Consider the following 236829-nt stretch of genomic DNA (forward strand, 5'->3'; position numbering starts at 1 on the left):
CAGAGCTCCTGTTCTCATGGCCCTCAAATCATTCTGAAAAACCAACCTACCCTTGCATAAGCCAAGACTGTGCTTACAACAATTCTCATATAATACCTTATTTGTACAGTAATCTGGATAGTACAGGTTGCACAAGTTCATATAGGGTGTTTCCTAATTTTAAATGCCTCTTTTTTTTTTTTTTTTTCGTTCAGCTGATGCATGTCCATCTATGCAATATTTAGTTGTGAAACCAATGGCATATGGTGGCAGGGCATGGCATCATGGCAGCACAGCACCAGGACATCACGTTGCACTGTTTGGTAACAAACAGTGAGGCAAGTGGAGCACAGTGACTTTTGCACACAAATACGGTGCCTATCAATAGCAATCTGATAATCTCAAAATTGAGCTCAGCGCTTTTGGGGTTGCAGCGGCAGTGCGGGGTTGGTGGCTGGGCTTGGTGTTCTCAAAGGCCTCTTCCAGCCTTGGTGGTTCCACTACTCCACGATTCCTTGGTTCTCGGCCATTGGCATGGGGTCGTGCTGCCTTTGCCCCGCGGGCTCAGGCTGCCCCGAGTGCCGCGGTGCCGCTGCTGCGGCCCGGTGGCTCCGTGCTCTGAGCGCCGGGCTCACTTTTCCCAGAGCCTCAGCCGCGGCTGGAGCTTTGGAGCCGGGTTTGGACCCGCGCTGGTTTGTAATGGCAGCGTTTGGGACAGGGACAAAGGCAGGGACAGCCAGAGACACTGCGGGGACACACGGGGACACTGCCGGCCCCTCACGGAGCAGCCGCTCTGCCCGTCAGAGCCGCGGGCCGGGGGTCGGTGCGTGTGTGTGTGTGTGTGTGTGAGGGGGTGTGTTCTGAGAGAGAGTGTGTGTGAGTGTGTGTGTGGAGGGGGGGGGCGTGTGTGTCTGTGTGTGCGTGACCCTCTGTGTGTGTGCACTGCGTGTCTGTCCCTCTGTATGTGTGTCTGTGTATGACCCTCTGTGTGTGTGAGTGTGTGTGTGTGAGGGTGTGAGTGACTCTCTGTGCGTGCAGTGTGTCTGTGTGTCTGTGTGTGTGACCCTCTGTGTGTGTCGGTGTGTCTATGAGTGTGACCCTCTGCGCGTGCCTGTTTGTGTGTGTGTGTCTGTGTGGGTAACCCTCGGTGTGTGTCTGTGTGTCTGTCTGTGTGTGTGACCCTCGGTGTGTGTCTGTGTGTCTGTGTGTCTGTCTGTGTGTGTGACCCTTGGTGCATGGGGGTGCGTGTGGGCGTGAGGGGGAGCCCGCGGCCTCCCGGCGCGGCGCCGCTGGGGGCGGGGCCGCCGAGCGCCCGCCAATCCGCGCCCTCCCCGTCCCGCGAGCGGCGGCGCGAGTGGCCAATGGGAGCGCGAGGAGCGCGCGCGCAGCGGCCAACGGGAGCGGCCGTGCGGGGCCGCCGTGCGGGACCCTCGGGGCGGCGAGCGCCGGGCGGGCACAGCCGGGGCCGCGCCGCCACCGCCCGCAGCAGGTACCGGTACTCGCACCCCGCGCCTGGCCGTGCCGACCCCGCCCACCCCGCCCGCGGACCGGGAGGGGGGTCTTGGGGAAGGGGGTGGCCGCGCCTTTCCGGGAGGGTGGGATGGATAGATGGATGGATGGATGGGGGGCGCCGGGGAGCTCCGGGGCGCGTCGTGGTGGCGGCCGGGCCGGCGGAGCGCGGCGGCCACGGTCGATGCTCAGGGAAGCGGGGAGCGTGGGCGAGGCCGAAAGCCCCCGCTCCGCCCGCCGCAGGGCCCGGGCCTGGGTACCACCATCCCCCCGGCGCTGGGCGGGCCTGCGGCGGCGCCCCGGCCCTGCCCGCCCGGCGCTCCCGCTGGCTGCGGCCGCAGCGCCCGGCGGCTCCTCTCGGGCACAGCCCGTGCCGCGGGGCCGGCGCACGGAACGGGCTCGCAGGGAAGGCCACGAGTTCCTCTGGCTCTCAGAGCAGCAGGCGTGTGCGGGTAGAGCCGGGATGGGCCGTGCCCGCAGCCCCGGCCCCGCGGATCCGTGCGCCGGGAGCGCTCCATCGGGAAGAGCCGAGCCCTTCCTCCGCCCGTGCCCTGGGGGGAGGCTCGCGGTCCTCCTTGGAGCGGGAGCCGCTGGCTCCTTCAAAGCACTTCCCTGAGTGAAGTTTAAAGTGTGGCTGATTGCAGGGATATAGTGGTTGGTAGCGAGCTTGTAATCGAAACCAGCTTGATTCCCATGAAAATAGAAACCTTTAATTTCATTTAACCTACTTCAAGGCTTTAGCAACTGGAGCTTTTTTATTTTTTTAATATTTTAATAACTCTTTCGGTAATAATTAAGAAATGGAGCATGTAGGAGTTTTACTATCTGTGACATCCATCTGTACTGGAGCAGGCTAGAATTTCTTGATCCCCCATTTGTGTATCATGTCTGTGCTTCTTAAATGAGATACCACTATTTCAGCAATTTGGAAATTAGATACTAGGTATATGGTAGATTTCTAGGATCTTCACCCTTCAGCTTCTCTACCCTGTTTTTCACCCTCCACTCATATATTGGTGCCTTAAAATTCAGCCATTTCCCCACCAAAAACCTATAGATGAATAGGAAAGATTAATTTTATGGGTTATGTTTTCATGTTTTTTTTTTTTTACCTCTACCTGTTGCAGAGCTATAAAGTAATGACAAATCTAGATCCCTAAATTTTTTACTGCAAGTACTTGGTCTTTATTGCTGGACTGTAGGTATAGTGAAGCTTTACTAGACACAATTTTAACAATGAAAGCACGCTGGGGGAGTTGTTCTAAATTAAATGTAGTTGTAGGTTTTGGACAGGATAAATGTTTTTTTCTTATAGTTCCAGAATAACCCGGCCTGTCCACATCTTAGTTTTCTATAGCAGCTGATACTTGTCGATAGAATTTAACATTAAAGCAAAACTGTAACCATCCATACCACCTCTTAGCTCCTGAAAGGTCAAACTGAATCTCCTTCTGGCTGCTACAAAGTGAAGAGTTCGTTGTCATCTTCCTGTTTCTAGTTCTAGCTTTTGGAGGAGCTCCCAGTTCCTCACAAGGGTTATTGTTTCCGGTGCTAGGAAGGGGATGCACAACAAACCAAAATGGTTATACAGCCATTTGGAAGGTTTAAGTGAGTGCCTGAGTGAAGAAGGTCCTGGATGTTGTTGAAGACATGAATTGTTGCAGTGACTTCAGGCTTGCTTGGCTTCTTCAGCCGGAAGTTGTGTCTGTTTGGTTTTTGTCACAAGATATTCAGTGTTTGAGGATGTTCTGTGTAGTTTGCTTGTTACTTGTCTGCAGGAAGCAGAGCTGCTGAGTGGCAAGCTAAAAATTCTGCGAAGGAGCCAATATCAGCAAGAATTGTGCTTGGCTAGTTTGGTGGGTGTTCTGGAGCACTTGCATTATGCAAACATTCGGTGCCTGGCCATGGTTGGTACCATCGTGCATGTCCATGGTGTTTCTCCCTGTTGCTGATTCCAAGCCTTGCAGTAATAAATCTGTTTAGCCTTGACACTTGCACAGTTTGGAAGCTGCAAACTGTACTAACAAATACTGTCTTATCAGAATAAACTAGGTATTCCCTTTTTTTTTTTTTTTTTTTTTTCCTTCTGAGTGTTTTGTAGTGAGCACTTTTTCTGTTGAGCTCTCTCCAGCAGTGGGGACCCCAGGGATGTACCTGTCACTTTGTGCCCTCACTGTGGTGACAAAGGCCATGCTTTTAGCAGATGTTGGTGTTAGTATCTGTGTGTGCACAGGACCTCACACCTTTCTGTGCCATTGTTCAGCCTGATGTTTGTAAATTTGTAGAGCTCCTTGTGCAAGAGGCTTAGTTGATAGAACAGGACATCCATTAGCATAAATAGGAGTTAAGATTGGAGCTCTTGGCACTACACAAGATCAGTATCTGCCATCCTGAGGAGGAGGAGGGAGGCTGCCAGCATCCTGTTTGGAAGACAGGTAAGCAATCTCTTGGTACAACTTGCTTTGATTGTCTGTTTAAGTCACTTTTAAAGATAAGAAAATTGTGGAAATGGGCTTTTATTTTTTTGGCTGTTGTTTGTTCCACATGTATTGGAAGAAAGGAAAGTAAACTAGTGTGGTTTTTTTTCTTTAGAAGGTGATGATGTTTCAAATATGACTTGGTAGAACACTTGTCAGATAAATTAATAATTTTTAGGTTTCAAAAGAGTCATTGTGAATTTCTGCAGGAACATAATAGAAGAGAAAATACCATTTTGCTGTGAGAGATTTGGGAAAGTATGGGAGGAATCTGGGAGTGTTAATTCCTAGGACTTTAAATTCATCGTGTAACGTCTATTGTAAAACATGATTCAGGCCTTCTGTGTAATTTAAAACATGAGAAGAATAAGAGCTGGGCTTTTTGTTCTTGATTAAGTATTCCAATTGTAATTGCTTTGTGAATAAGTTTGAACAGAACATAATTGCAGGTGCAGGTTTTGGGTAGTTATCCTTGTCTTGTCTGATCAATATATAAAAAGGTGGATCTGGGTTTTAATTACCAAGATTAAGGAGTTAACCCTGAAAGTTAAAGTAGAGACTGAAAGTCTCTTATCACTGAAACTTGACAAACTGATGAGTACTTGAATGTTGTGTGTTCCCCCACCCCCTTCTATTTACTTGATTTTTGGCTTTCCCCTCTCAGCAAAATGACAGTATCACGGTAGTAACTGCAGCAATATTCCTGCTGCTGCTAAAGCTTTCCCTAGTGATAACCAGGGCTGGATATCAGCAGGTTCCTCTGAAGGCTGAAGTGATGCCTTTGGCCTGTTTTCCTAAGGCTGTGAGTAAAAACTGAATGATGGAGAGTCAGCTGTGAATGCTGCTCTGCCCATTGTATTGTAGATGTGTCCTTCAGACAGGTTCTGTTCTCCTTTATGGGTTAACTCAAGAGTAATGACATATGCAAAGTCAGAGCCATGATTTATGCGACTACCCTGATAAACAGTGAGGCTTTATCTTGTAATCCTTTTCATAACCAAAAGTGCAAATGAGATTCTAATGCAGATTTCCAATTAAATTAGATAAAATGATCTGCAACTCAGCTTCTGTTCACCAAATCTTGAATTTGCCTGTCTCTTGATTTCCTATAATTTGTTTAAAATTCTCCCTGCATGTGTGTTAAACATGTTTTCACATTAACTGGTGATGGAGTACAGTTAATGTTCTTATGTGGGGTATGCTTCCCTGGAATAGCTTAATTTCTGACCTGATCTGTGCCTTCCGTGCAATTTTGAGAAATGAGTTTAACCATGCCAAAAGAGACTTTTTTTTTTCCTCTTCACTGTGCACTTCATGACTAGGCTCAAGCAGTAAACAATTTAGAAAAATGTCAACTTACAACCTAATTATAAAGGGATTGTAAAAACCTCCTACTTTGTTCCAATTAATTTTTGGAGGAGGGACTGTCTGTAAAAGAAACATATTTACAGCGAAGCAAGGGACTTCCCTAGTATGTACTTTGTGAACAGATTACTTACTAAGAAGTAATTACAAATTCATCTGATACAGAATCCCTCTGAGTAGAGGCACAAGTAAGTGGAAATTTGTAGTAAAATCAGAACTTTGGCTGAAGGAAGGTGTGTGAACACATGCTTAAGAAATATCTATGTAACCACAGGCATTGAATACCTCTGGCAGAGTTCTGCTGAGATCAACTCAACAGTGGCCCACATTGAAATCAGGTTCTGCTCCATAAGAGTAAAGGATTAAAAGCGGTTAAATATTCCATGACTGTGAGCACAGCCCTCACTTCAGAGTATCTTATTTCACAAGGGTTTCTTTGGTGAAGTAGTTGAGTTGGGCTGAATTCTGCTAGTAACATATTGGGTGGCCATGGGTCAGTTGGTCCCAATTCACCATCTTCCCAAAGCAATTGAGTGAATACTATACTTGGGTTTTGTCATTGTCATCTAAAAGAAAGTGACAGAACTACTTCTGTGTCTGGTATCAATGTGAATTTTGATATTAATGTGCTGTAGTGCTGTTAAGGAGATCATATGCAGTATTAGCTAAATCTCACCTAATTCAATTTAATAACGCTCCTTACTTTGAGTACATGTGCTGCCAGAGGCAGTAATATATTCAGGAGGAGTGTAGCTTGAAGCACACATTCTAGGGCATGCTTTCAGTATCTAGCATATTTCAGTGGTTAAGAATAGTGAGGAGAACTGTTTGAAAAGCAAGTCTACTTTATTTTTGTACACAGAGCTATACACTCAGCTATGTAAACTTTGACCTAACTAGATTGGTTACTCGAACTGGTATTGTGTTTCACTAGATAAATGATTTAAAGAGGACAAATCTTTTCATTGGTAGTTGGGAAGTTTCTTTCTAGTCTTCAATCCTGAAGATGTTCAACTAGTTTGAAATGCCTTGTTATTTTTCAGAAATTCCCTTAAATCAGTGAGTGTCAGCCACAAGTTTGCCATAGTCTTTGCCATAAGAGTTTTGGGACTTCTGGTGGCATTTATCCATGCTGCGGTTTTGGGCCTGGTTCTTCAGATTGATTTAGTTTTGTTGTATTTCACAAGTAGAGAACACAGTATTACCCTGAATCCATCCCTACTGTTGTGTGGAAAGTGTGTAGTGAGACACTTGAGCTCTGGCATATTACCAGGGCTAAGCCAAAAACTGGCTAGTTGATGTTGGATTATTGGGCCTATTTTGATAATTCTTCAAAACTTAGTTGTTCTAATTAGCTTTCAGGCCTGCCAGTAGGTTTTCCAGCTCCTAGAGGTGTGTTACATTTTCTTGGTCCCTGGCTTACAGCTAGTAAAGAAAATGAACTTGCAGAGAGTAGATAACAATGCTGGTGAAATCTAAAACATGGATAAATCTGTCCTTCTGCTAGCTGAGGAAGGAATCCCAAATCTTCCACGTGATTGGGAAGTTTGGAATAGGTATGCTTTAAGGTTAACTTGCACCCAAAGCAGTTTACAGTCTCTACTCATCTTTTAAAGCGGTATCTTTTCGCAGATAAGGTTTCCCAATGGCTATAACCTTGGACCACAAAGACAAATAGACTGTATCCTTTGGAGATATGCTGGCTAGGTATTGGCCACATAGGGTAGGTCATTAGCCCTTGTGGTGCTTGAAAATGTGGGCATTCTGCTGATAGCATTCATTGATTTGCTTTTGTGGAAACAAGGCACAGATGAACTGAGACATGATGATATGATATAATATGACATGACCCAGACTTGTCTTTCTGGCAGTAACCTTGTTTAGATGAGTTAAATATTACTTCCTTTGTTGCCCGAGTCTCTCCAATCTCTCCAGTTCCCAGAGTTTTATTTTTTCTGGCTTGTGATGGTGTCCTTGCAATGTGGCAATTGGAGCTCTGTATGAGGGACTTCTGTAATGATTTTTGTCTGGTGTGGATGCAGTGGAGAGTGTGTGTGGTATTTAAACACACTTGATGCACTCAGATTTGATGTCTGGACAAATTTCATCTTCTGAATATGCCTAAACAAAATACTTCTACCACCTTACTTTTTCTGCTTTTTACTCCTGCTGGTGCTGGGTTCAAGCTGTCAGAGGGAAGGGGCAAATTGATTTGTTGGGCTGTGTTTTTGCAGAACTTTGTGTTTTGTTGCTGATGTTTGAGAGGTTAGGAAGTGCACATTTTCCATTTCCTGTGAGCAATAATCTTGATAGGATTGAATTTGGAGGGAGCATGCTGTTGACCTAATATCTGTCAGTGATAAACCAGAAGACAGAGCATTTAATCTCTAACAAGGACACACATGCACACTCGCTAGCTGCTGGATTTAGCATTTAAACATTTAGTGGAACTGCAGCAGGCTTTCCTGGCACTTGGAAAGCACATCTTTAAGCATCTTGATCTGTGTTTGGACAAATCCGGGAACTGATCATTTTCCTGTTAAAAACAGAATTGTCCTTGTTTTGAGAGTCAGAGCCCTCTGAAGTTGTGAGTTAAATATTGCTGCAGTAGCTCTGGAGGCAAACAGAGCTGCTGTTGTTCGCTCCATAAAAGCACTTGCTCAGCCCTGGACATCAGAACTTTTTGCAAGATGGGGAATGTTGGCTAGGATCCTGGAGTGTTGGTTTGCTGGTGGTTTTTCTTTTTTTTCCTGAAGTGCTTATGAACTCTTCACTTATCAGAGGACAGCATCCTTCACACAAGCATATCTACGAAGTGTCATCGTGGGCTTAGCCTGAACCTGTGAATTCAGAAGAATCCCAGCAGCAGCTGCTCTGTAGCAGCTTCAAGTAAGATTCCTCTAGCAAAGGCTGTATATACCTCTGGATAATGTGGCGATTTTGAGCATTTCTGTTCTAGAGTGAGAATTCTTTACAGAACTCTTATTAAGCCTTTCAACCATCAAATTTCTTTATTCTAGACTGTTATTGCTTATTAGCTCAAAAAGGTGTTTATAATACAAGGTTTTAGATATCCCACAGTGTGGATTAGACAATTTTGTGTTTGGTAGGAATTCTCTGTGTGTGTTCGAAGAGGTAGGTGTTAACAGATGATTTAATAACTGGTGGCAATATGTATTGCTGGTTAACAGCTATTGTAAACATACAAGATGTACTCTAAACCAGATAGATAAGGTGATTTCTGGCACTTAACAACCTTAACATGTTAAATTTGGTTTTGCTGTGGTATCTTGCAAGGTAGTTTTGGTTTTTTTTTTTGCACTTGAACCAGCTTCCTATGTGTTAGAGACTAAACTAAATTTCTGATAGGAACTACATTCCTACTATTCCTTATTTCTTGACAGTTTTATTTAAAAACAGAATTATAAAATAGTTCTTCCAACCCTATCAATTCTGTGATACTTCAGTAATTTGCTGCTGCAAAGAACTTTAAAAAGTAATATATTATACCTTCTGAGTTTGAGATGAGGAGTTGCCAGCAGTGCTGTGCTAACTGGCATGTGGACATGCATTCTTGGAGAAGGCAGGGAAAGGTAGGTGGAGAATGGGAACATTCTTTCCTTTCCCTGTGCTTGAGATAACCTTTCTTTCTAACACAGCAAAGCATAGACTGCTGGATTCAGACTTTGATCATTCACACCTAGATTCCATGCATGGTTTTTACCCTTTAAATCCAAATTAGTGCTTTAAGGCAGTTCCCTCACAATCCCTGTGTTTGTTGCTGTAATGTTGACAGCAATGTGTACTTCTGAAAAAGTCACCAATTATGTTTTCTAGCTGGAATCTTCCAGAGTAATGGAAGTAGAAGACAATGTCAGTGTGGGAAGTTGCTATGAATAAGGTCTACCGAAGTCTGGTTGCTGGAGAACAGGGTAAAGAGAAATGGGATTGAGAGTTTCTTAAAGAAAATATTTCTCAATCCTTAAAAAAAAAAAATATATATATATATATATACATTAGCTTGCAAACATATAAGTGGTACTGTCCCCCAAGTGTGAATTGTGAGTATTTGTGGATAGTCCTGATTTTTTAATTGAGCCTATTTCATCATTATGGTTCATCATAGCTCTGGATGTTGATGTTTTGTAGGTCTGGTATTCTGATTTCAGCCTCTTACACAAAGGAATAAGATCAGAAATGACTGAGGCAGGAAACTTCAGTCTATTTTGTGCCGGTTTTCTTTACATCACCTGAGCCTAAATATTGTCAGATTTTGCAGTGACTTAAAAAGATGGACTACAGTAACACAGGTATTTCCACTGACAGCATAACTTTTCATTGCTTTCATAGCTTTCAGAAACAGATGTTGGACCATAGCCATGTACTGGGTATTGTCCAAGGTTCTGTGTAGATGTAGCCAAAGACTCTGCCCATGTAAGCAGGTTTGCAGACTGAGGTTCTGGCATTGTGTCAGAGGCAGGATTAAACCTTTCTTTGAGGAAGGACAGGTGAATGGATAGTATTAGATACTCTCATAGGGTCTCAAAGTGTGAAAAATAGAAGTTATGGCTAGTTAGGTAAATTAGTAAGAAGGGTGTGTAGGAACCATGACAAAACTGATTCTTAGTGACAAAATTGCTGCAGTAATGATTGCATGAGTTTTTGCCTCCCTCTTTGAGGGAACTGAAATCCTGTGCTATATATGGGAGCAATCATGCAGATCTTTAGGAGGAAGTGAATGGTGTACACAAAGACCAGGAAAGCAAAAGTTATGGGGAAGACATACCTGAAGAGCATTAACTGTGACTTTGAGCCATTGTAAAGACAACAGCCCTGTACCTTAACTGAACAGGGAAAAATGACTCATAAGCATGCTCTGTCTTGCACTCCATGCTTTATGGCAGGAGCTATGCTTTCAGATTTGCATTAGAGTCTCTTTAATTTTGTGGTGGAAGTGTTTTAATGTAAATAGCTTTCTCTCTTGACCTTCAAAGAAACAATTCCAGGTGATGTACTGTGGTCAGTGGAAATAGTAGTGTTTGTTCTGCTCTAAACTTGCTGCTGTATCCTACTATCTGTTGTTAGATGCTTCACTTCTCAAAGAAGGGAGTCAAAAGAAGGATTTGGAGTATCTGACATATCACTTGGTACCCAGACTTGTGAAACCAGGACTTGTGTAGGTATTAACTCATTTCTAGCAAGTAATCATTTGGAACTTGTTCAGAGACTGTTGAGATATGACCACATGAAAAACAGAGCACAATTGCTTTGATCTGGTGGGTACCTGTCAAATAGGGTTCCAAAAATATTTACTTACTTTTCAGGCAAAAATGACAAATTAGCTGTTCACTCCTAACATACATTCTGTGCATTCCCTGGTAAGTCCCTGCTTGCAGTATCTTGCTGCCTTGAAAGAACTGAGTTCAGTTCTTTGCACCTTTATTCCTGGGTGGCAGGTGAAGAAAAGTTCTCACCCTGTTAAGGTATTCAGTGTTGTAATCCTTATTTGCCTAAGAAGCATTCCATCTGTGTTTAAAGATTCTCAGTTCTGTGGTTTGTTTTTTTTTTTTAGTTCCATGGTTTTATGGACTCTATCCCTGAGATGAGCTCAGTTGGTCAGAGCATGATGCTGATTACACCAAGGCTGTGGGGTCAGTTCTCTCATGGGCCATTCACTTGAGAGCTGTATGATTCTTGTGGGTCCCTTCCAGCTCAGAACATTCTGTTACTCTCTATGGTCCCTTTCTGGGAGTGTTTTGGTTGTAGCAGTTTGTATGGAACTGCTGTAGAGGACTATAATTAGACATTCACTACATCAGCTCAGGATTTTTTTAGATTTTTTTCTAATCAGAAAGATTGGTAAAATGTGGAAGTGTATCCATAATGCTACCATCTTATCTAGTGAAAGTAAACTGGTTAAGGGTCACAGTAAAGATGTTGCTATAGCTGACTTAAAAGAATGGCAGCTCTGGATGATGCGCTGTGATTGACTCCTTGGGATCCTAAAGGCCATGTTCTCACTTTATTGTGAGACATACCATATTTGTCCTCAAAAAGAGTTTCAGTTTCTCTTAGGAAGAATGACATCATTTCCAAGAGGCTGATAAAGGGAGGGGAAAAGAATCATGATTCTCAAGGTTAACTTACTAAGTGAAGCAAAACCTAAAGCACTTTCTAGCTTTGTGCTGAATTTGAGTAATAGTCCCTTACCCTTCATTTTATTAGGAGGTGTATTTGTGGTTACATCTTAGTTTGTTGAGAATTCTAATGACTATATTGTTTGGTTTTTTCCTCCAAATGACTTAATGGATGAAGCAGTTGGAAAACTCTTATCTGTGGATCTGTATGGGTTTTTTGTAATCAGTGTAAAACTATCAAATCCCATTCCAAACAACTAACTCAACCTTCTCTCTGGTTTAGTTTAATTGGTAGGGAGGCTCATCCTAATAGTGACAGGGGGCTCTGCTGGCACTGTCAAAATTCCAGCAATTGGGATGCTTGGCTCCCTGTCTTCTGTCAGTGGGTTTGAAGAATCCATTTGTGATTACATTTTAATGATGCAACCTCTAGTTCACATGGAGCAGCCCCTTGCAGTGGTAAAGGACTGCGCACACAGAGGCAAAAATAGACTGAAGTTGGGCTATTTTCCTGGCTGAGTGGATGTCTCAGTCTTTAAAACAGGAGCCATTTACATGACCTGGAATGACTGTAGTGACCCTATGGAAATCTTTCAGAATGTTGTGAGAAAAGGCAACTTCAAGTACTGGTTATAGGTAAAAAAATCTGTTAAGCATTTCTTTCAGGTATAAACAGCACAGATATGATTATTCAATCTTCTGCAAATCTGGACTCTGTAAGTTCTTTAACATACTTTTTGATTTTATCTTTTGTGAAGGTCACAATGGTTTCCATTCCTGAATACTATGAAGGAAAAAACATCCTCCTGACAGGAGCTACAGGCTTTGTGGGAAAAGTGCTTTTGGAAAAGCTGCTCAGATCCTGTCCTAAAGTGAAGGCAGTGTATGTACTGGTAAGAAAAAAAGCAAAGCAGACAGCTGAAGCACGAATAGAAGAAATTACCAGCTCTAAGGTATGTGACATATGCTCACAAAGTTCATTTTTGTCCTTCATTATCATGCTCTCATTTCATTTTAAGAACAAGTTCAGTCTGTCTAAAGCAAAATGTTATTGGTTCTTTTTTTTGTTGTTGTTGTTGTTGTTCTAACAGAAATACAAAATCTAAGACCTGGCAGTGCTTCTATAGCTGCTTCAAGATGTTGGTCTCTAACAAAGCCAGTAGTTGAAAATTATCCTGTATTTAATTCAGGTGGAGGATGTTCAGCTGTAATGCAGAAATGAGAAGTAAAAATCTGTGTCAGAGCTTGTTAAGAGAATATAAAATCAAGTACAAGAGATAGTGGACTGGGAGTTGTAAGACAGATTGAGACTCTTAAAGATTTCAAGCAAGTCACTTTTTCACCTTGTGCCTTCTCTTTTTTTCTGAAATGTGCTACTGGATCTAGCAGTAAATAAGAATGTGTCATCTCAACAGGAACTCACGTTTGTAAGTGGAACAGAAATGTTTGTCTTAGCAGATTGGTCAGCCTGTGACAGCTAGAAAGGTACTGAAGGTCTGTGCTGTGGAATTATCCAAGTGGCTCTCTAAACAATTTTCTGTGCAAGCTGGGTCAAATACTTTGCTCCTGAAGAGACTCATTACCTTGATATTTTGGTGAGCTAGGCTGACCATTCTTACTAAGTGTAGAATTATCCATCTCTGTTGCCCATCTTTCTCTTTAGAGAGTATCCTGTTCATGATGGGAAGGATGAGCAGGATGAGGAGAGATTTCTAGCATGAATTTTGCTAAAGCAGAGTTTGTTCATTTCTATCTAGGCCTTTCTCTTATGAAACACAGGTGTCAGCAGTTTAATTTTTTCATTGAGATACAATGTAGTCTGTAGAAATAAGGAGCTATGAATGCACTTAGGGATAAGTTGTTTAAAGTACAGCAGTGGATTTCCACAACTCTGACTAGCTGGGTTTATAGTAGATATGAGGATGGCTGTTCCCTAGTTAATTATTTTCTGTAACCAGTCAAAAAACTGTATCTCATTGCTCAAAAAGCATCTTCCTGTGGTCTTGTGCAATGTCATAAAACAGAATGAGTTACAGTGGGGTTCTATCTTAAAATTCAGTTGCATGTTCTCTCTACATAAAACCTTCAGTTTGTCACTGCCCTGAAACAAAGTAAAGATCTCTGGGCTAAGCTCTGAGATGCAAAAGGAAACATTTCTCAATCCACTTTTTGTGTACACTATTATCCAAAGAAAGGTGGGGAGTATTTGGGCAGAGAGAGAAGTAGCACTAGTGTGGACTGACTTAAACTTTGGTAAACTGTAAGGCTTAGTATGGCTTTTAGGAAACCTGTTGTAAAAGGCTTTTAAATTTGAGTCAAAGTCTGCTTGTAGTCTGTTCCAGCTCCCATTGAGATAAAAATCTGATGTGATTTGACTCTTGGTGAGCACTTATTTGCTGGAGCAGGTTCACAGCAGAAGTCCTGCTAAGCAGTTTCTGCTTGAGGCAGGAACATGCAGGGATGGAGTTGCTCATTTATGCAGAGATGTAGAATAGGGCCAGATGTTTGTTCTGTCTTTATCAAATGATTAGACAAGATTGAAAGGCCATCGCTTAAATGGCTTTGACATCAAGATTCTTCCAAAAAGTCTATGAAAACTTTAATAAGATCTATTGTCTTAAGCTGTCCAGTTGCAAGGGCACTGCCAGTAATTCTTCACAATTTAGATGGACTCATTAAGTGCTCTGAAGATCTTTCAACGTTCTGTTTCTTGAAGAGTTTGAAATCTAAATGGTTGAATGTGGTAATAAATAAAATAAATGTGAAATAAACTGAGCTACAAATAGCAAAACAGTGTTGAGGTTTCTACTTTCTTTTGACTTCAGGTATCTAATTCCTCTGCTGATTTGCCATATGTATTGCATGCAGTCTAGGTATTTCTTCTCCTTAGTCCTGGTGTCAGTGCTAGTAAGGGGTGTGTGGGAATAGTGCATGACTATGGATGTGAAAAGGGGTATAAAGGTGTGATGGATGTATGAAAAATAAAAACTGGCTCTTGAAGAGCTCATCCATGGTACTGCTTTTCTGTTACAAGGCAATATCATATCACACATTAATGTGGTTAACAGGCAGTTGCTTCAGCTCCCTGGAGGAAGGTGCCATCATTACAACCAAAAACATAGTAGGCTTATTTTTCAAAATCACGCAAAGTTTCTGCCCTCAGGTAAGAACTGTTTGTTGTACCCATAAGAGTTGCAGAGGCTTTAAATGTTGTCTTGGCAACTTTGTCCTATAAAGTGAAGCTTCATGTTTGCAAAGTCCAGTCAAGCCTCAAAGTGGAGATGTACCATGTTCTCACTCTAGAATTAGCTCTGCTACTTCAGGTGGCCACAATGAGCTGCATTAGCTCATGTTTGAGCTGAAAAAAACATCTCTAAAAAAAGAGCTGGACCTTTTTTAGGTCACATGGCTCTGGGGCTTCTTGCTCTTGCCAGTGTCAGAGAAACAACAGGAATAAAGAAGTTAGAGATCAGTCTGTGTGGTAGAAATGCAAACTCATACTGCCTAAAGTGTTGTGAAACCGCACTTTTAGGTGACTTGATTCATAGTATAAAATTAATTAACATCATTCTGTAAGGAAATGTCTTTGACTATTTGTATTTGGCATAACCACATACTTGGGCAGGGAAAAGAAGGTACTGCCACGATTTTAATACAATATAATTGACTGATGTTGAAGCAGTTGTAAGATATTGGCCCCTGGACAGTAAAGAAGGGTCTGCTCTTCTGCAACTTTCAAGGGTGTTTTATTGCCACACTACTGTGTGGCTCAGGAAAACTTGCATACTAATGAGTGTAAATAAGGTGAGGCAAGAATTTTGATCCGTGTGTTAAGCCACCTGGCTAGAACCCAGCTATTTATGAGAAGAATTCTCGATGGAATATAATTTTGATGAGATTTTTTTTTCAGGGGGAATTGAACACCAATTTGATAAAATTTAATCAGATGTTCTAATGTGGCTCTCCAAGACTGACATAATTTGAGCAGAGGGTTTCTTAAATCACTTGAAATTTGTAAATCTTAATGCAAGATTTCTAAACCTAAAGTCCAATATGACTTATATAAGAATTTGAACAGCTATTATCAAGGTTGGGAAGTGGGTAGACTGTTCCCTTTCCTTATGTTGGAAAAAAAATATGGTTTATGAGAAGTCTGTAATATGTTCTTATGGTACTGCTAATGCACTGTTCTAACTTCCTGATGATCTCGAGAAGTTAGGAGGCATAGAGAAAGAATGTGGGATTTTCTTCATTTAAGTGAATTGTTTCTCTTACCTTCACTGAGTTTATAGTCCTGTTATTTTTGACAGCTCTTTGACAGATTGAGAGAAGAGCAACCAGACTTCAAAGAAAAAATAGTAGTAGTTGTGAGTGACCTTTCACAGCCTGAACTGGATCTTAGTAAACCAATCAAGGAAGAACTTATAGAATGCATTAATATTATATTTCATTGTGCTGCTACAGTCAGATTCAATGAATCACTAAGGTGAGTCTAAAATTTGGTTTACCCTGGTCTGATAAACCAATGGTGCTCAAAGGGAGGGGATGAATCGAGTGTCTGCCCAGTGTTGCAAATATGGGTAGAAAGGCTACAAATTACCTGTAGCTACATCTACTGTTCTCCCTAGTAATGCCAGTTTTCCTCCTGGTGTAAGGACAAACTATTCCTTTGGCCTGCCTTGTTAGAAAGGGAATGCACATTTTCAGAGGATAGAGTTTTGTGAGAAAAGTTGTGTGTGGGAGGTTCTAGTGCTTTCTCTCTTACCTGATAAGAAAAACAGGAGAGTACAGCTCAGCTTTTCTTCCTGTTTTTTAAAAGTCTCTTATTAATAATGGAGGTTTGCATTGGAAGAAGTGGGGACAAGTAGGTGCACAGGAGAGAGATGAAAACAAGAAGTGGAAAAAGTGGTGCACACAGCTGGGATTATGAGCTCCTTTGACTTGTTGAAAGAGGTAGCAAACTAATTAGTTACCATTTATGTTAATTGCTTTGGGATAATGCTCCCTTTTCCTGTCCCCCACTTCAGTAATAATGTGAGATAAAGCATTCTGGAACTTAGTGATTGTTTGGGGGAATACCGATTGTGTTGTTGTTTTTAATGTAACACTTTTGTTGCAAAGACTTTGAAGTGTTGCTTAGCTGTACTCTTGAAACTTGATAGTACACTGTGTACAAGGAAGCTGGTGCCCACAGCAAGTCTGTAGGCTGGAGAGAAGATGTAAACTATAAAATAATCATAGGAGTTGGTCAGCAAGCTGTTATCTGCTGGGAGCTGTAGAGATACACCTACTCTGCTCTAGTGTCGTTAAACATAGGAATGAGCAGCGGTGGAGCTCGAGTTGAGGAGTGGTTCTTGGTGGTTTGCCTTTTTTTTTTCCCCTTCCTTCCATCCTGTATGGAGCCTTTTGATATCCTACAAGAAGATGCCAGTCTCCAACTTACTGGCCTGCTAAGCCTCCAAGTTGTTGACCTCTCTCAACTTGGACTTGGAAGTTCAGAGGTGCATCTTCTGGAAGCTTGGTGTTGTTGCATAATTTCCATTATGTTTTTTGGAAAACGTACAATTGGGATTTCAATTGAGGAAATCAAAGGATGCTGGTAAGAAAAGGGTACAAGGAGCATTATTCTGAACATTGGGAGGTGTTCTAGATTATGTTCTAGGTATGTTATTCTAAGCAGAAAATTAGGGCAGTATTGATGCTGCTTTTTTGGGGTTAGTTGGAGAATTCAGGGATACTTTATATATCCAGCAATGAGGCCTTTAGGAACGAATTTTTTTTTTTTTGCTTGTTTTTGTCTTGCTTTCTACTAATGACATTTCTGTTGAATCAATAGAGATGCTGTGCAGTTAAATGTGGTTGCCACACAACAGCTCCTGTCCTTGGCACACCAAATGAAGAATCTGGAGGTGTTCACACACGTTTCCACTGCCTATGCGTATTGCAATCGGAAACAGATCGAGGAAGTCGTGTACCCACCTCCTGTGGATCCCAAGAAACTGATAGATTCCCTTGAGTATGTGTTATGTTTTATGAATTTACTTGGATACTCCTTATTCTTTTTCTTCCTGCTATTGAAGTATCAAAAATGGTTAGGAGCTGTAAAGATGAAGAGTTATCTTACGCTGTCCCATAGGTCTGACAAAATGTCCGACACTCCCCTTCTCTGTAAGGGACATGGGTTAAGGTTTATGAATTTTTTAAGCTGAGCTGGGTGTGGAGGGTTACTGAAGTAGAGGGATGCTCACATGTACTCATGGTGCCCCCTCTGTGCTGAGAGTGCCGGTCTTTCAGCTGTATGGAGATAGGCTGAATCAGGAGATGCTGATAACTTGTGCTGGTACCAGCACTGTGAAGGAAAAGATAAAACTGAGGTGCCTTAAACAGCTGCCTCTACTACAGCCACCTAAGTGCCATTGCTAGAGGAGACTGAGATGATCAAATAATATTACTTATTGTAGAAGTGGTTCTGTTAGGTATGCTGAGAGCCCAGACATTAAAAATCTGTTTTCTGTAGCTTTAAGTCTTGGATTGGGCATTATGGGTTGGAAAAATGACTCATTTGGGGTTTTTTTTTTTTGTGTATATTAACTGTCCTGAGGTCTTACTTAGTAGCTGTCAAACTCTGAAACAGGCGACGATGTGGGATAAGTGTAATGTAACTCTACATTGGTCTCTTCATTCTTACCTGTTGTACAAAATATCACCTCTTGGAAGAGAAATGCGGAACTGAAAAAAATTAATTAAAAATTAAAATACCTACTTTAACTTGTGATTTTAGGTGGAAGAATGCTAACATTAAAACCAAGTGAGCTACCACCTAGAATGCACATTGAGCCAGCCCTTTCTTATAACATTGACTTTAAATACACTTAGAAAATGAGGGATTGCAAAACAGTCATATTTTTAAATATCTGACTTGTGAAGAGAAAAATGTAACATAAACTGTTTGTTGTGGGCTAAGACAGCTGTGTGTACTTTAGAACTCCTGAGGGGAGGCTTTTGTGAAGTTATAAAAGAGTGATCTCTAGCCTTCACTATCCCTCTTCCTACCCTGTTCATATCATGAAAGGAGTCTGGTGTGTGTCTACTTTGTAACATGACATTGGTGAATAACAATAAATTCCATTTCTGTGACTAAGAGACCAAAGCAAATAAAATTCAAGTCCTGTTTTGCAGTGAAGATCACCAAAGTAGCAATAGTTGCAGGGGCACAGCTTATTTGTGTACTATGACTGAAGGTTATTAGGTTTTTAATAGGAAGTGGGAAGCAAGATGAAATTGCAAGGTTTGATTAATTTAAAGGGAGAAACACTGTGACCAGCTTGCTTCAGGGGTGGTATATGATTGCTCACCACCACAAAATTGGAGGGGATGCTGGTAATGCAGCTGGGACTCCCTTGCAGTGATATCACTTTGTAGATAATGCAGTGAGCCTGTGTTCCAAAGACTGATTTGCTGTGTCTGTGTTCCATCTTTGAGAATTTGGTTGGCAGAATTTGGATTATTGTAAATGAGTGTGCTGCTTGCTCTGTAGTTGATGTGTTACAAATGAATTCCCAGGGCAAAAAATAAATGTCAGTATGCTTCTTTAGATGGACGCTGAACATGCAATCCTTCTGAGAATTGCATGCAATTTTTCTGAGAAACTTGTTTTTGTTTAGGTGTGCCTCTCTTTCTTTAAATGAGAAAAAAATAGTCATGGTAACTTCACTATTTCACAGCCCACCTCCCCAGTGAAGCAGCATGCTGTAATTTACACTTCTTGTTTTGTTTCTTTAGGTGGATGGATGATGACCTAGTGAATGATATTACTCCTAAACTGTTAGGCAAAAGACCTAATACCTACACATACACGAAAGCCTTAGCTGAATCTGTGGTGCAGCAGGAAGGTGCAAATTTAAACCTTGCCATTGTAAGGCCGTCCATCATTGGTGCCAGCTGGAAGGAGCCTTTTCCTGTAAGTCCCTGAGCTGTCACCTGACCATCTTGCTGTAGACTGTAGTACACACTGGGAGCCTCTTTATCCCGTGAACTTTGTAGAGGAAAATCTCTTGGACCATGAAGCTGTGTCTTGGTTGCTTCTAGATGACTGATAACAGTATATAGAGTCTAAATACTGTCATCAAAGCTGAGCAAGGGTGTATTTTGGTTGAAAAATGAAAAACACCTGAGCTGCTAGTCTAAAAATACTTGTAAACTTGAATACTTTCAACATAAAAGTATTTTTATGGACAATTGCAGTTCATTCACTAAGAAGTAGATAAACATCTCTCTCTGAAGAACCATGGTGTCCTATGTGTAAATCTCTTGTCTGAGTCATAGGAACTTGTTACATCACCAGAGTTCGCTATGGAAAAACTTTATTTAGCAACATGGAATTAAAGATCTTTCTCCTCTTTGGTCTCCTTTTCCTCCACCCCTTTACGCATGTAGAAACTGCTCAGATTTTCACTTGAAGCTGCTGACTTCAGTATACTCTAACCAAATCCTTTCCCTCTCCCCCTTCCTAATAGGGCTGGATTGATAACTTCAATGGACCTAGTGGTATCTTCATTGCTGTAAGTAATGAATATACTTAATTTTCCCCCTCCTTTTGGAAGGCAGAAAAGCTTCATATGTTTCACTGCTGGGTCTTCTGTCTCTCTTTGTTATTTTGTTCTTCAAGGCAGGAAAAGGAATTCTTCGAACAATGAGAGCTTCCAATGATGCATTAGCAGATCTTGTCCCAATAGATGTTGTTGTCAATACCACACTTGCAGCAGCCTGGTATTCTGCAATTAATAGGTATAGTGACAAAAGAGAGTACTGAATATTTGGAAATGATATTGTGTATTTAGTAAACCAGTCTTGTATTGAAATCCTCATCAGTGTCCTGCTGTTCCCTCAGGACAAAGGAATCTAAGGTTCTGACTGCTTAGTGTCTCAAAGGGTAACTTGCTTATGCTAGAGGAAGACATCAGCTACTGATATTATGAAGATATGTCTGAAAATTCTCTCCTGGGTCTTGTTTGTAATCAATACAAGCTGTAGTAGTGTAGGTGATGCCTTCTTTGAAATAATAATAAAAAAAGATAATTTAAGAAGGAGAAATATACTGGAAGATGCTGAAGCAAAAAATCCGCCATGAGACTGATGCTTTCTGCTTTATATAAATGATGCTGTTGAGGGGAAGCATAATTTTGGGCATCTGTTCTGTTTGTATTTTCAAAAGGTTGTTTTTCTTCTAACTTGCTCTTTTATCTTTTTTTTCCCCAGACCAAGAAAAGTCATGGTGTATAACTGTACAACAGGTGGCACCAATCCTTTCCACTGGAGTGAAGTTGGTAGGCCATGTTTCTTTTTTCTCATTAGCCTTAATAAAAAAAGAAAATCAAACAGGTTATAATCAGTAAACCATAATGCATTTTTATTCTTGAAACTGGTATTTTAGCCATACCTCTCAATTTTGCAGTGAACTGTGCTTTCTCATTAGCTTCCACTGTTAATTCTTCCCCCCTCTCCCTGCAGCATTACCTCCATTTCATTTAGTTCTTATTGGTATTTTTCTTTGTTACTCTTGTTCCATTATTAACTTAAACTATGGAAGAACTGATTTTTCTGTTTGCTGCTGCCATGACCTAATCCATAGAGTGTAGGTGTGTGTGGAGAAAAGTGTTGCTCAGAGGAGCAGTAGTGATGCTGGCTGTAATGCCAACATCAATAAATACATATGATAAAACATATGAATAAGCAGCCCACAATTAAATGTTTTGTACATCTGCATAATTGAGAGGTCTGGTAATAGTTTTGCCCTTGTGTAGCTCTTTGTGTTTGGCTTAAGCTGATTGTTGGTTGAGGTGGCTTTTTTAATATTCAGATTGTTGCATGACACTTGAACAATTCATGTACAGGGAAGAGTAGCCTTTAAGGAAATATGACTACTTGTTTTCAACTCTAAGATATCCTGACTAAAATGTAACCCACAGGCCAACAGCTTTGTAATAGTAAATGTTGTAAAGAACAATGAAGCTATTTGGCATAGTAAAACCATTTATTAGTTTTCAGTTTTCTTAGAAATTGATTTCTGAAACTCAGATTGTTTTTTTTCTTTCAGCTAACCTCAATACTCAAATCCATTTTACTTGCTTTTGCCCATTTTACGTGGATTTGTAGTTGCAAACATTATTGCTTCAATTAAACCTTGAGAATTGCTGACTTCACTTATATCCCAAGTGAATCAAGGTATTTAAGTGCTGTCTATAAACAACAGCATAAAGTTATAAGAGGAGATTTAAAGGAGAGGTGAATTTCCACATAACTTTAAAAAACCCTGATCCTGCAATATCTGTTATGTACTGAATTTACAGGTGTTATCAAGACTTTCTCATGGAGTCCCACCCTAATTGCTTTTGTCTTAATGCCCAAATTTGGATAAACTGGTTGAAAATGTCATTTCAAATTGCTTCAGATAACTGCAGAGTCCTCAATCTGTTCTAAAATTCTTTACACAAGTGATCAGAATAACCCTCTTCATGAAATATAGATGACTATTTGAATAGCTTTACTTGCTTTATAAACTGAAATTGTTGTCAGTGTTTGAAACCACCGACTTCTAAGGTAGGGAACAGAAAGAGAAGCTACAGTGAAATATGAAGATGAAGGCATAAACCACTTCTTGATTATAATGAGAACCAGTTCAACAGCATTTTTAGTTAAAAGCTTGTAACTGTGCATTGTAGAAGAGTTAGGGTGGTTATTTAAATAAGATCCTGCTGTTGATGCTGTACCCTGTAATGTACTTTGAAAAACATTACATTTTACATGGTGATTATCGAAGCTGTTGTGCAACTTTTCTTTCTCAGAATACCATGTAATTTCCACTTTCAAGAGGAACCCTCTCGAACAGGCCTTCAGACGGCCCAATGTAAATCTAACTTCCAATCACCTTTTATATCATTACTGGATTGCTGTAAGCCATAAGGCCCCAGCATTCCTGTATGATACCTACCTCAGGATTACTGGAAGAAGCCCAAGGTAATGGTGACTGGCTCTGCCTTGTTTGTTCCTCTGACTTTTAAATGAAGCTATGCTTACACTGTGTTGTATGTTGATTTTAACTTTTTTGGTATTTTTTTTTCCCTGAATGTTTTGTGACTAAAACTCAACCTTTTTTCCTGAGAACAGGTCCTGGAATTCAAAGTGACTTTGAACTTTCTAGCAAAAATGAGATAGAAGTTGGATAGTTTGGGGGTTTGAGTAGTCAAGAAAATTAAAAGATATAGAAGTGATGTTTATTTTTGGAAAATAAGTACTAAAAATATGTTGATCCTTATTTTTTCCTACAGAAAACATCATGATTAAGAATTATGAGAAATATCCACTAGAAAAAGTAGCAAGAGAACCTGCCTTTACGTTCTCCTACAACCCCCTCTTGTTTTACTGCCGGTGTGCAGAGACCCTTTTAGTGTTTTTCTTCTTTGATGTTTTGCTCATGTTGACAGGTCGGAAACCATGGTAAGAGGGACAGGGCTAAAAATATCTTGCCCATAAGGTGGTGGAGACTTGTAAAGAAGACATGGCCTGGGCACTATCTAGGTTTACTAACTAAGCAATAAGAATCCAGTGGCTGCATTTTGAAGAGTTTAATGACTGGCCTAACAATGCTGTCCAAGGGATGTCTTGGATCAGAATCCTTGTCAGTCATTAAACTCTTAAGAGGTGGCTTGTGTTAAGGTTGTTGTTCTTTTATAAACTGAAAATGGAATGGGGGACCAATCTTTTAATTGCAGATTATTCCTGTAGATGATACAAATTGACCTGGTACATTGGTTTGTATCATCTCAACATTCCATTCAGTTTATAATATTTAGGCTAGTATTTGGCTAACTAAAGTGGTGAAAATAATAGGCTAAACTAAATCATGTAGAAGGTATATAAGGTACCACTTCATTTGTGTCAGATTTGCAAAGCCACATGGCCTTAACACATTGCTTGTGTTACATTTTCACAAGCATTTGTCTTCAGACTATAAAACCTCCACTGTCATGACAGTGCACTGACACAAATGGTATTCATTTGTTGTCCTGTAGTCTAGGTCTGTCTTACAAGGAGGGTAAAAGCTCTGTTACAGCACTGGATGAGTAGAAAGGAGCTGTGTAAATGGTTTGTAGGGGAAAACCTCTCAGCTGCAACAGTGTAATATTAAAGCAGCAGCAGTGGCAGTTAGCTGTGACTGTATAATAATCTTCCCACATTAAAAAGTTTAAAGACTTTCAACTCTAAAGAAGGTATTGTATATAAAACATCTTAGCTTCCAGGTTCTCTTGCATTTTTTAAGTTATTTTTAATAAAAATTGATAGAAATTCCCTGACAGATATGAAAACTTCATCCCTCATTAAAATAGTTATGCTATAAATGCCAACGTCCTGTCTTCCGCATGGCTGGGAAGGAGTCCTGCCAGAATCTTGTCAGGTTTGAAAGGCAGCTGGTCTGCTGAGTATTTGACCAGTGGGAGTAAAATGAGGCTGTGAATAATCATGCAGTTTAGAATATTTAGCTTAGGTTTTATATTCTAACATATGAATTGAATGTTGATTCTTGTTTTTGCTTTTCCTGGAGTTCTTGATGTCTAAAGATGGAATTTTAGACTTGATGTCTAAAGATGGAATTTAGGACTTTTGTCACTACTGGTACAATTGGTGACATTAATACTTTACAGAATAAAAATGAGATGTTTACTGATATGAATATTCCTACTTAGCTTACTGTAACAGTGATTGGATGGGTTTCCTATGATGCACAAGATTCCAGTTTGGAGAAGAGATGGCAGATTGAACTACACTGAGCTAGGGTTCAGTCTCAGCTTTTAAGCTGGCTACACAGCCAACTTACAGGAGTGCAGCCTTCACTAGACAGCACTCCTCTCTCCTATTTTAAAGCATTTTAAAATGGGAGCCTGCAAGAGAAGCAGTAAAAGCAAATGAATAACTAGATGCAAGGAAGATGTGCAGTGTTAAATCCTAATGGAAGAAGTAGTGTTTAATAATACAAGAATTTTGAGACAGATCCTTATTCTTGTACTTTTTTCTAGTACTTTGAAGCTGCTTTAACTGATGGGCTGGAGGGGTGTACTGCTGTTGCTGGGGTCATTATGTCAGCTGATATAATGTTATAATTACCAGGTAGCATGTACTCAAACTTCTAAAGACTTGGAAACATTAATAGATATTCTTAAACTCAATATAACACTGGTCTGAGTGAAGAAGGGCTGGCATAATTTAAAATGTGACCTTTTCCACTGTGATTTAGCAGAACAACAGTTGAGTAAAAATGTAATAAAATGAGCACAAGAAAATACAAATACTTTGCTAACCTGCCTTTACGTGGGTGGGTGCTTGTCCTCTCTGTGCTGAGTACACTGAAGTCTCTACAAGAAAAATAAGTAATGAAATCACTGTGCAGGTTTAACTGCACTCTTGTCATACCATCAGGATATTGTACTGCAATCGAATGAAAAATTTTATCAAGTAGAAGAAAAGGAAGAAGTTAGAAATTGATCAGGTCTATGATCCTTCAGAATTAAATGATTATGTTAGTAATAATAAAAATTAAAACAAAAAGTCTTCCTATTTTCAAAGCATTTGTCTGTTGTAATCTTTCTGCAGTGGGGAGTCATTTTTTTGCACCTCACTTGTGGAAGCAATGTTTTTGATAAAATGGAAATATTTTTGCTGTTTTTGCATCTAGTTGAAGGTTCTTGAATTAAACGATTCTCTGATAGTATTAAAAGGTAAGGAAAGGGAAGGAAGAAATAACCTATGTAGTATTTCTTCCAAATTTGTATAGCAAGAACATGTACAAAAAGGACTGGCATAATGAAGATTTAATATTTTATCCTAAATAATGCTCTACATTGTGCAATTATGTAACTAGTGGTGATAAACCTTAGCATTGAAGTTTAAAGGTAGTGTTGTTGGTAGCTTGCCATACATACCTAGTTGCATAGCAGAACTTACTAGTTGTCTAGTTATCTTTAATACAAGGCATAGTTTGCTCCTGTAGCTTTGCATAGTGCTTAGCATGACAGAACTGTGTGTTTTTTAAAAGCAGTTTGGTATATTTGAAATGTTAAAGCCTTTAAAAGTGCACACCAAGCAGATCTTCCCAGTTGCTCTGAGAAAATAGCATGTGACATGAAATATTTAAAGTTGTAGTTCAGAGATTTCTGCAGCAATTCTTCTGTTACTGCTTCTTAGAAAGCTAAAGGAAAGGTGTTAGGAAAGGCTGATACATGAAATTAGGTCTTTTACATCTTGTCATTTCAATTTAAAGCTTCTTAAAACTGGAAGCATCTTTCATGTAATTACTGTCTTACAAACCAGAAATGAATTAGAAGCAAATCATGTTAAATAGATCAATACATTTTTATACCTTCACAGTGCTTAAATTTTGTGCTTAAAGCAACCACAGAGCTGCTGGAAAGATAAGAATTCAGTAGTGTGTCTTACAGTTCAAAATTTACAGCCAGATGAAAATCTGAACAAAGACAAATCTAAAAGCTTGTTCTGTGTTTTTTAGAGGAGTCTTTAAAAGAAAGTAGTTATCTATAATCCTTCTGCAGAGACTTGCAGACTGGCAGCCTGTAGATCCACTGAGGGATCAGTCTGTATTTGGCATCAAGACTGTTTTAACCTGGAGACAATAGGTTGTGTGTAAGACTTCTTCAAATTGCAGTTATAGCCTTAAACCAGGTCACTTTGAATTGTCTGGTATAGAAACAAGCCCACCTAACTTAGGGTTAATTGAATTAACTTGCTTAAACTTTTAGTTCCTGTGATGTGCTTTTCAAACTGTTGTAATGTGCTTGGTCTTGATGGCAGTTAGGACTGCAAAAGCAGGAGGCAAAATTCTACCTTGAATCTGGGTGCAAGTCACCCGGACTGGCTGCTCAGGGCTGTGAGATGGTCAGCAGGGCTGGCTTTTTTCTGTCTTCAGCTGATGAAGAAGGTGTGAGGCAATGGTCTTGTACTGACTGGTTATATTTGGTGTTGGTATTTATGACTTGTGTCCAATGGCTGTCTTTGGAATAACTAACCTTCAAAACTTGAGGGATAAAGTTCCATTGTATGACTTGGTGCAGGGTTTTGAGTCGTGTGTGTTGCCATTCACAGGAGGAGTATGGTGCCATTGCAATTATAGCTCAGTCTGCCAGAGCTACACCAGTGTCCACTAAAGGACACTCATTGCTGACATCTCTCAATGTCACCAGGCTGCTTTTTCCTCCCCTCAAAGAGGAGTGTAGTTTCCTGTTGATTTAGTGCATGACAGCAAAGTGTCACAGACAAACTTGGTCCACTTCCTCCAATGTTGTCATTTATGAAGCAGCTGAGATAATGTGGAGAACTGGATTCTTTGGGCTGGTAGAGAAAGAAATTAACCCTACAAAGAAAAACAATTTTTTTCCTTGATGAGTTGAATCAGCTGGTTCCATGGTCAGCTGCTAAATCCAATTTGAGTTGGAGAGAGGGAGGAAAAAAAAACCTCTTTTAAGCTTTTTTTTCTGTAATCAGCTTAGCTAAGCTCTAAAGTCATATCCATGAGCAGAGGCAAAAAGAATCCCAGCAGAGTTTTGCATTAGTTTAAATTTAGTTTGGTTTTCTTTTTAGAAAAGAATGAAAACCAATGTCAGTGTCCAGAAACAAGTTCAAAATACACACTTATCTAATCAGATATTCATTTGCTCAGTTTGTATTTTGCAGAGGCACAAGGTTTTTAAACAGTAGCAGTCAAAGCACTCTAAAATTCAGTTGCTTGTCCAGCTTAGCATAAGGACACAGACTGGGAAGGTTCAAAAGGGCAAGTCAGGTTAAATAATCTTCAGTGGACAGAGATCTGCAAAAAGGCTTAAATGCTGTTTGGCACTAATTTTATCCAGGCGTTTTAGCTCTGAGGTCTTTTTGGCTTATCTGACCAGTGAGATCTTTGCTTTCCAAGTTTTGAGTTATTTCCTAATTTTTTGACATAACTAACATCCCTTTTTTTTTGGTTCAATGTAGTCTTGGTTGTACAGAATATGTTTTGGATGCAAAGTTTATATTCCCAATTATTTCTGCATCAAAGGAGCTCCAGTTCAACTCAGTCCTCACTGGTGTCACCTTGCCCAACTGGTGAAAATCTAAGCAGGTGTTTAAAAGGTCCTAGAGGTGCTTAGTAATAAAATCAGCTGCTGGTCTAACATTTGAAGCATTTGAAGTCAGTTCTGAATTAGTAGATATATTCCTATGAGGTTTAAAAAAAAAGTATGCTTTTTGTTCTTTAGAGATTACATTTTTCAGTAGTCTCTGTGGTTTGTGTTGCTCCATTCTGTGAGAAGAAAAAGGAAATTTTAATGTTTTAGATACTGAGATGCTAGCTGCTAGTAAGGGACACTAATGCAATGCAAAATACTCTCTTTAGAAGAATTTCTGGGACAACGTACTATATCCCTTCAACAAGTATGAGTGCATCAAGATGCATTCAAATGCATTGCAGCTTTCAGAGAAAAATAAGTTTGTTTTTATTGCTTCTGTGATCTTTCTTGGCAAAATCTACCTTCAGAAAACCATTTCCTGTTAGTAGTGGGTTCTGCTTTCTTTGCCTCCCCCCTTACCTTTGTGCTTGAAATGATCCGTGTCCTGCTATAAGGATCAAATTGGAAGCAGTTTTCCATTTCTGTGAGATGGAAATACCTTGAGCACCCAAAGCAGGAATTGAATAGCATTAGGCCATGTTGTACTAGTTAGTACTTATTAAAATTGAGTGGCCACCTCTAGCACTGAGACACTTGAAACAATTTTCTTGTCACAAATGTGGAAGCTTTGCATCTGAGAGGCTAGATGACTCATACTTTTTTTTTTTTTGGCCCACTTCAGATGGTATGATCAAAGAGAAACTTGCCCAAATTGATCCTTATAACATAATTTCTCTGTATTCCAAGTGATGATTTTATAGAGTTTCTTCCTCTGCATAATAAAGGATGATGGAAGGTATTTCTGCATATTTTGAAGTAGCATAGAACACAATCTGCTATGATCTGTCTGTGCCCTTAAATATTTTCCTGCCCTTTGCTGCTGGTGGTTTTAAGCCTTGATCTCTTAGTAACCATGATGAAAACCTCTGTTCTGTTGCAGAGATGTGGTCTTGCACAATGTGCAGCAAGATCAGGGCAACTTCCTCCCTTTTTTAAGGGGAGTTCCTGCACAGACATTCTGCTCTGTGCAATTTGAGACTTCTGTCAACTCAGACTCTTGAGTACAGCTGAATATTCCAGTGTGCTGAAGGCAAAAGTGTTCCATCTCCCTGTCCCAAACTAAGAGTTACCAGCAGAAGACAACATATTGTTCCCCTGAATAAAAAAGAAAAAACTGGTCATTTGCAATTCCACTTGGAAGTAGGATTAGGAAAAAAAGGACTGTGACAATTTCTGGTTTATGCAGAGATTGGACAGGCAAAGTTCACTTCAATACTATGCAGAAATATCCTATTGATGTAATATAATATGCTTTAGGTACATCTTGCTTTAGGCAAGATGGGATTTTTGGAGGTGGGGTAGGGGGTTGGAGGGTAAAAAATGTTATTGTCTATTTCACTTGTTTGAACTACCCTTTATGCCTGTAACATGTCCACTCCATGCCTCGGATTGCAGGATGATGAAGACAATAACACGTCTTCATAAGTCCATGATGTTTTTAGAGTACTTTACCAGCAATTCTTGGACCTGGAGCACTGAGAACATGACCATGCTGATGAACCAGCTCACCCCTGAAGACAAAAAGGCAAGTGGCTGTGTGCTGTGGCCATGGAGGCTGAGAGGGGGGCAGCAGCTCAGCAGTGCAAGACAGAATAAGGACATGGTGTAATGTGCACCTGAGCTGGGAGGAGCTCAACACTGCAGGTTCCTGGGAGATCCTTTCACATGTGCCAGGGCTCTGTGAAAAGCTACATCAGTGACAAGAGGAGATGAAGAAGGGCAGGGAGAAGTGAAACAAGGATGACAGTTTGTTGAGGAAGAAGGAAAACTTGTTTTTTCCCAGGTTTAAAAAAAATCCCCAAATTTTCCCTACCTCCTCCACCAACAATGGCTCAGGTGCCCCAATTGAATTTAAACTTCCCTTCTGCTGTGACTTTAGTTAGTATTCAGCAGAATAAAAATTACCAGTTACAGTTCTAAAAGCTCAGGTTCCCTTATGCATTTGGAACAATTTTGTCATTCTTGAGATGTCTTTGCTACTGAAGTGTTTTCCAGTAGTTACATTCCAGAGAAGCTACCAGATTCCTAAATAAGCTGTCTAAATGTAGGAAATAAAATAGCTTTTGGTGATTTTTGTGTGGATGGTATTTCCACCCCTTCCTGTCCTCTTGGCTCCTCCTAGCAACTTGAGTTCAGGAAAAACTTGAAAAACAAAATGCCAGACAATTTGAACTGTTAGTATTTTCAAATTGCTGCATTTTGTTAGGATTTAAACACTGTTACTGTAGAATCTTGAGATGAAGGAATCAATACATCAGTAAAAAACTTGTGTATCAAATTCATCATAGTGACCTTAACGAAGGCATTTGGAATTAAATCTGTATTTAAAATATATTTAAAATATAACTGTATTTAAATATATTTTAAATAGAAGAGTATTTAAAATATAACTGTACAACTCTAAGCACAGCTAACAGCACCCTGCACTTACCAAACAGTGAACTTGGCACAGAGCAGTGTTTATTGTAGAGCCTATTAGAATAATTTTGTTGCTTAAAAATAAATAACATACTAGGAAATAGTTATTTTTAGAATGGAATTCCTCACAGACAGTTGAAGTGGGAAAACTGAGAAGTGGAGAGAAAAGTATTACTGCTGAGGAGGGAAAATAAGGCATGAAGTGATTGAAATTTGGAAGAAATTATGTCACGAGCTGGTGGTTGAATCAGAAATGGAACCTAAATCTGGACTGTTTCTAGGATTAAGGATAGGATAACCTTCTTGTGTCAAAGGCAAATTGGATTTATCTCGAATAAAGACATTTATTTTCATTTAAATGATATAGGGGTGAGTTTTTAGGCAACTAACAGTGAAAGCTTTTCTCTTACACAGACATTTAATTTTGATGTTCGACAACTACACTGGGCAGAATATATGGAAAATTACTGCCTGGGAACGAAGAAATACGTGCTGAATGAAGAAATGTCAGGCCTCCCTGCAGCTAGGAAACACTTAAATAAGTAAGTATAATCTTATTTTTTTTTCTTTTAAGTATAAATTATATTTTCTATGCCCTGCATAGGTTTGCTTTTCATGTCATGACTTAATTGTTCTTAATAGCAACTGTTTAGGTTCTCCACAATTCTTCTGTTCCAGTCCAGTGGTCTGAAGCATTTTCAAAAGCATTTGTTGTTCCTGAGTTGCTCCCAGAATTAATAGTTAGAGTATCAGTCTGGGATCACTGGTGTGGATACTGTAATTCAGGTTTTTGATTTTACCCAAGTATCTTTTGGAAGGTCAAAGGTAAGTGGCTACACAGGTCAGAATGGCTTCTTTGGGAAATTTAATAGAACAATAGCTGTTCTGGGAATCTGTGATCTTTTGAGGCAGGTAAATAAACAGGCAGAGACTCTACACTTCAGAGCAGGACACTTTGATGTTGGTGCTCTAGGATGACCTCCTTTGGCCTTTTCTCTGTGACTTAATTCCTGCCGTTTGGATGGATTGGTACTGTCCAGAATTTTATTAGCACAGTTGCCCTTGTTTTGTTCTTGGCTGATTCATCAAGGCAGCTGTAGTCTTTGATTTCTCTTTTTTAAGAGTGAAATAAAAATCATCTTGTTCTGCAATTCCACATCATGTCTGCAAGCCTGATAGTACAAAGAGAAACAATCCATGTTGTGACTTGTGACTCCAGGTTGTTGTCATTCTAAAGACAAGGATTTGCAGCTGTGGAAGGGTTTGGTCTATGTTAAAATGACAAATATACTTTTGAAAGATAGGATCTGTGATAATTATGGAAATAGCTAAACAAGTGTCCCTTCTGGGTTGTTTTCTTTGGGTGGTTTATTAAATTTCTGTTTAGATGCCATTAAAAAGTGCATAGAAATGATCACATAGCTGCTGTTCTTTGTGCAAAGGATCATAGTGAAAATGACTCGAGAAATAATCTTGTATTAGAGTAGCCTCTGGTTGCCCCTAGCTCTAAAGTTTGTAATTGGATTGTTTAGCAAGAGGTTTAGATTCTGACTGACATTTGCTCTGAGGTATTAATTTGGTCTCTTTTGTTACCATCTAGTTCTTAACTCTAATCTGAACTTGCAGTCTGCTGCCTTAGAATTAACCAGATTTGGCTGCCCAGGGGACATTTTTCTCTAGGGAACCACTGGGTAGATTTGTTCCTCAAGTGGAAAAGTATTGCTTTTGTAACACGCAGATTTAAGCTATTTTTCTCTGCAAATAAGATTTGTAAAGGAACCCAGCCTTACCTGTAAACAAGACAAAGGATAAAGATTTCAAGGTTTTGCAAGATTTCCCTAAAAAGATCTGCCTTACAATATAAATTGTCATGATCTACTGAGCCAAAGAGAATGCTCTGTTTCTAAGAAATCTGTGCAAATTCTGGGTGCTGTTTTTCTTGATGTTTTCATGTCTACATGCGAGAAGATTGCTAAAAAGCACAGTTGCTCTAAAAGGTCACTTAGTTTATCCTGCACTTTAAATATAGTTCCTTGAGAAGGAAGGTGTTTGAAATTGCAGTGAAGAGGGTGGAAATATCTGGAAAATTTGATGAGTTCTTACAATGGGGTGAGGTGTTTTGGTTTTTTTTCTTGTTATTGTCACCAGTGGCAGTTAGAGTTACTTCTACGTATTTAAGAAGTTTTAAATACATGGTGCGGAGAAGGAAAGTTCAGAGTTAAATATTTTTTGGTTGACAGCCTTCTATAGGTAAGTTACCACTGTGATATTGGCTTTAGGAGGTTTCCATCAAGCAGCTCTAAAGCAGAAGTACATGTGGTGAGCAACAGGGCTGACTCTGCTCCTTGGTTTTTCATTCTGCTTTTCAGCAGTGAAAAGCCTTCTCTGTTACTCACTTCTGTCATTACTCATAATGTATCTTGAGATGAACAGATAAACAAGCTGTATTCTACACCAGAAATTAATTTTTAGAGTGTTCTTTTTCCCTCACGTTGGCCCTTTTTCCTTTGCACGTTGGCCCTCGGTGATGGTTTTTGTTTTTCCCCAGGTTAAGGAACATTCGCTATGGCTTCAACACGATCCTCGTGATCCTGATCTGGCGCATCTTCATCGCAAGGTCACAAATGGCAAGAAATATCTGGTACTTTGTGGTTAGTCTGTGTTACAAGTTCCTCTCCTACTTCAGAGCCTCCAGCACAATGAGATACTGAGGAAGAGAATTTAGCATTAGGACATCTATGCATATGGTGGTCTAACTGCACAAACCCTGTAACATGTAGTCAGTCTCACATGTTGTGAAGCATAATTTCATTTTTAATTGAAGTGAGAAATAAGCAGTATGGTATTTGTGATATTAGCTATGTATCTTCCTGGAAAAGGAGCAAATAACAAGGGCAAGTGCCACACTGAATTGGCTTAGAAAAGCATTTAGATAACTTTAACTCTTTGACCTGGGGAAGACATATTAGACCACTGACCAACATAACTGTGCAATTTGGAACGTGTTTGATTGGAATCTGCCTTAACATGAGTTTTTTTCTTTTTAAGTTTTATTCCACATTGAGCAAGATAAATATTGGCATAGTAGATGCTAGTTGCTGTAGACCTATTTATTTGAAATTCTTCTAAATTAGGAAGGGTTTTGCAAGTTGCAAAAGTGTACAAATGACTATGGATCTCCTGAAATAAAATAATTGAGAATGTTTGTAATTTGTCTTTAGGTTTTGCCACTTCTTCCCTTCCCCTCAAAGTAGGGATGCAACAAGGGTGCTTCCTTTGCTTTAAAAGAAAAAAAAGAAATTAAAAAATGAACCAACCTTTCTTATTTACTGAAAGGCCTTTTGTATATCTGGGCTTCAGAATGCACTTTGTGATTCGGTTCTCTGCTTGAACCTGGCTGTGCCCAACTTGCATTTGTGTCGGCATGAACAATTTGCTACTCTGAAAGCAGAATTGATCCTTGCATTGAGCAGATAAAAGGAAGTGTTACCTAGAGAGGGGTAAATAAAGTCATTGACTGTCTTCTTTTTAATGATTTCTTTTTTTTTTATTGAGAACACAGAGCCAGCACTTCTGACTTCAAAGGGTAAATGTAATGAAAAGGAATTTATTATGCTTGGTTGCTATTTATATTGCTGGTAATAGTAGCGGGACAAGCTGTAGACTTTCTTTAAGAGATACACCTGTTTTTAAGTTGTAAGCAATGTTAGCAAATACTTCAAGAATTAATATTTTTTTCCAAATCTCTGAGCTGTTAAATTTAATGCATGGTCAACACCAATGCACAAGCACACTTTTTCATCCCTGTCCTAGTAAAACCTCATTTCACTGGGCAAGCAGAGTAAGATGCACCTTGCTCCAAAATGAAGAGATGTTAACAGGTCTTCCATCTATCTTTTAACTTAAATTATTAGGTTTAAACCTGAAGAAATCTGGGTTTTTTCCTGCATGTTACTTTGCTTCAGTAGGGAAGACATTTGTAAAAATGGAAAGTTGTAAGAAAAGAGCCCAGTGTTTGTTCATTCAAATCAGTTTGTATTGATGAATTAGTTCTTGAATCTGCCTGGAAAGGCAAGTAATGACTTAATTACACAAGAACTACATTTTACTTGCCCTTGGTACTTTTTTGTCCTATTGAATTAAATTTGTAAAGAACTTATTTTGCTATTCTTCTAAAAACTCTTACTTTAAAGAGAGCACCTTTCCTGCAGGTGTATATCTCATTTTGAAAAGATAATGGCTTCCTTGTTGAAGCTAAATATTCTGTAGTAAGTAGTTATGCTGTAATTCCTTTTTTAAATTCCTGGTGTATATATAAAGCTAGTGATGAAAAGCCTACATGGTCTAGGACCACACCTTGTGTGAGAGACCTCTGACTGTGGCTGAAATCAGTTAAGGCTTCTGTGCTTGGAGATGTTACACTTTAACAGATACAGTAGGTGTATGACATTTTTAGCTGCCTCCCCAAGTATCTCACTAGACCTGAAAGTATGCTTAAGCATTCCTGAATTCTAGACTTTATTCAGAGGGGCCTCCTGTCCACTGACACCCCTTGTCCCATGTTGGCACGTGGCTGAAGTTTGCTAAAGTTAACTTCATCATACTCTGAAAGTTATTCTGTGAAACAATCCACTTAGGAATTTTGGTTGTTTCTAACTATACACATAATATATGAACATTATAACATGATACTTGTAACCTTGATTTGTTAACACTCAGATGAACTATGAAGCCAATGAACCCATTACTTGTGGTCCAAGACACTGCTTAGAAATTTAGTCTCTTGGATAAATAACAAAGAGAGAGATTACTTTAAGTCTAAGCTTATTTAACCTCTACACTAAACATTTGCCAATTTAGAAATCCATTTTTTCCCCTCTTTGGAGACTGTTCTGTGCCCTAGTGGTATTTTACACCAATTCATCAGTCATCCTATTGAACTGACAGTAGATTCAATGTCACATTTTTTCTGCTGGTTTTGTCACTTCCTGTGGTCAGTCTGTGAAATTCTACCTGGAACTATTGGATTTTTTCCATATGGGAGCCCTGTCCTGCAGTTCTTCACACCAGTGGTTGCACATAAAGGATGTTGGTCAGGAATATATACTGGAACTATATTTTGGTCCACGAAGGCGGACATGAGTTTTGACTAGCAAGTTGCAGGAGGGGTATCAGCTGGTTAATAGGAAGAGGAACAGACTGAAACAACATTATCACTGAACTGTTACTGGTATTTAAATTGGGGACCAGGAAAAAAAATACATTTTCCTGTAATGTTTTTCTCTGCTGTAGGAACAGATGTTTGGAAACAAATGCTAAATCTGTGAGCTTTTATAAGACATAAACAGAAATATTGGGTGCCTTTGTTTGTAAACCAAAAATAAACAAATCCCTTCAAAGTTGTTACAGTGTTCATTGTATCTTTTTATGTTGTTTGGTCTAATTTGTGGAAAATACCCCAGATAATTTAAATGCCACCTTAATATACAAGAGCATGCTCTTTTCCTGTGTGAGAACTATGAAAATCAAGTTACTGATTCATGTGCATTTTAAAAAAAGCAAAACCAGAGAAACTTCACAATCACAAACTAAAACCTAAACCCCAGAAAGTCCATCAAAGCCCCAGAATCTAAACTTTCATGAGCTTCTAGAATCTAATCCTTCATCAGAACACATGGTGAGGTATCCCTGCTCATGGTGACTGTTTTGTGTGTCAGCCTCTTTTCCCCTTGCTGTCATTGCTTGTTCATTTGTACTATTAGCTTCAGCTTTATTTAAATAGCATGAACCCATCTGCATTTTCATATGGTTTAAAAAAAGGTACTGTGGTTTTGCAGAAGCTTTAGGATTAATATTTCAAGGAACTGCAGTTATTTATGGCATCTGCATTTCGTGGTGAGGGAGGGAAAGGTAGCATTAAGTCAGTGCATCACCAAAATGCTGTGGGTTTTTGTTTTATTTCTTGGAATATTCATTTTTCACAGATTCCTCCTCTTTTTTGTCAATAATACAATCCTAAAACTCTGCAAGCTGTGGTTTGGGGTCTGCCAGCTTTAAGCTTAACCTTTCCTTTATGACTAAAAAACCAAACCAAGATGGTTTTTCTTGATCTCAAATTCAAACTTGGAAGCAAAGAGCAAAAAGGTTTTAAGATGCTGTCCCCTATGTCTTGTGCTGTTGAACATTTTGCCCTTTCTTCATAGTACAGTGTCAAATCCTGTGTTGTTGAGAAGCAAAGAACACGTTTGTAAAGGTGACTTGGATTGAGAAGCACCCAGCACTGAGCTGGGAAGTAAAACTTCCCATAATTGTGCATGTTTCCCAGCCTGTTGAGCAGAGTTGGTAACAGAAATGTAGAAAAGCCACCAAAGAATCTCTGCTCTGGAGCAATGTACTGAAGTGTATTTTTGTTTGTCAGTCTCTTTGTGCTGAAGCACGAGCAGTTTTTGTCTGGCCTGGAGACCCTGGCTGTGTGTTTGGGCAAATCTCCAGAAGCAGTGGAGCTGATGGCAATTGTCAGCTCTGATTTTCAAGATGTGCCCTACCATCATAAATGCAGAAGCACGGGTTGACAGGTCTCACTTAGCACTTTCAGTTCCAGGTTTCCTTCCTCTCTTGTGGAGCATTGCTCAGCCCCTCAGGCAGCTCTGGCCCCCTTTCTGCCTGCAGAGCACTTCCAGTTAAAGGCTGTGTAACTGAGCTGCTGCTCTGCCATCTCAAACTAAATTTAACCCTGCTTTGCTTCCAAGATATTTATAAATGCTTTTCTCCTCCATGTTATCCCAGTGCTTCTCTTCAGTGCAGGAGCTTTGGCTTTCCCTGCTCCACAGCTATTGTGACTCACTGATAGGTAATTAGTAATTATGCAACTGTTTCTTCTGGAATATGGAACAATGACAGCTCTGAGCAGCTTTTATTCTTTCTATGGGAAGCAGGAGGAACCATGACTAATTGGTGAAAGCGCAAGTTCCAACATTAATGCACTGGAATGCTCGGAGCCATGGGCCCTAGGTAGGGTGAACGGGACTTTTTACTTGTTGATTCAGTTACAGGCATTAACCTCAAGTCTTGGATTGTTACCATAAGCCTTTAATATCACTCTAATTGAACTGTTAGACCTTTGAGGATTGTCATTCTGTAGCCACTCTCACTTTTGGAAAATTTGTGGTATGACATGGAGAAGAAAGGCCTCTTTTACTTCTTAATGAGCATATGGAAAATAAGGAAACTTGCTATAGATCCTTAGAAGTTAAGAAATGAAAACCACCGCTTAGTTACAATGTTCTGGGGTATAGAATGAGCATTAAATCTTGAATTGCCCTTGCCCCTTATGGTAGGAGTTTCTGTTGTGTCCTTTGTGTAGAAACAGCAGTCCAGTCCACCAGCACCAGAAAGGAGCTGTGCTATTCCTGTGTTCATCAGCAAACATCTAATTTGCCACCTCTGTGAAAATTATTCAGTACTTAGACACTATTACCTTTTGTATGTCAGCCTTAATCCACATTCAAAATGGCATAATAGAATTGAATTATTTTTATCTTTATGAAACTCAGCTGCTCATCCTTTCCTTCATTCCTGATGAAATTATTCCAGAACTGGATGTCCAGGACACAAATAGTTGTGCTTGCTGTTTTAGGCACCTACTTGGGTGGAATTCAAGAATCTAAAGCCAGGAGACTTGACTTCCTCTAGTATACAGCTTTCTTAGTATGATTCAGAATCATAAGGCAAATGCTTAAAATAAGCAGAGACTTTGCAAAAGCAGTCACATTGTGGGGTGGGAGAGACCTGTGGAAACAAAAGGAAATGGTTAAATTAAGGGAGCAGGAGGCTGAATAAGGCTAATATTTGTTCTCATGTACTCTCCAGCTGTGTGAAATCACCTTTACTTTGAGAGAGACTGGTTGGGTTTTTTTGCCTCCATCTTTGAAATCTATCTTACCTTTCCTGTTTCATAAAGGTTCTCCCGGTTTTTAGGTCAGAAACCTGCAATTTGTTGCATGAGGCACAGAGCACATAGGTTCAGAATCTTGTGCTTAGTAACTAAGGGAAGGATTCAAGAGAACTTCAGGCCAGATTTAATGTAGGACTCACAGTAATCACCTTTTTTCTCTGTGTCACTTTGCAATACTGACAATCCAGTAGGCAACTTCTGTGTTCAGGTCTTGGGTTCCATGTCCTCTTGCTGAAGAAGCTTTTTAAAAAGGAAGACCTGAGCTCTGGATTTAAATATGCTTCAGTAAGTCCTGGTACTGAAGTATTTTATGGAGTGAACCAACTGCAAAACTCTTGGCTCCTTTGTTTTCCTTCCCCACCCCAGGTGCTGCCATTGGTGCCTCTGCTCTTGCTACTCACTCAGCTGACTTGAGACAAAAAGATTGGATGCTCTTGGCTGTAAAAACTTCATTAATGCCAGGCACTGTAGGAAAAATGCCACTTTGGAGTTTTAATATTTTAAAATTCTACTTCTTGGAAACAAATGAAAGGCTTCTAATTTGCCTGGGCTAACACACATGCACTTTTAAGGTTACTTAGCAAGCAGAGCATGTCTCACCACTTTTCAATCCAGGTGTGTGGTTTTAAGTCACAGCTAATCTCTCCTTGTCAGTGACACCCATGGTTTTCCTCTGATAAATATTTGATTTGGAAAGAAAAGCATGCAAGGTAACTCCCACTCTGGTGACTCTAATTGAAAACCAAGTCTATCCATTTTTAATAGGAATGTGCTGCACTTAGCCCAGTAAGTCACCTTTGGATAGAGCAGCTGCTGCTTTGCTGGTTCCTGCATTTCAGAGCCAGTGGGTGCTCAGCACCTCTCTAGGAGTTCAAACAGCAGGAAATGTGACTTGAAATTCCATGGGGCATCAGGTGGCTGAAGATACTGTAGGGACTTCTGTGAAGGCTTTTTTGTAGCAATCCTCTGGTTAGAGAGACAGAGAACAGTTCCATGTTGGCAAGTGTTAAGTGGTCTCCCTGTTTTATCAGTCTCTGCCATGACTGCAGGGAAAGTACTGATAGGAGTTAATCTGTTGGTAGAAAATACTGGTTTTGTCTGAATTAATGAGTTGAAATATTAAAAATATGGCTTAGTAAAAAGAAAAATGCTCTGAAAACTCAGAGACACAGAATATGGAAGCAATTGGTGATTTTCTCTTTAAAGTTTGTCCTAACACCTATCAAATAACTTTGCTTCTAATTAGAAATTAACTTTTTAAACTAAGTGCAAAAACATCTGCTAGTTCTTCTTGGCACTTCTTTTTTTCTTTGTTTTAAACTCATGCAGTCTTGCCACTTTAGCCATTCTGGTAGAAACTTGGGAGTTTTGCTTTCTGTCTTGTTTAAAGGTTATTATCCTGGGAGCCAGCAGTGATCAGTGTTGCTGTCATGGAAGCTGAATGAACAACTTGGAAAAAGATGCTCCCCTCACTTGTGGGAGCTTTCCAGGTGCTTGGCATGCAGGTTTAGCAATGAACCTTCTTCTGGCAGGCTTCTTTTGGGGTTAAGCTGGAAGTGTGGTGGTATGGTAAGATAACTTGCCTGAATGAGGCATCTCCTCAGGCACTTCAGAGCCAGAAAAACACCCCAAGTGGAAAGCCAGTGTCACCTGCACACTTCCAGTAACACCCTTCATAATCCTGAGAGGTTGTTGCCACCACACTGAAATGTTTTTTGCATTTGCTGTCATAAAGCTATTGAAACATGACAAGTGAAGATGATGATTTGCATCCTGAAGGATGATTAAAGCATGAAATCTTTGTACAGGTCACATTTCTCTTAATTCCTCTCTCCACCTATGCCACATGGGCTGTCTCCTGTGTTGAGATCACTTTGTTATTTTTAGAAACCCAGGTGGGAGAGTTTAGAACAGGTAATGATTAGCAGGTGGTGCTGCCAAAAGACACAGGTGTTGCACAGTAACTGCCTGGGGCTTTAGAGCAGAACGAGGAGGAGTTCAGCTGTGCCTCAAGTGATGCTGAAAGAAAGGGCTGCCACCACCTGAAACTGAGGGTTCCTGCTGCCAGCCCTGCTGCCCAGGGCGTCTCCTGTTCCATTCTGGGCTTTTGAGAGCTGGTGGCTGCTGCATCTTCTCAGAAACTGTTGCTGGTTCCCTTCAGCAGCAGCAGCAGCAGCAACCATTTCACGTGATCCCTTAGGAAGTCAGGCGGAGATGAAGATGGACACCAAATGCAGGTGGAAGATGGGAGGAAAAATTTCAGCCTTTTTGCAGGAATTGCAGTTTGAGACTTGTCTAAAGCCTTCTGCCCCACTACCTTATGACAGCAAGAAGCACTTGTGCTTAAAGGAATGGGACAGTGATAAAAAAGTGTCTGATTTTATACAACTGCTTTAAATGATACTTGCAGAGCTTGTTGGGAGTATTTGCATCTGGCTGAAAGAAGAGTGGAAAATGAAAGTTAAAAAGGAAGGTAGATGGTAAATCACTGCTCTTAAAATCTTCCTACTGCTGTCCTTTTCTTTAGGGTGGAAATTGTAACTGCCTTTGAGATTGTGTTTGGAAAGTAAACGCTTTAATGAACTATTGCAAACACTGATTTTTTGCTCCTGCAGGAATTGGTTTTAGTTAAATGTAAAACTGCTGCAGGGTGATGTCTCAGGCTGTTGAATTCTCTTCTGCCAAATTGAACTATCTGAGGGAAGATAAAGGGTACAAAGGCTGTGAGTGAAATTTTATTGTATTGCAGGTTTTGAACAACAGACTCCTGGCCACTGTCTGGGTTGTCTTTGGGCTAAAATAATTTGAATACACGTGATGTGTGTTGGTAGGCTCTACTTGGATTTCACTACACTAACATTTTGAGCTGTGTTATTAAGCTTACTAGAAAAGCAATATTCAGTATTCTGAAGACATGCAATTACCCTTGATATGCACTCAGACTGTAACATTATCAGAGCAGATTTTCTGACACTGCTGTGCTTTCACTTCTTTTTCTTTGGAGAAAAACGACTGAAGAATAGTTGTTTGTTGGGAACTGAGAAGCAGAGCCCAGGTCAGTCTCACCTGGTAATTAACTTCTTAAGCAGAGTCTTGCCTCAGGGGACTGTAAGTGCTGCCTGCTACCCGTGTTGTGCTTTAAAAGAACCTGAGTAAACAATCTATACAGAAAATACTTTTCACATTCATTGAAGTTTAACACTTTGCAGACTACATGCTACATGGTGATATTTAGCCTGTATTAAAATTAAATATTTTCTAACTCAGTATTAAATAGCAGATTAAAATGCCAGTGCCAACTTCCAAATAAAAACCATCCTCTCTAAATTACATGATTCTCTCTTTTTTGGGTTTAAGTTCTACAAGCATATATGTGTACACATACACCTATATATATATATACACACAGATACACAAATGTATGAGTGTTTCCAATGTCCATCTTTGTAGCAAAAGCTTAAATGTTGTAGTGCAAGGTGGACAAGAGGATTTGCACTGCTCCAAGGAGCTGGAAGGTTTTTCATCTCCATTTCACCCTTACAGGTGGACTGAATGCACTTTGGAGCCTTACAGGTCTGGGCTGGTTTAGTTTCTAACAAGAGCATGAGTTGTCAATAAATTCTGCTCCAGGGCAATTGAGTTGTGAATAGAAAGGATTAGCAAAGAGTGTGAAAAATTAAAAATTATGCCATAAGAGCTATTTTTGTGGCTGCAGTAAGAGGTGTGGGCTGTACTTTCTTTCCTGTTGAGGTTGAAAGCTTGGAAAATTGGAAAATGATCTTGCTGAGAGGCAGTGTCAGAGCTTGAAAGTACTTTTTGCACATGCTTGAGCAGGTAGCAAGAAATGGAGAGGTCAAAGTACAGGAGTAGGTTCAGCTGCATTGCATGACAGGCACTCTCCTCCTGCCAGTTAATGAAAACAGCCTGGGACCTTGTAACTGCACACATTTAAAGGGATAAAAAAGCCTTTTAGCTTCCCTTTTCCCACAGCTCTGTAGGAGCTGTGCTCTAGAGTTAATTTTTAAAGCCAGCTGGAATACAGAGCTAAGCAGTGGTCGAGGGAATGTGCTGGTGCCGTGTTCAGAGGAATATTGCAGATGCTGTTGCTGTGGTGTGTTTTTTTTGGAGTGACAACTCATTAGCACAGGGAGGATGAGCCAAAAGAGGAGGTGTCCCCACAGTGGGGCTGTACAGGGGGCAGACCTTTGGGCAAGCAGTGATGGGCACGGAGCTCTGCTGGTGGTGGCTGCTCCTGGAAACTGAATTGTGCCCTCAGACACGAGCAAGGGCTGCTGTTCCCCCTGATGTGGCTCTCCTGGGTCTCTCCCATGGAGGCTGGGTGCCCTGCCAGAGCTCTGATCCCTGTCCCACACCTGTTTGTCCCTCCTGTGCCTCTGCTAGGATGAGAGGGAATTTCTGGAGGCAGCTCCAATGTGCTCACATTCCTGCAGCATCTTGCAGAGCCCCAGCTCCTCTGGGGTCTCTCAGGGTTTCCATGGTGAACTCTGCACCTGGCTGGGTGGAATTTGGCAAATAGGCCAGGCCTGATCTGTTGCCAGGGCTCCAAACCCAGGAGTGTGAGGGAAGGAGTAAAGGGGATCTCCTGTGGGAACAGATGTTGTGCCAAGGGGAATTTGAATGGCAAAACCAACTCCTATCACTGACTCAAGGCCAGGCTGGATGGGCCTTTGAGCAAATTAGTGCAGTGGGAGGGGGGGGTGGGATCATCCCTGAGCTCCCTTTCAGTCCAAACCATTCTTTCATTCTTGTGAACTACTACATTCCGCATTTTGTTGGGTATGAGGAGTGTTCTGGTTAAAGAGAAGTTTCCTGAAAGGAAAAAAAGTGTCTAAACAGGCAAACCAGCCAGCTCAGATGCCATTTGAGGTTGGCCAATTAAAGCTACACAGCAGCAGATGATTTAATTTAGGCTTTAATTCTAAAAGCAGCACTTTTTGCTCATAAGTTCTCTATAGGAGAGAACTGTGCACGAGTGAAGTCTGGCGAGCTTGGTGGGATGTTTGGGTGCCAATAGCAATCAAATTTGGCAAAATGGAGCTTCCTCTGCTCTCATTTCCCTGGCCAAGAAGTCAAGATCATTAAACCTCAGCTGGACTTCTCATAACTCCTCTATAACTCCTCTGTAGCTCCTCAGCTGGAGTTGTACATACTGAAGTTTTTGAGTGTCCAGATGGTCAAAAATATCTGTAAAATATGCAACAGAAGAGTGGCATCTCAGGGGTTCTGAATTGATTTTTTTTGTTTGTTTGTTTTTCTTGGTTTTAATTATTTCAGCCTTTCTGCTATTCTAACCTCATGCATCACTAAATGGCGAAATCCTAGTTTTGTTTATTTAATTGTATCACTTTAATAATAGAATCTTGTACTGGGGATTTCAGAGCGAGGAATTAATTAGTATAACAAAAAAAAAAAAAATTTCCAGTTTGAGAAGTTTTAAGCTAAACTGCACCCAAATTCTCTAGTCGAGGTTTTTCCACTTCATTTAGCCCAGACAGTTGCTCTGTGTGTGTCAATTTTATGTTTAACTCAATCTGGGCAGGAGAACCTTGCCTGGACACAGCACACAAGTGACAAAGGCTGTGAAAGCCCAGAAAATCAGCCTGTAACCAGAATCTTCCTGTGCTCAGTGGTGAACCCTGGCCAGTGGGAGAGGCTCTGGGGCCCTGCAGCCTGTGACTGACTGCTGTTTGAAAAGTGACTCACACTGAGCACACCTAGGGAGTAACCACTCCTTTCCTGCCTGCCTCTCTCCTGCCTGTAACAATGGCAATATTGGAGATTAATTATTAACTCCTCACAGTCCTTAGCCTAGCATCCTTCCTGCAGGCTCAGAGAGGCTCTGAAGCTGCAGGAATGTTATGCTTGGCTCTCCTGTTGCCAAAGACTCTGCTAAGCCCACAGAGAACCTCTAACATTGCAGGAAGAAATACTGGAGTGTGAAATTTTGAATTTTGTTTGTGTATTTTTTTCTTTTTTTTTTTCTTTTTTCCTTTTTTTTGGTAGATTACTCTGGAGGTAAGGATGTGCCTCACTGAAGTTTGCTGTGCTGTTTTTCTGTCCTACCCCATTTCCACTTATCCACCTGCCCCGACACAAATGTACCAACTCAAGCTTTCTGTGCTGAGGCTTTTGTTTTGGTTTGGTTGTTGGTTTTTTTGGTTTTTTTTTTTTTTTTGCATGAAAAGATACCAAAAACTACAGTTTACCCGTGACCCTTGCTCCAGAGAAAGTAGAGAGTTCCTAAACCATGAATTAGTGATGGAACCCCATACATATTACATTAGGGCAAGGAACAGGGCAGAAAGTGGTGTGGGCTAATTCAATATAAACCAGCACAGAGTGGCACAAAATGACAGCATTCTGCAGTATTTGTGAGCTACAGTTCTGAGGGCTTGACATGGCACTTTCCTACATAAAAAGGGTTGCATTGTGCACAAAGTTGTGAAAGAAACGCTGCTGTTCAGTGTGTTTCAGCTGGTTTTTTTCTGCAGAGAGTTAGTATTTGCTGTCTACTTTGTTGTGTGGCTGGTTTTTTGGCTTTTTGATTTTTTCAGAACTGGCCAAAGCTCTTGCACAATCAGCACAGGGCTGTTCACCACCCCCATGGCCACGAAGTCTTGAGCTTGCACAGAATTTGTAGTGGTATAATTCTGTCTCCTGTTTACACCAAATTGAGAGCAAAGCTTGTCCAGTTTACCTGAACACTGTGTATGCCTTGGTTGAATTCACTTTGGTTTCTTTGGGCTAGGAATAAGTGTGGTGGCCAATCTCCTTGTGCCACTCTGGCAGAAATGAGTGTCCTCAAGAAAGAGGGCTGGCATTAGAACTCACCTGCCTGTCTTAGGAGGATTCCATTGCAAAGAATCTGATGGTTTCAGCTGCTGCTGATGGTGTGAATGCCTCACATCTGCTGATGAAAGGCAAAAGCCTTCCTGTCTCTGAGCATGGTGTGGTTTCTGTGGTGTTCTGTGACGTTCCTCAGAGGCCTCCAGCTCTTGGCTGAATTGCTCAAGAGACTCAAGCAGTGGCACAGTTCACTTTTCCACCCACTGCAGTTTCACCCTGGCCCTGGAACTCCTTTAACTCCATCTTCTTTAAGCTTTTAGGACTCTTCTGTGATGGTTTTGTTGCAATGTGCTGCTGGGGGCTGGCTCTGCCCTGTCACTGCAGGCCTGACAGGAGGAACCTGCACCCTTAAGCTCTCTCAGCTTTGCCAAATATTGCTGAGACAGCCGAAATTTATCCCTTCCAAAGCAGGCGTGTGCTGGGCTGGCTGTACATCCATGACTCTGCTTCACAGCTTGCATGATCACATTTATTGCAAACAATCCAAGGGTGTTTCAGGTTTTTTTGTATCTCTGCTATTTAGCATTTTTGCTATTGCTCTTTTTGCCTCTTCCCTTCCCAATTCTTTTTTCAGTCATGCTTGCACATTCAAAGTACTGAATATTTTTAAGGCAGAGTTCTCATTTCCTCCTCATTATTTACAGCTACACCAATGGTTGCAGAGACAGGGAATCCCCTTGGTTTCAAGACCAGAGTTTTCTACTTCCCCTTGCTCGTCCTGCTGTGGCATTTACTGTAGCATAAAGTCTGTTCCCTAAAGGAAAAAAAACAGACTTTCATTGCTGGTAATACCTGAGCCACAAGTCTCCTGTGGCAGCAGCTGTTGCACTGGTAGAAGCTGCTTGTGAGCAGGAGTCTGGTGATGAAAGTGAAAAAATAGGAATATGGATCCAGCTGGAGAATTCTAAGCTGTCCACAGCTTAAACCCAGATGACTTTGTGTCAGTGCGTCTGCAAGGGTGAATCCTGCTCAGGGATTTGCTGTGGGGCAGAAAGGGTTTGCAAATTCCTGCCCCTTGTACCCTCACCTCATTGAGAATGACCACAAAACGGGCAAAACCAGACAAAAACAAAACCCCTGCAGCCAGATCTGTGCTGGCTGTGTCACTGATGTGCATCATGTGGCTCCTCATGATGCACATCAGAACTTTGCAGATGCCTCACTTTTCCTTACGCTTTCTCTGCAGCCACAAAAACCACACTGAAATGAATTTCTACAGAGCCTTGAAAGGAGTGTGAACCAAACCTTTTGACATGGCTTTAAACATCTCACTGTGTTTGAATGAGTTTTGCCTTGCAGTGCCAAGGGGAAACGATACATTTTTATCGAAAACCATCAATTTTATGTTGATTTTTACAGCTGACTGTTATTGAACCAGACCATGGGAAGTTAATCCACCCACCTCGGTGGCAGAGCTGGTGCTGTTCTGCCATCTGATGGCAGAGCTAGGACAGAACAGGGCTCCTGCCTTTCTCAGTGCTGGTTACTGTGGGTGTATCCCACGAGCAGGATAAATGTCAGTGCAGGGGATCCTGCTGTTGCCTGTATTTTAATTGGAAATAAGGAATTATCCCGTCCTTGTTCATTTATCCTGTTTGGCCTGGCTTTCCCCATCTCTCTGGAATGGCTTGCTCCTTGTGCTTCCCACACTCTCACATTGCTCTGGGAGCATCAGAAGCAGAAGACAAACTTCTGATTTTAACTTTTTTGCCATTCCCCCCTCTGCCTCTCTTGTTCTCTATGTCTCCATTTCCATGTTTAAAAGTGGGAACTGTGTATCTGGAAGTCTTTTACAATCCCAACCCACTCCCTAGATTTCAGCCTGAAAATACCCCAAATTTGAGGAGTTTTAAATCCACCATTCTACAGGTTTGGCACAACATAAATAACTTTATGAGCATGATACTTCTTGACTTTGTTCTTTCCTCCTTTCTGGCTTGATCTCCCAGCAGCTGAAGGCTGTGAGCCTGCTCTTGATTGCATTTGATTGTGTGATTGAAAATGAGTGATTTGGCCATGGAGACCTGGAAGAGAGCAAACAGACCCTGGGCAAGACTCCTGTAACCGGGGAAGCTGCTCTCACTTGGTTGATCAGGAGCAAATACATGGATTACTCCTGGACTTCCTTCTCCTGGACTTAAAGCCAGTTTGAGAGGTCATTCATCTCTTCCTACTCTTTGGACTCAAGCTCCATCTCCCAGCAAGGCAGGGAGATGTGAACCAGGCTGGGCAGGGACACCTGGAGCCACCTGCAGTTCTCTCCTTTCACCTCCTGGTCTTGATGTGATGTGAAGTACAGACATGACTGACAGCATTTTTATTTTATTTTATTTTTATTCTTAGTATGTTTCTGAAAAAAATCTGCAAGGATTCATCTCACTGCTGCCTGCCTAAGATGGCATATTTCTGTATTTTGAGCACATTCTGTAAGCACTGTAATACTGTAAATCTTTACCATGCTAAAAGCATTGAAATGTATCCACTGTGCTCTCCAAAAATCAGGTGATGTACTGGATTTTTTATTTTTTATTTCTATTTACCTTGAGCAGCTGCCACTGTGCTATTAAGACTTTGCATTTCACAAAACATTCCCAGGGTAAGACTAAGCTGGGAGTTAAGTGACCAACTTGCTTCTGACTGCTGCTGATTTGTTTAATTCATATGCCAAATATTAGCTGAAAAGCTTTAGTATTGATCTATCCTTACAAAGCATTTTGAGATATTCGGGGCAAATATTTAAGCTAAGCACAATTTTGTTCCCTCTCTCTTCCTTCGTTTGTCCTTTCCTAATTAATCAGTTTAAGGCTGGACTCCACCCAAGGGAAGCTTTGGCTGATATCAATGCATTGTGCTCCCCATAGCCTGAAGTATTTCTGCATTTGTTGGCCTTGTTTGGTTTTGGTCTTGTTTGCTTTGAAAGGTAAAATTTCTGTCTGGGAGGAGACTTACCTACAAAAAGGAAAATTGCTCATCACAGATGTAAGTAACTGAACCTGTATCTATAATTCTCATCTACTAGAAAAGGGAAAAACGGAGCTGCAGTGAAAAGTGGGAAAAAGCCAGCAGCTGCTGTTTCTTTTAATTCCTGGTCACCAGTGACTTTTGGCTGGTACATCAATTATTGAGCATTGCAGGCTGAAAAAAATGCATTTTGTGTTAAAATTGTGCTCCTTTTTTATTGCACAGGAGGCTCAAATAGCTCTTGATGTATATCCAAAATCCTGAATTAAAGAACAAATGTTCTGGGAAACAGCTTCTTGGGGGGTTTCTGTGGGTTCTTCTTGCCCCAAGCGCTCCTTTGTGCATTCTTGCCATTGTGCACTTTGTTCTGTGCCCTGATGGGCCAGCTGGAGAATTTAGGAGGGTGCAGAGAGCTGAAGTGAAAACATTATCAAGATCCAACCCTTCAGTTTTACTGCTCCCTCTGAGTCCTTGCTGGAGTTGATTGGAGGCAATAAAACACAACTCAGGGTCTCTCTGAGGCAAGAACCCTCATCCCTTTCAGTTTTGGGGTGGGCTGCAATGGGAACAGTGAGGGAGGAAGTGTTCAAAGTCTCACAAAGTCCTCTGCATCCAGGGGAACCTGAACTGTGAGGCTCACTAATACTTGGGAGGGTGTGGAGCAGACCTAAGCTGTGCAGGGCTGGGAGCAACTTTTCCTCTTTAAACTCCAGAGTTACTGGGTGACTTTTCACTCCTGCTGTGCTGCTGAAAGCTAACAAAGCTACTACAAAGCTACTCTGCTCTTTGGGGATCTTCACCCCTGAAGAAAAGGGATTTCTTCATACCGGGAGTGTGATAGGTGGTACCTCAACATTTCAGGATACTTGAAGGCTGAGGCACCTTTATTCACCAGAACTAGGCAGGAGCTTGGAGCATGAGCTTGCCACAAAGCTTGGAACAGAACTGAAAATTCTGGATCTGCTCTGAGGACAGGGCTGTGTCTAGAACAGCCCAGCTGAATTTCATGATGGATTTTGATGCTTTAAGTTGTAAGTGGGGGCTACATATGGAAGGAATGGGCTGGGTTATGTCTAGAGCATGTATTCATTCCTTTGCATTGACACTGGCATTCAATTTTTGATAAAAAGCTTTGGTCAAGAAACCAATCCAGCTATAAGAGCAAACCCAGCTCCATAAAACAAGCTCAGGTCTCCACAAAGCCTGGCCAGGGCTGAGACTGGCACGAGGGGAATGGCAGCAGCACTTCCATGGGAGGTGGGGCACAGCCTCCCTCTTGGTAGCAGCCTAATTTTGGGGTGGTTTAAAGCCATCAGGGATCAGCAAGCACCGCCAGAACCCTCATCAGTTATTTGGGATCACTTGGGAAGGATTTGCCTTCTGGTGTTTTGCTGTCAGTTTGTCTTTGGTAGAGAAACAGGCACCTGTCAGCACTGTTTTTATTAATAGATGGAATTACATAGGTTCAAAATTATACTGGACTTTAACTTTTGTCTCTGACCTTTTTATAAATACTTATTTTCTAAATTTTCAGACAAACAATCTGCTCCCTAAAAAAGGCTTGGTTGGATGACTGAAAAATCGTGGATATTATTTTTTTCTGGAAAATGAATTGATAGTGCAGTGAGCATTGCAAAGTTTTAGTTTGTAGGGGTTTTTTTGCAATTTTTACCCAAATTTAGATATAATTCTAAACCAGAAGACCAGATTAACTAGGATTCATGTGGGAATATTGAGCTGAAATCTTGTAGTTTGTCTTTTGCAAGTCAGGTATATTTATCAGTGATCTCTGATGGTCTAAAAAAGTACATGAATCCCAAACCCATGAATCCCAAGTGAAGGTGTAGCATGGTTTGGCTTTGAGATGTGACTTTATTTGTACAGAGGGAGAGGGGAAAAACATGGTTGGGAATTGCAGAGGTACTTAATGTTGTGATTTTAAGATCTGAGAATCCTTAATTCCCTCAGCTTTCCAATTTATTGGCCTTTGAAGTAACATAAAGGCTCTGACTAAAAAAAAGGTGAATGCCAAGCTCCCCTCTCTCAATGGGAGGGTGGACAGTGGCTTTTAAAGCATAATAAAACTGAGGTGAGTGTTTTGCTGGTGCCATTCAGGATCTTTCATAAGCTTTTGGGGAAAAGGTAGGCAATAATAGGCTTACCTTGAGAATTAGATTTGATTTTTTCCTTGTTGTTACAGCAAACTTGGAGTCATTGGAATTACAATAGGTTAAAACTGATGAAAAATAAGTTTGTTGGAAAATCAAAATTCCTGCCCAACTATCCAAACATAAATACATTAAGTCCGTGTTAAAACTAATCTGCTTTCAGTTAAGAATGATTGGATTCAGAAGAGTAGTACATGAATTATAAGATTTATGAAGTTTCATATTTCAAGAGATTATATCTTGTTTAGAATATGATACCATGAATTTTATTGAGCTTAGAGATTTTCCAGTTTTCCTGCAGTGACCTTGCAAACTGTTAGGATGTGACCAGTGACCCTCGAAAGCACAGCTCATTGTATTTAAAAAACCAAAGCACCAAAAAAAAAAAAAAAAAAGCCAAAAAACCAATCCCATTTGATCTTGAAGATCAGTTTTTTCTACTGATCTTCTAAGAGGTTGTTGCAGACATCTTTTATGGAAAATCCTTTCCTTAGGATTTTTCCTCCTGAGAAGCTGAGAGGCCTCAGGAACAAAATGTAAACAATGGTTATCTGCTGCTGTGGAATGCAACAGGTGGATCTGTGATTGGTCTCATGTTGGATGTTTGTAATTAATGGCCAATCACAGCCCAGCTGGCTCGGAGAGAGCCAAGCCACAAACCTTTGTTATCATTCTTTCCTGTTCTATTCTTATCTAGCCTTCTGATGAAATCCTTTCTTCTATTCTTTTAGTATAGTTTTAATGTTATATATATCATAAAATAATAAATCAAGCCTTCTGAAACATGAAGTCAGATCCTCGTCTCTCTTCCCTCATCCAAGAACCCCTGTGAACACGGTCACAAGAGGTCAATTACTAACCAGCATTTGCTGCTCATTGTACCCTTCACTCCTTGTTCCCTCTTCTCTTAAACTTTTCATTGTCACTGAGTGAATACATTTTCTGGATCTGGATTTCCTCCTCAGACAGGAGCAGCAACATGAAGAGACTTTTCTAGCAAGAATTAAACTTCCTCTATCCTGCAGTTGGGCCATCTCAGTGTTCCACTGACCCAGTGCAGCCTGTGTTCCCTCCCACCAGCCCTGGACTCCTCTAAAAACCCCTCAAAGCCAGTAGAAAAAGCAATTGGAGGGCTCTGATGATGAACCTTCTCAATATTCTTCACTTTCTCTTGGTCTTAAACTTATTTGGGTGTGTGCATGATTGTTTTTTAATGGCCTCACAACAAGGAGCAGCTGTGCACATTTCTACAGCACTTTGGTTTGCAAGCATTTCATTCTCACAGTGCACAGCAAAAGAAGGGACAGCCCAGGCTGACTAACATTGATTAATGCCATTATTTTGGGGCCAGCAGGAACAGGCTCTGCCTGCTAAAGTTAGTGATTTCATAGCTTTGTTTTTGTCACTACAAAGCTTTGGGACACAGAGCCAGCTCTGCATTGGGATTCAGTGCAAAGGTGTGGCTGGAGATCAGTGGTGGTGTGGTGGGTTTGACCTTTGCCTAAAGTCTGTTGGAAGCTGGGTTGTTAATTTTGCTGCTGGTTGTTATAATTGTTTTGTGTCTCCCCTGTCTCCTTGGATTTTTGCATGGGCCCTGCAAAGTCCTTAGCAGTTGTGTTTGTGGCTAAAATACAAAAAAAGGAGGGAATTGTGGAAGAGGTTTTACAGTGACTGCTGTGAGCCAGAGAGAAGTTTGATAAGAGGATCCATGTTAACCCCTGAAAGAATTTCCTACCAAGGTCATTGATATAGAAACCAAGAAAGAAGGATTAATAAGAGAAACCTGCAACTGCCTACTCCAATGAGCACTTTGTTTTTCTCTCATGACTGAAGTGTAACCTAAGGAGTTTTGTAAGAAAGTATAAAAAGCATGCATGTCATAATAAAAAACAGGTTTGAAGCCTTCTGAAAATGGAGTGTGTTGCTTTGTATTGTCTCTGTCTCAACTACAACAGTGGCCAGGGTGGTGCTGGTCAGGAGTGGTGCTGCCAGAGCTGTCTGCCAAAGCTGCCAGCTTTAGGGGCAAGAGCAGCTCCCCAGTGGGAGGTGCCTCTGTCTGCACAGAGGGTAAAGGCAACAGCTTCAGCAGAACTATGAATAGGTAGCAGAAGAGGAGAACACAGAATAACAGGTAAGAAAGCCTCCCCTTCTGTTCTGCCATCCCAGGTAAGTGCAGCCTGGACAGAATGTGCCCCTCTGCTTTTTCTCTCTGACCCCTTTGGTGCTGCACAGAAAGTGATGCCTCTCTATGAGAAATTGGAATGTGCTTTGGATTGTTTCTCCATCTGCCCATTGTTTCTCCATCTTCTATTCCACATCAGTGGCCCATGAGCATCACTCATAACCACAGGGATTGTTTATTCTTGTTTTTATGCCCTTCTGTTGTGGTGGACGAGTGCAGAGCTCTGCTGTACATGGAACTGGTTTGGGGGTCTGGAGGGTTTGTTTTGTCCCTGTAAAATACAAATGAATCCCTGAAGGAAAGCAGCTTTAAAAAGTTTTTGGTTAGTGGTGGAATCATGTTGGTGATATGGGTTTCAGAAGTGGCAGAAATAGAGATTTCTTCAGGACTAGTAGGAAAACTGCACTCATAATAAATTCTGCATCTATACCAGAAAAAAACCCCAAAACAACTGCAATTCAAAGTTTCTAGGACAGGGTTTATATTCAATTCTTATAAAACTGCATATTCAGAATAAAAGCTGGGGTTCGTTATCCTTTGACTGGCAGGGGAAAGAATGAAAAACTAGAATTGAATAAATACATAAATGATTGTTGGGGTGGTCACTGATGGTGGATTGGGGGGGGATAGTTACTGGGGAGCCCTTGGCCAAACAATAAAACACTGAGCATGCTGCCAACAACATTATAAACTTGTGGTGTGTTTCCCAGGTCTGTAATATTGGCTAAATATAAAGTGTGCAGGAAATAAAGTTTTGTCTCCTCAAAAGCTGTATAAATTGTTGGGACAAATAGCAACTGATATTCTCTCCATGTGAGCTCTATTTCCATGTGTAGATCTGCCTGGGTAAGTTGCTAGCAAATCATGCCATGGTAAGTTCATTTTGCTTCAAAAAAATAAGTTTCAGAGAGCGTTTCAGTATTTTACAGCAAAGACTTCAGTGATGGTGTGTAGAAGAACCATGCTCTATTAAATTTGGTGTCTTAGGTTGGAAATGGGGGTGTGTATTCTGTCCCCATCTGTCAGAGGTGGGGCAGTTCTGTTCTGTTCTTGGGCAGTTTTTTCTTTCTCTCTCCCACAGCCAATCCTCCCTCCAGGAGATCTCTTCTGTCCGTGGCCAGAGAGTGTCCCTGCGTGGCTGATCAAATTCCACCATCCCATGGGGAGATGCTCCGCCCAGGGGAGGAGCCAAGCATTCCTACCTGGATCCAATCTGAGGCCTGGGAACAGCCCAGCAGCCTTTGCCCACTGCATTCCCAGAGGAGCAGCTTTCTGCTGCCCTGCACTGCCAGAGGGAGCCCAGGCCCATCTCCAGCAGCCCTGGAGCTGCAGAGGAAAACTCCCCCCTTGTCCAGGATCCCTGCTCCAGCAGAACCACATTGTAAACAAAGTAAACAAATTCCCTGTAAACTGGGAGGTTTGGATGTAGGAATTCTTTCAAAAGTCCCCTATGGGGCAATGCACTTAATGACATGGTTCCTTTTTAATTATTGTATGGGTTGTAGGACAGGTTCTGAGAGCAATTTTGCAATGTACCCCAGTGCAATAATGCTTAGGGCTTTCTAACTTCAGAACACTTGACAAATTAATTAATGTTGGAAAGAATTGGATTACAGGAAGGAAAGGAAGTGGGATAAAGGTTAAGTGATTGTTCCTCACTCCTTTTTTACATGCTCAAGCACATCAGAGATGAACCCATGAGGGAATTTGTCTGTCTCTCCCCTTCTTGACAATCCTGACTAAACACCCCAAAAATGTGTGTGTCTTTACAGCGCTTTTAAAACTCACTGTCCCCTGTGTTGCAGGTTTTCAGTAAGGCACAAAAGAGACCCCAACAAACTCTTTAAGGCTTTCTCAGCTGTACAAGCTCTGGCTCCTGGGATTTTGCTGACTTTTTTCCAGGGAGACCCCTTTTGTGTCAAGGCAAGCCTGGGGCCTGGAGCCTTGCTGGTGTCATCTCCTGGGGATGGGATGTGCCTATGGCTGGAGAGGGAGTGAGAAGAACAAACATTACAACAGAGGATCCCTGGGAATATTCCCAGACCTCAGCATGGTGCTGAGTAATGCGTCCCACAGTTATGCATCCCTCGCTTGTGACAAATCCTCTGTCTGGGAACATTTTATTTAATTTTATCTTGTCTCAGGACACAGCACTTACATGATTTCCTGTCAAAGCACTGCAGCGTTTCACAGTCCCTTGAAGTGTTAATGACAGGTAGCTGTCAAAACCAAATTGAGAGCATTTTAAATGCACTTTACTTCCTACTTGGGCCTTTTTTTTTTAAGAATGATCCTTTTATGCAACTAGCATGTTTATTAGAATTCTTCTTTTATGCAGCTAGCATGTTTATTAGCATGTTTATTAGAATTTTTCTTTTTTTAAGTGGAAATTCACCAGTTGAAAGTATCAGAGATTCCATGTGCACTTCTTTGAAGTCACTTGTCATTTTTCTCAACTAAAACATGTTGGCTCAGACATTTGACAACAACATAGGGACAAGTCACACTCAGAAGTGCTTTTGTGGTTTTGTTCACTCTTCTCAAAAGGCCATGAATTCCCTCTGTGCTGGGGAACAGTGTGTGACCATCAGGCACCACTGCCAAAATCATGGAGCTGGAGATATAAATGGCAGGGGTGAACTTTACTGAGAGTTATAAGAAAATGAATTGACATCTTCTAGTTTGGGCTAATTTCATTAAAGGGATTTGGAGACTGTGTTAAAACTTACACAGAGAACTGAAAAAACTGAGGGAGGGTTATTTATGAGGTTCAGTCAATGGGAAGAAAAAAAATTGTGAGCAGAAAAATAAAATTTCCTATTAGAAGCCATCTTCAATTGATGATTCAAAGAAGGAATCCCCATAATGTCAGAGAAAAATGAAAAGAGTTTAGCTTCTGAAAAAGTGTTGCTCAGACTGAGTGGTGGCCTGTCAAAGCATGGTTCATCCTGATAGTGGCTACCCCAGAAATGTTTATTCCAATGTCAGCATTCCCTGAACTTGCAATTTTGTTTTGATTCCAAGCCCTAGTTTGTTGTAAGGCACCGTGTCCCCAAAAAGCACTGGGAGTTGCCTCAGTGCCAGCTGTACAAAATTGCCATTTCACATGGACAAAAGTAAATTGTGACTATGAAACTGCAAGAATTGATTCTTCTTTTTCCTCCCCCTTCCCTATCCCTCCTTCATTAGATCTGAAAGTGAAAATCTCCCCAGGTGAGTACATTACTTTCCCCCAATATCTTTTATTTGTGTTAAAGCATAAAAAGCCCTCCCCAAAATAGTTGGAATTTATAAAGGAAGAAACTGTTTTGAAAACATTTTTGCCAGTTTTTATTGGTCTTCCCAGAATGCTGCAGATGCAATATTCTAATAAGTACTTGACTCCTTAAATTGTTTGTGTTTACAGAGTTGATAAATGCTGCTCTCTCTGGGTTACCTTGCAATGAGAAGGGAGGGCAAGAGAAGATGATTTTTGTGGTGTTGTGTTTCTGCTGACACTTGACCAAATAGGACAGCTTCTGCTTCCTTTAATAAAGTAATTTTTAGCAGCACCTTGAACTGTTGCAAAAGTCTCCTGCTGTAACATAACCAAGGGCATTATTTCACATGGGCTGCCATGAACACTTTTGTTATGCTCTGGGGTATCCATTTTTCCTCACTGAAAATTATTTCTAATGAAATCTTCATGTAGCCAAGAGTTTCTTTAAGGTAAAAAGTAAGCACTGCCATTTACAAAAAAATGAGAGTCCATTGGCAGGGCTTCATTCTTGCTCCCAGATGATGGGGTTTAAAGCTGATTTACCAGAATTCCAAATAAAAGAGAGAAAAGAGAAGACACAGCATCAGTCTGCCAGGAGAAACAAAGTGCAGCTCAGCAACCCTGTCTCACAATATCCTCCAGATGTTTGAGATTTTTGGTGGAACACCAGATTGCATATGTGTCAAACCTAATTCCATCCATTATGATTTAACTCACAGTGTTTTGTAGTGCTCAGGATGGCAAACTCTGCAAGAGTGAAGGGGAATTGCATTTTCCTGGAAGGCCTGAACAGTTCTATAAAAAACATCAGTAAGCAGAGAAAACAATGTCTTCCCCCAGAGAATACTCCCTATACAAGTGTAGGTTTTGGTTGCATTTTTATGAATGGGAACTGATTTCTTATTCCAGATTGTGTGTATGGACTCTATTTGTGCCAGAAGGGAATTACATATGGCTTTGTTTCTCCCCCTTTTTCTGGCCAGAAATGTTCTGTGACTATGATTCTTTATCAGTCTGTTCAAAAGATGACAGACTGATAAAAAACTCACTCGTGGGTGAGTTTTTGTACCCTTGTTCTTTGAAACAATCATTCAGGATGGAAAAGGTCTTTGAGATCTATAACCTGTCAGAGCACTCCTTATTCTAACAGCAAGGGCACCCAATGAGGTGGTGGTTGATTGTTTCACTTGCTTGATTGATACATTGAGACATAGGATCTGAAATAAAAGAAAAAGAGTGTGGGAGGTGAAGAGGTTGGAAAATGCCTGGTAGGGAACTGTATCACATTTCTGGTGTCAATGATTTTCAATTTTTAATAGGGTGAATCTATTTGGGATAATGGGTTAATAAGGAAAGTAGAAGGATGAATAGGAAATTTCTCTTTAATCCTAGAATTTTATAGCTAAGTATTAAAAACGGTACATGCAAGTTTTCTCAAGTAACTGAAGGCTTTAAACAGTGATTATTCTCTAATGTTATGTTTCAGGGAAATTCTGTGGAGAAGATATTTCATTATCTCTTTTGATTGGCTCCAACAGCATAAGGCTGAAATTTGTTTCTAATGATGAGGATTATGGAACTGGTTTTTCCATTACCTACAAAGCTCTTACACCAGATATTCTTCCTGGTAAGTTTAAACCAAGTAATGTGCCTGCCTACACTCTTGGGTGGGGACCTGGAAAAAAAATGTCAAGAGAAAACAAACCAGAGGAAACCCCTTTGGTATTTCTGTGTGGATGATGCTTTCATTGGGGGGCCTTGAGGGAGGCAGCTGAGGCTAAAACATGTCCTGGAGAATTGTGTTTGGTTTTTCTGTGCACAGCAGTTCACCAGCCATAAGGATGGGCCCAAGTGCCACCTGCTGAGTCTTAAAAGAACTCCTGATGTTCCTGTTCTGGCAGCACTTCTAGCTGGTGCTTTCCTTTCCATTTTTTTCTGCCTGCATTTCCAGCTGCTGGCTGTGAGTCCCTTCTTGAAGAAGGAGTGTTGGAGAGTATGCACTACCCAGAGCACTGCAGCAACCTGGCAGGCTGTCAGTGGATTATCTGTGCTCCAGAGGCCCTTGTAGTTAAGATATAACATGAACCCTTTTTGGGTCTACATGATGGAAATGGGCACCACTGAGTTAACAAGAAATGACGCAGCTAAGGACAAACAATATCAAGCAACATGAGCATGAATGATGCTGCTGGATGCAGTAAAAAGGAATCACTATCCATCCCAAAAGACAGATAGGTTTGGATTTGTCCTTTAGGTTATAGTAAAATAAGATTTCATGGGTTAAATTTCATCATGACAGATTCTTCTAGAAAATTTAATATTTATGTATCACCTGTGAGAGGTCTGAATGTCACAGAAACCAAACCTTGCAGGAATCACTCACAATCGTAAAGACCCTGTAGATCTTTGAATTTTTTCCATATGACTTTCACAACAAGGTTCACTCTTTCATTTTTAAATTTTAAGCTTACATACCAGTCTTTTGAAGTAGAAGAGAGTGAAGATTGCTCCTATGATGCCATGACTGTGTATGAAGATGTGGGAAAAGAAAAGGAAATAGCTTTGACTTTTGATTTTTAATTTTGGGGATGTTCTATTTATTTTATGACTTTCACTAGTCCTATTTTCCAGTGTAAATTTGCTTGCAGAGTCTCAGGTAATATTATAGTACTAGTTTCAGTACCTTGAAAAATGCTTGTAGGTATTGCTAATTTTTCTCAACTTACAGAGGCAAAGCCACAGTGAAGTGAACAATTTTTGAGTGTTTAAATTCCGTGTGAAATGCAGTTCTGAATTGGTTCCAGTGAAGAAAATACATAGCACGGTAATTTGGGTCTATAGGAATGATCACACACAAAGCACCCAAGACATCTTCTTGTCAGAGTCCAGCTGTTCATCACTCCAGAGCATCATTCATGTAATTTTTAAATTTTTGCCACTTGACTTATAGTGAATGAGAGGAAATCCTATCCCAGAAAACTGTTCTCAGCACTTGCTTGAAGCTGGTGCTTAGATTAGGGAAAATCAGGTAGCTGAGGTGTTTCATTTGTAAGGAAGTTTGTGGGTGCTGCAATAGACTGTTGTGAAATGATGCCAGAGACTCCTTTTTCTGATGAGAAAACTTCTGAACAGGCTGCTAGGAATAGGTCAGTCCTTCAGCCTCAGCCTGCTTATCTCTTGGTCATGGTTACTTTTTACCTTCCTGTCTGAAAGCTGGAATATACAGAATATTGTGCACCCACTGTTGAAAGAGAGAAGGATTAAAAAGTATCTGTTAATTTTTTAGTGAGCCTTTGCTTTCTCATTTTTAGTTGAGTCTTGTGGATTTGCCCTACCAGCACCTGCTCCAAGCTCCTCTGCTGTGATGCTGGTTGTCTTCCTCCCTGATGAGACAGAGACCTTTGGAGGATTCAGAGCTACAGTTTCCTTTGTTCATCTAACAGGGAACAGAAAACTAAATAGAAACTTGGGAAAATGCCTCCTTGGGACAGCACAAAGGGCTCTTCAGTGGATTGGTGTGGTGTTCTGTTCTTGTTTCGTTCCAGTTCCCCCTATCACGGGCAGAAGTAGTTCTGTCCCGGAATTCCCCTGCCTCAGGCAGTTTAATGTCAATCCCTTCGCCCCTCCTATGTTGCTATGGTTTCTTTGATGTATTCAGGTTTTCCCCACCCCAGTCCCCTTGTCCATCACCCAGCAACCCATCCTTTTCTTCTAGATTCTTCTCTCCAGGGCGTCGGGTGATTGGTCAGGGGCTGGGGCCCCTCCTCAATTTTTTCTTGATTTGTTGGCTTAGCCTGTCACTCCTGGTATGTATCTAAGTTTCTGTGTCCTCATTCGTTGTTTAAGGTTTACACCCATACCCACCCCCCTGCCTTTATAAGTTGCTGTAATCCAATTGTGCATTGCTCAGGTGGTAACCCCCTTCCCTGACAGCTTCCTCTCACCCTGCTTCCCCCGCCTGGTTGGATAATAAATCTGACTTTTTCCTGCCACCTGAGTCCTCCCTTTCTTCTGCGTGCATCTTGGCTGCCGCCCTTCCGTGAGTCGCTGACCCACAGGTGCGGATCCGACTTGGGGTCGGACAAGCACCCGAAACTGCGAGCTGGGCTGTGGATCGCCGGGTCTCCGAACACCAGCACGGCCGCAGATTGGCTGTTCAGAATTATTTTGCTCTAGGAGATTCTCATCTAACAAATTGTTTCAGTGAAAAAAAAAGGATTGTGAACCTCTTCAGGCATTAAACAAAGGACTAATGAATGGTGAAAACAAACAATGAATCTGGCTAAAACCTGGGAGTCGTGTTTGTGGCACATTTTAAATAGCACTTTAATACTGTAATAGCAGAAATCTGTTTCTTCTACAAAAATAAGAAAATAAAAGTTATTCTAAAATACAAATATTACTTAAGACATCCTGCTAACACACTGACCACCCTCATTTGCTAGATTTAAATACTTTGAATTCAACTAAAGATGAAGATTTTGAAAACATGAGTGTTACTGAAGAAGAAATAAAGGTTATGACAGGTAAGACAATCTCAGTTATGCTTCCTTCATGGGAATAGAGAGTACCTTTTGGACTATAAATACCTAATGGTTGCAGTTGGTCCAGATTTTTTTAGTAAGACATTCGGAGGAAATAAAAATATGCACTGTGACATTTCCATGCTTTGACTTTAGCAGAACCTAATTTTTCTCGGTTCCTTCATCTTGCTAAGTGATGTGCAGCAGTTCAATAACATTTCAGCATGTATGTCAGGTTACACCAACTTCCCTTAGTGAAAACAATTGCAAAGACTACAGAGTAATTGAAAATAACAATCAGCATTTTAGAACTGCCCTTTCCCCCTCTAGTAGTCTATAGAACTGGATGAGTCCCTGTTCATTGTAGGTTTGAGGCTAAAACTTCTGAAGGCAAATGGTAGCTTTCATCTTGGTGAAGCTCTGTTTTTGCTAGCATCAGCTCCTCAGGGTGGTCTAAACATTTAGAGCCTATTAAATGAGGGAAATTAGAAGATTTAGCAAAAAAGGGGGAGGTGGAGCTTGAAATGCTGTGGGGTTGCCCTTAACTGGAATGTTCTTTACTTCTCCCAGTCTTAACCTAACCTCTAAAGACTTCTTGGAACATCAGTGCTTTCTGTTTCAGAGGATGCTTGTGGAATGCCTTCAAATCAGCCCAGGTTCCTCTTCAGTAGGATAACTGGAGGTGAAGAAGCTGTGCCCTACTCGTGGCCTTTACACACTGCAGGCCAGAACATTCCAGTTAAGTTCAAACTGCAGATGATCATATCTGTGGAGGAGCAGTCCTTGCCCAAGATTGGGTTGTCACAAGTGCCCACTGCCTTCATTCCAGGTGAGTGCAGTGGGATGAGCCCTTCCCTGGGAATGTCCATAACTGCACGGTGTGCCCCTGCAGCCTGCTGCTTCCATCCAGCAGATTGATTGATACAAATCAATCTTTCAAAATAGTTTTTAATGTAAATGCGATTCCCAAATTCTCCATGATGAAGCAATCCAACAGCCTGAACATTGATCCCAATCTGCATTTACACAACAGCTTTTGTGTGACTGTCAGCCCAGATCTGTGCCTTCACTGAGCTCCAAAGCTCAGAATCCCAGAGGATGTGTGAGTGAGAGGTGTATTGTCTCTGTGCTCACTGGTCACTGTCACCAAGACAGAAAGATTAGGGCACAAATTGCCACTTTGCTCACACTGGATAAATGTTTTTTCCAAGGCTCTCTTCCTACCCTTGCTGGATGGAGTTTTCTTCATGATTTCTGTTCCATGTCACAGATGCACAATCTTGACTTGTTAATATCAGAAAGCTGGTGGTTTCTGGAGCTGCTTTAACTATGTTCCCTTCTTAATGCATCTTGGAAATTTATAAAATCAAAGTTACTTAAAGCCTCATGTTCCCAAGTCTTTCAGAAAATGTCAATGTCTTTGCTTTCCTAGAAAAGGTCAATCAAGAAATATTTTATACACCCAAATTAACTCTGACACTGCCCTGCTGCAACTGGCTGAGCTCTTGGAATTCACCACCTCCATGCTCCCAGTGTGCCTCCCTGCCATGGAGGAGGTGCTGCAGCCCTCGAGGATGTGTGAGGTCACAGGGTGGGGTGCACCTGAATCATGTATGCAGTCTTTGCTGCTCGGGCATGTTGTGGCTGTGTTTTAAATACCACATCCTGTGGTAGAACAGTCCTTCTGTCTATATGTTAGTTTTTGGAGAACAGATGTGTTAAAAAGTTTTCACTTGTGTAAACTCAGCTGGACATAAAGGGACATGGGTGGGAGGAGAGAAATCAGGTAATTTAGATTGAGACCATTTGAAAAGGAGAGAAGTAAAGCTTCCTTCTGGAACCACTAATTCATGCCTCTACTGCATGATGTGTTTTAATTCAAGACAGAGAAAAGGGGAAAGTGTGGAGAGCTTTTTGGATAATTGGCTAGCTGAGAAGGGCCACTTTGATGTGATACCGTTAGATAAAGATAGGGGAAACAAGCTGGGGATTAAGTAATCAGTGTCCAATCACTGACAAGGGTCATGGTGACCTTCGCTGCAACAGGAAGATGGGGGAGAAAATCTTTTGCCAGAAAATGAAGATAGCCTAAGTAGAATAGCTAGAAGAATATAAACATAGAAACAAAATAATCATTAGAGCATAGAAGTAGGTGTGGTTGATCTAAGTGTGCTTTAACCAATAATGAGCTCAGCTTTTGCAATATGTATAAGCTTCATTAACACCAATATAAATATGTGTGAGTTATCAATAAACTTTGAGATTTGCTGTTCACGCATATTGTGTGCTGCAATTCTTCCGCCGTTCACGACAGGAAAGAACTGCAGCAGCTGGAAGTCCCCGTCCTGGCACCTGACATATGTCAGAGCTATTACATAAACCTTCCCAGGAAAGTGACCCTGGGGATGATCTGTGCAGGATTCCCTCTGGAGGAAGGCAAGGACTAAGTTGCCTTTGGGCCAGGTGGGTGGAAGTGTAAAATCTCCCAAAGCTGTTTTCTTGCAAACAGGCTGTGGTGATTCACAGTGAAAGATTCCTTAGCAGTCAGATCTTAATTACCCATATTGCAAAAAGAGTTACTTCCATTGAACAAAGGTTGTGCCTCTCTTTGTTTTTTTAAAAATTAAAAACCCCAAGCACGTGAGCAGATGGGACCTCTCCTTGCTGAACTGAGATTTTAAAAACAGCAGGAGTGATGTTGGCTGGGGACAAGGTTCCTTTGTCCTTGTGGAGGGTTGTGAAAAATGTGTATTTTATGATTGGCTTTTCGCAACTATTACAATGAATATTATGTGTGTTATGTTAGAAAGTTATGCTGTATTGATTTTCTTAAGTAGCATGTTAAATACAGTTTTAGGTTATAACATAATGTTAAAATAAAAACTATGCTGTGTAAGATACTTTTATTAAAGAAAGAACTTGTAGTGAGATAGCAGCCACGGGACACCTAAATCTTCCAGAGAAAGAGAATTTATTGCTCCCTTATCAGAAGAAACAAACTTCTCCTGCCTTGCTCAGGCATGATGACGCCGACGCCGTCAGGATTCAGAGGAAGAAGCTGACACTGACCAGCCAGAATCCTGTGTTTGAATGGAATTTATGTATCATGTATGAGATGCACGAATATGCAACAGGCTGTTGCTTTTAAGGGTTAATCCTCTGTTATGTGTGTCCTTTTTCAGGCTTGTGCTACCCAGAAAAAGGTACCCAGATTGTCCCTACCTCTTTGTTTTTATTGTCTCGTATTGTCCTAATCCAAATTGTCCAAGTTATTATTACTCTAATTATATTGCTATTTTTGTAACCATTTTATTATTATTATTAAACTTTTAAAATTTTAAAAACAAGTGATTGGTGTTTTTCACAGGGTGATTCTGGAGGCCCATTAGTTTGTCCTTCAGGAGACAACTCGAGGTTTTACACTCTCCATGGAATCACTAGCTGGGGCTTGGGATGTAGAAGGAAGAACTACCCAGGAGAATACACAATGTTAGGGTTTTGTTTTGACTGGATCAAGAAGAATATTTATAGTAGCAGTATGTATGGAAAAAACCCCCACAAAACAACCATTAAATTAATCCTTTTGCTATTGTTAGATGATTAATTTGAGGTCTTTTTCAGGGTGTTATTTTTATATTTGGGTGTCCAGTACTCCCTGAGATCTTGGCTGTTTAAAATATCCCTAGCTGAATGCCCAAAAAAGAAACAAACTTAAATCAGCAGTAACTTCTGAAAATGTTATTTCTTCCAGCTGTATTATTGTTATTCCACTCCCTCCTGCATTTCATGTGTGGAAGAATGTTTTCCCTGCTGTGACTTTGCAGCCTCATTTCTCAGGGTTGGGAGGAAGTAGAGGACACGTGGTGGCAGCTGAGTCTGCTTTGACAAGTTTACAACCTGTCTTCATTGATGATCTTTGCAGAGTTTACCCCATTTTATTCTTCTTCTTTTTTTCAGAGCTCCCCATTTTCATTGTGTGAAATGAATGGATCCCATCGTAAAACATTCCCAAGGCACAAATGTCATTGAAAACAAAATTTGGTGGGAACATGCAGGCTTCTTGGACTGATGAACAGATTCCAGAGTAGCTGATACTTACCCGGGGGAATTTACTGCTCATTCACCTGAACTGAGACTCTGGCTTTTCACATGTGTTGGAGCAGTCATAAGTTACCTGCAGTCTTGACACTGTTAATCCATTTTAGAAGGAAAAAGAGGGAAAATAAGACACATGAGCCAAGCATGTCCTTGAATGTAGTGCTGCAGACTGTAAAAATACTGCAGGATATTTTTAAGACAGTTTCTGGTTTTACAAATTGTTTGGTGTTTAAACAAAAATGTTTGAAAAGACAGGTGTTACAGGCCAAGGGAGCATGCAAGAACTGATAGCTCTCCTAATTAATCAATCCATTAACTTGTAACTAGCAGTTTAATTAATGTCCAAAAGGCTGCTTATGCAGAAATCTGTGGTGACAGGCTCCAATTAGCTTTGCAGAGCCCTCTGCTCTCAGCTGTAGTGTTTAAAACTAGATTAGTAGGATAGTACAACAGGTAGCAAAAGAATAATCCTCCTTTGACTCAATGGTCCAGATAATAACTAGAAGGTAAGATATCTCACTTAGTTTTTGTTGATATTAATGGCAAAAATATCTACAGAGTTTTTCCCATACAAGAATTTTGATGCCAGTAACCCTCCTTTTGTTATAATATTTGTTTTGAACTTTGGTTCTTTAGTTTTTTTTAAACTTTCAATTTTATTTTGCAGCTGGGGAAACAATAATCTCACTGATTTTATTATCCAATGAATAAGGTAAACATATTTCACCACTTTCTTCTCTTCACCGTAAAGTTTGAGGCAAAAGCCCACAAAATATTGAGCATGAGGTCTTTTGTGAAGCTATGAAAATACTTAGCAGTGGAAGAATTATGGGCAAATTGAGATTCAGTGATTCAGATTAACAGCTGTGTTACATTATTGATAGAGTTTATGTGCTTTATCTTTGCCAAGCTCTCTGAACAGAGATCTTTAGAGAGAAATGGAGGGAAAATATGCTTTGTAAATTTTTATCATAGAAGCCTGTTAATGTTTGGTTATGGTGGAAGTTGCCATTAGCTGACTGTATCAGTTTATGCTGGGAGCAGATGTGGATTATCTCTTGGCTGCTGTTCTCTTTTGCTTAACAGGAACACAGTGACTTTTATCTGTTTATTAATTTAAGACAAGGATTTCAAGTGGATGCGTTCAGAATACCAAAAATTGTGTGGGAAGAACTACAGGTGATGTCAGCTGTGATGATATTGAATGCAGTGATAAATTGGTATCTCTTATGAAAATTCCTATCTTAAATTCTATCTTAAAATGTCTGCTTTTGATTTGATTGTTATGGCACTAACTTTTTGCTTGGCTGCTTGTTGTTGGCCTGTTGTGTTTCTCTTAGCATGATTTTACAAGGAGCCTAGTTTTGCTTTTGTTTGTGGCAACTTTTTGGTCTCTTTAAGGTGCCAGTACCTTTTAGCAACAATGTAAACTGTTTTCTGATGCAAATGAAATCTTGATTAAAAAAAAACCTCAAACACAACTAAAAAAATAGTAAAAAATTACTTTCAACGGGGTTCATGTAATGGGATTCTATTTTAGTTTTTAGGTGAGGCTCTGTGACTGCAGGTGGTTCTGGTTAGCTCTGGAATGCTGTCCTGATGGTGTCCTGCTCTCTGTGTTTCTCTGCCTGCGGAGGTAACACATTCCGTGCCTTTCCTGAGCCTCCTCCCACTGTGGGTCTGCCCAAAAGAACACAACAACCCTATTCTCATTGCATCTTCCTTTTTTAATTTTACCCTCACTTTATTTCCCTTGCACTTTTCCAGAGGCGGCACGAGGGCATGTTTAGTTCTCATTTAGGAATCCATTAATTGCCATGCGTTGGGTGCACAGAAACACTGCTATTTCTTCATCTGAACTGACCAGCTTGACTTTGTTGCCCTCTGTGAAAAACGCCAATCACTTGTTTTTAAAATTTTAAAAGTTTAATAGTAATAAAATGCTTATAAAAAGTAGTAATACAATTAGAGTAATAACAATTTGGACAAATTGAATTAGGACAATATGAGACAATAAATACAAAGAGTTACGGACGTCCGGGTACCTTTTTTATGGGCAGCACGAGTCCGAAAAAGGACCCACGTTAACAAAGGATTAACCCTTAAAAACAATAACCAGTTGCATATTCATACACTTCATACATGATGCATAAATTCCATTCAAATACAGGATTCTGTGTGGTCATCGTCAACTTCTTCCTCCGAATCCTAACAGCGCCTTCGAGGCAGGAAGAAGTTCGTTTCTTCTGATAAGAGGGCAATAAATTCTCTTTCTCTGAAAGATTTAGGTGTCCTGTGTCTGCTATCTTGCTGCGAGTCCTTTCTTTAAAAAAAGTATCCTACATAGCATCGTTTCTATTTTAACATTTTTTACAGCCTAAAACTATATCTAACACAGTACTTAAGAGAATTAATACAGCATTACTTTCTAACACAACACATATAATATTCATTTTAATATTTGCATAAAATACATGCATTTTTCACACCCTCCTTTTCTATTTCTTGGTAGAAAGAATTGTGAAGCGTTGGAAGGGGCTGCCCGCGGGGTCACTGTTCCCGGAGGTGTTTAAGGAAAGGCTGGACACGGCACTCAGTGCCACGGGCTGGTTGACACGGTGGTGTCCGGTCACACTTTGGCCTCGGTGATGCCAGAGCTCTTTCCCAACCTCATCGATTCTGTTGACACCAAGAACTCGGCCCCCGGGACAGCCTGACCCGCCCCGGCTGAGGGCGGAGCGAGGCTCCCCTCACTGTCCTGGCCCAGCCCCGCCCGGCCCCAGGCGGGACCGGGAGGAGCAACGGGGAGGCGGGAGCCGAGGAGGAGCCGAGGAGGAGCCGGGAGGAGGAACCCGAGGAAGGATCAGGAGGCGGAACCGGGAGGAGGAAGCGCGAGGCGGGATCTGCGCGGCCGGGGCTTAGCGGGCCCCGGGAGCTGCGGGCAAGGCCGCCATGGAGGCGTTTGCGGTGAGGGCTGGGGCTGGGGAGGGCCGTGCCCCTCACGGCCGCCGTGCCCCTCACGGCCGCCGTGCCCCTCACGGCCGCCGTGCCCCTCACGGCCGCCGTGCCCCTCACGGCCGCCGTGGCCTCACCGCCTGCCCTTCTTCTCCTGCCAGGGAGCGCCTGTGGCCATCGCCGTGGCCGTGGTGGCGGCGTCGGCGCTGCTGCTGCTGCTTCTCCGAGGGACGGCGCGGAGGCCGAGCCGCCCCGTCACCCTGCAGGACCCGCTGGCCAAGTACCCGCTGCGGTTGCTGGACAAGGAGGTACCCGGGACTCTGGGGACATGGGGCATCGAGGGTCCGAGGGCAGTAGGTGCGCTGGCCTGGGAGGCTCTTGGCCCTGGGCTACCCCAGGGATCGAATCCCCAGAGCAGGGCAGGGAGCTCTCCTAGGATGGCTGTGCCCCCCGCAGCCACACTGTGATCCCCCCAGGGTAGAGCAGGGTGTGTAAAAGAGTTTATGGCATGCTGCGAACTGCTGTTTCCCGATGCTTTGCATGTTCGTATGCTGGCTGTGTTCCTCCCTCGGTTCTTGTCCTGGGTGCACCATGAGAAGCAAGCCCGGAGCTGCTGCACGGCAGTGTTGCCTGATCTTTGTCTGCCAGCATGCAATGTGCTCACTAGCCTTGGGCACAGAGTTTCCTGGTTTTATCTGCGTAAAGATGCTGTAGGGATTGTGCAGGCCGGCAAAAGTCACTCCTTGTGAAGGTAAAGAGGAGAAGACGGCTTCTGAGACTCCTGGTTATTTCAACTTTGTTTTTCAAACAAAGCAGTTTTCTGTGTCCTTTCCCAGTATTAGGCTTGCATGCTAACAAAGAGCAGGCTTGCTGAAGCATATTGTGTTGAGTAGAGTTTGAAATTCAAAGTAGTGGTGATGCTGACCTCATTCTAACCTTGGTTTTTTAGGAAATCAGTCACGATACCAAGAAATTCAGATTTGGGCTACCCTCAACGAATCACATATTAGGATTACCTGTAGGCAAGTACTGTAAACAATTACTTGTATTTCTGGTTTCTCACAGTTCTTGGACTTCTGACTGTGAATTTAAGGCTCAGCAAAGCAAGGAGTTGAAAGCTGCATCTGAATGCTGCTGTCTCAGAGAGAAATGTCAGGTTTCCCAGAGGGGTTGTATTTTGGATCTTTTGTGGGTGCTTTGTCCAGTTGTGTGGTGTAGCTTAGAAATGGAGCAGAGACTGAACTGAGCCTGATGGAATTTGTCACCAGTCAGGATATAAGCAAGAGTGGTATATGTATGTCAAAGCTTTTTCATGTTTCTTATTTGCATTTTACTTCCATCTGGTCCCCTCAGATGGAAGTAAATTGGCAGTCTATTGGCAATTGCCCTCATGGTTTTGGCAAATACAAATACTTGTAAAGGAGGAAGGGGGCAACTCTGCTGCCTGGGAACATGCTGAAATATTCAGAGCCTTTCCTGTGCATGCACTTCCCTTTGAATTACACACATTTCCATGCAACTTTATCTGGAATTCTGTAGCACGAATTTCAGCCTAGGATTGGCCTTCTTTGCTGTGCCCTGGAACACTGATAGCACTGAACCTTGGACCTTGAGTCAGTGAAAATCTCTGCAGGGGAAAGTCTCTCTCTGATCTGCAGATGTGGCTCTGTTTGTTCTGCACTGTTTGGCAGTTCCCTGAGCTGTGTGGCAGGTGTCAGGGTCATCCCATTCCATGCTCTGAGCATGTCCTTGCATGCTGCCTGTTTTTCTCCAAACTCTCTTCTGGCTTGTATGGAAAAGAGTAATGGAATTAACTAGACAAATGGTAAACCAGCTGAGATGTGCTCTGCAGTGCATGTGTTTATCCAGGTTCATTCTTAAAAATTTAGGAATAAGATCCTGAAACTGTATTACTGCCTGGGAGATGCCTGCTCTGTGCTGAAAAAAGAGAAGAAACTGAATGTTTCATGCAGCATTTATATGGCAAAGATTTTCTCTGTCATTGCATGTGTTACTCATGCAGGTTACACACAAGCAGGTTACAATACCTGCCTTTCTCTCTTGTCCTCCATGGGTGAAAAAGATAATCAGATTGTAATTCTTTCTCCTCAGGCCAGCATGTTTACCTTTCTGCAAAAATTGATGGGAATCTGGTGGTTCGAGCCTATACCCCCATTTCCAGTGACGAGGCAAAAGGTTATGTTGATTTAATTATAAAGGTAAATTTTGGTTTCCTTTATTAGAGGTAAGTTGCTAACTGGAAGGAGGGCAAGCACTTCATTTTAGTGAAATAGTTTGTTTTGATTTAGTAATCAAATTTCGTTGTCTTTAATTCAAATTTTTTTAGATTATGTTTTCATCAAATCTCATATTTTTCAAATAGGGTGACTGCATGGCAAACAACTCATTGCCCTTGAATAGTAAGTTGTGTCCTGTGTATCTGCTGTGGGGCACTGAGGGATGGCAGAGGAAAAGTAGAGGGAGGACAGAATCACTTCCCTGGCAATACTTTAGGAATTTCCCTAATATCTTTTACTTGGCAGCGCATGGATACTGATCTCTCTCCCTCTAGATGCCTGTGCTGCTGCTACTGCTTAATGCAAACAGCTCTAAGCAGAAAACAAGTCACACAAGGGAAATCCTTTAAGCTAGGGGATGCAGGATTATCTGATCCCAGGACTTCTGGATTTCCTAATCCTTTTCTATGATAGAGTTTGTCCTTAGGCAAAAATCCAGGCTTTTTTAAAATTATTTTTTGCATGTTCTTCATGTTACAAGGGTGGTGAATTGTTATGAGCTGCTTAATGCTTCTTACATGCTTTGAAAGCTGAAAAAGCTGTTGTGTGGCTGACTAGGAAAGGTTTATAAGGAAAAGATGCAACAGTGCTGTTTTCAGAAGGAACAGCTACAAAAATGGGGTGACATAATAGGGCAGCAGTCCCTAATCTGCCTGCCACCCATCCCTGTTATCCTGGCTGTTTGCAGGGAGCAGAGGGACATGTGCCCAATAGCACATTTTACTTTTTTTGGCTGCTTCCTGTTGCAAGGCTCACGAGATAACTGGGAGCAAAGAATTACCTGGATTTATTTCTCAGGTGTTGAATTTCAGACCTGCAGAATTATGTTCTACAGATACTGTCTGTAGGAAAGTTAGTGGTTGATAATGTGCAAATAATTGTTCTTACAGGTCTACCACAAAAATGTGAACCCCAAGTTTCCAGAAGGTGGGAAGATGTCCCAGTATCTAAATAACATGAAGTTTGGAGACACCATTGATTTCAGAGGGCCAAATGGACTCCTGGTCTATAAGGGGACAGGTACTGTGACGCAAAGGTGGGGGAGCAAAAGGGAGGTATTGGTTATTTTCAGAGGTGTTTTATAAAACTTGACAGCTGTAGAGAATATTTTTTTAAGTGGAAAAGAGGAAAAATCACCTTTCCTAGACTTGACCATGAGCCTGTCAGAGTTGGTATGATGGGAAAGAGTACTTTGTGTATGGAATAACTGATGAGTGTCTCACTCCTGGGACTATAAATCTGAAAAAAATTGCTATTGCCTTATATGACTGAGAAGTCTGCACTGGAAATAAAATACCTTAGCTATATATTTGGAGGGAGATGCTCCAGATGCTTCTTAAGCAAGTGAGGTTGTGGCCTAAAATGTCCTCTGAGAATCTCTGTGCTGTTACTGAGACTGAGCTGACTGAGAGCTAGCTCCATTTCATAATTAAAATCAGGTCTGAGTTGACTGTGAGGAAATAAGCTCAGAGAAGTAATCCTCTTGTAGGATACAGGTGAAAGATTTTGCAGTGATCTTGACTGAGAGGAGCTGTGCACTTAAGTCTCACCTCAGAGTGCTCAGCACTTGTCTGGATGCTGACCTCTCTCCTGATGACTCTATCTCAGCAGAAGGGAGGGATTTCCAGAATTTTTTTTTTAATTAATTGATCACCTGTGGTAATTTATTCCCATGGAATTTGTGTCCATGTTTGTTTGGAAGCTAATGTACCTATAGATTTGGAATATTTCTTCTAGGTACCTTTCTTATCAAGCCTAATAAGAAGTCTGAAGCAGAGAAAAAGTTTGCAAAGCACCTTGGGATGATAGCTGGAGGAACAGGTAAAACTAATCCCATCATGTGGGGTGTCTAGAGAATGAAAATGTTTTTTGGGTATATGTGAGGACTACCCCTGTACTTTAGTAGCAGAGTATTTACACACCTGCATTTCTTTTCATTAATTTATTTTCATGGTGGCAACAGTGAGGCATTCTAGTGGTTTGAGCTCAGTCCTGGGGTGTGGCAGCCTGAGACCTTGTGACCTCAGAGAACTCACTTCATCAGTGACAAAAAGAATTTTAAGAGAATGTCTTGAGGGGTAAAATTATGTGATGGAGAATCCTGAAGAGAAAGCCCTGCATACAAGAATTGTGAGTTTGTTCTGGAACTGTTTGTCATAATAGAAATCCCCAATCTGCACTCCATGTGGATTAGAAATCCAGAGGTGTGTAGCCCTGTGCAGACTGAGATCCCATTGAAGACTAAAGTGAGGCAGCATTCACAGTGAAACTGTAGCCATGGAAAGAAATACCCACTTTAACCATTTTGGTTTTTAACAGGAATAACTCCTATGTTGCAGCTGATCCGTCAGATCACAAATGATCCTAAGGACTCCACAAAATGTTACCTCCTTTTTGCTAATCAGGTGAGTGTTCTGACTTAGCTGTTTGTTCTTTTTTAATAACCTACTTGGTTTGCTGGCCTCTGAGCTTTTTAAACTGATGGCCCTTGTTTCATACTCTTTCCTACTTAGCTGTCTCCTCATAGTTTCACTGAATTCCTACATTAGGGAGTAAATACAGCAACCAGATCCTGATCCCTCTGCTCATCCAAGTCCTTCATTGATTTCAAGGAAAAAGGATTCGTTTCCACTAATCTTTTTATACAGCTAACCTTCACCATGCTGGTCCAGACACATTTGCCAGGGTCAGGGACAAATCCAGCTCGTGATTTTAGCCTGGATTAAAAAGTTGTTCTAATTGCCATCTTTAGGACTGTGTTTAGGTGGCTGTAGGTCTCACAGTTTGTTGTTCTTTACAGAAGCCTGTAATGATAATAGCTGCCATGGAGGGGACAAAATACCAATGACTTTATTGATTTACATAGTTTTTATCATTGCATTTGCTGTGAATGGCAGATGAGCTCCCAGCAGAGGGCTCCTGGGATGGTTTGGAGCTAACCAGCATTCTTATTTTGCAGACAGAAAATGATATATTGCTGAGAGCTGAGCTAGAAGACATTGCCAAGAGGCATCCTGAGCAGTTTGTGCTGTGGTACACCCTGGACAGACCTCCAAAAGGTAGGGACACATGGAAATGCCCTTGCTTATCCCTGTCAGAGCTGCACTCGTGCTCAAGGGGACAGCAGAGTAATGTAAAATGTTCTTGTCTTACCCTTTGAAACAAACCTTACCCCACACTCCTGTTTTAAAAAGGGATCTAAGCCAGGTGGGGACTTAAAAAGTGGGAGCTCACAATTAACCTCATTTGGGTCAGATGTGTTACTCAGTGCATCTTTTCATGTATTCCAGTTTTTGAGAGTTTTCATCAAAAGTTCAGCTCTGTTTTGGGCTATCTCCCAAATGAAGTTATGTTAGCATGCTGTTGGCACTAAATTGTTTAATACCTGTAAATATTATGCGCACATCTTTGTTTTGCAGCAGCTCCAGATTAGATTCTGGTGAAACAGAGTTGCCATGTGTATAGATTAAGCTTCTTGGCTCACTTCAAATGGCAAATGCATTCAATTATACTAGTGCTTGAAACAGTTTAGCATTTCCTCTTTTGTTTTCTCTTATCACTAAACGACATGGCAGAGCTTTTGTTGACATTAAACTTTGTCACCTCACCATTCCATCTCAAAAAAAAAAAGGTACAGGTCTCAATACCTCTCCCTGCCACTGGGTGACCCCACTTCACTGGAAAAGCTGATTCACTCTTCCTTTTTATTTCTACCTGCTCATTTCTTTTAAATTTTATAATTTATTGTTTTAAGACCTCTATGTCTTATCACCCAAATCCTTGTTATCCACATGTTTGTTGTCCCTGTGGAAGAGGATCACTAGGTTTGAGCTGAGTGAGAAATTTAACCCTGTCCTGGCTTGCAGTGATGGTGCCATTACTTGATTCTCCAGCTACTTAATGAGGTTTAAAGAGGTTTCAGCCTGTACAGAGATTCAGAGTAATTGAATTAATTTCTTTGTTGCAGACTGGAAGTACAGCTCTGGCTTTGTCACTGCAGACATGCTGAGAGCCCACCTGCCTCCCCCTGGCAGTGAGACCCTCATTCTCATGTGTGGGCCACCACCAATGATTCAGTTTGCCTGTCAGCCCAACCTGGACAAGCTTGGCTATCCCAAGAGCAGTACATTTGCTTACTAATACTGATGTCACCTGGTACCTTTTTTGGAAGTACTGCATATTTTTCTACAAGAACAGTTGATGTGCAACTGTGCAGCAATTAGGAATTGTGTGTGTGTGTTTTTTAACACCTTGATGTTATTTCTGCAGGTTTATAACTTCATAATTACATTATGTGTTTTAATACTAAGAAGTTGAGATGTCATCTTGAATTGTATGGGAGTTACTTAGTCTTACCTCTGGAATTAGCATAAAATATTAATTCTGAGGGAAAAAAAAATAAAGATGAAATGTCATCCACATGGATTTGTATTAAATCATTCCACAGTCAGCAAAAGAGAGGGAAATATTGAGAATTTATTCATTACAGTCAAAAAATAAGCATTTATACCAGTGTTATGCTAATTAGGATTTCTTACTACATATATTTAAAAGAAGAATCAACTGTTTTGTGGATTGACTATTCACAGCCAAGTTTGCACAACACCACACTGTGTTGTAAATACAGCATTGAAAGACAATAGGAAGTGTTGTGTTTGGAATATCCCAGGGCAGCTGGAGCAGCCAATCCCATTTACAGTGCTGTAATAAGTCTGTTGGCTAATTGACCTGACAAAGTATTTTAAATGCCCATGGTACCTGAGCTGGTCTCTAGCACTGATTGCATTGCCAGACTGGTGCATTTCATAGCTTTTATTAAACATGAGTAGTTTGCTGATGCATGGACTTATTTCTCACTTTTCTGAATTTTCCTTTTTTTCAGTTTGCAGTGATTGAAAAGAATTAGCCTTGATTTTACCACTGTAGACATGTGTTTAAATCATGTGTTTATCTTCTTACACCTGACCATACAGTGCAAGGTCTGTCATGAGAGACTGGTGAACTGAGGACCAGGGTGGATCATCTGTAAAAAGCACCCCAGGTGGTTCTCAAAGAGCCCTTGCTGCATCCTGTGGCCAGCCCTGGAGCTTCCCTCTTTCTTTGGGAGGGCTGTATTGGAATCTAAAGCAACACCTGCAGCCAGCAAGTGAGTAATGCAAACCAGCCCCGTACAAAGTATTTTTCCTTACCATTAAGGAGTTTTTTTTTTTTTCTGGCATTTATCTGTTTACTAAGAGAGCTTGTTAATAGCTCATTAATACAGGAGATGTACATGTAAACAAATGCCACAAGTAATTGGTGCTGTAAAGATGACAACTTCACCCTCAGCCCCTCAGAAAGTGAGAGGCCATACATCCCTTTGGTGCAGTCTTGTCTGGCCCAGTACAGCAGTAGAAGATTTATTTTGTCAGGTGTTTTAAAGAAATAAATCTTTGTTTTATTCTGGTACTTTCCTGGTAGTCTCAGAGTTACAATTTCCTACTGCAGTTGTTTTTGCCTTAGGTAAAGATTTGTGAACAAGGCAGCTTGTCATCCTAATAAAAGCAAGGGCTAGATGGACAGTACTGTGTTCCATTCTTCCCGTCCTACAGTGCACTGACTTGGATAAAGAGAGGGCAGTACAGGTGCCAGTGAAAGGGAGGAGAGATTGAAATCCTTTCTGGGGACCAGTCTGGCAAGACCACAGGAGTGGTGAGAGAGCCATTTCTGCTGCTCTCACCAGCATCCAGCTGAATTCCAGGTAGCTCTGATTAGCCCCCCGTGGTACAATTATGTGTTAATGATTCCTGCACTACAAGTTAATTATAAAAATAAAAAATTACAAAAGGTCTTTGATGTAACAGTACATCAACATAGCATGTAAAAGTCAAGTGAATGAAAGGACAAAGCATTGCCAGTCTTGGCTTTCCAGACTCTGGATCTGAGTCCCACTCCTCTCCCAACTCCTGTTTCCTATTACATGATGTGGGAAAACAGCACAAAGGAGAGTTACCTGTAAGCTGTGGCTACACTGACAGTAGGAAATGCTAGGTGGGAGGTGGCAGTGGCAGAAAAGAGGCAAAGCTTTCCTGCTCTACAGCATCCAGCTGCTCCTGGCCACTCCTGCAGGCGTGAGGTACAAGCAGTGATCATGGTCCTGCTGAAGCATCATCTCCAGTCTTCAAAGGTGGGTGTTAAAAACCTGCTGTCATTTAGCATTTCATCCTGGCTCAGCAGTGTCTGAAAAAACAAGATGGGAAGGACTGAGGGGGTTTGGTGAGAGGCCTGTGCTCCCAGAGACCCAGCTGCAAAGAGCTCAGGCTCACGACACAGGAGGTGAGAGCCACACACAATCAAAGGGAATTTCTTCATTACAGCTTTAAATAAACTTTTTTTTTGTGTGGGGAAACTTGTAGAGATTATGTGTCTGGCAGGCAACTCAACTATATTTCATAATTCTTTATGTCTTCCAGTCACTTATTTTTATTTTCTTAATGGCTTCTGTGGAATGAAGAAGCAAAAGTGAGGTGTTTGGTTTTGCACAGAGTTTTAGCTCATGTAAATTTTCGAAAGTCTGTACATCATTCCTACCTGAGGTGGTGGTTACCTGTAAAATCTTTGAAGAATTGTTTTTATTTAAGGAGATGAATATCTGTCATTTTGTCAAAGAGCCATCAGAGTTCATGAAAACTTAGGCCTAAATGAAGTTTAATTTCTAGAGCAATTTAAAAGCAGGGATTTTTTTTTTTTTGACTGAATGTCCCACCAGACTGTAAAGAGATACTTAACAAGAACAGAGACCCACTTACTCTTCATTACCACCATCAATTACCAACTTTCAGTGACTTAGCAGAGCACATGCGTGACTTTGGAACAAGAGAGGAACCAGTACTTACGGTGAGGTGGGTTATGCCTTGGGAAAGAGCCCCTATTTGCATTACTGTGCCTTCTGAGTGTTCCATCTGTAAAAGCAGTCAGCAACTAGTTCAAATCAGACAGCATGTGCAATTTTATTCACTCTACATGCAGCTTTGGGAGGGATCTGTGCCTGGACAAATGAAGTTGGGGTAAGTTGAATAGCTCCTTAACAAAAATGCCTCTGTGCTACAAGGTATATGAAAATGCATTTAATGATTGGAAGAGTGAATCCTGATTAACAGAGATTGATTGCATTAAACTTGGCCTTTAATTCACAGAAAAAAAGAAAAAGTGTAACTGATACTATCAATGAAAAGTAATATTTTCTAAATGGTCTGACACTACTTATTTCTGGTAGGCTTTCACAGGCAAGAAGTCCTTGATCCAATCCTACCTCTTTTTTCATAGGAATGTCACCAGTTCTAGGGTATTGTGATTTCCTGCTCAGAAGTCATGCTTAATAGACAGACCATGTTCCTAGAGAAAAATCCAGTCTTTCTGTCACGCTTGAACAACTGCACAGTGCAAGTTCTTGGCTCAAAGTTAATGCATTCCCTCACAACTCCTAGCTGAGCAAGTGGACATCCACACTCACAGTCAGGGTTTGGTATTCTGTTTAGAAGCAGTACATTGAAAAAGACCACGGTTAGCCAGTGAACACAAATGAGATGTTAGATGCACTGAACCATGCAAATGAAAAGATTACCTGCACAGTTAGTCTTTTCAATAGTTGTGACCATTCTCTTATCAGGCTTAAACCGTTTTTATGTCACTGGAGAATGGCCAGTTTACTCCAGCTGCCTCTGTGTGGCTCTTGTGTGTTGCTGAAGTTCACACAAGGCTCCAAGAGTGCTCCGTTTTTCAGGGTTTACATCCCTTTACACAACAGCAAGGTTGAAATAAAATTTGATGGTTTTTATCATCATTTCTCTGTATGCTGTCTAGACAGTTTCATTCACAAGTTCACTACTACATTGCAAAAGTGAATTAACTATTGGTTTATTAATAATTTGTTCATTGCTGATGCATTGTCTTCATGTTTATTATCTAAGCAAAACTACTCCCCACTGTACACCATGAAAGAAAGGTTCAGTTGGATTCTCTGATTACTGTCTGTTAAAAAATACAATCCAGTTGTACTTTAATATAACTCAATAGCTTTGTACAAGTTTGACCAAATGAATTTATTACATTAAAAACCACCCATAAAGATAAGGAAAAAAAAATAGTGTGCCATACTAAAATTATGAAAGCTAAAAGTACAAAAGTCTTATGTTTCCTGCAACCACACCCTTGACTGACAAAATACTTCGATCTTCAGAGTGTAAAGGTGTCATAGTCCTGAAAAAGGGCTTGAGGATGGATGAGCTTATTATGATGTTGATTAAAAAAACCCCAGCATTCTTAGTCTGGAACTCTTTTCAGTGTCCACAGCCAATACTTTTCTCTGTGAGTTCATGCGGATGTAGCAAAGAGTTTGTTATAGGGGAACATTTGGTTATTTGCAAGCTTTGGAATGCATGGAGAGGATGAGATGAGCATGGCATCAGTCTGTCTGTCCCACCTGATCCAGTTCCCTGTCAGTGAAAGGACTAAGTCCTTTGTAGCCGCCGTAATTTTTCGAAGTACCATTCGTAGCAGCTGGGCTTGTATCCATAGGACAAATGTAGTCTGTTGATTCGTCAAACTTCTTTTTCCTTAAGTTTCCAAAATGCGAAAATCCAAGTTTCTTTGGCTAAAATAAGGAGTCAACACAAGTTGTTTGAGTAAAACAAGTAAAGTTGTTCTGTAAACATTCAAAATCCTCCCTTTTTTCAATTACTGCTATACCCTGTTCATTCAAGAACTTAGATTCTGAATGAACTACATTTGTTCTCAAATTGGAATTGCAGTGGATGTTAAATGCATTTGCATGATGCTCCTTCTAAGGAAAGGCAGAACAGATTGCTTGGTTGTTTTCAGGACCTGATTGAAACAGATACATAGCAAAAGGTCTGGTATCTAAAATTAAGGGAAATGTAGCACTCCTAGAATTCACCTCTCCCTGCCCACCTTTGTTCCTTTGTAATTCAGAGTGGAGAGGTCTGACACCTCTCCTTTTTGACGGCAGTACATACCCGAACTTTGGCAGTGGTCGTCAGAGGTGTGTATGCTGCTGACTCCGTGGTTTCTCTTTTTTCTTGTTGTGCCTCTGGCCCAATTAACACGTTAAAATTGGTGGTGAGGTGGCGGCGCAGGAGGGTCTTTTGGGGTGGGATGTTCAGGAGCATGGCCAGTGTGTCACCGTTGAAGCGAGGTTCCAGAATCTGGGAAAAGGGCAGGATGTTTACTTTTTATATCAATATTTGCAATAATAAACCACTACAGTGCTGAGCAGAGGATTTCTCACTAAGTACCTGCTCACATTAGACCTTTCATAGCTCATTCATGATACTGGGGTTTGAATGGGAAATACCTGAAAGGAGCCAAGAAAAAATGCTGAGCATGATCAGGCAAATATGTGTTTATATTTATTATCAAACCCATCAATATGTGCTTATATTTATCTTTAAACCATACATTTGTTTGGGTTGAACAAGTTTCCTTTCAGAATTTCCTGCTCTGCTAGGTGTAAAAACTTAATCTTAGTAGGATTTCTACCATTGCATTTTTGCAAAAATTCTACAGCAGTTGAATCATGGTATTTCAGAACCCTGATTTTACTGAGCTGTAAATAGTTCTGAATGTTTTGAATTAAAAAAAAATGTCATTTCCTGACTGCTGTGATTTCAGGGTGGTTATTTAGTGTGGCTCAGAGTTCTGGTAAATCACTCAAAGAAACACTCAGGGATGCCTTATCAAAAAGCAACTTTTGCACAGCACAGTTGAGGTTTCCTTTTCTGTGCTGCTGTCATACACTTGTGCAGAGTTCAGCTTTGATTACAGAAAGTGTTTTAGCTGTTCCTTTGTTATTTTAGCTTTCTTTTGTAAAATGAAGATGCGTGGATCAGACAAAGAGGCTCCTTAGAAGACCTGATGATGCCGTCACATTGCAGATGTGCTTGTTTCTTTCAGCTTGATGAACATCAGACAAAAGATGGTTTATATTACAGCCTGAATTTTCGATATTACAGTCAATTTTTTAGTAGTGAAATGGTAAATTCTTACAATGAGGCCCCCGTGCACTCCGCTGCCTCGAAGGTTGGGTGCATATTCTGCCAGATCCACAGATCTGAGCCATTCCATCACCCTGTGGTTGGACCACTGCACCACATCGGAAGGAGAGACATTGTTCTGTTGGAGAAACCGCAAAAGGTGATGACACCACAGCCTGCACTGAATGTGCACAGCTTGTATCTCAGCTCAGATAAAAACAGCCTCCCTCCTCTTCCTCCAAGGGCACTTGTTCTTCCCTGACTGAGGGACTGTTTCTCTTCAGGCCCCTTTCAAGCAGTCTCTGCTGAGATGGCAGACCTGGTCTAATACTGATGAAACCCCATGTGTTGCATCAGGAAGTACAACAGCAGAGATTGCAGATTACAGGGATAAAAAGGGAATGTTTGACAACAGGGTTATTGACAGTGTTTAATGCTAAGAAAAAACTGTGCTGATCGGGTAAAACCTTACAGATTTTAAAAATTAGGTCAGGTGAAGACAAATCATTCCAAATTTCTTCTCTTGGAAGATGAATTAACTTTTTTTCCCACTATGCAAGTAAACTTCTGAAGAGAAATGCATGAGATTCAACTAATAAGTGGCATAACTGCTGCTTTAGGTGCAAGTCCCTGCAATACAGTGTTGTATCACTGTACACTGCTGACTTTCTATCCCTTTTGGCTGGGAGCAGGTAATTTGTGCTTGCTTAAATTAATTTATTTCAGCATTCCTTTACCTCCTCAACTGGCCTCCTGCGCAGACAGTGGGGATTGAAGCCGTTGACATGCAGCACATGAATGGCACATTTAATACTCAGGTGATGCAGCTGACTGGTGACTTTCAGGAAGAGAAGGTCATTCTGTGAAGGAGAGAGACATTTAGGTGGCACAGAACACATACCAAAACAAATATTCTCGCCAAGAAGAAAGAGTTTAAATTTGCTGTGTATTTTTATGTAACTGTGGTTTAGGGAGATGAAAGTTTATACTTTAAAGAAGGTTTGGGTTTTGTTAGGGGGGAAGTTTGGAGGGGGTTCTGTTGTTGGTTTGTTGTTTTGTTTTTTTTTTTTTTTTTAACATTGCATCCTAGCAAGACCTGGCTAAAAAATGAAGGCAGAAGTGTAGCCTGTTAAGGCAAATCCAGGCCTTAATTATCCAGACTTGGGCAGGAGGATGGGAAGAAAACAGTGGCTGTTTGTGGCTCATGGTGTGCTGTGGATGTGGTCAGAGCTGTACAAATCAATGGATTTTCTGCTGTTACTTTGCTGAATATTGTTGCTAACTTGGTGTAGAGAACAATGAGCTCCAGAGGTTACATGTAAAACAGGTCATTTTACTTTTAATTGTGGTGTGCTACATGATATGAAAGAAGGACTTTGCAGAAGTTAGCCCTAACATGTTATTTATTTTATGGACCTTAGGAACAAATTCCATGCACAGGGCAGCACAAAGGAGTTATTACTAGCACTATCTCTGTCTTGCAAAAATTCTTTAACTGCTCACATTCAAAGGAAAAATTTAAAAGTTTTTGCTTATTCAGAAAACTGAGGAAAAAGGACTGTACTTACCACAGTTAAGTACTGCAACATCCTCCCATCTACTCTGGATTCATGAAACTGGTCTTTGTACTGAGGCAAGCCAATGTCATCAAGCCACCCTGCAGATATGAGAGCAATGGGGAACCAAATCCAGATCAGTGAGAATAAAACCCTTCTCCCCTCTTGCCTGGCCTGGCTTCTTTTGAGGCATTCAGGTAGCTCATGCTACCAGTTCCCCTTTCCTGAGGACAGCCTCTTGCCAGCAGCCTGAAAGCAATTCCCACCAACCAGCTTTGTCCACAGCAGCCCTGTGATATTTGATTTTACAGCACCTGATGGAGCACACCTTCTGCAGCACAATGGAACTCTTCCTAGCCTGACCCCACCCATTTGATTTCCTGCTGTCTGACAGGGCTCCCCAAGGAAGAACACACCACAAGCTGTATGTTTGGATGTCAAGAAAAACACAAAATTCCTCAATTCTTCTATGGGGAAACTTAGTGCTTTTTAAAAGGTGTTTGGTAAGTGTTTAAACATGAATCAGGCAGCCCTGTTATAGAGGTGGAGAAATTCCTTCCCAACCATCTCCAGGAGAGTCCAAACACTTACGTGTCACCCAGATATGATCAAGTTGTGCAGACTTCTCATCTTGTTTTGCATTTATAGCTTTAATGGCCAAAACCAATTTCTTCCTGTGCAGTGGATGCTTTATTCCCATTTCCTGGAACAAAAAAAAACCATTATCAAAAAGTCTGCCCTGCCTCTGGCTCCTTTCCTCACGTGAGGTAACTCTGAAAATTGATACTGTGGATTTCAGAAAGGTAAAGCCAATGTTTTGGAGGGGCCTGGTGGGACAGAATCTGCAGTGATTACCTTTTCCATGTCCTGAGGAGTGGCAGTTAATAGCGTGTGGCCTGATGTCACCCACTGCCGGGCAAAAATCACGTACTGGCCCAGGCCAAAGTCCTCCAGCCAGTTACAAACTCTTTCAGTGCTCCACTGAGCAAAGGGGGCATTGTGGTCGCTGAAAAGCACAAGAAACATTGGGAAAACCTTAAAGGAAAGAAGAATGTCCATATTGGAAAGCTTAGGGTGTGCCAGAGGCAGCACAGCAGCAGATCTGCTGGTGTGCTGTGTTCTGGGGCATCCTGGGAACTTGGCAGCCCAGCCACCACCTGTGAACAGCTGCAGGGCAGATAAGAACTTCCCATCTTCTGTTTGAAAAGAGGGAAAAGAGAATTGCTGAATCCTCATCGTTATGCAGATGAGGAGGTAATTATTATCCTTGTTCTTTAACAAGGTGAAATTTCTGACACTCCACCAAGCAGCTGCAACTTGCAGCTGGAGGAGCGCAGGCAGGGGATGATTTTTGCTACCAGGGAAATTCTCTCCATCTGTTGTGGAATTCCACGTGGACCGAAATGCTTGGGCGAAGTCCCCAAGAGGAGGGATTGGCTCTTGGACACATTTAACAGCAGCAGGCTGTGCCGGGGCAGTAGGAGGAGCTGTTACCTCTTCGGGCCTTTGGTGTCCTTGGATCGGGATAAGCGAGGTCCAGCTGTTGCCCGCAGACCTCCCCTCCGGAACTCTGCCAGCCCCAGGTCGTCTGCAGGGAAGTTACCTGACTGAGTTCTTCGAATTCTTGCAAGACAAGAGTGCCACGACAGGACTGTTAGCTGCTGACAGAGGATTTATTTGTTCTGCATGGAAACTACAGTGACAATTAACAGCTCGGTGGATCTCCCTGGAAACCGCAATTGCCAAATTCCAGAGGCAGCTGAAGGAGTTCTAGGAAATTCAGTCTGGACCTAGCTCTGGAGGAAAATAAAGGAGCTCCACAGAGCAGCTGTAACACTTTGATCCAATTACTAATGCAGACTTGGAAATGGCTGCTGTTGTTGAAGCAGATCAAGTGGACACAGTGCAACTGTGCCCTGCTTTCTGTTCATTCTGTTTTCCCCTTTTTTTTTTTAACCTGGTGTCTTTCGTAATGAGCAAATTACTACAACTTAATTTTTCATGGCTAATAAAACTGCTGGCATGCTAAATGAATAGCATTAAGATGACAGCAGTGCCTTATTTCTTTCACCAGCATGATGCTGTGAACACTCCCAACATTTTTCCACCCTCCTGTGTACAAAAGGACACACCTGTGGCAATCCCAGAGCTGCTTTTGCTCCCCAAATTTTAGTTTATTCTTGCTATAGATAATTGTAGATTTTGCTGGAATTCATTTTCAGCTGAAATGCTTTGACAGTGAATAACAATAAAAAAAAAAGACCTTACTTTCCCCAGATTTTCTTGATCCCTTTTGGACTCTTTCTGTTTTCTGGAGCCCATGGAGATTGTGGACCTGAATCCATTCCCGAAGAGAGAGGTGAGAGGTCATCCGAGACCACTGTACCATCCATGTTCTCTGTTTCTCCTGGGTTAAGAACAGTATTATAGTCACATTTTATACTCATTATTGACAAAGTTGTTGTCTGGGAGGCTGATGTTTAAATGCAGGACATGACACGAAAGTAGAGATACCCATAAAATCATTCTTTTTTTAAAAAAGCCAAACATGCTCAGAAGGTGAAAAAACATCTGGACATTTGATTAAAATTAAAAAAAAAAAGGGTAAAATAATTATGTTATTTCAGTCTTTTCTATTTAACTACATTATTTAAATTAATTGAAGGTCTTCCTGCCTGCTCTTAATACCTCAGCTCCTCCATCAAAATCAGTGGGAATTTTTCTAAATTCAGGAAAAACAGAATGAAACCAGGAATAAGTGCCATAAAAAGAAACCCCATGTGAATGCCACACAGCAGGAGCTATTACTTCATTTCAGTACTGCACATAAGGAGTCCAGTCTAGAGGGCCCAGCTGGGATTAGTATTTCATAGGGAGAGGGAGAGGGAAAGGAAAAAAACAAAGCAAGCAGCAAACTGAGTGTTAAAGTTGCATCTTGTTTGGATACAGTACCTAGCACAGGTGCACTGACACTCCTGCCGCGATCTTCAGTCATCCCAAGAAGCAGAAAGCCAGATGGAGAAGCAAAGAAGATACAAAACACCAGCAAAATAAAGTTACAGGAGGGCAAAGTAGTTAAGCTAAGCATTTAGAGCAGAAGCAAAACACAAAAGAAGCAGTTATATATGGAAGTGAATATGCATTGGTGTGCACAAGCCCCAGAAACTCTGTACAGATCATCTGAAACAGGTAGGGATGGAAATGGATCTGTTTGGGCTTTCCTAACTATTCTTGGAAAGTTTCAGCTCTTTAAGCAAAGTTTACAGAGCTCTACAAAGCTTCACAGTATCTGAAATGAAGCAGTGGCTAAGATTGCATCAAAAAATTGCTCTGAAATACTGAATTGGAGGTGGAATGAATTCACTGCACGTGCAAGAAACAAACCAACCCGCAGGAAAAAATTCTCTTAACTTGGTGTATTTAAGAAGCCATTGCTTGTTTCTAGAAAAAGAACATTTTCCTTTTCAAGCTCACCCACCCTTGGATAATCCTGCAGTTAAAGACACATCAGCATGGCTCATGCATTGCCTGCAAAGTTGCCATCACAGAAAAGCTCTTTCAAAACCCATAAATAACCACAACCAATTGCAACCTTGAAACTGCAGTGTGCTAGCAGCTTTAGGGACCACAAGACCTTAAAATTAACAAACCCCCACCAAAGAAAAAAACACTACAGCCAAACAAAAAAATCCCACTGTAACTTTTGAGTGCAGGAAGTCTTCAGAATCACAAGGGTTGCTCTTGTGCCCGAGCTCCCAAGCCCTTCAGTCCTAAAAATACCTGGTCCTGTGCCTCACTCTTAACACCTTTCTGTCAACAAATCTGTGCTTAAAGTGCCACTGAAAAGAAATTAATTCAGGATTCCACAGGGCTGTGGCTGTGGAATGGAAATATATTTGTAGTTCCAAAATCCACGTAAGTTTTTCTGCCCGTACTAAATTAAATTTTCCCTAGTGGGTCCCCCACAGCTAAGCAACCAACAGTGCTGATAGAGGGATTTTTACCCAGAATTTTCATGGTTTTGATGGTTTTACAATGAAGTTTCAAGTGGTATTGTCATGTGCAACAGAAAAAAAAAAACCCCTCAAAATTAAACTCACCCCTCATTCTGCCATGAGCTATGGGACTATTTCTGGTATCACAGTGCATTGTTCTGCACAGCAGATTCCATCCCACGCTATCCCAGCCCCTCAAACAGTTTGGATTTTCCCTCTGGGGGAGGCACAGATACATACTCAGGCCAGGGACGCCGTTGTCATCGTTATCACTGGTGCCACATCCCTCTGGGGAGCTGTACATTCCCTGCTCTCCGTTCTGCAGGGCTCGGGGCAGCTTTCCTGGCAGCGTCTGGTACTTGCTGCCTTTCCCCACTGGCATACTCTATTGTTTTTAAAAGAGGGAAAGATAAAATAAATACAAAATTCAAATTGCTCACAGCATCTGCAATCTGCTACACAATGTTCTTAAAGCTGAGAAAAAAGTATGGTACAAAATAACTCCACTCCCTGCTTACAGACAACTCAATTTAAACCCATCCATCAGCTGACAGTTTCCTAGCTAAGACACAGCCCTGCCTTCCCTCATCTGCTCCTCCCACTTCATCCATTCTGCATTTCTTCAAAATATATGTTAAATATTACCTGGTTTTGCCGTAAGAATTTTCCTAGCTGTCTCTCTTTCCTCCAGGACCCTGTCACTATTTAATTGTTCGATCTTTCCAAGGTCAACTTTGATAGCACCAAAAATGTGTTTAGTTATTTCTCAGATCATTTTTTCTCCCCTATTTTCCACCAGACTTTCTCTGTTTCTGCCTCACAATTGTATCTCACTGGAATTCAACCCAGAAGTATTTGTACACCTCAAATTTCCACAAATGTATTTCCTACCACTGTTACTAACAGTAAAAGAATCAAAGCCAAAGTTAGGGTACAGAAATTTAACTTTTGTAAGGACAAAAATCTCTTTGCATAGACAAAATTGTAAATGTGAATTTTTTTTGTTGTTGTTGTTTTGTTTTTCTGGGTTTTTTGTTTTCATTTTTAAAGAATTACAGCTAAATATAAATGCCAGTTCTATCACAGAACCTAATTTTCCTTGCATTCAAGTGATATCTACTTGGGCACCTTGCTTCTTTTACAAGGGTAGATGAAACGTTCCCATAAATCTGATAGTTTTGAGCCTAATAAGTTAATTTTCGAGGCAAAGCACATGTTTCACAGATGTACTTTTGCCTACAGATTTGGAAATGGCCTGTTGGGATTTCTTCAACGCTGAATCCAGAGGAAAAGATGGACAAGCCAACACTGTGGGTGAAAGCTGCAGGACACGGATGCTCTTTTGAGACATCAGTGAACCTGCAGCTCCAGCTGCCATTATTAGGGGGAGTGGTGTACATCCAATATGTGTTTTGGAATAAACTCCCACTGGGAAATGTTTCAGTATCAGAATGGAGGTTTCACAGGAAAACTTTGCACTGGAGATAGGCAAACCATATTTAGACACAGGAAAGTACAGTGTGCTCCTATTCAGTAACCCCACTCAACAAAATGTTTTCAAAGCATTGTCTGTGACAGGATGATAGATTTAAAATTCTATGAGACAACCACTGCTTTATCTGTTCTTATTCCAAGGCCTAGAGGATTCTTTGGATACTACAAATGCAGGCCAGATTGCTCTGGTCCTCAGCTCCTGCTCCTTTTTGGCAACTGCAGGAGTACATCCCGACTCGTACCAAAAAGAGTAGAGAAATTGTGTCTTACATCAGCAGTGTGTATTCTGAGACTGACTGACCTCAGCTTCATGTAACAAGCTTCTAGATAAAAAGTAAAAAAACCAAAACATTTCCCTCTCAAATCTTTACCCCGTGTTGTTTGTCAGCACTGGAACTATGCAAACATTTTGAAGAGAAAAGGAATATAAAATGCAAACTAGCCATACCATCACAGCACATCACACCACACCAGAGAATTGTTAGGGAAGGTTGCAATTAATATACCTCTTGCTCTACAACAGGCTGTGCTGGTTTTCCATCTACATACTATGGAGTTTCAGGGAGGGCAATGCCAAAGTTTTGTGGAAAAAAGCAACAGACAAATGTTAGTATTAACATACATACATGGAACATCAAATGTAGACTTATTGCTATAGAGATGGTGCTTAATGTATGGACAATATATTACAAGGACCTCTTAATTTCATCTCAATCCAATATTTAATACTAATTGTGTTTGTTCATTCCCCACTCTACAAAATTCCTGTTTTAGTTCTGCTGTGATCAGAGGAATTTTGCTATTTTCAGATTTCTGGGTGGTCCCTTTAGAATTGCTTTGAGCTGGGAACACAACAGCTGTTTAACAGACCAATACGAAAACAACTGACATAAAATAATACACACAGTCCTGTATGGATCCAGCTGAAACCATAAGGAGCTCTGACAGAAACCAAGCAATGAAAATTTCACCACAGTCAGGTCAGGGACACTGATGTGGTTTATTATTTTATTGTTATTATTGCTGGAAGCAGGGGGACTTTTAGCTTTGAGCAAGGCAGAATAACTCCAGAACAAATGTGTAGGTCCAGCCTTATCACAGCACATCACAGAGACAAATTCAGATTTTTGGTTTAAGACAAAAAAATAACTAAAATTATGACAAGAAAACCTTTATCAGTTCTCCATGGAATGAAATGTGAGTTCTGATTTGTCACATGTGGGGCTACAATCAGACAAATGCAGCACAAATTTCACAAAATTCATTCTACTTGGTCACTACCATCTCCAGAAATTCAAGAAATATCTGAAAGTATTTAAGAAAAATTTTTAAAAATTTAAGAACTGGAGCAATCATATGAGTGGTATCTGGTTTCAATGGCATTACTGGGTCTAGGTCACCTGGTATTAAGCCTAATTTGGGTACAGAAAAAACCAACAGTCTCACAAAGCAGAATTACAAAACTGTAGAAAAATGTCAGTGTACATAATGACAAAACAAGACTGTGGACCACAATGTAACAAGACTTTGCAAACTGGGAATATTTATTCTGGAGTGGAATTAAAGCCCTTGAGGTGCTCCTGCTGCTTTAACTAAGGCAGCATCACCGTCAACTTCAGGAATGCCTTTTGCGTCAGAAAGCTCAGGGAAAACACTGCTACATGCACACACCCAAAAAGGAATCCTATGTGGAAATCCCCAGTCCCAACATTTAGCTACTTTCAGAATTAGCTGCCTTAATATTTTTGGTGATTTGGAAGTAAAATATATTTTAAAAAAACCTATAAACAAAATAATACTGCAGTTTAACAAAATGTCTCCTCATTATTTCTTGTATTTCACTTGAATATTTTTCTCTCAGGGCAAAAACTGAATTTGAAGGTGTGTCCACATGGGTGTGTCAACCAGCTCAGAAATGGGGGGGAAAAGAACCTGAGCTGTTTTAGGGCTCTTTCTCCACATAGAGAGTTAGTGGTGGTTAAAGTTACTGTATGCATAACAAAAATAATGTTTATACTTGATCTTTGTCTTTTAGTTGTGACATTAAACACCAGAAGCTGTGATTACAAATAAACCAACCTTTTCCAAAGATTCACTCGGCAAGTCTTCTAAACTACTGGACTTTTTTTTCTGTGGAACCCTTAAAAAAGGCACAGGCAAAGAAGCAGCAGTCAATACAACATGGTTTGTTTGCATATAACCAGCGTCTCATGCACAACAGCTGCATAAGTCGCATAATGTCTGCATGAAACATAACTCAGAATTAAGATATTTATTTTATTGTGCTTTTAGTCTGAAAATCATGGCATTGAGAACAGCAATAGATGAAGGCAGAAAGAGCAACAAGGCATCCTCTGAGCAGCAGTGAAAGGAAGCCAGGTCCAGTGGGCAGCTGTAGCCTTGTTCCTCTAGATGATTTTAGAAACTCTTAACAAGCACAGAAATAACTCTCTGTGAGCAATGTGCAACCTTTAGGGATTTTAGAAAGGGAAATTGTTTCACATTTTGATGAAAGTTACTTATTCTTACCTATTTGCGAATTCCAGAGATTCTTCCTGCTGAGAGGTTAAATTACTTGAAGCTACTGGACTGCTTCCACTTTAAATAGAAATAAATTGATATATATAATATTTTATATATTTATATAGATATAAATATATAAATATATTTTATATAAATAAATATAAACACAAATATATAACAATATAACATAATAGAATATATAGTATATATTTTCATATATATTGTATATTTATAATATTAATATATTCATTCTGTAAAAATATATAAATATATATGATATATTAAAATGCTGAATTATTCCTATAATTTAAACCTTAAACACCCAAGCATTGCCAACCTCCACGACAAACACAGCTTTCAGAAGTGCTCCAAACTGCAGCAAAGCCAAGAACAGTTAAGAGAAGATGCCAACAGTTAAACAGTCTAAATAATACAATTTAGCACCACAGGAGAAACAAAGGTCTTGCCTGATTTCCATGGCTTTGTGTGGAACTAGAGGGACCACAGCTGGTGACAATTCTCCTGCAGGGGGCTGGGGAAGATACAAGAGTTTCAATCCTGTAGCTCTGGTGTCTTCTGCTGAATCTACTGTGCCCATACCAATAAAAACAAAAACTCTGCCAGGGCTGAACCCTCACCCACATTAGTACAGAGAAACCAACAGCAAAAAAATCATCTGTGCAGCAGAACCTGCTTGTAGAACATCTGTACCTCTGTTTTCAGTAATTCCCCATGAGAGTTATTCAGAAGATTCCACTTCCTTAAAGTTGCCTCAACTTCCTCTTCATTGCCACTAGAGACAGGAGAGCCTGAAAGCATTGGAGAGTAGAAAGGGAGAGAAACAGGTAAAGTTTGCTCTCTGTAGTATCAGCTCAACAATCAGAGCATCATGGCTTGCTCCTTGCTTCTTTTTATTTATTTACCTAATGAACGTCCAGAGAGAGATTTACTCTCATTCTCTATTTTGTGTGTTAAATACGTTCACTCTCATTCCATATTTTTGTGTGTTAAACACAAGTTTCCATTCTGCCATGCAAGGCCTAAAAATATTGTTATTGCTTGTTAATGTGATGGTGTACAGTATCCCAGATTCAATTTAATGCTGAAAATTATGGTGGCAACTTAAAAGGAGATTGTCCTAAATAGGAGAAATGGGACACAGATTTTTTTTTCCCCCCTCAGATTTTGAAGTTAAATACACAGAACTGTGTGCAGCAAAGCAATGTGGGTTTTCAGTTTTTCTTTCCAAACAAAACTTGTCTTGTCAGCTGTCAGGGTTTTCCTCAGTGGAAGGGAAATGAGTTCTCCCTCTCTATGATCATTTTATGCTGAGAAACATGGCTGGTGGTCACAGGTCATAATGGTCGCAGGAAACACCACATAAACTAAAAATAAAAGCAGGACATTATTCCCAAGCCATTTTACCATGAGCTGCAATCATGATGTCCTTGACCCTCCTGTACTGGCTTAGCAGTAGTGTCAGCTCCTCTATCCGACGGTCCTGTGGAAAACATGAAGTAAATTAAGTTACATTTTAAATCCTTCATTTTTAACTGCAGAAACACTGTACTACATCTCTGTGATTTTAGTGAAAACAGGCTCAGTCTTTGCATGCCTTGTAAGGAATGTTATTTGCCTTTGTGCACAATATTTGCTGGACAGTGTGAAATTATAGTTATAAGGAAACCAGAGGAGTTTGACATTACAGCTTTTTTTTGAGAAATAAATGTTATGAGCCACATTAATGTTTTCAGAACTAATATTTCCTGTCTGGATTCTCTACTTGCTAAAGGAACTTTTTAGGGATGCATATTATTGTCTATGTGATCATATATGGGTGTGCCACCATCCAGAACAATCCCATGGCTTGATTTGTTACCACAAAAATGACAGTCTCCTGAAGAATTAATCCCCTTTCTCATTTAGTCCTTACAGAAAATGTGTTATTTGGAACATTTCAGAGATTCAAAACTATAATTTAATTCTTAACACATAGAACAAGGATTATTTTCTCACCTTTTCTTCATTTGCAGCCAGTAATGTCTCCATTCCTATCTTCAACCTCTGAACTTCTTGGTCTGAAAATGTTTTAAAACATTGTAAGAGAAATAAGACTTGTTCTGTTTACTGTAAAGAGATGTTTTGTGATGCTTTCCCTATGTTCTTACTAATAACCAAAGCCATGTCAGTGGCGTGGCCAGTGCACCACTAAACTACATTTAGTGTAGACTTTTTCAGAAGCTGAACTATAAAAAGTATTGCACAACACAAACATCCTGGTTTTGCTTACAAAAGACTACACAACACTATTTTTAACTATGTAAGTCAAGCAATGGAAAAGAAAAGAAACACAGAAGCTCATTTTGCAAAAAAGATGAGAGTATGTTTGCTGTTGTATACTTAAGGAAATAATTTAAAATAGGATTGAAAATATATTCCATCTGAGAAGTAGCTAAAGTACATCCATGAACTTGGGAATGAAAAATAACAAAAAACTGATTTGATAGAAGGAAATTCTGTGAAATGTTATTTACTTAAATGTTTCAGTATGGGCAACTTGGTTTAAATCTACGTCACGAGCTAATGGAGAATTTCCTGACACACGATTTAGTGATAGAGGCTATCCAGTAATGTTAAAATCAAGTCAATTAAAACACCCTCTCTGAAACTGATGAGGTTGTTAATCACATCCTAACTTTGCCAAGTCTCTCATTTTTCTCTACACAATAGTCCCAGCAAACCTTCCTGAGTAAACCAAGTGTAATGGAGACAGAACCTGAGATAGTTCCTGTGTTGTAACTCCCGCCTCCAGCTATTCATGCTTTGACATTACACCAGACACAACTGTTCCCAAAAAACCATGAAAACAGATATGGCAGCAGGCAGGAAGGGAGAGAGGGGAAAGAAAATCAACATTGCCAAAGAGCATCTGTGAAAAAAGGTTTTACAAATGAAGGTTGAACACACAATGTCATAGCTAAACTATTTGAAAAAGCTGTAATTAGTTTTTATTGCAGGGATTCTGGAAAGTGCACACCTTGCAATGATTAAGTTTAAAACATGTATGTGAACCTCACAGGTGTTTTCTCAAAGAAGAGACACAGGACATGCACAGGCACAGCCAAATCAAAAACTAAAGCCAGCAGGCAGTGGGTAAGCAACTGGGAGACTTTTAAAAAAAATCACAGTCCTACTAATTTCTCTTTATAAATGTTAGACTTCAAAAAGGACTGGTGTCAAGGTAGATTTAAGCACACTACAGCAAATTTTACTTACTGTATTCATTAACATCATCAAGTATGGGGACATTTATTCAGACTTTAAAAAAAATTGATGGAATGATTTAAAAAATAAAAAGCCTAAATCCTCCCCTCCAAAGAGAAAGGCTTTCAATTAAAGCTGTCTTTTCTGTTATTAAATGGGGTTTACATATGTGCAAATAAAAGGGGGCAATTATCAAGTTTTGGCTCTTAACCTTGACAACGTCCCTTTGAAGTCCAACAATTTGATTTGTGAACCTCTGACCTTTATTTCTGCAGTGAAATCTCACTGAGCAGGGAAAGGAGCTGTCTGCTTGCTGCAGGCAGTGAAAGCAGTGTCTCGTGTGTGTTACAATTAGACAGCCAAATCTAAACAAACATGGAATTATTGCTGCAGGAGGCATCTGAGTTAACATTGGTATGAAAGGAACAGTGAGATAAAGCCAAAAGGGAATTGCAAGGCTTACGTTTTTCTTTTAGCCTTCTCCTATAAACTTCCTCTACGATGGGAAGTGGTGAGAGTCAAGTATGTGGAAAAAGCACACATTAGATCAATTCTGCAATTTAATTAGGATATGCATTCTAGCATACTACATTTCCACTTTATTGGAGAAAAGCACCTAAAATTCTGATCAATCAGTAATTTTTGTTTGTTTGTTTTCAGAAGGATTGTTACTGTTTCCATTCAAATACAGTCTAAGTGCTTTCCTTGAACATAGCCCACGGATTTTGTAGAGGGTTTGATTCTTCTGCCACTGGAATCAAGGACAGTTTCACCACACTGCTAGAACCTGAATGCTGCTGAGCTCCAGATTTACTGTCATACCACTATCTTTCCTTTGAAATACCCTAAATTATTTGGGAATCTTGCAGAAAATACATATTTCTATTAGTAGAAGGGTTCTTCTACCAAGCACTGCTGTTAGACAAACTAATTTTCTGGTTAGACATGCAGCTCTCTACATGCACAAGCTCTGCAGCTGGGTGAGATCGCCACAAGGACATGTTAAGTCACTCCCTTGGAATGAACCAGAGGAGGTTCTTGGGGAGCCCTGGGAAGGGGGAAGCACAGAACATGGGAATTCACATCCCAGCCAGGGCAGTCTTGGGAAGCCTCAGTTAACACCCACAGAAGCTGTTAGAGCAGCAAAGCTGATGGCCTGTGCTAAACTGCACACAAACACTCCTGCATGGCTGAGTGCTGGTGCTGCAGAGGAAAAAGGTCCCTAATTCCATATTCTCCTGGCCCAGCAATTGGCAGGAGCCCCAGAGAGTGAATATTTCAGAGAGCTGTGGCACCACTGGTTGAGACCAAAGGCTAAACAAACTGGTTTGTTTGCCACTGACCTGTGTCAACAGAGACAAACAAAAACCTGCAATATCACAGAGCCCTAAACCAGCCCAGGCTGGCAGGGACACTGAAAATGCAAACTTTCATGGGACAGGGAGCCTGAATGAGACACAGCCATGAAGAAAGGAAGCAAAGACTCTTTTAGGATGTTTGGACATTGAAACATTAGGCTTAGCTACTACCGCATCCTTTTTTTGTCCCTTATAAACCAGAAACTGTAAAGATTTTTCAAAGAAATTTTCAAGGTATACCTGAAAATTAAATTCCCATTGATGTACAATGAGTCTTTACAATTACACATAAAACACCAACAGAAGAAGTTTCAGGCTCTTGAGGATACTTATTTCAATTTGTGCTGCCTCTAGACTGGAGTGGAATTTCACACATTAAAGACCTCTCCTCTACCAGAGCACAGAATGAATTGACATTGCTTTTCCTCCCATAATAAACTTTAGGTCCATTCTTGCATTTCTTTGTATCTCTTTGCAATCCAGTGTCCAAGCTGCTACCAAAGCAAACTTAAAGTAGGGTTCTGAATTTTTAATTTTGTTTCCTCTCCTCTTACCTCTTTCTGCCACTTCAGTGTATGAGGAGGTCCTGGAGAGCTGACTTTGCAAGCGTTCTATCTCTGCATCTTTGAGAGCCAGCTGCTCCTGGAGCTGGGCTATCTCAGCCTAAAAAAGAGCACAGCAAAGTCAGAATAACTTCCCTACCCCTTGTCTGTGAGTCCTTCCCAGGAACGAGGAGATGTCTGAGGGAGGCTGTGATTGAGGTCAGTTATCGGCTTAGGATATTTCACAAACACTAGGACAACTATACATATTTATATAGCTATCTCTAATAGCTGCTATTGCTATTAGAGAAGCTCATTTTCCCCCATGCAATTAGCTCTTGGAGAAGTCAGACTAACATTTCCAAGGATTTATATAGGTAAGGAAACTCTGGAAAGCTTTCAATGCAATAAAGTTGGTCACATAATAATGACTATTATAGGGAACTCAAAGTTTGCATGAAGACCTCTAAAAGATATCAAAGGATTTTTAAACAGATGCTGGTGCTTTTTATTTTATTTATTTATTATTTATTTTTTTATTTATTTTTATTTTTAATCCTAGTTACTACTTATTAGTATAACTGAGAATCTATTAATACAGAGCCTTCTCTGCAAGATAACAAAACTGTTTTTCCTCAAAACAGCAAATAGGGTTGAAGAAAAGCATGACATGGAAAACCACCACACATATGCAACAGAATCCCATATTCATTTACATTTACTGGACATTTAGGGCTGCCACCCGATTTGGATGGAAAATCCCACATGAAAAAGCTCAACAAGACAGAGGGAGAAGAATTCTGTGATTGTTCAGTTTGAAATGCTGTGATTCTAATTTGGTTTTTGTATTGATGAGAAAAACTGCTAGCAGCATATTTTAGTAAGTCAGCAGTTTGATAAGATTTTCTTCAGAGGTCTCAAAATAATTGTGTGTCAACATTCTACATTTCCCCTGTTAAGGCATACAAAGCCTCCTTGCAGATGAAGGACAAAAGTAAAAAAAAAAAAAAAAAAGGGAGGTGGGGAAAAAGGGATGAACAAAGCAAAGAAAAAGGACAGGGAGAAACACAGATTAATTAACACACCAACTTATTTTCACCAGGAAGCAAGCAGTTGGATTGCAGGATAACATCACTGCTCTGTCTAAAATTCCATGTGGAATAGAAGAATCTGCCTTGCTGCATCTCTGAAGGGCTCCTACACTTCCCACTGACTAATATGCTTTTTATATCCAGCCATGGATTTATTCCAATCTCTCGTCTAAGAAGCTGGAACAACAGGAAGGCAAAAGCCTGCAGACCTCTTAATACCACATCTGGTTTTGCCTCCCCTGGTCTACTCAACCTCAGAGCTCTTTCAAAGGCTCTCTTTTCCCTTATTATCTAATTCCTGTCATCTCCGATTATTTTTCTGCTTCCTCTCTCTTTCTTTGTACTTCTCTTCCTTTCCAGTCCTGCACCTTCTTTCCCCAAGTGGGTTTTATGATTCTTTTTTCCTATTTTCCTTCTGCTCCTACTTTTTCCATAATTTCCTTCTTGGCAGCTGGCCACACACTGCTTGAGAAAATATTTTCCCAAAGGCTGTTCATCTCAACCACGTCAGAGAAAACATTTTCATGGATTGAAAAACTATTATCTTAATGAGAAAAAAGACATGACAGCAACATTCTGCTATTCATCCAAGAATTCTCAAAAGAAAGAAATGCTAATACAAATAATAGCTGTTCGTCATGTCTGGATCAAGCTATCAAGCATTGAATAGAAAATTCAATTTAATAATTTGAAATGTTTCTCCAAGATTCAACCACAGGTCAAGAGTCAGCCATTCATATCAACAGGGATTATTACACAAATGAAAGGAGATGTGATTACAGCACAAGAAGGAAAAATTGTATGGTGCTTTTTAATCCAGTGGAAAAGAGCTAAAAATTCAAACTAGAAATAACAGTGAGATTGTTCCATTAGAAAAATTAATTGCTGGGGAAAATGATTAAATGTTTGACATGTCAAGTTTCTCCAGATTATGATCCAACAGCTATGCAGGACTTAAGGTCAACAAAAGTGTAAGGCAGCCGTGCAGTGTGATGTACACAAAGTCAAAGCAGATGATCTAATGGTGTATTTTGGGCTTAATGTCTGTGAAAACAAATTCCATAGTAAGCAAACACCCAACAAACTTTGCATGCCTCTTCAGGAAAGTATATCCCACAGAGGCTTGTCACCATTATACAAATCAAGGCCAGGAAGCCTTCAAAGAGACCTTTACTCTGAGCAGCTCTTTGCAAGTCAAAATGCCCTTTGTGGTTGCCTAAAATAAGAATTGCAAGAAGTACCAGACTGAAAACTGCATGGAGGGAGCAAAAGGCACAAAGAAAGCTACCCCACCTTCAAAACAAGATATTTATTCCAAAGATAAGTCAAGTTCAAGAAAACTTGACTTCACAGCTACCTTGCACAAGGGAAATGTCAGAAAAGTAAATATTGATGAGAAATGGAGCATATCCTCTCCCAGCTGATAGACGCCTGTCATTAGAAAATGCCAGGGATTGTGCTTACTTTAGTTGCTTTCAATTTCCACTCATACTGATTTCTTTCGTTTTCCAGTTCTTCCACTTTAATTTTGAGGTGTCTGAGTTCCTGTAACAAACCCTGCAGAGGAAGAAGGAAATTAAAGGCAAGGTTTTTCTGGCAGATATTTTTCCCAGTCCTGAATTACAGATCATGCATGAACCACACAGTATTCAACATTGAACTGCCACACTAAAAACTGACCTACTCCAAGAAGTTGTCCCTTAAATGTCCCTTCTCCCAGTCCTTGATAGAACTGTATCTTACTCACTAAAGGACAATATTATTAAAACCTTGATGGAGCTTTAACAAGACAAAATGTCTTAAAATGAACTGAGGAAAGGAAGTTTGGAGGAGTAACCCAATTTTGGACTCCTGTGCAGTACATACATTAAGCACCACACTAACATCTTGGATTGCATTAAGATTTATTTGGAATGACTTCTAGATTTGACTCTTAGATTATTTCTCCAACCTAAAGACTGTAGTTCCAATAGTCCATTAAGCAGCCCTGCACAAAAACAAGCCCAGAAACAACAGCACTATTTTCAAGATATGTGTAACACACAGAATAGTTATTTTTATAATACAAACCTATGAGAGAAATTACTGAAAAACTCCCTCACAATACAAGAAGATTACTTATGAGTTCTGGGCATGCAAATTTTAACCAAAGAAATGTGGCAACAACCTGATTTGAAATCAAGTATTAAAATGTTTTTTTCTAGGCATACTAGTATCATTCTACCTTCAGTGATATGAAGCCATTTATGCAAAGTAGCTTTTGTTTTGCCATGTGAGACATTTTTCATCAAACACAACCAGGATCTGTTATGTAAATTCTGGTACCTGCTAATGGCAGGGAATAAACACAACTGTGATAGATTTGCTATTTTAAAAGTACCAGTGGATTATTTTTATTATGGCTCTTTTAATTAGAAAAAGAAAGGGTACATGTCAGAGAGTCTTAGCTGAGATTATTTGATACCTGTGTTAAGCTTTTAAGATATCCAGGAATCAATAATCTGTGTTCAGAGGACTGGTTAGGCCACACCATCAAGCACAGCTGGGGTGGCATCATCATGAGGAAAAGCAGCAAACTACAAACCATGCCAGCATGCTGCACAAAATCAGACAAATCTCAACCCCTAAATCCAAAAAACTCCACACCACATCAGCACTGCGGACTTACAAGTGAAATGGAAACTGTGAAAATTCTGAAAGGGGTTTTACAGATTTCTGTGCTTTAGCAGACAGCCATCAATGGTAACCAAATTTGTCCCAGTAATTGAGGTGGAGAGCCTGGGGTGAGATTTTTTTTTTTTTCTGGTCATTTTTTTATGGCACTCTCACTCTTTGCTAATGAAAGCCACAAAGATAAACGCCAAAACATTCCCAAGGCAGCTCTGGTTAGTGGAATTTAGTTTCTGCAAGAGGGAGAAGAGGCAATACAGAGGCTTCTGCCAAGGGGAACTTCTCGTACTTCACACCGAGAACAATTCTTCTGGCCCAGGGGCTCTACTGATCTTGCACCACATTGAGGATCATTAGGGGTCAAGTCTGCTTTCCTATCTTGAGACTTTCTTTCTTGGATCCTACTATTAATTTCCAGCTGCAGTCTACACATCTGCTCCTGTAGGTCACTGATCAGGTTCACTACTGACTGAAAACACGGGAGGAAAGAGAGAAAAAAAAGACAAAAAAAAATACAGGTGAGAAAAAAAAATGATGCAAAGTATACTTTTCTACAGTTGCAGCAAAGAATTACGTGAAGCACATCAAAGGCAAACTAAAAAAAGACAGATTATGTGTTTCCTTTCCGATAAAGTTGATGTAAATGAGTATAAACCTGGAATATTGCACAAAGCCACAGTTTGCATGGAACAGAATCTACGTTCCAGACTAATTCATGATTCTGACTCTGAAGTTAAGATCAGAAACTTTTTTTGGAAAGTTTCAAAGTCATATGAGGGATCATTTGGAACATATTATAATATGCTGGCTCAGAGATACACTTTTGCTGAAATGGGACTTGATTGCATTCATTTACCCTTCCAAAACATCCAGTAGGAAGAAACTGCAAAGTGCTCAGCTGGGGCCGTAGCCTGCTCTTTCATAATTTATACGCGGAATTCACCAGCAAAGTAATTCTGTTTCCAGGTCTAACACGAGGCAGAAAAATAATTCCATTACCTCTCTCTGTATCTGGGCAGGATCTTGAGGTGGAGGAGGAGTTAAGCAACAGATGCAGGAGAATTCAGGAAAATAACACAGAAGAAAATATAATTATTTGGAAGTGCACCAGTTTACTGGTCAGCTTCTTGGATTTGTGTGTATCAGTGATACACACACAAAAATCCAGCTTAGAAAGCAAACCAAAGTCAAGTATGAAAATCAATATGATATTTCACCTAAATTCCCCAACTCTGTAGCAAATAGCACTGAGTATTTTTTCAGGTATCACGAGTCTGAAGTGCCTTTCTCTTAGCTTTCATGGACACTAATAACATAAGTTTTGTGGTTTCTCAATCTTCTCAGATGGAACAAATTTGAGGAGCTTAATCCATCTTTCAAAGGAGAGAAAAAGATTTCACTGGACAGAACAACAGATGATGGGGCAAATAATTTTTTTATTATTTTCTTCATTAGAATTGCCAACAGTCCTCCTGTAACCTCAACTCTGCAGTAAAATCAGGAGTCTTAGAGCTAGGGAACAGCAAGGACAGGGCAGTAACAGTCAACTTTACACATCCACAAAGATTCACCTAACTAATACAAAAGAGTTCCACATGTTTGAGTATTTCCTAGCTCGCTGTTTAAGATGAAATTCAGAAAAGCCATTATATACAGTTTACTTTATACATATTATGCTCAATCAGGATCACAATGTCTGATGCTCATCCTCAAATGAAGATTAAGTTTGGGTTTTTTTTACCACCCTCTCCACAATCAGGTACCTCCCAGAGCAGCACCAGCTGGGGATGGGGACTGGCAGGACACACACATCCAAATCCCTTGTTTTCGTTTAGCACCAAGGTTTGGTCTGTGCTCCTCTTTGCCAAGAGCTCTGCCAGCCCACACCAGGCTCTGGATGGAGAAGGGCATCTCCAACAGGATGCATGGATTTCTGAGCACAAACTGGCAGCTGCTCTGCTTGTGGTGCCATGGGGGCATCCAGAAACACTTCTGCTGCTGCCTTGCAATTCTCTCTTTTGCCTTAGCATTAAAAAAGGGGAAGGGGAAGCGTCCACAGACCTCACAGGGCCAACCTGACAGTACAGAGATGGCAGAAACCTGTTGCCACATTTCTCTTCACAGAGAAAAGCAAGGCACAATTCTTCCCAAAGATTTCTGAGATTCACATTCTCTGAACCTCAGAGAAAGAGAAAACACAATTCTTATCACTCACTGTGCCTATTTTGTACCAAAGTAGAATGCAATATAGAGATTGTTTATCCAACATGAAGATGTTTTGTTTCCTCAGGGCCAACTCTGTGCGTGTGTCAGCTGAGAGTCACAAGATTCAGTACAGTGTGAGCAGCTGTGTGCAGAGTGAATGCTTAACAGATTCAGTTTAGATAAAATGTATATAGAATAGTATAATAAAGTAATTAATTAACCTTCTAATATCCAGAGTCCTCCTCATCATTCTCTCCCTTTTGTCGAAGTCACCTTTAATTTACAATAGAGACCCTTATCCCAGGGGAACTCCAGGTGTGACTTCACAATTGTTTCAGTTTCAAGGTAGAACAGGCCTTTTTGAGGTTCTTTCCCAGCATGAACATTCAACACTAACTACAACACCTTGATTCAGATGAGACAGCACACCAGACTCCCCAGAGGGAGTCAGTGCCTCACTGACTCGGGTTTCTTTGGAATTGCAAGTAGCTTTGCACTAGATATTTAATTCAGAAGCTGCAAGAGCCACAAAATACTTGCCAGCAGCTTACAGCCAAACCCACAGACTTATCCCATGCTACAAAAGGAAGAAGCAGGACAGGCAGAAAGTCTCTTTTGTCCATGTTCAGGTAGAGCAGACATCTGGGCAGCCATGAATCTTATGAAAATGCTGCTTCCTCATACCTTGCTACATTAAGAAAAACACATTTTCAAAATTTCTGAGGCTTCTCAGGTAAGAGAAAAGCCACACAACCCCTTCAGGTGAGAGTACAGAAACCTTCATAGGTTTCACTGAGTCTAAAGTAGGACTTTATTCCCCAGAAAAGGAATTAAAGTGACAAGGCCAGGAGTGAAACAGTCCATGTACAAGCAGCTATTCTCCTGGCCCATCTGTAATATATATAAATAAATGGCACTTTATATTTAGTATGTACTTTTGAAGGGCCAGAGACAAGTGGCATTCAGTGTGAAATCAATACCTGTGAGAGGAGGCTAGAGATGTTTGATGAACTCTTTGCTGCTCACTAAACCAAACATAAATGACAGCTGCACAAGATAAAGTGAAACCAATCTTACACATTAAAACTCACACACATTTAGAAGGATGTCTTAATTTGCTTTCTTTCCTCCCAGCCCAACCAGAAAAATAATTCTATAGATAAATTCTAAGTGACTGGAAACAGCTGCTGTGAAATAAGCAAACACAAAATTAGAATAGAGAGAAAACATGGTTCAGCTGAATGATCCTGCAAGGCTACATTTAATTTAAAACTTTTAAAGCCCCATTATTATATTTAAAAATAGCAGGATCAGCCATGAAGTATCTCAACAAGGTATTTTAAATGGTTTATGCTGGATGCCAAAATCAAGAGCAAACTACAGGTAGACTATTTGCTTTTGTCAAAGTGGTTTCTTCATTAGAAAGATGTAGTTGGGCAGTGGAGGCAAAGAGTTCAGGAAAACACTCAAAATATTACCAAATTTAAGCAGCTGTAATCTAATAATGTGAAGGACATGAATAAATTTCATTCTGATGTTTGAAATCGTGTCTTGCATTGAAAAATTTGTATAATTTACAGGAAAAGGAGCATAAATAGGGTTAAAGCATTAGAATTCAACTAAGCATCTAATTTGATTGAAAGCAACTCATGATAAATGGGATTAATGCTAATTCAAGAGAATCTGAAATAAATACACAAATAACAAGCAAACCAAAAATGCTGTTTGTTTCCCACACCTTTCCTTACTTTGCACACACAAAGTTGCAACCTTCAACATGCCAGAAACCTAATCACACTTTGGGGTAGTAAATAATTCAGCCCACACTCAACACAAGGATTCTCAACCTTTCCATCAGATTAGAATCCTTTTTTCCATCTCAGCAGGAACGTGTCCTATCACTTTGCACCACCACCACCACCACCAAGGCATCTAGGCTGCTAAAGCTCAACTTTCCTACCCAAGGAGGCACACACCTCCCTGCAGCAGCAGCAGAATTGCACAGCTCACAGGACCAGATCTCCCAGGCACTCAAAAATCCTGTCCATAAAAATGCACCCAAAATCTTTGCTGCTTTCAAAGAGCCAGGCTGGCCCTGCAATAATTTAGGCATCCTCAGCCCTGTATTCTACATTCATGGGAGGCACTGGGGGCAGGCTGGCATCTGTAGCCATCAGGTGCTGCTCAGACCTGCTCAGGTTTTCAAGTTGCTTGAGAGTGCTCAGGCCCTCTCTGTACACAAAGCACTGGCAATTATGTCTGAAAGAGCATCATAAGGGCCACAGGTGGTAAAAACAGCAGCTGGTGCCTCTCTGGCTTGCAAGCTCTGCCAGAAATTGCTCTCTCTATGTTATCTTTGAATCTCTAAAGAAAACTTCAGAGAATAAATAAGTTGAAAGCAAACACACCCCAAATGAGCTAAGTCACTGCAGGCAAAGTACTGATGCACTGATGCATAGTTATCAAGTTATCACCTATTCCACTAGCAGAGTTTTGGAGAGCAAACAGTTCCTAATGCTGCCTGGATTTCAAATCCTCCTAAGTCAATAGGGAACAAAGTTTGGGTGCTTTTTTTTTTTTTGTTTGTTTTTGGTTTTTTTTTTTTTTTTTTCCAGTCAGCAATGTATAAATGTCAGACTCAGCAATCTTTCCTTTCCAGGCAGTCCTCTCCTGCTGGCTGGTCCCCTTACACGACCACTGAGTACAGCAACACATTTGTATGAATTTCTCTCTTCCACTATTGCTTTCCTTCCCAGCTCCCACCTGCTGCTCACCACCATGATATGGATGTTGCTCAGATGAATTCCCTGTTTCATATTCTCTTTCTTAACCAATACAGCAAAACCCAAAGCTCCTCGGATGTCCAGAGCTCTCCACACCTGAAAGGGAGTAAGGGCTGAAATTGCCTCCAGCCCATGATATTTTTTTGTACTATTTATTATGTAGCCACAAGGGGAAAGACACATTTGAGGCAAATGCCATCCCAAATGCCACAAATGCATTAAAACCCCTGATCTCAGTGCTTGGGGCACCTCTGGCACTACTGAGCTGACAGTCTTTTCTGCCACAAAAATGATGGAAGAGCTCTGGAAGGCCTGGCAAAGCCATGTCATTGCAGCTCCCAGGGAAAGGAAAGGGTTAAGTGAACACCCGCTGCAATAAATGCTTCTGGAAGGGACTCTGCCTTGATGAAAGCCAAACAGCAACCTCTGAAATATGAGAGAGAGGAAAAGAAACCGCATCCCGAAAATGCATAATCCTGAATTCATAGGGTCAGTGATACAGGCTGTGCTGCAGGCATGGGAAATAGCAATCCCTGCTGATTTCAGCCCAAAAGCTCAGGTGTGTGACAACACACCACAGACATGGAAAAAAATTCAAATGACTAATGAAAGAAACTCACCTCAGCTTTGTTCTGTTTCTCTTCATATTCGCTCTGCTCCTTTTCCATACCAACCAGCTTAATCTTCAGGTCTGAAACTTCAGCCATCAGATCTAATTTCTGAGTCTCGAGTGATGTGCGACTTAGCAGCTCCTGAAAGCAAAGCGGAAAGATTTCCCCAGTTATTTATGTGAGCACTGACAGACTGCCATGTGTTTTATTGGCAGGCCCATGTTAAACCCTCAGTTTGAACCTCAGTGTGTTTCTCAAGTGCTGCAGTTATTTTCATCTAAATGTTCTGTGTTAATCACCAAACCACCGTGTCCCACTCCTTATTTCAGGCAAATGTGTGGCAAAGTTAATCCCTGGGCTAGACATGAGATCAAAAACAATACTGAGGCTGAACAAACCCAAACCTCCATAATGGCACATTACAAAAGAGCTGGCGTCTTCCTAAAACACTCATCAGCCAAAGTTATGCTTCAGGATTACCTTGTAGACCTTCTTGTCACGTGTTATCCAATAAAGAATGGACTGCAGAATGAGCACCTTAACCCAAATTGAGTAGCAGAGGAAAGCAACACCTCTACAACCAATAAAGAGCAACTCACACCGTGTAGCACCTGATGGCTTTTGAGGGCTGCCCCGCATGGAGGGAACTGCAGTGAAAGAAATGTCCCAGCTGCAGTCTAAAAGGCAGTGTCCAAACTAAGAAACACTGTAAAGGAGAAATAACTGCTCATGGCTTTTGCTTGTGTGCCCCAAGTTTGTTTTGCAGATTGCAGAGTACACATGCTTTGGATGGAGTCATATCAGTGTGTTTGGAGAACGGTCAACATTCACACCTTCACTGAATGTTTCATTTCTCAGGAAAGCCAAGGCAAGAAACCACCCAAAATTTAACAGAGTATATTACATACATCAAATGCCTCTGTCACCTTTGTTTTCAAAAATAAAAAAGTCCCATCAGGAGTTTAAGCTTTATTGAAAAATTCATACTTCATTTCCCAAGTGCCAAATCGATTTTTAATGAAAGAATGTAAGCTTTCAAATGGTTAAAAGATTTTATGATAATTCATAAATCCCATTAGTGTGTTGATCACATGAATCACACTGAGGAGTCACAGCAGACTGTGCTTTGAGTTACATGGCAGTGATTTAACTGAAGTTGCCACAGTTAATCTGTACTGATGTTACTGAGGATCAGAAATCACCACGTCCAGCAGCCTTTTCTCATCTCTTCCTCTGCCCCAAACTGCACAGTACATTGTAGACCATGGCTTGGAGAAGCCACAAAGGTTATTTCAAATATTACAGAGTCAAGGTTCATTTCAAAATCTGCTCTACATGCAAGTTATTTTAGTCTGGTGGGGAATATTGCACAAATTAAAAATAGTACTAAACTTGCATCTGTATTGCAACACCAATTATCTAAGCCACCCACTATTCCCAATGCCATGCCCATTCCTGCTGACATTGGCAATGATATTTGTGGATGGGTGGGAAAATAAACAGAAATGTAGCCTCATGGTTTTGGCTTTTTTTCATTTTTGTCTTCTCCAAATGAAATAACCCAAGCCCTAATCAGGAAAAGATATTGCACAGACTTTTTTAAATTGAAAAACTCTGAGACAGTCACTTAATGAAATCCCAGGAGGAGCTGATTTCCACACAGGTGATTACAAATTACAATTATAATTACAAATAACTCCTCCTTTTCTGTCTTCCAGAAAAACACGAGTTTGCAGGAGTTTCAGAAGCACATCCCAGTCCAGACTGGAGCAGGCTCTGCACAGCTGTTAGATAGCAGAGTGCTGCAGGTTAAGGCAGAGTTAAAAATGGGAGCACCGATATGAAATAAAGCCACTGAACATCAGAAAGAAGAGCAGAATGAGACAACTCTGGCCCCATGGACAGACTCTATCCACTCTTGAGCTAAAACAACATTTAGAATTTTTTTGGACACTGACATGGTGTTCCATGATATGGGAGGAATATTTCTTAATAAGGCAAGGAGCCGCAGCATCCCTCTAGGGATTTTAAACAAAAGATCTATCCTTTGAGTGCACCATCTGGCATTACTTCTTATTTTTCCTACAGACCCCTAAATTACCCTCAGTTATGCAGTGGAGAGCAATCCACAGTCACTCCTCTCATACCAAGTTCAGGAGTTCTGTGTGAACGTGGAGGCACTACCTGCTCCAAGTGAGCACGAAGGCAGCTGCTTGGGTTTGCTTTGCTTTTTATCAGCTCAAACACAGTTTTACTATTTGCTCCAAAGCTGGGGAATCAGATTCTCAGCTGGAGTAAACTGGCATAAATCTCGTGACTTTGAATAGGCAAAGCAGCTAACTACCCCTAGTTTGTTTTCAATGGAGCTCCACTGATTTAAAACAGCTGACAATTGCTCTTGCATCCAGAGGACCTAACTTGTGCTTTGAAAGCAAGTGCCGTTTAAAGTAAATGTCTCCTCTTGAAATGGGAACATCTGGAAGCAATTATTTTCATCTTCAAGCAGATGCTCACAGTGAACAGCTCATTAAGAATGCGAACCATTTTGTTACAGAGAAATTATAGTGTATTTCAGCGGTATGATGCAACTTGAATTCAGGCAGAATAAATATGCAATTGTAAGAAAAGAAAATACAAATTTATGTTATTGGTTTGAAAGCAAAAAAAAAAAAGAAAATATAAGACAGGCAAAATGGTAATTTAGGCTGTAGCAGCTTTAGGAGGATCTTAGCTGAAAAATAGAACAGATATAGAACATTTCCTAGGGAGTCTTCTTTAGAAACAAGATACTTGGTTTTAGTTTTAAATGTACTATACATTATACTATGTAAGTGCAATTTTCCTTCTTAAAGATCTTTTTCGAAACTCAACTTTTAACTTTAAAAATTGAGGAGGCATGCAGAAGTGGTGATATATGTGTACCAGACAGATCAAAGAGTAGCAAACTATTTCCAAACACAACACACTTTTAAAAACTCATGTTGTATACTTCTAAAGTACTTAATCAACTTTTCCAATATTCCCAATGAAGCTGTAGCCCATGCTGTATATCTCACTCTCACATTTAGTTGTCTTGGAAACACACAATTCTTATAAAACAGTTTATAAAATGTAACATGACAAAAATAGCTTGAAAAGAGGACACTATAATTTTTTAGGCTCTCAGCTGCAAGCACAGAAAATTCCAGGATATTTAGCTCTCCACAAAACAGAGGAAACAATCATGCCATACACTGATTGAGAAACCATAAGTAAGATTTTAGTCAAGTGAGGAGAGGAAAAAAAAAACCTCCAAGATCCCATTTTGCACTTGCGCACCCTACAAAATACAACATTTGAAAAAATCCTTACTTTTCACCGTTATTAAAAACCTTGAGAGAGAGACAGACAGACAGACAGACCAAGCTACCTACCTGGGAAGCAAAATGTAGCCAGAAGCCCCCCTAATGAGGGCTGCACTTCTCAAGAGCTGTGTGTCAGCTGTGGCAGAAAAAAGATATTTGCTTAGCTGGAAGCACAGCTGAGAGCGATGTATGTGTGCAATCACCATGAAATGGTGCAAGGCAGCAGCAGGCAGGGAATTACAGCCCTCCAATTCATCATTTGCCCATTATATGGTTAAGGCAGGGAAAGGACAGAGCTTCCCATAGCCCTGCCAACTTGACCAGCCCTTGGATCTGATCTCCCTTGGATCCTGCCCATGTTAACTCCAAAAGAGCAAAGTGGAGTGCTCACCTGGAGAGATAAAGCTGCACAGCTTGAGAGCATGCTCTGAAAACCTCAGAGCTCAACCAGAGCAGCACAGAGCACACTTCAAAATCTGAAACCCTAAGCCAGCTGCTGGCAAGAAGCTCCTGCATGCTATAAACAAGTGCTGAAATTCATCTAAGATCAGATAACTCAGGCAACTGAAAGTTGAAGGAATGGTCTTTGCCAGCCAGCAAAGTTCCTGAGGAGCAAACAGATACACACCAGATTTATACCCTGCAACTGAGGCAGGATTCTGGCTGCCCTGAGCATGAGACAGCTGCAAAACCAGAGTAGGTACACACTGAACAGTGCTGGATTCAAGTTCCTACTCTGACACAGCTCCTCCCTGCATACTTTTAATCCAGTTTTTAAAAAGGTTCTCCACTGTGTGGCACACCTTCCTCTGGCCCTTGCACCCAGACAGGAGTGGGCCACAAACTGACATGAGAACAGAGATCCACTCCTGTTTACACCTCAGCATTTCAGGTTTTATGTATATTTTTTAATAAGGCACAAAGAATCCTAAAACCAAATACTTTCTACTTTTCAAGAGAATTCACTTGATTGAAGACACAGTCATGTTCACACAACAAAACTCTCCAGCAAGAGTCCCCTAGATTGTGTCAAGAATTATTTGGAAGGCAAAAGGACATGGTCAGACCACATCTAGGATTTGGTTCAGCTCAGGTACAGGAAAGACTCTGCCCCCCAGACCAGAATTGTCCTTGGTTAAGCAAACTCCTGTCCTTATTCCAGAGAGCTCCAATGGAAATTGCTGTCTGTTAAACAAATAAAATGCAGCTCTGGAATAGCAAAGAGGCAGCAAACTAGATTTACTCCTGACAATTACCAACAAATGCATGCAAAGGCACTGTGGAGGTGAAATCTGTGTGTGCAGAAGTTCACTTTTCAGATGGACATGACACAGCTGTCAGATTCCACAGCACTGATGTGTTTGCATTAGGCATGGCTGGTACTCTCTGTTATGGGGCAGTTTAGGCAACTTTATAAAGCAAAAATTACTTCTGTTTCCAACTCTACAGCATGTTGGTAGGAGATTCCCCAAGGCTCTCTCTCATCTCCAAAAAAAAAAAAAAAAAAAAAAAAAAAAAAATTCTTTCTTAAAATTGACCTTAGTAATGCTACAAAGTAACTTAGAAGAACAAGACACACACACACACACACACACACATCCATCATTGCTCTCTAAAATTTGCTGTAACTTTACAATTTAAAGCAGTTGATATACTGGCAATGGGCTGTTACTGCATAAATTGTTTTCCTAGGATAATTCTAGGAAGTTTTTTTTTTTTTTAATTTTACTTCTAGACATCTCCTTTACAATGTGCCAAGGGGAAAGGCAGGTAGCTGTTCACACAGGCCAGCCTTTCCATATCCTTCACACATTCAGTAGCAGCACAGACACCTCACTGGAAGGTAATTCCATGAAATTAAACTTGTGTCTTCCTGCCAGCCATGTTCCACAACATTTTCTGTTACCATTTACTGTGAAAGATGACCTGTTTCTTGGCCCAAACCTGAATTATACTTCAGGACTGAATTAAGGTTTTGCCATTGACTTTCATGAGTTTTGAAAAAGCCTGTTTCATTTTCTTGAAGGAAGAAAACCAGACACCTTCAAGGTGGAAAAACACTTTTCTTCATTACAACCTGTGGTGGAAAAAGTGTCCTTACAGAAGTAAAACATTGGGTTTGATGCTTTAAGCATCACATTATCTTGTGCACACCAGGGCATCTCTGCATCTCTCGAACAGGATCCTCTCATTGCTCAAAGGCTGCTCAGCTGGATTTTCCTTGGCTGTGCTTCCATGAACAATGGGGTCAAAGCACATCTCTCCATTGCCCTTCTGCCACACCTTGACCTATCTTGTGAGCTGTTTGACTCAGCCATCACAAAAACAGCCCCTTCCTTCCAAACCCCAGGCCAGTTTTCTCCCAGCCGTGGAGGAGGAGGTTTGCTGAGCATGACAGGCTCAAATCAGTGGCAGAAGCAACATGGTCAGGAGGAGGGAGAAGGATGAAAGGAGAATCTTTCCTCCCTTCTCCTCTGCTGTTGCTACTCCATATTCAAGATGCCCACCCCAAAATGCTGAACAGCCACTTTCTGTTATTTGTATAACTTTTATTCCAGTTGCTGTTTCAGAAGTGGTTCCACGATCACTTTGTAGCAGGGTTCAAAACAACGGTGCATAAATCATAAGCCAGAAAGATTTTTTGCCAGTAACCCCACCCTGACAAGTCTCTGCTAGCACAGATGCAGCAAAAACTACTTTGCAGGGTGGCATTAGATACCCTTTCTGCTGTGGAACTTCCAGATACCGTCATTAGGTTATCTTAAAGTTTATAGGTTTTTTTATTGAAGCTTTTTTTTGCACAGAATTAATTATGAGTCAACTCTTCTTACAGTTCTTGAAATTAAAAAGACAGGGCTTTATCTTTATTGTTCCATTTTCCACTTAGAGGAAGCGGCTGACTTAAGTTCACAAATGAAAAATCAGTGGAGTTCAAATACATTGTAAATAAGGAAGCAGAACCATGAAATAAATCTGAATTTAGAATATGCCACCTCTCAAGAGTGTAACAGAAGACATTCTGAAAAGCAGGACACCAGCAGCAGCTGCTGGCTGAGAAGATCTGAACTCAAATCTTCCCAAAACCTGACTGATACATCTATTGAAACCCCTGAAAACACACACTCACTCAACTTTTGACAAATTATCTGCAGAAACATCCATTGGCCACATATCTGACATGAATGTCACGATCACCACATAATCAGGTCATTCTCTTCTGCCCAAATCTCAGCTCATCCCGCAAAGAGGATAATCTTTTCAACAGAAGATGGAATGGAGAACTGAATGGAAAAGAGAACCTTCAAAATAAATGATATTAAATAGGATCCTCTGCTGAGACAATGAATGTAAAACTTCTCTGACTGCTGAGAGATCTGACTTGAGTTTCCCAAACCCCACTGTCTACTGGGAGAAACAACAAGTACAGCTGCTCAAAGTTATCCCAAAATTTAGATTTAAGGCTTATTTTAGACATATCTGGAGATTCTCTGATTTTTTAGCTTTGGTACAGCCTTTTGCAGTTTATCACTTTAGGATCAGCTTTGTAAGCAATTTGTGCACGTGCCTCAGGCCAGACAAGCAGATGCAAACATTTTCACTGAAATGGCAATGTTCCTGCAAAATTATATTCTAATTTCAGATGCCTCAGCTTTCTGGTAAATAAGGCTTTAAGTTCACAGTTTCCTCAGAAGACTATCTGGGCAAAACATTTTAAGTCAGAGAAAGAATAAGCAGTTTTAGCAGAAGTCAAAGAACAACGATCTAGCTTTAGATTGGAACAGGCAGCTTCTGCACTCTGTTGGGAATGCCTTCCTGGAGACTGAAAAGAGATTTTCACAACTTAAATAATCACTGTTCTTTGAGTTCTAGAAAACTACATGCTCTCACTGTTTGCATTTTTAAAGCTGTCCCCTCAGAATACAACCTTGCCCAGCTGGAAGCATTTTGGACTGTGTGAGATGGAGGTTTTTTCAAGAGCCTCAGAGAATTATAATTTAAAATGTTTATGATACAATTTTATCTTGTAGAAACTGCTGCTGTTTACATACATATGCACAAGGATCCTTATCATAAATTAAAGCTATGATCAGTTCATAAAAGTATTACGTATCTCACATGGAATAAAATAGCAAATTTATAACACACAATATTTGTGTGGGGAGAAAAACTAAGCTCATAGAGAACAGTATCTATTCTAAAAATTTCTGGCATAGATTTTTGAGGGTTATTTACATTTTCAAATCTATTTTTGGTATCTATGTACTGCATTAACAATAGATAATTTGCATTTGTAACAACAGAAAATTGTACAGGGAAAGAACTTTGGCATCAACAGACCTGCAAGTTCTGTAAGGTATTTAATTTATCATTTGCTCTGCTCCCTCAACATAGAATATCAAAAAGCACAAATTAAATCACATAGCCTGAAACTGTTGATTCAAATAAAGAAAAAATGTCTTTATAAACTGATATTCTCATCCCAGACTAAGGGGAAAGCTCCAAAGTTAAGCAAAAATGGTTATAGAACAGAACTTGATACAGTAATTCATTCCAAATTGCTGCTTGTTCAACTTCAACAACAAAGCCATAGGAAAACAGAAGGCATTTAAATAAAACCTCTTAATTCTATAACTCCTACATGTATTAGATACATTTAACTTGTCTAACCAGTTACTCAGCCATGTCCAAATAAGCACAGCTCAAATAAGACACAATAGTTTCATTTTACATGCTGCCACGTACAGCATTATGCAACCAGCCAGTAAAACTTTTCTGCAACAGGAAAACAAAGAAACATTTATTGGGGGGGGAAGTGCAAAGCAGGAGGAGAACAATAAAAAAAGCGTTTTTTTTCTTCCCTGTTTTATCCTGTTGCCAAAGGCAGTCACACATGCAGAGAAGCTGACCATGTGTGCTCACCCCACCTCTGGAGAAGGTCTGCAATCCAGATTTTTACCTGTTGTAGCATTTCTTCTGTAGCATTCAGCTTCAACTGATGCCCCTCAAGACAGATTTCTAAGTCCCGGATTTTTTCTCCTTGAGCTTCCACCTGGTCTGTTAGAACACTCACCTGCAATTTGAGAGGAGAAGCACAGTGCTACTGAACTGACTGGAAATAAGTTTCAATTACCTTATGCATATAACATCCAAATGCACGTTTTGACAAGAAGTTCCCTTTTAAAACTCTCAATGCTTTAATATTCTTGTGCACTGCTGCAACCTGCTCTACCAAGAGAGAAGTTTTGCAGTCTTACCTCTATTTCACTCCAACCCCGCCCTCTCATCTCCCCTCCCCTACAACTGTTTTGTTTTGATATAAAAAAAGAAAGGGCATTTCAAGGAGAGGTGGAATGCTACCTATAGGTAGCCTGGGTCCCTTCATGCAAAAGTCTGGAGAATTGGAAAGGAGCAAACAAGAACAGAGGATACTGGAAATGTTTTATGTGGTTTTGGAGTGTGTATCGCCATTTCGGATTCCGCTGGCATTTCACTCCCTAAAACAGGTAAGTAGGAAAACTGTTCCTTCCCAACCCAACCAATTACTTTACTTACAAGAACAAAACTTCACTGATGGATTACCTATCAATAGAGACTTCTGAAGCTATAAAGAATGCAATGAGTGAAAGGAAAGTTTTAACTGTGGCAAAGTTCTGTTCCAACAAAGAATCCCAGGCTTTGGCAAGCCAAAACATGAAAGCAAAAGCAGGGAGATACAGACAATAAACCCCAGAAAAAGAAATAATAAGCAATCCTGGTAAAGAACTGTGGGAATGGTGCTACAGAGATGTGAGTGTGCAATAAAAAAAGCCCAGCAGCTGAACCCAAATCTTGCAAAGCAGAAAAAACTGCACCCAGGCTAATGTTAGAAATATATGGAAAAAAACCCAGTGATAATTCTTATGTTAAGAGACCATACACTGTATATTCATTGTGACTATTTATTTATAAAAAATCCTTGATTATTCTAGAAAAATATTATCTAAAACAAACAAAGGAGCCTAAGGTGTTTAAACTCCATTTTGAAGGAAACACATTAACAAAAACTTAAATATGCTCTCACATATTGACATATGCTCTCACCTGTTGACCCTGCAACACCTTTATTAATAAAACAAAACAAAAATGTACAGTATGTGGAAGTGAAACTTTTAAGATATATCCACTACACAGCATGTCTAAAACCCAATAAACAATTGAGTTCACTTCAGGGAAGCTGCAAAGGGAGATGTCTGTCTTTATTTTACCTGCTGACACAATCCCAAGCACGCCTGGGAAAAAAATCACAGAAAAAAAGAAAGAAAAGGAAAAGACTATTTTTTCCCCATTAAAGTAGTTGTCTGTAGCTTAGAGTACAGCTGAACTCAGGATGAGAGGTGATAGGAAGGCGTGGGTGGAGGCAGATGGCATAGGGACCCATCCAAGCTGGGGCAGGAGAACTCCCTCCAAGGAAATCTGTTGCTTGTCTACTTTGTTTTGTTCCCATTAAATGAAGGAGGATACACAAAAATCCCCATGTGAGGTCAGAAGGCATGAAGAGACAAACTGAATTCTCTGCTTCAGTGTGATGCAAATTCCAGAGGAAGAAAACCAGCTTTATTTAGAGCTTCAGGTTAGGTTTAAATACCATTGTAACATGGAAATAAAGCTCTGGATGTTAAATGTGACCTGCAAAGGAATTTGGTGAATGATTAGCAGTTTTGGAAGCATGTGTCATGTGTTCCAGCAGCTGGGCTGAGAGGCACATCAGCCACTTGGAGCTCATATTTTCCCCTCTGTCCAGGATCACATCTGCCAGGCTCTTCAAGGAACTCCTAGGCCGCACCCAGAACAAAATCCCAGTTTATGCTAATCTGGCAATTACATCTTGCCTTAGGAGTCTTGCAACACCTGCAAGACTCAGCCTGCAGGCAATATATTTTCTGTAAAAGTGAGGGGCATTGAGCACTTAGCTAAAAATGGAGCGTTAGGAAGGTTTAAAAGTCTGAAACCAGGCTGGAGTGCTCCCCAGCCTCATATTCCCCCCAGATCACAGCTATGGGCCAGTCCCTGGTGCAATTCAGCATGAGCCACAGAACAGAACTGCTCTGTTCCCTTTCCCTTCTCATCCTTCCTGCCAAAGGTCATGCCCAGCAGCCAGGTCTGCACCAGCACAGTCCCTCAGGCCATGGAACCTCAGCTTGGGGCTTGCCTGTGCTCCTCATATTTGACTGACTGGACAGAAGAGCTGGTGTAAACCAGGTCCCAAACCCATCTCCACTTTGGCAGCTTTGTTATTGTTGATGCTCACCTTCCAGACTGAGGTTTTAGTCTGTTTTATTTGCCTGGGGTTGTTGCAGTCCCACAGCAATGCTGCACAGTGGGAAAAGAAAATGCATAAATATTGACTAAGCCTTTGGGTTTGATGGGGGATGGAAGTGATGGGAGTAAAATGCAAGAGAGACATTTTCTAGTTCTGATTTTCCTCTATTCCTTCTAAGAAAAACTCTAGGCAGGTCCCAAAAGGTGTCATAAACCCCTGTGTTTTGTGCATTTGGCTGGCTATTTCCCTGGGTACCTGTTTGTGTGGATAAAGAAATGGTTCCTGAAAATCTGCTGGACAAAGAGAAGAAAAGCACATCCCGGGACAGTCTGCAGGGACCTATCAGCACTGCGCCTGTCAGACCCATAAAAGCTGATGCACAGATCACAGGACTGCACAGAAATGTGGGGAACAAAGGAGACCCTCACAGGTGCACCAGTCCCACTCTCAGGGAACACCTGGATGTGGCCCCCTCATTGTCCCTCCACTCATGAGCTGCTCATGCATTCAAAACATGAATGCGCAGTGTGAGAAGCTGCTTGCTTTTACTAATGGAATCAATTTTTTGGTGTTAACAGCCACTTGATTAATAAATGGTGTTCTAAATAAATATAAAAGGTGTTCTAATAAATATCAGTTGTGAAGGGAATTTGTAGCACACACTTAAATTCCAACCAGAAGATTATTTTTCAGTCAGGTGGGATTTTTTTCCTAAATTTGGTAATAGCAATTTAGTTTAACAGTAATGTAAAAAAAAATAAAAAACAAAACCAATCCAACCAAGCCAAAGCTTGTGTCTCAAAGCATTTATTGTTTATTTAACAACAGCAGTGAGGTTTCTGCTCAGTAAATGAACACAAGTGTGAGCAGAACATACAGGACAAGACATGTTTACAGAAACTTGTGACTGAAAGCAGGGAGAACACCTACCCAACACACTTCAACTTTTTTGATATAAATATATGTGCTTATAATATGCATTTGAAAGCATGAAGGGAAAGGATATGCAAAGACCATTTAAATTATCTCCAGCTTCAGGTTTTTAAAAAGCGTGGAATATACAGTTTAGTACCAGCAAAAATACACAGAAAAATAAATTTTTTTTAATTGTGCAACATGTGTTTTCTCCAGGAGGAGAACTTACATGGGACACTGTATGGATCTGTTTGAAAAAAAGGCTTGGAAAACTGAGAAACAGGAAACCTGGAAGAACTTAGGCATGCATTTTACTGTCAAATTTTCTCTATCCCTGTTTCCCTCCCCCTTAAGCTTTTAGAAGCTGTAAACAATTTTGGTACAGCATATAAACAGGAAAAAAATACCAATTCCATCTACCTACCTTTTAATGATCTTCTGGTTCATTTAAAAAAATGGTGGCATACAGAACCTAGAAAATTGGCACAACCTAGCAAACCTAGAATGAGAACCGTCATCCCAGCAGCAGCCTGGGACAGAATTATTTTAATCCCTTTGCCACTCCCCCCCACTTTTACTACTGTTACACCCCTCTCCTCTAACAATTTACCCCAACATGGAATCATTTAGAGAGATTATACAGATTACAAATTAATTCCTGGTTAAATATCAGCTACATTTGGTGAGCTGCTAACATTTGTTTAACAGAAAATACTCTGCCACTTCAGCTTTTATGCACTGGATATCAACTATGCAGACAAAATTCTTCTCTCTTTTGGACATACCTGCAGGATGAGGGACTCTTTATCACCTTCTAATCGTGCCAACCTTTCTTGATAAGTTTCATTATTGGATGAATGATGGTTCACCTGTGACTGGGACGGAAAAAAAAGGTGCTGTGAGAATTTTTACAGTTAAAGTTTCAAGCAACAGTTAATAAAAGTTTTGTATATTAAGCAGTTCTTAAAAAACAAAAAATATGAAAAAATGTGTGTATAGACCAGAACTGTTTATTTCATATGTATTAAGCCTGTAAATACTGGACATTAAAAATAATGTACATTAAGAATGTACCTTTTTTAAGCTGCATTCTGAATACTCTCTCATTTCCAGCATTCAAGAGTGGTAAATGAATAGACTGATATTCTCTGGAAAAATATAATTTCAATGGAAAATACCATCTTACCAAAACAAAACCCTTTTAATTTGAAATATCTATTCTTCACAGTAATGAATCTTGTATTTACTTTACTTTCATATTTTACTTTATAGTAAAAATTGCTATAGGCGTATTATTCCTAGAAATTACTGAAAGAAAATTACAAGTTTTTTGTTAGCAACTAAAAATTTATTTAAAGGATCAAATTCTTATCAGGAGCTACTTTAGCCACCCAATTACTTAGGGACTTCCAAAAGGCTCTAGGGAGCAAAACCTTTTAAAATATGGCCTGTCCTTAACTATTATGTTCCATATCCTATTAATTTTAATACTTCACATAGAAACACCACCATTAAAAAAAATATCTGTGGATTTCTTTAAGTTTAGAAGAGTCTCCTCAGTTCATCCTGCACACTGAAACACTGTGAGAAAAGGAGCTTCTTGCTCAGAGCATCAAAAGTAACCTGAGCCCCCAGAGGTTGATTTCCCAGCTCCACTGCAGGCACTGCATTTCTGCCAGGGAACATGACACTCGCCCTGGATTTTCAGCTCATACAGGAATCCAAGGAGCTCCCTTCCACTGCAGCTGTCTGCTCATTTATAGTTACTTGCACAATGGCACCAACAGAATTATAATCCTCCTTCCCCAGATGCCCTTTCTTTTTCAACTCAACATTTGTGAACAGATTTAAAAAAAAAATTAAATATATTTATAGCTTCTTAATCTATACTGAGGCCAACAGGCCCAAACCTAAAACAAATGCTGAAAATAAACATGGTGCTATTTGATTTGAGTTAACTAAAATCAAGAAACCAAATTTTTATCCAATCAAAAGACATTTTTCAAGCCATAAAATGCTGAACTAGATCTAAGTGTGGCAATAGATATAAGTGTGGCACCTTTGTAAGCTGAGAGAAAATGAGCACCCTTATCTCTGATTATTTTGAAAGAAATTGATAGGATCACAATGGCACCAACAAATAGGGGCTGAAAGATGTCTGAAGAGATCTTCTGGTTCACTATTCCATCCTAGGGCCAGTGAATATTTGCAATACTCTTGTTTTGTCTTCTTCTAAAGACCCCCAGGGATGGAACTCACAGCTTCTCCATCTACTTCTTCGCTACCCATCATGAGAGCATTTTTCTTCATGCTTAATCTGAATCATCTCTTCAACTTCATGGTTATCATACCACCATAAATTAAAAAATAGGTCCTTCCATTCACTTCAGAGATTTTTTACATATTTGAATATTATGTCTACATCTCTAATTAGCAGGTCCCTCTTCATGCTGTGAAATAAAATACAAGTTTTTCTGTCTTTTCCTCAGAGATTAATTTTTCAATATTTGTTTTGTTGCTTTCTTTTAGTTCCTCTTCACCAACTATTTTGCAACTTCTTCTGAAATTAAAAACTTAAGAGGAGACATAGGACTCCAGCTGAAACTGGCTTGAGTGGTGAAACCTTTTCACAGACCCCTGGGCCATATTTATTTCCATATTAAACATACAGTGAAATTCATATATTTTCAGCCTAGGACCTATAACTTGCAGATCCTTTCAAAATGCTTTTATTTAGCTGCCAGCCCATTCTTCATTCTGCTTTTATTCTTTGTTTCTGCTTAAATGTATAACTTTGAGCAAGTCAGCACCGACTCGCATTCCATTATTGCGTTCCATATTACTTTTCCCGTGCATCTGGCTCTTATGTTTGAACCATGTCCTTTAGCATAGCTGCAAGGCCCTTAACTAGAATCACCTCTAAATTCAATAATCTTGGTCTTTTGTGCTTGTTTAAGGGGCCAACAGGAACGCTGAAAACAGAATGTGCAGGTGCTCACTCCACACCTCACTAACCAGCCCTCACCATAAAAAGATGAATGTGTTAACTCTACTCAAAATTTACTTTTGTCACAAGTTTTTGACCAAGTTTTAGGGATCAAGACCTCAGAGAAATGGCTCTAAATATGCAGATGTGAGGTCAGCCAGAAAGGCCTCAGATAAGCACAGGAAGGTACAGTAGACAGAAAAATGACCTGCTAAATAAAAGTATCTGATTGAGCAGTTGTTTGAGCCTCGTGCCCCAAAGTAATTCTTTGTGGCACGCATAAAGACAAGATATAACAGTGTAACATGAACCAAGGCCATCTGTGGATGATTGGGGAGCATTCTGCAGTTGTGAGAGCCAGGACTGATAGGAAACTGAGCAGGATGTCACATGTATCAGCAGAAATTAAATACAGAACCCATGGCACAAAAGACATGAGACCACAGCTTGCTCTAAGAACTCCCAAACAATAAATGAACACTGGTCATGTGGTCACACGCGTCTAAAAGGGTGAATTTGCAGGATTTCCTATGAAGTTGTTACTTCAGAAGATCCAGCATTAGAGACCAAAAATTGTTACCTGGGCTAGACAAATTGTAAGCCAAATATGTTAACTATGCCTCTTCCAATGAAAGAATGAGAGAGATTGCACAAAACATGTTAAAAAGTTTATGATAATAAAGTAGAAGGAGAGATATGCTAAGGCAAGGTTGCTAAAAATATGCTGAGAGCAGTACCACTGCAGATAAAAAATCAACTGCATGCCATAAATACTTTGCTTACAGGAATCGTAGAATTCTTAAGACTGGAAAAGAGTTTTAAGATTATCAAGTCCAAGCATCACCACCACCATTTTCACCATAAAACCATGTCCTCAAGTACCACATCTACACATTTTTTAAACTCTTCCAGCAATGGTGTCTCCACCATTTCCCTGGGCAGTCTGCTCCCATGTTTTACAACCCTTTTTGTGATGAAATTTTTCCTAGCATCCAATCTGCACCTCTCATGGCACAACTTCAGCCATTTCTCTCATCCTGTCGTGGCTGCCTGGGAGGAGAGGCCGATCCCCACCTGGCTCCACCCTCCTGTCAGGTAGTTTTAGAGAGTGATAAAGTCACTCCTGAGCCTCCTTTGCTCCAGGCTGAACACTCCCAGCTCCCTCAACTGCTTCTCACATGACTTTTTACCCTCTAGACCCTCCCAGCTCTGTTTCCCTTCTCTGGATCCACTCCAGGCCCTCAGTGTCCTTCCAGAGCTGAGGGACCCAGGCCTGGACACAGCACTCGTGGTGTGGCCTCACCAGTGCCCAGCACAGGGGGACAGCCACTGCCCTGTCCTGCTGGGGACAATATTTCTGTGCCATTGGCCTGCTGGGGACAATATTTCTGTGCAGCCCAGGTGCCATTGGCCTTTTTGGCCCCCTGGGCAGAGCTGGCTCATGTTCAGTCACTCTCAGCCATTACCCCCAGGTCCTTTTCTCTGCCCAGCCATTCTGTCCCCAGCCTGCAGTGCTCCACAGGGTTGTTGTGAGCCAAGGACAGCATCCAGAACCTGGCCTTGTTGAATCTCACACCATTGGCCTTGGCCCATCTCTCCAGCCTGTCCAGATCCCTCTGCAGGGCCTTCCTGCCCTCCAGCAGATCAACACTCCCACCCAGCTGGGTGTTATCTTTGTCCTTACTGTGTGTACACTCCATCCCCTCATCTAGGTCATCAATAAAGGCACCAAACAGGGCTGGTTCCAACACTGATCCCTGGGGAACACCCCTGGTGACAGTCCCCAGCTGGATGTGGCACTGTCCACAACTACTCTGTGCCAGGACATCCAGCCAGGTTTTACCCACTGAAGAGTGACCTGTCCCAGCCATGGGAAGGCAGGAGCTGCAAAGAGTTTCTCGGAGCACCTGTATTACAGTCTCCTTAGAGATTTTGGATATACCTTACTGCCCATCAGATGGCAAGAGATATTAACATAAAAGTTTCCTGGAATAATTCCAAATCATCTGTTCATCTGTAACTCCCAGTTCTAGAGAAAGAAAATAATGAGAAAAGAAAGCTTTCCTTTTTTTTTTTTTTTTTGGGTCAAAATGCATTCCATCACCTGCTTTATCTTCTTTGTTTTATTTTCCAAATCTTCTCTTTGGAATATGCTCACTGATTTAATATAAAAATAATATTGGAAAGTTGCTGGGAAGGTCTAAGTATCACTTACATGATCCAGTCATTACTGAGTCCTCCTCAAAAAAAACGGCTTGAATTTTCCTTCTCATGTGACACACAAAAAAATTCAGACTTTGGAGAACAATTCAATAGCTTTGATTTAAAATGGGGATAACCAGCAAATGTATCAAAGGATCTGGCAAGAAATGTTGGTCAGTTGATGTTCTCCTCAGGTGTGCCTTTTCAGCACCAAGAATCTCCAACACAGCTAATTTTAACCCTAACCCCTCCAACTCCTGAAGCGGTCAGCAAGCTGTGACTCAGAAATTTGTCACCAACACCATGGATCTCACCCTGGGCTGTGGAGCGGGGAGGAGCTGGGAATAGAAACCTGGCAGTCACTTAAAGTGGTGATTTGTGAGCTTTTTCAACAAGTCACCCGCCTCTGTGAGGAGAGAGATTATGTCATAACCCTCCTCTCTTCCTCAGCCACATGGATCACCTTCAGCTCCACTGGTACTTGCATAGCATGCCTTTGGTAATGATAATACTTGTAATAATGGGGAAGATTAGGGACATGCTCGATGTGCTGCTTTTTGTTGTAGTTTAGAAGCTGAAAACAAGGAGTACTTGGACAGGATACCTGTGGTAATGATAATACTTGTATTGATGGAGTAGATTAGGGACATGCTCAATGTGCTGCTTTTTGTTGTAGTTTAGAAGCTGAAAACAAGGAATATGGCCAGCAGAGTCCAGGCAGTCAGCTTTACCACAAAGCAGCACCCAGCCCTCAGCACTGCATTCCAACACCAGAAAATGCACACTGCATTCTCTCCTCAACCTATTTGGAGTTGACAATATTTAGAAGTGCATGGTCTTTCCCCCTCTGTAGCACTCTTTTTGGTCACTAGAGTTACGGCCTGAGTCACAAGGAGTTGTGTTATGATGAGTGATGAGTGAGCAGCTTACACAGTAAACTTTTATTTGCCTCTGACTGTTGAAGCAAAAATTTAATCTCTTGGCATGTTAGTGCTACCTCAGACACACACCCATCTCAATGGATGTGCATTCCCTCAATTACCTCAGAGGAGGAGGAGAGGGCTGGAACACAATTTCTGGATCTATAACTCTTGCCTTTCATCTGAAGGCAATTAGTAAATCAACAGCAGGATTTTTTATTTGCCATTGTTACTGGTTGCTTAAATGAAAGTAGCAGTCACTTGAAAAAAGCTGACAGCGCATAGTCTGAAACTAAGCAAAGGCAGAGCTAGGTAAATTTTGGTAGTCCTTAAACCAAATGAATTTTTAAACAAATATTTTTATTTTATCTGGATAATTTTTCTAAATACTTATTTTTTCCCTCCAGACAGTTATATGTCTTAAAAGAAAATATCCTTACAGAAGCCACAAGATTCACCTTCAATATCTTGAATTTAATAGCTACATCATGGTTTTGATCACTCCACCTCTTGCTGGTACAGGTTAAGAATCTCATCCAGAAAAAAAGAAAGGCATAATGCCAATGTACACCAATTTCAGGCCAGCCATCAGCTCTGTGCCACACAGCTTGAAGTGAATATTAGCATGTATGTTAATAATTTTGGGCTATAAATACATGTCTATGTACCAAAATATAGGTTGTATGGTGTTTATCTGGAATGGTGTCTTTTAATTAAGGTTGGGTGGAGAGATAAGAATAAAGCAACAGAATGACACAAAATTGTATGTCAACCCTCCAAGCCAAGCCCCAAGGGAGGACAAAAGAATATTTGTTAAAAACGAGACACTTCCAGGTTGTGGGGGTATCTCAAGTCCCTTAGTTTGCAAATGAAACTTTAAGAGATCCACACTCAGGCCCTGTGGAAGATCCCAGTATTAATTAGCTGCAAAACCCATTCCCCAGACTGCCCAGCACTGCTTTATGACTGTGCTGCTGGCCAAGCTGTGAATTTAAAAGCACAATGTTTATACACAAGGAACTTCCCCTGCCCTCTCTCTTTGGCTCTGTCCACATGCTCTCAAGTTTTCCTGCCCCCACTTTGTCCATCCCTCTGGCCACTCTTGGCCCAGCATTTCCACAGGTCATGTGGACACCAATAAAGTCCAGTGGAAAGAACTGGAGTGTGGTGACACATTATTTCAGTTTGATCTAAATAATATTTTTTCCCCTGCTGCTGTTGCAAGATGCCACTGTACACATTATGTTACAAGAATTTTGCTTAAAACCAGACCCTCCATTATAAGCATCTGAAAATAGCAGTTGTATCTGTTGTTTTGCCTGCCTGGGTCTTGTGATTTTGTTTTTTTTTTTTGCTGCCCTAACCCAGTCCAAGCCACAGATACCACTTGTCAAAGGAATTTGGGAGCAGACTGCTTAAAGTTCTGGGAACAATGCAAGATCACTCTCAGTCCTCCTCCTTTCCTCCCATGTGCTCACCCCTTTAAAGAGCTTGCAAGGAAAAGCAGCAGTATTGATATTCTCCTTTATGTACCTGACATAAAGGGAATAACATGCAGCAACAGCAGCAGCATTGTTAATTGTAAAACCTCATGCTCCATTTGAACACCATGTCCTTTCAGAGCACAGCCCTCAAGCTGATGGCAGCAGACCTCATTAACCTTTTTGTTAGCAAACATGTCTCCACAGAAATGAAATTTCTGGAAGCAGAAGTGGCAGACACACCGTATCCATAACCTCATTTAAATAGCAAATTAATATGTGAGCTCAAAATGCATGTTTTTAAAGAGGTAATTAGCTTTAACTGCACAGAGCACAGGTTAAACTAAGTATAATGTTACCAGAAGATACTTCCTGTTGCCTCTTCACTATCCACTCACTTCCCATTTAATCCCCTCCACAAATGTGAAGTTTCCAGGATCTGATGCAAATATTTGGTAAATTAACTTCAGGACTCCTAAGCTCTTATTAAAGACTGACACATCATTGATATTTTACACTTATTCAAGAAACTACCCAAAAGAAATGCTCCTAATCACATTTCACATTAGAATTGACAGATATTTTGTGTTTATACAGCTAATAAAAACCCAAGAGAGCATTTTTATTCATGTGTGCATATATATAGACAGGCAAGAATTTGCAGGAAAAGTGCACACAGGGTAAAACAGAATTTAAATAAGGAGAGAATCTGCTTCTTTCATGACACACAAATGCATACTCTAATTTAAAAAACAGCCTATTCTGAGGGATCTAGTCATATCCCATTCATGGATTTTTCTAACACCAAGAAATAAATACTCAGATCATAAAAAAACCTAAAAGCTGACAAAAACAAAGTGATTTTTTCAACGTGATGAGAGAACTGCACAAACCTACTTTTAAAAAAGGAAAAAAAAGACAATTTCATGCAGTTAATCTATGCCTGGGCAGTTCATCAACAAAACTAACAAAATTAACAGCCTTGCCTTTAAAAAACCCCATCTTTTTAGCAGAGTAACAGGCACAGAAGAAAACCACCACCATTTTTACCCGAGACAAAGGCATCCCGAAAGGTCTCACACAGTTACCCCGATGAAGAATCACTTAAGTGGAGATCTGGTGCAGAAAACTTTTCCCTTTAAAACACAGCATGGTAAACAAGAGAGCCTCTCCTCTCTTTTGCTATATGTTGTTACCATGCAGGATTTGTTTTGTTGCACTGCAATCCCCGGAAGGCACGAGCACTTGCCAGAATCTATTGCCATTTGCTCAAAGTTTGATCCTAGAGTTTCATTTTTAAAGACAAAGACAGCTGATTTTCTCCCCCCTCCCTAAGCCTCCTCCTCCTACACCAAGGCACGTCTTTAATTCACCTCTCATGAAGAAACTCACACCATTTAAAGTCTGAGGCACTAAATGAGTTTCTTTTCGCCAAGCAGAGAGTCCTCACTGAGATTTTGCTAAATGTGCACTTAGAAAGAGCAAACAAAGCCCAGCAAATTACTTACCCTCTTTAGCCACGTGAAGTGCTTGTAAATATCAATCTCACCATCCATGCTTTGGGCCCATCTCAGCAGTCACATTCCCAGGGTTAAAAGAAACTTTTGGAAGCAAGCGCTCTGCTTTGTTCTACAGGATGTAGCTGTGATTTCTTCCCCTTTCAACCCTCAACTTCTGAAATTTTCAGTGCCTGGTCATATTTTAAGCAGAATCCCCTGCTCCTGTCCCACAAGGCTTATCCCAAAGGCTTCTCACAGATGTATATATAACACACAACTGTATAAACTTCAGGCTCCCCCCCCAAACATCTGGTTTTTTTAAACAGCAGATCAGTTTGCAGCAAGAACAATACAAGCCTAAAAACTTTAAAAAGATAACTTGCTAAATGATCTTTAAAAAAGGATCTTTCAAGAACAGCATCAATCTGCAGGAACTGTTCCCCTTTAATGCTGAATAACAAGCTAAAAATTATTAAGCTGTCACTGAGAAACTATTCTCAAGTAGTGCTTTCTCTGGCTTTCTGTTTCAAGAGTGGCTGGAACTCATTACCAAAGACCCCCTATTTCCTGTCTCTGTTCTGCTCCCTGTTTATCGTAACACTACTCAGCCTTCTCAATTTATTTCAGGCTCAGACTAAACCTAAAAATAAGTTCTCCTCTTTGAATTACTTGCCTGTTCTCTCAAAAGACATTATAAAAGGGGAGGAATTCAAGGACAATCCTGTGAACAAGATAATGATCCCATAAATACTGCTATTGCCAAAGAGGCGATTTTCCATCCTAACAGAAGATGATGATACCCTTCCAAGATATTTGTTTGCTCCTGCTGAAGCTGAAATCTCACAGCATGGCAACTTTTCAAACTTGCAACACCAAGATAAATACGTGTGGAACGCAATGCTCTGGCAAGAAGGGAAGTTTAAAGCATTGCCTGTTATTGTGGTGTCCTCTAGTGCCTCCGCACAGCAGTTATCCATAACTCCTAATTTTTCCCAATAAAACTCCAGTTTCCAGTGTTGTTTCTCCCCCTAGTTCAAAGTGGCTTTGGCCTTAAACCAGGCAGCTGATTGTTACACACACAAGGACAACTGCTTGGGCAATGCCTCCTCAGACCCAAAGGCAGCTGCCCACACAGAATCTTTGTGTTCATCTCAGAACATTTCCTTATCTCCTCACTGCCTTCAGCTCCTACACCCAGACTGAGCCCTGGGCTTAGGGAGCCATCAACCAGCACTTGGGAAGAACCAGTGCCAAAGCTGCCTGTGGTAATAATGTTATACACAAAGGACTCAAAGTCTGAAGCTGTAGAAAGCCTTTCCTACAGGGACCAGCCTCACTCAGGCACCCACCCACATTCCAGACTGGGGAAGCCACATATATGTGACAAAATTTCTTCAAGGGGATGTGCATATTTCAACCATTCTTGGTCCTTTTGACCTGATGGAGCTCTTTTGAGAACCTCCTACAACACAAGGTAAGAGGGAAGGATATAAACCTGGACTTTCAGTTCCCTTCATATATTTATTATCTGTTCTTACCTAAAGTCACATGACAAGAAAAACATGACAATTTTTTCTGCCACTGCTGCAACTCTTCTAAAGGTGCTGGGATACCTAAAATCACCAGTAAGTGTGAGGACAAAAGACCTGCCCGTTTCCAAAAGCAATGCTACAAGACAGATCTGACTTGGGTTGCCCTGAGCATAGAATATATTTATTTTATGCTGTCTGAAAGTGGATGAGAGCAGTTATTCTTGAATAGCTAATACTATCTGGAAAAAAATCTTAATGCATCATGAACGGTGCATTTAAAAAAACCCCAAAAACTTTAATAGAGTACATTTCCCTGTGCATGACAGCTGATATGTCATGGCTGACAAACTGGAGACTGAATAGAGGTTGTCTTGACATAAAACAAGAATGTCCAACAGTATAAAGCATTTTTTTTCCCCAAAAAACCTTGTTATCTAATTATGGAGATTAGAAAATACATCCAACTTTATCTCACGGCTTGGATATCCCCTAATACCACCACTATGGAGCCTTAAAATTCCACATTTCATCCATTTCAAAGCATCGGCTCCAAGACTCCCATTTCAGTCTTATTCAGGGAAGAAGGAAATGCCTCTCTTAAAACACTCCACCACACTTTATCAGCTAATGATTGTGTTTTTAATTTTAAAAACTACAGAAAAGCTGTGTTACTGAACTACCTAGTGCCCCAGTGTGGCATCTGCATCCTTTTCCCCTCTGAAAACTATTAAAAATGACAACATACCTTACTTCTACCTTGTCGCTTGTGGAGATCATGAGAAGAAGCCTTAGTTTCTGTTAGTCATTCTTCCTGATTAGAAGGTAAGTGAATTTTCTGCATCTTATCAGCCAGAATGTTGACAGCATACATTCCAGACAGTCACATGATCTCTGGGAGCATGTCACCTGCATTCTGAACTTTACATCCTGCTTGAGCTTTGGCCTGAAACTCTCAGTAACCAGCTGAATGCAAATCTATTGCCCCAGATTTGCTTAGAATGCTTTTCCATTTCACTGGGAAAGCGGGTTAGCTTCTCTGGGCAGTGGGAAAATAAGGAAAGCAAGTTGCACTCTCAGCATTGCTTCATCAGGTTCCCACTGTATTTTTTTCTTATTTTCAGGAAATTCAGGTCTGTGTGTAGCTCTTCACTCAGCACCAGTTTCTGGCTCAGTGGAGAGCTAAAAACAAAGACGCAAAAGCTCCCCCACTTCCCTACAGAACCACCACCCTCAAGTGTTACCCCAGAGAGAGGCTGATCCAGTTTTTGCTCTCTTGCCCCATCAAATTGTTTGTTTTCTCCAGTGCTGTCCCCAAAAGTAAAAGAACACACACATTATGGCAATACAAATGCAATGTAAGGCAGTAAAATATTTTACTATGCCATACTTCCATAGAAAACTGCCAGACTTGATTGGACTAAAAACTCCATTTGCAGGACACCAAAGGAGCCAGCCCAAGAACTTTTAGCACTTTTACATTTTTGTGCTGATACACAACCAACAAAGCCCACTCAGCTAAGTGAGCCATTGCTTTTAGCCAGCATGTCAAACACTTCAAACAAGGCTTGCAGTCTCTTTTAAATAGCAAACAAACATGCTGCAAGAGCTTTGAAACTGCGAGCAAAAATGCTTTAAATGATGATCAGCCACACTTCTCATGTCCCTCCATTCCACTGTGAAGAGCCAAGAAATCACCCAGAAATCCTCTTAGAACTGTGGAGGGAAAGGCAGTGTCTGGTGTTTTTCCTCTTCTACCAACACTGAGCTGAAGAAGCACAGAGCTGTTTGCTTTTTCACCACTTTTCCTCCTCTTTCTCCCACCCAGCTAGGGTCCTATGGACACAAAAAATTATATTTAGTAGCACTGTTTTAGCAATTTTACATTTTATTTGTGATAAAATGTAGGTTTTGGTGCAGCCCAAATGCAAATGGTCAATCTTCTTCTTCTATTGTCTCTGAATCTCCTGGGAGATTAAAGGGCAAAGGAATTGGAGGAGTCAGAGCAGTCCTCCAGGTCTTCCTTTTCATCAATAACTTCTAGATTGTTCTAGTTTCAAATTTCAAATCCCATCAGCCCCTGAAAACACTTAAAGAACTTACACTTGCTCCCTTAGGCCAAGAAATGAAGTGTCCAGGTTTGCATCCTCCCAGCCTCGTCAGGGGAGCCCAGTGAGGATGGCCATGCTACAAAAATTTACTAATTCCCAAGAATTATTATGTTGATTGTTAATAACGGATTCGATATTATTAAATTAATAATATTAATACTATTAAATTAATTATTATTAAGCAATAGATGAATTAATTGTTATATTAATTAACAAAATTATTATTTAGGTAATATTAGTAATTAAATTAATATAATAGTAATAATGATGATAATGGTGATAATGATAATAATCAACTTTTCCTTCATCTCTTCCTCTGCATATGTTTTTTTAAAATTTTGTTTTTCCCCCCAATGCTAGTGTCTGGGCTGCTTTGGAAACAAAGGAATTATGACCAGATTTTAAATGGGAAAATGTTTTTAGTGTACCAATTTACACGTGTTATTCTCATGGTGCAGAAAAATGTGAGGGCTTCTGAGTGAAAAAAGAAAGAGAAAATGTGGGAATACTTATGTATAGAGAAACTCAGGCCATTTGTGTTGAAGACAATGGAGGAAGAAATCCCTTTTTCATGGCAAAAATGGCTTCAGGAATCTAGATGAAGTATTTTCAGCAAGAAAATTTGTCTTAGAGTATTAATTGTGACTGACTGATAATTCTACGTGACAGAGAAAGGAGAAACTCTCCGAACAAAATTAAATAAATACACTGCATTCTGTAGATGAGCATGCTTGCTTTGCTTATGCTTGTGATAATTAAAAAAAATAAATAGTATCCTGGGAAACAGACAAGAAATAACATTTTGCAGATGCACAAACAAATAATCCTTTCCCAGCATCAGACACACTCAATCCTAAGGCCTTAACTTGTTGATGAAAATCAAGAATCAGACTTGGCCCAGGGTTAGACAGGCTTAGATGGCCATTGGTTAACCCTCAACATGCTGGTGACTCCTGCAGCAGGTGCTGCCATCCCTGCAGCCATTCCCAGGTCACCTGTCCCCAGCACTGCCCTGTCCCTTCTGGTCACTGCTGGAGCAATGCGCAGCTCCTGGCTGGCACAGGGGATGGATTTCAGCTTCTGAGATGAAGTTACTGCCTGTTAACTCACCCACAGACATTTGCACATTCTTGGCAGTTTCACATGTTCCTCACCATGTGCTGAAATGCTTTGTCCAGCCCAAGCTCTATAAGAGCTGAGCCTTTTTTTTAAATGTAAGAAACCTGATTTCTCTGTTTTCACACAAAATCTAAAAAATATTTCCTACTTAACAGAGCATCAACATCACTATGAGCACTTCCCCAGTTATTTGCAGAGTACACTGGTGTGTAAAGAGAATAATTAAAGATATTTATTTTCATCCTACCACGCAACACATTACAATAAGTCAGGTTTAGTTTCCTGTCTCAAATACTTCAAAGCACTGCTGAAACTACTAAAGCTGCAACAAATGAGGATGTGAGACACTTGAAACAGGATATTTACCAAATATTTGCACACACACGAATACAATACCAGGTAGCAGTTTGCCTCTCCTCTCTATGATACACATCAGATTTTTCTTTTCTAAATTTCAGAATGGAAAGAATAGCAAAAAAATGCCCCAAAATAGAATAAACTGCAGATACACCTTTAAAAGTCCTTATTTCCGATAAGGAATAGACAAATATTCTTTTCCTTTTTTTTTCTCAAGCATTTCTTTACTGAGGAGAATTAAGCCTGTTGTTTCCAACTTCTGGAAAAGAACAGGATGCCAAAATGTTTAGAAAATTTGTCCAAAATAATATGGGTTTTTCCCATTTTTGAATGGTCACAAAAGCTGAAAAAATATTTAGTTTCGTGTTATTAGCATCACTAATCCAAAAAAGAATGAAATAACTTTGTTGTGGATACAATATTGCTGTTTGTCATAACTAATAAAATTTAGCAAGTTTTAATAGGTCAACCTATCCATCCAAATTGTGTGAAATGTAAATAGGGTTTATAAAGATAAATACTTCAAAGCTATGCCCTTCTTCTATTAGACAAATAATGCTTCCAAATCAAGAGGGACTTTTTTAAATTAAATTTTGTCTCTAGACCTTTTCTGTCAACACCATTGTTTAAGGAAACAATTCCCCCTTATTAATCCCTCTGTTAATTACTTTATGAAAAACATTTTCCAATGTTTCCTGTAGCCCCACTTGAAAAATGCATTTATACCCCAGTGTTTGTTAAATGAATACAGTGTTTAACATTAAATCAGTGAAAAGTATGCAGCTGGCGATGGTAGTGAGAGATCAGAAGGTGAGATGGAAAAGTGACTCCATGCATAGCATCAGACACAAAAGGAAAGATGAATTAATGGGATATTCAGTCACTTAGTGCAAAGGAAGGCACTGAAGCCAAGAGCTGAATGAGACTTGTACAAAAGGAACTGAATAAAGTGTATTTTTGAAGGATAACTTACAATTTCTGTACAAAATCATGGCTTCATACAGAGTATTTCACTGACAGCATCAAGGTGTGGATAGGCCACGTAGCTGAGGATTGCACTTGAGGGCAAACTTCATAGATGTCAGTAGAGTACCTTGAAATCTTGGAAAGCTAACATAAAATACAGTTATTTTATAATATTTATGATATTCCTGTTATAGCAGAAATATCACCTGTCTTCCATGAGTACTCAGCCTCAGGCCATAACTCAATCCTGTTTAAGCACTTCTGCTCACTGTAGTTTAGGGTGGCTCTGTTAAATATTACTGATCCTTACAAGGGTGAAAGAAAATGACATTTTAAAGAAAGACATCTAAATCAGTCCTATCCACTGCAAAACTCTTTTAAACTTCTATCAGTTCTTCATGCAGAGGAGACCTTACTGCTTCTGAGAGCTGTTGCAGTGAGCAGTCAGTCAGAGGTGATGGGGTTGGTTCCCAGACAAAGTAACCACAGAACTTTGGAAAAATGAGGTCTGGTTTAGAAAAGTTCCATGCAAGCTCTGTGCACCAGCAGTACCACTGTCTCCAAGGCATTCTCTGGATTTCCTAAATGGCTGAACCCATGGAGGGCACCCCTCTGCTGGCTCTGGTGTCCTGTGAATTGCTCTGAAGCCCCTGGGGAGCCCCTGAGAGGAGCAGATTTTCCAGTTCAGGCCTTCCTTGCATCATCAGTTCACTGAGAGGGAGGACTGGAATATTCAGCTTTCAGCTCTGAGTCCTTCTCAGAAAACAGAACCCATAGTTCTATAGTGTTTCAAGCTGGCAAAAATAAACATGAATGCTTATGGAATGACTGCTTTTCTACACTGTCCCAAGCAGGCTCTGCTGCTCCCTTTACAATCCAACATGTGTTGATATCCCTTGGCAGTGGGGAGATGCAGCTATAAATATCCACATCAGGACTCCCCAGCAGTTGAGTTCTGCAGTCAGATCTCCCAGAAGATAAATGACTTTAACTGGTGTTTCTCAGAATACATTCCCTTCCCACTCAGATGTTGCTGAAAAATGCTATTGATATTGACTTTTATAAAAGCCTGTTTTCAAGTCCCTGGAAGTGCCCTTAATTCAGTCATTTTCTGCCTCTCCTCTGGATGGGTAATCCTGTGAAATGAATCTTGGACAAAAGTGAAATAGAGAGGCCAGTGATTAGGTTTCAGCACTTTAACACATGCTTAAAATAAAACTTTGAAGTGACTTCCAAACTCCACAAGCTTCATCCAGTCAGAATTCTGAACTGGGCTTTACTGTTTTCACTCAAGTCTTTTTTAAGATACTGGGGAAAAATATTCCTTGATTTTAACCCACAGTGGAAACAATCTCTTTTGAACATTAATTATGAGCTATTAGCAACCAAGACTGTAAAGAATTTATACTGTTTCTTGCTAAAAAGTCTCTGGTTTTACCACTAAAGAACAGATCCTCAAAAGAAACAAAGCACAGCACATATCATAAGGCAAACCACATATCATAAGGCAATTAAAAATTGCCTCTACCACATGTTCCTCTACTATTTCTTCTGCTCTTCTCTCCATTTCCTCAAACTGAGAATATTTAGAAATATTTTCAGAGTCAGGCTTCCACAAAACCTTTGAATAATCAGGAAAATACTAATGAGTTTTCAAGAATTGGCTTTCTAAGGCTCATTCGATAAAGCTACATGATGGAGTGGTTTGCTTTAAGTATAGATGTTCCACTAGGAGGAAGATCATGTTTTGCAATCCTGAAAATGAGGCTTAAGGCCCATTGTGAGAACACAAGTGTTCCTCTTTACTCAAAAAAGGATTGCATAAAGGTGGATAGCATAAAACCCAGAATGAACGTGTGGAAATTCATTTAGAGTTATGAAATTGTAACTAAATACATCCTCTCGTAGCTCACAAAGCCAAATTGTCACTGCAGCAGTTAATTTTTAATGCTGAAATTATTATCTGCTTTGTGACAGGTCACATGGTCACTGGCAATACTGAAATATTTAACAAGAAACATGGATACTATCGACAAATTTGTTTTGTACAAACTCTCCCAGATAATCCCTAGGTCTTTGTGTTGTTTTTAAGGCCAAAGAATTTACAATCATTAAGCCATGTAAAACACTTCAGACATTCTCTTCAAGGTAAAAGTTTTTAATAGAATTCTTAAGTACTTAAAAGTCTATAATTATGTTTTCTGCCATTTTAGGAATGCCAAAAGATTTGTGCAACTACAGCAACTATAAAATGCTCATTCCATGAGACACGGAATCTTTCTAAATTCAGTGTTAACTTTGTCAAACCTATTTCATCTATCTCAAAGCAGGGACAGAACAGTTACTGTGTCCAGTTATTCTGTAAACTCAGAAATCTGAATTGTTCATAGATCCCAGACCACAGAAACAGGAAGGAAAAAAAGGCCTTTTAAGAAAGAACACCTTTAGTTCAACAGATGCTGTGCCTTGATCTTAGAGGAAACACCAAATCACTCTTGGCTACATAAGAAAAAGGAATTCAGCAGCTGCTCTCCAAAGAGTTAACAGGAAAGGTAATATCAGGTATGAAACATGAGGCCTAAAGTTTTCCTATTCTAGACATCTCTAAATTTTTCCACATCTTTGGTATTCACACCTAGAGCAGACCGGACAAAGAATAATAAAGTTACCACTGATTTAAAAAAAATAGAATAAAAATTAAGTTAATCTGAAACATCACTTAGTGACATTTGATGCCTGATAAATTCCAGAGTTTGGTGCTATGGACCTGAAGGCAGGTGAGACCAGGTGTAGTACCTATAAACAGCAAAGAAACTTCCTGACTTGATCAGCAATAAACCCATGGGCTTCAAAGCTGGCCGAGGGCAAAACTCCACTGCCTTTATTTATTTATTTGGAGGTATAGTTCAGCACATTAAGTGGCAATTCCCAAAGCTGCAAAGCTACTTGAGTTATGAGTCCAAGGGGCAATTTTCTGCAGAGGTTATTTTCCCCATGCAGGTACAACTGATCTCTGGGTTCTGGATGTTACCCCAATAAAAACAGCACAAAGAATATCCAGCCACTTCCTGCCCTCTGAGCTGCAATCCCAAATCCTGCTGTGTGACAAACATAACAGGGACACCCACCCTGGGCCTCAGAGGGCTCTCAGGGCTGCTTTAGGTTGTGAATATTGCTAATGAAGAAGGAGCACACCAGACAACCACTGGGACTTTTATCCTGTAATTTACTTAAACCCAAATGCTGGCAGTCAAATGCTGCTGTTTGATAACATCCAGCAGGAATGAGCCTCCAGTCCTCCTTCTGACCTCCCTTTCTGTGGTTTCCCAGCAAAGCAACACAAGGCAGTGGCAAAACACACATTCAAATTATTTTCATTAGGCAGATTGTATTCTTTATTAGCCATGGCAGCTGAAATGATTTTTGATACAATTTTCGACCACACACTGAAGTGAAGGAGAACAACACACTTCTCTTGAAAGAAGCATACTTATGTGCTTTTAAAAACATGGAATGGCTTTTTGTATCTTTAGTTTCTAATGTGTGCCTAATCAGGATACGTTGGGAATATTTTTGGTGCCCGTTTGGGTAAAAGGTTAGAAAATGAGTAATTGCTGTAGTCTCTGAAGCTATTCAGTGACATGCTAGAGCAGCTCTCCAGCTGCAAAGGAAGGTGCATGGACCCCAAAAATAAATAGATGTGGAATTAATCACTCATAAAAGAGAATCCCTCTCTGTTTACAGCTGTTATTTAACCTGTAACAGCTCAAAACAATAAAATCTCAAAGGAATTGTTTCACCATCCACTGTTTGCTGCATACATTTCACATACAAAGTTGGTTGCAATTCAAAGTACTGCTACTGATATTAAGCAATCTTTTATGTAACTTTTCAGTTGAATACAACAATTAAAATACACTCCAGTTATTAGCCTACACTTTAGGCAGAATGCTTAGAAGAGACAGTGGAGAATGTGCCACATCTGAGTGGGTGTTTTTTTTATGATACTGCAGCATTTCATAGAGTAATGATCATCAGACTGCCTTTGAGGCTCCCAGTGTGAATGGATTCACTGAGATGCAGAAATCTCATTCTTTAGAACTCACTACCTCAGCTATCCTGGCATATGACACATATTAAGTGCCATGTTTCACAGCTCTGGGCTGGAATGAAGGAAATTTCAGTGTGGGACACAACTATGAAATACATCTTTCATTACATTTAATGAGCTGAATTTTATCAGTTTTCTTCCACAGAAATCATGTATGCTAGCAAATTTTATTTGCAGTTAAAAATAATTCAAGAAAGGTCTTAAAATCCATAAGATTACTATCCATTTTCAATTAACACTCACAGCAGCTGTGCACTACCCTCCCTCGATGCAGAACAGTGCAGAATATTTTAAAACCAGTTATCTCTCCATGCTGCACTAGAGATACTCCAAACAACACCTTCCCTGTTTTCTTGGTTCTGCATCCAGACTGCCCAATTGCTTTGTCAAATGAATACTACTCTTGATACAGGTCCAGTTTTACTGTGAACAACACTGAAAATCTGGCTTTTATGCACTAAACTCATCTCTTAGCTATCATAAAGATTAGAAAAATAATTAAAATTTCTGCTGAGGCAAGCATTCGGTAAGAGCTGGCCTAAGGATATCTAAATCCAAAATCTAACACTGTACATGCAAATTAAACATTGCCTACACCTTTAGCTTTCAAAACTGGGACCAAATTCTCATTCCTTTCTCTCATATGGGCCCAAACAGGATTTTCCTGTACTCTGTGAAGAATGCCAGGGAGCAAGCAGATGACAAGCTCAAACAAACAAAACAAACTGGGGTTACATCCAGCACTGGCAGCCCCAGCAGATCATAAACACCAAACCAGGGGCCACAGGCAAGGTTCCATGAAAGTCATATGCACTGACAAAGCCAGAAGGAAAACCATTAATCCAGAAAATTTCTGGAGCTGGGGAAGACACAGGTAGGTTTTACTCATGAGGATCCCACCAGTCCCTGGCAGTGGGAGGTTTGGGGAAGAGGAATCTTGTGTTTCTCTTCCTTTACACCCAGGGAATCTCCTCTTCTGAGGTCCGTCTCAGGACCTGCTCCTCACCTGGAAAACCTCAGCCTTTTCCGTGCAGTCAGATGTTTATTCCCCATCTATCCCAAGAGGAATGTCTCCCCTTTACAATCAAAGACTTTCCTGCATTTCCTGCATCCTAAGACTGTAGGTCCTAGGACACAGAAATAACTTCTGCACCTAAAGTAGCTTTTATCCAAACTGCTAATGGATCATTTAATGCTAATATTATTCCCCATGTCAACCAGTTTTTGAACAAAGATGATACTTGGTCTCTCATTTAATGAATGATTAATTTTACTCATAGCTCTTGGGAAAATTGAAATAATACTAACCAGGTTTTCTTCTTTTATTCATATTTATACCAGTCCCTGGCAGTGGCAGGTTTGGAGAAGGGGAATCTTGTGTTTCTCTTCCTTTACACCCAGTGAGTCTCTTCTTTTCAGGTCTATCTCTTCACCTGGTAAACCTGGTTTTTCCAGTGTAGCCAGAGGTTTATTCCCCATCTATCCCAAGAGGAATGTCTCCCCTTCAGAATCAAAGGCTTTCCTGCATTTACCCCCCCCTGCTCTGGACATTTGTAATACTGATAACCAAGGCAATGCAGCAAGGAAAAGGAAATGAGGATCATCCTGTCTGGATCTGCCCCTTCAACAGACAATGCCACTCTATTCTAAACTGACAGTTTACAAGTTAGAAGTTTTGTAAATAGTTATAAATTTTTTATCTCCAGCAAGAAGATAAAGCAAACAAAATATATATTAAAAAAAAAAACCAGCCACAGAAAAGGCAACTTTTTTTACTTCAATTTTACTATCTCTTCTCTCCCCAAAGGACAAAATAAGGTCTTTTATCAACTTCTTCTACTCCTATATCTGCATTGCTTTAGAAATCAGTACATAAAGCAGTGATATCCTCAGCTGTTATTGCTCACCACCCTCTGCAGTTCTCTAAGTATGCAGATATCATTTTTTATGGAGATTATTTAAGCATGGAAATACTTGACCCAACCCTGTTTGCAGGCAAAATGGAAAAGCTCCGATAAAAACTCACCAGGTTCTCCTCAAACCACTCTCGCAGACACAGTGCTGTGGCCCCTGGGATTTGGTTCCTCAGAGCTTCTTTCTCCTGAGGGTCCTCCAGCATCTCCAGGGCCATCTTCAGATCTTCCAGGAGGTGCAAAATTTGAAATGTGCCCAGGTACACTGATGGAGCAGGTGACACAATATCATAGCCACCATTAGCATACTCTGTGGCTGACTTTGTGCCTAAAGAAAAACAAAGTGAGGAGAGACAATAATGTCATATAATTTCTTTGGAGGTGGCAAATTAATTTTATACCTACCTTTGTAGGTACTGCACACTACAATATATGGACTTGAGAATTACAAGTTTCACTCCAGGCTGAAAACCTTCATTTCAGGCTTAGAAATACCTGAAATAGTCTCTAGAGAAATCATGAAATCTGGAGAACCAAATGCAAGAGGTTTGTACATGCATATCAAAAAAGATTTTTGACCTAGATCACATTTGCAATGTCCAAATTATAAATCCCAAAACTTATCCCAAATCACCTGTAGTTTTCCACAGTTGCCATGAGATGTCACTAACTTCTCAGCTACACCACTGAAAGTCCCCACACTGCAAATGAATGACTGATGCAGTTCTCTGACAAGAAACTGGGATCTAAATACATCATGTTACCAGATCTAGAAAAACACAAATGACCATGAGCAGGTTTAGAACTCTCCTACAGAGAACAACAGCCAAAAAGGTAGCAATAAAAATAGCAAATGAAACTTTTCTAGCTTTATAAATTACAAAAAGCTCTTTAAATTGCATTGTCTCTCTCCTTCCAGTCCTCCAACACCAATATTATTTTTCTCAAAAATAATAGGCACAAAAAACCATAATTCAATTATGGAAGTATTATAAATTTTACAAATTCTAATATCTCAAAACTTATTTTCTTAGTACCCTGTGTGTTTCAATGAGATGCACAGTAAAATAAATTCTCTTTTCTCAGTCCTGAATTTCAGACCTTAATTTAATTTAATATGCCTCTGTATCTTTAAGAAGCAGTCAGGTAGAAAATATCTATTTGCTCTACTTTTAAACTTTTTATTTACAATTCATTGCCTCATGTATATAATAGATTGTACACATGTCTTCACTCATGTTCTCTCTAGCATAAAAAAAAATCACAATTTCCCTTCTTATCTGATGTAATGGGAGATTTTTTTTAGGTTTTTGATCATTCACATTGTACTGGCTCCACATAGCATTTAGTATTCATTAGAAGACTACATAATTGATGCACACAAAGGGATTTTAATAATCTCCTTGCTGTTATTCTTTTCTACTCCTGTGTTCTACATAGTTTATGTGTTAGTAACGAAGGGAACAAAAAAATCTTTGACAATGACCTTCTAAATTTATTTTTCCCTGAGCAGATGTATCTAATGTGATGTAAAAATGTATAAGGAATTCAGATTTTCTTCTTGAATGCACAGTACCTCACATTATTCAGTGTTAGTTTGCCTGCTGTGGTCATTTATCTACCATGATCTGGGCACTGCAAACTATGTTTGAACCCAGTGTTTTATTTTACCTGCAGCCTGATACACATCTCATGAATACACCAACACTGGAGGTCCTAGGACACAGAAACAACTAAAGTAGCTTTTAATCAAACTGCTAATTGATAATTTAATGCTAATATTATTCTCCATGTCAACCAGTTTTTGAACAAAGACAATACTTGGTCTCTCATTTAATGAATGATTAATTTTACTCACAGTTTTTTGGGAAAATTAAAATAGTATTAACCAGGTTTTCTTCAAAAACTCTTTCAATCACCCAAAGTAGTTTGTCATGTCTTTGCAAAAAAATTTGTGGCTTGAATTCCACCATACAATCCATGTGGGGGCTTTTTTTGACAATTTTAAATAATGAAAAGCCCTTCCTGGAAATTTTTCAAGGCTCTGTAGCAGGACTTTTTTTATTTTGGTAAAGCAACAGTCATTTTCACTACTGGAGCATTTAATATTACCTTAATCTCTTTTCTGACTCAGAATATTCTGTTCGATCCTGTTGACCTCTGCTGCTTATGAGTTTATTTTAATACCTCAAGTGCAAGATCTCATCTTAATTTCTGGCCAAGACCATGTGCAAGATAAAGTTTCTTCAATATCCGGTGCTCCAGGGCTGCCACAGGAGACAACCTCACCCTGTAAACCAGCCTTGGCTTCCTGAATTACTTCCTTTTCAGGGGAGGATCAACTGTCTGCTCTGCAGGACTCGTGTTCTCTAACCCCCAAATGACATTTTCTTATGTATTTCTATGCTCTCAGCTACTCAGGCCAGCTTGTTTCTGTACCTTCCTAATGCAGATCAATATTAAACTGTTAAACTAAGAATAGCAGATTTCCAAATTGAGTAAGGGGCCATTTGGATCATATAACCAATGCCATCTTTTCATTCAGCCAGAGAGCTTTGTTCCATTCTGAGAGATGCACACACAAACTGATAACATGACCCTGACTTCTTAAGTAGCATTGATTCCTTGGTTATTGTGCCATTTCTCACTCTTTTGGGAAACTCCATGGCCAATATTTCCTTTTTGCTTAGCAAGCACTTTTCACCCTAGAAAATCAGACAGGATTCAAAGCTATTTCAAAATCAGCTGTGGTGGCTACCCTTCCAATGAACTGGCAATTCAGAATATTTATGGAATGGGAGAAATTGAAAGGAGCATTCTGCTATAGATTTTTTCAAGCTAGTTTTATGAATATTTTTTATTTATAGACAAGAGAAAAAAACAAAACTCCACCCAATCCAAACAAAACCACATAAACTTACAGACCCACAACAAATACTTCAGGTGTGAAAAAAAAAAAAGCCAAGCTAAATACAATTTATAACAGCTGTTCAGGAGTTCAGCTGATTGTACTAGGTAGATTATATAGTCAAATAAACACCTCCATCAAATGTACCACTGTGACTTCCTCCAGGACAGTACTGGTAACACCTTTGTTCACCAGCCCAAGTGACTCACTGTGTATCACCTCTTGCCTCAATCCTTGCATTATCATAGCTACAACACTCCTGGCAGCATCTGCTTTCCACAGCAAACAATCCCAGGTGATGCAGGAAAATTCAGTTGATATTATATAATTTCAGTGATATTATATTAATTATATTATAATAATTACATATTAACTTTATATATTATGTGATATTAGTGATATTATATTAATTATATTATGTTAATTATATTATAATTGTATAATGTCAGTGATATTCACACATTTCATCGTGCCTTCATTTGATTTGCCTCTACCAAAATACCAGGGAAAACAACATGTACACACAGGGACTGCCATGTTTAAGAAACTGATTTTATAAAGGATAAAATTTCTAAAGTGCTGGAGCACAGGCAGAGCCAGCCAGGAATTCTGTGATTTCCTGAGACTGGGCATGCTCCATAGGCATCCTTGAGCTATCCCAAGCTCTTCAACTGACAGTTCAGACTGGCAGAATTCTCTTCATCCTCACATTTTGCAAATGCTGAATTACTTTAAAACTGGTTTGCTATGGATTGCTAATGTGGTCCCTTTTATTCTTCTAGCTACAATGGAAAATGAAGAACTTCTTTGAATGCAACAAATAATGCACTTTTGGTACTAGGGACAGAAATGCAAAAATACAGAGCCCAACTCAGCATTTTAATTCAGAAAACTTCCTGATTTAATGCTAAAATTCAAATGAATCACAGGCTTGCTTTTCTTATTTGCTTTCCATGTAGTTTCATATTAAGTAGGATTGCACTGCTCACCAGAAGAACACACCCTGGAAAACAGAAGTGTGTAGGAGTAAATAATTGTATTTCTTTGCCTTGCTTTAAACCTTGGCATCATTGTGCTGCAAAGTACATGAAGTTTTAGCACCAGACAGTAAGAATTTGGATATTATTGCAGATTAATGAAAATAAAAAGAAAAAGAGATGCCACACAACATTATTTGTTACCAGCATTCTCCACCATTAACAGCTGTCTATATCTGCATAGCCTTATTATAAATAACTGAAGAGGGGAAGAATGCAGTTCAAACATCAGAATTTTATCAATACTCAGGAAAAATTATTAAAGTTTTGAACTCTTGCAAAAGGACTAATTTTTTTTTTTGAGCAAGTCACAGTCTTCCTGTACCTCACTTCTTTTTCCAGGGGTAAACAGGACACAAGGGAATCTTTTGTTATGAAGTTTATATAATACCCAACACTGTGGTTTCCTAGTGTATTCCTGGAACACAATTATTCATCATGAATGTTCACTTTAGAAGAACAGGAAAAAAAAGAAAGAAAGGGAGAAAAAGTGTTGAAACTGAGACGTTCCAAGTAGCTCCCTCCTGGCCTACCCAAACAGTCAGTGAGTGAAGGAGGTTAAAGGCAGCTGCACATTATAGGTAGGCAGAAAGAATAAAGTAAGTAATGAAACAAGCAAAACAACTTTTAAGTTACTCATTTCTCCCACCCTGACCGTGCAAGAACATTTTTTCTCTCAGAGTTCCTTGCAATTAGCAGAATGGCTTCAAAGAAACATTCCTTTTGGGCAAATACATAACCTATTCAGAAAACAGCACTGCCAGTAGCTTCCAAAAATAAGTTACTAGGCACATGTAAAGAAAGAGGTAAAAGCCCTGCCAGGTTGAAAACCCCTCTCCTCAGCCCATGTTGTGTGCATTCATCCTTCACACAGCTTCCACCTCTCCTAGCAGTAGATGTGTGTCTGATCTCTCACTTTCCCTTGCATCTTAACTTCTGATCCCCTGCATTCATCCTTTTCATCTCAATTTTTTCATTCTCAAACTGGCTGAGTTTGAAAAAAAAAATTCCAGGTAATGTACAACTCAACCATCAGTGGTTAAAAAGAGATTTTCCTAAGAATGCTGGCTCCTTTAGATCACAAATCAGCAAAAAACAACAAAAGCCCCCCAGCAAACACCAAAACCTACATCTTTGCTGGATAAGGATGACTTTCTATAAAGCTGAAAATAATAATGAGTAACAATATTGACATCTGACCAAAGTGGTTAGAATAAAGTTATAAACATACCTTTCCTCTGGCCTTTCAATCATTACACTGCTAGAGAACACATTTTTACCTGAATTTTTACTTAGTGAGCATCTAGGTTGTCCAAGTTCTTCCTCCCTCCTTCAAGATTACACAGTGCAATTTTCTTTGAAGCACAAGTTTTCTTTTCCTCATGAAGACAGCCTTGAAAATGTGAATTTATGTAAACTAGCAGTAAGGGCTGGACAGGACATATTTCGGCCTCCTGGTTCCTAAGCCTCCTGCAGAAGGAGTGAAGAGGGAGCTCACACAACTCTTTCTTCCCATACTGTGATGCAGAATAAATCACAAACTGTGTGTTTTGAATCACAGCTTATATTAACTTCTCCTCAAATCTCTGCTTTTAGATCTTTAACTACAGGGAAAAGTAACTATTAAGCTGGATTAGCAGGAAGCCCTAGGAAAAAATTTCCAAGCCTAAAAACACTAATGACCACATTCAGATAAGAGCTTCACACAGCTCAGATGATTTTCAGCTGAGCTCTGCCTACAGTCACACACAGAATCTTTCAGACAATTTCCAAGAACTGTCTATAATTTCTTATGCAAATTATAGGTATTTACTGAGTAATTACTCAGAACTTCTTTCCTACAAGCTTCTAGACGCTGAGCTGTGATGTGCAGCACTTTTAGGGACTGCACACACAGCTACAGCAAAGAAAGTCTCTCCTACCCAGAAACACAAGCTAAGCAGCCTGGTGAAAAAAAAGGAGGATGGATTATGCAGCTGTGATGGAGGTTTGGGGCTAAGTCTCCATTGAACAGGAAAAACAGGATCAACACATTTATTAAAGAATAAAAAATACTTGCAAGAATTTTCTCTCTCTTTTTTTTTAATTACACATGAAAAAGGAGTATATTTAGGGCCAGTTAAACCATTAGTCTAAGTAAAACAGTGTTTTTAGCACAAAATCTGTAATTGTTTGTAATAAGCAGTAGTAAGATCATTCAGTTTGTGAGGAAGTGAAGGAAACTTGTTTCATTAAGATTACCCAGTTTTCACTTTTGAAAAGACTCTTGAATCAATTTCATTAGCTTAAAGGAAGAAGTGGACAAGATACAATTTTGAATTTAATGATACCAAACTCCTTTAAATTTAAATCTTAGCAATCTGTCCACTTGCCTGTTAAAGAACTGACTCACTCATGTACTGCAGAACAGATCACATCATACAAACTACAAAAGGACCTTTGTGTCTCAGATTTTCAGTCCCGTGGGGTTTTGGCCATCATGGTTTAACTGCCTTTCTTTGCCACATGTTGTATCTGCAGCTATTTACATTTCTGTTTCTTTTCAGTCCTTCCTCAAAACTCAGTAAAAACAGTGTTGATGTGTGGAGATTATTTGGTGTAATTGCAAATGCATTGCTACAGTTTGGTAAGTTGGTGTAAGTGTCTAGGACACTACAGCATTTCTGCTGTTTTATACTAAAAAAAACCCTATCTCTTGTAAGGAATAAAAAATTTAAAGTAGCATATTTACACTGTAAGTATTTTTCCATTTTGAATTAGTTTTAACTCCCATTTTCAAGAAAACTTCTAATTTTGTGGTTTTGCTGGAAAGGTAGAAACACTTGCAAGGGAAGTTAAAGACCAAATAGATCAGTAAATCAGTTTGACTTGTACCTTCAAAGGACCCTACAGCAAACAATTTTAAACACCTGTTTTTTAGATAATAATTAAGCATTTATAGGAAAGATGCTCTCAGTGCTTTCAGCTCTGTAAGATCTGCAGTTCTGCCCTGTTTGCACAGGGAATCCATCAGTCCATCAGCAATTCTGAGAGACTCCCCTGTCCATCCTGTGCTCAGAGCCCCATGATTTTGAGAAAGTGAGAATGGGAAGCATGTCTGGGGACAGCTGTAGTGACCTCTTGCAAAGTGAAGCACTCAAAATTGAGGAAATTCCAAAGGTCAGGTTGCTCTGGCAACCCTGGGGAAGGGATCAGCAGCCAGTCCTGTGTCACAGACATCTTTCAGGAAAAATCCTTTCCTTAGGATTTTTCCTCCTGAGAAGCTGAGAGGCCTCAGGAACAAAATGTAACCAATGGTTATCTGCTGCTGTGGAATGCAACAGGTGCATCTGGGATTGGTCTCATGTTGGGTGTTTGTAATTAATGGCCAATCACAGTGAGGTGGCTTGGACAGAGAGTCCAAGCCACAAACCTTTCTTATCATTCTTTTCTATTCTATTCTTAGCTAGCCTTCTGATGAAATCCTTTCTTCTATTCTTTTAGTATAGTTTTAATGTAATATATATCATAAAATAATAAATCAAGCCTTCTGAAACATGGAGTCAGATCCTCGTCTCTTCCCTCAACCAAGAACCCCTGTGAGCACTGTCACAGTCCTGCACAGGCATAAAGCAGCATGCAAGGTGCCCTGATTTTCACATGCTTTTAAAACAAAAATGCACCTAGACACACTTATGCAAAGTCTTAACCTGAAGGCGACAGCATGCGTAAAAGTCTTAAATAGCTGGTTATGGTAACAAATGGCTGTAATGATTACTCAAGTGTGTACATTTGTTTTAGGTGTTGTTAACAAAATTAAAGGCAAGGCCACAGAGAGCTGGCATGAAACAGGAAGAATTGAGTAAATAGAAAAACAATGAACTGCTCTATTTTTTAAATGTTTAAAATATTTTTAATTGCTATAAATAGGTTATTGTTGATATCTGAGGAATTAACTAATTAGCTTTTCTGAAAATAAATGTCAGCAGCTTAAACAAATTTTAAATGGTAAAAAAATAAACCCCCACAAATATAAACCATAAATATTTTGTTCAGCTTTTTTGCTTCCTCCTTTAATATCCTGGATATTTAGAGGTCACACACAACTTTTATCTTTCCTTTCCCCTCAAGCCCTCATCATTCTTCACACAAAGTTTTCGGGAACTGTTATGACAGGAATTGATTTATTCCTCTATCAAAGACCTTGTTTCAAGTAATTTTCTATGAAATTTCCTTTTTCATATCTCTATTGCTGTAAGATCTATGCATAAACACACTGTAGTTAATGGTTAAAGAGGCCACAATCTTATAACTTCACAAATGCTCACCTTAATGCATAGCAGTAACAAGTAACATAAGTGCTCTAGGTATATTATTTCTTTTGTTCAGAAAAAATAGCCTAAATCATTGATTGAAAAATAACAGAAAATAAAAAGGAAATGCACTAATCATAACTGAAGCATAGTCTTTTAACACAATTGTAATTTATTTAGAAAATGCAAGAAAACCACTGCAACTGTTGTTGTCCACTTACTCTGAACTACAATGAAGGAAATTGTGTAGTATTTAAATTGTTCTGTTGTGCTCATCATTATTTTAAATAGTCAGTTCAGTGCTCTGAAGTGAAATTCCAAAGATTCCTATAATAAAGTTATACACCTTTACCATAGAAACCAAACTTTGAGTTTGAAAGTGTTGTGAACCTTGAATAGGATTTAAGTGATAAAAATATAAAACTGTTTGGAAGTTGAACAAACTGAAAAGAACAAAGAGAAGCTATTTTCTAGCCATTCTACACAGTCCCAGGTGTGCCCATCAGCTGCATGTCACCCAGCATGGATTTCAAATGAGACCCACCAGCACCTCCCCAATACACAAAAATAGGATTAAGTGCTCTCTGTCTGGTTTGCGCAATTTCAATCCCTCATGAAGCAGAACTGAGGTGTCCATCCTCCTCAGTTCAAGCGCTGTGAGACTTGAATGAATGCTGTGATGACATGTGGCTATTCAGGGGTGAAGGATGAGGTCACCAGGAAATACTGTGATTTCCTTTTATTTATCTAGGAACTCAGTGAAAACTCTGTTCCACAGAACCTAAAGCCCATCCAAAGGAGTTCAAGTGAGTGGCGTACTCTTTTTTTTCTGTAGAAACCAAGTTCTAATCACTTATTAGAGGTGATTTAATAATCCCCACTAACAGCTCCTCCTTCAAATTCTGGCTGGTAAATCCCACGAGGAAAATACATTAAACTTGAACTAAAAGCCTGTTTATCTCTGAAGTACAATTTCCTCTGGAGGCTCCTTTTCCAGCAAGGCTGTGGGCAGTGCTGGGTTCCTAACACAGCAGCCAAAGCCATGAGCTGAGCACCAACATTCTGCCAGTTCAGGAGAGGGGAATTCAAACATGAATACTCCTTGCTCAACTTTTTAATTGCATTTACTTTTTCATCTTTCTGTGCTAATACTGAAGCATGGATACAGACACATGTGATTACACATTTAACTTTCTCATTAGTTTCCAGTGAGCAATAATTGCAGGAGCTCTGGTTAAAAGGAAACTCAGTAATTACACTGATGACTTAGTGAATTTGAAGAGACTGTAGCAAACTATATTGTGATGGGAGTTTTTAGATTTTACAATTAATGGTCATTAATCACAAAGGGAAATAATGGATTTACAAACTGATTATGGAGAGAAGCAGTTTGATATAAAATATTTGTAAAATAAAAACGGTATTAATTTGTTATGATATATTGCAAAGAAAAATAACCAAAATCTACAGTCCTATGAAGAAACACATCTTAATAAATGGATACAACCTGAATAAAAGGAGAAGTAATGACTTGGTTAAAGCTCAGAGGGAAGCAATGCCAAAGTCACGCTCCTTAAATGAAGAATGAGTAGATGGATCTGATATATGGTGCTTTTTTTTAGAGGAAGCCTCTGTTTGGAGTGCAAGTCACTCCAGCTAATGGCTAAGTGATGTGCACTGACAATCACATTAGCCCTTTTTTCTATTTTAGTCAAATAAGGCTAATCATTTAGCGTGCCTAATTTATATAGCTATGAGGGCGGGTTATCAGTACAGATGTACCGAGGCATAAAAGACTTGGGAACACTGACCTATCTGTCAAATTTGATCAGGCCCAGTGATATTCAATTTGTTAATCTTGCCTCACAATCCTCCTCTCATGCAGTCTGAGCACTAATAGGTTTTGTGCTGCACTGAGAATGAGCACAGGCTGCAGTGAGACTTCTTGGCTGGATTAATCAGTATCATGCATGGGAGATGTTAACTCCTGGAGCAAGGGGTAGTGTCAAAGACATATTTTATGAAAAATCCTTTTGCCAGGATCTTTTCTCCTGAGATACTGAGAAGCTTCAGCTTCTCCATATTTTGCTGCTTTGGAATGTGATTTTGAGACTTGTTTACCCAGCATGTGAAATTGTTTTTACTTGATGACCAATGACTGCCACCTGTGTTGAGGCTGTGAGCAGTCACAAGATTTTATTATATTATTTTATTAATAGAAGGAATAGAATTCCTTCTATTCCTTGCTAGCCTTCTGATGAAATCCTTTCTTCTATTCTTTTAGTATAGTTTTAATATATAATTTTCTTTAATATAATATATATCATAAAATACTAAATCAGCCTTCTGAAACATGGAGTCAAGATTCTCATCTCTTCCCTCGTCTGGGACCTCTGCAAACACCACCACAGGGTAGGACTTCTAGAATTGGAAGGCTAAAAGTGCAAATCTGTAAGTACTTGTGATATATATTTGCATATACCCAGTTCTTACCCTAAATGGCCACAATCCAATGTTTTATTGATAATGAAGAGAACAAAAGAAATGAGGGCTGATTAAAGAGATAGGATGCTCCCTTTTTGCATGTGTACATATACATTTATACTCAAGGTTCAAAAATTAAACAATGTCAGATGTACATCACCGGACTTCCAAATTCTCTAAAATGGAAGTAATGCTCACTTTGTGCCTAAAGATGAAGTTTCTGAGGTCAAGAGAAGCATGTGGCTCTCCCAGTACTCACTCAGGCCTCATTGCAAAAGAAAATGTCATTTTTATCAGCTACCTGAGTTTACCTAAGTAAACTTAGGTCTTTGAATCCTGGAGATGTCCATAGATTCTGGATACAGTGAATTGAAATAGCACATGCTCTTAAAAATGACTTTTTGCTGTTTCCTGTCAACTCTAAGAGCAGCTACATTTGTACAGATGATTTTTCCCATGTTTGAAGCTCTACCTGGATGGGATGTTTGACAACAAGCCCAGATGTTTTCTGCATCAAAAACAATATTCAAATCATTTTGGCTTGGCAATTTGACCTTATCAATATGACAGCTGAACCTATTTTTAAAGTGAGCTTGGAGAATCATTATCTGGACACGATTTCCCAATTCTCCACTGATTTGAGGCTTATCAGCTGTTGCAGACTCTGGGATGACATACAGTGTTTTAATGCTTGATAATTCTCTAATTTCACATGAGTTATTGATTGTGTATATTACTTAAATAATTTCTAATTGCTGTCAGCTTGTTTACTACAAACATTGTTTTGCTCTGATGTTTCTCCATGCTTGTAACTAAAGGATGTTAGAAAAATTCACTATAGTGTTAGAGTCATCCTTTCAAAGGAGTTTTCTACCTTGTATTTTCTCTCAACACCATACAGGACAAGAGACCATTCCTGTTTTTCAGTCCTGCCCAAATTGCATACAGAAGCTTACTGGATTGAATTAGGGAGAGTCAAACTCGAATTATCATTCTGTGCCTCAGTTTCAGACAAATTGGGAAAACAGCTGTATCCAACTATAGACTCCAGCAGATCTACTTGGTCCTTCAATCATGCCATAATATTCAAGAAATTGTTCTGGAACACACAGAACATTGGCTAGAGGACAATGACAACAGACTTAACCTGTCTTAAAAAGTTTTATCTATTCCTGGCAATAGAAAATAATAAAGAAATAAGGTCAACAACCTTTCCAAACAACTGAGTTTTTCCCTAAGTATAGGAATAAATCAATATGTTTCTTTATTAGTACAGGTAGATATAACACTGAAATCATATGGGAAGCATTCAATTAACATCCATGAGGCTTGACAGATGCACTGTCTGGGAAATATTTTGTTTTTTCTCCCATTAGGTATCTTTAGATAAGCCTGTTCTCAGTGTTATGCTGCCTATCAGTGGACATCAGACTGAAAATATAAGGAATGCAAAGTCACAAAGTCAACCCTCCTGGAGAGGTTGCTCATGACCACTGTGGAAATAAACCCCACTTGCCACTGGAGTTTATTTATGCCTGAATCTTTTTACTTTAGGGCTTGCTCATGAGCACAGAACAGCTGTGATCAGCTGATTTCCAGGGAACAGTTCTTCCAACATCTGCACAAGTGTTCTACACCACCAAGACACCCAAGTGATGGGGGTAAAAGTGATGTCATTTGAAAGCCTGGGAGAATTTAATTTTATTCCTTATTTATCAAGATAAAACCCTGAAATGGTATGGCACAAACAAACAATCTGAAAAAGGAGCAGGGAAAAGAATATTAAAATCAACCAACCAACCACTGAACCAAAAGAAAAGCTGTCTTCTGGCCTCAATTATTTTTCTGACATGAAATTTAGGAAAAAAATTAATTTTCTTAGGCTGTCATATATTGCTATTTAATCAGTTCTACCACATATTAGGAGGTTATCTTTCCATACCATGAAAAAACACCCAGCACTAAAGACCTTTTGCCATAGCCAGGACTTGCCTCATGACTGATGGGTCCTGGAAAAAAAAAGTCTCTAATCTGAAAATCAATTTAAATAGAGCGACTCTTTTTTTCTGTCTAGCTTTTTCTGCAGAATGGAACCACCAGTGCATCCATGATATTCCCCAGTGTGAGCAGAGCTGGGTATAAATCACCACAGAAGAGAGACACCAAGTTCCATTTGTGTGCAGGTGATTTCTGAGCACAGCTTCCATGGCATCCCAGTGGCCAAAAAGTATTGCAGTTCTCTAGTTTATGAATTATGTTGGACTTGCTTTCCTTATTCTCTCCTTATACATCTGAGGGAAGTTCAATGCTTCCCTATCTATGGTGTTTTGTTAGGTGTGAAAAAATAAAATCTCAGTTACTTCTGTTGGTTAAAATCTTGTTAGAATAGGGTTTTGCACTCAGGACAAGGAAATATATGTGTGATTTTTCCTATTTGCTTAGAACTTTTTCCATCAATGTGAAAAGTCACTCCAGTTATATCTAGCCCAAATTCATATTCACAGTTCTGTGTATCTCTGCAGTCTTGCACATACAATAAAGTGAAGACTCATATGAGGATGCAAAAAACAAACAAACCAAACCCTAGTGATTGTTTAAACTAAAAAACCTGGATAGTGATCTAACCTGATGGTGACATTTAAAGCCTCATATCAGTCTCTGGACAGAGAGCTCTCCTAGAAGAGCAGGAAGATCAAGGAGCAGCACAACTGCAGCTGATGCCATTGACTCCATCACCAGGGAAGAAGGCTCAGCTTGGGTGAGCCTATAAATCCCAATTTAGATTTATAAAGCTTTAGTGAATTCTTTGCCATTGTGCACAAGTGAGATCATGGCCCTACCCTGACACTCCTTTAAGGAGCTCCTGCTGCATGGTGTGTGAGCACAAACCCCAGGGCATAATAAAAGTTACATATATTTTTATTTTTACATATTTTTATATATCTATATGTGCAGGTGTTTGATGCAATTATAAGTTATCCAGCTAGCCAGAAGACTTGGTGAAAACTTTTTAAACTCATATTGAAATACAAAACTAACATTTGGATGTTGCCACATGGCTGAGGATGTGTTTAAGTAAACATAGAGCATTAAAGCAAAGTAAACCTCTCTCACTTCAATGTTCACCTGTCTGAGGGGAAATTTTAGGGCTTATTTTACTTCCTTTATTTTGCTTTCAGCTTTCTCCACACAGCTATTGAACCAGAGTGTTAATAGTGAAATCTGCATCTCAGAGAACCTGATAAATTTGGAATAAATATTAAAAAGCAAACCAGACATAGTTAAATCTCAAGACAGTGTGCTGTAAAACAATGCATTGTTGTACCTGCAATGATGTCATCCATTTGCTCCAAAGCTGCTTCCAGCATATGACTGGCATCAGAAGCCATCCTGTGGGATTTCTTCAGATCTTTACTCCCTCTACTGAAAAGACAGAGTAAACCATATGTATTACACTAAATAGCCTGATGGCAAAATATATGTCACTGTCACATTATGCATTAGGCTACACAAACAAAACCCATGCTACAGCTTAGTAATGAAGCCTTGTGTTACAAAAATACAGCCCGATAATAAGAAAACTAAAAAAACTATTCCTGTTCTTGATAGATGACTTGGGAGTTCTGATTCTTTTTTTTTTTTTTTAAGAGATTTTACTAAAACAGTTAAATGCAAATAAAGAAATCCCAAAGAATTTCAAATACTGGAAGCCCAAGATTCTCCTGCTCCTCATCCTTAACAATGGTTTCCTAGATTCAAAGTTCAGTGCATTTCAGCCTTTTCCTATGTGGGGAAAAAAAGAGGATTGACTAAGATTCAATGAAGGAATGAAGACATGGGGCAGAACATGTCTTTCCTACAAGCAGAAATCTGTAGGAAGTCTGCTTTTTGATTTATGCCTTAAGAGTAAAGAAAATTCTGAAATATTCAGTGTTTTCACCATCACCATCTCTTTCATGACACCAAAAATCCCATTTTTTCCCGTTCAAATAACCAAAATGCCCCAGGTATGAGTTCTCTGAATTTACTGCTGCTACTATAAAACAGGATTAAATACATTCATGTTACCACCTGACACTGGGGATAACAAAAAAAAAAAAAAAAAAAAGAGAAAAACCTTCCAGAATGAGTCCCTGCTGGAATTGGTGCTGCTGGACTCTAAGTCAAGCAGCAGCTGCTGCTGCCAACAGATGACATTTCAACATTTCAAAGGGGAGAAGAATTTATGCAGTCCATTTCACTGCCAGTGAAAAAATCCCCTTTTGCACATCACTTCATGGCTGAGGCACGAGAGCAGTGCCCACACAGAGAGGAAACAGGGATGACTCCTGTGCCTGTGGCTCACAGGGCTCCAGCACAGCTCAATGCACCCACAGAGCCCACAAAGGCTCACAGTATTTTGATTTCTTCTCCATGAAGGCTGCAATTCAGTCTCTCAGCATTCAGTCTTTTTTTTCACAGCGAGTTGTAAGAGCTGTGGTTTAAAACTGTGTCATTTTAGCAGCTGTCACCAAAGACACCAGTCTGACAATGGACAGAGGTATCCTTCAAATAACTCAGGTTGTGAGTAGGTGTAAATGCAATGGGCCTATGATTCCAATGCTACTGAAATGCCACAAATATGTGTTTATCATGGGATTACTTGTGCTAAGAAATCAAGCAGTTTACATTGAAATAAATATTACAATTAAAATTTGCACCATCCAACCAAAATTATTTTCTTCTCTTGAAAACTAAGAATCCTGAGACATGGGTTTTTCCTCAAAGAAATGGGTTTCCTCTTCAAAGAAAGCTAACTTATTAAGAACCTCTGTGTTATCAGCATCCTATGTTGATTCCAGTTAATGAAGATAACCCCAGGATCCAGACAGACAGAAGCAGGAATGAGTCAGGAACTGCAACATTCTCATTTGAACTCTGCCATTTACAGCTTGTCACAGTGGGTAAGCCACGATTTAACTTCAGATCACATTGATCTGAAGAGCAATGTGAGAATGCCTCAACCCCACTGTCACCCTAGGCTCAGATTAATGGAAATGAATCAGTGGTTTTGGTCCTTCAGTTTTTTTGTCAAAATAATCTCTTAAGTACAAGCGATGCTAAATTTAACCAAAGTACATGTCACCCAAATATTTCATTTAATGGCACTGGAAATAACATAAATTGTGCTCAGGATAATCTGGAAAGTCATTAAGTCAGCTGATATAAACCTAAAATTTCAGAGTGCTTTCTTTCACATGTGAACTTTCCAGACACTCCCCCCGATCCTGCTGCTTCCATTTGCTGGTTTTTGGGAGACTTCCATCTTCTGTTGCCACATCACAGGCCACCAAAGCCCTCTCAGCTGCAATGATCCTCCTTCCTTGCTGTATTTCCTCTAGTTCAAAGCAGCCATACCACGGGGAATAATCACCTCAGTGACAGGAAATCCACCTACAGGTGGCCAACAGGTGCCAGAGGGCACAGGCCAAGGCTCCCGTGCCATTCCCCCAGGAATGCATGGCCACCAGCTCTGTGGGGAAATCAGGGCAGCAGATCTCTGGCTCAGAGTTAGAAGGCAGAAAAAGACTGAAAAACGCTAAATATAGCATAGAGTTCCTAATTCTAAGTTGCACTCCATGCTTTTATTTGTGATAAAAGCAGCACACCACTGGAGCAGTGCATGGCTGTTCAAACAAGAAATGCAGGTCTACATTTCTTGTTAACATCTGATGTAGTATTTCATCACTTGTGGTGACAAAGGCACAGAAAATGCTGATACACTGCATTACAAACTTGAAAATTCACTGATGGAAAAACACCTCCCATCAAAGCCTTGGCAAAACCCCGAAAGTTTGGCTGAAACACTCCACCAGAAGTGAATTTCCAATCTCCTCCCTGCCTCCACCGCCTATTTTCTCACCTGTACCCACTGAGGCTTTGCTGCCTAACTGCATTAAGCTATAGCAAAACCGGCTGATCAAACAAGGATTTATTAATAAAAGCAATGTTCTTTGCTCCAGAGAGATAATGTAATATTACTTGCTTGACATCTTTTTCTAGACAGACCTGTTGTGTGTGCTCCAGGCGAGTCTCACTTTCCCAGACACTCCCTCTTTACAGTTTGGCTGCTCTGAGCAGTATTAATGAAAGAGCTTGTGAGATCTCCTGGGCTTTCAGCTACCATTTATGATCTAATTCTATAGAAATATCTTCAACTATGGATTTTAAAAAATATTATTAAATAACAAGACACTTGTAACAGCCCCTCAAACAGGATCCATCTGTTTGCTGGTATTTTAATTACAAATATTTTTTACTGTTTTCATTCCTGAATGACATCAACATATGCAGAACACCGTGACTTATTTACTTATGTAAATATATATGTATATTTAAAAAAGAAAAAAAGTTTTTTCAGCTTTGGTAAGGATTGCACAAAAGCTACCTTTCACATTACAGTACAAGCTTCAATATTAGCAAATTCTAACCTTCAGGATTTATTAGATTAATTCACATGCCAGCAAAATACAAGAACCAGGCTACTCACCTTTTCAGGTCTTTAGGAAGAAAAGAATTTACTTTTTTGCCTGACTAGGAAAATTCCTTGCTATTAATAGCTGAAGTTTTATTGTTAAGCAGACATAAATCTAAATTATTATCATCCCTTCTAAGCCACATGCTCATATTAATTTAGAGCCCAGCCCATAGAGATGTTGCAACCCTGTCTGTTATAATTGCCTAAGTAATGACATCTTCCAGGAAGTGCAGACAGAGCAAACTGGTCTGAACTCCTGAAATTTATTCTGCTAAGATAGTTTTGCACTGTACATCCTAATCTGAGATTTGCATTCCAAATAAAATGAAAAATCTCTGGTGGAACTATTGTGCTCAGAGCCAATATATCCCTTGCAAATTTCTTAGCCTACATTCTCTATGTAAAACTACAACTTACTGTGTCCAAAGGTACATAATATTTAACAGACATCTTCACTGTGAGCAAGATGTTTTTCAGAAATATGAAAAGCCTTAATTAAATTTGAATCTTTCATGGCTGGCTTGAACCAGCAGCTGCTCAGAGATGAGAATATGAACAACATGAATTGAGGCAACTCAGATGTTTTCCCAAGATTGCTCACAATAATGAGGTTATCAACTTTATCAATTATAAGCGGTGTGCTTTTTGATAGAAACTCCAGAAATCAGACCTTGTCTGTGGCCTACAAATTCTTCTCACATTTAGCTGACACATGTAACAATTAACTACCACCACCTTTTTTTTCCTAGGATGAATAAACACATGCTTGTAAACTCTTTAAATACTCAGATTTGAGTATTACATTGCTTTGTACTTAAAGGCATAATGAAATATCAAGTGCCTTGGGTAAGCTCAGAAGTCCTCCAAGCTTTCCTTCAACTGCAAGATGACTCCTGCCCTGGAATGCAGAAATCTGCCCAACTCTCACCCTTTTTTTCCCTTTCTTTTCCCCAGCCACACTCTGTGCAGCATCCAGACAGGAGCACAGCCACTGATTCATCCCTCCAACTCATGGCTCCATCAGGTACAAAAGTTATAAATTCATGTTTGGATCCTGGTCTTTTAGAACCTGCTGGAACTCTCTAATTAAGGTAATCCTCAATCCTGACTAGCAATCCAGGGAACAGAATCATCTCTGATGGTCACTAGAATGACTGCCTGAGGAATGCTACTCCTCTCCAGCCAGAAATCCTATTTATCTGACAGCTGGGAGAGCTGGGCTTGCTCAGCCTGGAGGAGAGAAGGGAGACCTTCCAGCAGTTTTCCAGGGAGAGCTGGAGAGGGACATTTCACAAGGGCAGTAGTGACAGAAAGAGAGCTAAGAGCCTTAAGCTGAAGGAAGGCAGGTTTGCATTCAATATCAGGAGGAAATTCTTTACTGTGAGGGTGGGCAGGCCCTGGCACAGGGTGCCCAGAGAAGCTGTGGCTGCCCCTGGATCCCTGAAGTGTCCAAGGCCAGCCTGGACAGGGCTCTGAGAAACCTGAGACAGTGGAAGGCATCCCTGCCCATGGCAGTAGGGGTGGAACCTGATGACCTTTGTGGTCCTTTCCAACCCAAACCATTCTATGGTTCTACCTTAAATTTAATTTATTTCTTAATACAGACAGTACTTGCTCAATTTCCCCTTCATATGCTTCACTGGAACAGACAGAAAGGTAAAAACCCTCTTCTTTCATTGATTATCCATTCTGTAATAAGTAAAATCAAGGTTATTTCAGAGGGTTTTTAAGAACAACTAGACTAGGAATAAAAAAAAACAAGTTTGTTTTGAGCTGGAAAGTGTGAATTGCCCACAGGAAGGCAGAATAGGCATCTCTAAAGAGAAAAATCAATTAGCCAAAGTTAAACAAAGACCTGATAGCAAATCACTTCAGGTAGGTGTCAGAACTGCTAGAGTCTTTATTCAACATGTTGCTGGGGATCCTTATATGAGGGGATATCCTGAAGTGAAGCACCTGCCTGTAAAAGCACCATATTTGTGTCTTACTGATGAAAGTCAGAGCAATAAGTAAAAAGCAATGATGCTTTTGAACATAATGTGCTAAATAATTTCATTTAAAACACATAGCTAAACTTACTGCACTATGAAGTGGCCAAGTCAAAGCCAAACATCTCTTTTCAAAAAATAAACCCATTAAGTTTGCTAATACAAGTCTGAGTTTCAATTCTGGGGGGAACAGAAGGTGGAGGAAAAAAGGAAGCCCCCTTTAAAAAAATGTTAGGTCTGACTGATACTTGATTCTTCAAAACACAGATCAGCTCACAGCAACTCCTCCACAGGGCTGATGGATATTGAGTTACAGCTCCTCCTGGTACCATAACCAAATTTCCTGACTCATGTTTGCACAAAGTCTCATCCTTACAATTAAGAGCTGACGCTGACAGAATGGCATGTGGAAAGTGAGCTCTCTTCAGCCCCTCTCTGTAACACTTACAGCAACTGCAGGAAGCCCTTCAGTCCTCAGTGCAGCTTTAAACTTTGTCCATAAAAGCTTAAAAAAGTCCTTCATCATTTAATTTCATGTTGTTATCAGATATCTGAAGTTTTCTGTGTTACACGAAGTATAAAGGAAAAATGTTATAGCTTCTGACTTTGCAAATCTTAAGACCAAAATTGCATTAATTGTTACTGTTTTAAGTCCAAAAAGTCTAATTATTTTAGTTCACTACTCTGTCATCTAATTAATTAAAAAAAAAAAAAGGCAACACAGTGAATAAATAGTTTGGATATAAACTTCAGCTGAACAAAACACTACCTGATAAAAATACACAAGAGGAAAGTCTCTGAGCCAAAATATAAACAAGTCCAAAAAGTCTAATTACTTCAGTTCACTTTTCTGTCATCTAATTAGTTAAAATTAAAAAAAAAAAAAGCGCAACACAATGAATAAATAGTTTGGATATAAACTTCAGCTGAACCTGATAAAATACACGAGACAAAAGTCTCTGAGCCAAAATGTGAACATTTCTGCTCTTAAAATAAACACATACAAAAGTCAGATTTGGTATTGCAGTTCACATCTAGTTCAGAGAGTTTTACAACTAAGAAAAGTTAGATCCTTAAAATTTCAACATTTAAAATAAACTGTGGGGTTTTTTAAAATTATTTTTCCTTCCAATCTCACTGGCCTCAAGGTCACAGCTCTGAATTTTCTTCCATGAAGGTCAACATTTCAATGAGATCTTTGAAGTTGCTTAAATCCAGCTCCAGTGCCTGGGAAACTGCTCAGACCACACCTTCCCCCACAGCCCACATCATGTAAGTAAATTCATGCTCTGGTAAATTGGAAGGTGAGGAATTATTATAAAAGTAAACACAGAACTCATGTACAAATTAACTGTGCCCTAGAGTAAAGCAGAGGACAAATCCTTGACAGCAATGGAGAGAGATTAGGGAGATATGTCAAGCAAAATTTTCGAAGCTAGTCACTGCAAAAATCCTACAAATTTAGACAAACTAAACAGTGCTAACACAGGGCCAGAAGATCTTGTATCTCAAAGAAATGCAGGAGGTCCAATTTTCTAATCTCTCAGGTTTTGGTTGTTAATTGCTGCCCCAAGATGTGCAGGGTGTCTCTGCTTCAGGCCCGCGCAACTGAAGAACGAGTCTGGACTCTTCACTTTTCGGTCTTGAGGTTGTTTATTAATTCTTATCTATAAAATTTCTTATCTGCCCAGCGGAGATCTGCTCAGCAGGGCAGCCAAAGGCACTCTGACCACCCCCGAGGCGCTGTTGTCCTTTTATACTACAAACTACGTATAACATATTGACACTTAATTCCCAATACCTATCACCTATGGTAGACAGTGCACCTCTACTCTAAACCAACCCCAAAGTGCCAACAGCACTGCAGAAAGTGGAGAACAAGAAGAAGAAGAAAGGCTGGACATGCCCAGATTCCTCCATCTTGTCCCCATAACCCCCATACTAAAAATCCTAAAATCTACATTTTCATCCTGTGATCATTTTGTTATTACACCATTCAAACCTGTGTGACTTTCATGTCCTCATACAAAGCTGGCAACTTGCTCCAGGGGTCATAATCAAATCCCCAGGTGTTCTGGGCAGCGTGCCAGGGTCTCTGAGCCCCCCGGCGGGGTCCTCGGCAACTCTGGACACCCAGAGGGATGTACTGAGTTCTGACACCAATCTTCTCTGTTTCTTCAGTTCCTTAGGATGATTGTAGAAATGAGCAGCCTTGCCAACAAGGAGCAAACACTGCTCAGAGAGCTGGCAGAGCCCATGGAGCCTCTGGAATGCCATGGGAATCTTTCAAGGTGCAGGGGCATTTCTGATTTTTAGAAAGATGCAAAAGAATGACTGTGATGGTGTTCACAGGGGTTCATGGATGAGGGAAGAGACGAGGATCTGACTCCATGTTTCAGAAGGCTTGATTTATTATTTTATGATCTATATTACATTAAAACTATACTAAAAGAATAGAAGAAAGGATTTCATCAGAAGGCTAGCTAAGAATAGAATAGAAAAGAATGATAACAAAGGTTTGTGGCTTGGCTCTCTGTCCGAGCCAGCTGACTGTGATTGGCCATTGATTAGAAACATCTAACATGGGCCAATCCCAGATGCACCTGTTGCATTCCACAGCAGCAGATAATCAATGTTTACATTTTGTTCCTGAGGCCTCTCAGCTTCTCAGGAGGAAAAATCCTAAGGAAAGGATTTTTCATAAAAGATGTCTGCGACAAATGACATGATGTCACAGGTGGAGGTGTGAATGCTTTCATGTAAAAGCCACAAATCTTTACAGAAATAACTCACTTGGGAGGTTTAGAAGAATGGAGAGCACTAAATTCTCCTTAACATGGGCAGACACTGGGATGGGTGAGGATCAGAGAAGGAATTGGCACCAGTGGATGCAGAGGGACCCAGTTGGGTTTTTCTGCAGCAGAACCTCAGAACAAAGGGCAGGGTTGATGAGCTGGAAAATTGATTTCCTGCAACCCAAAGAGTTAATTCTCATCCACAAGATATCTAACTGAGGTCTGGGTTAGACTGCACAGAAAAACAGCTCAACATAGACACAATGAAGAAAAATATTTCTTATGAATATTTATTATTTCAAAACTAGCTACTCTTGGGTTGCTCTGATTATAAAGCTCTTTCCTGAATTTCCCTCAGCTTCACAAACATGACATGAAGGCTCTTGGGAAGTCTAAACTCAGCTTTAGATGTAAAGACTGAGAATGTGTGCTAAAAAGTCAACTTTTTGACTTTGCAAAATTCATTTTCATATAAGTATTTTCCCCCCTTTGAAACATTCTGCGCAGCAATTTATAAATAACATTCACTAGGCTGGTCTGATATTACCCAACCTGCATCTGTGGATACAAATATGTTGAATTCATCCTAACAGGAACTGACAGTGTCAAGCACTTCTGTATAAATTGAAGCTTCAGTAGCTATTTTGAGTAAAGTGTCTGTGGGAAACAAAGAAAAGAAAAACATACTTCTGCTAGAAACAGCAAATTCATCAAAATTGAATCCGCTTGGATTAAAAGCGCTGAACAGCAAATGGATCACTATGAAAAGCACCACATCCCACATTACTCAGCACATCGACAAAAATATAAATTTTAACAGCTGTGCTAGTTCAATGCCTGTGCTTATAAACAAAGCATTCCTATATAGATTGCTTCCTGAAGATTATTGAAAATATCCTTGAGAAAAAAACTCTATTCAAGTTTTTCCTCTTTCTCTGCCTCAAGAATAGGTATAACTGCTGTCCCCAAATAGGTTATTTCACCTGGTGGGCCAGAGACCAGCCCACACACAGAGCAGAGCTGCACCAATTGCTGAGTTGGCTTTGTTACTTTATTCCTTATCTTGGGAGTTCTGCCCTAAGTCCCTGTGGCCTGTAAGTCTTTGTGCCCACTGTCAGTAGTACATCCTTCTCCTCAAGCTTTGTTAAGTTCTCCCTAAGTCTGAGATCATTGATCACATCAAGCCCTAAACTTTAATGACACAAGTCTACAGAAAACTAACTCATCATTCCAACAGCTGGACACCATAACCAAAGGCAAAAGTTCTTCACACCAAGTAAAACCTTGGTTTGAAATGACATATTTTGTTGGTTTTGCTCCTCCATTATTCAGAATGTGGGACATTTTACTCCCTGCAGAGCTGGCCAACATTGAGAAAGTATCTGTATCAAACCCTGTGCCACAGCTGAATTTTAAATCCCAGCCTCCTATCATAATTGCTTTCCATACTTAATGGAATAACATGATTTTCTAATTTTGAAAAAAGGACATTTTACAGATAGGTAATGCTGCAAGACAGACAGAAGAGTTGCTCTGGACATCCAAGAGCAACATTTAATGCTTTGAAGATTCACAGAGGTGAGAGAAACATAAAACATCCCCCAGCTGAAGAAACATTATTACAGGTGGCAAGAAGAATGCACCACCCTTTATCCTTGTTTTTCCAGTGAATCCTGGAGGAAAAGTGAATACCATGGTGCCTGGAGACAGGTCAGGCATGCACTGAAACCAGAAGCTGACTTTAGAGGGAGCAGGGAGCAGCCACAATTATGTGTGACCAGACATCCAGGCCTCCTCAGTGACCTGTTTGATGGAGGCTGTATATGCTCACAGAAACACATATTTACCCAGGGAAGGCTCCTAAGGGATTCACCTCCCTGAAAACCTACCCAAGTGCTCAGGTCTTTGTGACCGTGTTCACAGGGGTTCTTGGATGAAGCAAGAGACGAGGATCTGACTCCATGTTTCAGAAGGCTGATTTATTATTTTATGGTATATATTACATTAAAACTATACTAAAAGAATAGAAGAAAGGATTTCATCAGAAGGCTAGATAAGAATAGAAAAGAATGATAACAAAAGCTTCTGTGTTGGACAGAGAGTCTGAGCCAGCTGACTGTGATTGGCCATTAACTAGAAACAACCAACATGAGACCAATCCCAGATGCACCTGTTGCATTCCACAGCAGCAGATAATAATTGTTTACATTTTGTTCCTGAGGCCTCTCAGCTTCTCAGGAGAAAAAATCCTAAGGAAAGATTTTTTCCTGAAAGATGTCTGTGACAGCTCTTGTATCTCACACTCACCTGTGTGCACTGCTATTGTTTTGACACTATCACAACAAGTAAAACAAGCAATAATAGAATAAAAAAACCCCAAACAACTGTATATCCAATTTTGAGTGCCTGAGGAAAAGATTTTACAGGCTTAAAAAGACTTCTGAAGTGCTCACTGTGCTGCTTCCACAAAGGGGACACTCCTGTGGCACAGGATACTAAAGAGATCCCCAAATTGTCCTGTAAAATATTGCACCTTTTAGTACCAGCTGTGAGAGGTGTTCTCAAGTTCTTAGCACCCACAGAGCCCATCATGCAGTGTCTGCCAAACATTTAAAGTTCTATACAAATGTAAAATGAGTATATTTCCATGTCAAATCATCTTAGAAAGGATAAGCCAAATCAATGTAAATTTCTCCTTATATGTTATGCATGATATGAGGGACTAAGAAAGAGATAAGAAAAAGCAAAGCCCCAGTTCCATGAATCAGGAAGCCTTTTTGAATTTGCAAAACTCTGGAAGTATGTGCCATTTCCAGATATTGACTGATTTCTCAGTAAAACTTTCAAGCCTCCCCTTCCAAGTTGCTAAAGTTTCCATATTCCAGTTCAGTCATTTTGGCTCACAGATTTTACTAAGACACAGAAAGATTTTGGAAGTTTTGCAAATCAACTGAATGCAAAAGCTGAACTACGAACAGACCTGTTCATAAACTCAGTGCTCTCCTGGGTTTTATATACATATTTACAGCTGAAGTTCAGGATGCTGTTAGTATCATCCATCCCGGGGGTATATTTAAAGGAAACCTTTTATTCTCTGAATTCCCACTACTTTTAGGGCATGAAAAATCCAAAAGTTAAACCATTATAATGAACACACAGAGGATTTCTTTAGATTCCTTTCGAGATAAGTATTTTGATAAGTATTTAACAACTTGAACATGAACAATGACACGAAAGGATTTGTTAAAAAAATAAAACTCTAGCTAAAACTCTACTACATGTTACTTCCAGTCCCAAGAACTCTTCCATATGGTTGAAATAAATAGAAAAACTCCAAATGCTAGAGTATAACTGTAGCCAAAACATATTGTTTGACATTTGACTAAATGTATACAAAATATAGTTATACATTTAGTCAAATTTTATTGCCTCAGAAATAGACACCTTTGTACCGACAGATCAGAAAAATGAAAAAGAATTCTTACATTACTTTAGAAGGCCTGAATGGCATCATAGGAAGGCCTGAAGTCATAAAATGCACTGTCAAAACCAGGAATGACACCTGGGGGCATGCTGATTGCCAGGCTTTTACACATCCTGCCTTGCTCCAGAGTATTTCATATCAATACTCAGAGCAGCTTTTAAGAACTATTTGCAAGTCCTACTTCTCATATTTGGTCTGTGAATACACCTATGGAGTTCCCTGAGGTAATAAATGAATCACAAATTTTTATGCTTGATAACAATGCCTTTATTTGACCTGTTTATTAATACAGCCACAAAATGAAATTATTTCAGGCTAATGACTTGCAAAGCCCTTTAATCCCTAACAGCTACCAGGTGATTTGCCTGCATGAAAAGTTTGTCAGAAGTTTCTTGCATTTGGGGCCACTTGCATCAAAATCAAAGTAAAATACAGACAAAAGACTAAAGTATTGAAATTACCATCTGTTGGATAACATTATCTTTTGCTTCTATTTCAAGAGAGAAAAGGGAATCAGAATTCACTACCAGTTTCTTCAGTTTATTTAATTTTCCAGAAAATGGATCAAAGTCTGCTTCCATATTAGTAATTGTGGCATCTTTGTACTCTTCTATTAAATTTGCAAGGAAAACTTGGTTTGCTATTATATAAGAGAGATTTAGTCCCCTTTGTGTCAGTTGTTTTCAAACCTCCAAGTGGAAACATTCAAGACAGTTTCATTAATTCCAAAATAATATAGAACCTGTCCATTCCTACTTGAAAAGAAGACTATGGTCATATTGGCAAACACTAAAATACAGTTCTGTCATGAAGACTTTTTTCTCCTCTATTACTGTTTATTGATAAGGGGTAGTTTTGCTTCAATTTGCTTCACAGTTTACTGTGCCGTAAACATGTAACAGTTCTGTTTACTCATTAGTCAACAAAAGCAAATATAATTCATTTACAGTGAAATTATATTTATGAATATTCTGCTTGGTATGGCACTTTTATCAGTCTATCTATCTTATCTACTAATTTGGAAGCTCTTCTAAGCACCCAAATCTGGGTTGCCAAAGAAAGTGAGCAGCTGCTACTCCCATTTGCAATTAGTCCTGGATAATCAGAAGCTTTGATTAAATAAAAACTACAAATGGCTGGCAAATCCCAGCTACATTTTAGAGTTTGAATTCCTTTCATAAAAACCATTCACTCTGAATACAAACTCCTCTCCTCATGCTAAAAAAAATATAAAAAAGCAGGTTTCTAAATTCTGCCTTTTGCCAATTAAATGAGAACCAGCTGTGCTTCACAATCTGCAGAGGAAACAGAAGATGCTACCAAGTTTCCTAATTAAAATGAAGAAGGCAATCAAGGCAAAACAGATTTGGACCGCAATTCTTGAAATAGTTTTCTAATCTTTGTCTCATTTACAATTATTATGAAATGCTGCCCACACTGGGCATAGTATGGGTAACTATTGAGGGTTTTTCAGTATTTTTCACAACAGAGAAGCACCATGCTCTGCAAAGAAGGCCAGAACAGACCTCCTTCTTACACAAAAGCTTGTTAGAACAACTTTCTTTTAGTGACAAAAGTTCTAATTTGATTTTCTTTTTATACATACAAAGTCTGCCAGAGCAGACTGAGAATTGTACTTTACAGTTTCAGGTAACATTTCTACTTTGCATACATTCATCTTTCTAAATTGAAGAAAGTTGTTGAACTAACCATTTATAATGCCTGTGACTCAAATTTTCAGGTTTAATATAATCTGTACTAATACTAAAATACTTTGTACATATACTTCTATCTTCTTTGCAGAAGATTACTTAAAAAAAATATTGACTTCACTAATTTTTTTCTTTTTTTCAGATGTAATGAACACTCTTTAAGGAAATAACATATCCTACTTTCATAAGTGGTTTGTGCTTGTTTCAAACCTATCCACATAAAATGGGTTATCTCCCCAAGGTGTTTGCTAGAGATTTTCATTTTTTTGTCTGGAGTGAGACATCAGAATTCTTCTGTTTGGGAACTGATTGGATTATGTTCATTAGTTTATGATCATCCCAGAAACACACTCATAAATCTTACTGCAATGCCATTAGAATAAGATGTTCTGATTATGCTTATTAAAGCAGATGCTACCATCTGCCCTGTAGAGGAATAAAAATATGATTCACTACATTCAAGAGACACTTGGCAAATATCTTCCCCTGTCCAAATAAGATTTCTGAAATAAACTTTGGGTCGAAAATAATGCAAACTGGAAATAAAATTCCTTTTTTTTTTGTAGGAGCAGTACATAGAGAAGAAAGGAGGCAACCCCAGCAAAGTCACCTCTGAATGCAGAGACCAACCAGACTTGTCTTCAGAAGAGGATAAGGTAAAACAGGAGTTCCCATACTCTAAGTGAAATCCAGATTAAAATGCAACAGCTTAGATTTATCTTCACTAATTACTTTAACTCACACACAATCTGTTGATCTTAAAGACTATGAAGACCTAAGCAGCAAGTGAATCATTCCCTATGAATATTCATACACTTTCTGTTGCTCTAATGGAAACAACACTCACAGTCAGCATTGGATAAGCAAGACTTGGAGCAGAGGCATCCTTTGGACCTTTTTCTTGACTTTGAGTGTTCAGTCTGATTTCAGCCCTCCAAACCAGTGCAAGGTTTCATTGAAGGTGAATCACCTGATCTGTTTTCTCCAAATTCACATCTGCTTCAGGAAACCATCATCAATTTATCACCATTTCCTTGGGTGATATGCCAATGGCTTCTCATACAATCACCAGTTCATACTTGCAACTTTTTGGAAGTCAGATCCATTATTTACTATTCCTTGAATTACACTGTCTGGTCACATCAGGTTTCTTATCTTTACCCCTCTAAAAAGTGTTCTATTTTAACCTGTATTCAATCCTCAACTTTTATCCTCAGTTACTTCAGATTTAACCTGGAAAATTTGACTAAACACAGAATGTATTTTATATATCACATACAAAGAGTTGAGAAAACCACTAATGGTTTCTCATTTGTTTGTTGATGATCTGACAGAGAAATAAACCCCCAGTTTAGGAATTTGAAGATACCACATTTTCCTTTTTGATCTGTATGAAAATATACAGCTCTTTCCCCTCAGCAAGTTTCAGTCACAGGTTTTGCAGAAATACTAGTGAACCACAAAATAGGCATAAAATCTTGCTGTACAGGTTATCAAATTAGAGTTCAAAATCCAGGTTGTGCTTAAAATCCTCTAAACCACTACACTGGAACTTGGCAGGTGCACATTATAAACACAAATTTACCGAGACTGGCAACGGTGCCACCAGGATTTACTTTTTATGTTTGCTTCAGAAAGAAATTATCTTCGTAATTTAACTGCTTTGTTCTTGCATCAATGAATTACCAGATAAGAGCAAAATGCTATTGAGAAATGGTTTTATAAAAAATAAACATTTGAAGATGAAAACAAAAAAGGTAACTGTAATGTTACAAGGTCAGAGAGACTTGAAATTAAAATGTCACACGAAAACATACAGGCAGAGGCATCTAGCTACAAGAAAAAAAGCACCTTTATTTTGTTGCTTAATGTGCATCTATGTAAAAGAAGAACTAAAATGTTGTAAAGGTGGAAGAAAGAAGAAGGGAAGAAATTCAACCTGCCACAGGTTATCAAAGACATCAGCTCAGAGCTGGTGCCTAGACAAAGGTAAAGAACAGATTGAGCAAAGGGGGACTCTCAGTTTCTTCAGCTTCAAAGCAACAGGTGAGCTGATAGCACTGAACAGACAAAAGCAAACTGGGGATAATTTAAAGAACTTAATTTACTGCTCAGTCTATCCAATTCTCAGGGTATTGTCTGAAGCAAAGTTATTTTATACACATCTACAGAACTCTGGTAACTGATCAAGTGTCCCTCCAGGGACATCCACTGCTGCTAAACCCTCTTGAGTATCTTAGGAGATTTTCAAGGTTATACCTAGAGAGGTTGGAGTGATCTCTGGGAATGGGGGTGGCAAACAGGAATGAGAAACATCTCCAGAGACTGGAGTGATGCAACTTCACTGATAGAAAAGTGACTTCTGACAGTCCTAATCTACTGCCCTAAACAATGTCATCTTCTGCTGCATTGATATTTCCACACCCTTGGGTATTTCTGGAAAACACAAAAACCTTGCTTTGTACAGCACATTCAATGATTTCGCACCTATGCTGAGCGATCATTTTCATAAAACACATTTCCTTATTTATCATTCCCTGCTTTGACAAACTAAATCATCACATTATAGGCTTCTAAAGCAAGCAGGAGATTTCCTCCTATTGCTGTAAATGTCTTTTCTGGGGAAGGAGCAGGAGGAAGGTGGATTTTTTTTGCTAATAAGCAGAGCCCTATTGAGGCTCTGCTTTACCTGTGTGAACACAGTCCTTTGCTAATCTTACCAGGTCAAGGCTGCCTGAGCTCAAACAAATCCTTAGCTGCAGGGAAAACCAACTGAGTTTCTGGTCTGCCTCTGAGTAGCCTCATAAGAGTGAAAGCAGTGTCTGGGCATGAGTGCCTTGTAGGGATTTGTGGGAGTTTGTTTTGAGGAGAGAGACCAGCAAGAGGCAAAGAGGAAACAAGTGAGGTAAATGAGGGCTGGAAGCAGAGCTGCACATGGAATAACAAAGATGAGGCTCAGTGTCTCTTATTCTGTTTTCATTTTCTCCTCTTTTGCACTCACAGGACATTGTCCCTCTGCCTTTCCTGCCTGTTTGCTGACACAATCAGCGTGTTGAGGAAGTGATTATTAAGGTCTCCATTCTACTCTTGTCCATCTGTCCTCCTCCCATGCTCCATTCCAACTCTCTCTGCCACATGGAGCCACATTTTGCTGCCTCAGAGCCTGCATGGTCTGTCTGTAGAAGACCTGACCCAGTGTAACAAGCATGACAGGAAAATGGGAGAATGGATTCCAGAGCCCAGAGAGCACTTCTGTGGTCTGTGCCTACACCTACACATTCTCCCTTTGCTGGATACCAACACTCCCTGATCCCTTTTCCACACTGCTGACACCACAAGAAGAAAGATGAAGTGAGATCAGACACCGGAGGAGTGAGAGGAAGATAACTCTCATTATCTCACCTTTACCTAGTCCTTCCCTACCTCCTTCCTGTCTTCCCTATTTTTCTGCATGTGGATAGGGCTGCTGGAGTGAAACAGGGATGGCAGCAGCAGAAAGTGCCCTCTGCACCATCCCTCTGCTTCCTGGGACAGGAGATGAAAGCAGCCAGGGAAGCTGGAATCAGGGAACAACACTCCCAGCCCAATTCCTACCACGTTCCAGCCACACAGATCAACCCAGTTTCTGTCCCCTTCCTTTAATTTGAGCTTCCCATAGGGCAGAGTCCCAGATGGGTGACAGATAAGCTGCTATATGTTTTGTCAGGACGTTTGATTACTACCTGGCTCAGGTAAATAAAGCATTTAAGCTTTCAAAAGCAATGCTGACATTAGTTCAGAAGAGTTACAGGCAAGTCATGTGTCTCTACAACAGAAAAAAACTTCAGCAGTCAGTGATGAGACCAGTCCTGAGTTATCCCTCAGCTTAAGTCTTGTTACTGGGGACTTGAAATTACTTTGTACATTATAAATAATATCATTATTATTATTACATTTTTTCTCATATTCTGGTACCAAGCTATAACTGTCCTTAAGATAAAGCTGGGGTTTTTTTGAGTTCTCCCTCTCTTTAACTTACACTGGGTTTCCTTCAGGTTCAAGAGGCCTTTGTAATCGTTCTCAACTGGAATTACAAGTGGATGGAACACCCATATCATCTAAAAACCAACAACCCATATTTGCTTATGGTTGTCCCAGTCTGACCTTGCACTTTCCTGGTATATGAGTTTTATTCCAAGTATTTCTCCATTAGAAAGATGGAGAGAAACTTAAAGATTCATTGGTTTGAAAGTTCATACAGCAGGTGCAAGTAAAAATCAGGAACACAGGCAAAGTCAATAAATAAACATGGAAAGTTGGAATTCTGCTTTCTTTGCTCTCCCACCTGCTCTTTCCACATTTCCATACAAGTTTCAGAAAGTCTTTTATGCACTTGTTCATATATTCCTTTTATAAAAAAAACCCCAACACAATAACCCCAGAGAAGCGCTCCTCAGTGAATCCCTTCCTTCCACAACCTTAAAATTCAAAATCTGAAATTGCAAACAACCTTTTTTGGCCATGGAAATACAAAGTGTGGTACACGCAAATCTTCAAAAGCACTCATTGCACTACACCCACACACAGTCAGACCTGCCAAAATGAACCTCAGCATCTTCTTCTGCCCCATGCAAAGCTGAGCAAAGGACGATGCACGAAGGAAGGTGGTTCCTTACCCTTCTTGCAAATGTTAGGAGGAGGTGATTTTATCAGAGCAGCGCGAACCTCGAGCGCTAACCCATGGGACGGGGGAATCACTTGACATCCCCTTACCTTCCTTATCTCTGTGCTGCTTGAACAACCAGCTACATCTTCCAGCTACTTTGTCCTGAATACCCTTTAAGCAACCTCTTTTTCACCGCTTTTTTTATAGTTAATTGTCAAAGCCTGGGAAGGGGAGGGCTCCCACCTTAGAGAACTCGGCTGCAGCTGGGTGTCATCATATCACTAACAGCTCTCACTGAACCCCCTGCCCTACGCCAACAAAGCGCTTTATTTACCGACCTGCCAGTCCAACGGGAGTCTGGGAGAATCAATATTTACCTTGCAGGAATCGCGTTTGTTTAAAAGCCCCGCTCTTTTTGGATGAGATGGGATGGAGCGGGGAGAGCAACAGGAGCGGCCCCGGCACCGAGAGCGGCCCCGCTCGGACACCCCGGGCCCGCTGACCTGGTCCTGGTTCTGATCCTGGTCCTGGTTCTGATCCTGGTCCTGGTTCTGATCCTCTTCTGGATCGTGCCCGGCGTGCCTCCGCAGCGCCGGGATACCCGGGACAGCTGGGGCCGCTCTCCGCCGCCTCCCGCACCGGGCGCTCGGACGGCTGCAGCCGGGCCCTCTCGGGCAGCCCGATCCCTTTGCAGTCCCGTTCCCGATCCCGTTCCCGGTGCCAGCCCGGGCTCGGTCGCGCTCGGGGCCGCCCCCGAGTGACGGCGCCTGGCGCTGCGCCCCCCCCCCCCCGCGCGGGCAGGTGCTCCAGGGAATTTCTGCGCTCTGGGAATTCTCTGCACAGCGTTTCTCTCCCCCCTTCGCTATTGCTGGACTCGAAAGCATTTTGTTTTAAGTTAGTTTTTCTCTTTTTTTTGTCTTCTTCTTTATTTTTTTTAAAAATTTTTTTGGTGCGTTTTCCTACCCAGGGGGTAGGAAAGTCCCCGGGGGTTTTCCAGGTTAACACGGACATCGCGGTATTGACTGAGGAAAACACCAACTACTCTAAAGATTGAAAAATCGCGTGTTTCTCTACTTAAAGCACTTCTCACCGACTTTAATTCTCTCAGTGAAATAACAGCATAGGTGGTTTATATTGTTATAACTATTTCACATCACCTCCCCTGTTGACTCCTGCTCAAAAATCAGCCTAGAAAAAAATCAGCATTAGAGGCTGATTTTTGAGCAGGAGTCAACAATCTAATGAGATTTTTTTTACTGAAAAAAAATCTCAAGTGCAGGAAGGCTCCAAGTACACAAACGTTAAACAAAAACACATTCATGAAGTGTAGCTTTTCTTGTCTCTAGAGATTCCAGGATCACTCATAGAAGTATGAAAAGTGCTGTGAGTTTTGGTCATTAGGAGTTCCCTGGTAGCTTGGGGCGCCTGGATGAGCAAAACTCTGATAAAGGGTTCCTGTTGAGCAAAGGGGGTCACCTGTGCTGCACTGGCACAGCTCTGTTACAGCAGCTGAGTGCTTCTGGGGATGTCAGTTTTCTGTGGAGCTGGCTAAACAAAAGTAACTGCTTAGCAGAAAGTGAGCTAAAGAGGTTTCAGACACATATACAATTAACACACACTTTTCACTCTTTGTGGAGTGGTTGTATTTTGACCGCTACAGTTTGCTGTCTTTTTTTCTGGCATGATGGTATCTTTCACCTAAATAGTTTAAGCATGTCTAAAATACATGGGGTTTTTTAAGGTATTTTGTCACTTATAACACTTCTCAGTTTTAGAATCTCTTTTTGCCTAGAATAATCTTCCAGTGTATTTGGGGTGTTAAAATTTGTTCCCTGTTACCAGCTGAGCCACTCTCTGACCTTGGGAAGAATTATGTGTTATTTCAGTTTTGCTTTAAACTTACACAAAACACCAAGGCTATGAATCACATACCAGATATTCCAGATAGAGGATTGGACCTCACTGTAGAGAACAGACATGCCCAAGGTGGGGGAGAGAGAGAAAATGGGAAGTGAAGTAGAATTCCTTTGAAACATCTCTGAACATGCCAAAGAATAATTTAACCTGGCAAGGATCCATGGGCTGTGTATTAATTTGGCTTTTGAGTGTTTCTTGTCTTTTGTCTCAACTTTGAGGTAATCCTCTTAAATATGTCATGCAGAGGAGCAGTGAAAATGACACAGGTTGATAACATTTGCATTTCTCATAATACCAATACCAAAAATTATTGGGCAGCTCTGCTTGGTGAGTATTGGGAAAGAGTCAGTGGAATTTAGAACAATCTGGGCAAAACTTGGTTGAAAACAGCCCAGTTTCCCCTCCTTTTCCCCAGCTCACTGGAGGTCTCAGACAGGTATGTGGACAGCTTTGCCAGTGACAGAAGCAGCACCTGGGAGCCTCACTGATGCAGGATTCCTCCTGTGCTGTTCATTCCTGCCCTGGAATTACCAAGCCCCTGCTGGTACATGCTGCTCTCCAGTTTCTCTGGGAGAAGCAGTGTCAGGCAGGGCCTGGGAAGGCGAGCACAGCCTTGCCCCAGTGCAGGGGAAGGGCCTGGAATGGGGAGGCAATTATTGCCACTCCCTTGGGAAGAGCAGGCAGGAGCAGAGGGAGGCTGAGCACAGAGCACAAGCCCCTGTCTGTTCATGGCTCATGATTTTACAGCTCTGCTTCTTTACTGTTCGACACAATATTGCTGCACCACCAGAAAGCAGAGAGAATCTTAATTCTGGGCTCTCTTTAGCTTGTTGGTCCTGTCTATCCTGTTTGTTATCATTGTAATAGGTGAGTCAGTTCTGCACCTCTCTCAGTGTAGTGGGTTCCAGGAGCACTCCCTCAGCTGTGCTAGCCTCTTGGCTAATTACCATTCCAGAAGTGCCCCTTCAATGAGAGTGGTGTCTTTGCTGCAGTGGTGCAGACCCATGGCTGTCACAAAGCTGGCATTGTGCTGAGTCTTTGCCTTTCTTATGTAACAATGGGGTTTATTGAGGGAGAGCAGAATCATCCTTCTTGGAAAAGACCCACGAAAAAAACAAGTCAGGAGCCCCAAAGCAGAGCACTGGAGCTTTATCAACCATCTTCATTGCTTCCATCCCAAAAACCAAAGTTACCTGTGAGATCTCCCACAGTTTATCCTGATGAGATTTAATCGCCAGGGTTTATTCTTATGTTCTTAAAAGTTATTGAGCAGACCTGACCAAGTTTCTCTTCCTCAGCATGGCAGTCACATTTTGGGTCACTTTGGCAATGCTGAGTTTCAGTTCAAGCCAGGTTCCTGATCCTGCAATTGTGCCTGGATGGTGCTTAGGCTGATGCACCCAGGGGTTCTTTCCTTGTGCTGCTTGCCCTGTTACTGGATTGTGCAGAAAAGTGGCAAAATGGATCATAGTCCCTGAGGGGTAAGGGCCAAAACAGACTCTGAGATGAAGGTTCTAAATGGCTGTGCTCCCTGGATAGAAACTTGTGGTTCTAAGGCAGGAAATTATAAAAAAAAAAATCATCCTTTGATACATCACTTTTCAGTATGTTCCAAATTGCTGTTATGTTTGCTGAAAGGTTTTTATGAAGCTGTAATGTTCCTGTTTATGAAGGAGAGTAAATTAGTTGCAGCTAAAGTAGTCTGAATTCAATCCCAACCACTCAGATATTTTAGTATCAATTTGCTCAAGAATTCTCACAAGATTTCACATCTTTCTTTATGAAATCTTTTCTCCAAGACTACAACAAAAGTTAGTCACAGTATGGTTTCACTGCTTCCCCCAAAATCACAGCCCTCATAGGCTGCAGGCTGGAAAACACCAGCATTAAAATAACAAATAAACATCATGATGCAGGATGGTGAAAGCTGCAATACTGTGCAATCTCTTTTTTTTGAAAAAAGTGACCCATTGAAATGCTCAGGGATTTCCCTTCCTGTGAATGGGGTTAAATCAGCTGCAGACAGGAAATAATGTGTTGGAGAATCCTTCCCCATGGACTCCATGCAGCTAATCCATTATGTCTCACTAGAAAGTGCAGCCTTTATCTTTAGCTGAGATTTGTGGCCAGTCATGTCACCAATTTCCTCTGGCACAACTTTCCCTTACCTTTTGAAAACTTTCTTTTTTAACTGGTTAAGGTATGCCTGTGGTTTATTTTATTTGGCGGAATGACTCTGAAACATTCAAGTTGAGTGCTTGAATAAAGATGTTTTGCCCCTGCATAAAAGTAGAAATTCTGCATTTAGAAACTAGAATAATGAGATTTTGCATGTTAGCTACAGCTACTTGATATGAGAACAGAATTTTATTTTTCCTCTGTCATCATTTAGCAGAACACATGATATAGAAGTCTTCTTAATAGGACAGATATGATACAGTTAAAAAAAAATCCTTAATATGCAGATGGTTTTGCCAGAGAGAACTATATTGGTTGAGCAGTTTGGGTTTTTTTCCCCAGTTTTCACATTTTATTCCAGAAGATTTCATTGACACGTGCAGTCCTTAAATAAAGCCTTTCAGGAGCATATTGCGTCTTTTATTCAGCATTTTAAAAAATATTTAAACAAGCCATGAATGAGGTTTGCTTGCCGTAGCTGGAATTCCACCTGACACAGGGAAATTATCCAAATTTAGGTGGTGCTGCTGCAAGGACTTAGCGCCATCTCGTGTTCAGCCTTTAAATCACTCGCCAAATGATTTAAATCCTGAAAGTTTTTGAGGTGGAGCGGTCGTTCTTGCCACCCCCCCCGGTAAACACAGCCTCCCCATGTGGAGGCGTTTTATAAATTCTGGGGTTGGCAAGCCTGCCTTAGTAAACCAAGTGCTGGTGGGGGGTAGCTGCAGTCTTTTCAGGCAGGCACAGCTGTTTCCAACATCTGGATTTGCTCTCACCACCAGGCAGCTGGGGAGATAGTGGATTTATACCCTGTGTGGCTGAGTGTATTGGTGTAGAGAACACAGCCTCGTGCAAGCTGATGTTCCAGCTCCTTCCACGAGATGATGTTCAGTCATGGGATTTGTTTCAGTCACAACACTGGGGGATTTAACAAATGCCTAAATTCACTGTGGGGGAAAAAAACATTCTAGAAAGGCTTGTGAGCTACAGAAGGTGTTATTGAGCTGTTTCTTGGCTGAAAAGATATCTATTCTCATATTATCTCTTCAGGAAATCTAGTCAGTTGTTTTTAAGGTATATCTTATTTAAAAAAAATGCACATGAAATCCTGTCCCTTCAAACATCAGGAGAGACCATAACAGCAGAAAAACTCTGAGTTCAGCTTACCTGCAAGCTCAGAGGCAGGACACCAGCTGGGTCTCTGATTTGTCTCTTTCCCTGATGGTATTGCTCCTTGCTCACCTCTGTGTGTCAGGGAGGTGGTGGCTCTCTCACAGCCCTTTTCTCACAGCCCCACACCCAGCTGCAGCAGCTCATGCCTTCTTGTTTTGGTTTTAGGGCAGACCTGGGGGCAGCCCTGGCTCAGCCCTTCGGTGCTGTGATGGAACAGAACACCCTGTGTTGACTGAGCTGCAGGAATGAGCTGTGGGCTGGGACTTGTCCCAGCTCTCAGGAGGCAAGATTAGCCTAAGCCCCTTTCATCTAACCCCAACAGGAGCCAGAGCAGACAAGGTCAGCTCCTGGGGCTCAGCTGACGCTCAGGAGCTCGCTCACATGCCCCAGCTCTGTTTGTTCACTGCTCAGCTCTGCTCTGCTGTTTTCTGCTGTTTGTTGAGATGTGAATTCATCTCACCAGGGCATGGATGGTGCAGATTAAAGAGTGGCCAGCTGCAGAGCTGAGTCTCTGCTGATTCACATCCTGAGTGTCAGTCCCAGAGCAGTCATTAAGGTCCATTACAGCAAAATTCCCACAGAAAACCCCAAACCCCAAGCCAAGGGCAGGGAAAAGCAGCAGGTCCTGATCTTCAGGGCTTGTCTTGGATCCAGCAGCTGATAACCCACATGGGTGTACCAGAGTTTGCAGGGCCTGGAAATTGTGAGTAATTGACCCTGAGTGACACAGCAGTGGGAACTCCTGCATTTAGAGGTTCCCTGGGGACAGGTGACCTGGTTTTGCACAGTACAGGTTTCCTGTCAGAGAACCCTTCTTGCCTCTCTGAAATCTGAAATTTTAGCCATTTTCCCATTTCCTTTGTTCCTCTCTCTACCCTCAGAGATAAACTTGGTGTTTTTCTGAGACTTGATTTAGCACCTAAGACCTGTTTTGTTTTTCCAACAGATTGCAGGTTTTCAGCAGTTCTTTGCTCTTAGAGCTTGTGGTTTTTTTTTTTTGTTTGTTTGTTTGTTTTTTGGTTTTTTTTTTGTTTGGTTGATTTTTTTTGTTTTGGTTTGATTTTGTTTTTTGTTTTTGTTTTGTTTTTTTTCTAAAGAGTTCTTTCCTTCTGCCCTGCCTTTGAACTCTAAACATGTTTTGTAGATGACTGCCCATATCCTGGTCACTATACTTTCATTACATTTTAGAAGTAACCAGGAAATTGTCTCCTGATTCATTTTTACTTTCTTAAAATTAACTGGCTTAGAAAGTGGACTACACCTTAGGGGTAGAAGCTATACAGCCTTCATGCACATTTTGCCACCTTGAGACTGGAGCTGGTGGGGAACCAAGTTAATTCCAGCATGAGCTCTCTCAGAAGGGTTGTTTTCAGCTTGATCTCAGTTCTGATTGACTCTGAGAAAAGCTGTGTTTCACTGCCCATGACCTCTGAATCCTCTTGTGATTTCATGCTGATTGCAGCTACATAAGTCTCTAAATGAACTTGTCTCTATTTGAAAACCGAAACTTTGCTTCTGTGCTTTGCCACGCTTTCTGTTAGCTCAAAGAAAAACACAATTAATCATAGAGAAAGATATTTATGAGTGCTGCAAATGCTGACATTTGGGCAGTTAGCAAGCCTTTTCAGGTAATTTGCAGTTCAATTTTCTTTACACAGATCCAATCTAAAATTTGAGATGTATTTATAATACATTCATAATGCATTATTTCATTCTTTGCAGCTTGTTAATGTACTCTGTCTTTGACTTGTAATATTATTAAATAGTTAGGGGGCTCTAGCTCCCACAAAATCCTCTCTGAACAGGAAATAATGATGGTCAGTCATCTTTATTGTGGTTCTGATATTTGTTGCAGTACATGTGCTCTGCTCTTGATATGGAACTAGAATTTTTTTGCATATTTTTAATCACCATTATTTCTTCCTGGTGTGAATTTATGTCCAGCCAAAGGAAGTACCTCAGTATCAAATACTTGCTGGTATGACGACAGCTGCGTTTCTGTCATAACTATAGATTTAGACAGTGGCTTTCTGATCCACATCTGAATTGTGACTCATGGATTCTGCCTTAGAAGTGTTTCATTTTTTTGCTATTGTAAATGATTTTTTTTTTCTGCTCTTAAGATCTTAAGATTTCTTCTGGGACTTTTAGCTGAACTGTTTAGGAAGATGTTCACTTTTTTCAGGCTCCTTTAAAAATCTTCTTGGTTCCTAAAGCCTAGTTCACCATAGGAGAGCCTAAACCACTGGCTTTACCCAGTGCACAGATGAAATATTTGTTTTCCTGAAGTAATGGAATGAATAAGTAATTTAGCTTCTGCTTTGCTTTTGCATCATCAGGCATCCTCTTTCTGTGTACACATCACATTCCTTTCAAAAAAGTATTCACATCTTGTTTTTGAGCATTCCTTGTTGTTTTTCTGGTTAGTCAGTCATGTGATGTTGTATGTCCTCACCAAACAGCCCCACAAATTCTTTTAGTTTGGACACAAACAGGGCTGAAATGAAAAGCAGTGTTTGTGGGTACTGACATTTACAGTGTTGAAGTTAATTTGGTGTTGTGAGTAATGTCAGACAATGTAAATATAAATATTTCACCAAAAAGTTTGCTTGTGGACATGATAAGCAGCACCTTCCTTGCCTTCTTCCTCCATTAGAGGGAGTCAGTAAAATCATATCTAGTAAGAAAACTGCAACTTAAATGTCCCAGCTGGATGTCAGTGCTGTCCTCTGACTGATAAACCTATGGAGGTTTATCAGGTGGGTGGGGAGAACTCAAATGTTTTTTCATAAAAAGATTAGATCTCATCTTTTTTTCAAATATCAAAACATAAACAGACAAGCATATGACCATTGCCAACATATTTTGAATTGCCTGGATAGAAAAAAGTGCAATCTTCATACCCGTTGGTTAGTAAAACAAACATTGTTTTCAGTAAAAACTTGCTGAGGAAAAGATTTATTCCAAGTGTACATTTAAAGCTCTGGGGCCCTCACTGCAGGAGGGGCATTGGGATAAGTCCAGAGAAGGGCAGCAGAGCTGGGCAAGGGTCTGGAGAGTCCAGCTGAGGGAAATGGGGGTGTTTAGCCCGGAAAAGAGAGATCACACTCCCTAGAAGTGCCTGGCAGGAGGCTGGAGCCACGTGGGATCAGCCTCTCCCCCAGGTCACCAGCAAGAGGAGAAGAGAGAACGGCCTCAAGTGGCACCTGAGGAGGTTCAGGTTGAACATTAGGAAGAAGTGTCTTCACGTAAAGAGTGGTGAAACATTGGAGGGAGCTGCCCAGGGAGGTGGTGGGGTTGGAAGTGCTCAGAGGAAGAGGAGCCTTGGCACTCAGCGCTGTGGTTTATTTGCGGAATGGCAGTGTTTGGGCACAGGTTGGACTTGATGACCTTGGGGCTCTTCTCCAGCCTTAATGATTCTATAATTCCCAACCACAACTTGTACATTTCTTTGAAATTTAATTCGAAGTTATTTGTTTACCAGACTGACTAGGAATGTAGTGGTAACAAATATGCTACAAGAATGTGAATATGTTGTTTTTCTTAGGATAGCAATGCCACAGGGGAGAAAAAAGGATTCAGGGTAGCCTGGAGGTTGTTTCAGTTTGTTTGTGTGCAAGTTCTTTAAACTTAGAGCAATACATTTTTGGCTTTACTGCTGTCATTAATCCTGAAAATTTATGTTTGTATTTTATGGCGAAACAACAGAATAGGAAATGCATCTTTTTCTGGATGTACTCACTAGCTCTCAAAATGGGGAAGTAAACAAGCAATTCATAGCATGCAGCAGAATTCCTTTTTTTTGCTAAAATGATTACTGAACTAGAACTTTTTAGAGGCCCTCATAGGAGGTTGTGTTTTTAACAGTGATACAAGTACTGCACACACTTCAGAGGTGATTGCTGCTGGGACTGAAATACCTGATTTTAGACATTTCCCTCATTTTTTGGGGATCTGTATAAAGAGGAGCTAAAGCTTTACATGAGGTTTTGTACTTTTTCTGCCAAAGCTGTTTTTACAAGCTTGTCTTAGGTTGCAAGATGTGGCTGGGGGTGTGTGTTCTATTCCCATCTGTCAGAGGTAGGGCAGTTCTCTGCTGTCCATTGAGCAGTTTTTTCTTTATCTCTCCCACAGCCAATCCTCCCTCCAGGAGATCTCTGCTGTCCATGGCCACTGAGTGTCCCTGCATGGCTGATCAAATTCCATCATCCCTTGGGGAGATGCTCCGCCCAGGGGAGGAGCCAAGCATTCCTACCTGGATCCAATCTGAGGTGCTGGGACAGCACAGCAGCCTTTGCCCACTGCATTCCCAGAGGAGCAGCTTTCTGCTGCCCTGCACTGCCAGAGGGAGCCCAGGCCCATCTCCAGCAGCCCTGGAGCTGCAGAGGAAAACTTCCCCCCCTTGTGCAGGATCCCTGCTCCAGCAGAGCCACAGCTGGCACTGCAGGAGGGCTGAGCCCCCATGGGATGGGGCTGTGCCACCACCCTGACACACAGGGGGGCAGTTCCTGCTCTGACTCTGGCAGTGGTTTTTTTTTATGTTTTTATATTATTGCATTTATATTTTTAATTTTCCTTGTATAGAACTGTTATTCCTACTCCCAAGTCTTTGCCTGAGAGCACCTTAATTTCAAAATGATAATAATTCAGAGAGAGGGGGTTTACATTTTCCATTTCAAGGAATGTTCCTGCCTTCCTTAGCAGCCACCTATCTTTTCAAACCCAGACACAGCTGTACATGTGGCACTGGAGAGCTGGCATGAAAGCAGGATGCAGCTTGCAGACACATTAAAAATGCTTTTGGAAAAACACACTGTGAACATGAGGCCAAAGTAAATCTTTGCAGCTCTTCTGAGGAGAGCCATCCGTCTGCATGGAACAGCTACTGGTTTCAAACTGAGAATGTGCACAGGAAATGATGCTGGCACTTTATCTTCTAACCCTCAGCTGAAGTGGTAATGCCAGCACTATAAGGCCTTTAGAAGAAAAAGCCATTGGTCATATGCACTGTTTAAATTAAATATTCTGATAAAGCATATGTAGTGCTTAAATTAAATAGTCTGAAAAATCTATATTTGAAAAGCCCACAAAAGCACTTAATTCTGTCTGGGTATTTGTTAATAATTACAGAGAGTTTCAGGAATTACATGAGAAGTACAAAATTTAAGCCCTGCTCCCAAAAATTCTACATAGAGGATTAATTATAACAAAGGATTGGATAACAGAAAAATGTATAAGATGTTCATGATCTAACTCATTGCATTAGCAATTAGTGTTTACATGTTGGATTCTTTACTTTCCTTTTTAATTAAGAATAAGAAAATTATGACTAACTTTGAGGTCACAGAACAATGTAGTGGAATAATCCTCTATTAAAGAGATTTTTACTTGAACATCCTAAAGAAAATATTATTTCTAACCTCATCTATCACAAATATAGGACAAGGGGACACAGATAAGAATTATAAAATGTTCAATTTTTCAATTATTTTATGCCAATCATATTTCCAAGGCAAATGAGTGCAACATCAGATCACACAAAATATCCCATCTACAAATAAAGAAAGACTGGTCTAATCAAGTGTAATAAAGTTATTTTCTTATATGCAAGGGAAACCCAGGGAAAGCTCAAACAACTCAAAAAGCCACAGGTCCTGGTTTCTGCCTTCAGGAGGAGCTATTTCTTCAGTATTAGGAGAGTGAGCTGCATTTTAATGGTTTTGATTCTGCAGCTTCTTTGCTGAGCTTCCCTGCAACTGAGCGGGAAACAGCACAGGAGTAAAAACATGCACCGTGACAGAGCAGGGTGACAACAGCTGCATTTTTTAGTGATAAACCCCCCTGTCACAAACATGTAGAGTGTGTTTTTCTGAAATGGTGCCTGCTTGAGTGAATGCTAAAAGGGACTCTCATCCTCCAGACCCAGGCAGGTGGGAATGAAGAAGAAAAAGAGACAGGAGGATTATTTTCTGACAAACAAGTTTATCTCTGATGGGAACTGTAAAAATAAACCCAGTTAAACTGGCATGCTCCTAGCAGCACACTCTGCTCTACTGGTTAAGTTGTTTTTAGCAGTCACAGATCCTTAGTATTCACAAAATCCAAATAAGAAAGCACATGGTTGTCAGAAAGCTTAAATTCATCATATGGATGTCAATAAACTGAGAGAGCTGAAAACTTTTCTGTCTATGATAATTCTGACTGCTCCAAGTGCAAACAGGACATAATCACTGCAGATTATTCTGACCTGAGCCACCTTTCTGGGGAAGAGATGGCCGAGGGAATGGACGGCAGGGAAATGAGGAGCATCCGTGCAGTGAAACCTGCTCTCACCATGGGAAGGGGCAGTCACTACCCACTGCAGGAAAAGGATGAGGTGACAGCAGTGTCACTGAAGGGGTGAGGGACCTGCAGCACAGCCAGAGCACTGAGGAGTGCTTCTTTTGTTGGGAGGATGGTGATCCTGCTGTCAGAGCAGAGGGCATGGAATTCCCCTCTAGAGGAGGGTCTGGACATGAAAACGCAAAAAGCCAGTGGTTCACATGGAATGAGCTCAGTGGTTCAGGCAAAGTGAGCACATGGAGAAAGTGTAGCATAAAAGGACTTGAATAACTAGGAGAGTAATGGATGTTATCTAGAATCTAGATGGTGAAGGTAGAGGTCATAAACTCATTTGTGTTTGTTGTTCCTGATAAGACTCCTCTGTGTTGGTCTCCTTGTACCAATTCCATTTCCATGGTAACAATCATATCATCTACCTGAACTGGAAGTCAATGCCCTCTTTCATGCAGTCTTGTCATGGCTGTCTCCTGCCTCCAGACAGTCCTTTGTCCTTGCCTTTTGGAGACTGCCTGTCTTGGAGCAGATTATTCAGTTCAGATATTTGTCATTCTTCCCTTCTCTTTCTGAACAGACAGTCCTTCTTTTTTTTTTTTTTTTTCCCTTTGTCATCTGGGAGTTAACCAAATGTCTCTTCTGACTTTCTCAAAAATATCTGCTTGTGTGCTATCAGTTATGAAAATTAATGAAATCATTTATATTTCAGAGATTGTCAGGAAGCTGGAGGAGAATCCCTGCCACCTTTTTCTTACAAGAATGTTCACTGGTCAGCAGAGCACACTATATTCACAGATGTGAATCCCTCACCTGTCACCGGTGCTGTAAGCCCAGAGATGCTGCTGCCACCACAGCCACAAAATTCATGTGCCACCTCAACCCACAGCCTGTTTCCCAGCTTGTTCCCTGCTGCAGCACCAGTGGCCAGGTCCATGTTGTGCTCCAGGAAGAGTGTGAGCGATGCTGAAGTGATTTAAATTGTTTTTTGTCTTTGTCACAGCCAAGGTGAAGTGTAGGCAGTGAAACTCCCAGATGGGATACCAAAATATCCATGGGGATTGAGAAAAACAAAAGCAGTTCCAAAGTTCATCTTAAGACTAGAAAATAGAGCAAGAGTGAACCTCAGACTGAGAAGTGCTACCCCAGCTCCACCTCCAGGGCTGAAGGATTTTCCTCAGTGCCTCCCAGAGGCTCCTTGTGTGGTGCTGACACAGTGGCCCCAAGGATGCCAGCTCCTTTCCTGCCCTGTCCTTGGGGCTCTGTGCAGAGGACATGGGATGTCCTCACACTCCTGGCACATAGCCAGGGTGTGGAAAAGCAGTCCCAGGCAGGGATTGACAATGAGCGGTTGTTTTACAGAGTGCTGGGAGCTCTTGTGCAGGCTGGCCATGCCTCCCTTTGCTGCTGATGGGATGTCTGGGTGCTCCACCCCCTCTTGGGCTTTAGTTCATCATGAAGTTTGGATTTCCAGGGCAGCAAGGCTCAGAGAAGACCCTGCCTGAACTTTTGAGGGTTGCACATTGAAATCTTTCTGCAGAATAATGACATGGGCTTCCTCTGCTGAGTAATAGTGTGACACAAAGCACATCCCAAGAACCTCTTTTCTAAAAAGCAGATTCAATCCATATTTGCACCCAAAGAGTTTATTTCCTAAATAAAGGAAGTTACACATCCTTTCCAGTAAAAGTTCTCACAGAGGCGGCTGATACCATTTTGCATTTACATGTTTGTAATTTTACAGAGGAGGAATAAAAGGCCAAATACTGCCTTTAAGCCAGGAAAGCAGTGCCAGCCCACATCCCTGGCAGCCTGGGGGTGTCTGTGGCTGTGCACCCTCTGTCTGCTGTGCTCCACTCACTGCCCCTGCTCAGAATGATAAAGCTCTTTGTGCTGAAGGCAGAGTGTCACTGGTGCAGCCCAGCAGTCTATACACTCCTAATTGTACCCTGGAACTCCTTTTCAAAATCATTCCCTGATGTCTGGCTGTTCTCTGGAAGCTATTTTTAAACAGAACAACAGCTCTCTCAGTGTAATGAACAAAATGAGTTTTTCTGTAGCAACAGCTGTGGATTGCTTTTCAAGTACCATTATTTGTGGTTTTTCAGAGGGGATTTTTTGTTGTGTTTGTTTGTTTGTTTGCTATTAGACATGCAGCTGCCATTAAAATAAATACAAAATACAGTCTATACCTGTATTTCACATTAAAAGCCTTTTTTTAATATTGTTTAACATTTTTAACATTATTTTTGAAAAAAAAAAAAACCTGGAGTCTATCTGTGATTCACAAACCCAGGACTGAGCAGTGCCATGCCCTCACCTGCAGTGCTGTGCTCACCTGAGCCACCTTTTCCTGGAGGTGGAGGATAGGATGAGAAAGATTCTGCTGTAACCAATGGGAGTGACTTGAGACATTGGGGAAATGCCTCACAAGTAGATGCTGAAAGAGACCTAATGAGAATAACACCAAAGAGTGACATGTAAAACCTTTAAAAGTGGTGTGTGACACAGAATTCACCTAGGAACATTCCTTCTGACACACAAACAGCAATATACTCAAAAATGGTGAGAAGTGGTGACTTGAAGCTGAAAAAAGTGAATATTTGGCTGCAGCTAATGTACTGGCAGGATCCACAGTGGTCCGTACAGCTATATGGGTAAGAAGTGTGGAATTTTCATGGAAATACTCTAGAGGTTCAAGGAATAGGAGTAGCCTTGATGTGATGTATGAGAGTTCTATGTTAAATATAAACCATGTTTGTGGGGCTGTATATTCCTACACTTTGTGGTAAAATAAACCTCTCCTGTTAAAACTGATATCTAATTTCTCTGGAAGCATGTGATTTTATATTGCTTACTAGAAGGCTTTCTATGGTGATCTTCAGAGTAGGAAAGGTTGTCAGACTGTGTTTTGGACAGGAAGGAATTCTGATTTGATTTCCATGGCATTGAAACAGAAAACATAGTTTCAATAGGAAGAGAATGTGTCAGAAATGGGCTATTATTTCTTTTAATTAACCCTAGACTTTAATTTGGGGGGTGGGGGGGAAGAGGGGTTGTGTATGTGTGGTATTTAGTGATCATGTAATTTATATTAATTCAGTCTTCACATATTCTTTATTGGGCATTAAGATTACTGGGGTACATAAGTCTTAAGTTCTGTAAAATGGATGAAAGTTGTAACAGCTGGGAGTAATGCAATTTTAAGACACATAAAAAGGCTGTGTTGACCTGGGACTGGTGGCTTTTAGGTCTGCTTGAAAAGCTGCTAAAGGTTTTAAACTTTCTGCTCTGTGTGAAGTTTGTAAATGATCTGGGATCCATCACCCCAAGCGAAGAGCTGCCTCTCTTTAGGATTGTAGTGTACGCTGGAGTGGCCACCCTGGCGTTTTGGGAAATGCAGTCCTGGGTTTGTGTGGGCATTCAGAGCACCCAAAACATCATAAACACACTGGATGCGGGAGGAGCCCCCAGAAGGAGAGTTGTAGACCACGTGCAGGGTGTTGCAGGCCATGAAAGCTGCCTCAGCATCCCTGCTGCTGCAGGGTGTGTCCCAGCTGTGCTCCACTGCCATGGCCACGGGGTTGATTTTGGTGAGGACAATGTTCCCCTTGGTCTCTGGCTCTGCATGGAGGGCCCACAGCCCCTGCTCGTCCAGAGCCAAGTCTATTTTTGTCTGTGGAGAGAGCTGGTAGGCAGGAATCCTCCCAGCCCCTGGCAGCAGCATCTGGTCAGCTACGTTCCTTCTCTGGAGGTGGAACTTCACGATCTCATTCAAGGAGCCGTGCCTGTGGTAGAAGAGGAAGCCCTGGTAGATGACGTGGCCAGTTCCTTCCCAGGGCATTGGTAAGGGGACTCTGCGAGCCTTCAGAGTCTGGTTGTTCTCCATGAAAGCCATGATATTTGCAAATTCCAAAATCTCGTTGTTCACAGAACCACTTAATAAATAAATCTTGGCATGCTTTTTGCCAGGATCTTTCATCCAAGAGCCGTGCTTTCCTCCAGTTTTCTTAACTACCTTCAGGGACCTAATACCTGCAAGCATGTGGTCACAGCCTGCAAGGAAATAACCAAAGACAAAGAAAAATGAAATTAGAATATCTGTAAATTTTCTAGTTTCCTTTCTTTGAATTACTTAGTTTCCTTTTAATTCATCAATATATCAGTAAAGGTGTCAGCAATGTGGCTCTGGTAAGTAGTGCTGAAAATGATTTTATGTGATATTATATTTGAATAATATTTTAGTATATTTGAATATATTTGAATAATATATAAAATAACAATGTATATATTAAATAAAAATATATAATATATATTATATTCTATAATGATTTTACAATAATATATATGATCTATAATAATATATATTATATTTGAAAAATATTATGATATTATTATTATATATTCCTGCTAATAAAACTGTAGTATCTTCATCTACCTGTAGAGTGTTGGGCTTTGTTCTATTACACCAGTGTCATCCAAAACATTTGGATGTTTGTGTGTCTGAGACCAAGAGCACAGTTAGTGATTTTGTGATTATTCTTGTCTGTCCTTTTACAGGGCTATAATTTTTACTTCGGAGAACTGACTTCTGGTTAGGATCAACACAGTAAAGTAATCAGATTTATTTCCTGTTGGAGGCATACAAATTAAAATCCATTATTCACATGTATAGTATTTTTGTTTCAGGACTGGTCTTATCCTCAGATAGCCTCTTTTTTATGCATTTATAGTATAAATAGAAACAAAAAGAGATCAGCATAACTGAAAGCCAAAAAACTGGGCTATCTTCCCATTCACCTTCCCAACACCTGCACACAAAGGAGCAAGAACAGAATATAGATCACACAAGCAGGCGTGTACATGCACTGAGGCGGCCTTTGAAGGAGCTGGGGTGGTGTCTGTGCTGCCAATTCCTGTGCCAGGACCGTGGCTGGTGGAACCATCCAGCTCTTTACCTCCCTGTAGGGTTAAAATTGGCCTCAATTTGCCACAGCTCTAGCTTCTTCACATTTTCTGTGCACTCTTCAGGGACATTTCAGACCAGAAAGCACCAAGCCTGGGAGGACTCGGGCATTTAGACTCTGAGATCTTTATCAAGCAGCATCCTTTCCAGGAAAAAAAAACCTAAAAACTATTGCAAAGCATATTAACCAAGCTTGTTTACCAAAGGCACTCATAAATTACAGGGCACAGCATTTGAAGTTGAAAGAATTGCTTTCAGTGGAGGGCAGCCATTTCAGTAAACAGGACAAACAAAGCTCTAAGGCAGGAAGTTCTGGCAGCAGATGAAATGGAGAAAGCAAAACCACCCCCCTGCTTTGCCTGATAGGAACCTATTGAAGTCAATGGCAAGACTCCAGTTGCCTGTAGAAAGCAATCTTTATGTAATTTGTGTGCACTGTTCCCCTCTAATCAAAGCTTTTGGATATTGCTGCTACAGAGTGGATTTTTTTTTTCCTGAGAATCCTCACTCTGGAAGTGCCTTCCATGAGCAAGCCACAACAGCTCTCTCAGACCTAACATTTATTGATTAGATAGATTAAAAAAAATTAAAGGTGCTGAATCAAAAACTCTAGGCAGCCTTAGCAGCATCTTCCTCTGCAGGGGAAATAACCAGATTTTTGTCTCTGATTTCACTGATTGTTATTTTCTGTGTGAACTTGACCCAAACACAGTAACAAAGCTGGACATAAAAACCCTCTTTTCTGCTAGATTTTTGAAGTGACTCAGCTAAAATAATCATAGAGTCTGGTTAAGACATGAAAGCATAGAAGCAGAGCTGCTATTTTCTAGAGTTGAGGTTCTTCCTACTTTTTCTAAGTGCTGTAAAATCTGCACAGGGAATACTTTTTACATCAAATTCAATGGGAAAACCATCTGACTAGTACTGACAGTAGAGAACAAATTGAAAATAAAGCTGCTACAATAAAGTTAAAAGTAAAAATTTCCAACAAAGGAAAATGTAAAGTAATTTTTTCTCCTCTGAAACTCTCAGAAAGATACAATTTTCAAAGTGTCTTAACCACAGTCAATTTAAAAATCCCCAATTTTTTTCCTGTCTGAAAAAAATGCCTAATGTCCAAAAGTTCTCTAAATGGAAAACAGAACTATTGATATTCAGAACACTGAATTGTGGAGTATGAGGAGACTAAGAAGCAGAATAGTTGATTGCTTCTGTAAGCATCTGCCTTAATACTGATGTTTGAAAAGTCTAAGAAAGAAATTGTAAATTTATGGTAAAATTAAATCAACCTAATTCTGCTGAAGTCTGTGGAATTGTGTAATTGATGATGCTAAAGTTCTTTCACTCACTTTTTAAAAATTTCAATTCGTATCTCCTATTATTTACTCTTCATTTCTTACTACTATAAAAGAAAACAGTCTTCTTTAAATATGTCTGTAATACATAGTTTACATCTGTACCAAAACTTCTTAAGGTAAAGATAATTATAAAATGTCATTTGTTTTAAAAAAATATAGATTATGCATTATTCTTCATGCTAGGTACCATAGCACCAAATTTTAAAATCAGAGCTAAGCTTTGCTGACAGCCAAGCCAGTGTGCTCTCTTATTAAAGGAGGGGACAAGGAGAGGAAGGATGACAGAGCAGTACAGTAAAGCAGGTAAAAATTGTAGAAGTAAATTAAGTAGTTTATTAACCCATGAATTTAATTTTGAGTTGACATTTTGACCCTGCCTAGTCCAAAAAGCAAAGACTACTAATTCCTTGGTACAGCTGCAGTACCCAGACTGGGACTTCTGGGACTTTGCAACAGCACACCTTCAGAGGATTTTACCTTATTTTATAATAAAATGTAACTTCCAAAGAATTAATTTGATATGCAGTAGAATTTCTGCAAAGTAATGTTTGAACTGTATTTTCCTCCCTCCCTCTCCCATACCTTTTTTGCATATACATGGGTTTTATAAGTCTGGTATTTACACAGCCCAGACCCCCTTGCAGATGAAAATCTCTTATCCCTGTGCCAGCATGCACATGTGGGACTGTTCACACTGAAGTTCTGAAAAACAAACTGCTCTTACTTGCATTAAGCATGAGTTTAAGTCTCTTTTTCTCCTCTGCCTCTTCAAGCAGCTGCTGTTTCAGCAGGTCCTCGTGCACCTCCACACAGGCGTTGGAATCCATGATGGATCCGAAATAGTCGATGTCCCTCTGGGCACGCTCGACCCTTGTGAGCAAATTTTCCACTTCCCCCTCAAGTTCAGCCTTGTCAGTGCTCATCCTTGCCAGGCGGGCCAGCGCCGCCTTGGAGAGCTCTCTGAACTCATCCACGTATTCCAGCAGGTCTTGGCTGCACTTCTCCAGCCTCCTCTTCATCCAGAACACGGGAAGAGAACACACGGACAGACGTGGGTATTTTGTGTGCATCACGGCCTCACTCATGGTTACTTTCACAACCCTGCTGCTCCCTCCTGCCCAGTGCCCTGCACCCCCTATTGCAGCCCAGGGGGCTCTTGCTGGGTGTCTGTGTGAGGAGAACATCTCAGACTGGCACAGAATTCAAAAGTCTGGACAAAAATCCACATTTTTTTGTCTTGACATGTATAGTTTCAGGACGACCCCAACACGGTGAATAACTTGCTCTGACTCCATGGTTCAGAAGGCTGAACAAATGCTTTATTAAACTATAGTATTACACTAATACTATACTAAATTACATACTAAAGAGATATTATACTAAAGAATACTACACTATACTAAAGAAAACCCTGTGACTGTCCAGAGACAGCCAGGACACAGCTTTGCCCCAACTGGCCAAGGAATCCAAACAACCTTCACCAGTGTCCAATTAACAAATAACTTTGGGTAAACAATCTCCATAACACATTCCACATGTGCCAAACAACAGGACCAGTGAATAGAGACAAGAATTGTTTTCTCTTCTTCTCTGGGCTTCTCCCTGCCTTCCCCAGGAAAAGTCCTCGGAGATGTTGTGCCTGCTGCTCTCTGAAGAGAGCTGTGGCCACAGACATGGTTATTCACAGCTAGATATTTTGTTTTGCTGCCTAAAGAAAGAAAAGTGCTCTGGTGAAGCAGTCTCAAAGAGTTTTCTGCAGGAAATGTACAGCCATGAGCATTTCACATGGATACACCTCTTCTGACCAAGGCAGAATCTACTGTGGCTATTTTTCACCCATTTAAAGGTGAAAATGAAAATACTGAAATATATGCTACAGTTGAAGAAGTTTTGTGTTGTTTGTTTTTTGTTTTTTTTGTCTTTTTTCCTCAAATTATTGGGTGTATTAAAAAAAAAACCAACCCAAAACAACAACAACAAAAAAACCAAACAACAAAAACACCCAAACACAGAAAGACAAAAAACTATTTCTTTACACCTAAATTCAGATTATCAGTGTTTTCAAAGGTAAGTAATATGTTTCTCTGTTGCAATACAGCTGCTTCATAGGTGTCCTGAAAATAGTAGTTCAGCTGCCACTTTGGGAAGATGAGGAATTTGAGCAGATCTTTGGTTGGCTTGCTTTGTGAGCTGTGCTTTCTGTGCTACCTCCTCTCTCCCCCATTTATACAAGACCATAAGCCCCCAGGAAGTTGCTTAATTGCTTTCTACAAAACCTTTATTTTAAATGCTTTCAAGTGCTGTCATCAGTATCTGCCTCTTTCTCTGTCCTCCTCCTTTTGTGCCCCTTGCACCAAATGCCACAGGTTACCTCAATTTTAATGGGTGCCAAAGGAAGAGAAATTGCCAGGGGAAGCTACTCCTAGAGTGGCAAAGAAAATGTAAATCTCCATCTACACAGTGGGAAGAGAATATCAGGTTAATCCTTCAGTGTTGAGAAGATAAGACTAATGAGGGCTTTGTACAAAAAAGGGACATCAAATCAGGCAAGTTAGAGCTTCTCTGTAAGTCTGAAAATGCAAGCCAGGAGCCAGGGATATGTCAATAATTAAAAATAAACAATATATGATTATAACACACCAATACTGAAGAGGTATTTTCCAGTACTGGTAGCTTTTTACTGTAGGAAAAAGGTAAGAGCTGGTACATTTATATATGTAATTGAAAGGAATTCAAGGAATTGAAATTAGTGCATTTCAGTATCTCTGATATTAGGAGTTTATTTGAAGTGCAGATACACTGCTGGTTTGCAGCAGTGTATCTTAAATGAATGTGTCTTAAACTACCCTTCCAGGTGGGGATATCTGCACACAGGAGAAAAATACCTGATAAATTTCTATCTCCTTGCTAATAAACACTTGACAACAATTCTACAGGTGAAAATAAGTTTATACTGCTCCCTAGGAAGGTCTGTGACAGTTCTGTATAAACATTTGCATTTTTAGCTAAATTCAATGATGTCATTTAAAAAAAAATACAGATTATAACAGAATAAAAACATAACATTATGAAACTTTATCCGGCAACAAATGATGTGGTGAGTTGGGATCATTACAGTTAAAGTTTTAGCAACGATTTTACTCATTCATTGGACAAAGCTGGAAATTCACCCTCCTGATTTGATATATCACACAGACTGTCCTGGCCCCAGAACATCCACACATTTTCAAGACTCTTTTGCTGCAGAAGGATTAATCAGGCACATACCTCCAGAGACAGAAAACGCTGGTCAATGTAGCTCAGCAGGGCTGCATCCTGCATCACGTACTGTGCTGCTCCCATGATGCTCACGAGAGATGAAACCAGCAAGAAACGAACCTGTAAGGCTACCATGGCACCAGAAGATTTTGGAGGAAAGTGGTGAATCAGTTCTGTGGGCAATCCCAAACGCTGCCAGTCCACGGTCAAATGCAATTTACCATCATCTGAAGTGAAAAAATAATAGTAAAAATTACTAAAAAGTTAAAAAATACTGCGGCTGAAAAGATTAAAAGGACTTAAAATGGCTGTTGCATTCTATCATTAAGGAAGTAACATTGTGGCAGAGGGACTGAATGTGTTTATTTCTAGGAGCCAGATGACTACTTCTCAGTTTGTGATCCTATGATCAATCCCAGATGTTCAGCACTGAGTCACAGCGAGTCTGTAGGCCAAATTTTATCAAATAATACAAATAAAAGTAATTTATTTTCCCCTCCTTTCTCCTCCCATCTGCTTTCCCATGTGACCAATCCTACAGAGTGTGCTTGGTGCAGGTCAGAGTGGATTCAGAGTGGGTGGAACACAAGGAGGTCTGGTGCTTGTTGTCTGTGCCTGTAAAACCATCTAAAGCAACTCATTTCACTTCCACTATCCAGCCTATTTACAGTGGGACTGGAAACCAGACAGAAAACTGTTTTTAAAAACGTTCCTCCTCCTTTTTCTCTTGACACTACTTTTCCAGCTGAAAACAATACCCTTAACACAGCTCTGTGTCCATTCAGTGGAGTCTATGACAGACATCTTCTTTTGGAATAATAATTCTATTTAGTCTGACTTAAAAATTAATTATAATTAACTTACATGAACCTACTGCATTGGAGGCAATTTGTATTTATTTGTTTTAAATTTTCCTGACTGAATGCCTTGTTTGGAAAAACTCATGGCCATGCCAGCACTATTTGCTAGAAAACCATGTGTTAGGAGCTTAAAAAGCTCCCTTTGTAGCTGAAGCCAAGCTGGACGCCTCTGTTTCTCAGAATTCTCCACCTCTTCACTTTTCCCCCCTCCCATTTTTCTTTTTCTACATTATTTTTTTAATTTTTCATCGTATTTACCAAGCTTTCTTTTTCTTTCTAACTGCCTCATGTGTAGGCACGTGATGATTGCAGAATTCAAGACAGTGTGTGTGCCATAGCAAGCAGATTTTTTCCTCTGTGTGTTTGATTTTTGCACGGTGCTTATGTGCTCTTTGCAGGCAAATTTCACCCCAGTGCACAGAGCAGTATTCTGTATTTTAGTATTGCTTCAACCTAAGAGGGGCACACAATTTGCCAGCTCCTATTTACAGGCACAGTCAGTGATGCACAGAGAGTTTAATATTTGATTTTTCAGTCCAGTGACATTTCAGTTTACTCCAGAGCTCCTTCTTGAGGGGACAGAGAGCTGGACCTGAGAGCAGACACCTTGGGAAATCTGAATTTCCTTGACTCTGTCCTATGGAATATATTGACATTCTTTTCCACAAAATAATCAGCTGCAACACCAGGGAAGATCAACATAGGAAAATAAATCCATTTTCTAACCTCTGAGGTGAACCTGGAACCCTTCAGAGTTGTTCTCTGAGTCTCACATCTGTCCCAGATAATGACTGGGAGATGAGGATTGTGGAATTCAAAATTAAAAACTTCCTTTAATGAATGCATATTTAGAAGCCAAGATACAGATACATAATTTCTTTCCTTTATCTTAAGACAGGGAAAATAATCTAAAAGGTAAAATATTTTGAACTGCTGTACCCCCTTGATAAGCCTAAACATTCTTCATATGGAGTTAGATTCTGTGAAGCTGCTCAATCATTTCTTAGAATCACCCACAGCTGAAAGACCAGAAGGATTCCTACAAATCCTAGAAATACTTCCAAGGATTTCTACAAATGGGGGCATTCCCATGTTTATTAAACCATGATCTCGTGGCAATGGCAATGCTGGTCCATGTCATGCACAATTCTGGGAAGGCCACAGCACCTGGTAAAATCATGAGCTTTGTTGGGCTTTTACATTTATTTTGCTTTGGTTGTTGTATTTTTTCCACTTCTCTTCAGCCTAGATATACACAGAAATGTTTTTTTCCCAGCTATGTATAATCTGTATAATAAATATATCTATATCTAATCTATAACTATCTATAGTTATATACCAGCTATATATAATCTGTAAAAAAACCCCAATATATCTATATCTATATCTATCTATATCTATATCTATATCTATATCTATATCTATATCTATATCTATATCTATATCTATATCTATATCTATATCTATATCTATATCTATAATCTGTATCTAGAGCTAATCTATATCTATAGGTATGTCTGACGGTGATTTAAAGCAGGATTTTTTGGCATGCCTGGGAAGACATTGGTCTCAGGGCATAGGATATTACACACTAAACAAAAAGTTTGCTTTTAACTCAAGGAACTCTTTTTCTCATGACCGTTAGTCCCTTGATTTGACAGGCCTCTCAAACTTTAAAAGGAAACAAGTGTATAAATGAAGGTGAATATGCCTTTTCACTGTTCTTCTCTCCCTGGCTGAGATGTTATCCTTTTCTTGTCAATGCTGCTTCTTTGCTGCATTTTTCCCACCTTTTTACCATTTGGTGTCTGTGTTAGCAGCTGTTAGATATTTTCAAAGGAAAAATAGGCATTTTCAGCTCCATCTGTGTTTGTGGTTTTGATTTCAGATGCTGGATGGAGCTTTATGTGTTTTAAAAGCAATGTTGAAATCAGTTCATAGTGTGCACTTGATTAGGGGGAAGAATGACATTTCCTTAAGATATTATTTCACTCATATGATTGCATTCTATGTTTTGTTGTTTTGGGTTTTTTTATAAGCCAGTTTCTTTCTGTCATTTCAGGTGGGATAACTAGAGAAGTGCCACAATAAATCAGGTTACTTTTCCTCCAGTCCCACTCTGGTTTCTCAGCTCCTCACAGGAATCACAAGAAATTTTTCATTTTGCACTTTGGGAACATCCCTGACTCCCAGGGCTCCCTCACCCTTTTTCCTTGGCTTTTCCTTGGCTTTTTCCTTGGCTTTTCCTGAGCCATGGATGCTGTCCTAATGCCTTGCCCTGTGTTATTACAGCCCTGAAAACAAGAGGGAATTCCCAACTCCTGTCAGATCCAAGTGGTGCACAAATACACCAGATTTTACTCCCAAACTACACACTGGCTTAAAACAAGGTTAATTATGTTTTTCATCTTTAATTAACCTCAGCATGCAAAGCAATAACAGATGAAAACTAAAAATCAGAGTCTGATTCAGAGCTTTCTACTGATTTTATACACACCTGCATCAGAATAACTGCTGCTCACCCTGATGCATCAGTGATATCCCAGTGCTTGTGTGCTCATGTGGGATTTTGTTTGTGATTGCAATTTTATTTAGTTTACAGCTGCCTATTCTGATAGGTTTTGATGCTGGTGAATCAGAATGATATTATGATATACTACTAATATAATATATTAGTAGTATAGGGAGTGTCATGGCCTACTTCTGTGTTTTCTAATTTTGTTGGGAGTTGGGTCTGCAGAACCAAGTTCCTTGTTACTACTGGCCACAGGTCTAATGCAGAGATATGGGAGGTTAGAAAATACCTTTGTCACAGTGGGAAATCAGCACTTAATTCCAGTTCTACCCCTACCTTTTTGTTTTTCTTCTTTTTTTTTTTCCCTTCAGTGTTATACCTTAGAAAGTGACTCCCATTTCTGTAGAAAAGACCAAGACATGAAGTCCAAGTGAAGTCCTTCTGTGGTGCTCAGCTGTAAAAGCAGTGCTGGGAGTGGTGTCAGCCAGGAGTGCAGTGATAAGGAGGAGGACTGGCAGAATTTTGGGACTCACAGAGGACTCCAAATATCTCACTAGATAAACTTTTCTGTAGCTTAGGGAGTTATTCTAGACCAGTGTTAATACACAGACCATTGTTCTATTTGTCTTTACTTTTCTACTTTTTAAATAACTTTTCTGCTGACCTATCTCATGGCTGCTGCTTAGCTCTAATCACAGTTCTGCTGTCTCTGAGGCCTGCCTTTTGCAGCTTTCCCAAAACCCTCTGATTTTGTGGATTCCCACAGTGCTGGGAGTGGTATCAGCCAGGAATGCAGTGATGAGGAGGAGGACTGGCAGAATTTTGGGACTCACAGAGGACTCCACTAGGCGGCTCCCAAGCCCTGGGAATTGCAAGGCAGACTCGGCTGGAACACACAGCCTCTGAGGTGGACAGAACACGCAGAGGGAAGCGTGGTTTGGGGGTGCAGAACACCAGGGAGCCAGGTGGCAGGGAAAGCTCTTCCAGGCTTTAGGTCTGTGCCACCCCAAATTGGGAATTCCAGAGCTCCCTGGGACCAGCAAGAGCCCAGGATGCCCACCACTTGCAGGAAAAATGAGTTGTCACATCAGGACTGTCTCTACGAATGAAATCATAAAAGGGAAATAAAGCTGTACTCTACTCATGTAGATTTCTTGTTGGAGTTAGTGTCTGGCTTTGAAAGTACAGGCGTCTGCTAAGGAAGGCAAGAGCCTCTCTTGAAATGGAAAATGTAAACCCCCTCCTTCTGAATTATTATAATTTTGAAATTAAGGGGCCTTTCAGGCAAAGATATGGGAGTAGGAATAACAGTTAATTAGTAGGAAAAAAAAAAATAAAACTGCAGTAATACAAAACACCACTGCCAGAGTCAGAGCAGGCCCTGCCCCCCTGTGTGTCAGGGTGGTGGCACAGCCCCATCCCATGGGGGCTCAGCCCTCCTGCAGTGCCAGCTGTGGTTCTGCTGGAGCAGGGATCCTGCACAAGGGGGGAGTTTTCCTCTGCAGCTCCAGGGCTGCTGGAGATGGGCCTGGGCTCCCTCTGGCAGTGCAGGGCAGCAGAAGCTGCTCCTCTGGGAATGCACTGGGCAAAGGCTGCTGTGCTGTCCCAGCACCTCAGATTGGATCCAGGTAGGAATGCTTGGCTCCTCCCCTGGGCGGAGCATCTCCCCATGGGATGATGGAATTGGATCAGCCATGCAGGCACACTCAGTGGCCATGGACAGCAGAGATCTCCTGGAGGGAGGATTGGCTGTGGGAGAGATAAAGAAAAAACTGCCCAATTAAAAGTTAACTGATAACTGCCCCACTCCTGACAGATGGGAACAGAATACACACCCCCAGCCACATCTTGCATTTCTAACCCAAGACAGTTGGTTAAATGGTAGAATCATGGAATATTTTGAGTTGACCTTTAAAGCTCGGCTAGTGAAACCCCCCTGTAATGAGCAGAGACCCTCTGAGCCAGAGCAGGTTGCTCAGAGCCCCTTCCAAGCTGGCCTTGACTGTTTCCACAGATGGGGCTCCCCCACTTCTCTGAGTAACCTGTGCCAGTGTTTCATCCCCCTCAGTGTAAAAGATTGATTTCCTGTATCTGGTCTGAATCTACCCACTTTTAATTAAAACCATTTAATTAAAACCATTGTCCCTTGCCCTGTTGCTCCAGGCCCTACTGAAAAGCTTGTTCCCATCTTTTCTATAAGCCCTCTATAACCGCTAAAATAATCCAGAGAAATCCATCTGGACATGGATCATGAAATAGTCTGGCATAGAAATCAAATTGTGCAGTTACTCTGAATGGTTTGTTTGTTTGTTTGTTTGTTTGTTGCCAAACTCAGAATCCCACTTCTGTTGATCAAAGACAATTCTTAGTAGCTTGAAACTTCAATTTGTACAACCCCAGAACTAAACAAACTTTGAATTACGCAATTCAATATAAACCAACATTAAAATTTTTGCTGCTTTTGGTTTGTTTTCCAGTGTGGTATCCACTCATGAATATTGTCACTAAAATTCGTTTTGCTTGAATGTTCATGTTCATTAAACCTATTCACAAGAGTGCAGTAGTCAAAATGACATTGCTTTAAATTCAGAGTATTTACAGGAAATTATTATGACATTTTCCCATCTCATTTCAGTTGAGAATGCCTGGTGTGGTTTTTTGGTTATGCTTCTTTTTCAAATGGGCCTTTTAGGTGTGAGGCATGACTTCTGAAAAGCTGAAAAGATACTTTTTGAACTCTAAATGCCTAGGATGTTATGTTTTCAGGTTTTTTTATTGTTTATTTGTGTTGTTTTCTTTCTTTTTTTGGGGGGGGTGGGAGACACTGACAAGGTAACATTTCATCACCTAGTGTTGTTTCATTTATTGTTGCACTGAAGAAATAGATTCATAACCTGTACTGAAGTGTTGCAAAGAACCAAGAAGGGCTCTGTACATACCTGGGAAAGCTGTTAAAATTTAGTAAATAAGTCTCCCTCTGCACTCACTAAATTCCACCAGCTAGTGGAAGAAATACATTTAGTGACAATGAATAATGCAAATGTTCGTGGCAGGTATGGAGAGAGTTTGTGGCAGGGTGATGTGCTCTGGGACTGCTCAGTGAGTTCAGGACTCTCTGGTTTCCTTGTTTCAAACTAAAACTCTGATCCTGCTCTGAATTTCTGAGTGGCTGCTGATGCCACATTCAGAGATTTTGATGATGGCGACGGCGGCAGAAACTTGAGCTGAGTGGAACGGAGTTGTGCTAGCAAGTGTCCAATTAAATCTGCCCAAACCCTAAAAGATAGGAAAACATCTATGAACTGGGGGAACTAGGACAGAAAAGGCCCTGAAGGAGTTGCTAAGGATGGGTGAGATAAATTGTGCTGGTGGTGAAAGAAGAAAATACCTGGATTTTTTCTTGCTATTTGTGTCTGCTTGCTATCACCCAGATTCTGGTCTGAAGGCCTGTTGTTCTCTCAGTTTTCACATGGGAGTCTTGAGATTTCTACTTCTGGAAAAATTTGTTAAATCTTTACACTATCTGAGAATACTTCTCTGGGAAAATTCAAAATTAAGAATTGCATTCAGAAACTGAGCCAAAGAGACATATTCTGACTTTAAATGGTGATCTAAAGCTATATAGATTTTTGTGTCTCTCCAATCTAGTCCCAAAAATAAATTTCATCATTTCTATCTTTTCTATTTCCAACTTTCATTTCTGCCAACCAATTTATGATCTCAAAATTATCCTTGATGCATGCCAGAGAATCTAAGCAGAATAAACTTAGTAATTACAGGGGGGACAAGTGAGCTAATAAGCACAAAAAAAGTACATAAGAAGAGAGGATGTTTTTTGAGACTCATTATTCTGAGAATTAGTTCAGGAAATCTCCTGACAGACAAGCTGCAGGTCAGGAAAGGATGTGTCCATTGGACCTGCAGAGCAGTTAGCTGTACAGCTTTTCAAACTGACATTTTTCAAAGCCCCACTATGACAAGACACTTCCATAGTTTCATTCACTGTGTGCTTCATATTATGCTGCACCCAATCTCTGAAAGTGAATAGAAAATAAGACATTCACAGGAGACTCCAGATTAGAGAGTCCTTTCCAAACAAACACAGTGAACTCTAGGCATGACAGATACGTAAGAAATGGATTTTGTGGCCTCTATGCTCTCTCTGGGGTTAGCACTATCACATTTGGAAGTCAGTGTATCAGATGAAATGGTCCTGGTGCCAGTTTATGATGAATAATAAAGCAGATGCACTATGCTGCCTGGAAAGGATATAAACAAGTTAAGCTGTCATGAATAATTGATAACCATTTCTTTAATTCTTCTTTAGAAGTCAGCTTGTTGTTTAGCAGTGCTGCCATTGTTATACTGAATCCATTCCCCAAGCTTTGTCATATCTCCAAAATTAATTATCTCCATCCAGGAAAAGGTCACACGTTTCTGTGCACAGTGTACAACATTTCACAGTGCTGTACCAAGTGGATTTGATCTGTTCCCTTTGACCTGTCAGGGCTCAGTGCACACTGAATTTGTATGGTTTGAAATGTGAGCTTCTGCTGAAAACATTTCAGTCTTTTCATAAAAATATTCAACTTACAGAGTGCTTTCTTGGGGAAAAAAAGCAAAACACTTGTCTTAGGAGGAAGGCTGGAAAAGACAGAATCCATTCAGCGATAGATAATATGTGGTAGAATTTTCCATCTCTCTAGCCCCCAGTTGGCCCAACAATCAGAATCTGTTTCTGTTAACTGATTAAAATAGAAATTCAGTGCCACCATTGTGGCCTTTTACTGGGTTTTAGGGAAAAAAAAGGAAAAAGAAAAGCTGTTCTGCCCTACAAGCTATCCAACCTGGCTCTGTTTGTTTCTCTGAGTAGATAGGGCATGACTAATTCGTCCATATGTTCAAACATAAAATTCCTGCTGTGATTCTCTGCTGCAGAGGACAAGCAGCATCTGTACGTGGGGGAGAGATCTTTTCTGCTCTTGAATCAGCCTAGTCCTCCAATGGGACGTATTTATTCCTGACACTTGGGAGCCTGCATACTGCTGCATCTTTTAGGCCTGCTGGTTTAACAGTGAAATATCATTCCCTTTTCTGCACAGGACATGTGAGCATCACACCCAAACATTCTGCCACAACTTCACTGTATGTCCTGTGCACTCCTGCCCCTGGCAGAAGGACTGTACAGTCCCTGTGGAATTGTCATTGTCATTGTCCTGGGCCCAGGAATCCAGATGGGCTGATTTGAGAACAGTCCCAGGTAAGCAATCCCTGCAGTCATGCTGTGCTGCCACGGCAGAGTTAGCAGAGAATCTGTGTGTGACAGTGTTAAAATGTGAATTTTGGGCTGTGTTAGTGTTAGAACATGAATTATGGTCTGTGTTAGTGCTAACAAATGTACAGGTACTACATATCTTCTAATACATTTACAGGTATTACATATGTTCTTTCAGATCCTCTGAAAAAAATACCTCTGTGTGTCTGCCTGAGAGATGATTTAAAAAGATGTCACTGCCTCACATGGCATAAAAGTGACACATCAGATTTGGCCACTAGTTTATTTTTTGTGACTTTCTTCCTGGCCTTCAGTACAGTCTGCTTGCTGGTCCTTCAAACTCTTAAGTACATCAGTGATTCACTAATGTCACACTGAATGAAATGACACAGGATGTAGGAACAAATCCTGTGGGGCATTTCTGCAGAGATTTTACAGAAAGAGGGCTCAGTCTTTAAATCTAGGCTTCGTATTTTCTTTTACTGGAAATGCCTCCTAAAGAAATATTACAATTTCCTCCATGTTTGGCACGTGCCAGGCATGAGAAGGCATAGACAGCTTTGTAATCAGTCTGAATGTTATCCTTTGACCACTTGTACTGTCCTTGGCTCCTAAGGGGCATTGTTGCCACACAGCTGAGGATGGCCTGTTAATTATAGATTAGGCTCTCAGCCTGCCTGTTCCTGCCTCCATGCAGGACTACATCTTTCCTGCTGGTGTATGTTTCACATGGCTCCTTATTAAACCTTTACAAAACAAGTATGCTTGTCCAGAGTCTCACAAACAGAAAAAAAAATTAGAGAGTTAAAGGTGACTTATAAAAAATCAATGCAAGGAGACCTGGTAGCCCAGATAATGCATCTGTAGCCCTACTGAGTAACAGGCCCAAAGCTGCAAACACACTGCTTTTTGTGGAACAACCAGATGCTGCCACTGGAAAATGTCTCAGTTTGACATCAATGGCCAGATGGTCAAACCTGTGCCCTCTGTACATTGTAATGCATGCAGAGAGTTCTGCCAAGTGTAAAAAAATAGGAATGTGATCCAGACACTGTCAGCAGTTAAACAGGATTACAACAAATTCTTGCATATACAGCCAAGGGACAGCAAGATTTTAGTGATGGTTTATGCTGCTTGTGTACCCTGGTTGTGAGATCTAAGCCTTGTTTCAGTTTAGGATGGGCAGGTACTCATCCCAGGAGGGAGGTAAGAGGCACTGGACCTCTGGTATTGTGGCTTCTCAGTTGCTACTGCTCATGGATTTCGTTGTTTTGCTTCTGCTCTGCTCCAATGTACAAAAAGATTGAAACCATCCACAAATTATGTTAACCTGACTTTGAAATGGGAACAGGAACAATTTCTGAGAGGGAAATAGAGGGAAATTCCTGATAGGGACAGGAACTGAGAGCCCTGCCTCTTAAAACCCATCCATTGCATAGAAAAATGGCCCTGTGTTGTGTTTATTGTGCTGGCTCTCTGCTGAGCAGACTGTTCTGAGGCCATTCAGTGCATCTGCCCAGGTGGGCTGGGACTAAGGGCACAAACACAGTCCCAAATCCAATCCAAATAAGAATGTGGATAACTGCAGGTACTCTACATGAGATATGCACACCCATAGGCTGTCTTGAACTATTTGTGACAACATTTAGGGGCTGGTATGGCATGGGCAGAGAGAGCTCTTGGCTAACCCTGGTGGATCAGTAATTACAGATCCTACAGAGTGCTTTGTGACGTGGAATGTGGCTCCAGCTGCATGGTCTGGTAAAAGGGAACTCCGGATCATCTCTCTCTTGAGGCTGGCATTGACTAAAATGAGCTGAAAGCCATTTTCCTTCCTCCCTCTAAACATTACCTGGTTTCTTGGCATTATTGAGCAGTTGTGTTTTTCACAGTTACTGCATTTCAGTCACAAACATGGAGGGTGAAATATACCTTGGGTGAAAGATGCCACAGTCCACTGAGTGCTATAATAGGACTTGTTTCCATTGCAGTTATTAGGAATGCAATTGTACACTTGAGAGTCTTTTTTACCTACCTAATTACCTAGTTTTTCTGTCTACAACCAGGTTAATAAACTTCAAAAGCCATGAAAAGATTTCACAGTGCTAGTGGTACAAACAGAACATTTGCCTTTATTCTTACTGCTCCAAAGCTTCACAAGCTGTGCTATCCCAATTACCTATTTTCAATGAGCATCATCCCATGAGAAATTTCCAATCCTCTGTAATCAAACTGAATATAGGCAAAATGGAAAAATGCACATGGAAAAATCAGTTTGCCCAGCAGGACTTTTGCACAGACTAATCCTTAGAAAGGAATTTCAATCTACTCCAAAACACCTAGGGTGATTCCTCTGGGTAGCAAGTGCCAATTTATGCTCAGAGAGAAACACACAAGTAAATGACTAGTATGATGTACTTCTATTCTGTGCAGCAGTATCCTTGATGCTGTAGAATAGCTGTAAACTCCCCTTTTTTCTCCAGATTGTGACATATGTGGGCTAGCTGCTGCAGTGCTGCTTTTGCCTGTATCAGATGGGATTCACTTGGAGAAGCACTGGGAGTGGGGTGTGGGGGAAGTTCTGCAGCCTCAGAGTTGAGGGCACAGTCAAGCATGACATGAGAATGGAATTCTGGTTTCAGCATAGCATTGCAGTTTTCAGGATTAATTAGGGATTAGTTATTCAGGAAATATGGCTCCATACAATGAGTTTATGTGCACAGTGATGGATCTATGGTTTGAGCAGTTCACATGTGCATGGAAAAAAAGTCACAAAGTGGTTTAGTACAGAACAGCATGCAGACATTTTGTGCTGGATCTAGAGCATAAGGGTGAGCAATCATTGCATGGAATTGTATTCTTAAGTAAAGAACTGCCTATAGTTTGCAAACATTCCCATCTGGCACCTCTTTCAATTTTATTTTCCTTTTGGCTCGAGTTCAACAGTTCTAGGTGGTGCAGTGTGCTCAGGAGGCTTTAATATCTTTGGGGCTCCCCTGCTGCAGCTTCCCCCAGTCCTTCAGTGTCTTTAGAGCCAACTCAGAGAGCTTGTGGCAGATTTGCTGAGATTTACATCGTTCCCTTGTTTTTGTATTCAAATAAAGGGCTCACGAGAATGATGCATGTAGAAACTGAATGGGAGAGAGTGTTGATGGCTATAAACTATACAATTATGCCAGGTTACTGGCATTGTAAAAATGTGTTTATCCAAACACAGCAAGTTTTCTGAATAGTATCCAATACAGAATGGTCTTTCAATTGAATTTTAAAAGCCTCTTTTTGAGATTTGTGCTTACCTATTTTGGAATGTCCCGATGCTTCACATGCTCTGATTTCCTTTCTCTTCCCTTTCACAGCTGCTTGTAATATTAACTATAGGCTCATAAATAAAAAAAAAACAGCTCTCTTGCCTGAAGGAAGTTTACTGTGTTTTTTTGTAAAAGATTGGTTCAGGGAGCTAAATTCCACTGGACCACACACGCTTGCAGGAGCAGTCATAAATTTTGCAATTGCAAGCATGGTTAAATCTTTTATTTATAAGTTGGCTTACCTTTTATTCTGTCAGAAAAGAGTGAGGAGAATGTACTTCTGGTACATCTGTCTTAATGTCAGGAATGACTGCCAGTTTACAATTTTCAAACAGTTTGTTGTAATCTCAAACATCAGTCTCCAGCGTGAGCTCCTGGGTACTTAGAGAAACAAACAGGAACCCTGTCTTGCTATAAATAGAAGGCAAACATGCTTTGATAAACTTATTTTAAGAGAACCTTAATTGTATGCAAAATATTGTGGGGAAAATACAGATTTTGAAGGTCTATTTAATAACAACTGGCAAACAGAGGGAGCTGGACAGATTGTGGCTTTTAATTCTCAGCACTGCCCACGGGGCTGAGGAAGCTCAGCTCTCCCAGAACTGATTATAATCCATCTGACGTAGCACTGCCATCTCAGAGATTTCTGAAATATGGGAATTCTGCAGTACAGCGGCAACAGAAAAGACTAAATCTGCACACAGATCCATGTTCTTGGCTTTTAAACTCTGTCTGCTTGGCCTGTGTGCACGTATGTGCATGCATGTATGTGCATGCAAATAATTCAGAATTAAGCTTTATGTCTTGTTGTGGTGGGGGTTTTTTGTGGTTTTTTTTTTTTTTTTTTTTTTTTTTTGTCTTTTTTTTTTTTCCCAGCTGCATCCCTTGATGTAATAAAAGGTATCATGTCTCCCAATAAATCTTGCCTGGCTTATATCCTCAGGCAATTGTAACTACAGCAATGTTAGCTAACTTGCCAGCTTTTGCACATGTATTTCAGCCAGGCTGTGGAGAAATATAAAATATTTGATGCATTGTGTGATTCACTACATGTCAGTATTTAGATTATTTTCAGTCTGGTTTCTGTGAAGAGTTGGTAGCCAGGACAAAGTAGGAATAGCTGGTGAAGATGCACAGCAGAGGTCATGAGTAGCAGGGCTACTTGTTTATATATCAGCAAAAAAAAGTGCACTTTTGCAATTTCATTTTACATTCTGCACATGAAACAATCAAATTTAAAAAAGCTGTCTCTTCACAGCTTTCTGCATTGAGTAGCTTTCAAATTATTAATTAATAGAATGGGAAATGTTTCTGGAAGACTTAATCTGAATAATAAATAAGCAGAATAATTTACTACTCACTCTTTGCTAAACACATTCTCAACAATTCCAGTTAAAAGCTATGTTCTGCTGCTCTTCAGTGGAAGTTATATGTGAAGTTTTGACAATAAAAATTACCAGCAGGAAATTCAAAAGGCATTCAGTAGCTCCATTTTTATATTAAAAAAAAGGTATTGTTCTACTAGCAGTCTCCTAGTGAAATAACATCGGAGTCCACCCAGGTATAAGGCAAAATTTAATTCTTTGCTTTCATTTATCACAATGTTTATAATATCAGTTCTTTACTGGCTGAAGTGAGCCAGGAAGAATAGCTGCTTGCTTCACTTGCTTTTTAAAGTGTTACCACAAATCTCCAAACTCTTTTCCCTTTTTTTTCCAATGTTCAGGGAATGCCACAGATAAATCAGAGCAGAGTATCCATTATGGGATGTATCTTGATGATCATTTACCTCTCAGATGTCCTTCAAACTAATTTGGGCTAAAATAAACACTGGAATTTTCTGTCCTGAGTGCTTCAGCCATGCTTTCTCACTGACTAACTCAAATGAGTATTTTGTCATTTGGCTTCATCAAATGACAGGAGGATAAAAAATGAGCACTGTCAATTGAAAGTACTCTAAATAGCTTAACAGCCATTTCCTTAGGCACTACCTTTTACTCTTCATTTTGTCTTGATTCCAAATATGACCTTATCTTTATCATTTGTTGACTACTTTCTCAGATTTGCAGCCTCAGATGATGAAGGTGCCTTCCTGTACCTAGAACAGCTCCAACAGAGCTGCCTAAAATAGTATTTTGGAAATGCATCACTATAAATCATTAAATATTTGCACTGGGGGGGGCACATATAACCACCCATTAGGAGAATGGTGCTTTTCAGTGCCTGGCCTGGGAAAAAAAAGGAGTGTATTGATGCTGCTGAGTGAAGCATTGATCTTTGGTGGTTTTTGTTTTCACTGTTCTAGGTACAAACACAACCCATTCCTTGAGAAGATGAAGGCATAACAATGTTCTCAAGAGTAATTCGTACCAGAACATGTTGTTTTCTCAGACTCACATGTGGTGTTTAATAACCACAACAGGCTGTACATAAATGCACCATGCGATTGTCATCTATAGCTAGGGACCTCAAAATATTTTATGGATGTTAATTGTGAACCTAATCCAGCAACACATGTAGAGAAAGTTGAAATGAAACTAAAATAAATTTCCTTTCTCTGAGTTTGAAAGTCCTTTTGTTTTTTCACAAGCATCTGGAGGTATTAGGAGCAAGTTTAGTGACGGGGATATTTTTTTAAAGCACTTTTAATTTGAAAATTAGAGCCCAACACTTAACCCTCACATCCCATTTTATAAACTAGAATATAAAAAACCAAATTCCTAATTTGAAGTGATTTGTCAAAGATCCCAGAGTTTAAATGAATCCACAAAATTTTACAATGTAGTGTTCTATTTTTGGTTATACTTTCTTGGCAAAAAACCCCCGAGCATTTAAGTGTCCCTGTAGAAATGCTTCAAAACTACAGGAATTAGAGCTGCAGTTTAGAGACAGAAACTGCTTTTGAGAAACTGAGAGTGTTCTGGAAGCTGTCCTGAGCAAGCTGGTCCCACTGTGAGCTGTAGGAATTCTTTTTGGGCACTTCCACTGCATGAGCTCGGCGTTCTGTCAGACCCCATGGATCATTGCGGGGGACTTTCCCGTGGGGTTCCCATGCTGAGTGAGCCATGGAACCTGCTGGAAACCTTGGGGATGCGCTGGACAGGAATGGCTTCTATTTGGCTGGAAGTGCCGAGCTACACTGTGTCACATTCACATTTTCTGGAAAAATCCCTTCGCCCAGGATTTTTCTCCTGGGAAGCTGAGAAGCCTCAGAGAAAAAGGAAAACAATTGTTATCTCATTTGCTTCTCCTGTGTTTTGCTCATGTGGAATGTGTTTGGAGATTGTTTACCCACAGGTGATTGTTTCATTGCATTCTGCTGTGAGTTGTTTTCATTCTTTGGCCAATCAGTGCCAAGCTGTGTTGAACTCTGGAAACAGTTACAAGTTTTCATTATTATCTTTTTAGCCTTCTGTAAGTATCCTTACTCTAGTATAGTTTAGTATAGCATTCTTTAATACAATATAGTATCATAAAATAATAAATTAGCCTTATGAGAACATGGAGTCAGATTCATTATTCCTTCCTTCATCTGGGCACAACCCAAATACAATAACACTGGCAGAATTTTGGGGGAATTGCCCCATGTGGGCACCCAGAGTCATCCAAGGCACCTGGATTTTTACTGAGGGACTGTGAGAGCTTGGTGTTCGTTCTCTGCAGAAAAATAATAGAAATGGCATGGCTGGCTGAAGAAAAAGGAATCAGGATAGCAGAGCCAGAAAATCCTTTAGAGAGGGCTCGAGTCAGCCAAGCTTGAAGAATGTGGGTTTTTTTTTTTTGTTCCTTGTGGTTTGAGGAAGCAGGTAGTGCCAGCTCTGAAAAGGCAAAATTGAGTGTGGGGGGATATTTTGTTGAAGGTTACACTGATTTACACATGCAAACAAGGACTGAACTGGGCCAGGAAGGTATTTTTCTGGAAATCCCCTAAAATGCACACTGAGTGCAGGACCAGTATTATCTGCACCATTCCCAGCCTTTATGACTTGTACACTCCATTAGAGGGGTAGTGATTGCTTCTTTGTATGACCAGATGTTTGATTTGGAGACCATTCATCAAGTTTCCCAAGGCAAAAGAAACATTAAACAATTAATTAAGATACAATACTAGACTTGTGAGAGAGTTCTGACTGCACTAATTAATCAAACCACGTAGGAAAACTTTGTTTAAGGAGCTCTGAAGCACTTTCTGACATACTTCAGAGAAAGGAGCTGGAAGTATTGCAGAGGAGAGCTGAACTATTCAATACAGCCATCTTGTACTCACATCTGCTGCCAATATGATGGATTTTGTGTTTTCAAGTCATGGTGAAATCAAGATTATTTTTTTTTTGCAGTCACAAAAACCTTTGGTGAGACAAGAGAAGCCCACCTTTCTCTCTGCTGAAGCTGAAGAGAACTGCTTTGAATTTTGAAGGTGAAGCCAGGCTACTGTTTTAAGTATTAATATGTAAAGAATATGTTAAGAATATACAGTTAGGAAAAGCTACATCATGATTATGCTCATAATTTTTAATGTTTAATGCAACAGCATCCAGGATCCATGGTTTGAAGGCCTTCTCTTGGGGACACTGTGCACTTCCTGATGAAGGAAATGTTCCTGTGTCACTAGCAGGATTTTAAAACTGTAGAAGATTTCTTCATGTTGTCTCATGATGGGCACAGGCAGACTCTTTGAGGTCCTTCAGATTTATATAAACAGGATTGCCACTTTCATTTGGCACTGGAGGCAACAAGGACTGGTCTGTTAGCTGATTCTCATTTGAAAGCCTTTTCAAACCAGCTCTAATTTTAGAACTCCTGTTTTTTGGTCTGTTGTATGAAGGTCCTGGACAAAGATGTCCTGTGGTCAGTCATGCAGGAAATAAAGTAATGGGAATTAGATCAGATGATTCCAAGACTGTATTTAAGAAGTGTAACCATTAGGTAAGGAATTATGTGAGAAAATATCTCTCTTGACACATTAACAACTATAGCAAACAGGAAAATTAATGAAATATTGGTGCAAATTTTCAGACTAACAGGTAATAAGTGAATGGATGTATTTGGTTCTTGGTTATTGGAAGACATTTTAGTTGGTATGTCAAGAGACTTCCACAAACTGACCTGACTTTTTGGGAAAGGTATTTGGCTGGAGAATACGCCTATGTAAAAGGCAGAGAAAAAGTTCATTAATCAAAAAGATCTGTAGCACTTGAAATTAAAAATCAAGAGCAAGCAGTTATTAAAAATTAAGAAGTACAAAGTTTCAATGTCCTGGAAGATCTTTGATAACCGAGGCAGCAAAACGGATGGGGTTTTGCCAGGCTGAGTCAGATGAGAGGGCAGGAGCTCAATTCTGTGGGCTTTGTGTGCTGGACTGTGGCTGTCAGCCAGAGGGAGATTTGCAAACTCAGTCAAAGCTGAACCAACACCAGCCAGGACCAACAGGCAAGTGGTGGCTGTAGCAGAATTTCTCCAGAACAGGTGAGCATGAGAGTAAAATGTCTTTACAATGGTTAAGAGCAAGATAAAATAGAGGAACATGACTGGGCTGACTTGGCTATCAGCTTGGGAAAGCAGCCAGATGTATGTTTCCATAGAAACATAAATGACAGATTTGTTTAAATGGTTGCTTCAGGGCCAGAGTCTTCCTGCCCTCAGTGCCCAGGGAGGACTCCCTGGCAGTGGATGGAACAGACAGGTGCCAAGCTGATGAAATCATCACAGCTAATGAAAGCATTAATTGGGAGGGAAATCTTGCAGGGGAAGCTGATGTGTTTGGAGAAATAAACAAGCAATGCTCATCCATCTCTGCCAGCCTGTCTTTTTGAACTTTGCTAATTGGCCTAATAAAAGGTATTACCTCTGCCCACAAAGTTTATCTTTTTGCCATTGATAGATTATCATGGACCAAACATTACCATTAACAAAAAAAAAAGCTTACTATTTAGTTTGAGCTGTTATTTATATAGTTCTTTTTTTTTTTTTCCCTGAGATCTTTAGATCTCTTAGGAAAACTTTGGACACCAATATTCAGGAGCCAACTCAAACTGTGACCTGACAGTAGGAGGGCTGTTATAGTTTGTTAGGATATGATTAAAAAAAAACAACAAACCACCAAATTTTTTATGCAGAAAGAGCTCATGCTACCCTTATTCTCTTTAATATTTAATGGTTTCAGATCTCCAGTCTCAAGCAATTTTTTGTCTCTTAAATCACAGAATCTCAGAGAAATGTTGTATGAGACTGATAGCTGAGAGGAAAGATAATTTTGTGATCATTGTTCAAATTAAATAATGTTGGGTTTTTTTATCACCTATTTCTGCAGTATTTCAAACTTAGAAACATGATAGTGACACATTTGAAGAAGGATTAGGGCACATCCCAAGATATGGAAGTCTACAAGAGGGAAGATTGCATCAGGATATGGTTGGGAAGATTATTTTCATCACAGCAGACATACACGTCCATACAGCTTACCCCAATTAGTATTTATAAGTTGATTTTTTAAAGGTCATGCATGTTGCATTCTCCTGAAGTTAAATCTTAGATAACATGTATTGGATAGAGCTACAGTGTTCATTATTTCATGCTGAGGTATTAAATTTTTTATATTTTTAATTTAAAGTCTGTGTCACTGGAGTACATTAGTTCTACTGCAGAATATTTATCAGGCTATAAGGTCAATATTGTCATATGCTTAAACAATTTTATTTTTACTCTTCCGAAAATTCTACTTTTTTTGGATAAAGTAAACAAAAATTCCTTGTAGCACATCTTCAGTAGATATTTCTTTGAAGTGCATGCCATCAAGGAATTATTGTGAATACTTCTCCTTCTGGGTAAAAGGTAGGACTGAAGGGGAGGAGAAAGAAAACAGGGAAAATCAAATCTGGACTCAGCAAAGTTTGCTGCAAAACTTTCAGTCATGTGACTGGGACCAAAATTTCATGAAAGGTTCTAGGAACATTATTAATAACTGAATATGATGCCTTTTCATACTGTTTCTATGCTAAACCTGCTATACCACCTTGATCCTGTGAGGTTTTTTTTTCCTCTTGTCTTTGATACTACAGTGATTTATGTAACACAGTTGACTTTATATTCTTGTACAGTCAAGTTGAATTAACTGATTTTGCATATAAGACTAGTAAGCTTTTCCCTCTTGCCTTTGCTACATGAAATATTTGTGGCTTTTAAGTGTACACAGCCACATAAAACCCACATAAAACCAAAAAAAAATTCTGATACAAGAAAAAATTGTTCGGTATTAAAGTCTTTGTGAATTTCAGAACAAACATAAAAAAAATTTAAAAATTCTGTTTTATGATTAAAGATTGAGATGATTAAGCCACAACTACTCTTCTGCTATTTAAAAATCCTCTTTCAGTAAGCCTCTTCCATCCTTCTGCAGATATTTTTTTGTCGTCCTCACTTCAGTATAAATGAAGATGAAATTTAGTTATATGAAGTTTCTTTCATTTTCTCTGATGACACTGTTGGCACAATTTGTTTGCTGCCTTTTGTTATTTTGCATCCCTTCCCAGCTTTGATGTAAATGAGTGCAGCAGCTGCTGCTCAGGTTGGCCCTTCCAGAGTGTGGGGTGTGTAAAGTGAGATGTGAACAACCCAAATCCCAGTTTTCTCTGGAGCCCCTCTCCAGGAACAATCTTATCAGTCAGATCTCCACCAGCATCCTGACATGTCTAGCAGGACAGCAAATAAATCTGGAATCTCTTCCCTTGTCTCCAGCTGTGAGCTCCATGCCCCACGCAGCAGGCCCATCCTTTCCACCAGGCCGCAGGAGAAACCATATACCCAAGGAATTTCCATTTCAATCCCAGTTTGCACACTGGCTTTCTTATGATTTTGGCACACACCAGTCCATTCTGACCTCTCAGCACCTTTCACAGATCCCTGTGTGCACCCCAGGCAGATTCCAGAGCAGGAAAAGCAGCAGGGCCTTGGCTAGGAAAGGCACGGGCTTTGTTAGGGCAGATCTCTTTGTGGCTCCTGACTGCCACCCCGGTATTTTCTGAAAAATCCCTTTTTATTTTATGAAAAAGCCAGGATTTCTTCTCCTGGGAAGCTGGGAAGCTTCAGCTTCTCCCTGTTTTGCTCCTCTCGAATGTGATGTGGAGAATTGTTTACCCAGCATGTGAATTCTTTTAATGTAATGACCAATCCCAGTCCAGCTGTGTCAGGACTCCGGTCAGTCACAGGTTTTTATTCACTCTTTTCTAGCTTTCTGATGTCTCCTTTCTCTTTCTTTAGTATATTGTTAGTATATAATTTCTTTTAATATAATTAATATAATATCATATCATATAATAAAATAAAATAATAAATCAGCCTTCTGACAACATGGAGTCAAATTCTCATCTCTCACTTCATCCTGGGGACCTCACAACCCCACACCTGACATCCAGTGCTGACAAGTTATTCTGGAGCAAATGAGGCTTCTCTTGTTCTGTTCGTTCTGTTGTTTGGCTCTTTATCCCAATGACTTCCAGGTGATCTTTTCAGGAGGGTGAGCAGAAGTCCCCTCTGCACTGGGCTCTGTCTTCTGAGGGCAGTTTAGTGTGTGCAGGAAACTTCCCAAGATGAGGAAATTCTGAAGGCACTCCCAGTAATCTGTCACTGAAGAAAAAGGAAGCAGTGACAGCCTATGATTTGTCACAAGACAAGAAATAACCTTTGAATATTTCTCTCATTAGGTACAGGCTTGTTGTTATGGTAATATTATCATCCCAGTTGATGCAGGAAAATGAACAGAGTCACAGAACTGTAATTAGAAGACATGTCAGAATGAAAGACTTGGGTAAGAAATAGTCTTTCAGGAAGAGATTGCTGGCAGGTTTCCCAGGAAGCTTCTAACACAGAGTTGTCTGATGAACCCAACTCCTTGATGCAGTCCACAGAGCACAGCAATAATGTGTGTTGTAATAATAATAATAATAATAATAATAATAATAATAATAATAATAATAATAATAATAATAATAATAATAGTTTAAATATAATTATTTAAATATAATTATTAACTAAAATAAATTTATAAATAAATAAATTAAAGTAAAATTATTAATTTAAAAAATTGCCTGCTTTCTGAAGGAGGATCTTGGTATCAATACCATTCACAGATCCTGAATGCATCACATTCAGCCAGGAGATTCTTTTCTCTACCTGTCCCATTTAGGAACAGGTAGACTTTATCCTGCAGGCTCTTGGGGATCCAATTATGATACAGAAACCTTTCAAAATGTTCAGAGTTTGTGAATTGGGTGATCACACTGTGTGTATTCAGTGTTTAATACATGCAGAAAGATGGTTGCAGAAGAGAAGATTTTGAAGTTGGTGCTTTTGAAAATCTCACCAGAAGGTATTGAAAAGCAAAAAATAGTTTCTAAAGAGATGGAAGATTAGGGTTGCTAGCATGGGAAAAATCCTTTGCTGTGCTAAGAAGAGCTTTGTTAAATGAAGTAATTTTTTAACCTCATTTAATGAGCAAAGAGAGCATTTAATTAAACCAAACAGCAAGATTTAATTGTTGACAGTAACATTTATCTGGAAGTGAAATAATATCAGTGGGCTGAAATTTGCTGAATGGTCTTGCTCCAGCTCTGTTATGAGCTGTTTCATCTGCTGTTGCAAGAGGCTGTGATGGAATCAGATCTAAGAGTTTTGTGAGTTTGGAGATCCTTACAGGCACTTGTTTCAAAGGCAGAGGTGAAGAAGCATTTCATGGTTGTGAGGACATCCCATAAAGCTCAGTGCATTACTTTTGAAAGTCTACAGCTGGATCCTGGTTAAGTTGGTGGCTAGCAAAAATTAAGAAGCAGCATCCCATTCTCTTCCAGTCCCATTCAGCCTTTCTCCCTTAGAGCAGGCACAAGCAGCATTCACTGCTTCTGCAGAGGGCTAAATGCTGCCTAAAATATTTTCCTGACCTTCAGTGAACAAGGAAAATGTTTCTACAGTTTAAAACCAGGCTTAGCTCAACTTTAGGACTTTCTTCTTAGGTTAAAAGAGCTTCATGCCTTGTTTTTCATGCTATTTAAAAGACACAATGATTTGCACCAACAGAATTGGCACAGCAATTTTGGTGCTCTTAGCAGACTGTTTCCTCATTTCCTTAAAAATACCTTCATAAAACTTTTGTGTGAGGAAACCAAGTAGGAGAACTTCTGTGTTGCCACTGTCCCTTTCCCAAGCCTTCCCCATGACACACGATGTTTGAAATTAAATTCTTAAGCCCCTGGAGTCCCAAACTCACTGAGTCATTGGTTCCTGTGCAACTTCTATTTCAACTAGCAGTACTTAAATATGTGTAGAGCACCTGGTATTGGTGTGCCAAGTACAGGTATTTATCTACGAAAAAACCTTTTTTTCAGTTCATGAGCACTCAGGGTATGTTGATTCTCATAAATTAAACAGTGCCAGGGAACTTCAGTGTTTATCAGAATATTATTTTCTCTATTGTCACACTTTTCTAAAGGTCTCCTGCTCCCTTTTGGCCTGAGCTCACTGACATTTTCCCAAACAGGAGCTAGGCAGGATTCAGGCATCAGTGTTGGTCAGGAGCCTTCCCAATCTGCCATCTGAACGGAGCCTGGTTTGGCCGGGAAGGGAGTTTATTAGTGTCACATGAGCCATTCCATGCCAGGTGGCTTGAGGGCCAACAAGCAGGCTTGTGCATATTAATTTATTAGCATAGCAAAGACATTTTTTTTCATTTTCTTATTTTTCTTTTTTTTTAAAATTAATTGTAATAAAATTTACTTTCAAATTTTCATTAAAAAAAAAAGTCAAGGCCTTTGTTTTCAAAATGCCAAAATTGAATGTTCCAGCATTAATGCACAGCATCTGCCTGGTTTTTTGGTGAAATCATTCAAGAATTCATTTGTGTGCAAGTAAAAATTCATTTTCTCTGAAATAGCTCGGAAAAAGTTTTAGTGCTCAAAATTCTTTCTAAGTGTGGAAGTGCTTTAGCTCCCACAATCCTTCATGTTCATAATTTGTTGTATGGAACAAGAAAAAGAACAGAACTTTTCTATGATTTTCTGTGACATTGATCCTTGGTAAAATGACAAATTCAGAAAGATATGAAAGGATGAAATAACAGACATGTTGCAGGGGGGAGCAGAAAAACCAGGTCTGCTGAAAGAACACAACAGAAGCAGAGGCTGCACGTGGTTAAACCAATGTCTGTGAGGGGGAATGACACTAAAGAGCCTGGAATTCTGCCAGCCCTGCTCAGGATGCCCAGGGATGGAGTCCCTGCAGCTGGAATGTGCTGGAGATTGAAGATGATAAGTCATGGCTTGGAGCACAGCATCAGCATGGACACAAGCATGTGCAGACATCCAGGTCCTGCAACCTGACCCTGCTTTTGGGGAGCCAGGAGGAGAAGTCTGTGTCTGCCCAAAAAATGCTCTTATCTGTCAGGCACGGGTTGATATGGATGCAGAGAGCCCCTGATGTGGGAATAATGTGCAATGACTCCATGGTTCAGAAGGCTGAACAAATGCTTTATCAAGCTATACTGTATTATATGACATACTGTACTATTCTAAAAATATATCATACTACTACAGAAAAACCTGTGACCCTCACCAGACAGCCAGGACACAGCTTTGATCCAATTGGCCAAGGAATCCAAACAACCTTCACCAGTGTCCAGTTAATAAATCACTTCTGGTAAACAATCTCCGTAACACATTCCACATGTGCCAAACAACAGGAGCAGCGAATAGAGGTAAGAATTGTTTTCTCCTCTTTTTCTGACCTTTCTTGCTGCCTTCCCCAGGAAAAAATCCTGGAAGAGAGAATTATGTCTCTCTTTCTTCAAAGAATATGTGAATACCACAGATTGACAGAAAGATGTGATGGGTTAGGCAAGGTGAAACTAATTAATTTACATTTTTTTTTATTAAAACAGCCAGTGAGTCCCTTTGCTCTTGGAATTTGAGGATCTTTAGTGAGCCAGCTCCTAGAGTGTGGCAGAACCTCCCTCTCCAGGGAGCAGAGCAGAGTCCTAAATATAGCTGAGTCTGGAAAGTGTTTGGATGTCACTGGGGTAGGGAATGTTTTATGAGGTTTCCATGTATAAATAAAAGATGAATGCAATTAGTCCTCACCATAGGATATTTCCTTCTATGTGACCCATATTTATTTTTTCCATGGCTTTCAGCAGGAGATGTACCATCAAATGCCTTTTGAATATCAAAAGGTTTGAATGAGCTGCCATAAGCAGCTCCATAACCTTTTATAACCATCTTTGTGCAGAAAAATTTTCCCTTTGAAATCCATATTGGCCATTCTCTTTCAGGTTATTGCTTCAAATATGCTCTGTAACTCTCTGCTAATTAGTGATTCTAGCTTTTTTGGGTTAGCTGCAGATGAACATGTAAGTCAGGGCTATTTTGATCCCTCCAGGCTGCAGGCACATTATAAACACTGTGGCCTCATCTTCTGGACTCTGCATGCTTGATTTGTGCCAGTGATGTTCTCATGATGATTGCCACAGCCTCTGAATTCAGCCTGGTTTGAATCTGGACCATGGGGTTAATTCAGAGTCCAAGATTTTCATGAAGGTCCTGGTAGCCAGATCTACTCAATCCCTCCAGTGTCCACACCTCATTTTCTCCCAAACTAGAATAGGATCAGCAGAGTTTTAACATTATTAAACTACTGATGTAAATTCCTGCTTTTACTGCTGTTGAATCATGAAATCACTGGCATTAATTAGAATTGCTTGGAGTCAAAGTGCAAGCCCAATGTTTTCTCTTGGATGTAACACTTGGAATGAACACTGAAGGATAATGAGAGCAGTTTGGGGCATGTTCTTACAATTCTGCTCTTCTGTAACCAATCAGTTTTAATAAAATTGTGCACCATCACCCTTCCAGAAGTTCCAAAAGCCCCACTGATGCTATTATTGAGCATGAAGTAAAGGACAGCTGCTGGTAGCAGAAAGGACAGTGACTTTCCTGAAAAGAGCTGGCCTTCCCACTCAATTGTAGAGCTTTGAAATCCATCTTTCTTCAGAATTTCTCTCTTCCTGATCTTAATTCCTTACTTGAAACAATCATTGCCTGTTTCTGGTATTGCTAACTCTGAAGCCTTAAGTAATTATGAGTAAGAAATATAGAGGCAAGGGAGCGTCATATTCAGGAATAATTTCTTTTCTCTGGATTTATATTCCCCTATAACAGATTGAAGACAGAAATAGCAAGTCAAAACTCAAGCTATCACATGAAAAACAAAGTGGGACATGAATGATTAAGATCCAAAATTCTTGGCATTTCAGTGAAAGAAAGTTTGAATGAGAGCTGTGAAGGAAAATGATGCTGGGTACTGCTGACCCTAGTGTGGATTTTGGAGCGACATTATTCAATTTTACAGAGGAAACCCAGAGTTTTATGCCATTTTTTGATAAGAAGCAATCTCCATAGAAGCATTACTTAGTGAGGCTGTGCAGTGCAATAGAAATGCATCACACTGTTTCAGATTTCCAGTAATTGTGCTGCAGCAGTGGAGCAGCTCAGTCTTCATGTCTGTAAATAGTGTTGTCCAATTAATAATCTCAGTGGTTGTGATCCTCCAAATCCCTCAGGCTGATGGAGAACCAAGCAGAAAATAATTCCTTCTGTAGTGCTGAATAAAAGAGACTTAAATGGGGGAAATGAAAAAGACTTTATATAATGTGGAATCATCATCAAGTGCAGAGAGAGCATTTGTCACAATGGAAAAATTTGTATGTGCTGAAGCTTTCAGCCTGTTTCACTCATTGTGTCTCACCAGTGCTACAAACCCTTAGATACTGCTGAGTAAATTATGAATTTTTATTTGATTTTGCATTTGACTACCATGCATTACACTGTGTATCTCAGTCACCACAATAAAATTGTTTCTGGGTATCCACTGAGTCTTCGTGTTTTTGAGAAAAGGCAAGAGAGTTGTAGGCTGACAACACTGAACACAGATGAAAAAGTCCAAGTATTTAGACAGGATGAAAACCAGATCAGGATATGCCTTGTGCTTTTTGTGGAAAAAAAGAAGAGAAATTGATTATTCAGTCTATGACTTGCTGAGACAAACTAGTGCTTGTTGCACAAATAAAAAACAAATAATCCTAAAAACATGCAAATTGTAAAGATTCTTTGGAGGTAAAATCAATTGACCTTCCATAATACCAGTGCTAGCTTGGAAGCACTTGTAGATGACTGATTTTTAATTATCTAATAGACTAGTAAAATATTAATATCTTTACTTTTCATAAGTAAAATGGTGCTATATTGAGACAAGAATTCACAGCTGAGTGAGATTTTAGCTCAACTTTGTAGCACAAAGTGTTAACATCTCCACAACCACTTATTATCTTCATAGCATGTCATATCACTAATTTAATACAATTTATCCAATTTATTTGTATCACCTTGAGTTATGGTCCTGTCACAGCAGTGCTTGAAACTCTGTTTTGTTTCATTAGAACATGTTGGCAGCTTTCGAGAAAAGGTTTGTTTGCTGTGAAAGGAAAGCTTTTTCTTTTTTTGACAAATCCTTTGTGAAATACTGTCAGGCATTTGCTCTTCACTCTCTTGAGGATGGAGCTGGAATTTTGCACAAGGGATTCCCACTGTCTTTTTTTTTTTTTTTTTCCTTTTTTAAAACCAGTGTAAAGCATTAAATACCTGGAAGCTTCTGGCTTTTTAAATAAGCTGCTGATTCAAAATGAATTTCTCCTTACCTGCTCTGGGTTCAGATTTCAGATTTCCCATTGATTCTGATACAGAGATTGCTTTTGCATTTGACTCTGCTTGAAAAATCTCTGTCCAGTGCTGGTGTGTAGGACTCCCAGCATTTTTACAGATTGTATGTTTATGGTAGTTCTTGAAAAATAACCCACCATCAAAACAAAAATACTTTTACATAAAAAGTTCATTTATTTTCCTTATTGGATTTGAAACTGAGTGATTGCAATAAGGCCTATTTTACAGTGGTGAAATTTGTGTCATCATTCCAGTCACTAAAAATGTGCACTTCTGCAAGTTTTCTTCTGCAAGTGACTTCCCAAATTCAATTCCCCTCCCACATAAACTCCACAGTCTCTTTACAGAATAATTTTTTGTGAGCTTTTAAGAGAACTACTCCACAGCAGCATTAAACTCTATTCCCACTTTTATTTAAATTAATCCTGATAAATATAGCTATAATTCCTTCTTGCATCAAGGGGTTTTCTTTCCATTCAATTTATGGCAATTACAAATTTATATAATTATCTGTATTTCTCTCCCTTAAGGCTGTACTGCTGTTATTGCTGTGTTGTAGTCAAATAATTTTGTAGCATTTTAAATACCAGTCAGCAAGAACTGAGCATCCCTGATTTCCCTCATATTTTCTTTTAATTTTGCTTTCTCATTTGCTATTTCTCTGCTTTTCAATTTGGGAAGATTCATCACTACCATCATGAGGCACCTGCCTTGATTTTTTTTTTTTTTTCAGTAACAGGTTCCAGAATAATTTGGTAGTTGCTGAGCAAGCTGTGTGTTTTACATGCATTAATTTTTCTGAGCAATGGTGTGACCATTCTCATTTTGCAAGGCAATGTGCAGTTGAATGGAAGCATCACATATTGGGAATTCTCTCCTAGTGTGAGATGATTCTGTGTTTGACTGATTGGTACAACCCTGCACATCTGGTCCCTGCAGAGAAACTTTCTAAACAATCTGGAAAACCTTTTTCTGCCATTTACCAACACAGAATTTCTATTGCCTGATCACACTACTGAACTTGAACTGGTAGATTGAGAGATGTAAATGTGAAAATGAAACCACAGTGAGATAAATAAAGTACTATTATATATATATGGCACATATCTTGAGATATATTACCAAAGTACTGTGTTTTTTCATCTGGCAGAAATCTGCCACTGCCTTTGCTTTCCTGTACTATTTCTAGCATCAACTGCAGTTAATATGCTTTCCACCCCCACCAGATTCCACCAGTGTTCATTCACTTCTGCCACAAACAAAACACCTGAACGGAAGTGCACTAAGAATCAGAAATAAAATTAATTGAAATTCATGTAAGTTAAAAAAAGTTAGGTTATTAACAACTTTCAACTAAGAGGCAGAAAGAAATGTCTTAAGTTCGGTTCACCAGCGAGAACAAGAATGTAATTAGCATTTTCCTGTTCTAGCTGTTCTTGATGCTGTCATAAATTATGGGGGCTTTTTTGTGTCCTTTAAGTGCACATAATAAAACAAGACAGAGGAGGTTATGCAAGTTAAGTAGCAGAAAGGCTGCTAGCTGTAAAAATCCTGGCACAGAAACTCCCAGGGATTTCAGAGTCAGAGGGGCCAGGAACACAGAGCCTGACCAAATATTTGACTTAGAAATCCACAGGGTATATTTGACTTAGAAATTTTGGGGCACAAAATGAATAGCTTGAAGGCCAAGGTGTGGTCAGAGCAGTTGCATAGAAATCACAGATGAGCAGCTTGATCTCTGAAATTCTTGACAGCTCCATCACACCTGACAGCATTCCTACGTCCACAAACCTTCTTGCTGTGCATTGCTCTTCAGCATGGAACCCAAACCAAGCCACGCAGTTTATCCTGAAGAATTTCCTTCAACTCATTTTAATGCCAAAGAGGATCTGTGAAGTAATTAGAGAGTACACATGGATGCTCCTATTTGCCATAAATGGAAAAACTGAAATGATTGGAGGCTGCATTCTACTTTCATTGAGAGCAACAAAGGAAAGAGGCCAAAATCAAAGGGTTCTGTGAGAAACCAATAAGCATGTGCCTGTGTGAGTTAGTCTCTATCTGTTTGAGATAGCCTGCCTCTGGGCACAAAAAATTGATGTTTTTGTGGCAGGGACCCGAGAAATGATTCCCCATTTAAAAATTCATCAGCTGAAAGTAATAGAACATTACATAATCAGATTATTTTCATAAACTATTGAGAGCTTTTTGATTATTTAGCTTTTAATGCTGGCTGGCTTTTGTTTACTAAAAATCTGTTAGAAACACATAGTTCACACCAATTTCTCTAGTGACCACAATGATTTTTCCCCATTTTTTTATATTCTGTCTCAATGATGATTAGTAAATGTGTTCTCAGTAATGAGTTTTTGCTGAAGATTGAGATATCACAGAATAATCTTCTGCAATTCTGGATGATGATCTCAGCATTTTCAGAACTGTGAATTCCTTGTCTTTCCCTGCACAACTATGCTGTTATCTCTGTTCTGGTGAGATAAGAGGAAAAACCAAAGAATATGTCAATTGAGAGACAGGAAAACTGTGAGGTAACAAGCTTCTTCCCATGGGCTTTTTGCCTCAAAACCACTTTTCCAGCTGACTTCCCCAACACTCACCTGCATCCCTGCCTGCAGGGCTCTGAGATGCTGCACACATCTGTTTTCACATTATCTCATGAGGATAAGGTGCAGGCTGGCAAATTTTATGTCAGTTGCTGAGAACTTCATGGTGGCTTGGCAGGAACCTGTGCAAAACATGACCAGTGGGGAGGCTGGTGTCACTGACAAACTGTTCTGGACACATGAGGTCTTCTGGAGGAATGGATCCAAGGGCAGGTGTGCCGCTGCAAGCACTGATCAAAAACTGATGAGGCTTTTTGTCATGAACGGCAGAGGAATTGCAGCACACAATATGCGTGAATGGCAAATCCCCAAGTTTATTGATAACTCACACATATTTATATTGGTGTTAATGAAGCTTATACGTATTGCAAAAGCTGAGCTCATTATTGGTTAAAGCACTTGGATCAACCACACCTACTTCTATCTTCTAATAATTATTTTGCTTCTATGTTTATATTCTTCTAGCTTCTCTACCTAAGATATCTACATTTTCTGGCAAGCGATTTTCTCCCCCGTCTTCCCGTTTCAGCGAAGGTCACTATGACCTTTGTCAGTGATGGGACACCGGTTACATAGTTCCCAGCTTGTTTCCCCTATCCTTATCCATCGGTATCACATCGAAATGTCCTTTCTCAGCTAACCAATTATCCAAAAAGCTCTCTACATTTCCCCCGTTTTTCTGTTGAACAAGCATGGTTTGATTAAATGCGGTAGTTATCATCTTTCGCACCATATTCTGCAAGCACATACAAAAACATGGCAAGACTAATACTAACAACAAAGCTACAATAGCTACTACAATGCTAACCTTAACAATAGAGCGTAACCATGATCCTAAGTTTAAAGATTTGAGCCATCCATCAATACCAAGGCCTGATTCTACCTGTAAGTTCCCAGTTAACCTCCGCAACTCAGAGAGCTGTGAGTGAACAGACTGTGCATGATCAGAAAGATTCATGCAACACATGCCCTCAAATTCATCACAGCCATGGCCTTGTGCAAGTAAGAGAAAATCAATTGCAGCTCTATTTTGAAGTGTCACATGGCGAATAGAATCTACATCAAGCAAAAGACTCGAAATCGCTAAAGAAGTTGCTTTTGTTTGTTTAGCAAGCCAACACCCTAACCTATTTAAAATAGCATGAGCACGTGCTGCTGATACCCCTGGGGCTAAGAAAGATGCTGCAATTATGGCCGCTGGGGACCAAATCTTTACATCGTCCCGGCAGTCGGCTGCAAATGCATGAGCCATTCGTTTGCCTCTTCGGTGGCAACGGCTCATGTTCAGTATCATGGACATGTTGGGTGTGAGTAGAGACAGCCGTCCAAGTGTACATGGTCCCCCGTGCAGCATTGATGGGATACCGGCCCAAGCACAGTCTCCACATATCAGGAAATATCCTGCTGGCAATTGAATAGGGTCATTGGATGAGACTGACACTCTCTTTGTTGTATAATTGCACCAGGCCGATGCATTCCGGTAGACAGCCATGCTAGAAGTTACAACATTAGAGTGGTTCTTGACTGACAGCAGGCTTCTATGGTTAAAATGAATGCACGCATCTGCCATCACTGTCCCTAACAACTCTAACTCTTGGGCTTCCTGTGGTGCTATAGGAAAATGGGAAATCCACTGATCTCAATTATCCACACTCGTCCTGGCATTGCTGACCTTACAAGTTGGTACATGTGAAGGGCACATCCAGGGATCTGCTGGTAATCCAACCAAACAGGTTGTGAATGGATTGCCAGGAGAAGATAATGACAGGCAAATAGTCTCCTGTTTAGTTAGGTTTGCCAGGGTGACCCATATGTTAGTTTTGGGCTGAGGTGGGGCCCATGCCTGAAGGTCTACACTGTCCCCAAAAGAAGCAAAAATTAATAAAGCAATAACATAAAGTTTCCATCAAACACAGCTGCTCGGGTTCATTTAGCAGGTACCCACAGAGATCTTGTAGGGGTAGAAACACAAAGATATCCGCGGCCCCAATATAACACCTTAGAAGGACCTTGCCATTGTCCTGTTTTAGGATCTCTGTATCTCACCCATACATCCTTCTTTACACCATCTGTTTCATGTACATAGTGACGAATCACAGCAGGAACCTTATTTTCCCCAAAAACACACAGGTGGTTCAAAACAAACAAACACTTTAACAATCTTTCTTGTGCCTCTCTGGTATCCATATATTTACTCAAGTATCTTTTCAAAGTACCATTTGCTCTCTCCACGATCGCTTGTCCTGTAGGAGAATTGGGGAGGCCTGTTATGTGTTCTATCCCCCACATCTGCAAAAATTGCTTTATTCTTTTGCTACAGTAAGCAGGCCCATTATCTGTCTTGATGCGCTCTGGCACTCCCATTACTGCAAAACAACTGCTGAGATGTCTCTCTACCTGCCCTGCTTTCTCACCAGTCTGTGCTGTGGCCCATATAAAATGACTGTAAGTGTCTATGGTAACATGTACATACTTCAATCTCCCAAACTCTGCCACATGTGTGACATCCATCTGCCAGGTCTCATTTGTGCTCAGCCCTCTCGGGTTAACTCCCAGACCTAAACCACAGCCTCCATTATGATGACTACATATAGGACAGGCTTTGACTATTGCCCGTGCCTCCTCCATAGATATCTGAAATTCTCTATGAAGGCCTTTTGCATTCTGGTGGAACATGGAGTGTGCCTCCCTGGCTATGGTTTGTTTGGGAATCGGAGTTGCTTGTGTGATTGAGACTAATTTATCTGCTCGCATGTTACCTTCTCCCAGACCGATATCCCATTTGTGACTTCAGATATGGATAACACAAAAGGAATGCTTTCTTAGCTTAATTGCTCTCTGCAGTTGCATAAACAGCTCATGTAACCTCCTGTTCTGAACCTCTTTTATAGAGGCATCCTCTATTCGCTCACACACTCCTGCAACATACAAAGAATCTGTTACAATGTTAAGAGGCCCAGAGAAATGCATCATGGCCCATACAACAGCCAACAGCTCCATCGTTTGCAAAGTGTCCAACTCAGTAGCTCGGAGTATATGATGATGCCATTGTCCCTCTTGTTGCCAGGTCACTGCAGCGGTTTTGGATTTTCTTCCTGCATCTGTGTAAGCAGTTATAGCACCCGATAAGGGCTTTAGTGATCTTTTTGGGCATTGAATCCAGCCCCACTGTCCTATCGCGACCCTTTTTGAGCAAATCAGCTAAAATTTCAATTTTCTGAAGAAGGGTTTTATGTTGTTGAAGTGGAGGAGATATCCATTCCAAGGCCCATATCTCCCTCGTTTTTCTGTTATGCTGAGTAAGTGCACCCAGTAAAAATTTTGGTCCACACCAAACTGTCAGCTGTACAGGGAGATCAAGATCACGTCTCCGAACACTGCCTTGTGTAACACACTCCAATATCTGCGGCAGTGTCTTAACCTGTTCAGGGGTTATACGAACAGGCTGTGCCGGATCAGTCCCCTTCAGTAAAGGTCGAAGCTCATCTAAGAGTTCATTAGGGATACCAGCAATGGGGCGTAGCCACTGTAGGTCCCCCAGTAATTTCTGAACATCATGCAATGTATGTAATTTAATGTTTAATTGCAATTTCTGAGGGGTAACAATTTGATCAGTAAGTGTCCACCCCAAATATTTCCACGGTGCAGATAACTGAATTTTCTCAGAAGCTACAGTCAGTCCATAGAGCTTCAAAGCATCATGTATTGCTTGAATTTGTTGACCTGCAAAAGGTTCTGGTTGTGCAAATAAAATGTCATCCATATAATGGTAAATGATTGTGCCAGGCCAGGCATGTTGCAAGGGTTGCAACATAAAGTTGACACAAGGTGGCGCTGTTCCGCACGCCCTGGGGAAGAGCTACCCATTCAAATCTCTTGTCCGGCTCTGCCCTGTTTAAAGCCGGCAGAGTGAATGCAAACCTCCGAGTATCTCGAGGATGCAGAGCAATAGTGAAGAAGCAGTCCTTCAGATCAATAATCAAAAGTGGCCAGTCCCTTGGTAGCATAGCCGGGTTAGGTAATCCAGGTTGTAAGGCTCCCATTGGCTCCATCTGTTCATTCACAGCTCGCAAATCATGTATTAAGCGATACTTTCCCGACTTCTTTTTAATCACAAAGATGGGCGTGTTCCATGGACTTGTTGACAGCTGTAAATGTCCTTGTTTATATTGTTCATATACCAGTATGTGAACCTGTTCGAGACTCTCCCTTTTTAAAGGCCACTGCTTAACCCATACTGGAGTGTTCGTGGTCCAGGTTAATGGGATTGGGAAAGTCCATGCAATGGCCCTTAGCCCAAAGGGTGTTCATTTGTCAGGACTACACCCATTTGAGCCAGAATGTCTCGACCAATAAGGCACTGCACAGTAGGAGGCAAAGGTACAACTGACAAAACACCCCGCACAGTTTTGTCCTCAATAGTCACAGATAGCATGGGTGTTTTTCTTGCAAGTGTCAGGCCTCCAACTCCGGTTACTGGCATCGTGGTTGACTGCAATGGCCAATTGTGGGGCCAAAAATCCAGACTCACAGTGCTGGAGTCTGCGCCAGTATCTAATAATCCTACCAAGGTTTGCTTTTTTGCTTTTCACCCTGATAATCCAAAATTACAGTGCGCTTTGGCCGTTCATTTAAGTTCATTGTCAAAAGAGCAAGGCCTCCAGTGGATCCGAATCCATGCTCTCCTCTGGACTGTGCCTGACGAGGGGGTACAGTTTTAGCCAACTGTTGCAAAGGAATTAATTGAGCTATCCTTTGTCCTTTTTCGATCCGCATCGGTGGAAAAAGAGTATGCACCATAACAGAAATCTCCCCTGTATAATCAGCGTCTATTATTCCAGATAAAACAAATAATCCCATCATTATAGCTGAGGAACGTCCTAAAAGCAAAGCTCCCATAGGTAATCCATCAATAATGAGTGGTCCCTTTACCCCAGTTGGAACCTTTTCTGGGTGAGTAGTCATCAAGGTCACTGTCCGCCGCCGCCGCCAGGTCCACCTCGAGGCCCCGGCGACGGCGGGCCGGAGGCGGGTCGAGCTGAAGTGGTGACAGCTGCTATTGGTGTCCGGGCGTGGCGGCTGGTGGCTGGGAAGCAGAACCGCGCCGGGCAGCCGTGGGGCGGGTGGACCCAATGGAGCCCGCTTCCCCACGGGGGGTGGGAGGCCCGTCCTGCCGCCCCCCTCCTCGGCTCAGGGGTCGGGGCGGCTGCGGAGCGGAGCGGGACGGGAGGCGGCCGCGCTGCAGCTGCTAAGTCGTTTAGGGCCGGGGCTGGCAAGAGCACCCCCGGCAGGGTGGCCATGGGCAGCGCTACGGCGGGGAGGCTGGAGTACGCGCGGGGGGGGCTGCCGCCTGAAGCAGGAGCTGATAGCTGCGGGGAGCTGCCGTTTAGAGCAGGAGCTAGTGTCGGCGGGGAGCCAAACCAGTCTCCGTAACTCCTGTTTCTTTCATGGGCTACGCTAGTCTGCTGGGCAGCTCTTTCCTCTGCCTGGTATTTCAACAATTCAGCATGCACGACTCGCCATAAATTTCCCAACTTTCTCGCGGCTTTATCACCATCTATGACTGCCTGCCACAACTTATTCCTAAATATACGGCAGTCTGATAACCTATGCCCTGTGTGAGGGTTTTAAAACAGCCTTTGTGCATACTCATGAGCTAACAACCCAGGAAGCTCTTTCTGCGAATCTATACCCTTAACCTTACGCTTTTATAAAAAGCTAGGAAATAAATTATATGCTGCTTGCCTTTCTTTATCCATATTGAAGATAACAGCGCGCTTCTTGCAGCCCTTTCAGGCTTCCGGCAGCACGTATCGGCCGGGCTCTCCTTTGAGGTCACCCAGGGCCTCGCACTTTCCCTCTTTTCAGCGGTGCTTTTGCCGTCCTCAGCTGCGATAGGACCCGAACCCTGTACACCGCTCGACCATGGCTACGACGAAGAAGAACGTCCGGAGTCACCATTTGTCATGAACGGCGGAGGAATTGCAGCACACAATATGCGTGAATGGCAAATCTCAAAGTTTATTGAAAACTCACACATAGTTATATTGGTGTTAATGAAGCTTATACGTATTGCAAAAGCTGAGCTCATTATTGGTTAAACCATACTTGGATCAACCAAACCTACTTCTATCTTCTAATAATTATTTTGCTTCTATGTTTACATTCTTCTAGCTTCTCTACCTAAGATATCTTCATTTTCTGGCAAGCGATTTTCTCCCCCGTCTTCCCGTTTCAGCGAAGGTCACTATGACCTTTGTCAGTGATTGGGCACCAGTTACATAGTTCCCAGCTTGTTTCCCCTATCCTTATCCATCGGTATCACATCGAAATGTCCTTTCTCAGCTAACCAATTATCCAAAAAGCTCTCTACAGCTTTTTTTGTGGGTGGCCACAGCAAAGAGAGCAGTGGTATTTCCTCTGCCTGAGCTTGGCTCTGTGTTGCAGAAAAACAGGTAATTAAATTAGGGGACTGTTCAGCACACTGGGTTTCTCAGATGCCCTGGAAGGGATTGGTGGCAGATTGCTATTAGGAGAGCTGCTCCTAAAAATCAATTAGCTGGTCACTGAAAGTGATAGTAAGAGAATGTGAGCCTTTTTTTTCCCAGAGGCTGTGGATGAAAAAGCTTGGGAACAGCTATGTTTCTGCAGGTGTCCACCTGGGCAAAGCTAAGGGAAATTGAATTTGGAATTGAGTGCAGGAAACAAGGTCTGGGGTTCAATGTGGTTTGTGAGTATTTTGCAGAAAAGCTAACAAATAGTGGCTTTTAGAGACCTTCCTGAGATCAGATGGAAGGTGACAGCTGTGGTTAGGAGGTGTGAGAGATGGTCCCTGTGGAGTTTGAGCCTGGGCACCTTCAGAGAACACTGAGGTTTGGGTTCAACACGTGCCTGGGATTGCAGAACTCTCCCAGACATGGTCTGAGCTCCACCAGAGTTCCAGGAGTAGCTGAAGTGAGCCAAACTTATGTGACTGAGAAAAGCGATATCTGAAATAATAGAGTGCCCTCATGGTTAGATAATGAAGCCACCACAGCCAATTCCTCTGGAATTCTTCTTGCACTCAATGGGAATTTATATCAGATACTCCAGGCGCAAGTGCCCAGATTATTTTGATTCCAAATTGAAAGAATGCTTTATGTAATCACTGGAATTCATATGGCCTCTCAATATTTTGGAGGCTATAAAATGCTGGGATATTCAGCTTTACAAGTACTGTTGAACCTGTTGCAATTAATAGCAATGATTTTTGGCTTGGCGTTTGTTGTCCCTGTCTAAATGTGCTAGAAGTGAGTTATATTAGAATTCCAAAATCTCTGCCAAAAAATGCCTCCGAATGTTTAATTTGCATTTGTTGCTGTGTTATCTCTGTCTATACGTAATCTTCTACGTATTCCCTTAAAAATAAAATTTAAAAATAAATTACCTTTATGTCAGAAAGGTCTTGGGGAATAAATCTCATAACATGGTTGAAAGTTAGTCCCACAGAAAACTCTTACAGAAGCCTTGTATTTGGGAAATCAAGTGTCTGGGACTGGAACCCCAAAAGCAATTTTCATCATTTAGAAATAGCTCTGGTAAGCAGCAGTGGCTGTCAGAAAAAGAGGCTGGACAAGGCCTGGGGAGGGAAGAGTGCACAGGAACTGTGTGCCAGGAATGTTCAGCTTGGTGTCTCACCTAGGCTGGCTTTATATTCCTACTAGAACAGAGACTTCTGTGTCAGAAATACATATCAAAAAATAAATAAGATTATAAAATGAATCTTATAAGATGCTAAACTTTTTTTTTTTTTGTGGCAGCTGAACAAACATTTTGTAATGCATGTTTTTGGTGTGGTCAGACTCTCCTGGAACTTTTGTTGGATCAGAACCAGCCAGCACCTTCCAGGATCAGCCTGTGAATTTGCACAGAGCATTCCTGAGCAACTAAAGCAACAAAAAACACTGATGACAGCCTGCAGTAAGTAAATTAATAATACCCATAAACAGTCACATCTATTCAAATGTCCTGTCTTCTAAAGGTTTCTGGTACAATTAATGACAAAGTGATTCAGGCAAGAGAATGAGAGCTATGCCCACTCCTGGTGTGCTACAAGTTTTAATGCTGCAACTCTGAATCACAGTGAAAAAAACAAATCACTTTCAAGAAGACAGTGAGGTACTTGGAGTTTCCTGCTCCTGTACCTTTGAGCCTCTTCCCTTTTGTGAAAGTACTTAGAAAATGACCCTGTAAAGGTTTGTGAGGTGCTCAGAAACCATTGTAATAGGGATTATCTAAGTACACCTTCTGAAAACACTCCAGGTCAAAACCATATGGAATATGGGGATGATTTAGATACCCACACAAAAAGTTTCATGTTGGTGCAATATGAACTGAAGGGTCCAAGGTTTGGCTGGCTTAAGACTGCTGTCTGCTCTGAAGTTTTCTGTAGTTTGTGTTTTATCCACATAGAGGCTCAGATGGTCTCTCCATCCTCTGGACAATGAGGACTTGTTCATACACAGCCCTGACTTTTGCTGCTGAACTTACAGAGCAAAATCTGCTTTTCAAAATCTTGTTGAGAGGGAGCGTGTGGATGGAAACAGTGAGAAATTAATCAAATGGGAAGCTTATTTTAAAGATAAGGAGTGTATACCTGAATAAATACAGAGTGCAAATAATTAATGCTATATCTGTAGAATAAACAATAATAATGCACATCAGACTTTGCCTGCTTGGGGGTCCTGTAAGAGCTGTGCTCTGTGTGTGTGCCCCATGGGAGCAGGAGAAACCAGCAGAAGTTCTGCATTTCATTAGAGTTTTTAACAATTTTGTAGACCTCAGGCCTGCTGGGATGAGAGATTGGCCTTACATGACTTTCTCAGATGAGATGTAGTGTAAACAGGTTTCTTTGGCTGGAGTTTCCTCAGTGTTTTCCATGACACTGGGTGTTCCTGTGAGGATGAGCAGGCAGCTGGCAGCTTGTGTGTGCTCTGAGCAAGTGCACTGCAAGGCATCCTCTGCCCTGCTGTAAACTGATATGGCTCAGGTGTAAAAATGTGCCTTGGTTTGAAAGGACAGGTGTCTGCTAAGGAAGGCAAGAGCCTCCCTTGAAATGGAAAATGAAAACCCCCTCCTTCTGAATTATTATAATTTTGAAATTAAGGGGCTCTCAGGCAAAGATATGGGAGTAGGAATAACAGTTCTCTACTAGGAAAAAATAAAAATAAAATAAAAATGCAGTAATGCAAATCAACCCTGCCAGAGTCAGAACCTGACCTGACCCCCTGTGGGTCAGGGTGGTGGCACAGCCCCATCCCATGGGGGCTCAGCCCTCCTGCAGTGCCAGCTGTGGCTCTGCTGGAGCAGGGATCCTGCACAAGGGGGGAGTTTTCCTCTGCAGCTCCAGGGCTGCTGGAGATGGGCCTGGGCTCCCTCTGGCAGTGCAGGGCAGCAGAAGCTGCTCCTCTGGGAATGCACTGGGCAAAGGCTGCTGTGCTGTGCCAGCACCTCAGATTGGATCCAGGTAGGAATGCTTGGCTCCTCCCCTGGGCGGAGCATCTCCCCAAGGGATGATGGAATTGGATCAGCCCTGCAGGGACACTCAGTGGCCATGGACAGCAGAGATCTCCTGGAGGGAGGATTGGCTGTGGGAGAGATAAAGAAAAAACTGCCCAATGGACAGCAGAGAACTGCCCCAGCTCTGACAGATGAGAATAAAATACACACCCCCGGCCACATCTTCCAACCTGAGACACAATGATAATTTTCTGAGGGAAGTGGATAGAAGCTTTCTTTTTTGTTTGTTTTGTTTCTTTCTGTCCACCCAAGATGCTACAGAGATTATGCCCTGCATTTAGGCAGTTGATGAAATATTTCTTTTAATACATGTTCTGAAAACCTGTCAAGCATTGCAGCATCCATAATCTGTAGTCCTCCCTTTGCTCACTTTTACTTACCTGTACATCTCATCACCAGAACTTTATACATTTTTCCTTATCCTGTGTTAGCAGGACCTGCTGTGCTAAGAAGAGCTGATGAAGATCAGAAACTCAGAATTAGTTTAGCTAATTTCACTGATTATTTCATGTAGTAATTAAAACCAACTTCTTTTTTTTCAGCAGCAAGAGGAATACAGTGTCAACTCCTATCAGCATTTCATTTTTATAGCAGACAGATGTAGAGGAGACTTTGCTACAGCTGCTGAACATGTTTAAGCTAAAATCTTTGGTTATCTCTTTTTTCAGTTTTCACTCACTTAAAGCCATGATGTGGAAGTTTCCACCACTGAGGATGTCCACAGTGTTAATATATTAAGCACTGAATAAAGATAAAATCCTCTTTATGTCTCTGTTTTAGGTGGCTGTAGCTGCTTTTTCATTCTGCGGGAAAGATTCTGTAATTAAGAAATAAATTTTTCATTCTGCTGGTGCACTTTTTTTGGGTTTCCTGTTCCTCAAAAGTATGGAATTGCTTGGTAGTGTTTTTAAATTATTGCATCACTTTTTTTTTTTTCTTTTTTAAAGAGATGGTAATAGAGGAATAATTTAAAATACATTCATATATATAAATAACACCATTTTAGGTGTTACAACATTCCTTTAAACTTTCTGCCAGTGACATACATTTTGGCTTTATTGCTCTGCTCCTTCCTACATGAATTCCCCACGCTTTCAAGGTTCAGAGGGTGGAATTATGCTTTAACAGTGCTCAAGGGGCCCCTGCTAGTCTTTGATTATCTTCTTTTCTGGGTCAGATTAATAATTCATGCAATATTTCTCTTGAAAAGAAATATGTTGCCTGTCATCTCCTGTCACCTTTTTAAGGTTTGTTTCAAGCCTCTAACATGACTGAGGCCAGTGTAAGTTCACTAGAGGATTAAATTTCAGGAAAAGGATAATTACTATGTTATACAAGCAGGCACCAAGTAAAGAGCATTCTTAAGTTTGATTTGTTTTCTGGATCCTCAGCTATCAGATTGTGAAGCATCTTCTCATGGAAAATGATGGAATATCCATTACATGAGGCACTTAAAATGCAATTGATAAATTCTGATGAGAAAAAAAAAAATCACTGTGGGGAATAAATTTGTTCCATGAGAGAGCTGCAGAGACAAAGAAAATTTGCAACATATTTGAGGGAAGCAATGAATTTTTCATGCATCCTTTATCTGGCTGCTTTAGACCATTTGATTACTCATAAGATCTTGTTCATATTCTTTGGGCTACAAAAGTTATTTGATGTAGATTCTATATGTTTTAGTTTTAAAAGATGGTGTTTGATTTAAGAAATAAAAATTATCGGTTTACCCCAATTTGTAACTAAGTGAGGAAATCCATTTTCAGGAGAGAAAGTAATGTCATAAGCTGAACACTTTAAATCAGAAAATGATGTACAGGGATCCTGATTAGCTTCACATTGGCTCGTGGGTTTTCTTTGTTTTGTTTTGTTTTGTTTTGTTTTGTTTGCAGGGAACAGATGAAGAAAAAGAGTTGTCCAGCCCCAGATGTGGGAATGCTTGCTGAAATCCTTGTCAAATAATGGAATTTTTTATGACTCAGGGAAAGTCGCCATTGTTTTGTATCCCTGCCTACGTGTTTTATATCCCTAACCTATTAATCTGTTTGTAACACATAAAAACATAAAGAAATAAAAGATTCAAATTAATATCAAAAAGAAGCCTCTATAACAAAATAAACAGATGTTAAAACCATCTGTGATCCTATGAGAAGTTTAAACAGAAAAAAAAGTAGTGAAAATCCTATACCTCCAAAAAAAAAAGAAAAAAACTCTATTCCCAGAAATAAAGATAGTTTTAAAGAGAAATAATAAAAACATTTGCCTTTAAACAACTCATGTTTAAAACAATACCCCATAATCCAGAAACACAACTATGAGTAAAACTTAGAAAAATAAGAAAAACTTCACAATTACAAATTTCCCCCAAACAGCTACTGTTCATAAAAAAATTTAAAAACACATGAAAACTAATTTTTTTCCTTGTAGAGGAGTCTCCATAACATTAACAAGAGAGACCTCTCTCCCTAAGAGAGAGGTCTAAAATCTTTGGTTATCTCTAAATTGAAGAAAAACTATTCTAAAAATAGTAAACTAATTAAATTTTAAGTTTTGTTTATTTACATTATCATAAAGAAAAGAAATTATAAAGAGAAAAACAGTATTCTAAAAGTTTTATTTTAATTCTTATTACTCTTTCTTTTAGTTACTGTTTATAAAGTTTTCTTTATACCCTTTTAAAATTTTAAACCTACTTTAACTTTCTCCTAATCCTACCTCAAAACAAAGAACAAATACGATAATAATTAACCAAAGCTAAACCTACCACACTCATTGATATATTAAGCAAAAAATCTCAAAATTAACAAAATCTCAGATTAACAAACCAAAACCACTGCAACTATGTACTAGAAAAATTGGACTGAATGTGTTCTTCTTCTCCTAGCACCATGACCCTGATATGGAAGAAGGCTTCTGCTTCAAAGCTGTCATGCTTCATTCTTTAGCCAAAAAAAAAAGGTAATTTAACTTCACCTTAAATCTCAGTATCCAAGGCTAAAATGATTTGGAGCGCTTTACATCAAATTGAATCAAATAACTGGAGTATGAATAATAATATTGCAGTGCCAAGATAAAGTCTTGCTGTCTCTTGTTTGAAAGAGAAATGAATGTATGGAGGGTAATAATGTTAATATTTTCTGCATAGATACTTGATGAGAACTGTGCTTTTCTTTCACATTCCAACAGCCTGGGAGAGATTAATTTCTAAAATATCAGCATAAAAAATACTGAGGTAGGAGGGGCATAGAATTCCTCTCTTTTTAAATGGTATGGATATGGTTAAATTGCAGATGAGGGACTGAAACCTTTTAATTTAGCAGTGAGAAAAGGTAGATAGGGCTAAATTACTCTTTGAGGCACAGAGTTCAATAGCACTGCACAATCACACCAAGAGAGTGGCAATAGGACTTGAAAGGGAAGCATTAAGCACAAAGACATTTCTTGTGGAAATAGAAAGGCCTAATCATATATTTAAGTACTTAATCTCTGGCAGAGCTTGAGACAGCTCAGACTGCAGCTGGAGGAAAAGGAAGTGGCTTTGAGATTACCTGTGTTACAATTTCTAAGGAGAACCCAGGAGTTTCTTTGAGCACTAAAAGCAGGGGCACCTGGTTGGCACGAGCTGGAATTAAAGGAGGTCCTAGGAGTTTCTTTGAGCACTAAAAGCAGGAGCACCTGGTTGGCACGAGCTGGAATTAAAGGTGTCCTTAACCACAGCCTCCAAAGGATGGATTTGGGTAGAAGTGCCAGTGTTTGCTGTGATCCTTCCCCCTGTTCTTAAATTCTTACTGTGCTAGGAGGGTGAGGAATAGCTGACAGGATATTTGCTCTGCCAGTGTTGTATCCTCTGAGGATCATTCTGAGCTGAGAGAATCCCATTTTTTAGACAGGTTTGAAAGCTTTCTGGAGGTGTTTAACCCACACACCTTTGCCTCACACCAAGCAAAACTCTGCCTTGCTGTTCCTGGCTGATGAAGAAGGAAGGTTCATGTTGGAAACAGTAAAGGATGCTGTGAATAAAATCCCTAGTGATTCATCAAAATGCATGTGTGGGATGGAAAAATGGGAGTTTTTTTCACTATGACCCACCCCCCGTGTCTTTGTTAATTCCTTCAGTGATTGTATAGAACTGCAATTATCATCATTTTAAAGTCAACAAACACACTGGAAAAGGACAAAACTCTCCCTCTCCTTCCTGTTCCTGGTTCTCTCTTATACAAGTATTTTGTGTTTTATACCAGATATTATAACACTCTTTAGAGGACAGCAATGTAATGATGATTTCATGGCTCTCTTGCAGCCAGTAAATCTTCTGAATAGATTAGTAGAATATTTCCTATTAAAAAAAATGCAACAGGAACAAAATAAAGTCAAGGCTTTTTACTTTTCTCAATGACAGCCAGTAAATTACTGAAATCAAGAACCTTGACATTACATAAAAGGGGTGGCTTAAATCACAACTTTCTCCAGTGCATTTTATTCAAAGCAGAATATTTCAATGAAATACACAAAAGTATTTACCAGACCTACAATTTGTGCATGTAAAGCTGTATTGTAAAAAAGCTCTGAGCTTTCTCAGTTCTCAGCTTTATCTTGTAGGAAAATGTGAAAATAAATAAATCAATCTCAGGTGCAATGGCTGAGAGGCCTTCACTCTTTAAAATGCAGAATCCGTTTTCAGGAGAGTTCTGATGGTGATCACTACATCACCAATACAGGAGAAAAAAACAAAATCAGTATTTCTACCCTGCTGCAATTTTTTTTTTTCTGACCTGTGCATTTGCTATGCTTCAAGAAGGTTTTGCCATGTGGCCAATACAGAATTTCAGAGTTTCACAGAGTAATCCCCAAGGCTCAAACAGTAAATTCACCCCTTGAGTTATTGCAATGTCATTTTTCTCTGGAAGAAGCTGCCTTGCTGTGATGTTTAACAAAACTCGGACCATAGAAACAAATAATCCAAAAGAGGTAAAAAACAAAGGAATGAGGGGCTGGAGGTGGTTAGAGTTACTTCACAGGAGACCTATCATTTGTGAGTTTGAGTGTAGGCTCAATAGGTTTCTCTGTTTTTAGTCTTTTGTTGGTGGCAGTTAAAAAGCAGGTATCTTTTATGAGAGAATATGATTTTATTTCTAATTCTAAAGACTGTCCCTCAAACTATGGCTTTGTTACATTCTAAAATCTATTCTCAGCTTTCACTTGCCTGAAAATGTAAAAATAAAAAAAAAAAAACCTGAAGAGATGTTCATACCCAATCTTTTTTTGCAGTTATTGGTACTTCTGCTTTAGGCTGAGATTCTGAGGTGAGATTTTTTTTTGGTAAAGGAATAAACTCTGTGTCTGCAGCATTGCAGGGCAGGGAGAGGTCTGATGGATGGCAGAATGAATTACATGTGGATTTTCTGTGCTGTGTGATATTTTGCTTAGTAAAGACATATTGCTCAAGATCAGTTGTTATTACCCAGTCTGCAGAAGAGGAAAAAACAGAATTATTGACTCTCAACTCTATTCTTTGATAAAAATTATTTGTTGCACGTGTTTATGCTTACATATAAAACAAGCTTTCCTACAACTCATGATTCAAAAATTCTTGATATTTAGGTCCTACTTACAAAATTTGATATGATCCTACCAAAATAGTAAGTTAAGAGAATCCCAGAATTATTAAAAAGTCAAGAAGCACTGTGCACTTGATTTATTAACCAGGAGTACATTTGATAGGTGATGTGCAGTCATAGGTGAAAAAGGAATGCTATTTATTTGGTAGATATTGCTATACTGTAAGGACTGGGCTATGCTCAAAAATTAATTCCTGCTTGAATTTACAGGTTTTGGGTTTTATTTCACTTCACTTAGGATGTGGTTTTGTGAAATTAATTATATTTAATGCTTGTTTTCTATATTTGCGCACCATTTTCTTTGCTCACAAGTTTCTGTTTGGACTCACAAATTGTCTTTTCAAAATTTCACAGCTGTAAATTTGGGTTCAATGATTTAATAGACTTAGACACATGAAAATAAGATATGAATACCTTAAATGCACTTTTAAATTATCTGACACTCTTCATCTCTCCTGGTTTCATTGATGACTAGATCTGAAAATTTAGTAGATACATCTTAAAAAGGATTTGAAATTGCCTTTTAGTTCACATTCTAAAATGATCAGAAAGTTTTCTGGTTTTATGAAAAGCATGTTCAAATGGCAGCAAATTATAAAGAAACTTTAATTATACATTTTAAAAATTGAACTAACCAATAAAGTAAAACAAAATAAGTTCAATAGACTAAGGGGGAAGACAGCTCTCCTGTCTAACTGCTAAGAGATGAAAATGTGTATTTTAAAATGTTGGATATAATTTATCTTGGAACATATGTCAGTTGAGACAAGATGACACATCCGTGAAAGAGAATATCCAAATTGCTGCTCACAATATTAAAGTCACAGTTCTGTTCCAGAAGACCTGTTTAATAACTTCCACAAATTATATTTCAAGTAATGTTATGCCCTTATTGATGGTGAATGTTCTGATGTATAGCTCTGGTCTCCAGGCACTTGGCTTTCATTGACAAAAATTGTTTTGATCAGGTCTTTCCTGTTAAAGAAGAAAATATTTGGTCTCTGACTTCCTGCATGTGTCTGATATGGAAAAGGCAAGAAGAAAACAGTGATCATAACGTTGTATATTTTTATTCTTTACTGAATTTTTCATAAACTTCTATTTTTCTGTCTTCCTGAGCTGCTTATTACCTATTTGATACCATAGTGAAACTTTCTGCAGCTTCTGCTAGTAAGTAGAATAATGTTTAAATTGCAGATTTTGGCATAATTGTGATTGTCAGCACTGAGAGCTGCACTTCAGTGCTCTTTGGGGTACCAGAAGTGGGTAAGTCACAGCAGCAAAGACAGACTGTTTGATCATGAAGTAATACACACTCTGATGTGTGTGGTGAATTGCTTTCTGGTTTTTTAATAATCCTTACTGTTAAACAAACACTGTTGATCATCTTCTGAGACTCTATTTGCCCTTCACAATTAACTGTAGTAAAATTAGGGCTGTTTTTCTGCACAGGATCTCAAAACATTTTGTTACCTGACATTTTTTGCGGTGTGCAAATAGAAAGTTTATCTGTATTTGTCCTAATTAGAATTATTTCTGGAGACCTGTTCCTTTTGCATTCAAATCAGAGCAATATGACCTACTAGCCTGATTTAAAGAAAAGAAAACCAGGTGGAGTTGCCATTACAGTAAAAACCTACCAAGAAATACGGGTTTCTTTTGTTTATATGCAATGATATGCAAAGATTCATTGAAGCTAATTGGCTTCCTTTGAGAAGCAGGCTCAGGCGATTAAAGGAATGTGTAAATTATCAGAAATACAAAGACTTTTGGTAGATCTGACAATCAGGAATAGCTCACTTCATCTGGAGTGTTAAAAGCACATAACAGCTCTTAGCCTGAGTGATTAATCCCTTGAGGTTTCTGTTTGGAAGCACAGATCCTTCCCAAAGACCTTGCTAATAATAACAATGTGCCATCCTATCCACACCTCAGCACAGGGATGGGGGCTAAAAAGTTGTTAGAATTATTTCTCTTCACCCCTTAATGAATGCAAGGTGCACACACAGAAGGCATAGAAGGCTTCAGAAATTCAGAATTCAGCTTCAGCCTGTATAATCAAGCAGAGAGTGGTGTCAAATCAGAGGCAGAGTGTTTATCTGATGAAACACACTCCTCTCCACAAATCGTTGATTACTCTTTTCTAATGAGAGCTGACTTGGGATAATAGCCAAGAAAAAAACACTGTTTCCTTCAGTAGGAGTTTAAAGAAAAGCAAATGTCTTTATTGAAACCCATTTTATGGTGCAAGAAAAAATAATTTTTATCGTTGCAAAATCAGAAAGGTTTTGAGAGAAAAAAAGAGATTTCTGCACTAACTGATGGTGTTTTTTAATCTAGTGATAAAAAGTCAAAGCTGAAGATTTGCCTTCTATAAATTCAATTTAAAATATCTGAATGAGAGCTATTCCTCCATAATCTTTACTTTTGGACACACAGTAATATGCATTGGCTGAAAAAATGCAGACAGCATGAAGAATTATTTCACCAGATCACTAGACTGCTGAAACTCCAAAAGGTTCAAACTGAAGTGTTTGAAAACCATCCTGTAGGCCAATTGTGTTTCCTCAAGCCCCAAGGGAACACATGATGTCTCCATGGCAACTGCTCCTTACTTTTTATTTAGAAAAGTGTTTGTGCATCATACTTCACATACTGTCAGGTATAGGGAAAACGTAACACTGGAGGGTTTTAACAGTCAGCAGCTTTTCTTTTTCCAGTATTGCCCTTAATGTGGATACTACAGCTGTGTTTTCTGACCCTGAATGCCTTTTGTTAATGAACTGTTCATTACATTTTATTTTCACCTTGCAAAACACTCACATGATAACAGCAAAAAAAAAAAAAAAAAAAAAGATGTCTCATTTCCTTACATTTCTTTCCTTACAAAACATATCTCATTTCCTTGTTGCAGTGACAATTCAGCAGGTTTGAAGTGCCCTTCCTGTGTGGGCAAGTCTCATGTTAATTTAGC

The 236829-nt window shown here is 40.2% G+C and overlaps 5 protein-coding genes across 18 annotated transcripts; 3 read left to right on the forward strand and 2 right to left on the reverse strand.

Moving 5' to 3' along the window:
• The first annotated feature begins 1402 nt into the window (after positions 1 to 1402).
• FAR1 (fatty acyl-CoA reductase 1) lies at positions 1403 to 35559 on the forward strand. Its single transcript, XM_036383595.1, has 12 exons — positions 1403 to 1468; positions 12226 to 12420; positions 15778 to 15953; positions 17304 to 17483; positions 19250 to 19427; positions 19984 to 20028; positions 20136 to 20254; positions 20726 to 20793; positions 22312 to 22483; positions 29134 to 29263; positions 30571 to 30698; positions 32705 to 35559. Exons 2-12 carry the CDS (start codon positions 12232 to 12234, stop codon positions 32865 to 32867), a joined length of 1548 nt encoding a protein of 515 aa, XP_036239488.1. The 5' UTR covers positions 1403 to 1468; positions 12226 to 12231; the 3' UTR covers positions 32868 to 35559.
• Positions 35560 to 52625: 17066 nt separating this feature from the next.
• LOC118686959 (ovochymase-2) lies at positions 52626 to 67090 on the forward strand. Its single transcript, XM_036383580.1, is given in 19 exon segments — positions 52626 to 52679; positions 54094 to 54100; positions 54191 to 54253; positions 54256 to 54363; positions 55478 to 55501; positions 56267 to 56357; positions 56457 to 56602; positions 57034 to 57174; positions 57499 to 57615; positions 58009 to 58108; positions 58860 to 58988; positions 59991 to 60073; positions 60693 to 60793; positions 60796 to 60899; positions 61503 to 61681; positions 61960 to 61972; positions 62385 to 62517; positions 63438 to 63610; positions 66862 to 67090. Coding segments are annotated over 19 exon segments (1995 nt in total).
• Positions 67022 to 73841, forward strand: LOC118686895 (NADH-cytochrome b5 reductase 2). The gene is made up of 9 exons (XM_036383408.2): positions 67022 to 67135; positions 67285 to 67431; positions 68073 to 68145; positions 69236 to 69342; positions 70311 to 70440; positions 71158 to 71241; positions 71740 to 71825; positions 72380 to 72479; positions 73388 to 73841. Exons 1-9 carry the CDS (start codon positions 67121 to 67123, stop codon positions 73558 to 73560), a joined length of 915 nt encoding a protein of 304 aa, XP_036239301.1. The 5' UTR covers positions 67022 to 67120; the 3' UTR covers positions 73561 to 73841.
• A 35-nt stretch (positions 73842 to 73876) lies between these two features.
• On the reverse strand, positions 73877 to 168815 carry PPFIBP2 (PPFIA binding protein 2). Of its 14 annotated transcripts, XM_036383403.2 has the most exons (29): positions 168536 to 168815; positions 150343 to 150440; positions 136410 to 136624; positions 115888 to 115977; positions 111845 to 111958; positions 103553 to 103684; positions 96739 to 96831; positions 94196 to 94304; positions 92747 to 92779; positions 91036 to 91097; positions 90445 to 90520; positions 89731 to 89828; positions 89487 to 89551; positions 89026 to 89094; positions 88576 to 88636; positions 87003 to 87044; positions 85243 to 85387; positions 83960 to 83992; positions 83276 to 83414; positions 82502 to 82630; positions 81863 to 82013; positions 81599 to 81710; positions 81020 to 81108; positions 80189 to 80311; positions 79465 to 79590; positions 78435 to 78623; positions 77882 to 78052; positions 76296 to 76361; positions 73877 to 75639 (listed from the first exon to the last, which is right to left on the reverse strand). In XM_036383403.2, the coding sequence occupies exons 2-29, from the start codon at positions 150404 to 150406 to the stop codon at positions 75568 to 75570; spliced, it is 2868 nt and encodes a 955-aa protein (XP_036239296.1). In that variant the 5' UTR covers positions 150407 to 150440; positions 168536 to 168815; the 3' UTR covers positions 73877 to 75567. The 14 variants fall into 14 exon arrangements, 13 of the variants coding, with proteins under 13 accessions (XP_036239296.1, XP_036239298.1, XP_036239297.1 ...); XM_036383405.2 differs by lacking the exon at positions 92747 to 92779; XM_036383404.2 differs by lacking the exon at positions 87003 to 87044.
• Positions 168816 to 182944: 14129 nt separating this feature from the next.
• On the reverse strand, positions 182945 to 189513 carry OLFML1 (olfactomedin like 1). Its single transcript, XM_036384665.2, has 3 exons — positions 189351 to 189513; positions 186808 to 187096; positions 182945 to 183815 (listed from the first exon to the last, which is right to left on the reverse strand). The coding sequence occupies exons 1-3, from the start codon at positions 189474 to 189476 to the stop codon at positions 183037 to 183039; spliced, it is 1194 nt and encodes a 397-aa protein (XP_036240558.1). The 5' UTR covers positions 189477 to 189513; the 3' UTR covers positions 182945 to 183036.
• Between the last annotated feature and the right edge of the window lie 47316 nt (positions 189514 to 236829).

Source organism: Molothrus ater, chromosome 6 (assembly GCF_012460135.2).
Source record: "Molothrus ater isolate BHLD 08-10-18 breed brown headed cowbird chromosome 6, BPBGC_Mater_1.1, whole genome shotgun sequence".
In the NCBI taxonomy this organism is placed as follows: Eukaryota; Metazoa; Chordata; class Aves; order Passeriformes; family Icteridae; genus Molothrus; species Molothrus ater.

Excerpts from the sequence above, each read along its gene's own strand:
- PPFIBP2 (XM_036383393.2), bottom strand. The coding sequence starts at position 150,406 with ATGGCTTCTGATGCCAGTCATATGCTGGAAGCAGCTTTGGAGCAAATG. Across the intron at positions 103,685-111,844 it reads CAGAAGAAATGCTACAACAG|GAGCTGCTAAGTCGCACATC; the intron begins GTAAAAATCTGG and ends CTTTGCTTTCAG. Across the intron at positions 81,711-81,862 it reads CTCCTCAGGACATGGAAAAG|GAAATGGGAATAAAGCATCC; the intron begins GTAATCACTGCA and ends TTTTTGTTCCAG.
- OLFML1 (XM_036384665.2), bottom strand. The coding sequence starts at position 189,476 with ATGGTAGCCTTACAGGTTCGTTTCTTGCTGGTTTCATCTCTCGTGAGC. Across the intron at positions 187,097-189,350 it reads AGCGTTTTCTGTCTCTGGAG|AGGAGGCTGGAGAAGTGCAG; the intron begins GTATGTGCCTGA and ends TTCTGGATGAAG. Across the intron at positions 183,816-186,807 it reads TAAACTCATGCTTAATGCAA|GCTGTGACCACATGCTTGCA; the intron begins GTAAGAGCAGTT and ends ATTTCCTTGCAG.
- FAR1 (XM_036383595.1), top strand. The coding sequence starts at position 12,232 with ATGGTTTCCATTCCTGAATACTATGAAGGAAAAAACATCCTCCTGACA. Across the intron at positions 17,484-19,249 it reads AAACTGATAGATTCCCTTGA|GTGGATGGATGATGACCTAG; the intron begins GTATGTGTTATG and ends TTGTTTCTTTAG. Across the intron at positions 20,794-22,311 it reads TTTCCACTGGAGTGAAGTTG|AATACCATGTAATTTCCACT; the intron begins GTAGGCCATGTT and ends TTTCTTTCTCAG.
- LOC118686895 (XM_036383408.2), top strand. Across the intron at positions 70,441-71,157 it reads CCTGGTCTATAAGGGGACAG|GTACCTTTCTTATCAAGCCT; the intron begins GTACTGTGACGC and ends TATTTCTTCTAG. Across the intron at positions 71,826-72,379 it reads ACCTCCTTTTTGCTAATCAG|ACAGAAAATGATATATTGCT; the intron begins GTGAGTGTTCTG and ends CTTATTTTGCAG.